The sequence below is a fragment of the Podarcis melisellensis genome, assembly GCF_964234715.1.
Source record: "Podarcis melisellensis genome assembly, chromosome: 9".
NCBI classification, from domain to species: domain Eukaryota; kingdom Metazoa; phylum Chordata; class Lepidosauria; order Squamata; family Lacertidae; genus Podarcis; species Podarcis melisellensis.
The window spans coordinates 73,433,152-73,642,641 of record NC_138541.1 but is presented as its reverse complement, the minus strand read 5'-3'; the positions used below and the strand labels follow the sequence as shown (position 1 = coordinate 73,642,641).

The following is a 209,490-nucleotide window of genomic DNA, read 5'->3' as shown; positions in this document are numbered from 1 at the left end:
AGAGGAGAGCCGGGGCTGCGCACGCGCAGTCGGGGAGAGGGCGCGGCGGGCTCCTCCTCCGAGGGGCGGAGTCGGGCAGCCGCTCGGACGGCGGGCTGGGAGCTCCTCTGGCAGAGAGACCCGGGCGGGACCTGCTCCGCACCAAAGGATGCCATCTGGAGAGTCTGTGGAAGAAGATTGGAAAAAATTTAAAGACTATTTACAGAAATATTGCAAAATTAATGAATGTTAGAATGATGTTGGAATGAAGCTAAGTGGTTTTAGCAGTAATGTTACAAAGGAGTGTGTAAAAAATGGATTGTTAACAGGTGAGAATGTAAAGTTATAATATATTAAGATAAAGGATTAAGATAAAAACAAAGAGGGAAAGGATTTGCTGAATTAACTAACTGAACTGGAATACAAAAAAGGGAGGTGTGAGGAGGTCAGGGAAACAAGTAAATGAAAGATAAGACATGGAAAAATTGATTTGTTTTTAATTGTTTTTAATTTTTCTGTATTTTGTATCTTTTGTTTCTTTTTTCTTTCTTTTTCTTATTTTTGTAATCTTTTTTGAAACTTTAATAAATACCATTAAAAAAACAAAGGATGCCATTTGGATGGCGCAGCGCATGGACTTGCAAGGCGCATCTGCCTATGTGTGTTTGTGTGTATATATATATATTCCATTCAAAAAGTTTTTATTGGTTTTCACAAAATTATAAACAAACAAACAAATCATAGCCTTATTAAAAATTACACTTATTAACATTGTTAAGTGACTTCCTCGCTTCCTCTTGGTTGAATTTCATTGCATGTCCTTTTAACGGTTTTCTAAATCACAGTTCTTAAAAAAAATTAATTTAAACATTAACATCCTTAGCTCTTCACATTATGAAATTAAACATATTAATTCATCACTTAAATAAAATCCTAAGCCAATTAAGCATCTGCCTGTATATTTAAGGCACCTTCGCACGCACCCCAAGATCCCTGGGAACCAAAGTTTCCACCTCAAGGTTCTTCAGCTACAGTTCCCGGGAGTTAGTTTTGGGGGGGTGTAGTGGGGGTGATTCCCGTGCATGGCGCGAGACGCAGGATCCCCTGTCCCGAGGGGCTTGCAATCTATCCTTGTGCCGCCGCTGTTGTTCTTGCTGCTTAGCAATAGGGGGCGGGCGGGGCTGTTTTCTGCGGATCTGCAGGGAGGCGCCTTGCAGCCCGTCCCTTCGCTTATTTACTCGGGAACGCAGGTGCGTCAGGCGGAAGCCCCAAGGCGGCGATGGGGCACCAGTGGCCCTCCTAAGGTGCTGCTGGACCCAGTGGCGTAGCGTTGGGGGTGCAGGGGGGCCGGCCGCACCGGGCGCAACATCTGGGGGTGCAAATCCATGGGTTAGGGGGCGCAGATTACTTGCCTTGCCCCGGGTGCTGACAACCCACGCTACGCCACTGGCTGGACCCCCCTCAGCCGCTGGCCACGCAGGCTGGTGCTGAGAGGAAGCGGAGTCCCACAGCACCGGGGTTTTGCTCTGGCAGAGCTTCGCCCCTGCGCATATTTCAAGCAGGAGCGCTTTGCTCTTTGTTGTGGAAACGCGACACCCGCAGTGAGCAGAGCTGCCTTCCGAAGGATCAGGGCAGGAAGCCAAGGGCCAATTAGCCAAACATGGGTTTGCTGGCAACGTGAGTTCCGATGGGCAGCCGCTTCGCCATGGGCAGAACGGCAGCACAGATTCATAAAACTGTAGAGTTGGAAGGGATCCCGAGGGTCATCTAGGCTACCCCCTGCAAGGCAGGAATTACAGCCAGGAGGGCTAGCTTGGCCCTGGGTGCCGGGGCCAGTGGGTGCCATGCAGCGTGAGTGGCTTTGGTGCCATAATTTGTGGGTGCCTGGCCCTTTCATGGGGAATTTTGTGGGTGCTCAGCAGTGGCGTAGCGTGGGTTGTCAGCAACTGGGGCAAGGAAAGTAATTTGCGCCCCCTAACCCATGGATTTGCGCCCCCTAACCCGTGGATTTGCGCCCCCTAACCCTAACCCCCAGATGTTGCGCCCGGTGCGGCCGGCCCCCCCTGCACCCCCCCACGCTACACCACTGGTGCTCAGGGCCCCAGGAAGTCGGCACCTATAATTACAGCTGAAGCATCTCTGGTACATCCAAACTCTGCTCAAAAACCTCCAGTGAAGGTTTCACAGTCAGCCTACAACCCACCATGCATAAAAGGGGAAGAGTCTTGCAGCACATACAGGGAGCTGTTTTGTATCAGGCCAATAGTTTGGCTGTCCTCATTTTGCAAACTCCGGATGACAGCATCTCCAGAGACTTTCCCATCACCTGCTACCTGCAAACCTTTCAGCTGGATGTGCTGGGGGACCAAACTTGGAATCTGCACCCCTCAAAGTATTTGGGGCTCTGTTGCTGAGCTATTATGGCCTACAAACTGTTCCTCAGCTGCCACCTGCTGGATTCTGCAGGACTTTTTAGGAGGTTTTGTGAAAGATAAACTCCCTTCACTTCACCTGTAGAGGGACACTATTTTCTTTTGAGAGAGACGGTTGCCAACCAACTCCCTCCCACACTCACACTGCTGCATTGTGCAAGCTCTAACAGTCTTCTTTCTATCCAGTACCTCTGTTGCAGGCAAATGACATCTCCCTGTGACTCAAACCACAAGAGTGGGCTGTTTGGAAAACATGGTCTCTCCACCTCTCTCACACACGACATGGAGCAAGCTTTCAGATTAGTGTGTGCTGTGTGACTTGTGCTAGTGTCACAAGTGCCAATTGTACTGTGTTTGTGGCCTTGCTATGTGGAATGTTCACTTTTTATGGCATATTTGGGTTTGGGCCTTGGAAGGTGCTTAACGGTGCCAACCTTGCTGCTTACTACATTTCTAATAATCAAGATTTCATGGGCTACCTGTATTTTAAAAATCAGCTTTCTGGGTGATTTTTAAGCACCTTAACTATATTAGGATGTGCACAATGCCCTCCCTTTTGGGAAAGATGTAAACATTCCCTAGAATCAGATTTTTTTCTTGATTATGGTATCTGGAATTTGGTGTATTTCAACTTTCCACCCCTTTTTTAGACTACAGATTGTGCTCCCTCTTCAGCGAGACTTGTACTAATGATTCCACTGCTGCCGCTTCCCTACAGATAATGCTATCTTGAATTATGCATATAAGAAAGTCCAGTCTTCTTCAAGATCACATGGAATTGTCCCCAAAATTCTGATTCATGCAAACATTATGCCTGAGCGTTTTCATTGTGTCCAAGAGGTCACATGGCTTTAAAACTAAATAGTGACACGAGAGGCATAAGTTCATCAGACTGAGCTTTCCCAATCACTGCCTTTGTATGCTACAAAAAGCTTCAGCTGATGAAATTTGCTTGTTAGAGGCAAAAAAAACAACTTTGCAATAAAATGTTCTTTTTGGCAATCCTTATATAGTTTGCTTAATCTCTACAGCTCAGACATTGCAACAATTTAATGAATAAAAAACCCTAAGGACCTTGTGCAGCAAGAACCTAGAGGCTATTTTAAGACACCTTTTATATTTGGTCACAGTTTTAACAAACTCTCCCTGCCTTTTCCCACCCTCTAAGGCAGGAAATTATTGATCTGCAGCCAACATAGTGATGGGCTTGACTTCTCCAGAGCCATGCTGCTTTCATAGCTTGAAATTGCCTGAATCTAAAATCAATTAATAATAATTCAAAACATTTTGCAAAATATTAAATTGAAAGAGGATGGCACTGGTTTCTTTTTATACACACACAAACACCCCATCAGAGGAAGGCATGAGATATGGCTAGATGGGAACACAGAGGAGATGGTAATGTCGTGGCTTGCAGCCCTGAAGACTCCCATGGCTAATTCATTGTTGTCATCGGCTGGTTGATATTGACAGCTCCCTATGGCAAACCAGATGAATCACAAATTAAATTTTCCTACCGGTCACAATGATTGCACAATGGGGTTTTTTGACACAAGTCTTACTTCAGAACCCCATGTTCTGCTCATTGGAGAAGGAGCACCTTTCCTGATGGCCCTTTTGGCCACTATTTCTGGAAGGCCCCCCCCCGGGGGGGGGATGATGATTAATGCCACCCTGTTAGGCCCTTTCTGCCTGCATTTCTTTGCCATGTCTCTCTGTGGCAATATGGCTGGCTTTAATTGCAGTTTTTCTAACTTGTTATCCAGGCACACCATCTATAGGGGAGGTGGGAGGCCAAGCCCCCCCAAAAAATTACTGGTGGGGTCAGGCCCCCTCAATATTCCACAGCTGGGCGGGCTCCGTCAGGCCCTCCTGCTGCTGTAACTAGTCCTTGTTGGGCCTTTAGGAGGGTGTGCCAGGCCCTGCTGGGCCTTACCACATGTGTGCACTGGGGCCCCCCAATGTTGCTATATGACTGGGAGGGGGTTTTTAAAAATGGGATAGAACTGACTGTAATGCATAGATGACCCTTTGGGTCCTTTCCAGCGCTACAATTTTATTATTCTATGCACTTCTTTACTGTAATTTGACCAATAAACAGACAAGTTGGCCAAGGAGGGCGTCCGCGTCTTCTGCTCTGCACTGTTCAGTTATCCAGGCTGTACAATTTCCTGGCAGGAGGGGTGTAAGAAGCCATTGCTTTCTACGCCACCCTGTATTTGTCACGTCCAGCACTGTTTCTGTGTCACTGCAGTTTGTCTTCTGCCCGAAACAGCACCATTTGTCTCACTGCAGTTAAATTACCAATTGTTGACCAATTGTTTGCATACGTTACATTGCCATTGAGCCATTCCCACCCCATTTATTTCAACGGAAAGGAGAAACAATGCAAAAGGAGCGGGAATGTAATCAGTCACATGGGGTTTGCAGAGTGAAAGCAGCAGCAAATACTGGTCATATCAACTGGATTGATTTCCATGCAGGACATGGAACGAATAAGAAAACCTTTGCAATTTCCACTCCCTGTTTCCATTTCAATTCTCTGATGTCCCTACCTGAGAGTAAGCTGCACTGAACTTAAAAGAGCTTGCCTCTGAGTACGCAGAGGATTGTGCTGTCAGTCTACATCAGTGTTTCCCAACCTTTTTTGGGCAAAGGCACACTTGTTTCATGAAAAAAATCTCGAGGCACACCACCATGCCAGATGGGGAAAGGTCACTTTTTACTTATGTAAAAAAAAAAAAAAAAAATAGTAACAGCATAGAAGGTAATGGTTATCTCTTTGATGTCTGATGGGAGGGCATTCCACAGGGCGGGCGCCACTACTGAGAAGGCCCTCTGCCTGGTTCCCTGTAACCTCACTTTTCACAGTGAGGGAATTGCCAGAAGGCCCTTGGCACTGGATCTCAGTGTCTGGGCTGAACGATGGTGGCGGAGGCGCTACTTCAGGTATACTGGACCGAAACCGCTTAGGGCTTTAAAGGTCAGCACCAACACTTTGAATTGTGCTCGGAAAGGTACTGGGAGCCAATGTAGGTCTTTCAAGACTGTCGTTACGTGGTCTCGGCGGCAGGTAGCAGCGCTCACAGCTTACGGACTGCACCGTGTAACAGGTGTCTGGCCCAGCAGCCTAAGGCGGACAAGCCACTGAAACAGGCATTCAGAATCCATTCATTTCATAAAACCTGCAGGGCTCAATCTCTGTGTTTGTGTATGTGTGTGTTTCTGTTTTGCCCAAGGGTCTGGGGGTGGGAGAGAGCTCTTTAGCATGATGCTTTTAAAACAATTAAATTATCAACAAACAAACCTGATGATACGAATAGCAACGTCAGGTGCTACGGGGGGGGGGCCTACTCGGAAGTAAATACTGCGTCCAGGCGCAATTAGCGCTGATTTAAGGTGCACCAAGACTGCCTAAAAACCTCACCAAAGATATGCAACAAAGCGCTTCGTTGCAGAGGGGAGAGTTTGTGCACTGTGGAGGCTGGAGGGCTTTTATTCTACATGCGGGGGTTGGGGGGGGCGAGGAAAATGTGCTCCGTGGGGGGGCGGGGAAGGCAAGAAAAGGAGCTGAGCTGTAACTATAGGCTCCCACGCTTGAGCACGCCCGACTCGGTGGGGCGGACCACCCTCTCTCCTGGAGGAGGAGGAGGAAGAGGAGGAGGAGATTCCCATCCACGGCGTGGCCTCCCGCGCTCCTGAACGGGAAATCTCTGCAGCCCAAGACTCTCCGCGAGGCAGCTCCTCCCTTCCTGCCTTGAGCCGCCGCCAGCCGCGCCCCCCTCTCCAGTTATCTGCTGCCTGCCAAGCCCCGCCCCTCTTCATTGTCCTCCCCTTCTGTTTATTCCCCTTCCTCCATCCCTCGCTTTTTTCCCTCTCTTTCCTTTTTTAAAAAAAATATTTTCTCTTCCCCTTCTTTTTTCCCACCCTTTCTTTTTTCTCTTTCTCCCCCCCCTCCCCGCCCTCCTGGGTTAAAGGATTTGAGCAATGGGTCTGGAGGTGGAGCTCGTCGGAGGATTAGCCCGACTCGCCCGCCTCCCTCCCACGGCACACTAGGCAACGTCCGGCGGCACACTAGTGTGCCGCGGAACACCGGTTGGGAAACACTGGTCTACATAGTCAGTACTATAGTGCAGTGTTTTTCAACCTTTTTTGGGCAAAGGCACACTTGTTTCATGAAAAAAATCACGAGGCACACCACCATTAGAAAATGTTAAAAAATTTAACTCTGTGCGTATATTGACTATATATAAAGTAATTCTCTTGAATAGGAATCAAATAAACACAAAGAAAGTATTTTATAATTACTTTATTATGAAATAGTAAGTAAACAGAAATGTGAAAAATTATAAAATACTTTATTTTTAAATCTTTTGAATTTTTCAATTTTTCCCACGGCACACTAGTGTGCCGCGGAACAGTGGTTGAAAAACACTGCTATAGTGGAGCAGAGCTGCACAGCTGTTCTCTTGATCTTTGCTGATGTCCCACTTAGGTACCATTTTTAGATGCCTAGAAGGGAGAGGGTGATTTGTCCAAAATGTGGAAGAGTTTGTGTGGAGCTGGAAGATTCCATTAGGGCCTCCCCGATCAAAAATAATAGTGATTTGAGCACTGTCAAACCCAGAAAGCATTTTTCCAACTGCTTAGAAATCACGTTGATGACTCACACGCAGACAGACGTGGAGGTGTTGGCATAATTGTTGCACTTTATTTTATGTGCCTGGCAGTGTGGGCACACACAAAGCATCTGCTGGGATTTTGGAACAATGCTAGTGGCAGTTAGGTTCACGCTCACATGGATCAGGCCCTGAGTTCCCACCCCAGCACCTGGTGGAAAGGCAGTAGCTCAGCAGCAGAGAACCTGCCTTGCAAGCAGAAGGTTCCAGTTTCAGCCCCCAATGGCATTGTCAGGAGAGATTCCTGAGAGCTGCTGCCATTCAGTGTAGGCACTACTGAGCTAGATGGACCAATGGGCTGACTCAGTATACGGCCTCTGTCCTATTTCCAGTGTTGCTTCCAGGAATTGGGGGTGGGGAAGGGTGCTTTCCTTGCTCCAAGATGGACAGGGCATGGATCCTGAGCTTTGCCTTCATCTTCACACCATGTGGGCCCTCTGCTGATCTGGGGGGCCCAGCCAATGCCCAACCTTGCCTCTGTTCAGAGCCAGTTCAAGAGCTTTCCTTTGAGATACTTAAGGTAGGAAGAACACCTGCCTGGTAAGGTCTCCTGCTGTGATCTCAGGCACACTTAGGAGCAAGTCCCATTTAAACACACGAGTTTGCTTTTGAGCAAGCCTTCTTTGACTCACAACACCAGGAGCTCACTCTTCCCATCTTTCTGCCCTCTGTCACTTCCGCGAAGCCTTTCAAGGCAAACTCCACCAGACCAAGGCGACGCATCCTCTGCCAAGGCTACAGGCCTTCTGACAACCTCCCATGATGCAGGAGAGAAAGACATCCATCATCTCTCTCCTCCATGCCAAAGTGGCACGAACCACCACAAATTAAACCCATCAATCAGCTCAGCTCTGCCTCTCTGTGAGTCTGCTGGAAAGCCAGAGCGAGGAGTGGGGTGCTGAGGCTTCTCTGCTGTACGTTGAAGAGGAAACCAGGTTATTCGCACCCCAGATTGCAGAGGCTGGAGAGCTGAGAATTGGGATGGGCAAAGGTGGGGGACTGACTGGTAACCCCCCTTCCAGCAGTGGTCCCTAGTGGTAGCAGCAAGCGGCAGTGGGTGGCCATAGCACTGTGAGTGCTGCCTAGTGCCCACTGAGCAGGGTGTGGCTGAAAGCAGGGAGGCCAGCATTGGCGGAGCCAGAGACAATGACAGACAGGGAGTCTCCCTCTTTCCTCATCCTCTGGTGTAAGGCACAAAGCGCCCACTCCCAATCCCTTATGCTTGGTTGTAGCTGCAATGATTGGTGCAAGGGCATATTGCAAAAAAGCAAATTTTGGGGGCCAGCAGGGATACGGTGGCATATGGCCTGCAACAGATTATCCTGAAAGGAATGCAGTGGGAGACAGAGATATTAAGGTTCTCAACACCTGTAATAGGCATTCTCCAATATATGGGGGACATGATTTGGGGTGCCTTAAAGGTTACTTTATGAGGGACGCAGGTGGTGCTGTGGGTTAAACCACAGAGCATAGGGCTTGCAGATCAGAAGGTCAGTGGTTCGAATCCCCGCAACGGGGTGAGCTCCCGTTTCTCGGTCCCTGCTCCTGCCAACCTAGCAGTTCGAAAGCACGTCAAAGTGCAAGTAGATAAATAGGTACCACTCCGGCAGGAAGGTAAACGGCGTTTCCATGCGCTGCTCTGGTTTCACCAGAAGCGGCTTAGTCATGTTGGCCACATGACCCAGAAGCCGTACACCGGCTCCCTCGGCCAGTAAAGCGAGATGAATGCCGCAACCCCAGAGTCGGTCACGACTGGACCTAATGGTCAGGGGTCCCTTTACCTTTTTAAAGGTTACTTTAGGGTACAGAGGTGAGTTGTACAACCAGCCAAGAACTCACTTGTCACGCAGTGCCATAGCTACGGGGCAAGGGGGGCTAGCCATGTTTTTTGCCCTGGGCCAAGCCTCCAGAGGGGAGCCATTGAGGCTCCCAGCATGTGTGTGTATGCAAATGTTCATTAGTGGGGCACTGCCAAACTGGGTCTTTGATCAGGGTGAATAAAGCCTAGTTTTGCCCCTGTTGTCAGGTCAAGGCCGGTGTCAGGAAGAGGCAGTCTCCGCCATGCCTTGCAGCATTTGCACTCTGCACAAACAGTGTCAGAGCTGGGGCTGGCAATAAGCCTCCCTCCTTTACTCCATAGCAAGAGAACACCCAGTGACTGATGGGCTGCTGGAGTCTCCAGACCTGGAGGGCGAATTAACTCCCCATCCCTCAACCCCACCTGCCACCTTCTCTCTGCCTGCCTTCTTGTCCCAAGGCCTGAGGCACTCAGAGTAAGGGGGCACCTGTCCTATCCTTGCTGCAGGCCTTGCCCTCCTGCCCTGGCATGGTTCTGGAGGGAGGGAGAGCTTGGGGGAAAGACAATAACAACAACACCTGACAATTAATATTCAATTATGCAGATGCAAGAGAAGTGAAATGAATCAATCTGTGTTGCAAGGAGATAAGCTGCTGCCTCCAGCCGCGAGGAGCTGCTGCTTGCTGACAGATAGCAAGGAGAACAAAAACAAAGCCTTCTCTCTCATCCCATCCCCAGGACACCCCATGGCCCATCCAGCCTCCCCTCTCGCTTCCTCTCCACTATCCCGTACAGCACAGCTTTTGTTTTCAAAGGGAGGAGTCCTTCAAGGCAGGAGACGGGAGACCGTGGGCATCCAGGGCCCTCCCTTCCCCAAAAGGCTGCACATTTTCCATGGCAGAATCTGTCATTCTTCCTTGCATGGCTCCATGGCCTGCAGCTGGATTAGAAGAGGGAGCCGGGTGATGAATGGGAAGATAGGGGCAGAATGGCTGAGCTGGGAGGATTGGTATCTATCCACTGGCTCAGAGCTTAGGAAACAATTAATGCATCTGACGGCCTGCGGATGCTGATAGGGAGTTGGGAGGAGGTGTGCAGATTTTGCGGTTCAGGGGCTGGAGGGGATGCCATCTGCGCACACAGCATCCTTTCCGACTTTTGCAGTCAGCTTGTGAGCGGGGCTGCAAAACCCTGAAAAGCAGAGATGTAGGGATAAGGACAACAGAGCAGGGAAGGGGTACAGCTTAGAGTAAGATGCCAGGCCAGGTGTGTCGAAAGCACCTCAACTGGTTGGTGATCCTGCTAGGCCTCAGAAAAAGCACCGGGCTGCCCATTGGACAAATGACAGCTTTGTCCCCAGCTCGGCTGCTTTGGGAGTGGGGGGTTGCTGTCCCCACCCCCACTGGCGGCCACTCCAGGCTTAACTGGAATGCAGCCCCAGAACGCGTTGCAGAAGCATGTGTGCGTGGAATATGTGGCCTGCCCTGGCTGCCTCTTCATTCAGAAGCCTTTCTCAACAGCAGGGAAGGGATGTAGCTCAACAGTAGAGAATCTGCTTTGAATGCAGAAGGTCCCAGGTTCAGTCCCAGCCAGAGCCATAAATAAAGTGCCTGCTATGTAGAGGAATATCTTATTTCCTCCTCCCTGGATCTACTGTCAATCAATTCCATTGAGTGACCCGGAATTGCACTATGGCGAGTACTTGTACCTTTGAATAGATTGCTGGGAATGTATTGTTACTGCAAAAGTGATACATAAAGTAAAGGAGAAAACATTATATGCTCCCAGAAAGGGAGGGTGCTTTTGTTTATTTCAGTGGGTTGGATTTACAGTTTGATTCTATAATTCAACCGCCTGCCTGCCCCCATAAAAATGTTACAGACTTGAACAAGAGGCTTCTCTGGGAATATATCAGTGCCAATGAGCAAATCAGAATTGTTTGGTCCTGTAGGCTGTGTTCACCTATTGTGGGAAGGAATGAACTACTCAGGTTGTCTAAGGTGGGCTGTGGGCAGCCTTCGGAGGTGAGCCATGAGGTGGGACCCACGAAGTGTAGGGCAAAGTCAGTAGTCAATAAGCTGGTTCCTTAGCACCCACATATCCTTTTCTATCCTCCCTTCCCGCAAGTGAGAACCACAATTAGAGTTCACGGACACACATTCCAACGGGACCAAAACACTCCAGGAGACAGCAAGGTGAGGGGTGTGGCTTATTAGAGGGTGTGGCCTGGGGAGAGTCCCAAAGACTCCAATATACCTGAAAGAGCGTCTCCACCTCCATCGTTCTGCCCGGACACTGAGGTCCAGCGCTGAGGGCCTTCTGGCAGTTCCCTCACTGCTAGAAGCCAAGTTACAGGGAACCTGGCAGAGGGCCTTCTCGGTACTGGCACCCACCCTGTGGAACGCCCTCCCACCAGATGTCAAAGAGAACAACAGTTACCAGACTTTTAGAAGACATCTGAAAGCAGCCCTGTTTAGGGAAGCTTTTAATGTTTGACGGACTATTGTATTTTAATATTTTGTTGGAAGCCACCCAGAGTGGCTGGGGAAACCCAGCCAGATGGGCGGGGTATAAATATATCAATATCAATATCAATAATGAAGAGGGCTGCAGAGAGGCACTTGGCCCTCATCCTGAGGCTCTCCATCCCTGCTCCAGCATCACCCATTGCCCAGCCACCTGCTGCCTGAGTCAGCAGGTTCACTTTACCTAATGGCAGGGCTGACCCCAGAAGGTCAAGCAGCAAGCCAGCAGACAGCACCAAGCGGCAACTTCCTAGCCATGTTTTCGACCCTATGCATAGTGTTATCACCTCCATCCTGTGCCCCTTGCTCACCTTTTTTCCTAAACAGAAAAGCCCCCAATGCTGCTATGCTCTTTAGCTCTGAGGTGAGGGAGGTGGCTCCCAGGTGTTTCCCACCCTGTGCCTTGTTTTGTTAACAAATCCCACAATGGGTGGGGGCCAGACCTTGCTGGAGAGAGATACACTGCCTCTCTGCCATTCAAGATGCAAGCAATGCATCCAGCTGGGGCACAACACTCAAGCAATCGCATTTTCCAATGGCCACCTGCCTTGGTGATAGCTCTGCTATCTTGGGGAAGAATCACATTTTCCACGGAACAAGATATCATAAGGAATGTGATCTGCCCTCAAGAGAAGCTCTCACCCAGGGTTACTAAATGGAGCCTCCATGTTCAAAGCAGTGACACTGAGGTCAAACAATGGGGGCAGATAGTGAATTCCTAGGGGACAGGACAGGGCTGCTTAACTGCCTTGGGCCAATGGCTGCAAGATGCTTCCAAGGTGCCCATGGGACAGCCACAGAAGCACATTTTGTGTCAGCATCTCCTCAAAGCAAGGGTGTTGTCCTTTCTCTCTGTGCTCTGCTGCCTGGCAATTCTCTCCACAGCCTCCAAGCAAACACAGACCTCTCCCTCCTCCTCCTCCTCCCAGGTGCCAGGGTCTCATGCTGTCTATCACTTTGCCTTAGCAAGGTTTGTATAGAGCTGAGTTGCCATTTTCCATTTTGGTCCCATGTGGTTGCTCTGATGGTCACTGATGGTTCCTGGGGCTCAGCAGGACCGGATTGAAACCTGGCAAGTTCCTGTCAAAAAGAGACTGGTTAATGAGGTGAGCCTTTGACCTGACTCAGCAAGGCAAATACTTACTGTGCACAATGCTCTGAGGGGAGATGTGGGGGTCAGGTGAGATTGCTATGAGGAATTATGAAAATATGGAGCAAACCCATTGTGTCCGCAATGAAAGCATTACGTTGACAATAATTTCTGATTAAATCCCATAAGCCTCTGCATCTCTGCCCATCTTCTCTACTGTTCATTTTCTACGCCTGACAGGCACATATAAGCATTCTAAAACACAGGCATCCTGGGTCATAAAGATAGAAGGTAGCTTTGATGTAGCTATTGTTAGTTTTGTCAATCTTAGGGCCAGGAAGAGAGTTCACAAGGAGATGGTAAATACTACCTGTCCTTCCTTTCTGTCCTGTTTACTACTGTTTATGACCTCCGGGGTTTGCTAAAAGCATTCCTCCTTGATTCCTATTTTATTTACTCTGAACTATGTATGTATGCATCACGGGACGCGGGTGGCACTGTGGGTTATACCACAGAGCCTAGGACTTGCCAATCAGAAGGTTGGCGGTTCGAATCCCCGTGACCGGGTGAGCTCCCATTGCTCGGTCCTTGCTCCTGCCCATCTAGCAGTTTGAAAGCACATCAAAGTGCAAGTAGATAAATAGGTACGGCTTCGGCGGGAAGGTAAATGGCATTTCCGTGTGCTGCTCTGGTTCGCCAGAAGCGGCTTAGTCATGCTGGTCACATGACCCGGAAGCTGTACACCGGCTCCCTCGGCCAATAAAGCAAGATGAATGTTGCAACTCCAGAGTCGGTCACGACTGGACCGAATGGTCAGGGGTCCCTTTACCTATGTATGCATGCTCAAGTAGGAAATAGTTTCTTTGTAGTTACAAGGCTTTCTCTGATTTAACTTTGTCCCACGTTGGGATGTTTTTGAAATGCTCAAAGGACACCTAATTGGTTCTTACAAGCACTGTGTTATACCGTAAGTTCTTTTGTTCATAAAAGGGGCCTGGGCCAGGGTGTGACAGATTATTATTCGCACTGCCTCCCAGAGTCTTGCTGGTCAAGCTTTGTGTGTATTTTATTAATCAGAGTCCAATCCTTCCTTGTTTTTGGAACGCAACAGGAAGGTGTCTGGATTCCACAAAATAAATGGCAATCCTCTACACATTTACTGTGTATGAAGGGGAGAAACCCCTTTGCAGCAAGGTCCTACACAACCACCTTTATCCCTCTCAGATCCAGGATCCTCACAAGGATCCACTTCAAATATTTGGCCTTTCCCTCTCCCCATCCCACGCTGGGAGACCAGGGAGGACTTCCTGCCGTCTTCAGAACTATACAGAAGAGAGGGTTGGCAGGGGCTCCGCTCCAGGAGGCAAGGCGACCGGAATGCTTTGAGGAGCCTTCAGCACAGCTGCAGGTGGAGCCACCTGGAGTGGGAATCCTTTTCAAGGGCCACATGGCAGTGGTGGGTGCAGAAGCCAAAGTGGGTGCCGTAACAAATTTTGTCTCTGCATTTTTGTTTCTCTAGCTGCACATTTCAGCAGCACATCTAACCCGGCGTCGTCAAGCCCAGAGGGCCACAGTCTGGAAGGGTGTTGGCAGAACAGCCTCTTCCTCTGCTGGCATTCTGGGGTCCTGGGTAGCTCTGTTAGCAGTTCCATTCTAGGTCCATGGCCTCATCCCCCAAAGAGGGGAAGTTGGATCCTGAAGTCTTGGAACCAGCTGTGGCCTGCCAGGCAGCACCGAACAAGTTGCACCATTCATGGCATTAATAATAATAATAATAATAATAATAATAATAATAATAATAATAATAATAATAATTTTATTATTATTTATACCCCAGCCACTTTGGGCAGCTTCTAGCCGAATATTAAAAACAATACAGCGTCTGACATAAAAAAACTTCCCTAAACAGGGCCACCTCCAGTTGTCTTTTAAAAGTAAAATAGTTGTTTATTGCCTTGACATCTGGTGGGAGGGTGTTCCACAGGGTGGGTGCCACTACTGAGAAGGCCCTCTGCCTGGTTCCCTGTAACCTCACTTCTCACAGTGAGGGAACCACCAGAAGGCCCTTGGTGCTGGACCTCAGTGTCCGGGCTGGATGATGGGGGTGGAATGAAGATCTTTCAGGACCGGTGTTATATGATCTCAGCGGCCATTCCCAGTCACCAGTCTAGCTGCTGCATTCTGAATTAATTGCAGTTTCCGGGTCACCTTCAAAAGTAGCCCCATGTAGAGCACATTGCAGTAGACCAAGTAGGAGAATAACCAGAGCATGCACCACTCTGGCAAGACAGTCTGTGGGCAGGTAGGGTCTCAGCCTGTGTACCAGATGGAGTTGGTAAACAGCTGCCCTGGACACAGAATTAACCTGCACCTCCATGAGAATTCTCCATGAGAATTAACCTGCGCCTCCATCTCCTGTGCAACTACAAAGATAGAGGAGCTTCCCTCCTTTGCAATAGATCATCCTTTCTGTCCATGCCTCAGTTTCAAGGAACTCTATGGCTGCTTGCGATGGCTAGATGGAACCTCCATTCAGCTCATCTCTGAATACCCATTGCAGGGGTTAATCACAGGGAAGGGCTGCTGCCCATAAGCCCTGCTTAAGGGCTCCCCAGGGGTATGAGGAATACAGGAAAGGTGAGTCAGGCCCACTGTTCCACCTGGCTCAGTATTGCCCAAGCTGACTGGCAGCAAGGACTCTCCAGGATTTTCCCCAGCCCTGCCTGGAGACACCACCAGGGATTGTGGCTAGAGCCTTTCTGCATGCAAGGAAGATGCTCTACCAATGAGCAGCGGTCCTTCTTCTAGGTGGGCAGTGAGGGAAACAGGATGCCAGACTAGGTGGATCTGTGGCCTGATCTGGGCAGTTGTTCTGTCCTGTCAAAAATAGGAATCAATGGGACGACGCAGCCAGAATCTCACAACCTTGAGCAACTCCAAGGACCCAACTCACCCTGAGCAAAGTGGTCCTGCTCTGGTCCTGGAGAAGAGTCTGCAAAGCTGGTCAGTCATTACAGCACCAAGGAGAGCTCCTAAGTCAGCAACCTCTTTTTTGCCTCCCTTTGGAAGAGCTACCAGCTCTTACAGGGCTGAGTCTCAAGGAGAAAAAGAGGGTACGAGGAAAAGAGGGAGCAAGGAAGCAGGGAGGAGAAAGAAAAAGAGGAGATAGAGAGAAGAGAGGGATGGTGGCAGAAAAAGGAAGGGAGAACAGAGAAGGGACTGACAGAAAGGGAGAGAGAAAATGGTAACCTCATCTACCTTTCGCTCTAGCCCAGGAATAAGGAACCTCAGGCCTGGCAGGCCAAATGCCACCCACACTGGCCTTTGTATTTGGCCCTTGGGACTCTCCCCAAACCAGAGACCCTCCCAAACCACCTTCCTCAGCAGCTGCAGCTGCTCAACAAGCTTCCTCAACAAGCTGCTGCTTGTGTGTTTTTTGCCTGGCTGGACTGTGCTCTTGAACTCTAACAGAGCCTAGGACTTGCTGATCAGGTCGGCGGTTCGAATCCCTGCAACGGGGTGAGCTCCCGTTGCTCAGTCCCTGCTCCTGCCAACCTAGCAGTTCGAAAGCATGTCAAAGTGCAAGTTGATAAATAGGTACCGCTCCGGCGGGAAGGTAAACGGCGTTTCCATGCGCTGCTCTGGTTCACCAGAAGCAGCTTAGTCATGCTGGCCACATGACCCGGAAGCTGTACGCTGGCTCCCTTGGCCAATAAAGCAAGATGAGTACCGCAACCCCAGAGTCGGTCACGACTGGACCTAATGGTCAGGGGCCCCTTTACCTTTACTTGCCTGGTTGGAGGAGAGAGGGAGATCTGTGCAGAAACTAGCCTCTGGTACAGAGATAAAATTTATATAAATTGCTCTGCCCACTTTTGGCTCCCCGAAGGTTGTGCAGAAGGGGATGTGGCCTTCTAACTGGAAAATGGTTCCCCACCCCTGCTGTAGTCCATATCTGACAGTGTGGTGTGATGGTTAGAGTGTAAGACTAGGAAATGGGAGACCAGGATTCAATGCCCCACTTGGCCAGGAAGCTCACTGGGTGAACTTGCGCTACTCACTGCCTCTCTCAGCTTAACTTACCTCACGGGGTGTTGTGGGGATTAAATGGGGAGACACTGAGCTCCTCGGAGGAAAGAAGAGGGTGTGTAAATGTTGTTGTTTAGTCGTTTAGTCATGTCCGACTCTTCATGACCCCCTGGACCAGAGCACGCTAGCCCCTCCTGTCTTCCACTGCCTCCTACAGTTTGGTCAAACTCATGCTGGTAGCTTCGAGAACACTGTCCAACCATCTCGTCCTCTGTCGTCCCCTTCTCCTTGTGCCCTCCATCTTTCCCAACATCAGGGTCTTTTCCAGGGAGTCTTCTCTTCTCATGAGGTGGCCAAAGTCTAGGAGCCTCAGCTTCAGGATCTGTCCTTCCAGTGAGCACTCAGGGCTGATTTCCTTCAGAATGGATAGGTTTGATCTTCTTGCAGTCCATGGGACTCTCAAGAGTCTCCTCCAACACCATAATTCAAAAGCATCAATTCTTCGGTGATCAGCCTTATTTATGGTCCAGCTCTCACTTCCATACATCACTACTGGGAAAACCATAGCTTTCACTATACGGATCCCCTTCATGGATCACTGCCTTGCTGTGGTGAAGGGGCTTGAATAACTCAGAGAAGCTATGAGCTATGCCGTGCAGGGCCACCCAAGATGGACAGGTCATAGTGGAGAGTTTTGACCAAACGTGATCCACCTGGAGCAGGAACCGGCAAGCCACTCCAGTATCCCTGCCAAGAAAACTCCATGGACAAAGACAACAGTGTAAATGTAGGTGGGGGGGATAAAAAACATCAAAATTAAATACCCACTTTGAACTCCAACCTGTCACCAGGATGCAGCTCCTGATGGACAGCCCCAAGGGAATGTGCCCCAGGGTTAAAAGAAGGCAGCTAGACCCTCCTGGAGCAGAGCAGTGTTTTTCTGGAAGCTCGGCAGAGGCCAAAAGTGGCTGAGAAGCACATGCTGAGGAACCACATTTTGTGCATTTCCAAATATATATCTGATGCTCTAGGCCTCATTACAGTGGAGACGGTGATCTGTGCGCATTATAATCTGGCTGGAGAGCTGCTGAGGCCACAGCTCCTTCCCTCGCCCTTTTGCCTGCCCGACATTTGATGACATTCCTGCCACTGCTTTTCCCTGCCCTGCGGGAGGCCACCACCACCAATGCGAGGCGAAAGCAGGAGAGGCGAAAGCACTTGAGCTGCAACCCCAGCTGACAAGCGGGGCCAGAGGCGCTGGCAGAGAGACGGCTTTTTATAACTCTGATGAGAAATTAGCCATGCAGTGAAGTGCCCTGGGCAGAGTTTGCTGCTCTGGGCTCACCAAAGGAGCAAAGAAAGAGGGAGCGGACAGCTCCCCACCCCCGCCATCTGTGTCTCCCAGATAAATTCTGAATTTGGGGGAGTGTCAGTGGATAAACAGAGGCAACGTTCCTCCACTATCTTCCATCTTCAGCATCCCCCCCCCCCTTTTTACAGCCAGGAAATATTAAGCCCTTCCACACTGGTGCAGATGGTTACCATTCTTGTCTCACCTCCCCATCGTAATGAGCTTCACCTGCCTCTTCAAATTCCAGGAGCAGGCCGTGAAGAAGCCTCCTCTTCCTCCTCTTCCTCCTCCTGAATAAGCGACGCCAAGGCCCCCCACCCCCTCACACGCTCCGTTTGCTTTTCTCCATTTATTTTCATTTTCATTTACTTCATGTTATATAGCGGTACATAGCAAACAAGCACAAAACGGACTCTCCTAGCTGCAATGAAAAGAACTCAGCGCTCCCCTGGAATCAGCACATGTCCGCTTTGCTTAAGGACAAGTTGACTCTTCTCCCAGCCCACCCCTGTCCATTTCTTAACTTGCTATTAATGTGAGTCCTGCTGGCAAAATTGTCAGGCTCCCTTCTGTAGGCTTTTGAGAATAGGTAAGGGTTCTTCCAGGGGACGCTGGTGGCGCTGTGGGTTAAATCACAGAGCCTAGGACTTGCCGATCAGAAGGTCGGCAGTTCAAATCCTGCCAACCTAGCAGTTTGAAAGCACGTCAAAGTGCAAGTAGATAAATAGGTACCCCTCCGGCGGGAAGGCAAATGGCATTTCCTTGTGCTGCTCTGGTTCTCCGGAAGCGGTTTAGTCATGCTGGCCACATGACCCGGAAACTGTACACCGGCTCCCTCAGCCAATAAAGCGAGATGAGTGCTGCAACCCCAGAGTCGGCCACGACTGGACCTAATGGTCAGGGGTCCCTTTACCTTTTAAGGGTTCTTTCACTCTTTAGATCAAGGCATGGTAGGGTTTGCTGCCTGCTTAATTTGTAATTTTACTGTCTGGAACAGCATGTATGGATTCTGTCATTTTCATTTCATAAAATCAAGCTTTCTTTGTTAATGTGTCTCCAGAATCTTAATGTAAAGCTATTTGTTTGCCTCTTAAAATAACTGGGGCGCCACACCACTCACTGGCAGAAATGTTCTCTTAAACTCTGATAATGCCTTAGAAAAAAAGATACAGGGGTGTGTAAGAGAGAGTGTAGAATTTACCCGACTGACCAAATTGCATCCATTGCTCCACTCGCTTTCCCGTCTGGCCCTCCCCAGCAATGGCATGTGGCCCTTGGGCTGACACAGGTTCTCCACCCCTGATTTAAAGCATGCCCAAGGCAGGCATGGTGGGTCCCATTGCTGTGCCCTCTGCCAGCTGGACAGCACAACAGCAGCAGCAGAAGCAGCAACATGTTCAAAGGTCCTGTGAGCATGCCTGTCAATATGCATGGAAAGAGCCCTTCCACAAAGTGGGGCTGCTCCATCTTGCTAAACAAGCACAGGACTAGTACAGAGAGATTTCCTAGAGCAGGGGTAGGCAACCTAAGGCCCGTGGGCAGGATACGGCCCAATTGCCTTCTCAATCCGGCCCACAGATGGTTTGGGAATCAGCGTGTTTTTACATAAGTAGAATGTGTCCTTTTATTTAAAATGTATCGCTGGGTTATTTATGGGGCATAGGAATTCATTAATTCCCCCCCCAATATAGTCCGGCCCCCCACAAGGTCTGAGGGACAGTGGACTGGCCCATGGCCGGAAAAGGTTGCTGACCCTTGGTGTGCTCACTTCCCTGCCTCCTCTGGGTGTGAATCCTGTAACAAATGAGATACAGTGGTAGCTCTGGATACGAACGGGATCCGTTCTGGAGCTCCGTTCGCATCTGGAAGCGAACGCAATCCGCGTCTGTGCGTGCACGGGTTGCGATTCGCCACTTCTGTGCATGCACATGGCGTCATTTTTGACCGTCTGTGCATGCGCGAGTGGCGAAACCCGGAAGTAACGTCTTCCGTTACTTCCGGGTTGCTGCAGAGCGCAACCTGAAAACACTCAACCTGAAGCAACTTCAACCCATGGTATGACTGTAATCCTTTATCCTTCCTCCTGCCTCGGAGGACAACCCAGAAAGCAGAAGTTCATGCCCTGCTGTAGCTGAAGGCCAAGGCAGCCTGGCATCAGTCCACCTGGTAACCTGGCCTGGACACCTGATGAGCTGAGTTCCACACCTGGGGCGCCTTTTACAGAATGGGGCTGAACGTGATACAGTCACATCTGCTTGGCTGGCCTTGACCTGGCAGGGCACAAGAGGCTGCGCTTTGCTCTCTGTTTCACAAGGCCTCTACGGGAGCAGGCAATACCAGGCTTGATAGATAAGTAGCCTAACCTGGTACAAGGCAGGTGGAGGGCAGGGGGATACCATGGCACCAAACAGATCTGCCACAAGGAAGGGCAGGTATTCTCCACACACTCCTTCCTTTAGCTGTTGCGGTTTCCCCCAAAGAATCCTGGGAACTGTAGCTTTTAAGGGTGCTGGGAATTGTAGCACTGTGTGGGAAACTACTGTTCCCAGGTTTGTTGAGGTGGGGGCGGAGTCATGTGCTTTCAATGTTTGCTGGTTGCGCCCGTAGAAAGCTGCTGTCGGACCATTAACCCAGTACTGCCTGCACCCCTGTAGCAGCTCTGTAGGGCTTCAGGCAAGGCAATAGTTGGAGGTGCTGCCACCGGGGATTGAATCTGGGCCTCTCTGCATGCAGCACAAATGCCCTGCTACTAAGCTGCACTGGCCCTTCCTCACCCCACCCCTCTATTAGCGAGGAGAGTAAAAGGAACAGCGGCAGCCCCCAGCACTGGCGTGGCCGGCAGTTCATAAGTCATGGCAGCGCCTGGCCTGATGATCTGCAATAAAGGGGGGGGAGGGAGGGAGGAGGAAAGCAAGCCCATCTGCCTGTTTGTGTGTTTTATTCAAAACAAACCATTTGGCCCTGAGCCCTGAGCCGCCCATTAATAACCCTGACAGCTCCTTCTCCGCCTGCCGATAATGAAGGCGCAGTTCGGCAGGCTTCAAGAGAGCCACACTTCCTGGCAGCCCAGATGTCTCAATGTGCGCCTGTCAGCTCCCTGCCACTCCACCCAAAGAACCGGCTGCGGCTGGCAGCTTTTCTGCATTCCTTGCACCCTCCCCAGGATGCCAGGCACAGGGGTATGTTTGGTAGGCCTCAGGCTGCCCCAGAGCACCCAGCACCCCAGGGAAGAGAGAGTACAAGGCAGAGCTCTTTTTTAAATGGGTTGCCACATTTCGAAAAATGGCCCTCCTCCACGAGAGCCAGATCCAGCTTCCCTCTTCAGTGTCTGTGCTCATACAACTGAAGCTGAGAGGTTCACTCAAGACAACCTTTCCCCAGCCCTCCTGCCCTCCAGATTTTTCAGACTACAACTCCCAGCAGCCAGCGTGGCCAATGGTCAAGGAGGATGGGAACTGTAGTCCAAAGCATGCAGAAAGCACAGGGCTGGGAAAGGCTGGCTTCAGACCTAGTGGATTGGAGTATGGTTGGAGCAGGATTTGAACCCTTCATTCTTTGCTGGCTCATCCTCTGTGCTATGCCAGAGCTTTCTTAAGGTTTCGATCTGGTGTTTCCTGATTACGAAAGTTTTCCTAAGTTTGGCCTACTCCCCAACATTTTACAGGCAGAAATAGGGGCAAATCTGAAAAACTCTGTTTCTCACACTAAGGAGGATGTTGCTGGAACATTTACACTTATTTGCTCTGCGATCTTCCATTTCCCCCCAATTTAAAAGCCAGGTTTATATTTGTTCCTTTGATCCAAGATACACTAGGAAAACACTGTTCCTTCTATTTGCAGTGTTCAGGGGTGAAGTGCTGACAAAACAGCTGCAGCAATGACTAAGAGGGAGCTATCTAAAGGCTTGCTTGACGGAATATCAAGCTTTGCAGATGCAGATAATAATCTTTATAAGATGGGGTGGGAGGAAAACAAAGACTGACTGTGCATGTGTGTAGTAGCATGCAGAAAACAGGAGAGGGAAATCAAGAGAAAGAAATGCATGCTCAGCTGAACTGCCGCCTTGGATTAAAAAACTCCACTTGTCTGGAGGGGCAGAGAAACAAACACACACACAGCCACAAATCCATATGGAACATTTTGTTGCAGATCCTCCTTGGCTCCATCTGCAAGTACAGGAGGAGGAAGAAAAATAATAAGGTGCCCACCATTCTTTATTTTCAGAATGAAACCAGTTTATTGAGAAACACTTTTCAGAGTCAAAAAATATGCACTGGATCAGCTGCACAGACCATTTAGGAAAAAATGAGTGCTCTGTCCCCATTCATTCTAGAATAAATTGTTGTGTATATGCAGCTGGACCCTGAGAATAACAACTCTAGCAACTTGTTGTAGCAAGAAGTTCCCAAAAAAGTTATAAAAAAAAATTAATTAGGGACAAGTACTAGAAGATTGGAACTGTCCTTTGTATGTAGAGACAGTGGAAGCCAAAATCCGAGCCTGTTTTCTACAGGCTAGTTTTTGAGAAGCAGAGCCAGACGCATGGGCAGGGACATGGAATAGTTGCCAGCTCCCTCCCAGCCCCCAGAGTTCCTGTGCCTTAAACTGTGCCCAACAGGCAGAAATTCAGCAGGTAGAGATGGGAGAATTCTTGCTTCCTGAAGACCATCCCAGGAGCGAAGACTCAAAACACAAAACGTTCACCACCCTATTGCAGAACAAAGACATTTAGCAGCAAGCAGCAGCCAGGCTTTCTTCTTTTACAGTATTTTTTAAAAAGCAGTGTTTCCAACTGCACAAATTCTCCATCAGACACCCCACACCAAAACAAGAAAAAGCACAAAGCGTGCTTTGCTCCTTGCTTACACCCTCTATCCGTAACAGTTTCTCTATAGGAGTCAGCAGTTCTTATCTACTCTGCAGTGACAATTCATTTATGAATCTGCCGTAGTTCAGTAACTAAGGTATTTGCAAGGGTGAAATAAAGCATTTTCTGCCAGAAGACAGCGCAGTAGAGAAGCTTCCATCCCTGAAGAAGCAGGTGTTTTGGCCTGGCTTGGGCATTTGATTGGAAGAATGTAGCACATTCTATAACCTGGGAACATGCTGGCCCTGGCATTGCCTGTTCCTTGACTGCTTAATAAACACTTATAAACCAATGTAGTTAATGTCTCTGCTCCTTTTTTTCAAATGGCAGCATTGCCAGCTTTCTAACTGCACTTTCCCACCCCCAACTCAGTGTTTTGCATCCCATTGCACACTCAGCAAAACCTTGCTCCAAGCTTTGTTGTTGTTTAGTCGTTTAGTCGTGTCCGACTCTTCGTGACCCCCTGGACCAGAGCACGCCAGGCACTTCTGTCTTCCACTGCCTCCTGCAGTTTGGTCAGACTCATGTTTGTAGCTTCGAGAACAAGCTAGGGGTGATCAAGCATCAGAGTGGGGTAGGGTGAGAGGCTTCCTGTCCCTCAGATGTAATCTGTTGGGAGTGAGGTGGTGGTGGGGTTCTGAAGGCAGTGGTGTACAAGGCTAGAGCCCTCTTCCTGCCTCACCCTTCACTCTTTTGCTTCCCACCTGCCAGATCACAGTCTGGCAGATCATTCTTGCCAGAAGTCTGAACTGATTGCTTTCATTGTTTTATTTTTAAAGGGGCATTGTGAAATTCAGCCAAGGGCCACACACAACCATAGAACCACAGATTGCCCACCCCTGCTAGGGATCTTATGGGACCAGACTTTCCTGATTCTGTGTCCAGGGCAGCTGTCTACCAGCTCCATCTGGTATGCAGGCTGAGACCCTACCTGCTCACAGATTGTCTGGCCAGAGTGGTGCATGCTCTAGTTATCTCTTTCTTGGACTACTGCAATGCGCTCTATGTGGGGCTACCTTTGAAGGTGACCAGAAAACTACAACTAATCCAGAATGCGGCAGCTAAACTGGTGACTGGGAGCAGCCGCCGAGACCATATAACACCGGTCTTGAAAGACCTACACTAGTATGTTTCCGAGCCCAATTCAAAGTGTTGGTGCTGACCTTGAAAGCCCTAAACGGCCTCGGTCCAGTATACCTGAAGGAGCATCTCCACCCCCATCGTTCAGCCCAGACACTAAGGTCCAGTGCCGAGGGCCTTCTGGCGGTTCCCTCACTGCAAGAAGCCAAATTGCAGGGAACCAGGCAGAGGACCTTCTTGGTAGTGGCACCCGCCCTGTGGAACGCCTTCCACCAGATGTCAAAGAGAAATACAACTACCAAACCTTTAGAAGACATCTGAAGGTAGCCCTGTTTAGGGAAGCTTTTAATGTTTAATAGGTTATTGTATTTTAGTGTTTTGTTGGAAGCTGCCCAGAGTGGCTGGGGAAACCCAGCCAGATGGGCGGGGTATAAATAATAAATTATTATTATTATATTATTATTATTTGTGCCTTCCAGATGGTAGGAACACAGGAAGCTGTCTTCTGCTGAGTCAAACCATTGATCCTCATAGGTCATAATGTTGTCCACACTATCTGGCAGCAGCCCCTGGGATTTCATGTAGGAAGCATTCCTAGCTCCACCTGGAGATGTCGGTGGGAATTGAACTCATGACCACTTGCATGCAAAGCAGATGCTCCACCGTGGTGCTACCATGGATTGGACTCTCAGCTCCTGCCAACCCCAGCAAGCAAGGCCAATGGTGAGGGATGATGTGATCTGGAGAGCACCTGTTGGGGAAGTCTGACAAACAGTTAAGAAAATGAGAGTGTTTCTTTTTTTTTTCTTCTGAAGGGAATGAACTCCTTTTGTAAGTAGAGCCTCTAGATAATATCTCCTGTACTTGTTAAGTGATCTCAACTTTGACGAAGAGAAGCACATTGTCCCACATCCAAACGTCTTATTGTTCACATTTCAACTCATAGGATCCAGGATCTTTATCAGCAAATTTCCTCCATTATGATGGGCGCAGCCTGCTAGCACTTTGCCAAGTACAGCAGATGGGGCTAATACTGTTCTCACCAATTTTGGCATCTTTGAGAGTCTACTTGGAAAATAGTTGGGACGAAAAACCAACCAGTTTGCAGCCCCACACAGAAGGAACTATAAAGCCATTTGCAGTTGTTGTCGGCCCTCTCTCACATTGTCCACAGTGGTTGCTTGTTGAACTGGAAACATATTTCTTCACTACAGTACATTTATGTCACATTGTTCTTCCAAGGAACTCAAGACACACACCCCCAAACACTTTCAAGGCTCACTTCACAGTCTTAAGGTGACGCCAAATTTTATGCCTAGTTTCACTAAAAAAATGCAGCATGCATGAACATCCCTGACTAGTGAGATGAGTGTGGGATTGGTGCAACTTCTGTAGGTGCTTCCCTGTCGTGAACATGCAAGCGCCTTCTGCAGGGGGTGGGAATGTGCCATTTCTCAGGGTACATTCTGGTTGTGTGGCACACTGCGAGTGAGCACATGCTTTGCTTGCAAAAAGTCCTAGGTTCAGTCCCTGGCTTGTCCAGGCAAGACTGAGAAAAAGCCCTCTCTGAAACCCTAGAGCAGGCAAGAGGAACCTCTACCAGGCCCTAGGAACTCTTCCCAAGCCACACACCTCAATATCCCTTCTTCACAATTCAAATACAGTGGTACCTCGGGTTACATATGCTTCGGGTTACAGATGCTTCAGGTTACAGACTCTGCTAACCCAGAAATACTGCTTCAGGTTAAGAACTTTGCTTCAGGATGAGAACAGAAATCGTGCACTGGCGGCGCAGCAGCAGTGGGAGGTCCCATTAGCTAAAGTGGTGCTTCGGGTAAAGAATAGTTTCAGGTTAAGAACGGACCTCCGGAACGAATTAAGTTCTTAACCCGAGGTACCACTGTACTTTTGCCTGGATGGAATGGAACTCTGAAAATGCCTCTTGTTTGTCTGAATGGAGAGTAGAGAGGTGTGCCTCTGTGCATGGGCATAGCCAGGGGGGCAGGGGAGCACCTCTCTGCCCCCCTAACAAAAATCCTGGCTATGCCCATGCCTGTGTGTGTGTGTGTGTGTGTGTGTGTGTACAAAAAAATAGCCAATTGTGCAAAGGTTGAATTTACTTTTCTTACTCTCTGGCCCCACCCACCACTGGAATATGGCTCCTTGGGACCATCCCAGAAGGGAATGTGGTCCTCGGGCTGAATAAGGCTTACTTGGGAGCTGCTGCCAGTTAGTTGCAGGAGTGCCAGCTTGATCCTGCAACTGAGACTGCCCAGGGCGATGGGTGCCAAGCCGCATGCATGGCCCTGGTGCTGAAATTTGTGGGTGTCTGGCCCCTTTTGGGTACTTAGGCACCCTGGGCCCCAGGGAACTGACACCAATGGTTAGTGGAGAGCATACTGAGTGAGATAGACAGTTAAACTGACTAGGAATAAGGTATAACTGATAAGGCATAAGGAAGCTTTCTAAGTTTCTAGCGAATGCGGGGGGGGGGGCGCTACAGCTCAGGGGCAGAGTAAAAAAAAGGGGGAGGGTAAAGGACCCCTGGATGGTTAAGTCCAGTCAAAGGCAACTATGGGGTTGTGGCGCTCATCTTGCTTTCAGACCGAAGGAGCCGGAGTTTATCCACAGACAGCCTTCTGGGCCATGTGGCCAGCATGACTAAACCACTTCTGGCACAACAGAACACCATGATGGAAACCAGAGTGCATGGAAACGCTGTTTACATTCCCGCCAGAGTGGTACCTATTTATCTACTTACACTCTTACACTGCGTGCTTTCAAACTGCTAGGTTGGCAGGAGCAGGGACCGAGCAACAGGAGCTCACTTCATCGCGCAGATTGGAACCGCCGACCTTCCGATCAGCAAGCCCAAGAGGCTCAGTGGTTTAGCTCACAGCACCACCCGCGTCAGTGTCAGAGGACCCTGCTTTGCGCACAGAAGACTCAGGTTCAACCCTCAGCATATTCAGGTAGGGCTGGGAAACCCTAGAAAGCTGCTGCCACTCAGAAAATCCTGAACTAGATAGACAAATGGTCCAACTCAGTACATGACAGTTTCCCATTTGACTAGCTAGGTTTTACATTGTTATGAGTTTGGGGGAGGTAGGCTGTATGCCTGGACCCCCTTCTAATTCCTGGATTCTGCAAGTGTTAACAGCTAAGCAAGGATTCAAATTGTTGAAATAGCCAGACAAGTTTCTTGTTAGTGGGTCCCTATTAAGTATGGACCATTATGATAACAAAGGAAGTGGCTCTGTGCCAGATGAAAAATTGGAGGATCTCCTTCCCTCAACTTGACAAAGGCCAGAGGAGAGAGTTGAGTTATGTGAGCTAGAAGCTGGAAGTGCGAAACAGACTGGGTCAGAGCAATGACTGATTTCTGCTTGAATCCAAGGTTGTGGCTATGGGAGAAGCAAGACCATATTGGAGTGTCAATGCTGTGAACCCCTCCATCTAGACTCACATTGTAAATATGTGTAAATAAACTGTATATCCTAAAGACACCACAGTCTCCTCTGGGCTTCGTTCCAAAGGAAACACAAACCCTGGGTGAGTGCCTGGAAACTCACACTGCTCAGAGATTGGGATGGCATGCATCCATATCGTACCTTGTAAACTTATTTTAAAACCTTACCTGAAAAGCAGGTATTGATTTTTTAAAAACGTGGTTATCTATACAGTGAAGGCTCGGGTTGCAAACGTGATCCGTGTGGGAAACACATTCGCAACCCACAGCATCCGCAACCTGCAGCGCCGAATCTGCGCACGTGTGAGTCCCGATTTGGCTCTTCTGTGCATGTGCAAAGTGTGATTTAGCATTTCTGCATATGTGCAAGCGCCGAAACCTGGAAGTAACCCGTTCCGGTACTTCAGGGTTTGGAGCGGTGCACAACCCGAAACTGCGTAACCCGAAGTGTCTGTAACCCGAGGTATGACTGTACAAAGCTAATGAAAAGCCTGCATTGACTAGAATGGATGTTTAGTTTTAACAGAGCTCTCTCTTGCTTTCTAGAACTATGTTGCAGAGGTCTTCAACAGTGATGTGTTCCTGGCAAAAAGATACAATAATCAAGTCATTCCTTGAGGGGGGGGGAATGCCCATATAGATCCTTGTTCTCGAGAAATACATTATGTAGCAGAAAAAGAAAGATAGAAGGACCCACTGCAATTTGAAGGGGAGGCGGTGGAATGAGACAAAAACATCCTTTAGTTACAATGATCCCACTCTGAATCAATACAACTTAACCTGCACCTTCTGAGCTCCGGAAAGGAATAAATCCATTGCAATGAGTTTTGTGTTCTACAAAGTGTCTGATAAGAGCAACCTCACTGCAAAGTGTTGAAGAGATACAGAACTGCCTGCTTTGCACAGCCTCTTCTACGCCCACCCCTTCCTGGCGGAGAAGCAAGATTTCTTTTTATCCAGCCAGGAAGATAATGCTCCATACAGGAGCTGTAGGAGGGCTGCAACTGTTCCAGAGAGAGTCAGAAGGAAAGATTTCACAAGGGCAGGAGGGGCAGAGAGACCCAACATTATATCCCCCCCTGCCCCCTGCAATCATGTACCTCTCAGGATTGATATAAAGAGCAGCAGATAGAGGGACAGCTTAGAAACAGAAGTACTGACTTAGGAAGAGCTCTGCTGGATGGGCCTGATCCAATGTGTCTGCTCCAGGCTATGGAGGACCCTTGGACAAGGCTGCTCCTGTGGGGCCCCCTGACTCACTGAGTCCATCTCCCCACTTCAGCAAGTCCAGGGGGCTCTTGGCAGCGAGGCCCCTGCTGGGGTGTGGGTCCTCAGCAGATGCCTGACCATACTGACCAAAGCCACACATTGATCTAGTTTTCCACACGGGCTGCAAAGAGGCACACACAAAAGGCCATCCACACACCACGAAGGCTGCACTGGTCTGCTCCTCTGCTCCTCCCCCTCCCCCCAAGCTGGCATTTCAGTGGCATCCTGCCCTCCACAAATGTGCCCAATCCTTATTTCAGGCCACTTATGCTGGGGGTGGAAAATTCCAGACATCCGTTCTGTGTTGTGTGAAGCAGTTCTTGCTTCTGTCTGTCTCAAATCCACGCCCAGCCAATTTTGCTGGGTGACCCTGAGTTCCAGTGTGATGGAAAAGAGAGAGAAATCTGCTGCCCGTTTTCTCCAAATCATGCTTCCCCCCTTTTCTTTTTGGAATGTCTCCTCTGATTCACCTCCAGCTTCAGTAAAACAGAGAAACTCTTACAAAACAGAACAGATATGAGAGGAGCCTGCAGGATTCGTGGGATGTGGTCCAGCCCTCTCCAATACAAGAGCACCCACCTACTTCATTAGAAAGCGACGATAAGCATGGGGGCTGCTAAGACCTTACAAGACTCAGGCAACAGCATATACTTTGCTAAAATGTGCATATGCAAATCTATAGGCAGAGATGCAAATTTAAGTCAACTTTCAGAGGGAAAACTTCCATGGAAGCAATGCAATCTTTTAAGTTTAAAAGGGGTAGGGAAAGGGGCACAGAAACCATGGCCCTGGTCATAAGATCATTTAAAACACACACACAGTCCTAGATAGAGCAATGTTTCCATTCTCAGGTTTACAGCCAACGCCTTTGCCTCTTACTGGGACCTTTAACACACACCCCACACAACACAGCAACGAGCCACAGGTGCTGTCAGTGGTTTTGAGCAACCCACGTCCTGAGTCCTCCACTTCACCTGGCGTGTGAAAACATCCTGCGTGCAGTCAGCACCCAAACTGTGTCTTCCACCCTCCTGGGCTGTTTTCCACACTCAGCTGCCTGTCTGAATGGACCATCCTTCGATTGCCTCGTATATGGAGCAGAATCCTTTGCTCCACCCAACCTCAGTTGGCAGGATTTGAGGCGGCTGTGGGGGACACCTCTCCCTGGGAAGAATAACCCAGCACAAGACCCTTGGCAAAGGCAGCCCTCGCTCCATCACCCCTTTTATTGGTTACGAAGCACCTGCAAATCCGGAATGCGCCCGGCCTCTCTCTGTCCCTCAGTCTGCATATAAGGCTTGGCTTTTCTCACAGCTGCTCAAGGCAAGTAGGGCAGCAATGCCGTCCGTGTCCACAACCCTCCAGGGCCCCCGAGTCGCCCTGGATCTCCGGTACCTGAGCCTTCTTGTTCCGCGGGTCCTCCTCGTGGGGCAGCGCCAGCCTCCTCTTCCTTCCCTTCGGGGCGGCGCTGGATCTGTCCTCTTGGCTGCTCCCCTCGCCCACCCACAGGCCGCCGGGGAGATCCGGGGGCTGATAGCCCATCTGGCTGGGATCCAGGGGGTCCTTGGAGAGCAGGATGCAGATGGAGGGCACGTTCTTGTGGACGGTGAGATGTTCTGCGGGGCCCCCGTCGGGCCGGGCTGCCTTGTTCTCCCAGACCTCCAGGAGAGTCCTGTATTGCACTTTGGTGACCTGGTGGAGGCCGCCCACTTTCCTCTTCATGATCTCCACGCAGGTGATGGTCTTGGTGACAGCCCGGCCGCAGCCGCTGAAGACGATCTGCCGGGTGTCCTCCCGCGCCACCCTGCCCATGGCGAAGCCCATCAAGTTCCGGATCTTGCTGCCCTCCTTCACCTTCATCTCAATCACGTCCGAGGGGAGGCCCACGAAGGGCAGCGGGCTTTCTTCCTCCGACGTCTTGACCTTCCTGAAGTTCTCCATCCTGGACTGCTGGGGGGCGATGGGCTCGGTTCCCCCAGAAGCCACCGTCTGGGGCAGGGCGGCGAGGGATGAGGGTCCCACAACCTCCGGGTTTCCTGGGTGCATCTCGCAGAGAACCCGGCGCCTCTGGCTCGCGGGAAGGTGCCTTAGACCAAGCTGGCCCCCGGTCCATCTAGCGCAGTGCTGCTCACACTGGCCGGCAGCGGCTCTCCGGAGTTTCGGGAGGGGAGTCCTTCCTCGGTCCTGCCTGGAGGTGCCCAGGGACAGAATCGGGGACCTCTTGAGCGTTGAGCAGGCGCTCTAACCACTGAGCCACCTTCCAGGGCAGCACAGACGAGAAATGCCCCAAGCCAGGCTCGCGGGAAGGGCGCGCCGTCCAGGAGAGACCGCAGCAGTGCTGGCCGGGCTGGATCTCTCCCTCCTCGGCTCGCTGGCCTCTGCAGCTGGACTTCGGCTCAATGGGGCGCCCGGAGCCCCCGGAGGGGTGCAGGAGAGCAAAGGGGGAGCCCCGCACTCTGCTCAGCGCGGCCCCGGCGTCCGGGCGTCCCCTCCCGCGCCGCTTGGCTTTCCCGCGCCGGACTTTCCTCCCGTTTCCTCTTTGGCAGCGAGCGAGGCCGGCCGGAGCTGCTCCCGGGCTCTCCCTCCGCGTCCGGCCCCCTTAAAGCGAAGCCGGCCCGCCTCTCGCCCGCCGCGCTCGCCGCCCGCCGCCGCCTCTGCTGCCTCAAGGACGGGCGCGCCGTCAACTCGGAATCGCTCGTGTCAGCAAAGTGCAGGCAGCTGCTGGGGCTGAGGCGGCTCCGCGGCTGCTTCCCGCCTCCGCTTCCCTCCGCCTCCTCCTCCGGGGCTGAGCGGCTCTCCGGGGGCCGCCGAGAGGGCAGCCAGGCGGCGGGCAGGCAGAGGTCCCGGAGTGACTTTTCCCGGGCAGGGACTCTGGCCACTGCGGGGCTCAGTTGGCTCGACTCCGGACTGGAAAGAGCCCCCCATCTCCCTGACCACTTGACCAGCAGGCTGAGACCCATAAGTGGGGGGTCGGGACAGGTGGCCTGTGAGCGGCATGATGCCGAGTCAGCCGCACATGGAGCATTTTTCTGTCGAGGGCCGCATCCCCTCCTGGAGAGCCTTCCGGGGGCCACATAGGGCGGTGGGCAGGACCAGGGACAACCAATATAACTGCTTGAAACGCTCAGGGAGGGAGCAAGTAGGGCTACTCAGGGGTGTGACCGGGGGAGGGGGAGGGCAGAGTCCCGAGGGCCAGATGGAAAGGCTGGGAGGGCCACCCTTGCCCTCCACACGGAAGGCTCCCCTCCCCTGGTCTACCCCGAGTGCAGTGGCGTAGCGTGGGGGGTGCAGGGGGGGCCGGCCGCACCGGGCGCAACATCTGGGGGTTAGGGTTAGGGGGCGCAAATCCACGGTTTAGGGGGTGCAAATTACTTGCCTTGCCCCGGGTGCTGACAACCCACGCTACGCCACTGCCCGAGTGGCAGTGCAGCAACCCAGGGTTCCAGGCAAGGAGCTCTTCGCAGTCCCTGGCAGCCCGAAGGGTTCAACTTGGGCTCCGCAGGGAAAGCAAGGGCTCTCCTGTGGAGCGAGGCCTCTCTGTAGCTTCTCAGAGACTCTTTAGGTTGTAAGGGGATAGCTGACCAAAAGACACGGAGGACATGACAGAAAGTGGTAAATAATAAACAGGAGGCAAGAGAATATGTACAAGGTAGAGTCAAAAGGAGGCCCTTGGTGACACAGCCCCAAATGGATCTGTGGAACTCTCTGCCATGTGATATAGTGATAGCCAATGGCTTACGTGGTCTTTAAAAGAAGGGTTGGGCCAAAGAGGGGAGCTTTCTCACATATGTGTGTGTGTGTGTGTGTATTAGTTTTTACATAAAGTTTCCAAAAGTCATACGACATACAGTGGTACCTTGGGTTACAGATGCTTCAGGTTACAGACTCCGCTAACCCAGAAATAGTACCTCGGGTTAAGAAGTTTGCTTCAGGATGAGAACAGAAACCATGCTCTGGCGGCATGGCGGCAGTGGGAGGCCCCATTAGCTAAAGTGGTGCTTCAGGTTAAGAACAGTTTCAGGTTAAGAACGGACCTCCAGAACGAATTAAGTTCTTAACCAGAGGTACCATTGTATTTTCTTATCTTATACAATGTTTTGCACTTCCATCAACCACATCTGAAGATTTTTAAATCTTTGTCACTTAATCTACATTTCATTAGTTTCACTATTACTTTTAAAAAGAGGGGAGGTTTCTCATGAGTTACTTGCTACACTATATCAGGCATTCCCTCCCCTATTCCCCCCCCCCCAAAGTTGGTGAACATTGTAGAATAGAAAACCATTGTATGTAGAAAACCTCTCTGCTGGCTTGCAAGTCTGAAACACTGCAGGCTAGTAAGAAACAGCTGAAAAATGGCAAAACTGTTGCAAGTATTGATTTGCAATTGAGATCTCGACCACATCAGGCTCACGGATTGTTTTTATGCCTGTGGTAGATTGCAAATCTTTCTGACGCTGGTTTGTCAAGAACCTGGGTGGAATTTAGGGTTTTCCAGATGAGGCCTGGCAGCACGGCTGGGGAACGCTCTCTCAAGTAGGCTCCAGCTGTCTCTTATTTCACTAGGGGCAGTAGCAGTAGAGCCAGTGTGGTGTAGTGGTTAAGAGCAGTGGACTCGTAATCTGGTGAACTGGGTTTGATTCCCTGCTCCTCCGCATGCAGCTGCTGGGTGACCTTGGGCCAGTCACACTTCTCTGAAGTCTCTCAGCCCCACTCACCTCACAGAGTGTTTGTTGTGGGGGAGGAAGGGAAAGGAGAATGTTAGCTGCTTTGAGACTCCTTCGGGGAGTGATAAAGCGGGATATCAAATCCAAACTCTTCTTCCTCTTAATATCATTTGCTGGAAACCACAGGAAGGGAGAGGGCTTTTGTCCTGCTTGCATCTGGTTGGCCACTGTGAAAACAGGATGCTGGACTAGATACAGCAGAGCTTTTTTAATCTTCTTACCTTCTCTCAGGTGGTTCCTGTGACTGTCAAATCACCACGCCTGTTTTTCTTTTGGCTTTTGGAGATGCCTTGTTAAAATGCTGTTAGCAGTGTGAGTTGCAAGTCTTATCATTCTTTTAGTGCTCAGCTCCTTCCCTGGGCTGTCGGGAAGTTTAATCTTAGAGCGGGGAATGGAAGAGTCTTGTCTCTAGCATGCATCCACGGAAAGGCCTGTGTATGAATGCAAGCAGCCTGTGCCACACAAGACTGCAATCCCACACCCTGCAGGTGCCACGGTATGGGTTGAACCATGGACAACATATAGACAGATGCAAGGCCGGGCCCACCCATGAGGCAAGGTAAGGCAGCAGGTTCCACAGGGGTAGCAGATCTGGCTTCCAAGGAATGCCTCAGCCAGTGCTGCTGCCCTGGTGGCAGGGACACCTGTGGCATGCTCCTTGGAGACTGGATCTGCCACCTCCTCAGCAGCCCCTCACCCCATGCCCCCTCTACTCTTGGCAAATAGGAGGCACTGCTGGTCTCCTCTCACCCTTGTTCCTGATGTAGATCTTCACTCACCTCTTCTTCCCAGGCAGGATGTGGGCACCATTTTGTGGGTCACCTCAGGTACCAACCTATCTTGGGCCAGTCCTAGGCAGATAAAAAGGTAAAGGGGCCCCTGACCGTTAGGTCCAGTTGCGGATGACTCTGGGGTTGCGGTGCTCATCTCGCTTTATTAGCCGAGGGAGCTGGTGTACAGCTTCCGGGTCGTGTGGCCAGCATGACTAAGCCGCTTCTGGTGAACCAGAGCAGCTGTTTACCTTCCCGCCGGAGTGGTACCTATTTATCTACTTGCACTTTGACATGCTTTCGAACTGCTAGGTTGGCAGGAGCTGGGACAGAGCAACAGGAGCTCACCCTGTCACGGGGATTCGAACTGCCGACCTTCTGATCTGCAAGCCCAAGAGGCTCAGTGGTTTAGACCACAGTGCCACCCGCGCCAGATAGATGATTGTTTTTCAGCAATAGATACAGATCAGGGCTGGGGAACTGAGACAAGGAGGAGAACACTGTCGTCCCCTGGACTGGTGGTAAGTAAGGAGGAGGACAAGTGAGGGCAAACTAAGGTACCCTATTCACTCATATGGACCAGCCTCCCCAGGGCATGGTAGTACATGATGGACTTAATTCCAATGGTGAGTCAAGCTCAGGGGGCAGCATCTGTAATGGTCACAGCTCAGGCTTTGCAGGTTCTGGATTGCTGACCTCAGATCTCATGGGCTCCGAGCCATCAGCTTTATACTATATGGACTCCAGCACTAAGAACCTGGTCCAATTCCCCAGCTGGTGACACAGCAGCACCCGACTCAGACAGCTCCTCTTGGAGACTGAGAAGGACACAAAAAGGAGCTTGGGCTCTGTAAGTACCCAAGGAGATTGCCAGCCATCTCTCTAGAGACCTGCTGTGGGAGCATCAGACTCTGGTTATCTCTTGCAGTGTGTAAACAACAAAAGAAGAGCCCTGCTGGATCAGACTAAAGGCACATCCAGTCCAGGATCCTGTTCTCACCATGGACAACCAGATGCAAGCAGGACCCAAGTGCTACAGCGCTCTTCCCTTCTCTGGTTTCCAGAAACTGGTATTTAGAGGTACACTGCTCTGATATTCAAGATAGCACACAGCCATCATGGCCATTCTCTACCTATGTTCAACCTGTATATTTGTAAATGAACACAAGTATTGCCAAATGCACAGATTCCTTCAGCAACCGCCTCACAGCAGAAACAAAATCTAGGTAATTGCTGAAACCTCTCACCCCTTGGAGAAGTGGGATGATCATCACAACATGCTCCCTTCCAATGCTGTGCAGTTCCTGTCCCAAGAAACACAGAGATTCCACCAGCACATTAAAGAGCAAAATCACTGTGCTTTGCTTCAGTCGGAAGCATGCTATGCACTGGGCTGGAACATCAAGCTGTGTTTTGCCCAGCCCAGGCACCGGGAGCCAGGAAGCATCATGCTGCAGGGATTATCCCTGTGGCTCATTCTTGGATGTGATAATATGGTTCAGGAGGCTGATGCTTTTGAGGGGAACTTAGAGATTTGGCTTTGGCGCTGCATTAGTATGGAAATTGTTTGTGCTCCTATGAGATAATTATAGTCTTCCCATCTGTATTTTCAAATGGTTTAAAGGGAGGATGGGGAGTTTGGGTGGATCTTTCATTGACAGATGCCCTGGAGCACCTTGTCTTGGTAGAACAGCTTGCTTTACTCTGGCTACGGCTGGCACCCAAACCTTGACATAAGGTTTGCCTTACTCTTCCATGGGGCTGGAGCTCAGAGCATCACTGCAATGTCCCCAACCTTCTCTGTCATGCTGAATAAGTCTCTTATTACTTAGGAACATTGGGAGCTCCTGATGTTGAGTCTGGCCACTGGTCCAACTAGCTCAGCATTGCCTGGCACCTTCTACACTCAGAGCAGATGTTCTGCCTCTGAGCTAAGGCTCTTTCCCTTTGGAATGGCAGCAGCACAGGGGCATTAAGTACCCCCTCTTGCAACAAATGCAGACAGCTCCCAAGTAAGCTTTGCTATGTTCATGAGACTTACTCCTAAGAAGGGTCTGCATCAAGTGGTCAGGCATCTGTTGAGAGTTGGCATCTCAGTGGGCAGGCATGGGGCAGGGGACTGGCATTGGACTCCTCAGCTTCCCCATTGCAACCTGCTTGCTTGCTTGCTCACCCACCTTCCATGTTGACCCAGATAAGACTGGGGTGAAAAGGAGGAGCACTCAATGCCTCTGCCCACTTGTTCACTGGCTGTTGTGACCGTTCCCTGCACTGCCTGGGAGATGGAATCCAGCAATAGCTGCAGAATGGCAGGCTACCCATGTCTGCTTGAAACTGAAGGATTTAAATCGAAACAGGTTGTGAGAGAGCAGCAAATGGCTAACAAGCACAGAGTATTTCTGCCCCTCCCTATAATGCCCAGCTTGACTGATTTGCTTGATCTCTCTGATTCCTCTCTGCCCCTGCACCACCCTGCCAAACAGCACTGGGTGCCTTGCTAATTCTTGCATGCTTGGGCAGAATGGGAGATGCATGTGCACACGCTGTTCCAATTTAATTCCCAGCCTGCCTGGAACCTGCACACTCTGACAAGGGAAGTCCAGCCTTCCATCACAGAATGATAGACTTGTAGAGTTGGCCCAAGCATCAACTAGGACAATCCTCTGCAATGTAGGAATCTCAGCAGATGGCCATCATAGCTGTGGACAGGCAGCGAAGCTGCTGTTGAATTCTGGCTGAAGTGAAGCCTATGTGTAAGGTTAAAAGAGCCAGACCACAGTCCATTGAGTAACCTCAAGACTCAATTGTTGCAGTGCACTGTGTGTGGGGCTCCTCTTGGGCCTGGTCCAAAATGCTGTGGCCAGACTGTTAATGGGGACAGCACAAACCTCTGGTTCTCAAAAGCTTGCTCTGGCCAACTGACTTCTAACAACTCTGGTCCAGGATACTTCAGGGACCTCCTGATCCCTTAGATCCCTACTAGATCCCTGCAGTCTTCAGAGGAGTCACTCTGAGTGGTCCCCCGCGGCTTGGATACATGGCTCGGATCCACCTGGAGCCCTGCTGTGTTCAGTATGCTGGGCCCAGTTTTGTGCCAGCACCACAAGAGATCGGGCAGGGCTCCTCCCTGTGGAACTTCTGTCACTAACTTATTATTCCAGCAGGCTTTTTAAGATGTCGGAATTTAAAGGTGCTGTTTTTGAATTTTGAGGAGATTGGTAACAATGTTTTTTTTCGCCCACCTATTACGTCAATCGCTCTGCTCAACCTCAATCCCCAGATCAAATTCTCACATTTGCTTTAAAGAATCATGGCATCCTGTTTGAATCTCGCTAATGAGTTTGTAAAGAATAGAAGATATCTTGTTTGTTTTCAGGGTCAAATTCAAAACCAGATTTTCAAATGGGGCAAGTGACCTGGTGGATTGGTAGTTGGGCTGGAGATGAAATGAACCAGTTTTGGCCACCAGTTGATCACCGGTTAGGAATATGTTATTACCATATGAATCCTTCCTTCCTTCCTTCATTGCTTTTTTAAAAATGCCATGCACACATTTTTTTATTGACCATAAGGAACTAAGACTGAAAACATACTGCACTAATCATGCCCATTAAATGCTAGATGCTCCAAGGGGATGAAGATAGGCAGAACTTGGAACAAAAAAGTTGAATCTCTGCAACAGCATTATTTTTACAGCCAACACTCTGCCCAACCATGAAATATTTGTCTTTGACCAGGTCTTAAAATCTATCCTGATATCTCTTAATAGGGAACTGAAATTTAATTGTTGCACTTTGGTCCAAGACTTTGAAATGTATACATCCAAGATTTTAATGCGCCTGTATTCTCAGCTGTACATCAATGGGTGTGTTCAGGTGCACTGCTTCAGATTTTGTGTTGCTGGTAGTCAGTCTTGCTACCCTTCCATAGTCTTCAATTACTCTGATGGCCTCCAAGAATGAGACCTCCATTCAGAAAAGCTTCCTAAACCCCTGAAAGCTCTGAGGAGTGAACAAGACACAGGTGACTTTGTAGAATTACGGTACCTCCTCAATTGATAATCTTGCAGTGTGACACACCAACTTTGCAACAGAATCTTTCATGAAAAATGTGACCATATTCCCACTTCAGGGGGAGGGAGGGAGGGTGAGAGGAAGGGAGGAATTATTGGGATATATTATTATAATTTGTTAATGTGCCTTTTTAGCTGCATAATTTTGAAAACTAACAAACTATGTGTATTAAAAGGTAGGGATTGGACTCAATGATCTGAATGGGTTGCTTGCTGACTTCTATGATTCTGTGGTTTCTAGGCATTTGTTTGCAAGAAGAATACCCTGGCTCAGCTTCTTTGGCAGACAAGCTGAGGTGGATTAAGTTTATGCATGGCAAGTGCTTCTTTTCTTGAAGATCCTCTTCAGGCTAGAAAGAGCTGGGGAACAAAACAGGCAGGGAGCTGGCAGTCATTCAGAAAACGTATTGGCGCAGAACGAAAGCCTGACAAGCAAGGCCTGTGTGTGTGTCTCATTAAGTGGGTGCTTCAAGTTTATGGCAAGCCGAGTAGATGAGGATCTTGATAAGGCATTAAAAAACAGTGACAGGGGTGTGCAGTGTTCTGCTTTGCCACAATGCCCTGCATTTCTTAGGCATCCTGAGCAGGGATACTAATAACTCATTCCTCCTCCCAAGAAACAAATTTGCCCAAGGTGTGTGGAATCGACTTCTTTCCCAAAGAGCTTTCAAAAAATGGTTGATTCCCCACCCCAAATAAAGTGGCAAGTTAACCTGGGTTCAAATTTTCAACCGCAGTGGGCAAAGCTGATATAAGCACAAAGCACCACAAACTCAAGATTATACGTGAAATTTAATGGATTCTTTTTTGCCCCATGAAGGACAAAACAGTCACAATGAAAGGGAACCCTTTTATTCTCTTTTGCAACACATCCTTTTATTAGGAGAAATGTCTTTTTGAGCCTGATACAGTTTGTTTTAACATTTGTGTGTGTGTGTTCCATTCTTCCATCATGACCAGTGGGGAAACCAACCTGAGCCTGTCCATTGGCCGAAGCGGAAACAAGTGCACAAAGTTCATTCCCCTCCTGCGCTGGGCTGGAAAGGCCGGCAGGCACACTTTGCAACAGGATTCCTGCACGCCAAAGCACTTTCCTCACTCACGCCCCCGCCAGAAACCCCGAGAACTGTAGTTTACTCCTCATAGGCCTACAAGGCCTTTTAGATTGTGTACCCGAGGGCAAGGATGGTATTATTGCTGAGTGTTGTTGTCATTTTTGTTTATAATGATGCAATTTGTATACCACCCACAGGGCAGTTCTCAACATAAATCCAACATGTAAGCCAACAAAGGTCCATATAGTTAAAGCCATGGTTTTCCCAATAGTGATGTATGGAGGGGAGAGCTGGACCATAAAGAAGGCTGATCGCCGAAGAATTGATGCTTTTGAATTATGGTGCTGGAGGAGACTCTTGAGAGTCCCGTGGACTGCAAGAAGATCAAACCTCTCCATTCTGAAGGAAATCAGCCCTGAGTGCTCACTGGGAGGACAGATTGTGAAGTTGAAGCTCCAGTATTTTGGCCACCTCATGAGAAGAGAAGACTCCCTGGAAAAGACCCTGATGTTGGGAGAGATGGAGGGCACAAGGAGAAGGAGACGACAGAGGACGAGATGGTGGGACAGTGTTCTCGAAGCTACCAGCATGAGTTTGACCAAACTGCGGGAGGCAGTGGAAGACAGGAGGGCCTGGCTTGCTCTGGTCCAGGGGGTCACGAAGAGTCGGACACGACTAAACAACTAAACAACAACACCTGAGGGCAAGGATGGTATTATTGCTGAGTGTTGTTTTGTTTTGTTTATAATGATGCAATTTGTATACCACCCACAGGGCAGTTCACAACATAAATCCAACATGTAAACCGCTCTGGGAGCTTTCCCACCCCCAAACTGAAGACTAACACCCATCACCCTCCCAACCTTCAAATAGATAGACAAAAGCAACTCCGCGCCCCCCCCCAAGGGCAGCGTGTCTCTGGTTGGCCATCTCTACCGCGCAGGGTTGATTGGATATTGAAATCCAAGGCAATGTTTGGCATCTAATCTCCCGCTTAACAAACTCTTCTTATTGCAGCCTCCTAAATGAGGACGACGAGGTGCAATCATGTTAAACAGTTTCCGCCTCGCTGAAGCAGATTGGTAGGGAGCTCGCCCACCCCCAGGCTAGCAATGGGCGCGGGGGGGGGGGCGCTGCTTGCTGCTAATGACACAGAGCCTTGGCTTCCCAGGCTGCTCCCCCTATCTCTCCGCGGTGCTTAAAATGTAAATGAATTTCATTATTAGCAACTCCATCCACTAATTGCCATCCAAAGCCATTCATTACCCTGTCAGCTTATTGGTTGGAGGACAACAGAGTGGCTCATTTATCGCAGGCTAAGGAAAAGCTGAAATTAGCTCGTGCATATATAGAGGGGGGAGGAATGGGGGAGGCAGGTGGGGGGGGAAGCAGGGGGGGTGCAGGGGAGGGCAGAAGGGGGAAAGGGGACTGCTTAATTGTTTTAAAAGAGGAGAGACTAAAGAAAAGGAGATGATGAAGGGTGATTAAAATGGAGGCGAGAGAGTGATTAAAAGCTATTATCTATCCCCCACTCCTCCGCCAGCCGTTTGCATCTGATGGAGTGGAGTCCGCGGAAGCTCATGGCAGAATAAATAAAGGAGTATTTAAGGCTCTGCAATACTCGTTTGTTGACTTTGCTGCAACAAACACGGCCACCCCTAGAGAAAGCACAGCAGCCTATTCAAATACTGTATTCTGTCTCAAGATTTTTCACTTAACAAAAAAAATATTTCCCATCAGCTCTAGTTACATAATACATGTTTGGTTTTTTATATGAATAATTCTGAAATCCTTACTAGGGCAATGAATTCATTAGGGCCAACCATATGGTCACAAAACAGCAAGCAAACTTTTGAGGGTTTTTTATTTCGAATTCTTGGTCAGGCAGCAGTTCTTCTGTTAGGCCAGTGTTTCCCAAACCGGGGTGTGTGTGTGTGTGTGTCATATGGACCCCTAGGGCACCCCAGGATATTCCAAGGGGGCCACAGGTGAAAAATGTGTAAATGGGGGGCCACAGCAAGAGGCTAGGGGGCCACAGGGGAAAGTGAAGAAAGAAAATCATTTTTTTTAAAATCGTGATTGGCTGGCTATCCACTTGGTCAATTACAAGCGGGTAAGGGGGTGGCCCCAGGGACACGGATGGTGCAGTGGGTTAAACCACAGAGCCTAGGACTTGCCGATCAGAAGGTCGGCGGTTCGAATCCCTGCGACGGGGTGAGCTCCCGTTGCTCAGTCCCCGCTCCTGCCAACCTAGCAGTTTGAAAGCACGTCAAAGTGCAAGTAGATAAATAGGTACCGCTCTGGTGGGAAGGTAAACAGTGTTTCTGTGCGCTGCTCTGGTTTGCCAGAAGCGGCTTAGTCATGCTGGCCACATGACCCGGAAGCTGTACGCCGGCTCCCTCGGCCAATAAAGCAAGATGAGCACCACAACCCCAGAGTCGGTCACAACTGGACCTAATGGTCAGGGGTCCCTTTACCTTTTAAGGGGTGGCCCACCAGGTGGGAGAGCTGAGGCTCCCATTTTGACCAGTCAAGCCCATAATCCAGAACCCCCAGGTCAGGAAAGTGGTGGGGTGGCAATGGTTAGGGCTGGGCCAGCTGGGCCCCGTGGCAGCCTGGGCCTGACTTTGCAAGGTGTAGGGTGCAATTCACCCAGTGCCTAGTAGTGGATCAGGGCCTTTGGATGTTATTGAGGGGCACAAGCTAGCCAAGCAGAGTCTTCTGGTGCTGCTGACTTGCATCTAGTAGATAATGAAGTGTCTACTCAGAAGAAAGTCTCATTGAGTTCAGTGGGCCTTACTCCCCGGTAAGGGTTTGTGGGACTCTAGGGCAGGAATCCCCAGCCTGCGGCCCTCCAGATGATTTGGCCTACAACTCCCATGATCCCTAGCTAACAGGACCAGTGGTCAGGGATGATGGGAATTGTAGTCCAAAACATCTGGAGGGCCGAAGGTTGGGCATGCCTGCTCTAGGACTTTATCTAGGCAGTCAGGTCTCCTCCGGATAATAATAATAATAATAATAATAATAATAATAATAATAATAATTTCTTTATACCCCACCCATTTGGCTGGGTTTCCCCAGCCATTCTGGGTGGCTTCCAACAAAATATTAAATTGCAATAGTCCATCAAACATTAAAAGCTTCCCTAAACAGGGCTGCCTTTTTGCACTATTTTTGCACAAAATCTTTTTGCACCAGGTCAGTGAGGACCACTTGCATTTTAAAATTCCCCCATATATACAGAACTCCCTGTGCACCTTTTGGACTGTATCTGTAGGTTTCCCCCCCTGTCTCAAAGAATTGGGGTCAAATAAGTGTTTACATTTTATAATACATGGAAGATGGATCTCTCTCAGGAGGTTGTGGACTCTCCTTCCTTGGAGGTTTCTAAGCAGAGTTTGGATGGCCATCGGTCATGGATGCTTGAGCTGAGTTTCCTACATTGCAGGGAGCGGGGTGTGTGTGTGTTGCACTACAAAGATGGCCCTTGGGGTCCCTTCCAGCTCCATGAACCTATCATTATATGTAATTGTATTTTGTATCAATTATAAAAATTATAAATAAAACATGTTCTATTTACAATCAAAAATTTAAATGGCTACCTTTCCGCTGATAGGATGGGAGGGACAAGGGCATAGCCAGGATTTTTGTTAGGGCAGCAGGCTTTTGTTGGGGGGGGGCAGAACCTCAGATATGTATTTATTTTTACTTATTGGGGGAAGCTGCCCCCCTTGGCTATGCCCTTGGGGAGCCCACCAGAAAGAAACAAGGTTGAAAGGGGGCCACAGTTGGAAAAATGTTGGGAAACACTGTGTTAGACAAAGTGAAGAGACCACCTCAGGCGACAGGTGTGGGCGGGGGGAGAACAGTGCTTCAGAAATTAAGTATTGCTAACCAGTGTAGAATGTGAAACACAGAGCAGTCAAATGCAACATTCCTAGAGTGGACATAAAAAGGGGGTGTCTGGACCAGCCAGTTAGGACTTCCTGTTTCCTCTACATGTGACCAGAGGTGGGCGTGACCTCACCTGGACAGGTAAGAAAACAGTACAGGGGAGGCCGCCATCTCCCTCTCTGATTCCATTCCTCGAAGAAGCAACATCTTCTTAGCCTGAGAGGACAAAGGAACTATCTCCTTCTCTCTTTGAAGTCCATGTCCGGTTTCAATATCCAGGGGAAGGGCTGCTGCTCAGGGGCAGAGCATCTGCTGTATCCCTGGCTTCTCCAGGTAGAGCTGAGAATGGGAATGTTCAGGGATGCAGGAGAGGATATATTGCTTGATTATATCCTTTCCAACTTGTGTTAACAAGTTCTACAATTTAGCAGAGCAACATCCCCCTTTTTAAACTTGCACAGCAGATGCGTTTGCTCAGGCTTGCTAAAGCCACTAAAATAAGTTACTTGGTAATTTCCCCTTTAGTCCCTCATAAAAGAAATAGACACGACACAGTCTTCTATAAAAGTATAAAAGAGTTTACTCACTAACGTTCTGTTCACAGATGGATCCCAGAAGGAGATTTAACTTACAAAAGTAATATACCTGGAATCTATCCCATAAAGAGATAGACCCTTTGTCCTCTCTTGGTTGGAAGCCAAGAGAGCATCTTAGGCTAAGCAGATGTTGCTTCTTTGATGAATGTAGTCAGAGAGAGAGAGAGATGGTGGCCAGTCCTATGCTTTTGTTACCTGCACAGGTGAGGCCACGACCATCCCTGGTCACGTGTAGAGTAAGTCTGTCCCAGTCTAGGCCTTCCTTCCAGCCTTCCTCCCTTCCTCTTAACCCTAAATTTGTAGGTACTGCTGCGACACACCTGTGAGACACTAATCAGTGTGTTGCACTACAGTGATGCTTATGCAGAACCAAATATGATGTTTCACATCCTCAAGATACCACCTGCCCTCTGGGATGCTGTGGACCATTTGCATGCTCTCCAGAAACAATACTGAGAGTGAGTGACCTCCTCATTTATCCCTCCCTCCGCCTTCCCCTGCACTGCATCCTGAAGCTTTTGTCTCTTTGGGACAATCTGTGTGCAAAGACTGGTGGGAAAGACTGGTTTGGTGGTCCTCAGCCAGAGGTCTTCTCCAAACTTTGCATGCAGGAAGAGGTTTCCCTTCTGAATCTTCGCAGTCTTATTTCCCAGCCCTAGTCACAAAACAAGCAACCTTCCTCTTTTGTTTTCACTCTCTATTATTTTGCACCATATTAGTGCCCTCTGATTACTTGGTTGATCTAGCAAAGTGCTGTGACTTCCAGAAGGAAGCAAGCTGAGGAAGGGAGTGGGTTAGGATAGACACGTGTTTGTTTTCGTTTAAGAAATGTTTAATTTGCACCATGATGAGTCATTTGGCTCTGAGCCCAGACAGCCTGCAATCCTTGCAAGGGAGCAGACTGTGGCGCTGTTGGTTCAGCTTGGGAAATCTCACTCTGCAGGAAGCTGGGAGACAGTTTGGTGGCAATGCTCTATTTCTGGATTTCCTGCATCAAGCAGTGTGTTGGACAAGACGTGATTTTTGTCCCCTATTAGTTAAAAAATAAATTCTCCAAAAAAAATTTGGCTCAGGGATAGAGAAACTCACACATTCCATATTTAAATATCTATTTTATTGCAATGTACACATTGTTTCTAAAGTAAGGTAAAGGTAAAGGGGTCCCTGACCATTAGGTCCAGTCGTGACCGACTCTGGGATTGGGACGCTCATCTCGCTTTACTGGCCGAGGGAGCCAGCGTACAGCTTCTCGGTCATGTGGCCAGCATGACTAAGCCGCTTCTGGCGAACCAGAGCAGCACACAGAAAAATCGTTTACCTTCCCGCCTGAGCGGTACCTATTTATCTACTTGCAGTTTGGCGTGCTTTCGAACTGCTAGGTTGGCAGGAGCAGGGACTGAGCAACAGGAGCTCACCCCGTCACGGGGATTCGAACCACCAACCTTCTGATCGGCAAGTCCTAGGCTCTGTGGTTTAAACCACAGCGCCACCCGTGTCCCTTTTTGTTTCTAAAGTACTTCATTCTAAAATATATATATTGTAATGCTCTTTGTTACATCTTCCAACCTGAGACCTAAGCTGAGACCTCAGTCACAAAAAAGCACAATATTCAAAGGGAAAAAATGAATTTTGATTTACACAGCAGCTACTGGAGTTGCAAAACCAGGCCATTTTGCATTGGAACTCACAGAAGTCAACTTTTCTCACTCCCAAGTTAGTGCACATCGGATTGCTGCTTATAATTGCTGTGTTGGACAGACAATATATCTGTTTGTTCAGTACAATGGGAAGTTATGATCTACGCCAGGGGTAGGGATGGGTAGACCTGTCCATTTAAGTTTCTCTGCATTTCTTAATTTCCAACCTGAATTTCCATTCTTCCTATTTCAACATTATATTGTGAACCGCCCTGTGATCATCAGGTGAAGGGTAGTATATAAATTTAATAAATAAAATAAGTAAATCAGTTTGTGATTAGATATACATTTAATTCCTTGTGAAAACTCATCAACATTCTTGTGTGAATTTCTCCTGAAATGAACATTTCAGTGCATTTCCCCTAGCATAATTAATACTTGCTTGCTTTTTTTGTTTTAGTAATAGATGCAAGACGCCTCTGCACAGGCATGAACACTAGGGCGGTTCATAAAAAACTTTTTTTTTAATGCCTGCTCCAAAGGTCTTATCTTACTACACTAGGGAATATATAGCTACAGTATATCTGAAATTTCATGCATATCAGTTTGTCTTGACCCTGCTCTGCTGAATTGAAATTTCAGCCTTCACGACACAGGAAAACGGCCAAGTAAACAGCTATTTTCGTGGAGGAGAGTCAATACATTGACTGATAGGCATAAAATTTCAGATATCCCTAGTGTAGTACGATAAGACCTTTGGAGCAGGGATTAAAAAAAAAAAGTTTGTTATGAACCGCCCTAATGCACACCTAGACAGATGTGTTCCTCCCCACCCCTTACAGGGAGTTGTGTCTTTGCCGCTCACTCATGGCTCCTCTGTGGGAAGCGCCGTTTTACTTGGAAGTGCTCACATCGCTTGTACTTCATGGAGAGGCCATAGCGAGGGGTCATGTCCACCGTCACCCCATCCGGGATACTGAACTGCAGTTGCTGGAGCAAAGTGGCCAAGAAGAGGAAGACCTGCCACCGGGCCAGAGGCTCTCCAATGCATCTCCTCTTCCCCAGGCCAAATGCCAGGACCTTCTCGCTCTCATCCCGGTTGATGCCCTTCCCGTTGGCAGTCAGGAATCGCTCTGGCTTAAAGGAGGAAGGAGATTCCCAAAGGGTTCTGGAAAAGGAACATTTTTTTGAATGAATGAATGAGCATGCAAACTCCTTGCCTCGAGCAGAGATGAGAGAAAAATATCGATTCAGTTTGCATAAGGACACTCTGAAGCAACACACTAGCTGAAACTCAGCCATCCTTTAAACTCACACTTTCCGGAATTTTGTAACACAGTTCTCTGGCCAAGTAGAAAAATGCTTAAACGGGTAAAACGTGCCTGGGAATGCATATATTGGTGAGAATGATATATGCATGCATTATATCGGGAGGGACTTTTTAGCAAAAATGTGTAGATCAGGCAAGATTTCATACAGATATGTGTCTACAAGGAGAAATTTGTTGAATCATTATCATGAGGACATTTTTTAAAAGAAGATTTTTTAAAGACGGTAACTGAAAGAAACTAAAATTGGCCAATTCATCAATCCCTAATCTCATGTGCATCTATTTAATATTTCTCTGAACTGGGGTGTAGCGTGGCAGGGCAGGGTGATATGGCCCCGGGGCCCCCCAAGGATCCTCATCCTGCCCTGCCTACCACTGGGGGGTCTCTGGGCCCCAGAGCCCAGCCTGGCCAGGCCGCCAAGTCCCTGGGCCCCTTGCTCAGATGGCAAGCAGGTACAGATGGAAAGAGGCAGGCAAGGAATGACTCCAGTGTAGCCTGGCGCTCCTCTCCGCAGGCACTGGGGGGATTCACCTGCCAGGTGTCGACTGGCTGGGCCCCGCTGTACGTAGGCAGGCAGGCAGCACGGCTCAGCCCCACTTCTATCTGGTGGTGAGGGCTGGGCTGGTACAGCAGACTTTGTTCAACTTCCGCACCCGGGTGCCAGCAAACGCCACTACACCACTGATCTGATGTGGCCAATGTGGTGCCCTGACCTCATCCTTGACCATTAGCTATGTTGGTTGGGACTAAATGGACATTGAATTCAGTAATACCTGGAGTACAGCACAAGCCTCATTTTTTGTTTTAAAAAGCTACTTGTGGTGGTTGTTGTTGTTTTTGTTGTTGTTAATAATGATAAATAACATTCCTTGGGCCAGGGAGTAGCTTCACGATTGCCAGAGGGAGCAGCCAACCAGGACTCTCTCTTCTAGACTGGAAACAGGGAGAAGCCCTTGAACTCAGCATTTTGAGGAAGGTTGTGATGTCTGTTCAAAAAGGCATAATGGTGAATCCAAAGCTGGTTCGCTGTTCAAGATACATTCTCTTACACACTGCCTCATCTCCACAGCAGTGTGAGATTTCAGGGGTCCAGGCTTACCCAGGGTCTGAGAATCCTTTGGAAATGAGGCACAGAGGAGTCTGTGGCGTCTTTAGGGTATATGGTTTCATTTACACATATATACAACCTGCCCCTGGGTGGTGAGGCTGCAGAGCAGTCACATCCCAAGAGGGTCTTGTTTCGCCCACGGCTGCAGCCTCAGATTCCAAGAGACCCCAAACATCATGTGTGACCCTCTCTGAAGGATAAAACAGACAGACCGCCTTGTGCTTTGCCCCCCCCCCCAGCTTGCAAAATGGACCCCTTTTTCTTTTTCGCTTAGCTCATCTCCCACTTCAATCCTGGATGTGTCCTCTTCCATCTCTGGTATGGTCTCAGCAGAGAGTATTTTGCCTTGTTGATAGCTTTCCTTGAGGGTTACCATATTTTTCACTCCACAGGACGCACTTTTCCCCCTCCAAAAATGAAGGGGAAATGTGTGTGCATCCTATGGAGCGAATGCAGGCTTTCGCTGAAGCCTGGAGAGCGAGAGGGGTCGGTGCACACTCTCCAGGCTTCAGGCAGCTATCCGCAAGCCTTCAGAGCATGGCAGGAGTTCCCGCCGGGCTCTGAAGGCTTGCGGATAGCAGCCTGCAGCCTGAAGCCCGGGGAACACAGCGACAACTCCTTCTGCGTTCCCCGGGTTTCCCCTGCCCCAGCCCTGTGGCTAAAAATGAAGCCAAGACAGCGAGTGGAATCCATCCCGCTCACTGTCTTGGCTTCTGCCAAAGCCTTGCGCAGCCTCTCCCGGCTGGAGAGGTTGCGCGTGGCTAAAGAGGAAGCCAAGACAACCAGCGGGATGGATCCCGCTCGCTGTCTTGGCTTCTTTGCTCTTTGGGGCTGGGGGGGGGAATAATTATTATTTTATTTATTTCCCCCCCTAAAAACTAGGTGTGCCCTATGATCCGGTGCGCCCTATGGAGCGAAAAATACGGTAATAACTGGCCACCATCTTCTTCTGTCTTCCTAATGACCCTCCCTCAGGGAGCTGGTCTGACTTGTAAACATAAACTAAGCCCAGGGATTTCCATCTTTGGCACAGTTTAGTCAAACTTTGATCAATTCTAACTTTTACTGAATCCAAGAATTTTGGGTGACTTGCACTCACAAACTCTGGCACCCAGAACCTATACCAGTATGTCTGTAACATATTCACACTTAAAATCAGGGGTGGGGAACCTGCAGCCCTCCAGATGTCGTTGGACTCCAACTCACATCATCTCTACCACTGGTTACACATGCTGGGACTTACGGGAGCTGGAGCACAACAATATCTAGCACCCAATTTCCCACCCCTGCTTAAATGAGTTCTAAGGAATATGACTGATCAGTACAGTGAGCATGCACAAGGTGTGGGGAACATGTCTTCCCAAGGGCTGAGATACACTTACTCATCATGGTTGACTTGCCACTGGTTGACAAAGACACAGATGTCCCTTGGGATGTAGTAGCCATTCAAAACGGTGTCTTTGGTTGTACTGAAATGGGAAATAAATGTATTCATTTGGAAAACCCCACAAAGCACCTGAAGGGATGGAAGAGTGGAAGGAATAGCAAATGGAATTTGGGAGGCTGTAGGAAGGAAATGAATGCCATGCAATGGGGAAAAGGATAGAGATTAATAAGGCGGTTTCAGTTTTGGTCTTCTCCGACTCTGCCCATTTCCCCTCTGACCCCATCCGCTTGGTCCCCATAAGGCACAAATCTGCCCCCACAGGCTGAAAAAAACCCTGCCCCCTGCTGCAGTGGCCAAGGTCAAGTCATATTAGCCACCAGTAAAGACAAAACAAGAAGGAAGCCACTTCAATCATCCTAGGTTGCCATGCATTGCCCTTAAACATTGATTGGTCTCACACTAAGGTTACCAGATTTTTTTCAATGAATTCGGGGACACTTTAAATGAATGAATGTTCGGGACATTGATGCTGCAGCGATAGCGGTGGCAGAGGGGCAGCCATCGCCTTGACCTCAACCACCATGTTTCCCCTTCCTCCGAGGCTCCTTTCTCCTTTCTCCATGAGCCTGGGCAGCCCCTGAGTTGTTGGTTCTTCGGTGGTGGTGGTGGGGAAGCGGTGCACGGTGGGTCAGACATGGAAGGTGGGCAGGGGGCAGGGATCTCTCAGGCAGTGCGATGCCTCCTTTCCCCAATCCCATTCCTACTTCCGTGCAAGCAGGAGGGGTGGGGATCCCTCAGCTGGGAATGGAGGCTTCCCGTTGCCTAACTGAGAGATCCCTGCCCCCTCCTGCTTGCACACAAGCTCTGATAGGCAGCGTGAAGCCTCCCTTCACAGCTTGGTTGCTGGGGTCAAGGAAGGTGGAGGCAGCCCGGAAGCTGCATCTTTGAGCCCCTGCATCACCATCATATGGGGACTTCTGAGCAGCTCCTGAAGCCAGCCAGAGCCAACTGCTCCGGGCTGCTGAGACTGCCGCTGCTGCGTTTCCTGGGGACATTAGATGAAATCCAGGGACATTCCAGGGATGGAATTTGTCCGGGGACATATTCGCAAATCCGGGGACTGTCCCCGGGAAATGGGGACGTCTGGTAACCCTATCTCAGACATTTCTCTCCCTCATCATGAAGACCTGGAGTTTTCTTCATTTTTGAAAGGTGGAAACCGTGAAAATGCTGATAATTCCATACCAGATGACCCACCCAATGTAGACGCAAGGAAGGTGCAGGCTGAGGGCAAGGCCCTTCGTGGACATGAGCTGGGGAATCGGGATGGGTTTGTGTTGCGATCACACAGGGTCCCCGGACGTTTAACGGTCTATTGGTCCCTGTGCCACCACTGTGCTTGCTTCCCCGCTGCCATCAACCCGTTACTCTCTGGTAAAACACTGAGTCTAGTCAGTTGTTAAAAGTGAACCAAAAAAAAACACAAGTTTATTTTACAAACATTAACAAGTTTATGGTTTCTCAGATAATATTCCTGTCAGTATCTTAACTTTAGTTTCTTTACCGGCCTATACCTTCCTAATACCTTCTGACTGATTATCTCAACTGTTTGACTGACTCCTCTTAACAAATTCTCTCCTTCTCTCACATCAGACTAGCCCAACCCACAGACTTATCTTCCCTCTCTCCCATAGGCGCCGACTCCATGGGGCCTGAGGGGGCCCGAGCCCCCTCAAAAATTCATTTGGGGGGCTCTGCCCCCCCAATAATTTAAGAAAATTATTAGTTATATTATGCTTTGTAAAATGACAAAATTATGTTGGTATTTTTTATTTTCCTTGTTTGACGATAGTTACCTTTTAAAATACATTCAGTAATGAGTTAAAACAAAGCCACTCCCGATCTAGAGAGGGGGTGGGGTTGCGGGCTCTCGACCCATCAACAATCTCGCGGGGCTGGCGTCAGCCCCGCGAGAAGCGGGGATTCCCCCTAGCTCATTAATATTCACCGCCCACGGCGGCAGCCAATCGGCTGCCGCAAAGGGCGGGCCCTCACAGGTTCACTTAAGGTTGGGGAAGCCCAGGGCTCGCCCCTTTCGTTCCCCCAGCAGCAGCGATTTGGAGGTCTTGGGCCCCCCCAATATTTTTTATAAGTCGGTATGGGCCCCCGCCCCCCCCCAATATTTTTTATAAGTCGGTATGGGCCCCCGCCCCCCAATATTTTTTATAAATTGGCGCCCCTGCTCTCTCCTCTAACTCCAGACTGTCTTCTCAACCACCCTAACTCGCTAAAAAACCTCTGTGCTTAAACCTTATACACAGTTAACTCCGCCCCCTGGGTTCCCATTGGTTAGTCATTTTACAATTAGTTACCCCTTTCCCTATGAACCCAGTAAGATGTCACACACCTAGGAGGGCAAACGCCACGGTTTGCCTGTCTCTTTGGAAGGCTCAGGACTTACCAGTGAGGGATTGTGAAGGGCAGAAAGGAGGAGTGCCTGAACACCTCCAGGATGAAGGCTTCGGTGTAAGGCATCAGGGGACGGTCCGACAGCCGGGGCTTGCGCTCTTGGCCAATGCTCTCATCTACAGGTTAAGCATAAGAACATCAGAAGACTCCACTGGATCCGGCCAGTGGCCCGTCTAGTCCAGCCTCCTGTTCTCACAGGGCCCAACCAGATGCCCATTCTGCGAAACCAGCAAGCCTTTGTGGCTAGCAGCCCTTTCCTCCATGAATTTGTCTTTTAAAACCACCCAGGTTAAAGAGGAGAGAAAGAAAATTGGGATCCAGTCTGCCAAAGAGACGTGTGAATTATTATAGACAGAGTTTTACCTATTTCTTCCTGAATCTTCTTTTGGATTTCTGGATAGACAACAAGATACATGAGGCACCAGGACAAGGCTGTGGTCACTGTGTCAAACCCTGGGGGGGGGGGAACAGAGCAGTGTTTTTTAAAAACAAAACAAAACACAAAAGCCTTTTTTTTTTTAAAAAAAGTGAACCTCCTTTTTAAAAGGTGAATATAATTTTAGTCTGCATCAATTAAATAGTATCCAAGTCTCAATAGTTCCCATCTGAGTGAGTGTGTATATAATTAGACATGCTGTTGAGAATGGGGACACATATCTGTACGTCTCCCAGATGTTCATAATACCAGAGCTCAGGTTCATTCAAAGCAGCGGACTGTGGGCAGATTCAAGACAGACCAAAGAGAATTGGGGAGCTACCTTACAATTACAGTGGTACCTCAGGTTAAGAACTTAATTCCTTCTGGAGGTCCGTTCTTAACCTGAAACTGTTCTTAACCTGAGGTACCACTTTAGCTAATAGAGCCTCCTGCTGCTGGCACGCAATTTCTGTTCTCATCCTGAAGCAAAGTTCTTAACCCGAGGTACTATTTCTGGGTTAGCGGAGTCTGTAACCTGAAGCGTCTGTAACCCAAGGTACCACTGTACTTGGTACTGGGAAACCAATTCATCACAGCTCAAGAATCCCTGACAGATGGTCATGCAACCTTCAAAGGAAACCTGTTCAATGAGTCTTATCATCAGAAAGATCTTCTGAATGTTTAGTTGGAACCTCCTTTCATGTCATTAGAATCCACTGGTTCTGAACCTCCCTCTGGAGCACAAGAAACGAGCTTGCTCCATCTTCCATGGGGAAGCCCTTCAGATATTTTCTCGAAACCTCCTTACCTGCCCCAAATAGGTCATTGACGAGGTTCACTACTTTTTCAGATGAGAGTTGAAGCTTTGCGTTTTCTTGGCTTTGGTCGATGAGGGAGTCTGTGATGTCCCGGATGCTGTCCTGGGAAGGAATAGAGACTCAGTTCACAATTATGGTGGGTAGAAGCCACTTCTTGACTTCCCAGCTTTTTTCCCCCTGGTGCTGCTCTTGTGATTTGACATCAAGGACAGCCTGTATTTGTTAAAGCATGCATTTTCATTGGATTTTAATGGGTACACACTCTTAAAATGAAACTTCATCAAGGTTTTTCTAGTGTTGACTCTGGTTTTGTTTTGTTTTTTAACAACAACCAACCATGTGGTGACCATCACGTACAAGATGAAATGCAATCAGAAGGTGGAAGAGAAGTAACATGGAGAGCATAACGTTTCATGGCCTATCTGGGAAGTCCTTATTTCAGGCATAGGCAAACTCGGCCCTCCAGATGTTTTGGGACTACAACTCCCATCATCCCTAGCTAGCAGGACCAGTCTGTCAGGGATGATGGGAGTTGTAGTCCCAAAACATCTGGAGGGCCGAGTTTGCCTATGCCTGCCTGAGTCCATTATATAGGGAAGAGTCATAGCTCAGTGGTAGAAGATCTCTGGTTCAGTCCCCACTGGCATTGCAGGGAAGGGCTGGAAATATTTCCTGCCTGGAACCATGGAGAACCACTGCTGCCAGTCAGAATGGACAATGGTGAGCCTGAAGGACTTATAGCCCAACCTGGCATGAAGCAGTTCCCTGCATCCCTTACCTTGCTGAAGCTCTCATAGTGCTCTTGGACGATCTTCTGCAGGAAGGTAGCGAAGCGTTGGTTGATGGCCTTAAACTTCTGCATGTTGTTGCTTGGGAGGTACTGGAGGGCAGGGATGTAGTCAGCCGGGTTGCCGGAGGATGCAAACTCCACAAAGTCCTCACTCACATTCACTATGCTGAGCAGCTCCTCATCTTCATGGCTGTAGCGCTTGCCAAAGCAAATGGCACTGATGACATTGGCCACAGAGACCACCAGGTACCGGTAAGGGTCGAGGCTCTTCTTCTCCAGCATCACCTGCTGCAGTTTCATCACCAGGTAGGTGGCCTCTTTGGAGACGTGCTCTTCCAATAGGCAGGTGGAGGAGGAGTCAGGGCTGGGGGAAGCAGCGAAGCTTTTGAGGGCACTCTGGACCAGTTTCCGGCGCATCTGCCACACCTCCCCAGAGTCTCTGCTGAAAACCAGGCTGTTGCCTCCTGACACGAAGCGAGAGCTGAACAGGTCAGGACGGCCCATGAAGTCTCCTCCTTGCCTCACCAAGGCCTGCTTGATGGTCTCAAGGCCACTTAGCACTACCACCGGCCTCATGCCAATATGGATCTTCATCACATCTCCGTACTTCTGGCTCATTTGCGTCAGACTCAAGTGGGGGTTCTGCCCCAGATCCAACATGTTGCCAATGAATGGGTAGCCCCATGGCCCTGGGAGACTCTTTAGGCCCTGTGGCACCGGTGTCCGGAGGGATTTGATAGCGATGAAGATCAGGCAGAAAACAGCAATGGCGATGAGGGCTTCTGCAGCCGAGATGGTGCCCAGGATTCCCATCAGCGACATGGCAAATGGGGACAGGGTGGACGGGTAAGAAACCCTCCTGAAATGAGCCAAAGGACAGCCCAGGAGGCAGGGTTAGCGGGCGAAAGTCTGTGTTTGGCTTTGCTGAACTCAGAGAGTTGCAAGCAAAGAACCAAATACTTGCAGATTAAGTTACATTGTGCAAGAGAGTGTGTTCAGAAAGGACTCATTCAGGTGTCGTACATGCCAGGAAACGAAATTCCTGCAGATCTGTTGTCTAAGGTTGTTAACAGAGAACAACTTAAGGTTTATGTACAGCAGTTGCAATTGGGTTGAACCACAGGTGAAACAGGTTACACGGAAAGGGGGAGGATGTTAGAACATTCCGTTCCACCTTAAAAGGAACAGACATGATTGTTGTGTGTCACATGCATGTTTACCTTCCAGCACAGCTTGCTGGGAACTTCCGTTGTGTATAGCTTTTGTTTATGCTTCTTGCTCGGACATGAAAGGGGGAAGACATGTTTTTTCCTTTGTCCTGATGTATGCTGAATAAACTGCTTGCAAATACGCTTTACATATGCCTCTATCTGCCTTTCTGTTGCGAAGTTTGTTTACTCTGCTGGCTTGTGTGCTCAGCTTCTGAAAGGCTTCTGAAGCTCTGAGTCACAGTTTTGATGCAGAACCAAGGACTGGAGTTCGGCCGGCAACTGGCCGGTGGGCTGGAGACAGCTGGGGGCCTGACCATTGACCAGTCTGGCTGAGGCTGATAGGACATGGAGTCCAAACACTCTTGGAGGGCCACAGTTTCCCCAGCTCTAGTCTATAGGGATGCTACTATGAGTAATACCAGTTTTCATGGTTGTTAAATCAAACTACCACTCCCTCGGAAGGTGGTGAACTCTCCCTCCTTAGAGGTTTTTAAAGCAGAGATTGGGTGGCCATCTGCCAGTGATGCTTTAGTTGAGATTCCTGCATTGCAGGGGCTGGTCTAGATGACCATCGGGGTCCCTTCTAACTCTACAGTTCTATTATTCTAAAACAGCTAGATACCATGTATATGGAGGCAATGCATGACCTTCCTTAGTTGGGGCTGATTCATACGACCATTAAAAATGCATTTGCTATTATTTTTAATTTAACCACTGCTCCTTTCACAACGTCCTCCATCTGCTTCCTGCTTGTCTTGCCATTTTCAGTGTCTTTCTGCTTCTCTCTGTTCTCAGAGCTGATTGCCAATGACCTTTCATTACTGGTTGTCAATGAACTTGCAATAGTCAATAAAAACACATTCTCCATCTGCTATATATTTTGGAAAGTTCGAGGAAGTTGTTTGTTTGTTCTGCATCTGGACACTTCTTAAAGTATCATAATTGAATTTTGCATATTGGCTATTGAGATCAAGGAGCAGGTTTTTGCCTCTGTTTGGAGACAAGGAGATACCAATTTGACTCAATACCGTGGGCTGAACCTTTCACAACAGAGGTGGGTTTTTTTATTTTGGGTTTGTTTGTTTTCTTGGTGTCTCAGAATTGCTGAGCAATGCCAGGTATGAGGCTGCTAGCCTATAATAAATGTTCTACATCATAGGAATAGAAATCTATTCTTTGACATTTTCATGGAGAAGCAGCAGAGACTGTATCACAGTCGCTAACATTAACCAGTGGTAGAAACTTTTCAAATGCCTGTCATAATCTTCCAATCGTCCAAACTGCTTCCTTCTTTCCCTTTGTGGAGAGAGGGGAAACCTTCCCAGATCGCCCCCACCAGCAAAAGTGTGCTATAACTTATGGACAATCTTCTTAAACTTATTTTTTGGGGGGTAGGCAGGGGAGTTCTTCTCCAGATTTATTTATTTTCTTACATGTATATCTCTACCTTCAGGTAGCCCTGAAGTTTTTAATGTTTGATGTTTTACTGTGTTTTTATATACACTGTAAGCTGCCCAGAGCGGCTAGGGAAACCCAGCCAGATGGGCAGGATATAAATAATAATAATGATGATGATGATGATGATGATAACAATAATTCCGCCATACGACACGACTCTGTGGTAAACTTCCAGGCCCTGGCCAGATCCAGTCTCAGCCCACCAATGGCCCCAGGCGCCTTCAGATAACAGGTAACATTTGGGACAGATAACAGAGTCCACCCAGGCCCCATCTCTGCTTCTGCAGGTTTCCCCATATCCCATCCTACTTATGGTCAAAATCCCCTTCCCTACCTGGGAAGGGTGCACTTTCCCAGCTGGGACCATCTCTATCCTATATCCCCTATACAACAACTAGCACACAGCAGACTTATAGTAAACAGGTAAAATGATACATTGCTATGCTACCTTATAATAGGATGATGCAGAAAAAGGCCTGCAGTGGAAATCTAGGCATGTTGACTTGGAGGTAAATCCCACCATGTTTTCTGGGGCTTGCCAGCAGGCAATCATGCAAACATTTACAGCTTAGCACAATACAGACCTGTGTAGCTCAGATGGGCGAAGGAACTGGAGTCTTGACCAGTACCGTAGCTAATCCAGTCAGGATTTTCTGTCTAGATCTCTCTCTTCCCCCTGTGGACATGCTGTGCTGAGCAGTTCCAGAGGTCATTTTATGCAATGCCCTCAGATTGGCCAATCCACGCCCTCTTCCGCTGGCCAAATCCACATCTTCCCAGCCAAGGCTGGACTAACAAACAGCTAGTATTGGAGGAAGCCCAACCCACTCCACTCCAGATTGTGGTGGAAGCAAAGAACATGTCCCATATCAGCCTGCCACAGCCTTGTTGATTGCCACAAGCACATTCCAAGTGTTCTTGAGCTGTTGCGGTTTTTGCCTTGTCTTGAGTTGTAATGCTGCATTGAATAAAATTGGATTTCATTTTTTTTATCAAAGCAAACTCTTGGTCATTGCAAGAGAAATTCACCAAACTAAAAAGACTTCTGCTTGTTGAAATGTATAGCTTGCACCAACTCAGCTCAGCAAATTGGAACAAATCAATGAGTGGTATTAAACCAGGTTTTACTCAGAGTAAACCCATCAAAATCAATGGGCCGAAATTAGTCATGTTCATTGATTTCTGTGGGTCTACACTTAGTTGAATATCACCCAAATGCAACTGATTGACGTTTCTCCAGTCTTCCTGCCTGAGCCCCAATGTCCAACTACAAAGGGCAGAGGTGTCCCAGGAGTAAAGCTGTCCAGCTTGAAGACGAAAAATCATACGAAGGAAGGTTAGGGGCCTTGAAGTTGCCCACCATCCCCAATTAGCACTTCGACAGCAGACTGAGCAGACATGCAGGGGACTTGGCCAAAGCCCACCCCACCAGGAGAAAGAAGAGGTCTTGTGTTTCTGTTTGAATGGGGGTGATTATTTCTATGCATTTAACTCAGCATATGCACATGTTATGCAAGGCGAAAAGAGACAGGAGAGCAATCCAAACACCGGAAGGTCTGTTGCCTGGAAGATGGAGCAAGCTTGTTTTCTACTGCTCCGGCAGGGCGGACCCAAACCAGCTGATTCAAATGGCAAGAAAGGTGATTCCTGCTAAAGGTTAGGAAGAACATTTGAGGGTAAGAGTGATGGCTCTGACCTATAAAACCTTAAATGGCTCAGGAGCACAGTACCTCAAGGACTGCCTCTCTCTTTATGAACCTACCTGGACCCTGAAATCATCTTCTGAGTCCCTTCTTCATGTGCCTCCTCCATGAGAGGTCCAGAGGGTGGCAACACAAGAACAGACCTTTTCTGCAGTGGCTCCCTGTTTGTGGAATGCTCTCCCCAGGAAGGCTGATCTGGAATCTTTGTTACACCAGGTGAAAATGTTCCTCTTTAACCAGGCCTTTGGCTCGACATCTGATGCCCTTTGAAAATGTCTTATGGAAGGGGGGGATAATTGGATTGTTTTCGGTTTTACAGTGGTACCTCGGGTTAAGAAGTTAATTTGTTCCAGAGGTCCGTTCTTAACCTGAAAGGGTTCTTAACCTGAGGCACACTTTCGTTAATGGGGCCTCCTGCTGCCGCTGCGCCGCTGGCACACGATTTCTGTTCTTATCCTGGGGCAAAGTTCTTAACCTGGAGACTTCCGGAGGCGGCGCGAAGGGTAATGGCTGCCCGTTCCTAACTGGGAAGGGGAGCTCCGTCCGAAAACGGGTCGTCCGCTACGGCGAAGCGGAGATCCACACCGGAAAACTGCAGGCGGCAGAAGCCTGCAGCCTTGGGACCCGGCGGGCGCCTGAAGCTGCTTCCGAAACGCTGAAGGGACCCCGTAAGGGGCTCCGGATCGCGGAGGAGGCAGCGGCGCTGAGGGTCGTTCCGCAATCGGCGGAGAGAAGCCGCGAAGCCGTTGCCAGTGAGCGCCGACCTTTCTTCCTGGATTTGGCTTTCAAAACACAACAACCCGTGAGTAATTGAGACTTTTAATCGATTGGAGACCAATTCGAGACCAAAGTGTTGTATTTGGCTGAAAGCGGAGGACGAAAAAGAAAAAGGAAGTCCGTCTTCCGCCGCCATTGAACTTGAACGCAAAGAGCTGGAGGAGTGAAGGCTGTGAGTAACCCTGTTTTTTATGATTGGATCTGGGCATTTATTGAGGTGTATTTAAGACAGAAAAGGAGTTTAAGCACTGGACTTACATGCTAGCTTGGACTTTGAAACCCCTTTCTGCTAAAGTTATAATTTTAAAGAGAGAAACCAGGGCTGGAACTGCCTGATAACAGTAACAATCAGCTTGCAGACCCAAGCAGTTGGATACAATAACTGGGAAAATCTGAGAGGTACGAACTTTGCTACTTTTTAACATCAACTGAAGTACCAGCAAGCACTGTTTTGAGACATTGTGACTATATATTACCAACTCTGCTAAAAACTAAATTAGGAAGGTTTTTGGACTTTAACTTTTACTTTTGAGTAATCCTTCCGAGAAGACATTTTAGGCTCCCCCTAGAGGTTTTTGGACTGAACGGCAGTGACTTTATTTTACTTTCTATTTCTTGGCCTGCTGGCTGAGTGCTGCACCTGGCTTGTCTCTTTCTCATGGGAACAGTCAGTTTGACCTTGACTATTAGATAAGTTTGGAATGAGTGGCGCAAAGAAAAAGGAGATTAAGGAGACTAAGGAAAAAGAACAAAGACCAAGAACGAGACAAACAACTTTAGCCTCAACTTTACAGCAACGTAGATCATCTGTGCCTATTTTACTCTCTGAAGAAGAAGCGGCCTCCTTGCCACAGGCAGGGGGAGGAGAGACAGAGGATTTGCAATTGGAGGATATGGCCTCAGGATCAGCTTCTTCTATTTTAGAAAAAATCTATGAAAAATTGGAATCTTTGGACAAGAGAGTGGAATCTTTGGACAAGAAGGCCGACGAGCAAACTGCGAAAATAGATCAGAACACAGAATGCCTAAATAGAATAACTGGGCAGGTGGCACAGAACACTCAATTGATTGCAAAATTGGAGGAGGCTTCAGGGGAAAATAGGAAATTGGTTGAAGACACAAGCCAAAGACTTGGACAATTGGAAAAAGAAGTAAGACCACTCAACAAACAAGTGGGTGAACATCAGACCTATCTTTCGATGATTGAATTGAAGAATAGGGAGACTAATTTAAGGATAAGATCTGTATCTGAAGTAGAGGAAGACAAACTGGCTGAGTTCCTGACCAAAATAATCTCGGTGCAGTGGAAACTTGAGGAAAAAGACTTTAAAATTATATCAGCTTTCAGGCTGGGAAGATTGATAAGAAAAGACAAACCCAGAGACTGCTTGATAACACTGAGATCAAAGGAGGAAAGGGACAAGATCCTGGGCTTACATTACAAAAATCCACTGGACATTCTGGGTAAAAGAATTGAAATTTATAAGGATATTCCTAGACAGCTGTTGGACCTGAGATCTGAATACTCGGAACTAGCAAAACTACTGAGGAGCAACTCAATTATCTTTAGGTGGGACTTTCCTCAAGGACTATCATTTACTTTTAGAGGAAGGAAGATTAAAATCAGAACATTGGAAGACAGAGATAAATTTTTGAGCCGATACGGAGAAGACCTTCACAAAGGACTTGGATCACTGCCGGAGCCTGGAGCACCAAAGGAACCGGCACCCTTGGATGACAAAGTACCACCTCCTGAAAAATAACCAGATTTATACAGGATGTCTCTGCAACTTCTGAGCTGGAACATAAATGGCTGCAACATTCCCGAGAAAAGGAAGAAAATTTTCCACATATTAAAAAAGGAACAATTGGACATTATTTGCTTGCAAGAAACACATGTGACTAGGCTCCACAGAAAAATACTTGTAAACAAAAGACTTGGCCAGGAATTTATATCTTCGGATAGAGTAAAGAAGAGAGGAGTAGTGATATATGCAAAGGAGAGCCTTTCACCTAAATTATTATTTAAAGATGAACAAGGCAGAATCTTGGCAGTTGAAATACAGCACCAAGGAGAAAAAATTTTGTTATTAGGAATTTATGCACCAAATGAAGGGAAATCGGAATTTTACAAGAAGTTGCATGAGAGCATGCTGGAATATCTGGACTTTGACAACATCATTATGATGGGAGATATGAACGGAATTGTATCAACCAACATGGATAAGTCGCAAAGTCAAAAAGTTACCAAAGATGGCAGACTACCAAAGACCTTTTTTGAAATGACAGACAATATGGACTGGATTGACATTTGGAGAACGAAGAACCCCTTGGAAAAGGAAGGAACATTCTTCTCTGAAGCCCATCTGACCTGGACAAGAATTGACCAAATATGGATTTCTAGATGTCTGGCACCTAAGGTCAGAAAAGTGGAAATCTGCCCAAAGACCTGCTCCGACCATAACGCTTTGAGAATGGACCTGACACTAATACCATCCGGCTCCTTTCGATGGAAGATGAATGACAATCTATTTAGAGATCAGGAGATTATTAAGAAGGCCCAAAAAGTTTTGAAGGACTATTTTGAAATAAATTTGAACACAACGGTGGAAAAAAGAACAATTTGGGACGCGAGTAAAGCCGTGATGAGAGGGTTCTTAATACAACAGAATGCTATTAAGAAAAGGAAACAAAATGAAAAGAAAGATAAGATCTTGGAAAAGATAAAAGAGCTAGAAAAGAAGCTAAGAGGAAACCCGAAGTCGCAGCCGACTCTGAGAGAAATTAAACTTCACCAGGCACAATATGCTAGACTGATCAACCAGGAAATAGAATGGAAGATTAAGTCAATGAAACAAAAAACGTTTGAATCGGCTAATAAATGTGGGAAACTGCTGGCCTGGCAGTTGAAGAAGAGACAAAAGCTGAACACAGTTACAAATCTGGAAATTGAAGGAAAAAACATCCAGAACCCTGTGGAAATCAGGAAATCCTTTCAGAAATATTTCAAGAAACTATATACTCAAGGGCCGCAAAATGAGGTTGAGATTGAACAATTTTTGGAAAAGAACAGTCTTAAAAAACTCACACAAGAAAATAGATTACTCCTGAACAGTCAAATAACACGACAAGAAATTGAACATGCCATTCAGAATACGAAGCTGGGCAAATCTCCAGGACCAGATGGTCTTACCTCCAAGTATTATAAGATAATGAGTGACTATTTGATTCAACCCTTAATGGAGGTCAGCAATGAAATTTTGGAGGGAAAGAAGGCGCCGGAATCGTGGAAGGAAGCTTTTATCACGCTGATACCAAAATCAGAAACTGAAAAGACACAACTTAAGAACTATCGCCCCATCTCCCTTTTAAATGTGGATTATAAAATATTTGCTGATGTTTTGGCAGGAAGACTTAAAAAAGTTTTGAATGAAGTAATTCACAAGGACCAGGCTGGCTTTCTCCCAGGTAGACATATGTTTGCAAACACAAGGAACATTATTGACATTTTGGAACTTTTGCAAACAGACATAAACACTAGAGCAGTGCTGATATTCATAGACGCGGAGAAGGCCTTTGACAACATTTCTTGGAAATTCATGAAGGGAAACTTAAAAGAAATGGGAGTGGGGCGGGGCTTCGAAAATGGGATTGATGCGATATATTCAGAACAAAAAGCTAAACTGATAGTTAATAATGTGGTAACGGAAGAATTCAAAATTGAAAAAGGAACACGACAAGGCTGCCCGATTTCCCCTCTGTTATTTATCTCAGTTCTGGAGGTGCTCTTGAATATGATTAGAGGTGACCGGTTGGTGAAGGGGATTCAGGTCGGAGCGAAACAATATAAACTGAAAGCTTTCGCAGATGACCTAGTTTTGACATTGCAGGAGCCAGAATCTAGCACGAAAAGAGTTTTACAACTGATACATGACTTTGGTCAGGTTGCAGGATTTAAGCTAAATAAACAAAAAACGAAGGTGTTAGGAAAAAATATGACAGAAATAGAGTCAGAACGGTTTCAGAGAGAAACAGAATTATCACTGGTGAAAAGGGTAAAATACCTAGGGGTTAATATAACAACCAAAAATCTGAGTCTATTCAAAGATAATTATGAAAAATGTTGGTCTGAAATTAAGAGAGACTTGGAAAGCTGGGCAAAGCTGAAGCTTTCTTTGCTAGGCCGAATTGCTGCAATTAAGATGAATGTGCTGCCAAAGATGTTGTTTTTGTTTCAAACATTGCAAATTGTGGACAAAACGGAGTGTTTCCGGAAGTGGCAGAGAGATATTTCCAAATTTGTCTGGCAGGGCAAAAAGCCCAGAATCAAGTTTAAGATATTAACAGATGCAAAGGAAAGAGGGGGCTTTGCCCTGCCAGACTTAAGGTTGTACTATGAAGCCGCAGCTTTCTGCTGGCTAAAAGACTGGCTACTTCTTGAGGACACTGATGTTTTAGACCTGGAAGGTTATAACAATGCGTTTGGTTGGCATGCATATTTATGGTATGATAAAGTTAAGATCAACAAGGCCTTTAAGAACCATATTGTCAGGAAAGCAGTGTTTAATGTCTGGACAAAATATAAAGACTTATTGGAAAATAAAACACCAAGGTGGCTTTCACCTTTGGAAGCTAAGGCCCGAAAAGGAACCAATATGGAAGCCTATTGGCCAAAATATTGGGAATTGCTAGAAAAAGACGGAGACAATTGGAAATTGCAGAGTATGGAGAAAATGAAGGATAAAGTGCGAGACTGGTTACATTACGCTCAGATTAAGGAAGTTTTTAAAAGTGACAAAAAGTTAGGATTCCAGGTGGAGAAATCGAAGTTGGAAACAGAGCTGCTAGAACCTAAGACTAAGGTACTTTCAAGAATGTATAACTTGCTGTTGAAATGGAATACACAAGACGAAATGGTTAAGTCGGCTATGATAAAATGGGCACAGGACATTGGGCATAACATTATGTTTGAGGACTGGGAAAGGTTGTGGACCACTGGGTTGAATTTTACTGCATGTAATGCTTTGAAAGAAAATGTAATGAAAATGATATACAGATGGTACATGACCCCAGTTAAACTTGCCAAAATATACCATTCGTCAGATAACAAATGCTGGAAATGTAAGGAAAATGAAGGAACATTTTACCACCTCTGGTGGACCTGCCCTAGGGTGAAGGCCTTCTGGGAAATGATATATAATGAGCTGAAAAAGGTATTTAAGTATACCTTCACTAAGAAACCAGAGGCCTTCCTCCTGGGCATTGTCGACCAGAAGGTGTTAAAGAAAGACAGAACATTTTTCATGTATGCGACAACAGCAGCAAGGATATTACTCGCCAAGAACTGGAAAACTCAAGATCTACCCACACTGGAAGAATGGCAGATGCAACTGATGGACTACATGCAGCTGGCGGAGATGACCGGCAGAATCCGAGACCTGGGAGAAGAAAGGATGGAAGAGGACTGGAAGAAATTTAAGACTTATTTACAAAAATATTGTGATTTAATGGAATGTTAAGAAAGATGCTTGGTTATAAACAATTGGCCATCACTAAAATAGATTAGGAAATGATGACAAGAGAGATTAAGAGAAACAAAGTTGAAGGACAATCATTTTAATGTATTTTATTGGTATACAAGTTGGAAATAAGATGATAATTTGCTTGACAAAAATTTATTAATGACGTAAATGGGAGCGGGAGGCGTGAGGAAGTTCAAAGATGACAGGAAACTTTGTTAAAGCAAAATAATACTGTTTATTATTAATGTACTTTTTTCTTTTTTCTTTAAAAATCTTAATAAATATTTATATATATATAAAAAAAGTTCTTAACCTGGAACAACCACTTCCTGGTTAGCGGAGTTTGTAACGCAAAGCATCTGTAACTTGAAGCGTCTGTAACCCGAGGTACCGCTATATTATGTATTTTCTGTTTTTTATGTTGTGATTTTATGTTGTGAACTGCCCTGAGATCTACAGGTAGGTATATGGCAGAATAATAATAATAATAATAATAATAATAATAATAATAATAATAATAATGTGTTATTCCTGCATTGCAGGGGATTAAACTAGATGGTCCTTTGGGATCCCTTCCAAATGTACATTTCTATGATATTTCTATGATATCTCTGTCCTTAATTTCCTCTTGAGGACTGATCTTTGAAAGGTGCTGAGGATTGGATTTTGATGAACCTGCATTGGAAAGGGGTCCACAGCTGGTCCCTAAGGTGTGTTGGGCAAGAGGAATGGTGCTGAGCACCTTGGACAGGAAGTCTTCTTCCTACAAAAGAACAAGAATACTGATATTGCCTGTGTGCACATAGGATTTCTTAGTCACCTTTAACCATAAGGTCCCAGGACAGGTTGCCATAAATTAATGACACAATTTAGAATTAAATAAAACTAACAATATCTACAACACCAAATAAATACAGTGGTACCTAGGGTTAAGAACTTAATTCGTTCTGGAGGTCTGTTCTTAACCTGAAGCACCACTTTAGCTAATAGGGCCTCCTGCTGCCGTCGCACAATTTCTGTTCTCATCCTGAAGCAAAGTACTTAACCCGAGGTACTATTTCTGGGTTAGCGGAGTCTGTAACCTGAAACATATGTAACCTGAAGCGTCTGTAACCCGAGGTACCACTGTAGCCTAAAACAGAGAGTAAAGGTGGGTTGAAACACGTGTTCTGAGTGGCTTGTCCCCATTCATGGGGCAGAAGATGCTCATTTTGAATAATAGAATTGTAGAATTGGAAGGGAGGCTAACAGCCATCTAGTCTAACCCGCTGCAATGCAGGAATTTTGGTACCCTAGAAAGGTAGAAACTGTTCTTATAGTGAGCCAGACCATTGGTCCATCTAGTTTATATTGCCAACTCTGGCTGGCAGCAGACAAGACAGGAGTCTTTCCCAGACCTAACTGGAGGTGTCAGGGCTGAAACTGGAATGCTCTGTATGCAAAGCAGATGCTCTATTGCTGAGCTGCAGTCCCACCCGGGTCTCCGGACCTAGCTGACTATGTCGCTCTGTGTGACGCCAAACATGTGATGCGTTGGGTCACCTGGCAGGGCACCCACAGTGGAAATTTTGTGGGTGAGGCACCCAGCCCACCCACCCCAAGATGCTGGCTATGTTAAGGTTACCAGATTTCCCCCCCAATGAATCCAGGGACACTTTTCAACTTAAATGGATTTTGTATGGGAACTGGTTTGTAAATCCGGGGACTGTCCCCGGGAAATGGGGACGTCTGGTAACCTTATGTGGTTGGGTAACCATGAAGGTGGGGATGCAGGTGGCGCTGTGGGTTAAACCACAGAGCCTAGAACTAGCTGACCAGAAGGTTGGCGGTTCGAATCCCCGCGACGGGGTGAGCTCCCGTTGCTCGGTCCCTGCTCTTGCCAACCTTGCAGTTCGAAAGCACGTCAAAGTGCAAGTAGATAAATCGGTACTGCTCCGGTGGGAAGGAAAACAGCGTTTCCGTGCGCTGCTCTGGTTCGCCAGAAGCGGCTTAGTCCTGCTGGCCACATGACCCGGAAGCTGTAAGCCGGCTCCCTTGGCCAATAAGGTGAGTTGAGCGCCGCAACCCCAGAGTCGGCCATGAGTGGACCTAATGGTCAGGGGTTCCTTTACCTTTTAACCATGAAGGCCTGACCTGAGGCAAGGAGGAAGAAAGGGAAAGGAAGGCCAGTGTTGGTTCAATCAGGTGATCAAACTCCAAAGTCCCTGGTCAGGAGCAGCACTGCAGCTTGCGACAGGTCAGGTCAAACTCTGGTTAAAGATTGTCCAGCTTTGCGTGAGAAGCCTTTTGGCTGAGCTTCCCATTGTTCCCTGGAGTCCAGCAGGCAAGAGGAATGTGGTCAAAGAAGAGGTCAAGGCAGAGGAGGCTGGGCTGGAAAGAGGGAGCAGCCTTTGGGGTGAATCATAGAATCATGGAACCGTAGAGGTGGAAGGGATCCCAAGGGATCAACTAGCCCAACCCTCTGCAATGCAGGAATCACAAGTGAAAGAACCCCTGACAGACAGTGGCGTCACATGGGGAGGGCCAGAGGGGCAGAGGCCCAGGGAGCATTTTTGTGTGGGGGGGTGCATTTTACTTCTTGATGCCCTGCCAGCCCCACCCCCCTGCATCCCTGCCCACCCGTGGCCCTTGGCGGGCACAGCAGCCACACACCTGAGGAGTGCACTCATGCTGTTTTGACAGCCTGTGTGAGAAGGATGAAACAGACATGGACCCTTCCTTTTCAGGGCGCATGCCTGTTGCATTTTTTCATCTCCGCCAAGCTAAGCAGTTGGCTCCTTACCTCTCTCGCCCTGACCTAGCCACTGTGATCCACGCGACGGTCACCTCCAGACTGGATTATTGTAACTCGCTCTACATGGGGCTGCCCTTGAGACTGACCCAGAAACTCCAGCGGGTGCAGAATGCCGCAGCAAGACTCCTTACGGGGTCCTCGCTGTGGGATCACATTCACCCGGTGCTATACCAGCTGCACTGGCTCCCGGTGGAGTACAGAATCAGGTTTAAGGTGCTGGTTTTAACCTTCAAAGCCCTATACGGCCTAGGACCCTTGTACGTACGGGATCGCCTCTCCTGGTATGTCCCACGGAGGACCTTACGGTCTTCAAATAAAAACATCTTGGAGATCCCGGGCCACAGGGAGGTTAGGCTGGCCTCAACCAGAGCCAGGGCTTTTTCAGCTGCGGCTCCAATCTGGTGCAACGCTCTGTCACAAGAGACTAGGGCCCTGCGAGACTTGACATCTTTCTGCAGGGCCTGCAAGACAGAGCTGTTCCACCAGGCCTTTGGCCAGGGCACAACCTGACCCCCTCCTTTGGCAATCCTCACAGAGCCCAATGGTTGCCATTAATCTGATTTGAACTGATTTTAGAATGAACTGATTTTAGAATGAACTGATTTTAGAATGTTGTATCATTTTACTGTTGTTAGCCGCTCGGAGCCCAGCTTCGGCTGGGGAGGGCGGGATATAAATATATTATTATTATTATTATTATTATTATTATTATTATTATTATTCCTCCTCATGCAGCCTTGCAGCATCACAAAGTGGCACAGGACTGGAAGGCAGTTTGAGTGCGCCATTTGGGCTCATGCTTGTTGCATTTATCAAGGGCCACAGGCAGGCAGGGACACAGCGCAGTCTTACTTAGCGGCGGCAGCAGGGGCTGGGCGTGGGCTCCATTCACCTTCTGAGCCTCTGTGCCCACACCATCCCAGGGGCACATCCACCCCCAGGCACCTGCCACGTGCGGTATGCAGCTGCTTACAGTGTGTGGTGTGGTGCAGCACGGCGTGCCTTGGCGGGCCGTTGTCCTGGCGAAAAATTTTTCAAGGGCACAAGTTGGGTGAGGGATGCTTCCTCACCTCTGAATGTGTTTATTACATTGACGACCCAAACTACAACCCCTGTTTACCTAAATGGCCATTTGTGTATGCGCAAGGAGGACGACCCAGATGCAAGAGCTCTGTGGGAAGGTGAGGTGAGGCACTTTCTTTGGGGGCCACCCCCTTGCCAGGCTGTTACCACCTCTGCCTCCTCCTTTGCCCCAGTGTCCTGTACTGCCCAGTCCTGGAGCCCCACAAGCTCCGCCCAGGCTCCAGAGCGCAAGGCAACGACCAAGGCAACTCTCAAGGGGCATGCCAGCCTAGGCTCAGCGGGGCAGCCCTTGCTGCATGCAGGCGAGCAGGGTCTTCTCCTAAGACAGGCCTGTGTGTGTATGTGGGTGTGGGTGTGCGTGCAAGCGCGCATGTGCATGTGTGTGTGTGTGTGTGTGTGTGAGAGAGAGAGCAGCCTGCAGCTGCCAACCCATGATACACCACTGCTGACACATATTTGTCTAACTTCTGCTTAAAAACCTCCTCTTTTTGGTAAACAAAAGAAGAATAAATAAATAATAGTGGCAATTGCATGCAAAAATGTGGATATTAGGAGACATGCATGCAAAAAGGCATACGAATTTACAAACAATTTTTAAAAATGAATTGGGGTGAACTGAACTAAAGATTTGAAAAATGAGAAACAAGTTTGAGAGATGCATTGATTCATTCCTCTTTCCCCCGGTGCTCTTCCCATCGCCTTCCAATCATAGCTGTCAAGTGTCCCTTATTCCAGTGCCATGTCCCGCTGCTGTCCCTTATTGATGGATGTCCCTGAAATGTCCCTGAAATGATGTCCCTTAAATTTCAAAGGAAGCAGCTCCTCTCCCTCCCTCCCTGCCGGCCAGGGAGGAGGGAGGCTCCAACTGTGTTGCTTGGCTGTGTTGCTCACCCAATAAGAAGTCTAAGAACGACTGGGGGGTGGAGCTTGCATGCCTTGTGTGTGGCTAGTTAATGCAAGCTGAGGGGGGTTTTGAATGCTGGGTGCCATTTTGTTGCACGTGCTGCTGCAAACTTTGCAGTGCAAAGCCAGGCCGGGGAGCCATCTTAAGTTGAGGCTGCATAGGCCTTGTGGTGCATGTGATTCAGATTCTATTCAGTTGAACCTCTGGTTACAAAGTTGGTTGGACAGTGTTCTCGAAGCTACCAGCATGAGTTTGACCAGACTGCAGGAGGACAGGAAGACTGGAGTGCCTGGAACAGGTCCCTTATTTTGGCTCCTGGTCCCTTATTTTCAAATCTGTAAGTTGACAGCTATGCTTCCAATTAAGAACGTAAGAAGAGCCTCCTGTATCAGGCCATCAGTCTAGCTAGTCCCACACTAACAAATTCTATAGTTTGACTCTGTGATGCATGAAGAACTTCATTTTATATGTTCTGAATCTTCCAGTACTGATTCTTCCACTGAATTCATGGAAAAGGCAACTGTTTGAAGCAGGCTTGTTTAGTACCCAGAATTCCGCCATTCCCTGCTTGCTTGTTTAGTACCCAGAATTCCACCATGATTTCGTGCCAGACTCTCCTCTGCTTTCCTCCCGGCACACGGGATGTTGACACTCCTCAGATGACAAGGCAGAATCTGCCCTCTCCAGCCCAGGTTAACCATTGGCCAGGTTTGTTTGAGGAGCTTGTTGGATCACTTTCAACCTCCTCTGCCATCACAAGCAGGGAGAGGGGAAACACAGGCAGATTTGGGGCACCACAACTAGTTTGGCTACACTGGGCGCTGAACCTTGGGCAGAGGTCAGCAAACCTTTACAGCAGGGGGCCGGCCCACTGTCCCTCAGACCTTTTGGGGGGGCAGACTATATTTTTTTGGGGGGGGGATGAACGACTTCCTATGCCCCACAAATAACCCAGAGATGCATTTTACATAAAAGGACACATTCTACTCATGTAAAAACACACTGATTCCCGGACCGTCCGCAAACCGGATTGAGAAGGCGATTGGGCTGCATCCGGCCCCCGGGCCTTAGGTTGTATACCCCTGACCTAGCGGGTGCTGCAGAGAGTCACAACTATGACATAGTGAATTGAGCAGAACGGAAGGTGAGAAGGCAGGTGGAGCCAAATTCTGCATCTTGCACATGACGCTGCTGAAATTTGAAAGAGCAAAGTCTGCCCCTGAGGGCACTGGTGGAGGAAGAGGAGTGCGGGGGGAGCGCACCGCCCCCAGAAGTGCGATCCTGGTAGGGTGCCATCGCGGCTGCCCCCCCCCCCGCCCATGCTGGGCGCCATGCCCCTGCAGGCGGTGTGCCCTGCCCCCAGGATGCACGCCAGCCCCACCCCCACCTGCTCTCCACCCCCCAGTGCTGGAGCATGAAGCTCCGCCACTGCCTGATGGAAGGAGCTGAGAAGGCATTGAGGTCCCACTTTCTGGAACCATGTGCAGTGTTGGCACCAGGGTTTGGGAGGCCTTTGTTTAATTATTTAATAAATTTATATACTGCCCCTTCATCCAAAGCTCTCAGGGTGGTCCTGCTTCACTGAGCCCACCTCCCTCAGTGGGTCCACCACCACACTGCCGTTGCCAGCTGCCAAACTCCTTATTCTATTCCACCTTCCTCATCTCTTGCTTGCTTGGCAGGAAGCCCACAAGCCACTGGGCGTCACCGTCTCTTCCTCCTCCTCCTCCTCCTCCTCCTCCTCCTCTGCACCCTTGTCTTGGATTGAGTCTGAAGTGGGGAAACGATTATGTCCATGATGATACACACAATCTAAATCCACATCCAGTATTGGACAGAATAGGGTTAGTATACAGAATCCTAAAATTGTAGACTTGGGAGGCACGCCCAAGGATCATCTAAAGCAGGCACACCCAACCTTCGGCCCTCCAGATGTTTTGGACTACAATTCCCATCATGCCTGACCACTGGTCCTGTTAGCTAGGGATCATGGGAGTTGTAGGCCAAAACATCTGGAGGGCCACAGGTTGGGAATGCCTGAACTAAAACATCCCTGACAGATGGCCACCTGGTCTCTGCTTAAAACCTCCACCATCTTCCGAGGGAGCCTGTTCCACACTCAAACAGCTTTTACAACCTGCAGGTTCTTCCTAATGTTTTACCAGAATCTCCATTCTTGTAACTTGAAGCCATTGGTTTGGGGTCTCCCCTTCAGAGCAGGAGAAAAGAAGCTTGCTTCGTCTTCCACGTGGTAGCCCTTAACATATCTGAAGATGGCTATCAGTCTCCTCTTTCCCAGGTTAAACATACCTAACTCCCTCAACCATTCCACATAGGGCTTAGTTTCCAGACCCTCAATCATCTTGGTTGCCCTTCTCTGCACATGTTCCTTCTTAAATTGTGGTGCCCAGAACTGAACACAGGACTCCAGCTGTGGTCTGACCAAGGCAGAATAGAGTAGTATCATTACCTCCCTTGATCTGGACACTATACTTCTGTGGATGCAGCCTGAAATAACATAGCTTTTTTGCTGCTGCATCACCGTGTTGACTCACACTCAGCTTATGGTCTACTAAGACCCGTAGACCCTTTTCACATGTATTCCTGGCAAGCCAAGTTTTCCCCATTCTATACTGGTGCATCTGGTTCTTCCTGCCTAAGTGTAGAGCCTTACATTTGTCCCTAATGAAATTCATTTTGTTGGTTTGGGCACGGTTCTCCCATCTTTTAATGTCATTTTGAGTCCTGATTCTGTCTTCTGTGGCGTTTACTACCCTTCCCAGTTTGGTGTCCTCTGCAAATTGGCTGAGCATCCTCTCAATTCCTTCATCCAAGTCATTTATAAAGATGTTGAGGAGCAACAGGCCCCAGACAGAACCATGTGGCAGCGACAGTGGCGTAGCGTGGGGTGTGCAGGGGGGCCCAGCCGCACCGGGCGCAACATCTGGGGGCGCGCTCGCACTCGCAACTCTCTGTCCCTACTAAAATCCATAGGTTAGGGGGCGCAAATTACTTGCCTTGCCCCGGGTGCTGACAACCCACGCTACGCCACTGGGCAGCGACTTGTCATCTTTCTCCAGGATGATGAGACACCATTAGTGAGCCCTCCTTGTAGCTGGTCAGTCAACCAGTTACAAATCCACCTCACAGTTACCTCACCAGTGAGGAAGTGCTCTGGCATGAATGAAGAAGGGTCCTTCCAGAGCTTCCTGGAAGAGGAAAGAGAGACAGACTGTGATGGAAGGAACCTAGCTGGGGTTGAATTATTCATGGTTGATCCAATAGAATCACAGAAATTTAGAGTTGGAAGGGAACCCAGGGGTCATCTAGTCCAACCCCCTGCAATGCAAAAATCTCAACTAGACCATACATGACAGATGGTCAGTACAATCAATGACCCTTGGGCTGGAGAGCTAAAGGGCAGCACACTCCGGCTTGTGCCATTAGCCATTAAAATATATCTCAGTGGCTTACAACAGTATAAAAACCAAACAATAAATCACAAAAAGTTAAAAACAAGTTAACCATCAAAATTAAAATTAAAAAACAAGCATCAATAGACCATTGCAGAAGGCTTTCAGCAGGCATTTAAACGTTGGTGCAGAAGGTGCCCACTGAATCTCTAGTGGCAGAGGGTTCCACAGGACTGAGCCAGGGGCACTAAAGTCTCCATTTCTTGTTGTTGTCAAATGAGCCTCGCCAACTCAGGGAACGACCAAAGATATCAAGCAGGCACCTTTGTGGTGCTCCTTTTGGTGCCTGCTAAAAACATTCTTCTCACGCAGAGAGGTCTGTCCAGATGCTTAGAGAGTCGGTGTGAGTTTTCTTCTTAGCATTTTAACTTTTTGTATGTTTTAAACAGTTACTGTAATTTTTTCTTCATAATTTTGTTGTCTTATCCTTTTTGTTAACTGCTTTGAGTGGTTGTAAATTTTATTTAAATATCTATATAATAGCAAGAATAATAATGAAGAATTGATGCTTTTGAATTATGGTGCTGGAGGAGACTCTTGAGAGTCCCATGGACTGCAAGAAGATCAAACCTCTCCATTCTGAAGGAAATCAGCCCTGAGTGCTCACTGGAAGGACAGATCCTGAAGCTGAGGCTCCAAGACTTTGGCCACCTCATGAGAAGGGAAGACTCCCTGGAAAAGACCCTGATGTTGGGAAAGATGGAGGGCACAAGGAGAAGGGGACGACAGAGGACGAGATGGTTGGACAGTGTTCTCGAAGCTACCAGCATGAGTTTGACCAAACTGCGGGAGGCAGTGGAAGACAGGAGTGCCTAGCGTGCTCTGGTCCAGGGGGGTCACGAAGAGCCAGACACGACTAAACGACTAAACAACAACAACAATGCTTGGAGGAGCATCAATCTGGATGATACCTGTGGGCTCCTTCTAAATCTGGGATCCTGTGCACGTGAGGAAACTTGCAGAAACAGACCAGGTCCTTTGAAGAAGAAGAAGAAGAAGAAGAAGAGTTTGGATTTGATATCCCGCTTTATCACTACCCTAAGGAGTCTCAAAGCGGCTGACATTCTCCTTTCCCTTCCTGCCCCACAATAAACACTCTGTGAGGTGAGTGGGGCTGAGAGACTTCAGAGAAGTGTGACTGGCCCAAGGTCACCCAGCAGCTGCAGGTGGAGGAGCGGGGAAGCGAACCCGGTTCACCAGATTACGAGTCTACCTCTCTTAACCACTACACCACACTGGCTCTCAAAGTAATGGCCCAGCAAAGTAAAGAGTGAGCCCTGTTGCCCTTCTCCACCTTACCTGGCCAGGTCCTGTGTCACGCCAGGATGGGGGATGAGAAGAAGCCAAGACAGCAGGCTGTGTGGGTTTTGGCTGTTGCTGGAAGCTGGAGACACAGAGACCTGCCTGCTCTGTGCTGGACCCAGAGCTGTGCCTCAGGGTTTTCCCCTGGTACTATGAGCCCTTCCATCTTCTGCTCAGGAGGTCCATATGTGAAAAATAAGTGCATATACCCCAAAGACACCACAGTCTAGGAAACTGAACCCTGGCTAAGCACCTGGAACATCTTTCACTGCTCAGAACAATCATAGTCATCACCATCTCCAGCGCCAATCATCTTGCAACTCTCTCATAAGGTTCGCTTGAGATGCCCACTAGGGGGCAATACTGTCAGCAGGACTCACCAGTGAGGAATTCTGAAAGGCAGGTAAGAGGAACGATAAAGGCTTTCCTATCTGACAGAATGGGCTTCCTCTCTCTGCCAATGGCCTGATCTGTGGGGCAGAGAGGAGGAAGAAGGTGGGGTTGGAATCAAGTCTTGTAAGAATGGCTTTTCAAACAGTGAAGGGCGATCTCCTCAAGAGCCACAAGGACTCTCCAGCTTCTCCCGCCATTTGCAGGTGTGAATTGAATTATTTAATTATTTCACAGTGCAGCACGTAAACGTGGTCACATTTGAGTAGAATGCGTGTAAGGGTGTGTGTGCTTGTAATGCGTGCAAAAATGCAGGTGCTGGGGGGGGTGTAAAGTTTGCATAGAAGTTTATATATAAGTGCAAAACGACGGACAAAAAAAATGCCCACATTCTTTTACATTGCATTGCAAAAAAAAATGTATTCACACTAAAATGCCAGTGAATTCTCATAAGGACTCTAATGTAAAGGTAAAGGGTAAAGGGACCCTGACCATTAGGTCCAGTTGTGACTGACTCTGGGGTTGCAGCGCTCATCTCGTTTTATTGGCCAAGGGAGCCGGCGTACAGCTTCCAGGTCATGTGGCCAGCATGATGAAGTCGCTTATGGCGAACCAGAGCAGTGCATGGAAACACCGTTTACCTTCCCACTGGAGCGGTACCTATATATCTACTTGCACTTTGACGTGCTTTTGAACTGCTAGGTGGGCAGGAGCTGGGACCGAACAACGGGAGATCACCCCGTCACGGGGATTTGAACTGCCAACCTTCTGATCGGCAAGTCCTAGGCTCTGTGAATTTAAGGCCGTGAAACTGGAAGAAGCTGAAATGGACACATTGGCCCATCCCTGGTAGGGAGGCCATTGCTTTCCCTGAAGCTGGTCTGGTTCCAGGCAGGCCCTCCCCTGGCCATAAGGTCCTTCCTAGTAGGCAGAAGGGTCCCCTTCGCAGGGGCACATGGGCCTCTGGACAACGGATGGGGGCCGGAGTGTGCTTTCCTTCAGCCCAGCTCTTTAAAAAAAGTGTCACAATTGCACCCATCCTGGTATTGTACTGTTATTCAAATAAATAAATAAATAAAAACACACATTTGTCTTAACATATTGTGTTAAGGGCTTCCACGTTCACTAAGTCTCCAACATGCCAGGGAACTGTAGCTGTTTATCCTCCTGAATTCAGAGCCCGGAAGCTCCAGTCAAGCTTAGTAAAGTAAAGGTAAGGTAAAGGGTAAAGGGACCCCTGACTGTTAGGTCCAGTCGCAGACGACTCTGGGGTTGCGGTGCTCATCTCACTTTATTGGCCAGGGGAGCCAGCATACAGCTTCCAGGTCATGTGGCCAGCATGACTAAGCTGCTTCTGGCGAACCAGAGCAGCGCACGGAAACACTGTTTACCTTCCCGCCGGAGTGGTACCTATTTATCTACTCGCACTTTGACCCCGTCACGGGGATTCGAACCACTGACCTTCTGATTGGCAAGCCCTAGGCTCTGTGGTTTAACCCACAGCGCCACCCGCGTCCCTAAGGTAAGGTAAAGGGCAACTCACAGTCTGGAGGGCCACATGGCTCTCCATCTCATTAAGTGTGCCCACCAAAACCCAGAGAGAGAGAGAGAGAGAGAGAGAGAGAATGGGTGATGTGTGAATGAAGAGAAAAATGTTTTTGTGTTTTGTGAATGGGTATGTGATTGAAAGAGAGGAGAAGGCTGGCTAAATGGATGGCAGATAAATTAAAGGGAGACAGAGGGGAAAAGAAAGCACCTCATCCACTCTTTTGGTTTGGTGCTACCTGCTCATACTAAAATGAAGGGAGAAAGGTTGTTTTCTGCTGCTCCAGAGAAGCGGACACGGAGCAATGGATCCAAACTACAAGAAAGAAGATTCCACCTAAACATTAGGAAGAACTTCCTGACAGTAAGAGCTGTTTGACAGTGGAATTTGCTGCCAAGGAGTGTGGTGGAGTCTCCTTCTTTGGAGGTCTTTAAGCAGAGGCTTGACAACCATATGTCAGGAGTGCTCTGATGGTGTTTCCTGCTTGGCAGGGGGTTGGACTCGATGGCCCTTGTGGTCTCTTCCAACTCTATGATTCTATGAAGCCAAACCTGGGTCTCTGTGGCTCGCTACTTAGAGAAGGGGCCTGAATGCGACATGCTGTTACAGTCTGGGAAGCTGAGGCTGCAGAAGAGGTGCCTCCAACACCCAGAGTCCAGAGAATGAAGGCATGCAGCTGAGAAGTCATGCCCAAGCAATTGCAGGAATGCTTCCTCACACACAAGTCCAGAATGTGCGTGACAACAAGAATTTGGAACAAAGCGCCTTGCCTATGCCAGGCAGGGCTGGGTACCTGCCGTGCCTCCTCCTGCCTGCTGGGTATCAGGTACCATCCTTGCGTGCCAGGCAGCTGTAGCTCTGCCTTACCCACTTGAACACACCCTGCTGATCTCCACCTGGGACTCTGGGCTCTTGAAGATAATTCTCTGCCACGCAAAACGTGCGCCACACTTCTCTCACAGCAAGAGCTAGTACTGTAAACAACATTGAGGGCTCCACTTGGAGTTGACTTGTTTTCTCATGAGTAGTCGCTGCAGTCCAGCTGGAACAAACAATCCCTTTCATGTTCAGTCTAGTAAATCAGGACCAAAACAGGCATGACAGATTTGTGATTGTATCTCTCTATTCATTAACATGATAAAGTTTCCAAGCTATGGTGAATATTGGATGGCATGCAATGATGTTTTACTCAGAGTGGGCCCGATGAAATTCATAAGCATGGCTAAGCTGTCCCTTTAATTTCAATAGGTCTACTCTGAGTAAAACTTTGTTAAACCACCACCATCTTTTTTTTTTTTTTTTTGCATGTGCAATCATGTGTTAATTGTTTTCTTATCTGCTGCAAGCTATGACTGAAACATTCAAGGCTGACTGTTCCTGAATGTAACTAAGCCCACAAAAGTGACTGGCCTCTGGCAACTTCCAGAGAAGGGCTGCGGAGAGGATTCCACTTGCAAGAACCTGTGGCATCTTCACTGGGGCAGAGAAGCCCTCTGCCACTCCCCTGCCGGTCCAGCTCTATGGGGGGCTCTGCTCGCGCCTGACCCAGAAGCTGCAGTGAGTGCAGAATGCTGCAGCACGATTGCTGACAGGAGTGAGGCCTCTCCAGCATATCAGACCTGTGTCATCTCCACTGGCTGCCAGTTTGCTACTGGGCCAAGATCAAGGTGCTACTATTAGTATATAAAACCCTTAACAACTTAGGACCAGTTTACCTACAAGGTCACCCTACCCCACCTGTGGCCACTGGAATTGGCAGAGTTTCAGGTCCCGCACAATACCCTCTCTGCACTTGTAAGAATTCGGCTGGCCATTTAGTGCAGCGGCACCTACACTTTGGAACTCCCCGCCTCTTGATACGAGGCACTGGCATCTTTGTGACATTCTTTGGATTGGACAACCCTACCCAGACATGTAGAAGGGATGCGAGTTCCAATCTGGTTTTTTTAGTTTATTGCTGATGTTATCCTTTGAATGTTTGAGAAGGGTTGTTTTTTTCCTGGCAGTTTTATTCTCTTGTCAAACCGCTTTTGTAGCTGTCAAGCGGTTTATAAATTTTAGGATTTTTATTTTTTTTAGGGCATTTTCAGAAAAAGCTGCTGGTGGCTCTCAGCTGTTCCCTCTCAGCTGCTCGCTCCTAGTTTGTGGGAGGGTGTATTTAAGGCGTGACGGGGAAGGGGTTTGCGTGCGAAGAAGGGCAACCTCTCCCCACTCCGCTCCACCCTGGCAGGCAGGCTGGCAACACGCGACGCGCTCCGAGAGGGCCTCCGGATCGTCCCCCGGGCTGGGCAAGGGCTCCTTCTCACGCAGCGGCTGTTGCGCAGCCTCGCCGCCGCCGCCGCCCTTGCTCCTTCGCGTGCGGGGAAAGGCCGCCGGCAGCCCTGGGAGCGCCTCCCTCCGCGCCTTCACACGCAGCTGTGCCAGCCCAGCAGGCGGCTCCCATCCTCCCCGAGGCCCGGCCGGGCTAGCGGGGGTTGTGAGCCACCTGCAGGGAGCCGGGGGTCCTAGCGGGCTCCCTCGGAAGGTGGAGCGGGGCCCTCCTTCGCTGGATGGCCAACTGCAAGGAATTCTTCAACTGCGATTCCTGCCTTGTGGCGGGTTGGACTAGATGACCCTTGGAGTCCCTTCCAAATCTAGGGTCCTCTGGTAATCCGTGCTCTGGATGATGATCATCATCTGTTTGCCAGTTTTCTTAGCCTCCTTTCTTTAGAGGATTCCAGCATATATGAACAACAGCAATACGACAAAATGCAATCCTTCATAAAACTATAAGAATAAATTTTTAAGCATTTTTGTAAAAAAATATATATAGAGAGAAATAATATAGCCTCTTTCAAATTAATCTGAAAAGTGAGAAGTCTTCATCTGGTGCAGAGAAAGATTGGCATGTCGACCCCAGTGGCACACCTCTTCCAAAGTTATTGGTTGGTTTGGCTTCACTCCAAAAGTAACAGGAGGGTAATAAAAACCTTTATCAGGACCTATTAAAAATGGGATGGGCAACCTCAGGCCCTTTGCGGCCCTCCCGGCTTCTATGTCTGGCCCTCAGGACTCTCCTTAGCCACACACCATCTCACCTGTTGATCAGTTTATTCTGCAAGAGAGATCATTGGTCCTCTTGATGCATTGCAATTCCAAAGTCTCAAGTTGCAGTTTCCCTTGGAAGTCCCCCCCCCCTTTGCTGACTTTTGAACCATGATGTCAGATTTGTGTCCTTTGGTGTAGAGACTGGCCTGTTTGTCCTACAGAGAATGCCGAAGAACACCCATTGGCAGTTGATGCCACCTTGAAGAATGGGCAGCTGGATGACATTGTGGGTGGCATTATTAAGTCCCGTAAAAGTGGGAACAAACGTAGAAACAGAGTTGACTCCTTGCAGGGGCCAGCTCCTGCACCCACACCTCTTAGGCGTTCTGTTGTTGCTGGTGAGCAATAACTCCAATGAAAGCAAGCAAATAACTCCAATGAAATAAACAGTGCAGGCCTATAACATTCCTACAGGCCTGCGAGAGAGAAGGTTCATGGTGTAGGACACACAGTGGCGAGCAGTGGCGTAGCGTGGGGGTGCAGGGGGGGCCAGCCGCACCAGGCGCAACATCTGGGGGTTAGGGTTAGGGAGCGCAAATCCACAGGTTAGGGGGCGCAAATGCACGGGTTAGGGGGCACAAATTACTTGCCTTGCCCCGGGTGCTGACAACCCACGCTACGCCACTGGTGGGGAGCCTTTTTCAGGCAGAGGTCCGCATTCGCCTCTGGGACAACCTTCGAAGGGCCACATGCCAGTCACACCCTCCTCTCTGTACTCCCAATCCAGGCATCAAAGATCAAGGACACATTTCCAGACAGGCAAAAGTACTCAAGGAGGGGGCCAAGCAGGGCCAGTGGGAGGTTTGGCTTGGAGAGAAGCCTTTGCCCCCTCCCCTGAAACCTAGGTCCACCACTCCTGGTCTAGGATGGCCCATGAATCACTGGTGATACATTTGAGGAGCTGCAGCTGGGTCTGGGAACCTTATGATTCCTTTTGAGGAACGGCTAAGGGAGCTGGGCATGTTTAGCCTGGAGAAGAGGAGGTTAAGGGGTGATATGATAGCCATGTTCAAATATATTAAAGGATGTCACATAGAGGAGGGAGAAAGGTTGTTTTCTGCTGCTCCAGAGAAGCGGACACGGAGCAATGGATCCAAACTACAAGAAAGAAGATTCCACCTAAACATTAGGAAGAACTTCCTGACAGTAAGAGCTGTTTGACAGTGGAATTTGCTGCCAAGGAGTGTGGTGGAGTCTCCTTCTTTGGAGGTCTTTAAACAGAGGCTTGACAACCATATGTCAGGAGTGCTCTGATGGTGTTTCCTGCTTGGCAGGGGGTTGGACTCGATGGCCCTTGTGGTCTCTTCCAACTCTATGATTCTATGATTCTAAGTGACAACGAGTGATGGTCAGTCATATTCTCTTCCAGGTGTGCTCTGTAATAGATCACTCCTGAGAATCAGTCTAGCCTTGTTCATCTGCTCTTGTTGCTTTTACTTTGTTGGGTAGTTTATTTACTTGCTTATTTCATAAAATTAGGATATATGGTACCTCAGATTAAGTACTTAACCAGCCCCCTGCTGAAAAAGTTTGCTGAGCCCTACTCTATTCCATTTAACCTTGGCGAAGGATACAATCCTGAACGAAACATGTTCTTTGAACTGGTCATGTTGTTCCTCGACTGATACCTCTCCTCCCACCCTGACTCTGACACCAGTGTGAGAAAGAAAAACACATCCTAGCACAATCCAGTGTGATTCAGTCTCTTCAGGTTCCTCTGAGAAAGAACTATTGGGTATACAACATTAGTTCTATTCAAGATAGACTGGCTCATTAATTTCATTTTTATTTTATTTTTTAATTTTCTATATAAATATTACATACATGCCAAAAAAAGAGTACAGTTATACAAATAATACAAGTTACTGAATACCAAAAAGCTACTAATAAGAAGAAAAAATTAAAAAGTGATACATATTGAAAAGAAAAGGAAAATAAATAAAGAGAGGAACACAATTAAAAAGGAAAAGGAAAATAGAAAAAGTTGACTTCCTTTGACCACTATCCAGTTTCTATGATCTCATATCTTTAGTTGTCTGTAATCATTTTGCATTAATGGAGAGACTTGTTTGTTTTTGTTGTTTAGTCATTTAGTCGTGTCCGACTCTTCATGACCCCATGGACCAGAGCAGATCAGGCACTCCTGTCTTCCACTGCCTCTCGCAGTTTGGTCAAACTCATGCTGGTAGCTTCGAGAACACTGTCCAACCATCTCGTCCTCTGTCGTCCCCTTCTCCTTGTGCCCTCCATCTTTCCCAACATCAGGGTTTTTTCCAGGGAGTCTTCTCTTCTCATGAGGTGGCCAAAGTATTGGAGCCTCAGCTTCACGATCTGTCCTTCCAGTGAGCACTCAGGGCTGATTTCCTTCAGAATGGATAGGTTTGATCTTCTTGCAGTCCACGGGACTCTCAAAAGTCTCCTCCAACACCATAAACTATTTGTTTAGCTGTGGAATTTTTAGTCTAGACCATGCCGATTATAATTTTGGGAACCGACTTTCTTCATATAATTTGTAAAGACATCCCATTCTCTCCTGATTTTTTCACTTGGATGATTTCTATTTCCGTTAATTTCCCGAGTTCAAGGTATTCGCTTAATTTTAATAACCATTCTTCTTTGTTGGGATTATGTTGCTTTTCCAATATTTTGCAGTCACTATCCTGGTGGCCATTATTGCGTACAGAAAAAAAATCTTTTATTATCTTTTGGGATGTCTGTTGTGAATAAACGTAAGAAGAACAGTTCTGGGTTTTTGTTTTTTGTAAAGGTGTATCTTAACATCTTTTTTAATTCTTCATATAGCATGTCCCAAAATACTTTTATTCTGGGACATGTCCATCACATGTGGAATATATTCCTATCCTTGTGATTGCACCTCCAGCACTTACTACTGTGTTTTTTATTCATTTTCGCCATTTCATTTCATTTTCGCCATTTCATTTCATTTTTATTTCATTTTCGCCATTCATTTTTTGATGGAGTGAGGTACCACCTATACATCCTTTAAAAAATAATAATAATTAAATAGCAGGCTGTGAACTTGATGTCATATTTCCAAAGATTTTCCCATTTCTCTAAATCTATTGTATATCCAAAGTCCCGGGCCCATTTTACCATTACATCTTTTAAATGCCAATTTAATAATAACTTGTACATTTTGGATAAGTTTTGGATAAGTATTGTTTGAGAGCAACTCCCTATCTAAATCTAATATTTCATTGTCCAATCCTTTTGTTGCTTTTTTATCATCCTCAAAGATGCCATTTAATTGATGATACTGTAGCCAACTTAGCCCGGTATGTTTGACTATACAGTGGTACCTCTGGTTAAGTACTTAATTTGTTCCGGAGGTCCGTTCTTAACCTGAAACTGTTCTTAACCTGAAGCACCACTTTAGCTAATGGGGCCTCCTGCTGCTGCTGCGCCGCCGGAGCACAATTTCTGTTCTCATCCTGAAGCAAAGTTCTTAACCCGAGGTACTATTTCTGGGTAAGCGGAGTCTGTAACCTGAAGCATATGTAACCTGAAGTGTATGTAACCCAAGGTACCACTGTATCATATTTTTTCAATTTTAATTGGTTATTTTCTTTTATTAATAAGTCTTTACATCTGTCAGTTGGTATCTATATTCTTCCTTTTCACCGCCACCTCCTCCACTGGTGATAACAAATAGGGGGTTTTCGGTTCCAGCAGCAATCTATTTCTGTCCTAAACTTTGTATAGTGCTTTTCTGATGATATGGTTGAGAAATCCTTTGTGTATTTTGATTTTATTGTATCCCAAATATCCATGCCATCCTACTCTATTATTGCACCCCTCTATATCAAGTATCTTAGCATTTTTTAGGATCATCCATTCTTTCAACCAAACCAGGCAGGCAGCTTCATAGTACAATTTTAGATCAGGGAGTGCAAAACCACCTCTATGCTTAGAATCTGTCAATAATTTAAATTTTATTCTGGGTTTTTTGCCTTGCCAAATATATCTTGCTAAGTACCTATGCCATTCTTTGAAACAGTTGAGTCCATTAATTATTGGAATAGATTGATAAAGAAACAACATTTTCGGACGACAACGATTTTAATTGTTGAAATTCTTCCCCATAGTGATAGTTTAAATCTGTTCCAAGATTCCAACTCTTTTTTTTTAATCTCACCCCAGACCCTTACATAGTTGTTTTTGTAAAGATTAATATTTTTCATGGTGATCCAGCTACCCAGATACTTGGCCTTATTTGTCACTTTTAACCCTGTTGCTTTTTCTAGCTCTGCTTTTTCTTCTGTGTCCAGATATTTTACCATTAGTTTAGTCTTCTCTATATTAATTTTGAAACCAGATATGTGACCATATTCGTTCATTTTCTCCAATGTTCCTAAAATATGGGTTTTCGGTTTTTATTATTAAGTAATCTGCAAAGGCTTTAACTTTGTAGGCTCTTTGTCCCAGTTTTATTCCTTCTATATAGGCTCATTAATTTCAATGGGACTACTCCAAGTAGAACTTAGTTGGCTACAGCCCTTCATTTTGGCAGCTACCTTGATGATGCAGATCAGTCCACTGCTGCATCAGGGAAGCCTCCAGGCTGTCAGTGTTTTTAGGGCAGGATTAAAGCGCTTTCCAGAACTCTCACTTTGTGTGCCGAAAGAGGATTAAAGCACTTTGTCACCCTAGCACAACATTGCCACTTCTTGTGGTTTGGAAAATGACAGAGAAATTCTCTGGAAAGTGTGGGGTGAACGAATGGCATGCAAGCAGCTACGTACAGGATAAAAGAAATCTGAATGAATGGTCACCAGAACGATTGAGGGGATGGAGCAACTCCCCCATGAGGAAGGTTGCAACTTTGGGTGGCTTTTCAGTTCTGAGGAAAGGCGAGTAAGATGGAAGTGTGTAAAAGAAGTACTGTATTTTTTGCTCTATAAGACTCACCTTTTCCCCTCCTAAAAAGTAAGGGTAAGTGTGTGTGCATCTTATGGAGCAAATGCAGGCTGCGCAGCTATCCCAGAAGCCAGAACAGTGAGAGGGATTGCTGCTTTCACTGCACAGCGATCCCTCTTGCTGTTCCGGCTTCTGAGATTCAGAATATTTATTTTTCTTGTTTTCCTCCTCCAAAAACTAGGTGCGTCTTGTGGTCTGGTGCGTCTTATAGAGCGAAAAATACGGTATATAAAATCATGCATGACATTGAGAAGGTCCATAGAGAACAGTTTCTCTCCCTCTTGCATAACAACCAGAGCTCAGACATCCAATGGCTGAAGATTTAGGGGACACACACACCCCTGAACTCTGGAACCCCCTCCCACAGGAGGCAGCAATGACCACCAATTTGGAGGGCTTTAAAAGAGGATCAGACCAAAGATGGTGGAAGGCTGTTAGCCATGATGGCTAAGAAATGCTTGTGAAAAAGACATTCGGTGGAAACTAAAGACGCTATGCCTGTGGCTGAGGATAATTGTTTGAACCCTTCCAATGGATTTGGGGGGGGGAGGAAAAATTGTACGGGAAATTTTAAAAAATTGGAAAGAGGTAATATAATGTATGTAAAAATCCCGAAATAAAAATTTAAAAAGGAAAAAAGAAAAATGTTTGTGAATAGCATCTGCTGGAATGAAGGAAGAACACCATGGGCGTAGTCAGGATTTGTGTTTGGGGGCAGGCCTTATGTTAGGGGAGGGGCAGAACTGAGCTGTTAGTTAAGTATTTCTATTTATTTATTTGATTTAGGGCGGGCAGCTGCCCTCCCCCGCCTATCCTTGGCTATGCTTGTGCTTGAATCCTGCTTGTGAGTTTCCCACTGAGGCATATGGTTGTCCACTGTGAGAACAGAATGCTGGACTAGATGGGCCATTGGCCTGATCCAGCAGGGCTCTCCTTATGCTCTTATGGTCCAATCAGTACAGTCCTGGGCGCCACAATTTAAGAAGGATATTGACAAGCTGGAATGTATGCAGACAAGGGCAACCAAGATGATCAAGGGCATAGAAACCAAGCCTTATGAGGAATGGTTCAGAAAGTTGGGTATGTTTAGCCTGGAAAGGAGGAGAGTGAGAGGAGATATGATAACCATCTTCAAATATCTGAAGGGCTATCACTTGGAAGAGGGAGCAAGATTGTTTTCCGCTGCTCCAGAGGAGAGGAACTCAACCAATGGCTTCAAGTTACAAGAAAGGGATCGCTGACCATTAGGTCCAGTCGTGACCGACTCTGGGGTTGTGGTGCTCATCTTGCTTTACTGGCCGAGGGAGCCGGCGTACAGCTTCCGGATCATGTGGCCAGCATGACTAAGCCGCTTCTGGCAAACCAGAGCAGTGCACGGAAATGCTGTTTACCTTCTTGCCGGAGCAGTACCTATTTATCTACTTGCATTTTGATGTGCTTTCGAACTGCTAGGTTGGCAGGAGCAGGGACCGAGCGACGGGAGCTCACCCCGTCATGGGTATTCAAACCACCGACCTTCTGATCAGCAAGTCCAGGCTCTGTGGTTTAACCCACAGCACCACCCATGTCCCTTTACAAGAAAGGAGATTCCAACTAAACATTGGGAAGAACTTTCTGACAGTAAGAGCTGTTCGACAGTGGAACAGACTCCATCAGAAGGTTGGATGGCCATCTGTCATGGATGCTTTAGTCGAGATTCCTACATTGCAGTGGGTTGGACTAGAGTAACCTCAGGGTACCTTCCAACTATGATTCTATGAACGCATGTTGTGATATAACCACCCTGTAAATAAACAGGACAAATGCTCAATAAAACCAAGATACAGTTTAATCTCCTTGTAAGCTTGGGACGTGGGTGGCACTGTGGGTTAAACCACAGAGCCTAGGGCTTGCTGATCAGAAGGTCAGCGGTTCGAAGCCCCACAACAGGGTGAGCTCCCATTGCTCAGTCCTAGTTCCTGCCAACCTAGCAGTTCGAAAGCACGTCAGTAGATAAATAGGTACCGCTCCGGCGGCAAGGTAAACGCCGTTTCCATGCGCTGCTCTGGTTCGCCAGAAGCAGCTTAGTCATGTTGGCCACATGACCCGGAAGCTGTACACTGGCTCCCTTGGCCAGTAAAGCGAAATGAGCGCTACAACCCCAGAGTTGTCCGCGACTGGACCTAATGGTCAGAGGTCCCTTTACCTTTACGCTTTGTGGAAGCACATCAGGGTGGATGTTCCATAAACAGGTCATCCGCAGAAGCCCTGAGACTGCTAGGCATTGAATACCCAAGGCTGAGCCATTAGTCCATCTAGTATTGTCAAGTCCAACTGGCAATGGCTCCTTGTGATCTCAAAGCAGGAGGCTTTCTCCCACCCACTACCTGATCTTTGAACTGGACTGGAGGTGCCACAGGGGATGGAAGCTGGGGCATTCTGCCTGCAAAGCACTTGTTCTGCCAGTGAGCTACCAGCACCCTTGATATTCCTGGTGGCGTTATAGAAGCCTCCTTTCATAGAATACGAGAGCAGGAAAGCACACAAGGAATCGTGCTGGTGACACATTCATTGCAAAGAAAAGAAAAGAAATTGTTTTACAAGACACAACTCAATTGTGGAGGAACACTACAAACCAATGGATTCCCTAAAAAGAACCAATGTGTTTGCTGGAGTAGCCACCAGGGCCATGATTTATGATGACGCTGCTTGGGGCTAATGGGAACGCAGCAAACTCTGGAGCAGGGGTAAGGAATTTGCAGCCCTCTAGATGTTGTCAGGCTTCAGCTCTAGTCAGCCTCAACCAGCATGGACAACAGCCGGTGGGGGTAAAAACTGTAGTCCAGAATCACAGAAGCCCCAATCCCAATCTCCTCCATTGGCCAGCACCCTTCCTGAAGAATTTAGGCCTGGGTGTTTGTAATGGGCCTCTTGTTTCAGCCTTGCTTGACAGTTCTTCTGTCCCTTTCATCTGGTGCTAACTTGAACAGGTTCTGGAAGCAGGGTGTGTTCAGGTGTGTGAGACTCAGCCGCTGCCTGGCACGCAAGGCTGATATCTTGACCTCATTAACCCTGGGAACAGGCAGCCTCTCTCGCTTTGGCAGAGATCATGAGATAGACACAAGGGAGCCACTTACAGACAGCTGGCATGTTTGCTCAGAAAGGAATCCCCACTCTTCAACGAGGCCTACTCCGAACCAGTTAAGTGTGTGCAGGATTGTAGCCACTGAGGCTAAAAAATTACAAAATGAAGCTGAATGGAGAAAGAGTCCAAAGAGACAAAGTCCTTAACACAGCACACCATGGAATGATGGAACTCACTTCTGCAAGATGTCCTGGTGCCTGCCAATAATGACTTTGAAGAGGGGTTAGCTCTAGCTAACATCCCTAGCTAACATATAGCTAGCTCTAGCTATCATCCCTAGCTAACAGGACCAGTGGGAAGGGATGATGGGAATTGTAGTCCCAAACATCTGGAGGGCTGGAGTTTGCCTATGCCTGTGTTAGATAAATTCATGGCAGACAAGGCTATTCATTGCTACCTGACATCATATTAACTGTGTGCTATTTGCAGTGTCAGAGGCAGTATGCTGGAGAACACAAGCAGCAGAATGTTGCTGCACTCCTGTCTCACTTGTGGGTTTCCCCAGAGGCAGCTGAGCCAGTGTGGTGTAGGGGTCTGAATGTTGAACTGGGACCTGGGAGACCAGGGTTCAAATCTGCACTCAGCCATGGAACCAGACAACTGATTCTCAACCTAACCTACCTGTAGGGATTAAACGAGGAAAGGGGAAACCATGGAGAAAAATGCAATGAAATAATAAATTTTAAAACCTGGCTGGCCACTGTGAGAACAGGATCCTGGACCTGGTGGGCCATGGCCTGATCCAGCATGGCTCTGCTTATGCACTTCTGCTTTAGAAGCATGTGAGGACTGAGTTCACAGGAATGGCTACTGGCCACAATGGATGGCTGTATTTGACCTCCACTGTTGGAGGCAGTATGTTCCTGAGTACCAGCTGGTGGAGGCCACAAGTGGGCAGAGTGCTCTTGCGCTAGGTGCAACTGGTTGGCCACTGTGAGAAGAGGGGGCTGGACTGCATGGACCTTTAATCCAGCAAAACTCTTCTTCTGTCCTTATTGGCTGTGCTGATGGGGGCTGGAGGCTAGCAACCTGGGGGGGGTGTCACAGGTTCCCTATCCCCATTGTGGTATAATTTAAAGGCATATCAATAATGATAACCAACAGTATATTTAATCAAAACTTTGTTCAAAAAATATTTCCACCCTAGCAGAAAGGCAATGATCTCTGATGGTGCTTTGGGAGCTGTAGAATCAGAAGAATGCAGCCCAAGCAGTTTGGGACCTGGAGGAGAGAGCAGAGCCTCTAGGTCTGCCAGGGCTGGCCCAGGGGTCAAAGTTTATCAGGCAGCATCCCAGTTCTTAGAGGCCACAGTCCGCCCCCCTCACCCTCGGGTTAAAATTTGCCCTGGTTTGCGTGAGAAGGCGTTTGGCTGCCGTTCATCAGGTTTCCCGTGCAAACACAAACAGGGACTGGGGGGAAGGGGGAATGGTCCTTGGGGCCGGGGAGGTCACGTTCGGGACAGGACATCGCGTGAGAGGAGTGGAGCAGGAGGCAGGACCAGGGAGGGGCTGTCGGCCTTAGGGAGAACCAAGGAGGGCAAAGTGCTCCCCGCATCAAGGCCACCCAGCACAACAGCCTTCAGCACCAGGACTGGGCTAGAGGTGACGACTTCATGCTTTCTTAGATACATCCTGTAGGCTGCTGCAGATTCTTATTGCACAGCCAAGCAATATCCTCCAGTTCATTCATTCATTCATTCATTCATTCTCAAATCAATTCCACACCTGTGGAGATCAAATGGGCTTTACAAAACAGCACGTTGATGTCAGTTATCCAAACTACAGACATGGTCTAGTCTGGCTGCAACTCTATGCATACTTTTCTGGAAGCAAGTCCCACTGAATTCAGCCTGACTTACTCCTGAGTATGAATGGGCAGATAGACAGGTGGATAGACAGGGCTGAGGTGTACAGTATAGCACTTAGAAGAACCAACGGTTTGGATGAGAGAGTCCTACATGTGCTTAAATCTCTCCTGTTGAGATTAATATCATTAAAAATATATATATTAACAATTTCAACATAGCAAATTATCAAAACAAATCATCTTCCTTAATTCCCCCACCATTTCCCCCTCCCTCTCTCTGATTTCTCATCCAATGTTAACTTCTGCATATTATAAAACTGTATACAGTGGTATACCTCAGGTTACATACGCTTCAGGTTACATACGCTTCAGGTTACAGACTCTGCTAACCCAGAAATAGTACCTCAGGTTAAGAAATTTGCTTCAGGATGAGAACAGAAATTGTGCCCCGGCGGCGCGGCAGCAGCAGGAGGCCCCATTAGCTAAAGTGGTGCTTCAGGTTAAGAACAGTTTCAGGTTACGAATGGACCTCTGGAACGAATTAAGTGCTTAACCCGAGGTACCACTGTACATCCTTATATTATCTACCTTCTATGTTATCCCTCAGTGAATTTGTGTATGTTTATTCATAAACCTGCCAAGGAGTCCAATTCATTTTGTTGTCTTTTTAAATAATTTGTGAAGGGTTCCCATTCTTCTTTGAAGTCACAGTTGTCCTTGTCTCGTAATTTGCATGTCAGTTTCACCAGTTCTGCATAGTTCATCAACTTCTCTTGCCACTGTTCTTTTGTCGGGGTTTCCTCATTCTTCCATCCTTGTGCAATCAAGACTCTTGCTGCTGTTGTAGCATACATAAATAAATTCTTTCTTTTCCTTGGCAGGTCTTGTCCTACAATCCCTAACAAAAATGCCTCTGGATTTTTTTTAAATAAATTTTATTTTGAACATCTTCTTCAACTCATTATATATCATTTCCCAGAATTTTTTAATTTCTCTGCATTCCCACCACATATGGTAAAATGTCCCTTCCTTTTCTTTACATTTCCAACATATGTTTGACCCCTGTTGAGATTAATATCAAGCAATTACAGGTGCTCTCACACAGAAGCCAGTTCCATTAAGTTTACTGGCGCTTACCAACAAGTAAGCAGGTTTAGGACAGCAATCCTGTGTAGTCTTCCCTGCCAGCAAATGCATCCGAACTCAGGGCACCCCTGGAAAGACATGTGCTTTTAAGATGGGCAGAATTACTCAAAAAATGTTCGATTTCGTGACCCACTCCCCAAAAAATGCTTTTATTTTTCTCGTGCTTCTTTTTCTTTCATTTTGGAAGGACAATTTCCAAAAGGCGATATTATTATTTCCATTTTTCTCTATTGTTAGAGGTATGCAAACGGTGGCATGGTGTTGTGGGTTTTTAAAATAATGTTCCACATTTTGAACTACTAAAACAAAATGCATCTAATCTAAGTAATTATTTGAAAGGGTGTGTGTGTTAAAATAATAAAAAAGCCATAAAACTGTTGGAAGGAACTCCTAGTGTCAAACCCCCTGCGATGTAGAAATCTTTCACCCAAGATGGGGTTTGAACCCACAACCCTGAAATTAAGACAAAAATCACCTAATTGATGGAAGCTGCTTTTGGGAAGTGGGAGGGGAACGTAATGTGATGCTTTCAGAAATTTATGCCTTCGGTTCATAGTAAAGGCAGGACTGAAATCTATGCTCAGAGCGGTTCTTTGGAACTCCCTGCCACTTGACACCAGGCAGGCAGGCGCCATTACTGTCCTCTTTTTGGTACCTGCCTGAAACATTTGTGTTTAGGGAAGCCAATTCAGACATGTAGGGCGTTGACAGGCGTTTTTAATATGGCCATTCGCTTTACTGCTGCTTTGAAACTAATTTTTTACTATTTCAAACCAGGGGTTCCCAAAGTGGCAGGTAGCTCCCGCTGGGACGGGGTGACTCCAGGGTGGGCGCCAAGAGGCCATAGCTGTCAACGTTTCCCTTTTTAAATGGGACATTTCCTTATTCCGAATAGGATTCCTCGCACGAAAAGGGAAAAGTTGACAGCTGTGCAAGAGGCAGGGGGCGGGTAGGGGCGCTGGAGGTGGACGTTGCGCAGCTGATTACCGTGGGTCAAGTTCATCACTGTGGTTGAATTAATTCACGTGAATAGTTTTAATTGGGCTTGGAAGAAATGTGCAATTAATTGCCACTCTCTTGAATTTCATCGAGCTATTGCCTTCGTTCAAGCCGCTATGCTGAGTGCTTCTTATGCGGGCGGGGGCTGGATTTATGGGGACTAAGGGGTTGCTTATCTCCGCGCGCGATCTGCCTGCCGTGCCACTTGCGCGCCCCTTGTCACGCCAGCCGGGCCCGCCGCCCGCCTTCTCGGAAGGGGTCGGAGCCGCCCCTTTCCCGGATCGCTTCCCGAGTTTGTTTCCAAGGAAAGGGAGCCAGGCCGAGGCGCGCCCGCCTGCCGCGCCGCCTTCTCACGCGAGGCCGGGCGCGCTCCCGGGGCACTTCCGCGCTCGCCGCCGCGTCCCCGATCCGCCAGGCTCGCCTAGCGCGCACGTGGCTCTCTGCCGCACCGCCAGCCCGCGATCTTCTCCAAGGAGCTCAGGGGGGGGGGCGCGTGGTTCTTCTCCTCCCCCTTTCATCCTCGCAACAACAACCCCGCGAAGTAGGCGAGGCCAGGTGCCCGGCAACCTTTTCAGACCCAGGATCCACTTGACCCTTTCTCAAGATCTCCCTGTGCTTTCGCATGGCGGTGTGGCCCTGCTGCGTCCCGTCTTGGATCGGGCCGCCGTCCACGAGTGGGTCCCGACCCACCAGTTGAAGACCCCTGAGTTAGGCTCAGTGGCTGGTCCAAGGCCACAGGCAGCAAGCCATCAGAGATTTGAACCCAGGTCTCTCCCAGGTCTTAGCCCTACGCTCTAACCACTGTACCACACTGCCTTTCCCACGGCTTAGGTTCCCATTGCAGGGTTGTGGCAGGCATAGCTCTGCTCTCCAACAGTAGGAAATGACCAAATGTTTTGAAGGCCAAACTGTTCCACAGCCTGGGTGTAGTCACCAAGAAGGCTCTGTCTCTTGTCCCACTCAGCCATGCCCCCCAGCCATGCCCCCACCCTCCTACTACCAGCCTGTGTGCTTGTGAAACATGGACCACTTATAAACGCCATCTCCAACTCCTCGAAAGATTCCATCAACAGTGTCTCCGAAAAAATTTACACATCACTTGGGAAGAGAGGTGAACTAATGCCAGTGTACTAGAAGAAGCAAAGGTCACCAGTGTCAAAGAAATGATTCTTCAACATCAACATGATTGGACTGGTCATGTTGTTTGGATGCCTGATTATCGTCTTCTAAAGCAACTTCTCTATTCTGAACATAAAAATGGGAAGCGTATTGCTGGTGGTCAACAAAAGAGGTTTAAAGACTCTCTCTAGGAAAATCTTTTTAAAAATGTAGTATAGACAATGACAACTGGGAAACACTGGCCTGCGAGTGCTCCAGTTGGAGAGCAGCCTTTACCAAAGGTGTCGTGGACTTTGAAGACGCTCAAACTCAGGATGAAAGGGGAAAACATGCTAAGAGGAAGACACGTTTGGCAAACCCTCACCGTGATCAACTCCTGCCCGGAAACCTATATCCCCACTGTGGAAGGACGTGTGGATCCAGAATTGGCCTCCACAGTCACTTACAGACTCACTGTTAAAACCGTATTCATGGAAGACCATCTTACTCGGCTATGAGTGATTGCCAAAGAAGAAGAAGAATGCAGAGAAGGGCCTTCTGATGAGTGGAGAAGGTGGTATGGGAAGAAGCAGTCCCTGAAGTGTTGTGGGCCCTAAGCCAGGTAGGTCTTTCGTAGCTAATCACCTATGCTTTGACTTCTGCCTGGAAGCAAAGTGGCCACCAGTGCAGCGCTTGAAGGATCCTTGGGACATCCATGTGATTTATCAGCTCTAGGCCATTGGTCACTAGAGGAGGGGCAGCTGAATGCATGAACTTTATTGACACCACAGACAAACAAGACAATATGGATACAGGTAGGTAGCAGTGTTGGTCTGCCGTAGTGGAAACAAAATAAAATTAATTTTTTTAAAAAAAAATTCCTTCCAGTAGCACCTTAGAGACCAACTAAGTTAGTTATTGGTATGAGATTTCATGTGCATGCACACTTCATCGTGAAAGCTCATACCAATAACTAGCTTAGTTGGTCTCTAAGGTGCTACTGGAAGTAATTTTTTAAAAAAATAATAATTTTATTTTGTTAAGACAATATGGAAGTTCTGCCCATGCCTTTATATCAGGGACAGGAGCTCAATCACGCACATAAAAAGTCTTGTCCACAGATAAAAGAACTGCATCGGATGTGCAGAAGTGTGGTGTTGCGGTGTGTGTGTCAAAGACCCATTACTATTTCTGCAGTGGGGTCTCTGTCTCCAGCATTCTAGAGCAGCCCGATCCGCATGAAAAGGGAGCTTTTTACCCTCTGTATGCTCGGAGACCTGTGCAGAAAGGCCCGTTCCAGCTGGAACTCTGCATTCTGGCTTCCATCCAGGAGAAACCGGAGCTGCTCCTCAGATGGGGAGCAGTGGCGTAGCGTGGGTTGTCAGCACCCGGGGCAAGGCAAGTAATTTGCGCCCCCTAACCCGTGGATTTGCGCCCCCTAACCCGTGGATTTGCGCCCCCTAAGCCTAACCCCCAGATGTTGCGCCCGGTGCGGCCGGCCCCCCTGCACCCCCCACGCTATGCCACTGATGGGGAGTCCAGTTTGGGGAGTGTGGGGGACTCCTTTGGAGGGGAGGCATAGAATACTTAGTTGGGCATCTTCCAGTCATCCAGCAGCGCCCCCTCCCCGCTTCTTTCTTTCCCCACAATAAACGAATAAAAGGTTCTTGGAATCCTGCCTTATTGCCTCGTTTGCACAAGTTTCTTTTAATATTTCCCTTTATCCCTTTCGTCTCCCTACTTTCCACTTGACCATATCTCCTCAATTGCTTCCTTCCTTTGGCTGGAATACTTGGTTAGTCTTTTTTTAAAAAATATACATTTAATAATGGATGCGTGAAACTGAGCGCGTGGAATGCTCTAAGGGACATTCCGACGACCGGCATTCGTTGAGCGCGCGAACAAGGCTAGGACAGGATTTGATAAACTGGGAGGCGAATGGGGGAATTTCTTTGCCGTGTTCCCAATACGTTGAAAAGCAATAAAATCAACCAATCAATGGTTCCTTTTAGTTTGTTCACATTGCCAGGGGGCTCAGGACTTAAGCCCCCGCCGTCGGGGCGCAGCTCCTGCGCAGCGAGTGTCGGAGCGCAGCGACCCGCTTCCCTGGCTCGAGCGCGCAAAGGGTTGCGAGGAACCGGGCAAAACAAACTTTTTCGCTGCGTCCACGTGACCCGAGGGCTGCCGGCCAATCAGAGCCCGAGGAGGCGCTTATAAAGCGAGCCGAAAGCGGTGCTCCGGGGAGCGTGTTGGGAGAGGAGGAGGCGAGCGAAGGCATCCCATCCGGAGCCAAAGTGGGCATCGCGGGCAAAGCTGGTCTGGACGCAGCGGTGGAGACAGGCTGAAACTTCTGATCGGTGAGCTGAGCACTCCAAGGGGGCTTCTCCTCCTCTTCCAGCCCCAGTGCTTGACCCGGCAAACGGGCCAGATCTTCCTTGCACGTCTGAATGTGTGCATGCACGCTTGCCTGCTGATGGGAAGGACCTTTTCTTTTTCTTTTTTTTTAAAACCTGTGGCCAATTTACCTTTTCTCCGAGTCGTCTTTCTAGGCAAAACAATTGCTATGAGAACTTTTTGTTTAAGAGGGAGCTGGCTATTCCTAACCCGCAATGATTATATGTTGCACTCACCTTTTTTTTTTGCTGCAGAACTGAAATCATAGAATTATAGCATTGTAGAGTTGGAAGGGATCTCAAAGGGTCATGTAGTCTAACACCCTGGCTGTGTGCGTGTGTAAGGCCTTATTGATTTAGAGGTGGTTTGACAAAAAATGCCCCTGAGCATGCACAGAGTGCCTTCTAGATGCCACTCAGAACAAACCTGGTGGATGCTTCAGATCAGCTGAGAAATACAGGGAAAGGGTGGGTTGCAGTGTGAGCCTGTGGGTGCTGCACCCCTATTTTAAAAAAGACCCACCACATGCTATGTAATCATTTTTTATGAGAGTTTTTTTTTTTTTTTTTAGATGGTGCCTCTCTTCAGGGAATGTGTGAATGGTTTTCCATGTATGCATGATCTGGATGTTCTGTCCTTGCTACAGCCTGGAAGCCTGGTCTTGGGGTAATTCACATTTCCCCAGCACAAAATGAATTGCTGGTGGGAAGATGTGGCTGTTGAAGTTATGAAATTTTGTGCTCTTTTTGTGTGTGTGTGTGTCACGGGCACATGTTGGATGGTGACACAACACAGTCTTCAGGTGAGCACCGAATCCCTCCTTCCCCCTCCCTGGGTCATTTTGAATCCTGGGACATTTTGTTATTCTATGTGTGCCTCCTCCCAGTGCCTTATGGTTTCCTAGTACTTGTCAGTGCTGAAACAAATAACCTTGCTTGTACACGCACAAGATTATTTCTCACCACCGTAAGGCAAGGAGAGATGTGGGGATATAAAAAATGTGGATCAGGGCCTATAGTACTCTTGTAAAAGAGATTAAACATATAGAGACATATAGAAAAGCCATCACAGGCTGCTCCCATTTTAAATACAGAATCCTAGAACTGTAGGGTTGGAAGAGGCCCCAAAAGTCATCTCCAATCCCTTGCAATGCAGGAATCACAGCTAAATAAGCCATGACAGATGGCCATCTGACCTCCCTTTAGAAACCTCCAAGGAAGGAGAGTCCACTACCTTCCAGTTTGTTCTGACATCCAACAGCTCTTACCTTCAGCAGGTTCTTCCTAAGGTTTAGCTGAAATCTCCTTCCTTGTAATTTAGATCCGTCAGTTCAGGTCCTACCCTCTGGGGCAGCTGAGAATGAGCTTCTCCACCTTCCCATCAGATATATGTAGAACAGAAGCAGATCATGCGTGCCTCCTCTGAGTTTACTTTATTTCATTGCGTTTCTAGCCCACCCTTTCCTCCAAGGAGCTCAAGATGGCACACATGTCCCGCCCCCATTTAATCCCTACAACCCCCCTGCGAGGTAGCAGTGACTGATCCCCACGGTCACGTTCAGTGAGCTTCAGGGCCAAGTGAGGATTTGAACCCAGATTTCTCAGGTCCTAATCCAGCGGTTCCCTCATTGCGAGAAGTGAGGCTACAGGGAACCAGACAGAGGGCCTTCTCGGTAGTGGCGCCCGCCCTGTGGAACGCCCTCCCATCAGATGTCAAAGAGATAAAAGAATTACCTGACATTCAGAAAACATCTTAAGGCAGCCCTGTTCAGGGAAGTTTTTAATATGTAATGCTGTACTGTTTTTAACACTTATTGGGAGCCGCCCAGAGTGGCTGGGGAAACTCAGCCAGATGGGCGGGGTATAAATAATAAATTATTATTATTATTATTATTATTATTATTACTACTACTAACCACTGTACCATGCTGGCTCTCAGAGCACAAGTTTAGCTTGAACTTGGCTCTGGCAATGGGTATGGGCAGTTTAAGGAGGGGCAGGGTCTGCATAACTTCCTGAGGTTGGTTTCACACCAGTGGGGAATATAGTGCCCTTGAGATGTTGTTGGGACTCCAGCTGGCTTTGGCCCTAGCCAGCTTGGCCAATGGTCAAGGGTGATGGCAGCCATCTTTCAGCAATGTCTGGAGGGACGCAGGTTCCCTACCCTGCAAAAGAGCCCAAGGCTGCAGTCCTAATGATGCCCCAGGAGAGGAATTATCCTCTGGCCCTCCAGGTGCTCAGAGAATTGCAGCATCGGAAGGTACCCTGAGGGCCATCTAGTCCAGCCCCCTGCAGTGCAGGCATCACAACTGAAGCATCCATGACAGATGGCCATCCGTTATTCAGCTTGAAAGTTGAGTTTGGAGGAATTTCAGTCCTGGAAACACTCCTGATGTCGAAAAGCAAGTGCAGTTCAACTTAAGATGGTGCTATAACCATTGGCTATTTGGTCCCTGAAGTTACTCACAATACTGTTTCTCCCGCTCTTCTCTTTCTCTCTGCTTGTATTAGGACACTCAAATCTAGGAAGATGAAGGCAGTGTTGTTGGGTAGCCAAAGCATTATGTCTCCTTCAGAAATCGTCCTGGCCATTGCACTTTTCTGCCTGCTCCTGGTTATCATCAAATCCTTCCGGCAGCAGATCCCTCAGGGGCTGAAGCAGCTCCCAGGACCAAGGGCATACCCTCTGATTGGCAACGTTCTGGAGCTCCAGAAGAACCCTCACCTGGCCTTGACTCGGATGAGCCAGAGATACGGGGATGTGATGCAGATCCATATCGGCACAAGGCCAGTGCTGGTCCTGAGTGGGCTTGAAACTATCAAGCAAGCCCTGGTGAAGCAAGGAGAAGACTTCTCGGGGCGCCCTGACCTCTACAGCTTCCAGTACATTGGGGATGGCCAGAGCTTGACCTTCGGCAGGGATTCAGGGGAAATGTGGCGAGCGCGCAGGAAGCTGGCCCAGAATGCCCTGAAGGCCTTCTCGGCTTCTGCTAACCCAACCTCCTCCACTTGTCTGTTGGAGGAGCATGTCTCCAAAGAGGCAGACTACCTTGTCATGAAGTTCCAGGAGCTGATGGATGAGAAAAAGAGCTTTGACCCCTACCGGTACCTGGTGGTCTCTGTGGCCAACGTAATCTGTGCCATGTGCTTCGGGAAGCGTTATAACCATGAAGACCAGGAACTGCTCAGTCTGGTGAACCTGAACAATGAGTTTGGGGCGGCTGCTGCTTCCGGGAACCCGGCAGACTTCATCCCTGTCCTCCAGTATCTTCCCAGCCGTGCCATGAAGGCCTTCAAGGACCTCAACCAGCGCTTTACTGCATTTGTGCTGAAGATAGTTAAGGACCATTACATGAGCTTTGACAAGGTATGTTTGTGAACCATTCAGTTTGGAAAGTTTCATCCTTGATTTCTGGCATGTATTCCTGGACCGTCACCAACATGGTAGAAGTCCGACCAGGGCATTGCAATGACTTGCTTGCCCTTCACCTGCTGCAGGGATAGGCAACAGGGTGCCCTTCACCTGCCATGGTCCAACAACATCTGAACAAGTACCATGCTGCCCACCCAGACTTTAAAAGATTGTACGTATTTGTTGATGGAGCCATAGATCTCCACACAGTAGATACACCAGATTGCATGTCAATGTGTGGCTTAACACTTGCAAGGGAAGCTATGTGGTGCCTGGGTAGCTGGCCCATGCAGACTAGAAACCACAACATGAAATTTAACCCATATTCTGACATCTGAATTACATCCCATATATCAGCTATGGAACAGGGTGGTGTCTACAGGGTTGCAGATGGTCTCCCATGCAGGCAGTGTCCTCGACCTCGACCTGCTTAGCTTTAGGAAGATTGGTATGCCTTGAAGCATCCTGCAGCCAGGAGAGCTACAAAGAGCTCTTGTACTTGTAGCTTATTCTGTAACAGCTCATGGTAGACCATACACTTTGCTTGCAGAAGGGTCAATCGCTGGCGATCCTAGCAAGAGGATCAGGAAGTAGGTGATGGGAGAGACATCTGTCAGACACCCTGGAAAAGTGCTGGCAGTCAACAGTGGGCTAATTTGTTTATTTTATTTATTAAATTTATATACCAGCCTTCATCCAAGGACCACAGGGCACTTTACAGTAAAAAAACACACAAAAATACACAGCATAATAACAATCCAAACAACATCCCCCATAGTTCAAAAGACCACAGATTGTTTAATTAGCTAAAGGCCTGTGAGAAGAGGAATGTTTTTGCCTAGTGCCTGGGAAGATACCAGGTGAGTCTCAATAGACAGGTAGCCTGACCTGATATAAGGGAGTTTTATATGTCTGTCTTCTAACTGACCGGGATTGGCTCTGCAGGAAGAGACGTGAGGACTGGCACGGCATTTATCCTCTGGATTTGTATTTCAGGAGAACATCCGGGACATTACTGACTCCCTGATCAACCACTGTGAAGATAAAAAACTGGATGAGAATGCAAACATCCTGCTTTCGGATCAGAAGATTGTCAATATCGTCAGCGATCTTTTTGGAGCTGGTAAGAATCTGCTACTCTAGAGAGAACCTTTCAACTGTCTCCTCCCTCCTCCACCTCCCATTGAAGTTATTGTGCACGCCGCTTAGCATAAGAGGAGATTTGCTGGATCAGCCTATCTAGTTACAACCATTGGTCATTATCATTTGATATGATGTTCACACCAATTCACCAAATACAAGAACAGTAAACTGTAGCTTCAGATCTCCGATCCATTTTGTGAAGTAACGCATTGGCTCTCCTATCTCTGTATCTTAACAACTAATTCAGAGTCTGCATGGTTTTGATACTTCAGTACAGAGAATGGAATCTTGGAATTGGGCTGCTAGACAATGTGTTGCATTAATGTTCAATAGTTTGCACCTGATGCTGAATATTTCCCCACTTGATCCCTGTCTAGGTTTTGACACAGTCACCACTGCTCTCTCCTGGTCCCTCATGTATCTGGTGACGTTTCCAGAAATCCAGAAGAAAATGCAGGAAGAAATAGGTAAACCCAGGCACTCCTAATTCAAGTGCTTCAAAACTATGTTTGCCCCAGGCTAAATTTGAATCCATCTTACTTTCTGCCTCTTTCTGGAAACTGCAGACCAAACCATTGGCAGAGAAAGGAAGCCCAGGCTGTCAGATCGTTCCACGTTGCCCTACACGGAAGCTTTCATCCTGGAAATGTTTAGGCATTCCTCCTTCTTGCCTTTCACCATCCCTCACTGGTAAGGCTCACACAATGCAGGATTGGCAAGGGAACAGTTTTGGCCTGGTATCTTTTATTTTTATTATTATCATTCTTTCCCATCTTTCCTCCAAGGAGATCAAGGTGGTGTACATAGTACTCCCTGCTCCATTTTATCCTTGCAATCCTGTACCCACTTACCTGGGACTGGGAATGAAGTTGATAGGATATACTTCCAGGCAGGCATGTGTAGGATTGTACCATTAGCAGCTGAAAAGATGATCCATCAATTGTGTCAACTTGTAAATCTGCCCTGTCTCCTAACTTACTGCTTGACTTCCGTCTGAACTCTGCTTTCCTGAACTCATCTTACTTTGAATTAAGTTTAATTATACTTTATTCCAGAGAGATACATGCTTTAGGATTGCAGTCATTTTAACATTCAGCCCATGCCACCTTTATCACATAAGAACTAAACACCTGCAGCTTCTTGTGTATGTATAAATTGTGTTCTGGTTCCTCTCCTTGTAGCACAACCAGGGACACAGCACTGAATGGATTCTACATCCCGAAGGATCTCTGCGTCTTCGTCAACCAGTGGCAAGTCAACCATGATCCGTAAGCATCTCTGGAACCCGCTTTGTCATGCATGGAGTAGAGCTACCGTATTCCAGTTTGCCCCAAATAAACGGTTTTGATTCTCAGTGCAAATCCTGCATCCCTGAGATACTTGGCTCTGGATGCAAAGGCTGAGGCTGTAACCCAATGGGTGTCGAACCTCAGCCCTCCCAGCCTGGCCCTCTGCACCCCCCATCTGAGTTCTCCCTGGCTGGATCGTGTCATTGTGTGCAGAAACTAGCCTACTTATAAATGTTACATTAATTATTCTTCCCACTTTTGTCCTAGCCATCAGTGGCATGAAGCCCCTGATGTATTTCCACGAGGAAATACAGCGCACAGGCCAAACAGAGAGGCTTCCATTCCTTCCCAGTTTCAAGCAGCTGGATTTACTATTGGAGACATCAAAATGGGTGCTTTCTCCAAACCTCATATGAAATGAGAGTCTAACCCAGGGATGTCCAAAGTCCATTTTGGGAGCCTAATCCGGCCTACTGGCCTGGCCAGTTTAAACTGGCCCCTGTGGCAGTTTATTTCTTGGGGTAAACTCTTAAAAAAACCTCAACAACTTCAGCCCTTTGGTTGGCTCTCACGGCCCTTCACTTCATCAATTCTGGCCCTCTTTGAAAAAAGTTTGGACATCAATGGTTCCCAAAATGGGGGCAGTGGGACTCTAACCCAGTGGTTCCTTGGGGAATTACCTGGGGGGCACCAAGAGGCAAATGGGGGCACCGGAGGTGTAAATGCAGAATTGGAAAAACTGGCGTCACTGGATCAAGTTCATTTTTGTTGAATTAATTAAACTGAACAGTTTTAATTGTATTTTGAATAAATGTGCAGTTAATTGTTACTGTTCTGAATTTTATTGTGTGGCTTGTGCAAACCACTATTCTGAATAATGCTGTTTGGAGGGTAGGGCAGGGGCCACTGGGGAAGTATTTCTGGAACCAAGGGGGTGGGGCCCCACCAAAAGTTTGGAAACCACTGGACTAAAACACCTGCTCTTTGCTTCTTCAGGAACCTTTGGCGAGATCCTTCTGCCTTCAACCCAGAACGGTTTCTCACAGCTGACGGGACGGGAGTAAACCGAGCAGAGAGCGAAAAGGTTCTGACTTTTGGTCTGGGCAAGAGGAGGTGCATTGGAGAGAACGTTGGCAAGGGCGAAGTCTTCCTTTTCTTGACCACCATCGTTCAGAAGCTGGAGCTGAGTGTGTGCAGCGGGAAGACAGTGGACTTAACCCCTCAGTATGGACTCACAATGAAACACAAGGAGTGTGAGCATTTCCAGATTAGACAGCGTTTCTAAGGACCAGTGGTGGCATCTGGGAACAAAGAAAGATTGGGACGACCCGGGAGGAGGGATTCCTACCCTGCCGTATCTGTAGCGGGTTGGTCACCCAGGCTGAACTGTGGAGTGAGGCTGTATCAAAATAATAAAAGTGGGCAAATTATATGGGTTGGGTAATGGCATGAGGCACTGTAATCATTTTCATTTAAGTGACTTGAAACAAACTGTGCCCTAGGTGGGCTTGTATGGCATGGGATAACTTCTCCGATTTGACCATAATACTGTGGTGGCTTTGGTCATACACTAAGACTTCACTGGAAGAGCCTTTCTAGGATGCAGACAAGTAACTGAAAGGTTATCACGCTTGTTGTACAAACATACATTTAAGAGGAAGTGGATAGGCATGTATGTACCCATCAAATGCTGCTTCCTGAAGGCCTTGTTAAAAAGGGGCAGTGGACTCACACTTTTATAAACCTTTACTACTAACAGAATATTGTAGCCAGATAATCACACTTATATATACATACTAATAGCAAACTCAGCTTCCTACTGTGGGTCCTTGCATAGCAAAATGGCACCAGCCATGCCTAAGATGAGAAGAACTAGCAAGCTTGGGTTTGGGATCAAGAGTTTGCAGAAATAACACAAACTTCAGGAAAATCCCTGATGAATCCACAGACAGACAAACGAGAACAGTGTCTGATCAGTAGTCACAGAACTTTGACAGCACGTTGAAAAACTAGGAAGGAAGAACAAAGGGAATATCCTTGACAACTTCAGGAATATACTTTAAACTGCAACATTTTGTTGTGGGTCTCACTTGTGTTTACTAAATGCAAGTTGTGCTTCATGAATTATTCTCATATTGTTAAGTATTATGATGCTGTACACTGAGAAACTGAATAGTAAAGAAATTAAACGTAATGGTGGTATATACAGGAAATCTGTTTATGGGGCTATCTATAGAGACATAAGGGAGAGAAAGGGGACTTGGTCCCAGAACATCTCTACATCTCTTATCTTCCTTGAAATCCCTTTTCCTCTGCAGGCACTTTTGATGTGAAAACAGTAGTCTGATCTGACTTTCCTTCAGTTGGAGGGGAGGACTAAGTATGTGTGGCTGCCAAACTCTAGGCAGGAACTATATGTGTACAGTGCTGTGTATATTGATGATGATGTATAAATAAAAGCAGCTTTCTACAAGAATTTCAGGCTTGCAGTTATCTTTGCTTGTTCAGCTTAAATGAAAATCTGCTTAAATAATTTTAAAGGAATTAAAAAGCAACTAGAAAACTCTCAAAAATATTTTATTAAATGTATATCTCACACCAAGAAATCTTCCAGTTTATCTAAAACTGTTTTACAAACAGATATTAAAAAAACACGCCGATAGAATACATTTAATCCATAAATGAATGTTTTGCTCAACACTGAAATTCAGGGATCAATGGCACAAACCCCTCTATATAGATTGAAGACGTGCCTCATCTGGTGAGCAGTCCTTTTAAACGTGCTAACAAGGTATTGCACAGGCCAAGACCCACCTTGATCTAAACTATTTGTAATCCTAAAGGTATGATTCTATACACAAGAAGCTGGTGTAAAACAGGCTGGCATAAATTTACACCAGATCCAAATTCTGTGTTCAGCAGCAGGGCTACTGCTGGCTCAGCCGGCCAAAGCCTGGCAGAGGAAAACAAGCTTTTAAAATAGTGTTTTGAGTTACACCATCCTTTCCGCAGGTAGAACTTCTGCCAGGTCTCAAGACTAGGTTGAACAGACATAAATCCAGCCCAAGTAAAACTCTGCTTTTTCAGGGTTTAGGCCACTTTACCATCATTATCACCTGCATGAATATGAGTTATGTTTACACGAAGCAGCTCTTAATTAATTAATTAATTAATTAACTAATTAATTAACTAATTAATTAACTAATTAATTAACTAATTAAACAGTGTATGAAGATTATGGAATAATTGAGTGTAAAAAGCTTCAAAGCAGTTTATAAAACAGTAAAATCAAGAAAAAGTCACAACCCTACTTTAAAACATACAAAAGTCAAAAATACCCAAAACAGATTAGAATTACCTCGGTGTACAACGCTGGCCTTTTACTTAGAATTGTCCGGATGGATTTCTAATTCCGCTTCTAGTTCCGCGCGAGAACTTTCACGTGATGAAGCGAGGGAACCCCGCCTCCCGCGCTCGCAGGGACCGTGGCGCCGCGGTTAGAGCGCCCGACGGCGACCCGGGAGTCCCGGGGTTCGGATCCCGGGCTGGACGAGGCTCACCCGGCGGTGCCCTCGGGGCCAGTGGCCGCCTCGCTCAGCCTAGCCTGCCTCGCAGCGAGGGCTCCTCGGCGGCGAGGGAGAAATGAACGAGCGAGAGAGAAGAGCCAGCAGATGCGACACGCTCTGCGCATGCTCTGAAGGAAAAGCCCCGCGTGCGCAGCGGCGCAGGCGCATTCCCCACGGACGCTACCTCAGAAGTGCAGCAGCAGCGGACGGAAGTGACGTCGGGACGCCTGGCGCTTCCGCTGTGAAGAAGAAGAAGCTCTGAGGGGGAAAAGAAGCGAGTGAGTGAGTGGCCGACCGACCCGTCGAGTGGCCTCCCTACCTTCTCGCTTCTCGCCTCTCGCCTCGTTGCCGGGAAAGGCCGAGGGAGGGAAGCCGGGGGGGGGGCGTGACTCGGGCTCTGCGAGTGGGGGGAGAGGAGCGCCGGGGCCTCTTTCGGGGCCCTTCGGGAGCAACTGACGGGGGGCGCGTGAAAGGGGCTCCCCCCCGCGCGAGCGGCCCCTGCAAGCCAGCACAGGGGGTTAAAGGGAGTAGGTGACGTCACTTCCCCTCCCCCCTCAGCCCCTGGAGGGATTCATCCTGTCAGTTCTTTCATTTCCTTCCTTGTTTGCCTTCAATCTAACGTGGGCTCCGTGGGCGTCCCTGAAGCCTGGCAGCAGTTAGGGAGGCGCGCGAGAAAGCGGAGGGAGGGAGTTCCCTGCCCCGAGGAGCTTACAAAACGAGCGAACTTGGTGACGTTCCCTTTCTTCAGATTGAGGTTCCCTTTCTTCAGATTGACGTTCCCTTTCTTCAGCATCTCATCACAGCTATCTGCCAATCACCCATTCCCACCACCCTTCTGAGTAATACCCCTCCCCACCTTCTCACTATATAGAAGGGTCTGGAAACTTCTGTTTCAGTGTATCTGAAGAAGTGTGCATGCACACGAAAGCTCATACCAAGAACTAACTTAGTTGGTTTTTAAGGTGCTACTGGAAGGAATTTTTTTTGTTTTGACTATGGCAGACCAACACGGCTACCTATCTGTAATTCAGATTGAGGGTTAGCTGTTTTTTGTTGTCGTTTTTGACCATGTTCATGGTGTTTCAGACGGAGAGTGATGTAGGCGAAGCGTACAGGTAAGCTCATCTTGCTGTGGAGCTCTGCCCCAAGGAGCTAACATTGAAACAAAAAGTGGTTGGTCCTTTGGCTGCTCCTGGGCGAGAGGGCTATCGCCACAGTGGCCCTGCTCTGACTGCACGTTCAGAGGCAGTAATGCTTCTCAATCCCAGTTGGGGTGAGGGCTCTTGTGCATGAATGCAGCTTGTGGGTTTCCCACAAGAAGGATCTGGTTGGCCACTCGGAGAACAGGTTGCTGAACTAGATGTGTGCGCCCCCCCCCAATTGGCCTGATCCAGCAGGGCTCTACTTATGTTCTTATAGAAACTGGGAGGGGAAGGTTACCTTGTGCTCAGGTCCTGCCTGTGGGCCTCCCATGGACGAGATGGGCCTTTGGACTGATCCAGCAAGGCTCTTCAGTTCATTCAAGTCAAAGGATTCGTAACAATAGTAATCATTATTGATAGCAGGGTATGATGTTAAAACAGCTTAATAATAATTATTATTTCCCCAGCTACTCTAGGCAGCTTGCAGCACATAAAAAATTGTAAAACATCAGACATAAAAAAAATCCTGATACAGGGCTTAAAAGTGTTTCAGAGCAGGAATGACTTGACCAGAAGGCAAAAAAAGGAGCCCCTTGAGTTTTCAGCCACAAGCCTTCTGCAGCCTGGCCTCTGCAACTGAAAAACCCTTGTCCTCTGTCCCAGCCAGCCACACTTCTGAAGGTAACAGGACAAAGAGCAAGACCTCTGATCATTAATGGCCAGCAAACTCATGTGGGAGAAGATGATTCTGCTAATAACCTGACTCCAAACCACTTACAGGTTTACAGATAGTCACCAGAGTCTGGAAACTAGCTGGAACCAGCATAGATCACATAAGATGCCTGACGAACTGAATAAAATGTGAAGGAGGAAAAAAATAATTCTAACTTTTATTTTTAACCTGACTAGTTGGTATTGTATCCATTCTGGTTGCTCAATTTACATATATTGTATTCATTCATTATAGTGATATTTAATGTTCTAAAGTACTGAGAAAGTACAAAGGAGTGATAGCCAAGCCTTGGAGTGGTGGTCGGTGTTATGATGCAAGGGAAAAAAATCAGACTACAACAGCAAACTTTATCCCATCTTTTTCACTTTCATTTTGCAGTGATCAGGGAAAATATGGCTGCAGATTGGCTTGGAAGCATTGTCTCAATCAACTGTGGAGAGAGCCTGGGAGTCTATCAGGGAAGAGTGTCTGCTGTGGATCAGGTCAGCCAGACCATCTCCTTAAAGCGGCCTTTCCATAATGGTGTTAAATGTTTGGTACCAGAGGTCACCTTCAGGTAAATGGCCCATCTGTCTGCTTTTTCTAGACTCTGACCATTTAAGTGTTTGAGACCAACCATGAAAAACTGCCATGAGCTGGTGGGGGAGGGGGGCAATGCTGATATGTTGTTCACAACCAAATTTTCTTATTCCCATGATTCTGGCTGAGGAGCTGAGGTGCTCTCAACCTCCAGGCCAGATTAGGCTCATCGCTGCCATGATGCAGTTTCTCCACTGTATCTGCAATACCTCTGCCTTGCTGTGTTTTCTGTCTGTCTGCCTGCCTTTCATATTCTCCACATTGCAATCCAGCTGTCACAAGAAGAAAATGAGAGGGAGAGAGACCTGGAGCCTGGCAGGTGGGTCACACGCATGTAGGTCAGAAACCCAACCATTGCACACAGTATCCTTGGAAAAACCCTTTTAAGTGTTGTTGTCCATGCTCTGGCCCCAAATCCACATATTTTCTGCCTGGCTATCAGTCTCTCTCATTCTCTTTGCAACAGCTGGATTGTAAGTTGGATGGGGGAAGAAACAACAACTTCTGACGCCTTTATAAATAGTGAAGACTTGCAGGGATTGTAGGGAATGATATGGGACCAGGAGGATTGTTACCAGCCCCTTTCATATGAATGGATGTAAGAGAGAATGAATGGATGGGTGAAGTAAGTAACAGGGAAGGATTGTCTAAGACGCTGCCCACTTTGGCTTCAGCCCTGCCCACCTCCTGGCAGCCCCCTGTGCTTGCTAGAGGTCTTAAATGAATTTTATCTCTCTTTCGTAACACTATGAATGTCACCCAATGCAGCTGAATGTTGGAAGATTCCAACTCTACAATTTTATAAGTCTTTTCTTAAATTGTGGCATCCAGAGCTGGACACAGGACTCCAGGTGTGGTCTGACCAACGCGGAACAGAGCGGGACTGTTACAGTGGTACCTCTAGATACGAACAGGATCCGTTCCGGAGCCCCGTTTGCATCTAGAATTAAACGTAACTAGCGATGGCGCTTCTGTGAACACGCACGTCGCTTTTCACCGCTTCTGCGCATGTGCGTTACATCATTTTGAGCGTCTGCGCATGTGCAAGCAGCAAAACCCAGAAATAACGCACTCTGTTACTTCCGGGTTGCCGAGGAGCGCAACTTGAACGCGCTCAACTCGAAGCATATTCAACCCGAGGTATGGCTGTACTTCCCTTTTTTGCTGCTGCATCACACTGTTGACTCATGTTTAGCTTCTGATCTACGAAGGCCCCTAGATGTTTTTCACATGTACTACCAGCAAGCCAAATGTCATCCTATCTTATATTTCTGCAGCGGGTTCTGCCTGCTTAAGTGTAGAGACTGACATTTGTCCCTATTGAAATTCATTTTGTTAGTTTTGGCCCAGTTCTCCCATCTTTTAAGGTCATATTGAATCCGGATCCTGTCTTCTCCGGCATTAGCAACCCCTTCCAGTTTGGTGTCATCTGCAAATTGGTTGAGCATCCTCCTCCTTCCTTCATCTAAGTTATTTATAAAGACATTTAACAACATTGGGCCCAGAACAGAATTTGTATTTGTATACAGTGGTACCTCGGGTTACAGACGCTTCAGGTTACAGACTCTGCCAACTCAGAAATAGTACCTCGGGTTAATGACTTTGCTTCAAGATGAGAACAGAAATCGCACAATGGTGGCACATCTAATACATGTTAAATTTACAAAAGGCCACAATAACAAGTGTTCCGTGGTGAAATGAAATTTTTGTACCAAGAAGCAAAATTCTGTGGCAAGGTTTCTAAACTATTGTCATTAGAATGCTACAACTTGCTTAGCGTTTAGACAGTTATGTCTGCATTGCCTGCATCTTGATTTTTTTTACCCCTATCTTTGCACTCCTAAGGACTGCAAACTTAGTAATATTAGAGAAAAGGAAAAAAGAAAGCTAATATACTGTGAATGATGAATTGGTTTCCCAGTACCAAGTACCTGTGCTGAGTGCCATCATGAAATTCACACAACCCTTGTAATGCTCCACCATCAATAATACCGAGCTGAAGATACCAGTGTGATAGTCTGAAAGCTGAATTTTTAGACTGAAATGAAAGAAGTTGTTATACTTTTCGTTATTTTCCTCCACCCACTTGGATTTCTTACCTAATGTTTCATTTTTTACTTTAAATCTAATGAATGCGTCTAAAATTTCAGCTATGAAACTTCTATGATGATAGGCAATGTCCCACTGAATGCCAGTCACTGGGTGGAAACAACCAGCTCAGTTATTGCCTTCACACCTTGTTTCTGAGCTTCTCATGAGCCTCCTGTTCATCTCTGTGGGAAATGCGTGCTAGGCTGGATGGGCCTTTGGCTAGCAGGCTCTTGTATCCTTTTTCTCCTTCCCTTCCTTCTTGTCCCCAAATATTAGAGTAGTTCTACCAGGGGATATTGACTGTATGGTATGATGTATTGATGTGCATAAAAAAATTGCTAATAATTTTTCAGCATTTATAATATAACTGATGGCTTGATGAAGCCTGCTTATGTTTCATGATGTGATCAATTTGAAAAACTGGCTCTTTTCTCATATCTGCTTAGCATATGCCAATTCCTGAAAATTTGATGGTACTTAGTTTTTTGCGGTTATTGCCTCTTGTGTAACTGAAGTATCTGTTCTTACTGGCACAGCTTCTAACACATTTTTACAACGGCTAAACTTGTCAGCTAGCTGGTTTTGTGGTGCAATAGATCAGGGCTGGAGAAGCTGTCCAAGATGTTGTTGGACCCTTATCTCCCATCAGTGTTGGTTAACATGGCCGTAGGTCTGGAATGATGGGAATTGGAGTATCCTGGTATCTGGAGGATCACAGCTTCCCTATGCCTGATGTAGAGGTAAGCACTATTGCAAAATCACACCTTGTTTGGGCCTCTTCCTTTCGTTTAGGGCAGGTGACATTACTGAACTGAAGATCCTGGAGATTCCAGGCCCTGGTGATAATGGGCAATGTGGAGACTTCCAGCACACTGACCTTTGTATTCCTGGCATTGGATGTCCAGGAGGTACCAGCCAGAATGGCCCCGGCAAATTGCTGAAGAAACCTGGTACTTCTAGTAGTGCCCCACAGAATATTCCCAGGCGAACAGACGTTAAAAACCAGGAGGTTGCCATTTCTCCCCAGCAGCAGCAATGCTCCAAGAGCTATATGGACCGGCACATGGAGTCCTTGAACCAATCCAAAGGCTTTCGCCGGAGGCACAACTCATGTGAGTACATTGGCCACATAATACTCTTCTTTCTCTTTGTCCTGAGCATGCATTGTTATTGCCATTCTTGTACCCATTTCCCTATCTGGGAGCTGAAATGGGGCCTGTAAGCTGGAAGTACATTTAGAAATCAGGGTATGAAGCTTTGTTGCTTAAACTGTTTTTAATTCTGAATCTTAAATTGTTTATTTATTTTATTTTATTTTTTAGGTTTATATACCACCCTTCATCAAAAGTTCTCAGGGCGATTCGCAAGATAAAAATGCAAGATAAAAGCACAAATATTTAAACTGGAAGCAACAAGACAATGATCCTCCAAGCACATTTAAAATGTGTTGTAATCTGCCTGGGGGTCTTCTGAAGAGCATATACTAAATTTAAAACAGTATAGAAATATATACAAGCATTGGCTTACGGGTAATCTACTTTTACCAGCCAATGTTTGGGGAGGGTTACAGAGCTTCCTTTCAGAGTAGCGTACCGACAGCTTCCAAAATTAGTGGTAACTCTTGTGCTCCCATTTCCCCTTCCTGGAATGGCATGAGTTTGATATATGGTAATGGAGCATGCCAGCAAGGGAAGGGAGCCTCTTGCTGGCAAGACATGTTTTGACTTACCTGCCAGATTCCAAAGATGTGTGCAGCTGTCCTGAGGCTGGGCATATTAGCAAGGAAACAGGACCACATCATTCTCATTCCCCCTAGTCCCTCTTTTTTGTCTAGCCTTCCATCAAGAGAAGACTTGGGATTGCAGTACTCAGATAAGAAAAGGGAGCCTTCCCTTTGCTAGTGCCCACCTGTCTTCCAAAGGTGACTGAGCAGCTGTACCAAGACTCATTTAAAACATAATGTCTGTCATTCTCTTTTGTGTCATGCCCCCCCAACATAAAACCCCCCCACCCTGTTTCAAGTGCAGAGAGAAGGATTTAACAGCTGTGGGTTGGGATAAGAGAAGGCAGTTCTGTGATAGGTTTGCTCATTCTGTCTGTAATGAAATGCCATTTGTGAAGCTAGGCCTGTTTTCTTTGCAGATGTCCTAGGACTCGTCCTGACATACTTGATGAGGCTTTTATGATGTCATCAACTTGACCATAAAGGCTCATTAACATTTGCCTTGTGGGCAAATAGTCATGCTCATAGTATTCCTGCTTGCAGGAGTGTTTGGTCTGCAGTGGCTTAAGTGAGAAATGCCAGGTATCAGCTATTCATGTTTCATGCTCCTGTAAATGGCCATGTAATAGGTGACCGTAATGACTTCAGAGCAATGGCTTTCAGTACTTTAGTAACTGTCTTTTTGTTAATCCTTCACTTTGAAACTGCTCTTTAACTTGAATCTTACTTCTAGTCAATGCTTGAATGTTCCTTAACTGCAGCCAGACACTGCAGATTATAACCACCAATGTGTGTCTGTACCTACCTCTGCAAATGCGCGGAGCTGTGAAAACCAAATCTTGCTTCTTTAGTTTAAACTTGTTTGTCTCAGTCTTTCTAACTTGAAACACTTGCTTACTCTAGTTTCCTAATAAGTTCTATAAAACCGAGTTTGAAGGGAAGAAAATCTGGATCCCTTTATATGTTCTCTAAAAACCTCCCATCCATAGTTACTGTCAGTCAAATCAGAAAGGAAAGTTTAACTTAACATTAAGTTTAGTTTAGCAAGATTATCTAGTGAGTGGGAGTGCAAATGCTTCACTGACAGTTTCCTTGTGTTCTGCCATTGCTGCAACTTAACCACTTGTGGTAAAAAAACCTTTTGATCAAAGAGAACTCAGGAATGACTCTCATATTGAGCACCAAAGAAATGTGTTTATTCATGTTAGGGCTGTAACATGACTGCCTTGAGGTGGTGCAAACATTAAGCCTAAACCATAACCTTGTAAATTACCGTATTTTTCGCTCTATAACACGCACCCGACCATAACACGCACGTAGTTTTTAGAGGAGGAAAATCCGTAGGCATGCCACCCGTAGGCATTTCCTCCATAACACGCACAGACATTTCCCCTTACTTTCTAGGAGGAAGAAAGTGAGTGTTATGGTGCATAAAAATACGGTAGTTTGCTCTAAGGACAGGTGAGAGGCAGTTAGGACAATGCAGGAAGGGACATAATTCACAGGGAGAAAGTGTGCCTTAACCGCAAAGAATAAACAGATTTATTCCTTGGCATCTTTAGATAAAAGGATCTTTGGTAATAAGACAGCTATCTAAGACCCCATAAAGCTGTTGCCAGTTAGAACAGCAGACACTGACCTGGCTAATCTATGACAGCTTCTTATACTTATTCACTTCTCTTTGGTCCTGTGGTGAAAATAAGCAGTGTTTCTAGATCATCTCCTTTTCGAATCAAATCTTGCTTCTTTAGTTTAAACTTGTTTGTCCCAGTCTTTCTAACTTGAAACACTTGCTTACTCTAGTTTCCTAATAAGCTCTATAAAACTGAGTTTGAAGGGAAGAAAATCTGGATCCCTTTATATGTTCTCTAAAAACCTCCCAGTCAGTGTTGGATGGATGGATCCTGTCTACTTTCCCGACTATATTGCCCCGTCAGGGTTGCCTAGCTTTCAAGGGAGAAAAACATTTAACAGGTTGGGGAGAGCACAGGCTATGCAAATATCCAAAGACTGGTTCAGCTGTTTTATTTGCCCCCTGTACCTGCACTGTGCATCCTCATTCTAGGTTAGAATCTTGGGCATGAGGTTAAATAGACCAGAAGATGCTGGCTGTGAAAACCCAAGGAAGGTGATGGTGCAGTGTGGCTGAGTGTTATTATAGTTGGAGGTGGTGCCCTGCACTGAGTGAGCAGCTGTTGACCTTTAGATGCCCTGTAGCGTGCATGCTGAAGGCAGGGGCAAAGTTACCTCTTTATAATGCTTGTGCAAAAGGAATCAATAAATAATAGCATTGGGGTTACACAACAATGAGTTGCGTGCAGGGCTGGTACTGCCTGCTTCAGACTGGGGTTGGCAGGGCAGCCTTGGAAAGGGTTTTGCAGGAAGGCAGACGGCTTGCCAGAGACTTCATGTGCTCGGCTTGTTGGCTGTAATGACTGAATCTGTCTGGGAGCCCTTGTTTACCTTTTCCAAGGGAGGGACTCCTTGGCTGCTGGCAGGTGGCCAAACTGAATTCTCAGCTGTGCAACATCTGACATTACAACCAACTGTTCTAGAGGTAAGCTAGTCCATAGAGGAAATGCAAATGGCCCACTGAAGGCCAAGCCCCTGTGAAGTCTGCTTATCCGCCCATCTACTGTTTTGACTGTGTTTAGCTTGGCTTAGAGGTTTTTTGTTGTCCCAGCATTTTGGCTGACTGCATTGTGCTGTGTGGAAGAGGCCCAGCTTTACCCACTCTGAGCATGTGCACTTGGAGTAGTGTGACATAGCCTTGGTTGGAACACCACATCACACACCTCTTGAAGTCCTGAGTGGTGTAGGAAGGTTGTAAGTGCTTGCTTCAGAGCAGCCATTCCTTTTTTGCCCACTGGATATAATAGTATTGGTAGCGCAGTTAATTGGTAGCTACTCACAGTGGATCCCTTGGTTTTGTGGCATAGCTTCCAGTTGTGAAAAGAGCATGCATCCTGTTTGTTAGATTACTCACTCCAATTGCTTTTCCTCATGTAGACCCAAAAGCTTCATGCAACCACCATCCCTGTTCACCTGTGTCAAAAATATAAGCCCTTTCAGAGCTTGACTTGTCCTTCGGGGACATAACAACATATTTATGATGGCCAAGTTATGCAAGTGATGTCACTTTTGGTTGCAGCTGTCAGCAAGTTTTCAGAACTGGTTGTCAGGAGGGTAGATGACATGGCTGACCTCCACAATCACTGTGTATTTAACTCTGGTGGAGGTGGAGCTTGGCCTTCATTCAGGATGTCTCATGGGAGCCCATAGAGAGTGTTCTGACTATTGTTTTTCCTGCTTTTGTGGCTTGTTTTGTTCTGTCAGCATTTAGACTCCTGGCAGGCTGTCCACCCATCCCCTTTGGAATTAGCCACTGTGAGTGTTTTATGTCCTTGTTTTTTGAGGGGGTGACGGAGCTGTGAAGTAGAACACAGTTTATTTGCAGATGAGTCTGGAAATATCTAAACACTCAGTTTGGAGCTGTCAGCAGCAGAGTATACAGGCAGCTCCCCATTTACACAGGTGTTAAGTTCCGAGGCACCGCATGCGTCTGAAATCATGTATTGAAACCCATTGAAGACGCCTGCAAACATCTCACCCTGCTCTTTTAGTGATGTTTTAGTGTCGTCTTTATGATGTTTCTGGGTCACCTCTGGGTTCAGTGCGATGCATGTATACAGGCCTAGGCAAACTCAGCCCTCCAGATGTTTTGGGACTACAACTCCCATCATCCCTAGCTAACAGGACCAGTGGTCAGAGATGATGGGAGTTGTAGTCCCAAAACATCTGGAGGGCCGAGTTTGCCTATGCCTGCACGTATACATAGTTGCTCACATTTTGAATGCACATAAACAGGGGGGCTGCATGATTGAGCTGACCTCTTCCTATCAGGTGCCTCCATGGGTGACTGTGCTTTGCTTTTCTGAACTCATGCTGTTGGATGAGGTAAGGGTGGAAATTTAGGGGTTGGAGAGACCAGGCAAGGTCTTCCTGGAAAACAAGTGTCAAACTGTTTCCTAGATGTCCATAACTTTTGGTTGGCCTTGGTAGCCAAGCCAAAACTTGAGTTTGCTAAGATCTTTCCCTGTCCCATTCCCCCATGTGATAATCCTCTGCTCTTTTCCCATTTGAAAGTTGGTACTAGAAAGAGTGGCAGTGGGCTTCTTGGTTTAGCTGTGTGCCATCCATATGCTCTAAATGTCTCTGGCAGTGACTCCCAGAGAGCCACTGGAAGAGCAAGACAATACAGAGCAACTGGGCAAGATCAACAGTTTTTCATTGATAATGCTTGAGTCAATGAGGCATAGTGAACTATGTTCTGAAAGAAACAAGAATAGGCTGGTCAGACAGACAAGTCTCATGCAGTGTTAGAAACTCGGATGTATAAGCTAGGCGTCAAATAACATCCTAAACCTAGGTTACAGTCCCCAGGAAGTTAGACTAGATGACCCTCAAGGCCCTTCCAACGCTACAATTCTATGATTTTGTGATGCCAACTACATTGCCTGACTGTAGTTTGCTCTTACAACAATTCACATGTCCCTGTATGCAAGGAGAAACACACATCGTGGAAATGGAAATGGTGTAAGCTATAGACTAAGGCAGAGGTTTGTAAAGTGTTGTCTGAGTTCCATTTGGGTGTCCTTTGGAAAGGTTGCAGAACAGTCAAATATCTCTGCACTCAGCCCTGCACTTACTTTCCTTGATGTGATGATAGAGGACTGAATTGTCAAAAGCTTAACAAGGCTCTAGCCCAGGCCTCATAATGCAGTGCTGGTTTTGATTATGATAGAAAAAAATGGGAAGGGGCAGCTCTTCTCCAAGGAAGAAGGGTAGGGGGATGCAGGGTGGCACCCACATGAAAAGGTGGCACTCACACTATAGTTAAGTGGACCTGGGGAAGCCGAGCCAAACCTGTGGCAGAGGTGTCTGTCCTCCAGTGCACCTTGAAAGAATGTGCCACCACTTCCCTGGTCTACTGCCAGAGCCCAGCCTGGCCCTGCAATGGAGACACGCTTCTCAGGGCAGCCTGGGTGGCCCAGCGTGGTTGTTTTGAGGCACCAACTGCCTCATGAGAGATGGGTGCGCAGGGCTTATCAAGCTCGGCAATGTAGGCCCAAGGACAAACACGCTTTGCCCTCTTTCCTCCTAGGCATGTTTGCTTGGAAGTAATCCCCTCCATGTCCAGAAGAGCTTTCTTACCCTCAAGAAAGTGTGCCTAGGATTGCAGCTTGTGCAGTAGCACAGAAGCAAAGTTTGCTACCGTGCGAGCCAGTTAATTCTTGTGGGAGTACAGAAGAACAATACACGCATCTTTTGCTGCACATGAATCAGCTGGCTTGTTGAAGATGTCAGTTGCCAACCTGGTGCTCAGAAATCTACACCTGGTTACAGTTGGACCCACACCAGTAGAAAAATGCACCTGACGCTTGGGAAATTTCAAACACTAGCCTTATGGGCAGTTTGAAACACAATGTGGTGGGTGGCTTTGCATCACTTGGCAAAATAGTCTAGAATCCATCTTGTGCAGTCAACAGTTTGTGTTCTTTGTTTTCATAAACATCTGCTTTCCTTGTTGACTAATCCTTGAATTGCCGTGTCCTTTACTTCAGGGTCCTCCAGTAGCCGCCATCCAAACCAGGTGACTCCAAAGAAGAGTGGTGTGAAGAATGGGCAGATGAAGAACAAAGACGATGAGTGTTTTGGGGATGACATTGAAGAAATCCCAGATACAGATTTTGATTTTGAAGGGAACCTGGCCCTCTTTGACAAGGCAGCTGTGTTTGAGGAGATTGACACTTACGAGAGGAAGAGTGGGACTCGCTCAAGAGGCACTCCAAACGAGAGATCTGCACGCTATCGCCATGATGAGAATATCTTGGAATCTGAGCCTATCGTGTATCGCAGAATCACTGTGCCCCAGGCAAGCAAAGAATTCTGCACTGGTATGCTGGCTTTTTAAAATTGAACACAGCGGCTTCTTTGAGGGATGATTTGAAAGGGAATGTCTGTTTAATACAAATGTGGCTGTTCTGGTTTTTATCTGTGCTGGGCCACTTGCTCTGTGCTGCACGGCCCTTTTTCTTTCATGGATTGGATCAAAAACACTCCGTCTCCCACATAGGTAGGTAAGCATGCAAAGATGTGACTGTTTATGAGTGTTTGGCTTTAATATAGAACTTTCAGGGCTTCACATATATTCACGTAATCTTTACAGCAGCTCTTCAGAGCAGGCCAGTAGCACCCCACATTGCAGGGGCTGAAGGGGCGTTGGCTGATGAAGAGGGATAGTGGGTTTGGATCAGGCCATGCCGTGACTTTCATGGCTGAGGTGAGACTTGAAGGACTGGCCTCTTGGTTCACAGGTCATGCCTTTAGCCACTGTGCTGCCCTAGCTTTTCCTTTTCTGGGCGTCCGTCCTTAAAATACTTGCATTCATTGCAACTTTACTGCCATAGTTGCTGCTCATATTTGGATTGGATTCAGCTGTTTTTGCCACCTTCTCTGAGCGAGGTTTGAATCTAGGTCTCCCTGGTTCTAGCCTGACTACTTTAGCTCACACTTTCCATATGTTGTGGGACTCCAACTCCCATCATCCCCAGCCAGCATGGCCAGTGGTCAGAAGGGATGGAAAATGTACTCCAGCAACTTCTGGAGGGCACCAGGTATGCAGTGTGAGGGCAGGGTGCAATTGCTACACCATGCTGGCTGTCAGTGCTGGACCCAGACGCATCCCCAAACCCTGAACCTCGGTGACCCCCCCAAACAGTTAGACAATGGTGACACTGACCTCCTTTGCAAGCTACTGGAAGGATTATTGCAGCTAATAATAATAATAATAATAATAATAATAATAATTTTATTATTTATACCCCGGCCATCTGGCTGGGTTTCCCCAGCCACTCAGGGCAGCTCCCAACAGAATATTAAAAGCACAATAAAACATCAAACATTAAAAACTTCCCTGAACATGGCTGCCTTCAGATGTCTTCTAAAGGTCAGATAATTGTTTATTTCCTTGACATCTGATGGGAGGACATTCCACAGGGCGGGTGCCACTACCAACAAGGCTCTCTGCTTGGTTCCCTTTCACCTCACTTCTTGCAGTGAGGGAACTGCTAGAAGACCCTTGGAGCTGAACCTCAGTGTCCAGGTTGAACAGTGCAAGAAAGTGTTTCTTATAAAGGAATAATGATGCTTCTGCTTTGTTACTGTTGCTTGTAACTATTAGGTGGCATTGATGGGGACAAGGCAAACCCCAAACAGCACAGCACTTCACAAGAGGAAAAGGAAATGAGCAGCCATGAGGGTGGGAGGCAGGGAAGGAGCAGAACAAGGAAGGAGTGGGCAATGTCCCTTCCAGTGTTCTACACCAGGCTGTGTGAGCTCGATCTGCTTTTATTACCTTAATTATGGAATAATACAATCCACCTTCTAACACAAGTGTAATTTGAGTCTGGCTTTGATCCAGCCCTCATTTGCGGCACTATTGTTGTTTTCCAGAGTTACACGCTACCTCTTAGATTGCCTTCCACCCTGAGTTTATTTAGCACGGTCTGGTCTGGTTTTGATAAGCCGGTCTGACAAGTTGTCCTTTGCGTGAGTGAGGAGAAAGGAAGTCCTCTTGGTACTTGCACGCTCCTGCCAAAGATCAATTAGGGCAAAGTGTAATAGAGCTCTTGCTTTGCTGGGATTGCATGCAACAATGCTGTGTAATCTCACACCTTATCTCTCCCTCCACTTCAAACAACATCCTCTTGAATGGGGGAATGCTGAGTATGGAGAGTTCCCAAAGGCAAACAGACAGTAGCAGAGTGGGCACGTGGTGACATCCATGTGGGTCCTCTTTTCTTACAGGTTGTGGTGCCCACCCAGCGAAAACAAAATGCATCCTTTAAATGTGTGCAATCCTGCAAAGAAGTTCTATACACAGAACAGTCCCCTTATGCAGCTCCTATTTATTTCAGCAGATCTTGCTCAGGAGAACATCTCAATGTGATGGTACTTCTGTCATCCCTGTTCGGATGTTTCCTTGAAATAAGTTGATCCAATAGTGCATAGAACTGGTCTGTAGATTTCTTAGAACTATTTGAAACTCTCTCTTGAAAACCTTCTCTCTTATCTGCTTTCATGCCTTCATTCAGCCTTTCTGGAACTTGCTACTACAATATGTGATGGCTACTAGCTTACAGAAAGCTTTGAAAGGGAATTGGGCAAAATTTAGGATAGATCTGAGCAGCTACTGGCTGTGATGGGGCCATGAAACTTCCATGTTTGGAAGCAGCACTGAATGCCAGTTGCTGGGCAGGGCTGTTGCATTCTTGCCTTGCTTGTGGGGCTTCCTGGAGACATGTGGCTGATCACTGGAGGAAACAACACTCTGGTCTAGATGTTCTGTTCAGATCAAGCAGGGCAGGGCTACTCATTGTTTTATTTCTAAAAATACTTATATGCCATCACCATTTCTAAAATGTTCAGAACGCAGCTTCTTTATCAGCTTTGTTGCAAAGTAACTGAGCCGGGGGTGGGTTGATTACTGTTACTAGGAAGGAAGGAATATTCCACATGGTATAAGACGCAGAAGTTGAAAGGATCTGACTGGAGTTAGCCAAGGCCTGGTTAAAAAACTGTGTTGCAAAACTTGAAAATCACCTCTGTGCATCACAGATCAGGTGGTGTGAGTTCAAACCTGGGAATATGTTGCCCACCCCCAAGACATAGCTGTCCCTTAAGCTATTGCTATGAGAGTCTTTGCTTACAAGCAAAACGCTGCTGCTGAACCTTGTTTGAAAAGGAAGGAGGCTGGTGGATGCCGTGAGACTAGATTGACTTTGAATGTTCTGGGTTTTTTCTCCAGACTATGGACCACCCTGAAGCTGGTTAAAATAACACACTAGCATTAACATGGGTGCTGCATGCAATAAAACTGATTAAGGCAACACAATTATCTTAATTGGTTCTTAACATGCAAGGTCAAGTTGTGTAAATCAGTTTGCCTCTCCCATGTCGGTCACAGGGGCTGTTGAAAAAACAAACCAAAACCTTGACATTTCAACTTCAGTTGGCCCTTCGTGGAGTGGGACTCCGCAGAGCTCTTGGTTTATGTAGAGCAGGTGTAGCCACCATGGGTGGACTGCCAATCCCATCAGCCCCAGCCAACTTGAACAATGGTAAAGGATGATGGGATTTGCAGTCCAAGAACACCTGGAGGGAACCCTGTTTTTGAGTGACTAGCCGCTTTTCTCGCAGGACTGATACAGCCTCATTTAAGGATTCTGTGTTGCTATGATGACCTAACCATCCTTGACTGGAAGAATGTTCCACTGATTTCAGTAGAATGCATAGCCAAAGAAGGGTAGATAAAGAGGATGTGTGCCGTGTGGCCACTGCCTGTCAGAGCAGACAGCTCTGCGCTAGATGCAGCAGTACTCTTTCCCTATAATAACTGCATACACTGGGGTCATCCACGTGGCTGTGAGAAAACACACTCCTGTCTACTTAGATTTGGGACTCCTGATTGTACTTCCAGGTGAGTGTTTCTAAAAACATGTGCATGCGTGTGTCATTGCTGAATATCTGTTTCGCTAAGTACAGCTATACTGAATCTTTATGGTGAGAAAAGCTAGAGGAAAGCACAACAAAACACATCCTTATGGAGAGCCATGTCTCGGTGGTAAGAACTTAAGAGCCTACTGGATCAGGCCAATGGCCCTTCTAGTCCAGCACCCTCTTCTCGCAGTGGCTGAACAGTTGCCTGTGGGAAACCTGCAAGCAGGATTCGAGTGCAGGGGCTCCCCTCCCCTCGTGGTTCACAGCAACTAGTATTCAGAAGCATTGCTGCAACAAACTGGAGGCTGAGCACAGCCGTCATGGCTAGTAGCCATCAATAGCCTTATCCCCCGTGAGCTTGTCTAATTTTTTTAAGCCATATGAGTTCTGTGGCCATCACTGCCTCCTGTGGGAGCAAGTTCCATCGCTTTAACTCTGCAGTGCACGAAGGATGACTTTCTTGTATCCCTTCTGAACCTTCCATCACTCAGCTTCATTGGATGCCTACACGTTCTAGCGTTAGAGGTAGAGGGCTTGCTTTATGTGCTGAAGGTCCCAGATTAAGTCCCAGGCATCTCCAGTGAAGTAAAATGTATAGAATATATTTGCTTTCTTGTATTGCACTCTATTACATCCTGCCTTTTTTTCCATCATTGAACCCAAGGCAGTGTGCCTGTGGCGCCTGATGAAGTGCCGGATCAGATCCCCCGTTCAGGCACTTGATCAGACCTAGACATGCTTTGTTCCAGTGAGGTGGTGACCCCGGATAGCCAAGCTGGGAAAGGCTGCCTGAGACATTGGAGTGCCCAGTGCCTTTCTAGAGTAGATAGTGGGCTTAGATAGGTTTGGATATATGGCAGGGAAGGATCATTACTCAGTGGCACAGCAAAGGTTTATTCCTTGCAGCTCATGCATCCTGCCCTGGGGATGGTTCACTGTCTGAGACCAGGCAGTACTGATCAAGGTGGGTCAACAGCTGGGCTTTATATAAAGCAGCTTCTTCGTACTTCAGAAGCTTCCGTTTACATCTGCATGAAGTTACAAAGGACTGATGAGCACAGATTACCATAAAGCATATAATGCTTCATTTCATTTCTATAGAATTTTGGATCTTGAAGGTTTCATCAGCATTTTTTAAAAAGACAATTCTAGGCACACTTCAAGGGGTGTGTGTGTGTGTGTGTGTGTGTGTGTGTGTGTGTGATCTCACTAGAAACTTTGCATTTTGAATGTTACTAGATGTTACCCTTCTGTCTTCCTCAGTTTTCTGCACTAGCCTTTGGTATCCTATAATCTCAAGACGTGACATGCACACTTACGATGCAAACCTCTCTCCTGTAGACTTGTTTCCATGCTGGTGTATAGAAATGGGATCGCTGACAGGTTAACTGAAATTTATGTGAGTTATACAGCTGTTGGTTGTGTCTATTTGTCCCGAAGCCTCTGGGCAGTTGGGTGACCATGTTTAGAATGGTCCAGTTCTTAATGCAAAAACTGAGCATGTGAGTGCTGGCTCAGGCTCAGGCTCTGGACCTGAAGAGCAATGCTGTTTTTGCCAAGCATCTCCTAACACATGGCTCCCTCCCTTTGCATTTCAGACTCTGGGCTGGTCGTTCCAAGTATTTCCTATGAGCTTCACAAAAAACTTCTTTCGGTGGCAGAGAAATATGGGCTCACCCTTGAACGGAGACTGGAAATGACGGGTGTATGTGCCAGCCAGATGGCTCTGAGTCTGCTCGGAGGGCCCAACAGGTAAAACACCTTTCCTAGAAAGTAGCAAGCCTCAGTGGATTTTGCAGGCTTCCTGTGAAAATCACGGAATTCTAAATGACATGACCTGCCATGCTGCAAGCCAGTCTAGCCATATGGCTATTATTGTGGATTGGAAGCCTGGGTCTTGGCTTTCAGCTGTTCTTGGTTCCCTGCCAATCAGACACAGGAACTGTGTTCAGGGTGTAATTCCTTGTAGTGCCTGGGATGGTTTTCTTTGTGAGGCACCTGGAGCTGATTTGTTAACTCATCCAGTGTCATCTGCCTTGTTAGCTCATGACAGGCCTTGGCTTTGTGGATGAATTTCTACAAGGGCTTGAACTTACATAGTCTTTGGGGTCCTTACACCTCTGGCATTCTGTGCTGGGTGTTTGGCTCTGAAAGAAACTAGCCGAGTTAGGGCTTTGTCCCTAAGAACTGACTCTTGGTCTACTTCGTCTGGAGAGCAGTTGTTCCAGTCCTTCCATGCAAGATTACCTCAGAGCGACCTGACCCAGGAACTTGTTTGGCAGTGATGCAGCCTGGCTGATTGCAAAGCAGAAGAGAAAACTGGAAGTTACACGGGGATTGTGAGATTTAAACATTAGATTTTATCTCCCTTGATCATCATGAAAACATTGTTATTCCAGTATTTTAAAAACCACTAAGCAGTTTCATTATTTTAAAACCTAGCTTCCTAATCAGCAATGCTGCATTTTGCTAACACATGCCCTTGTGACACTGCAAACCTTTGCATGCTTAGTTGGAAGAAAGCTGCATTTGAATTCAGTGGTGTTTCTTTCTGAATAAAGAGAGAATTGTTTGGGAAATTATGGAGTGACTGAAGAGTTATTGTGACTATTGTATGTCTTAGCTTCTGAGCCTTGGTTGCATGAATCTTAAATATTTTGAAAGTATCTCCTCTCCCATTAAGAAGGCAAGTTTTTGTTTGAGGAAACTGCTTTTGATGTTTAAGACCCTTTGTACATCTAACTTTCAGGTTGAACCCAAAGAACATTCACCAGCGACCCACGGTTGCCTTGCTGTGTGGCCCTCACGTGAAGGGGGCCCAGGGAATCAGTTGTGGCCGGCATCTTTCCAATCATGATGTGCAGGTCATTCTCTTCCTCCCCAACTTTGTCAAGATGTTGGAATCGATCACCAACGAGCTGACACTTTTTAGCAAGACCCAAGGCCAACAGGTGTCCAGTGTCAAAGGTGAGCCGGGTACAGCCATGGATAGTTTTTCTAAATATATAGAAATAACAATTATTTGCTATATTGCCAAAGCCTCAAGTCAGCTGAATAAAGAAAGACAAAAGTGTGCACTGGCCCAGTCCAAGCTAAATCATGGCTGCTTAACACAAGCACACAGCTTCCAAGAAAGGAAATAGCAGTTGCTTTTCTGTTAGCAGAAGAATCTAGTACTGCCATCTCCCCTCCCGACAGACTGAAGTGGTGCACTTTTGCTACTGCATCCTGGCTTTGTATAGGTTCTGGGGGTCAAGTGATGGAGTGGGACAGGTTGTAGATGCTAATGTGATCTTTGTGGGGCTGTGGAGGCAACCTCTAATGCAGCAGCGCCATCTACTGGCAAGGAGCTAAGCTATTTTTATATACCCACTGGACTTGTAGGGAACACTTTAGTTGGAAAGAGGCGAGTTGGGTCAGTTGCACGAGCTGCTAACCAAATCCTGGGGCTTTGAAATACATGCCTATTTTAGACTTTATTCAAAAGGAGTTTTGAAAAAGTTGTAGAGGACAGATCTATGGGTGGGTGTTAGTCCTGCTGTCTGTAAGGGACATTCCTGTTCAGAGGCTGCCTACCTTTGGGGCCCAGTTGCTATAAGCAGGAGAGGAGCATTGCCTGCATGTCGTCTTCTGTGAGCCTCCTAGAAGCATCCTGCAGGGCTCTGTTGACAGCTGGGCAGCCTGCTAGAAGAGTCTTGGGGAGGCTTTCCTAAAGTCCCTTATAGGTTTCTACTTGACAAACATGTAAAGTGCTCTCTTGTTCCTCCCGCTCCCCAGATCTTCCAGACTCACCAGTTGACTTGGTGATAAACTGCTTGGATTGCCATGAAAATGCCTTCCTGAGGGACCAGCCTTGGTACAAGGCTGCTGTGGACTGGGCCAACCAAAACAGAGCCCCCGTCCTCAGCCTGGACCCCCCGGTGAATGACATGGAGCAAGGGATCGACGCCAAGTGGTCTCTGTCCCTGGGGCTGCCACTGCCCCTAGGTGAGAGGGCTGGGCGCGTGTACCTGTGTGACATCGGCATTCCACAGAAAGTCTTCCAGGAGGTGGGGATAAACTACCACTCGCCTTTCGGCTGCAAGTTTGTCATCCCTTTGCACTCTACCTAAAGTGGGGGGTGGGGGGGTGGGCTTTGGCCCCGAAGAGGAAAGTGGGGCAGAACCGCCTCGAACCGCACGACTGATCCTGACCGTATTAAAACTCTTTGAAGCCTTAAGGATGTTGGAAGTTCTCAGCTGTGTTTCTTTCAAGAGAAATAGCAGTATTGCGGAGAACCAAGAGGGCGCGCGCTCCTCTGAGCCTTTGATGCCCTCCTGATGCCATGAAGGAACGCAGAGGCAGCTGGTGTCTTCAACCAGCTCGGCAAGTTGGTGGTGGGAGGGCAGGGTGCGTGCTTGCTTACACATGCAGGTGCCCCTGCCCGTTTAGATATGCAGCTGACAGTATGGTTTCATTTTTCCTTTCCCCCCCAGGACTGGCAGGGGACATGTGTCCCCCTTGCTGATCATGTGGGAATGAGGGCTGTGTCCTGCTGCCACCAGGGCATCCCTCTCTTGTGCAGCTACAGTCCCGTCTCTCAAGCTATATGGTACCTTGGCTTGCTCAGCCTAGGCAGGTGGTGGGAGACACCCGCTTCTCCTGCTGGCAGCTTGAGAGTTTGTAGAGCAGCAATTGTGTCTCTGAGCCACTGCCAGCACACACTTGTTTCCTTTTTGCTTATTTGAGTGAATGATAATGTGGTTGCAATACTTGCGGCTTAAAAGAAGACTGAGGAAGCAGACTCATTGGTGCTGTTACTTGTGCTTCTCCACAAGTCGTGTTCTGCCATCTTACTGTAGAATTCACGTTGCTGGCGTCTGCTCCTTTTTAAAAAAAATACCTACTTCCCAGGGCCCGTGTTTGTGTGTGTGTATGAGAGAGTGTATGAGAATATTGAGACTGTCTAGCTGCCACTGGATTTGAAACCCATAGAAAAATTTCATGTTCTTGATGGTGGCACTGTCCTGTTCCCTCTCGATATGTCCAGAACAAGCACATGGCTACACTTTTAAGTGAAGCAATGAAATGTGATGGGGCTTTGTCTAGCGGTGCAGACCAGTTGCAAAGTGGCATTGGAACAGAAGCGGCTTAAGATTTAAAGGCCTGTGGAATGAGACAAATGGCCAAGCAAAGCCGCCTCTTCCTGCATGTTGCTTTTACACCGATGTCTGGTCCTCTTGTGCTTCAGGCATGAGCTTGTATAATGACCCACTGGTGAATTGTGCATCTCAGCTACTGCCTCCCTCTCCCGATGTGCCGTTCTTCAGTGGGAAGGGCACAACGTTGTGTTGCTCTCTGGGGACCAACTCATTGCTGTCACTGGCTTGTTCTTATTCCGAATGCTGCCAGCAGAACATTTTGGTTTGTAGCCAGGCTTTTTCTGGAGTTCAGGGGTGCAACGCACTGTTAAGTAGCTGAATACCTGTTAGCTCTGAGAAATCAGCCATGCTTGACCTTCTTGTCTCTAAAGGTGCCATACAGAACTCTCTCACAAATCACAATGATTAAAATGTGCAGCAAAGCAGTTGTTCTTCTGTGTTTTCATTTCTAGAGTGCAGAAACTGGTTTTCTTGGTTTGCAAGTGACCATAGTTCATTCACACTTTCCTGCAGCCATCTTGGGTCCAAGAGAGACAATCACAAGAAGACTTAATCACTTTGACTTAAAGGCATAATTATTATCTCAGTGTACTTGAGAAAAAATAGAATTCACTTCAATATTTAAATGATTTCGCTAATTTTATTTCCTAAAAACTCCCAACTACAGTTATACTGGAAAATGCAGATTCACTCTTCCAAGAACCTTCCATTCATGCTAAAACATTTTAAAGAAGAATTCTGTACCTCTAGGAGAAAAACAGATGTTTATTACAACCACTGAGAACCTACACTGACCAAAGCTTTACTATTAGAATTGATCAAGCCACTTATCTGCCCTATATCCATCTCTGATTTACCAAAATGGCAGGACAGCCTGCTAGATGGCCTGAGGTGCATTTTTGCAGGCATAAATCAGGTCATAAAGCCTTCCAAACAACTGCCCGATTTAAGCTCCTCCAAAACTTTGAAGTGAACTGAACAAGCACATACCTGTGACAAAATGCAGGCAATAGCTAAGATTGCATTACCCACACAATATGAAGGAAGCAATTGGGGGCGGAGGGAACAAACCTCCATCCTCTTTCCCTCCTCCATGCAGGTTTCTTGTAAAGAAAAGATGTCTGATAGCACAGCAAGGAAGAAACTACTTTGGAAACGCCCAGCAGAGATTGGTGGCAAGCTATAAAACCACTATTTTATTGTTAACAGAAAAATTCAGTAGGGCAGGGAGCAAAAATAGCTGGACACAGTCATACAAGTAAATTATCAAACAATATGAAACACTTTATTTGAACTTTACAACATATAAATATATGAGACAAATCTGTGCTTTTGGGTTGCTGTCTCCCACCCACCCAGGCCCAGGGTCCACCTGACATTGCACCAACACTGCTACAGAAGGGTCTCTGGAGTCTCCACAATAAATGTCAGGCCAGTCTTGGAGTATGTACACATCCTGCAGGAATCTCCATGATCCCCATCTGTCATCTGCTCAGGTCCCGGTTTGAATCTCGGCAACTAAGCCGCCTTTCCTCTGCAGATAAGCCAGCGAAGAACGGGTGGAGCAGAGCTTCGCCAAACGTGATCCGCTGGGCAGGATCAAACGCTAACATTTGCCTCATCAGACTGAACAGCTGCATGTGCTCTGCAGAATCGTGCAGCATGTACGTCTAGAAAAAGGAATAAGCAGGGGAGGAATTAGACCTGATATGGAGAGAACCAGAGCACAGGGTCATGAAGTCGGACACAACTAAAAAACAACAAATGGAGAGAACCTGTTTAGTATTGCCCTGGAGTATTAAAGGAAATCAAGTTATGTGATTACAATAGTGCCAAGCTCTATTATTTTGGTGTAAGGTCTAAATAATAGGGAGTTTAGTAAGTCTTTCTCCCAGGACTTTTACTGTAAAACTAGTAGTGGCAGAGTAGCAGGCAACACAGAAGTGTCCCAAGTAGTCCTAAGACTACCCAGTGTAGTCCTGTACCAGCAGGGCTGCACCTGCATGATGGCTGACTGAAGCACACAATGCCAGAGGAGCTCAGCTTTCATTGTTAATGCAGTTCCAAGGGCTCTGGCTATGGCGACATACCTTGGCTCTCCATCTTGGCTAAGAGAAACAGGTGTGCAAAGAAGCACCTGCCAATCGATCAATACACACAATTTAGGAAAGTCAAAGCATTTGGGGTTTCTCAAAAAAGGGACAAACAGTTTATCATCAGTCACCACTAGTAGCTCCTTTTAGGGATGGGTTGACTAATTTCTCCATGCAAGGACACCTTCACAAAATCTGCCCAGCATTATCAGCCAACAGGGTGCTGTGGTAGACTTGTGAAGAGCTATCCTGCAACCCCCCAGAAGACAAAACTCTTCTTTAGCGTGGGACAACTGCTTACGGACAGCATGGGCTGGCTTGCATGTTTTTTGCTTCACTTATCAATACAAGCAGAATTACACAGGCTATATAACTGCATCAAAAAGTGGTAAGGCTTAAGAGTTTTGGGGGAAAGTAAATAAAGCTCTTTCCACAAAATATGAGACCAGGAGCTCAGTTGACAGAGCAGCCACAAAAGTGGAGTGTCGTCCCCATGAAAAGCTCCTACCTGGTATGTGGAAAGGTGTGGTGCAGAAAAAATGGGATGGGGAGAGTGGAACATAATTATTCCAACTCTGCATCCCCACAAGCAGAAAAGATGGAAGCAGATAAAAGAAAGGTCCAGTATATTCAGAAGATGGTGTTTCTAATGGGCTTGGCTTCCTGTTTCAAAGGCCTTGCTGAGAAGCAAGCAATTTAGCTTTCAGGTGCTCAGTTACAAACAAGTATTTTCATAAAGAACTGCTTAATGCATTCTGACCAGAGCAGATCAAGTGGTTCTTACCTGCAATGGTTTGCAGTTTTCCTGGACGTACCTCCCATCAGAGGTGTTCTCATCCCATACCAGACTTCCCTTGTGAAAATACTTTTGTTTCCTGGGTGAGGAGAGAGAGCTCAAATTGAACACATGTACTGGGCTGAGTTGGGCAAAAGAAATGGCATCTTCCCCCCTAGCAGTTGAATAAATCCATACACTGCCTCTAAAAATGTACAGAGCACTTGAGTTGCACATCTAAACATGCCATCTACAGGCTTTGCTGCCTCGTGTAATTTTTTTGAGAGCATAAAACATAGGAGAGTCAATATTAAATTGCCAAATCTCACTGACCTGGTTTATTTGCCCAAAGTGCCTCTCTCTAATTTGGGGACCACCTATTTACCAGTCAAAACCAAGCATTCCTACCGTGTTTTGCGGATCATATGCTGTGGGATTGGGCCAAGGATCTTCTCCATCATCACAAGATGCTCTCTATTCTCATGAGTCTGTAGAGAGAAAAATATATGCTGAACTTAGCAGGGCAGGTATGGGGCTTCAAGCAGGAATCTTTTCAATCCCTATCTGGAGATGCTGGGGATGAAACCTGGGACTTTTCACATGCAACTCAAGAGCTACAGCCCTTCCAGGCATCTGGCTGGCTGGTGTGGGAGACAGGATACTGGACTAGGCATGCCTTCGGTCTGGTTCAGCAGGGCTCATCTTATATACCTCTTGGGAAATGGTCACTCCATAAGGAGTGAAATGTATGGCAGCATTTCCAGGAAACTGGGAGAGGTGATCGGGCCCACTGGTCTCTCCAACAACCCCAGCCTTGGGGTTTTGAAGTAACTAGCATGCTAATGCCTAAAATCAGGGACGCAGGTGGCGCTGTGGGTAAAACCTCAGCGCCTAGGACTTGCCAATCGTATGGTCGGCGGTTCGAATCCCCGCGGCGGGGTGAGCTCCCGTCGTTCGGTCCCAGCGCCTGCCCACCAAGCAGTTCGAAAGCACTCTTAAGTGCAAGTAGATAAATAGGTACCGCTTTATAGCGGGAAGGTAAACGGCGTTTCTGTGTGCTGCTCTGGTGCCGGTTCGCCGGAGCAGCTTCGTCACGCTGGCCACGTGACCCGGAAGTGTCTGCGGACAGCGCTGGCCTCTAGAGTGAGATGAGCGCACAACCCTAGAGTCTGTCAAGACTGGCCCGTACGGGCAGGGGTACCTTTACCTTTTTAATGCCTAAAATGCCCATTTGTGATAGTGATTTCTCCAGGAAAAGAACAAACAAAGGCCCCTTAAACAGAAGGGGAAAACATGCTGGTTAATGTCTTCAAGAGCACAACTAGATCTCTAGGTTGCAAAGCAGGAGCCGAACTGCAGGAAAACCTGGCAGGCGGAGCAAGGAACTGTAGCCATTCAAGTAAAACCTCTTGGCTGTTATAAAAAACACCATAGGGCCTGCATCCTGGTGGGGTCCTCCCTTTCAACAAATACTGGACACTGTGGTGCCATCTCTATCCCTTGGTGTAGCCAGGCCAGCTTTTTGGGAAGATTCAATGATTTTATTCTGCTCTCCGCAAAGCTCTTTCCACTGAGCAAAAACCAATAAACAATATTGTACTGGGAAGTACGCAGCAGGTTATTCAGCAGAAAGCAAACCACTATGCTGAATTGGTCCAAAAAGGAGTACAGCAATTCCTGTACCTGAAAGAGTGTGAATCCACGGTAGTACTCAAAGAGGATGCAGCCGATGCTCCAGACGTCACACGGCTGTGACCAACCCAGCTCTGCAAAGGAGAATACAGAATGAAGACTGCCATTCTACTCTGTACCCAAATGCCGCCATTTTGTTCTTCAGTTGCTAAGTAGGGCTTTTCTGCTCAGCAGCCAAGGAAAACCTTTCAGTGGTTTGCCCTTTAAAAGGGGGCTGAGGGAAACTACCAAAGGAAAAAACCACCAGGAAAAAAGCCACTGCAATTGGGATATCTGCTGAGCTCAGTGAAAGTAGATGGTAGCACATTCCTCCTTATGCAATCTCCCCCTTCCTGCCCATTAGCGGAAAAGGGTTGGACGAGTAATGATGCCATCCTTCAGCTCCATAAAAGAAAGGAGCTGCTGCTCTGCCTTACACAAGGTGAGCCACAACAGAGTTTGGAAAGAACTGCAAATTGACAGTGGGTGGGAATTCACATGCTGATGTGCATGTTCAGCGGAAGAGGGCAATGCGGGTCAGCCTGCATGTTCAGGATGTGGCAGGCGGTCTCTGCGCATACTCCTGCATTGTATGCAGACTGTGTAGATATGCTCTGGCTACTATGCCCTCTGCACATCTTGGGGACTGTGACCCCTACTGTTCAGTAACAGCAAGTGTGACTAAAGGGTGAATGCAATTGTAGGGGGGGAGAAAGACCCCCCCCAAATATTTATTCTTTGGCCACTTTGTGAGAATGTCAGTGGGTTTAAAAAGGACTGAGGAGGACTACGTTCCCTCCACCCATCAAATGTCATCATGGTTAAATCAAAATGATCTTAAAGTTGCCATTTTTGTTGTTAAGTGCCCTCCCATTTCTGTAGAGTTGATAAAGGGAATGCTTTTGTGCAAAATCACTTAGGGGTGAAAGTGATGCAAGCCCTTACCAAGAGGTCACGGGTTAATCTATAGTGATATTGAAGTGGGGATTAGCAACATCTAAATTAGCACTTGCCTCTTAACCCCTTCAAGTTTACTCCCCACTCATCAAGATTATTTAAATGTGATGAAGTCACACTTGCCCTCTTGAATGGGTCACATGGAGAGACCCTCATTTGGGGGAATAAACAGAGACTGAGTTCCTTAATCAGAGGCAGCAGTCTAGAATCTCCAGTTCATCTGCAGGCCACAAAGTGTGTGCAAACTGATGTAGTGAAGGTACAGACACCCCCCTTACAGGGCTAGCTCACCCAAGCAAGCTAAAACGCAACTATTTGCTCTGAAATATGTTGCCCCCTTTTGAACCTTGATGCCCAGTTGCTTCCCTCCTTTTCATTTCAGGCATACTCCTCCCCACAAGCCCCTCTGACACGTAGATTCCTCCTCTTGCTTATGCAAAGCAACCCATTTTGCAAACTGAGCACTCACCCATCGTTTTTTGAACTGCTACACTTGACTCCCAAGTGCCATAGCAGTTAATGCCAACTCACCCAAGATCACTTCTGGTGGGCGATAATGCCGAGTGGCCACAATAGTGGTGTGATGCTCATGATCAAACGTGGCACTCCCAAAGTCCGCTACACGGATGCACGTGTTTCTGACAGACTTTTCCTCGCAGCTCTGTAATGCAGAAGACACACCCATGGTTACTGAGCTGCCTTTGAAAAGGTGGAGAGTTCCAGACAGAAGGCCCTACAGCCTTCAGTGGGCCTTTCCTTTCAAAAACGAAGGAATTGTAAGTCTACAGACTTGGTGGTGTACGTTCAAAAAAGCCAACGCACCGTGTGCCAAGGAGCCCAGATTTCAGAAGCTGGAGGGTGTAACCCATCCCATTCTCCAATTTCTGGGTGATCTGAGATGCTGAATGTGATCCTTGCCACCCGTTCCTCAGCCACTTCCCAATACTCCTCCCCTATCTTTCATTCAAAAAGGGCAGACTATTCTGCAACTTCTATGCTCTTAGGTGTAACCCACCTTTTTCTCGTTGTACAAGGTATCAAATTCTGAGTTTACAAACAGTATGTTTTCAGGTTTGAGGTCAGTGTGAGTTAGCTGGTTGTCATGAAGAACTACAGAAAAATGGGAGAGAGAAAAAGAGGTTTTAAGAGGCCTTACATTCCTGCTATACACTTTGGCTCTCAAGCAAAGCCTATCTCAACAGATGTTAAATAGGACTAAATAGAAGTATAGAATCAAGATTCTGCAGACCCGAATGTTCCAGTGATTTATATGGGTATATAAATGATTTAAATAAATGCTCATAAAAGGTTGCGGGAAGGCAATATAAACTTTGCCTTCAAGTTTATATTGCCCTCCCAACTTCAAGATATTGAAACAGCATTAAGGTGGAAGCGAAGAAACTTTCGAACAGGCTCCCCCCCCCCTTTCCCAAGCAAGCAGAGCACATGCCATACTTACACTTCAAGGCATGGCACAGCTGGTAGGCCATGTGTCGGATGTGGGAGAGAGGGTATGGCTGGAAGTTATTCTCCTTCAAGAATTCAAATGTGTTCTTGCCCAGGAGTTCAAAAGCAATGCACATGTGACCATGGAAGTTGAACCAATCCGACATCAGGACACACAGGCTGGGCCAGTGGAGAGAAAAAACACACCGTAGCTGTAATTGTGGCTCTTGAGGTCACACTGCCCGTTCCCTTCCCTCGCTGAGGCTAGACTTGGGGGCCACATAGATGATTGCCTGTCCCATCCTGTTCTAGAATCATTTGGAGTTGCCTTTAAAATTCCATCCTCAGGCCACCCTTCACCCAGCAGGGCCCAACACACAACAGCACAGCCAGCGGCCCCCTCAGTGTGAGTGGCAGGCCTGGGGGAAATGGGGGTGCAGGGAACACAGGTATCGGGGGATTCTTCCTTCTCTTAAAGGAGGGTAAAGATGTACATAACAGATGTATAACAGAGAATGTTAATGTTTGCACCTGCTTGAAAATCCATGAGTCTGAGAGTGGAAGCCCTGTTGAAAGCATCTGGGTAAGGATAGAGAGAGAAACAAAAATGACATTGTTGTGGCAGTATACTACAGACCTCTCAGCTGAGCAGAAGATATGGGTGATGGCTTCTTTAAACACATTACAAAATGGTCACATAAGTGAACAATAGCAATAATGGGGGATTCCAACTATTCTGGCACCCCCTGGAAGTCTAACTCTGCTAATAATGGAATGTCCAATATATCCTTGCCATGCCCTGCCAACAATAGCCTCTTTCAGAAGGCAAGGAAAGGAACAAGGGTATTATAATTCTGGACTTTATCGTAACCCACAAGGGAGAACTGGTTGATGGAGTGAAAGCAGCAGGAACCTTGAGGAGAAGATGACCATAGCATCTTGGAATTTGTGATGGCAAAGGATGTAAAAATTGAGCGTAGCAGATTTCAAAAACCAAAGAAAGAAATTGGGTGGGAATTCTAAAATCCATGGCTAGAAATTCTAAAGGAGGGAGGAGCTCCAAGAGGCATGGGGCATTTAAAAAACTGAAATACTGACGGTACAACAGCAAACGATTCCAATGAGAAAGAAAAATGGGAGACATCTAGAGAAGCCCGTGTGGCTGCACAAGGAGCCTTCTCATTATCTGAGATTATAAAAGGACACGCTTCGCTTGACAATTGGAAATATAAGCAATGACGAAAGTGATACAGTAGCATGTAGTAGCATGGTTTCAGAAAGGCTAAAGCCCAGCATCGCCTGAGATCTACAATGGATGCTAATAACATTTTTAAAAGGGCTTTTTGGCTACATTCAGAGCAAGAAGAAAAAGAAAATTTGCTGCTTGAGAGCAGACAGTGAGATGTTAATTGGTGACAGAGTTAAGGCAGAGCCACTCAGCTTCTGTTCCGCCTCGGTCTTCTCCTGCAGTGGGAATGTTAGAACAAATGATACGAGGAGGCACAAGCAGCTCAGGATAAGTAAGGAGATAAGAGAACATTTAGCTACTTCAAATGAATTCAAGTCTCCAGGGTCACATCCCGAAGGTGCTTGCCGATAATTCTTTTGAGAATTCTTAAAGAGCAGGCCAGTTTCTGAAGACTGGAAATGGGCAAATGTTGTTGCCATCTTCAAAAGAGGTGGCCAGCCTAATGCTGAAACTAGGCAAAATCCCAAAAGCTGGTCTGTGAGGGTCTAAAAAAATATGCACTGATTACAAGAAGCCAGCATGGGATCCATCCTGTTCAAAAATTTTAAATATGACTTGAAGATGTAGAGGGAATGCTGATTAAATTTGCAATGGCATGAAGCTGGGAGGGTCAGCTATCATCACCAGCAAACAGGCTTGAGATTCAAAAGTATCTTGCCAGGCTGGAACACTGGGCTGAAACCAGTAAGATGAAATATGAGGTCAGTCCTCAAGTTTCACTTAACACGTGTTCAGATGAATGCCTGCCCCGTGGCTACAGTTCCAATATATTCTGCACTGGTCAGGCCACACACCTGGAAGACAGTCTCCAGTTCCAGGCATATTTTAATGAGAAATTAGAGCCTGTCCAGAGGAGGGCAGTCAGGATGTTGAGGGAGTCTTGAATCCAAGCCCTATGAGAGTGTGGGGGGAAGCTGTGGCCCTCTGGCTAACATTGAAGTACAACCCTTACCATCCCTGACCACTGGCCATGCAGGGGGCGGGGCGCTGATGGGACTGAACAACATGGGGAGGACTGAAGGCTTCCCCAGCCCTGTCCTACGAAGAATGGTGGAAGAAGCTGGGGAGGTTTAAGGGGAGACAGGATAGCTATTTTCAAATATATAAAGGGCTGCCATGCAGAAGATAGAGCAAGCAAGGGGACAAAACTAGAACTAGTGGGTGGAAACTGCAGGGAAGGAGGTTTGGCTGAACATGAGAAGAAACCACTTAAGAGCGACAGCTCATAGACAGTGGAACAGGCTGCCCTGAGAGGTGGAGGGCTCTCCTTTGTGGGAGATGCTAATCAGACGCTTGGGTGGGCATGTGTCAGGCATGAGCTGGTTGCATCCTGTACTACAGATCTTGCATTGAGCAGGAGTTGGACTAGACAATGACTACGTACGTTCCTCCAAAACTGAATGTTCATCCTGTGACTTCCCCCCCCCCCCGCCCCCCGGATGCATAAGCACCAAGCCCTAACCCAGGCAGTTAAATATCTATGTTTCAAAGCAATTCACAGAACTGCACTAACCAGTTCTAGTTGCCAACTATTCCTGAGGGGAGAGGGAAGGTGGTGATCCTCTGCTTCCACTGCAGTTCACCCCTTGACCCTTCCTTTAGAAAAGCAGTAGCCAACCTCAACCCAATCCCAATGGCAAAACTTACTGTTTATTTTCTTTGTCTTTTTCTTTAATTTTCTTTAGGACGTTAATTTCTAGTCTGGCCGCTTCACGGTATTTGCCAACATTTCGAATAATTTTCAGAGCTACCAGAGACTTGCCTCTACAGAAGGGGAGGCAGGCAGGGGAAAAAAATGGAGTAATGAGACGCAAGGAACGACAGCAGAGATCTCTGCAACGGAATTCAAGCCTAACTCTTTGTCACAGAACAAAATCCTGAAGGGAGAGGAATCAACCCCAACCCCTTCTTTGTAATTGCTCCCCATAGAGCCAAAGATTAAAGAAGTAAAGCATTCATCATTGTATTCTCTAGTAAAGGTCCTGGATGTGACTACAGTTTGAAAGAAGGACCCAGGCTTTAACTTTCTCTCCTGCTCATTACTCATGGTTTGGATCCAGACTAAGTGAGCTGAACTCAGTTCCCACTAAAATCAATGAAACAGGTTAGCCATCAGTCCTACTGATTTCATTGGGCATTCAGTTCAATTAACTCAGTCTGGATCCAATCCAATAGGGTCACATCTGGTACAGCCAAGCCTATAGAGCTTAATTGAGCCAGGGAACATATTTCATACCAACCTAGGCACACTCTTTTCATGGCAGGGAAGCACTTGCAGATGGAATGAGAATGGATTATTGTCCAGGTCCTCATGCCACTTGCAGCCACTGACCTGCCACAAGACAGGTCAAGGGAAAAAACTTTTTTGCTCGGAACTTTTACATACTGTTTGTGTTATTGTCTTGCTTGTCTAGGGTTGGTTATAACATATTCTGCTGATCCGCTGTTTTAATGTTACTCTTTGGCTCTGTTTGTTGTTTTAATTAGGATAACCATTAGGCAGGAATTAAAAGCAGTGCAGAAACAATGCACAAAGGGAGTGGGAACCAACCCAGATATTCTCTACCCCCACCAGGTGGTAATTCAACTAAGTTTTATTCACAGTAGAGCCACTGAAATTTATGAACCTAATTTTGTCATGTTCATTAATTTAAATAGGTTCACTACCCACAATTCTTATCTGGAAAGATAGTAATCTACCCCACACCTACTTCTCTCAAGTTCTGGAGCTCAGGACCACAATCCTCTTTTAGCCTCAAACCAAACCAATAAGCCCCAATATTCCTTGACACAAGAGCCCCAGCTACCGGATAGCTTACCTGGCATGGTCCACACACTCCACAACTTTGCCAAATGTGCCTTCGCCCAGGCTCCCCACAATTTCATCTAGGAGAGAAAACAAAAGCAGATGTGAGCCCTGGAGACTTAATAAGTGTGTGAGGTCCTGCAATTTCACAGCATTCAAGTCTCAAGAAAGGCTCTCACTGCTACACTCTTTAACACACAATTGTCTACTTCCTGTTTCAAGTATTTACTGTTCAGTCCATTTATAAGCAATAAACACTAGAGACCCCTCCCGTACACTGAGAGCGATCTCGTCTAACATGGGGATAGAAAGTAGAGAGGTAAAGTTTTACGAAAGGTGGCTGTACATCGCTCATGGAGCCAATCGCCGATCCTGCACACCAGGTGACCTTCTTTGTCATCTTCCACGCTCCTGCTGCGCTTATTGCTCTGTTGGCTTCTCTGCACACACCGCCCCCCGAAACGCCATCCGACCAATCGCACACAGCGGGCAGTTCCGATTGGCAGATTGAGTTGTCATTCAGAGGTGGAGAGACGACGATGCGTCGGTGGTTGGATTTTCCAGATCCCAGCATTTCATAAGGCACACAGCATATATAACGATAGGGATATTGCAAGGGACACGTCAAGACACAAACCGACTTCAAAACAAAAGTTTAAAAAACAGCTACAGGTATGTAAAGAAACTCTGATTAGCTATGGAAGGCAGGCAGGCAGGCGCAGGAGCCTCGCAGCAGCAGCAGAACCACGCGGTCCTCGTGTGGGGAGCAGCGGCTGGGATGCTCCAGCCCCTGGGCACCCTCCTCCCACAGAGAATTACCATCCCTTCTTAACCACCAGGGAAAGACACAGCAAGCAGCGCAGAGAGGAGGACTCAAGGACAGTAGCTTCTCCACCAGCATCTGGGACGACAGGCAGCCCAAAGGCAGTTGGGTCAGCAGAAGTCTAAGCAGCTCCCTTCCCCACCCCAGGCCGCCTCCTCCTCTTCCTCCCATGAAGCCTCTCTCCCTGCCTGCCAGTTTCTGTAAAGTCCCTCTGATTCCAGCATGATCGGATTTGGATGTCGCTGCCTGAAAGAAACCACTACAGATCTGACCCTTCTTTGTGCTTGCAAGCCTGACCTGTGCCAGATCGGTTTGCTTTCACTTCTGAGCTGGAATCAAGGCTAGAAGAACTCTAGAAGCAGTGGCTGTGTCCTGATTCAGAATCAAGTATGTCTTGTGCTGCTGACAAGCATTGTGCGAAGCATCAAAATCCAACTAGGACCACCCCCCAACCCCCAGGAAAACACCTCGTTTCTCAAAGAGAAGGAGGGGGTGCAAAATCAACCCGGCATTGCTACTCACTTCTACTGAAGTGGGGAAGGTGGGGGAGAACAAGTCAAGTAACCTGAAGGGATCCACTACCGTGAAGAATTATTCCAATCCCTGATCCCCCCCCCCACACTCCACTTTTAACCTTTCAAAATGCAATGAATTGCAGTCTCCCAAGGCTGAGTTGCAAAAATAGGTTACAGACTCCAGGCCTGCACTTCTTTTCCTCTCCCATTCCCTTCCACTGTAGAACAAACCACATACAAATCCTAAAAGAGACTGTCTGAAATGGAGAGAAGTTGAGACAAGACCCTAAAAGAAGGTGTACAATATTGAAACAGTTTAAGCCACGCCAACCAAAATCCATACCCTTAGCACTGTACAAACATAACTTAGGGATAAATTCCAAGAGCAGGAATGAGGGGGAAAGAGTGGGGTTAAATCAGATTAACCTCAGCTTTACAACATAAGCAAGCTTAACTGAAAAACAGAGGAATAGAAGAGATTGTAGTGTGTTCCAGACCAACAACAGAACTCATATTACATCAATGTGCATAAAATTACACATTGATTAGAGCACTGACAGGTCTGTGTGTGCAAAACTGGGTGTGTGCTTCAAGGCTCATTCCTCTCGGGTTTCTTTCAACTTTTTTCTTTGGGGTTGGGGTGAGTGAATGGGCAAGGTCTGTGAGCTGCTTGGGAATTCTAACAAAAAAATTACCGTATTTTTCGCCCTATAGGACGCACTTTTCCCCCTCCAAAAATGAAGGGGAAATGTGTGTGCGTCCTATGGGGCGAATGCAGGCTTTCGCTGAAGCCTGGAGAGCGAGAGGGGTCGGTGCGCACTGACCCCTCTCGCTCTCCAGACTTTGCGCAGCTCTCCGCAAAGCGTGGGAGCCCAATGCGGGGCTCCCACGGCTTGCGGAGAATTGCCTGTTCTGGGGGCTGGGGAAGCTCGGGCTTCCCCTGCCCCACCCCCGTGCCTGGGGGGGAAATAATTTTTTCCCCTTTATTCCCCCCCCCAAAAAACCCCTAGGTGCGCCTTATGGGACAGTGCGTCCTATAGGGCGAAAAATACAGTATATTAACAAAGGAAGATGATATGCGTATGTGCTGCAACCCAAAAATCTCCCCCCCCCCACCCAGTCAATACAATCTGCCACCCAACAAGTCAGATGCAGTCCACCAGCCATATATGGAGACCTGCCTGGTACTCTTCATGTCCCCTCTCTTGGGGGTGCATTCAACCTCTCTTGGGCTGCCATATACAACTTGTGGGCTGCAGTGACACAAGTTGTGCAGACTCGCTACCGTGTGAGGAAGGCACCATCTTATACCAGAACTGTTCACCCATGAAGGATCTTAGGAGAGGAAGGTCTGTGAACTTAAAAGTCCTGAGAAATTAGTCTAACACAGCTTGACCTGGCCCTAGGAAGGAGAGGGTGCTGGCAGAAATGGCCTCTCCAAAGCAGCTGCAAAGGCAAGACTGCTGTGTGCCCCTGAACCCAACCGCTGAGCAACACAGGATGTGAAAGTCGAGAGCAGAGGGTCATGTGTGCAAAACAAAGGGTGTGGCACAGCCATTCTGAGCCATGTGCACAAACGTCCCCCCTCACCCCCACATTGTCACTGATGCCATGTTTGGCTTCCCTCCCTCCCAATGCATCCTGAGAAACACACATGAGTCTCAGACGCTAAAATTATTCACAGCTGCATCATCAAGACTAAGAACAGCTAATATAACCAGTTATCACACAAGCAGAAGAAAAACATAACTCTGCATTGAGGAGAAAGACAGGGGATTAGAAGTACTCACCCAGTATGATTCAAAGCTGGAAAAAAGCTACAAGTTAGTTAGGCCCTGACCAATCCTGATCTCATTTTGGATGATACTCACCGAGGAGGTACTGCTACAAGACCTGGTCCTGCGTTTCCGGCAGCGATGCTGGTGCTTCCTTGTCCGGTGGCGCTCTCTGTCTCGAGATCTCCGGTGGTGCCGTGAATGGCGCGCAGCGTAATAGTCTTCTCCAAAAGATGAGCTCCGCTCTTCAAACCTGTAGACATCGCTGTCATCTCTCTCTCTGTATCTTCTCTGGTAGGGCATTCTGTCATGGCTGTGTGGCAAATAAAAACCTGTGATTAGGAAATGGGAAAGGTGCCCTGGGAGGGGGGGCAGGAATCTGTGCAGCAACCCCAGTGCAGTGCTGTGTGTAACCTGTGTGGATGGATTTCCCCCCTAAATTGATTTTTGAATACTGAATTTATTGTTATTCATGTTTTATGCTGTTTTTTGTTGCATCAATTAAGTGTTTTAAATTTGTTGTTAGCCACCCTGAGCCTGGTTTTTTGAACCGGGAAGGGCGGGGTATAAATAAAAATTTATTATTATTATTATTATTATTATTATTATTATTATTAACCTGCACTAGACACTGTTTTCTGTCATTTCACTGCAGGGCACAAAGAGAGTCTTGTGGTAGCTGCAGGGGTAGCTACACAGGACTAGAAGGGATCTGGACATCTACAATTCCAATTTAGAAGGACCATTTAGTACCAAAGCAAGCATTCACCATGTGGGTATGACTGCTTGTTCCAAGATAATCTCTTGCTCACCTTCTAGACCGTGACCTCCTTGACAGATCCCGGCGAACTGGGTATCGTGTTCTTCCATCATGTTGCTCCCTGCTGCAAGACCGCCTCCTCTTCCACCTGTGGCTCATGTAGGGCTCCTGCTCTGGGGAGCGGTAGCGCTTACAGTGATGCATCTAGACATACAAGGAAGGCACCTGTATGAACACCAGAACAACCTCTCCGGCAAAACAAGCTCATCCCGGCAATCTCCAGCAATCTTGGCCCACAACATTTCACCACCTTTTACAAGCCTCCCAAATCTTGCTGTATCTTAAACACCATGTTTTAAAAATACCTCTAAGAGAACCAGGCCGGTGTGCTATGAAACACAGGAACGGTCATTTCAGTGGCACTAAAAGGGCCTTTGTGACGTAATCAACAGCTTCACCAAGAGCTGTCTAGTTAAAGGAATACTACCTATTTATCCCCAACCCATTTAGAAAAGTCATAAACAAAGTATACATGGGAAAGGTCAGTAAGAGAGGCATACTTTCAATCTGATTGCCGTAAGATGAGCAGTGCAAAGGGGCTGCCACTTTGGAATTCGTTTCTCACCAGCAATCCTATTTTAGAAGTTATGCTTATGCAAAGAGCTTTTAGGACTGCAGGTTAGATCAGTTTCGTGACTGCCTCTACCAGCTTCTGAGAGCATTTCTTACAAACCCTGCAATTACAGACTGATACTGCCAAGCCTCATGAAATAAAATAAACTGGATTTAAAGTATTTTTATCCCAGCTATTTTCTCAATACTATTTACAGCATATTGACAGATTGAACAAATGTATATCCCACCTTTCCCAACAGTTCAAGAGGTACAAAATGATTGTTCATTTACAGCCCTGCAGTCCATGCACATTTCTCAACATGGGAGGTTACACCATAATGGTATACGTTGCTAGAGATGGGAAGGCCTGGGGGAAAAAACAGAAAAATTTGGGGGGGGTCTGTTTTTCCCCCCATTTTCCCAAAGCTGTTTTCCTCCGGAAAAATGGGGGGGGGGAGTTTGATATAGTTTGAATATTCCACACTCCCCCCCCCCCCAATTTTTCTGGGGTTTTTTCCAGGCCTTCTCATCTCTACTTTTGACACCTGTACATTACTGAGTTTGAAATTCTTCCTAACCTGCAATTTCGTGTTTTGCTAAACAAGATGAAATGCAAGTGTAAATTGTAGTACTTTGTAGATCGATTCTACTTATTAAAGGGTGTGAAATAAGTTGTCTCTTTTAAACACAGCACTTGTTTCGCTTTCCACACTATCTAGTATTATGTCATCTCTATGAAGTTACCAGAAAATAAACGCTTGAGCAAATATTAAATGGATGCCTGAATTGGAACACATGGCAAAAAAATGTTCATTTCCCACTCAACGAGGATATGCTGGTCACAAAGGGCGGTTCTTTAGTTATCAATATAACTTAGAAATCTAATGTCTGCCCAAGTACATACAATTGGAGTTCCTATGTATGTGCATTGGCAGCCCAAGAGAACAGAGTGTTAGCTATAGAATTTAGTAAAATTTTGAATGTTTCCTTGGGCAACTTCACTGAATGCTTTGAGCCTTCCCATCAACTTGTGTCCTTTCCCTCTACTGGCCATTTCTGTTTAATAAAGGTGAACCTTTAATAATGAGTTGAAAATCAATCTGCTTTAATTTAAATGATTGCCATGGCTATTTTATAGAGGTTTCTACATTCAAAAAATAAAATGTTTCTCAGTAATATTATTTATAAAAAAATTATATACTGCTAATTTACAAAACATATCAAAGCAGTTTACAACATTGAAGCCATACAATGAAAGCACAAAAAATAAAAACAAGTTAAAAGCAAAAAAGGTTAAAAGCAAGTATCAACAAACCATTGTGGGAGATGTACTCTTAATTGCCTGCATAGGCCTGGCGGAATAATAAAGTTTTCAGCAGACATTTAAAAGTTGGCATAGAAGACGCCCACTAAATCTCTATTGGTAGGGTGTTCCACAAGATGGGGCAGGTGACACTAAAAGCTTGGTTTCTCACTCTTGTCAAACAAGCTTTGCCAACTTGGGGAAAGACCAAGGAAAGATGATCCTGCAAATTGAGCTGGGCTATAATCAGACCTGAGGTACCCTGGACCTAAGCTGTTCAGGGCTTTGTAAATTAATACAAGAACCTTGAACCTGGCTCAGTAGTAAATTGTCAGCTAGTGCAGCTGTTTAAACAATTGTGTCTCATGTTCTCGGCCAGAGGCTCTCCATCAGCAATCAGGCCACAGCATTCTGATGAATCTAGCTCAAAATTAAGAAAATGGATGCAAGAGGTATTTAAGAAAGCTTGCCGCGCTTTTAGAATATTTCCTTTGTGATCTTTTACTTCTATCACCTATGATTTAAACTTTTTATTAAACAAGGGCTGGAAAAAACACCTTCCTATTTCCCTTTCTTGGTGATCTTGCTTCTCAAAAGTGAAATGGGTCTAGCAGTACGGTATAGCAATGCTTCTTTTCTTGCTTTGCCTTTCATTTCTTCTCATAATAATATTTTTGTGGCTTGACCCCTTTTTTGGATTCTGCTGCATTTTTTTTTCTAGGAATGCAGGTTGAGCATGAGGATGGGAGGAAATTATGACAAAAAGGAGCATTTTTGCAGGAGGGGTTCCTTCCTGTGTACCTGCCCATTCTGAAGTTTGATTGTGCTTATCTGTTGGCATGTTTAGTATGAAGGGAGGAGTGTAAGTAGAATAAATATTCTTCTATTTTGAAATATACAATAAAACCATTCTGGTCTAGTTCTTGGTGTCTTTCTAGCCTTTCCTTTCTTCACTAGCCGCCTCAAGCATTCCTGTTTCACATGTTTTCATGTGCAGGAATAAACTCTTACTTGGGTGAGATGGGTTCAAAATTGAAGCATTTGGGGTGGAAGGGGATTCACAAATTAAAACTTATCTCCTACATGCATTTCTAAAGTGACTAGCAATATTTGCAATGGCAATAACACTGTTCTCTACATAGTTCAGAGGTGATCATTTTCCATTCCATTTACAGAAGTGCTTTGTGAAACCCAAGTATATGTATCCCTTCATACCGAAGTATGCATGTGCTTGAATTTCACAGAACACCTCAGTGGATGGAGTGCCCCAATAACAGACAGTTCTGTGAGCCAACTCTTTTTTATCTTTTAAAGGAAAACGGCCTTGCCAGGTAAGATTGACATATCAACATTCTATCAGCTGCAGCAGCCCCCAAAAAGTTCATCAGGAGGGCATGAGGATGGCCATTCACTGCTCGGCTCCTGCATCTAGTCATCAGGTATGCTGCATCTAAACACACAGGCTGGTTTTTAGCCAGGAGAAGCAACAGGCAACCTCTCTCCCATGAACTTGCCTTTTAAATGTCACCAGAGCTGGTGGCAATGATTCACAAGAAGAAAACAACAGCACTACATCCACACACACAAAAATACTTCCATTCTTTCCCCAAACTCTACCATCAACTTCATTAGATACTTGCAATTTCTAGCACTTAGAAATGAATTCTCCCTCTTTATCTATATGTACTTTATCAAATTTTTAAAAAATTATAAACTATTTTCCTGGTTGCCGTTGACTAAAAAGTTACTGACTGTAGTTCACATTAATATGCTGGCCTTGAAGAACCGATCCCCCTCCCTCTACTCCCTTTCTCTTGCGTGGCCAGTCTTTCTAGTTTTAAGTCTGATGGGAAGAATGGCCTGCCTCTTTCTCAGCTTCTCTCTTAATTGATGTGAGTCACCATAGAAGGCAATAGTTGTCTGAGGTGGGATAAAAATCTAGCAAAAGTACAGTGGTACCTCTGAATGCGAATGGGATCCGTTCTGGAGCCCCGTTCGCATCCTGAAGCGAACGCAATCTGCGTCTGCACGTGCCGCGATTCACTGCTTCTGCGCAGGACGTCATTTTGAGCGTCTGCGCATGCGGCGAAACCCGGAAGTAACGCGTTCCGTTACTTCTGGGTTGCCACAGAGCGCAACCCGAAAACGCTCAACCCGAAGCTATTTCAGCCCAAGATATGACTGTAATAGAATTTTAAAACACCCCTAAAATTACATTTATCAAAGGGCAATGGATATGCCCTACCACCAATGACCACAACTCGCAGACTATTTAATCACCAACTTTTTATAGGACTATATTTAAAGGGTTGTATTTTTATTTTTAAAAACCCACTCTTGTTTTTAAGCTTTTGTATTGAAACTTAAGAATTTTTTGTGCTAAGCTGGTGCTCAAATTAAGGGCTGGGGGAGGGCTCCAGTGACAGCCAGACCATGGAAAAACCCTCTTCTCCCTTCGCCGCTCTCACAATTTTGATTACTGGGTTATTACTAAAAGCACACCAGATTTAATACACCCCATCCCACAGTAACAAGTAGATCAAGTTTCTGAGGCAGGTAGGAGCAGGGTAAGGCACCTGGCTGTCCTCCAGATATTCCTGGTCTACAACGCCCATCACAGTCATACTCCTCCTCCTTCTCCTTGTCCATTGGCCATGCTAGCCAAGGAATGAAGGGAGATGGGAATAAACCCCGGAGGAAGGAGAGGAAGGCTGTAACAGGCAGTGAAAGAGCATCCGCTTTGCGTGCACAAGGCCCCAAGTTCAAACACCTTGTGGGGCTGGGGGAGTTCCTTGTCTGAAACCCTGGAGAGTTGCTGATACCAGATGATGCAGACAATACTCATAGCTCTCAACCTTTCCTTTTTTGCCGGAAAACCCCCTTATTCCAGCGCCGTTTCCCACCGCTATCCCGGATTGTTAGATATCCCGTAGACTGTCCCCGGGACAGGTGAGGCTGCTGATCCCTATTTTCGAGGCCGCTGATCCCTTATTTTCAAATCTGAAAGTTGACAGCTATGACAATACTGAGCCAGATAGATCCAACAGTCTGACTCGGAATAAAGCCTCTCGTTTAAATCGGCCCCTTCCTCAGAATCTTGAGGACTAGAGCCTTATTTTAAAAGGAAGGGCCACCGCAAAAGAGGCTGCCCCTGTTCCTACTTGGGAAGGGCCGCAGCTCAGCAGCCGAACATCTGCTTCGAATGACGAAGGTCCCGGGTTCGATCCCTGGCAGCATCTCCAGGTGGGGCTGGCCATCTCCCTGCCCCAAACCCTCGACAGCCGCCAGCCAGTCAGGGAAGGGCCAGGGGGCCGGAGTCTTGTTTCCAGGGAACTCAGGGCACGGCGGCGGCCTGGGCTTCCTGCGTTCCAGCCGCTTCCCGAAGCGGAGCCGCAGAGCCACGCCCAAGTCCCGCGAGACTTCCCCCTGGCATCGCGAGACCGCGCGGCCTAGAGCCAAGATCGCCGCTTGCCCACCGCCCAGGGGTGGTCGCGACGAGGGGCGAATAATGGCGAGGCCCGAGGGGCGGGGCTTACTCGAGGCCCCTCCCCTCCCGCACAGACCGCCAAGGCTCGGCCCGACCCGACAAGGCCCGACGCAGCGGGGCCTGAGGCCTTCCTCTCCCGTCGCTTCTGGGGCTCCTTTCACCACCACCACCACCCGCCCCTCCGTCCCTCACCGCTGTCCCGCGGCTCCTCCGACTCTCCTGGTCCCGCTCGTTCTCCCCTTAGCAGCGGCGGCGGCTGCAGCGACAGAGCGGAGGCAGCGGCGACGCAAACGGCACCCTGCGCATGCGCACTCTGCCGTCCTATGCGCAGAAGGGAGCCGCCGCCGCGCGGGCTAGAGCGGCCGACGCTTCTTTTTCCTCCTTTCCTTGACGCGACGAGTCTGAGGAGCGTGGGCCGCTCTACCCGCGCGACTTCATGGTGGAGGAGGAATGCGGCAAAGAGAGAGAGAGATTGACCGGAATTACGTGGCGGCGGCTATAGGCAGTCCAAGGGGATGCGGGCTAAAGAGGTTACTGCGGAGACTTCCGGTTCGCAATTATGTATTAAAACCAGCATTTAAAAATACCCTAACAGACAATTATGTTTAAAAAGGCAAACAAACTTACATTAAAACCACAGTTCCCCAAGCTGCCTGTGTCGTGTGCCTTTTACCTGGCCCCTCCTCCCACCCCATAGCGCCCCTGACCCAGAGCAGGAGGGACCAGTTGGACCAAGACCATCCCTAGAGAAGCGGGTTACGGGGGGACGGACCAAAGCAGCGGGATAACTTATTGCTGCCCCAGATTGGACTCTAGCACTTTCAGAAAAACTGACCAATGAAGGGAGTCAAAGCTATAGCTGGAAAGTGATTCTTTTTTTAAAAAAAAAATATTTATTAAAGTTTCAAAGATTATATAAAAGCAAAACAAAACAACAATACAAACAAACAAAAACAAGTATAATTTCAATCCCTTATTTTCTTGTAACTTACTTCCCCGACTTCCTCATACCTCCCCTTTCTGTATTCCAATTTCTAATTATTAATTCAGCAAATCCTCTCCCTTATTTTTCATTTAATTTTTAGCCTTTCTTTTCTTTTTACTTAACCATTACAGCTGGAAACCACATAATTTCGAAACCAACATCCTTCTAACATTCATTAATTTTGCAATGTTTCCTAAGATAGTCCTTAAATTTTTTCCAATCTTCTTCCGCCGTCTCTCTTCCCTGGTCTCAGATTCTGCCAGTCATTTCTGCCAGTCCCATATAGTCTATTACCTTCATCTGCCATTCTTCCAAGGTGGGTAGATCTTGCGTCATCCAATACTTTGCGATGAGTATTCTTGCTGCTGTTGTAGCATACTATAGCTGGAAAGTGATTCTATAGAGACACAGCATCCCTTCATGTGCAAGGGAACATCAGCTACAGTGGCATCCACAGAGCTCGCTTGTGCAACTTTGGAACAACATTTCGCCATAAGACTGCAATTATTGTTGTTGCTGTTGTTATTTTATTTATACCCCAGCCACTCTTGGCGGCTTACAACATATGTTGTATGCTTGTACATACATTGGGTTAACAGACCTCTGATCATCCCAGTCGCCCTCCAGTGTCCAAATTCCAGTACACAAGAGTATGTTTTTAATTTAATTTGTATACCACCCTTCAACATAAGATTGAATTCACAGAATAAAATACAAGATAAAAACACAAGTAAATCATCAAAACAAAACAGTGAAACAATAACACTCCCCCTTTCCATAGGCACATATTAAAAGGCTGTAAAATATTAATCAGTCGAAGGCCTGATCAGTCAATAGCTGAAGAGGAACAGTTTTGCCTGGCGCCTTAAGATATATAATGAAGGTGCCAGATGAACCTCCCTGGGGAGAGCATTCCACAAACAGGGAGCCACTGCAGAAAAGGCCTGTCCTTGTGTTGTCACCCCCACCCCCCTGTTGTGACGTGGGGTTTGTGATTTCAGCTCTCTTGACATAATATGCTGGAGACAGTTCTCTAGTAACACTTATTTATTCAAGCAAACAAGACTGAGACTGAGGAGGGGAGAGCTACATTTATAGGGACAGGGAACTAGCTAGAAAGGGTACATTTTGGAGGGAACAATATCAGGCAATCACAGTCCTGCTTTTTGGGGGAAACCAATAAGACAGAGGATCCAAATACAGCAGCTTAAATGAACCAATAGTAGCTGTACCCTCTGGAACCAAAAGGCAGTTACTTTATCCTAATGCAAATACAGACAATAATAATACAGATATAAAATCCTTTGACTCAATACACAACACCCCCAACCTCACATGGAGGAGGCCCATGAAGAAGGGCTTCACCTGACACCTGAAAAGTCTGGGTCAGTTTGTATGGCCAGAGATGATCCTTGAGGTATTGTGCTTCTGAGCCATTTAAGGCTTTATAGGTCAGATCCATCACTTTGACTTGGGCCCAGAAGTTAATTGGCAGCCAGTACGGTCAGGTCAGGATCAGTGTAATATGCTCAAACCATATTGTCCCAGTGAGCAACCTGGCCACTGACTTCTGTGCCAACTGAAGCTTCAGAGGCAGCCCTATGTATAATGCGTTGCAGTAATCTAGCCTATTGGTTACCAGAGCGTAGACAACAGTAGTTAGACTATCCCTGTCCAGATAGGGGCATAGCTGGGGCGCCAGCCAAAGCTGACTGAAAGCACTCTGTCCCGCTGGGGCCCCTGAGCCTTGAGTGACAAACCTGCTCCTTCAGAGGAAGTGTAACCCCATCAAGGGCAGGTGACCTCCCAGCCATCTAGTCCAGGGAACCACCCACTAACAGTGCCTCAGACTTATCTGGATTGAGCTTCAGTTTGTTGGCTCTCACCCAGTCCATTACCAAGGCAAGACACTGGTCCAGCACTTCCACTACTTCACCTGCAGATGTAAAGGAGAAATAGAGCTGAGTGTCATCAGCATATTGCTGACAACATACTCCAAACCTCCGGCTAACCCCACCCAGTGGTTTCATATAGATGTTATGTTGTTGTTTAATCGTTTAGTTGTGTCCGACTCTTCGTGACCCCACGGACCAGAGCACGCCAGGCACTCCTTTTGTCTATGGAGTTTTCTTAGCAGGGATACTGGAGTGGCTTGCCAGTTCCTGCTCCAGGTGGATCACGTTTGGTCAAAATTCTCCACTATGACCTGTCCATCCTTGGTAGCCCTGCACGGCATAGCTCATAGCTTCTCTGAGTTATTCAAGCCCCTTCGCCACGACAAGACAGTGATCCATGAAGGGGAGATGTTATGTAGAAGGGAATAAAATTGAGCCCTGAGGAACTCCACATTGAATGCTCCATGGGGTTGAAAAGCACTCCCCAAGCATCGCCCTTTGGGAGCGACCATCCAAGTAGGACCAGAACCACCACAAAGCAGTTCCGTCCCCCCCACAACTCGGACAGCTGCTCCAGAAGGATACCATGGTCAATGGTATCGAAGGCCGCTGAGAGAGCAAGAAGAATTAACAGGGACAAGTTTCCCTTGTCTCTCTCTCTCTTGACAGAGGTCATCATACAGGGCGACCAAAGCAGTTTCTGTGCCAAAACCAGGCCTAAACCCCAATTGAAATTGATTTTTTAAAAAATCAGTTTCCTCGAAGAGCATCTGGATCATAGCTGTCAACTTTTCCCTTTTCTTGCGAGGAATCCTATTCAGAATAAGAGAATTCCCCTTATAAAAAGGGAAACGTTGACAGCTATGATCTGGATCTGAAGCACAACCAATTACAGTGGTACCTTGGGTTACATACGCTTCAGGTTACATACGCTTCAGGTTACAGACTCTGCTAACCCAGAAATATTGCTTCAGGTTAAGAACTTTGCTTCAGGATGAGAACAGAAATCGGGCTCCGGTGGCACGGCAGTAGCAGGAGGCCCCATTAGCTAAAGTGGTGCTTCAGGTTAAGAACAGTTTCAGGTTAAGTACGGACCTCCAGAACGAATTAAGTACTTAACCCGAGGTACCACTGTATCTTTGTTTTCACCTACAGAATGTTCAAGGGTGTGTCATTTCTATTGACACACACACACACACACACACACACACACACACACACACAAACACCCTTTTCTGTGTTCTTCCTTTCTCCTCCCTGCAATGAGAGGTGACCCACGTTTCACAATGGCCACGTTTCACACTGCCTTGTTGCCACCACAGTTTCCATAGCAGCAGCTGCCCTGCTTTTTGTCTTGGCATGGGATATGTATTTCCCCACAGAAAGCTGGTGCATACAGAAGAGAAAAGAACGTATTTGCAGGCCTCTCTCTCAGCACTGGGAATTCAGAGACACACCAGCATGCTTTGTCAGGAGGTACGGTAAGCCTAGAAAAGTCCCAGAGTTCTGGACGCTTCATTGCTGCAAGCGATTTCTCCCTTTAGAATGCTACTTGGGCTCACTTCCTCAGAGCAGCTGACCTCTGGAGCAGCTTACCCGTGAGAATCTCTAGATGGGTCTCAGAAGGGGTTGGCACAAGGATCCTGTCTTTGCAAAGGGAGTTGAACGGCCAGTATTTCGAGTGGGGTTCAGTCACATACCAATAGATTCAAGTGGCACAGTTCTGGTTCCTTGGGAGATCTTGTGCAACAAACCTGGTTCCCTGACCTTTTGCAGTCAGGAAAGTGACAGGAAAATACACTGGGAAGTGTGGGATAGCAGGAATTGTAGTTTAGCCTTCCCAGAGCTACAATGCCCAGCAGCCTTCACAAACTACAGTTCCTAAAATTTTGGGGAGGAGGGGAGGGATATAAAGGCATGGTATTTAACCGCCCCGCAAACAAATCAGAATGACTGCTCAATAGGCAGGCAATCTGCAAGTGGCCTCACTTTCACAAGCTGATTATGGCACACCATTATTCAGCTGTTTGTGATATCCCTTGGATCGCATGCTGTTTGAATCCCAGCAGGATTTGATTTCAGGATGTCAGTAATGGATAAGCCCATGCACAGTCCTCTGGGAGGTTTCAGAAAAACAGCACTCACTCATTATACTTTAAAGTGTTTTGCAATGACTTTGAAACCCACAATTGTAACCATTGTGCAACTGTGCAATTCCAAAGAAAAAACAAACACAAACATTTTAAATTGTCTTTAAACAGTTTTTAATTTAAGTTTTTCATGCAAATTCTAGAAATATGCTTTTGAAAGAGTCACTGAATCTGACATTTTCAGTTCCGCATAGGTAAGTGTTCCAGCAATGTGGATTCTGCAAATGCCCTGATGCTCGGCGTCTCTCAGTGTTGAACAGCTCAGGCATAAGGATTCCCCAAATTCCAGGATTGTGGAAGAATCTCTATAGGCTGGGAAAGACACAGGTTCGTGAGATCTCTCATTATTACCTTTTTTTTTTTTTTGGCTATGTTTGGTAACGTGTCTTTTAGATCCCATGATCTTCTTGGATCTTCTGTCTTTAACTTGGATCCATAGATCCCAATTCTGGATCTGTGTCTAAATCAACACAACTGGAGACAGACAAAAAGACTCGGCTGTGACCATTCAACTCTTCACATGTTGCTCCAGAATTGGAGAGGATTTGCAGGCTTGCCCTCCCAGCCCTGTCCTAGCAATTTCCCATATGGCTTCGCAGAAATTGAGTCCTTGGTATTGCCCAGCAAAGTTGCAGAAAGTTCTAGAAGAAACCACCAGCTCTCTCAACCATTTTCTGCAGGAGAACTGAAGAGGATCAACATGGACAGGGCTCTTTCACCAAAGGTTCTCTTTCCATCAAAGGTAAGAGAGCACCTTTTCTGCCTGTCAGGTTTATCCAATGTGCTCCTAGATCTCAGTCAGCAACCTTCCACTCTTTCTTTCTTTTTCCTCTTGATCAGATAGCTGTCAATGGGGCATCAGGACCGCTGGAGCTCAGCAGCTCAAGAGGCCGAGTAGGAGAATACAGCAGGGAACCCCTTCATCCCAAGCATCCCCAGAGAGCCAAGTCTATGAGTCCACCACAAGTGCTCCGCACGATAGACAGCAGAATGTATGTGCGTCAGGCAAGGTGAAATATACTCAAGAGTCCTGTAGTGATTTCATGCTCTTCATTGCAGCTTGTAAAACAGTGATTGAATTGCCCCCCCAAACCTCAGGCTTTTATATACATTATTTACACAAGGAGTCCCATCTGATTGGCTGATTCTGCTTCCCTCCTGGAGCCTGATTGGTCTTTCCCTGCAGGACCAATCAGTTGTTGCATTCTACGATCCTACCAACCTAATAGGCTGATTAAGTTCTTCCTGGAGCCTGATTGGTCTTCTCCTGCAAGCCAATCAGTTGTCGCATTCTAGGATCCTACTTGCCTATTGTTCTAGGATCCAAGCTTAGTACATAACACAAGGTTCTGCTTTCAAAATCCTTCTTAGGAAAGGAAGCATGAGGTACAAGATGTCGTGATGGCCAGCAATTGAAATGGCTTTAAAAGAGGATTAAACACATTCATGGGGGAGAGGTCTATCAGTAGCTCCTGGTTATGATGGCTCTGATCTGCCTCCTCATAACTTGTGAATTCAGATCCTGTATGCAGGCTTCCCGTATGATCCTCTGTCTCCACAGTCAGAGGCAGGAAGCTTCTAAATACAGTTCCTGGAAGCTGCAGGAGGGGAGGTTGCTATTGTGATCAGGTCCTGCTTGCGTGCTTCCTACAGGCATAAAATTGGAGGAGACCCAAACAGTCATAATAATAATAAATAATAATAGATGCTATTTATACCCTGCCCTCCCCGGCCAGAGCTGGGATCAGAGCAGCTAACACCAATAAAAATCACAGTAAAAACATAATAGGGGGGAAAGATGGGGGGGGGGGAGAAAAGAAAAAAAACCAATTTAAAATACAGGTTAAAATGCAGCCTCATTTTAAAGTAGCTGATAAATCAAGACCATAAGGGGAGGGAAAAATAAGGGTCAGACTGAGTCCAAACCAAAGGCCAGGCGGAACAGCTCTGTCTTGCAGGCCCTGTGGAAAGTTGTCAAGTCCAACCCCCTGAAATGAAGGAATGACTCTGGCTGGCCACTTGTTGGACTAGATAGGCCTTTGGGCCTGATCCAGCAGAGCTCTCCTTATGTTCTTCCTTGTTCTTGCCAGAGATATACCAGATGGTACAGAACACAATAGCTCAACCATCAGAAGAAGGCATTATTTCTGTCGCCTCCCAAACTGGAATACAAGGGAGGATAGTCCCACACAGCTGCTAGCTAGAAGGAGACAGAGCTGCTCAGAGTTGGACCTGCGAGCATCTTTACCAGAAGAGCTGCCAAGGAACATTGAGGCAGGAGAAACCTGCTCCGTGAGGAACCTTGAGCTGGAACTCAACATGATGCACTTTGAGCTGCTTTCCCTGAAGCAGAAGGTAATGTGGGGTGTTGTGCACAGTTTTGGATTCTGTGCCTCAGAAACGAGAGAGATTCAGAAAAGGGCAACCAACGTGGGTAGAGCAACTCCTCTCTGGAGAAAATTTGGGCTTTTCAGTTTCGGGGAAAAGCCTAATGTGTAAGATCATGTGAGGTTTGGAGAAAGAGGCTAGAGAGACATTTTTGGAGGCCATCTGTAATGGATGCCTTAGTTGAGATTCCGGCTTTGCAGGGGGTTGGACTAGATGACCCTTGGGGTCCCTTCCAACTCTACAATTCGATGTTTCTATGGTCCTTTGAATGTTGGGATATTCAGAACAGGTAGAAGAAAATACTTCTCCACGCAGCACGTAGTTAAACTATGGAATTTGCTCCCAGGAAACGTAGTGATGGCCACTAACTGTGGTGGCTTTCAGTGAGGATTAGACAAGTTCATGAGGTTAAGGCTCTCAGTGGCTAGTCATGATGATTCCAGAGTGCCTCCAGGATCAGAGACAGCGTGCCTCTTGAATAGTTGCTGGAAGAGTGCTGCTCTTGCACTCAAATCCCCTTTGTGGGCTTCCCACTGGCATCTGTTTGGCCCCTGTGAGAAGAGGATGCTGGACTAGATGGGCCATTGGCCTGATCCAGAAGGGCACTCTACCTCTCTTTCAAATCAGAACCAGTGAAGGTCCTGTGTGAGTGTCTGGAGGCGGTTGGAGGATGGATGGTGGCTAACAGATTGAGGTTGAATCCTGACAAGACAGAAGTACTGTTTTGGGGGGACAGGGGGTGGGCTAGTGTGGAGGACTCTCTGGTCCTGAATGGGGTAACTGTGCCTCTGAAGGATCAGGTGCACAGCCTGGGAGTCATTTTGGACTCACAGCTGCCCATGGAGGTGCAGGTTAATTCTGTATCCAGGGCAGCTGTCTACCAGCTCCATCTGGTACGCAGGCTGAGACCCTCCCTGCCCACGGACTACCTCGCCAGAGTGGTGCATGCTCTGGTTATCTCCCGCTTGGACTACTGCAAGGCGCTCTACGTGGGTCTACCTTTGAAGGTGACCTGGAAACCACAACTAATCCAGAATGCGGCAGCTAGATTGGTGACTGGGAGCGGCTGCCAATACCATATAACACTGGTCTTGAAAGACCTACATTGGCTCTCACTACGTTTCTGAGCACAATTCAAAGTGTTGGTGCTGACCTTTAAAGCCCTAAATGGCCTCGGTCCAGTATATCTACCCCCTTCGTTCTACCCGGACACTGTTGTTGTTATAATCTATGACCTGTAGAATCTGGTTTGCTGCCAGAGCGCCACTCTCAAGTGTCTGGAACAATTTGCGCTCTGGTCCTTGGTGGGCTAAATGCCTTCTCACCTGGGAACACAGTCTGGGACCTCCTTCGTTTCATGCAAATGGGTCTTAATGCACAGTTTGCCTCTGAAATCTCCTCTGATCCCTTGCCTTTTCCACGGCAGATGGAGAGCTCTTTCGCTCACATAGAAAAGGAAAAGCAGTGGTTGGAAATGACTTGCTCAGAAGACAGGAAGCACAAAGGAGACCTGGATGTTAAGTGAGTAGGGTCTTCCCGGGGCGTAACCTCAAGAAAACTGGTGCACAACAAACTTGATGAAGCTAAGCAGTCTGGAGGGGAGTCCCACACATGTGTTCCATGGAAGAAAAGCAGGATATAAATACATTTGAGTTGGAAAGAAACAAAAACAAGGGAATATAAAATCATAGATTAGTCTGAATTATTATAGAATCACAGAATTGTAGAGTTGAAAGAAACCCCAAGGGTCATCTAAGTCCAACCCTCTGCAATACAGGAATCTCAGCTAAAGAACCTCTGACAGATGGCCATCTATCCTCTGTTTGAAAGCCTCCAACGAAGGAGAGCTTTCCGAGGGTTCCATTCTACTCTTGAACAGCTCTTGGCACCAGAAAGTTCTTCCTAATGTTTATTGTTAATGGCTGATTCCCTTCCAGGAAAGAAGGTTCATATGACCAGTTGAGGCTGGTCCATTAGAGCAAGTGGGGCCCTTGCTGCTCCGCTAAACTTGGTCCTCAGCAAGCTCCTGTCTCCCAACTTACTATTATTATTGCATTCATTCACATCCTGTCTTTTTTTCTGACAGGGACTCAAAGCGGCTTATAGAGAAAACAGAAACAGCTGAAAGCATAGGAAAAAAGAAATTGTTAAAAAACAATTAAATATTAACATATCTAAGATCTATTAAAACGTACAGTGGTACCTCGGGTTATAGATGCTTCAGGTTACAGACTCCGCTAACCCAGAAATAGTACCTCAGGTTAAGAACTTTGCTTCAGGATGAGAACAGAAATTGCACACTGGTGGTGCAGCGGCAGCGGGAGGCCCCATTAGCTAAAGTGGCACCTCAGGTTAAGAACAGTTTCAGGTTAAGAACGGACCTCCAGAACGAATAAAGTTCTTAACCCGAGGTACCACTATACAGATAATTACAATAAAAACATCACAGCACCAGCCCTTTCCTTAAAAACAGTCAGTTCCCAAAGGCCCTGTTGGAATATAACAGTCTGTGCCTGCCAGCAGAAGCTGGGCGTAGCATGGGGAGGGCCGGGGGGGGGGAGGGACGTAGTCCCGGGCACGTGGTTTTGAGGGGGCTTGAGTCAGGCACTTCCACACAGGATTCCCTGCCCTGCTTGCCGTCAGGGGTCTCTGGGATCGGATCCCCCTGAATGGGTGGGCAGGCAGGCAGCGCAGCTTCGTGAACCCTTTGTGCTCAGCACCTGCCCAGTACTTCGTGCCCGTCCCTATTTTTATCGGAGAAATGTTGGAGGGAATGATTTCTGCAGAGCATGTAAATGGTATGTTCTGGGTATTGTTACTCTTTTGATGTGTAAGCAAACTTAGGAAACAGGAATGAACTATTCTTAGCACGGCAGACAGGAGCCTCATATTTGTCTGGATGTGCCTGCCTTTTAGGCTCTTCAGTTTGGAAACAGAACTGGTAAAGGCTAGATCTTCTCCAGGCATAAGGAACCACGGATCACTCTCATCCCTGGGCTCCAATCAGAACGCCACTGTGGTAAGCATGGCTCCCTAAAATTGACCTCAGCCGGGGTGTGTGGGTATGTCTGGACCTAGCATAGGATCGGACATAGATAGGTTATCATGTTTAAAATCGCAAGAATTCACAAAAGGTGGTGTATGGGCACAGAATTTAGTGTCCTAGGAATCACAGCCTTCAGTTAAAAAACAAAGTTGCTAGTCTTCATGAAAGCACCGATATATTTGAAAGCATCTGAGTGATGCCTCTTGAAATCTAAGAAGGCCAATTCCCAGTTGTTGGAGGGGCGATGGCTTTGGTGCCTGCATAACTTCCTACCCCCTCCGCACAACAATCAAAACCAGAGTGAATGATGAAAATAAGAAAGATTGCTTACTGAATTCAGATCACAGAATTCATCCCTGTTAGGATATAGTTCCGTTCCACCTTAAAAGGGAACAGGCATGACTGTTGTGTGTCACATGCCTGTTTACATTCCAGCACAGTCTGCTGGGAACTTCCGTTTTGTATATTGCTTTTGCTCTGCTGTTTGCTGGACACGAAGGGAAGCACACATGTTTTTTCCTTTGTTCCTGAACTAAGCTGAATAAATGCTGTAAACATGCTTACACATGGCTCTTTCCGCCACTTCTGTTGCGAGATTTATTCACTCTGCTGATAGAGCATGCCGAGTCTCTAAATGTATCTGAGGCTTGTGTCGCTGTTTGATGCTGTTCCAAGGGAGACCGGTGATCGCCCGGCTGCCAGGCGGTGGCTGGAGCCAGCTGGGGGCCTGCCTGATGCCCCCATCTCCCCAGCAGTATCCCAACAATCCCTACTCCCATGCAGAATTTGGGTTGCTTGGCAGCATAATTTTCATTTTCCTTAGCACAAAATCCATGCAGCCCTGCTCATCAAGGTCAGAAGCCCCACTGCCACAAATATAATGTCCTTATCGATGATGGGTTAAGGTGTTAAGGGTTAATGTGTGATGTCCTATTGTGTTGTTGCGGTTGTTGTGTTTGTGTATATTCAGCTGGAAGCCCTGACTGGGCAACCCAGTCAGATGGTCAGGATACAACTCATTATCATCATTATAATGTTTCAAATGTATTTTAAAACCACAGAAGTCATTCAAATGCACTCCTGATTTCCAGGAAGAACTGGTCAGCCTTCAAAGCAGCCTGTTGGCTCACGAAAACCACATCAAGGCCCTAGAAGAAAAACAGGAGGAGATGGGGCAGAAGCTGGAAACTGCAAAAGAGGTTTGCCAAGGAGACTGCAGAGCAGCTAAAATAGAGAGTTGCAGAGGGACCCACACTGTACATTTCAAGCACACAACTTCCCCCAAACATTCCTGGGTCCTATATTCTATTACGGGGGCTGGGAATTTGCAGTTCTGTGAGGTGGGGAACTATAGTTCTCAGGGGCCAGAAACCACAGTTCCCAGGATATAAAGCCACATGCTTTATACACGTGTTAAATGTGATTTAAATGTGTGGTGTGAATGTGACCTATGCTTGCGGAAGGGCATGTTGCCTCCTTAGTCCCCTGCAAAAGTACTTTCCCCTAATTCTGCAAACATTGGGGTTCCCCCAAGTCTGCTGATATCTCCCTCTTGTTTCTCAGTAGCCCCGTTTTGGCTACATAGCTGTTGGCACTAAGTGGTGGTATATAGTTTTACACACCACCCCAATTTCTGAGTGGCAAGAGATTCTGGGGTATCCAGGCTTCCGTTTCCTTGGAATGAAGACCAGTGGTGTCTTTATGATATATGCTTTATTTACACAGAGGTACAACCTGAGCTTAAGATGGAAGGGCTCACAGAATTAACACCCCAATAGATCTTGCTTCTCCGTTAGTCTAATCTTTGGATCCATCACGAAACAAAAAGTTCTCTATGTCCCCAGCTTCCAGCTCTGCTCACACTGGCTATTGTCTCCCTACCTAGCAGTTAGTTGTGGGGGGCGGAGGAGAGGGCCAGCCTTTGGCTAGAAGGGCCCCATCACTTAGTTGCAGATCTTGAAACCTAGCTCATTGTTTGGGGACACTGATAAGAACAAAAGAAGATCCTGCTGGATCAGGCCAAGGGCCCATTGAGTCCGGCATCCTCTTCTCACAGGGGCCAGCCACATGCCCACTTTGGGAATCTTGTTATTAAATATACCAAGAAAAAAACAAACCAAGAACTCAGGCCAATGTAAGTTTCAATAGTAGGAGTAGTCCCTACTCACAAATAAATAATCAATTTTAACAAAAACTGATCCATTCAAAAATATGTATTCTGATAAGGATTACAAACTCAAATAGAGATTACAAACTCTAACAGAGATTACAAACTCCAACTCATAAAGATATGTATAACACAATAATTTGTTACAGAATTAGAAATAAGAGTTTATGCTTAGTGACAAGTTCATGTTAGTCCATAGTCGGAGTCGACGTGAAGGTCTTAGTTTCAATCACTGAGCAGAAGTCAGAAGTTAATTATGGATCAGAAACCAGGACAGGGCCCTGTTTCAATGTATTCACCTTCATCAGCTAGAAGTATCAAATATTACATGAAAACACATTTAAATTCTAAATTACCATAGATTATAAAGCAGTCATAAATTATAAAACAGTATTATATAACATTTGGTTCCTTACCTTACCCTTTTTAAAGGGTCATGTAAGTTTGAAGCCTTTCGGATAAATATATCCTGTTATTTTCTACATTTCTCAGAGATAGCAACTGAAAATAATATTAATAATAATGACATGTGTTGAATCAAATTAAAAACTCTAAGGCAGCAAATAATCATATGATTCCTCATCTACGTGTGGGTAGATCAACGTGTATCTTGTGCTTTTCTGTGTGTTTTCAATTTGGAAGTGAGCCTGTTACCTTTTATATGCACTTAAAGGGGTAGATGAGATTCCCTAGATCTTAAAGGCATAGAGTTCTAAAGTTCAGAGGACAGCTACAGTTTAATTTAAAGGTCTTAAAGAAATGATGAATAATCCTGATAGCTATTCAGACCCATAGGGGTCATGGTCTTAAGTAAATGGATGTACTGGACTTGCTGTTGTAATAACAGTCTATTGATATCTCTCCGATTGAATGGGTCTAACTCTAGGTTTCCAGATAATGGAAATTACAAAAGCATCTTCCTGGTGTTTCTGTTGTATGTAGTGTTCTACTAGTGGGGTGTGTCCATGCAAGAAGTTGTACATTGGCAAGAGTACCAGACCGATAAAACTACGCATAAATGAACATCGCTCACGAATCTGTGGATAAATGCCGGCTCCCTCGGCCTGAAAGCGAGATGAGCACCGTACCCCATAGTCACCTTTGACTGGACTTAACCGTCCAGGGGTCCTTTACCTTTACTGCCCACTCTGGGAAGCTCTGCATTAAGCCAGAGGGTAGGGCAGAGGGGCGCTGGGAATGAGTTTATGGAACCAAGGTGGGCCCTGAAAGTGTGGGAACTGCTGGTCCATGCACTCTTCACTCTGACAAAATATGTTTGAATGACATTTTGAGGGGGAAATGTGCTGGTTTGCCTGACAGGAGAAGGATCGGTTGGAGGAGAAAGTGAGGGAGCTCAGCCTGAAGTTGGAATCTGCCCTTTCTGACTGGGAGAGACTCCTCCAGGTATGGGGTCTGGGCAGGACATTAGCTAGGGGGTGTTGAGGTGGGCCCCGCCAGGGGTGCAGGCAATGGGGGGGGGAAGCACAAAATTGGCTAAAAATATGCCCATAAATATAAATAATTGATTATTGCCTCATAAGAAATGGTTTTAAATAGAGGGTGAATTGAATGGGTGGAAGGGAGCGGGTTGGAGGAGAGGCGGAAAGAAGAGTTGCCATCTGATGGGCAGCATAGTTACCTGTGCTGCTTTGAGTACTACAGTCGTGTGTTGAGCTATAGCGTTTCGATCCTGCCAGCTGCTTTGTTTTCATTTTGATGAAGAAGAGCGAGCAGTAAATTATTACCATAACGACCATAGCGACTGTCTTGCAGGAGAAGGTGGCTCTCCACCAGGAGGTCCAACATCTCACCTTGGAGCTGGAGCGTGCACGGAAACAGCAGGAAGGCTCCAACGACCAAGTCTCAGCCCTCCATTCGGAGCTCGTCTGTGCCAAGACCCAAGTCAACCACCAGGACAAGGAGAAGGTTCTCTTGGAGGAGGAGCTGGAGTCCACCAGACAGGTGAGTTCCCCCATTCTGGCCTATTCTCCAGCTGTGGGTGGGATCCATGAAACACCTACATCACTCTCAGTTCCTTGGAGAAAAAGGTGGAGGGGAAATGCAATACATTATATTAAATTGCTTCACCCACTTCTGTAACCCACTATAATGCAATACATTACATTAATATGCTTGACCCACTTCACCCACTTCTGGCATGCAACCCCTCCCCTGGAAAGGAATGTGGGCCTCACACGGAAAAATGTTCTCCATCCCTGAAAGATTACTATTATTAACTACAATTTATCACCCGCCCTTCGTCCTAAAGTCCCAGGACAGGTTATAAGAGTTAAAACACAGCAGTAATATTAATGCACAATATCACACAACTTCAAAAACAGCTTAAAACATCATAAAAAATATACATATGAATCAGCTCTGTATAGGTATGCTCAGTGGAGACACAGGAGAGGGCCCTCTCAGCAGCTGCTCCCAAGCAACTTTGGAACTCCCTGCCAAGGGAAGCCAGACTGGCTCCCTCCTTGCTGCCAGCAAGTGAAAACTTTCTTGTTCCAAAAAGGTCTTTGGGGAATGACTGTTTTTAAGGAAAGGGCAGGTGCTGTGCTGTTTTTATTGTAATGATCATGTTTTAATAGATATCACACACACACACAAATTTTTTTTTAATTCTAATAAGTGTTTAATTGTTTTTTAATGATTGTGTTTTTCTGTTTTTAGCTATTTCTATTTTATCTGGCATCTTAAGTCCCTGTCTGGGAAAAAGCTAGGCTATATATTATATTATAATTATATTATATTGTATTATATTATATTATATTATATTATATTATATTATATTATATTATTACCATTTTATATTCTAATAATAATATTTTCATAGGTGGACAGTTGTGGTTAGGTAGCGATCTGGCACTGTGCCCAACTGTTCACTAGATCAGCAGTTCTACCCAGAAGGTCTTGAGTTTACCAAGTGGCCGTGCGCACTGGCCTGGAAGGGTGTCTGGGCCAAGTGAATAGAGCAAAGGCTTTGCAATCTCCCTTGCAGGCGTGCAAAACACTCTCTTCTGAAGCAGCCGAGAGCCGCCAGAGGCTGGAAGCCTCTCTGGAGAAGCTCCATCGCTCCGAAGCAGAGAAGAAGATCCTCGAGAGCCGCATCCAGGCGCTGGAGAATGAGCAGAGCCAGATGCTGAAAGAGGCGGAAGGAGCCTCTCTGAGTCAAGAGGACAGGAGGAAGCTGAAGGAAGAGGTGAAGGCTCTCCAGGAAACCTGTGCAAATCTCAGGTACTTGGCAGGAAACACTGGGAGATAGCCTTTTTCCTGAGCTGCTGCTTTTCTCCAATTAACCACTCCAGTCACAATGTTTAATATGGCTTTTATTTGGTCAAAGCAACAGCTGCTGTTGGGAACCCTCCAGGAGTAGAGTCCAAAGGACTGTTAGCCACACAGACTTCCAGAGAGGCATTCCCTCCCCTTAGCTTTGCATGTGCACAGGAATTAAGTCACGTTCCAGAGGAAAAGTGTGCCTGTATTATCAGAGCTGGATGCCTGAATTAGCAAGAAGAATTTGGTCTCTACTTTCCATCAGTTTGGCTCAAGGCTGAGTTTTCCCTGCACAAATGTCCTTGACACATCCTTAATACAGTCTATGGAAGCATATTCTCTTAGCTGTAGTTCCCCTATCAGTATATATAGCAGAGCTTTCTAAACCTTTCCTGTTGGGGGCACACTTTTTAGACATGCATGATTTCGTGATGCGGTAATTCAGTTTTATTAGCAAACTGAAGGTTAAACTACCCCTTTCCAGCTCTGGGAGGAGTGCGGGGAGCAGTCATGCCACACACTTGCACACTGCAGCCAATACAATGACATATCGTGACACACAGTTTGGAAAGCTCTGGTATACAGTAATTTGTTGACCTGCTACAGTAGTAAATATTAGGAGATGGCAGAGATCCTGCAGCCTGATATGCTGCTTTTCAGGGAGTGTGTTTTTTTTGTACATTCCTCTGTCACAAGAGGGCAAAGTCTTGTTCTCTGCTGCCCAGAGGCAGGGATGGGGCAGAAATTGAGTTCAGTTCAAAATTAGCTTAGACTGAGAGAATGATTCAAGGTCATGAAGTGAGCTTAACAACCAAGTGGAGGTTTGTAGCTGCTATTTAGTTATTAGTTGTTTATTTATTAAAGTGTAATACACAGCACAATTGTGAAAATAAAACCTCAAAGCGGTTTACAAAGAGAATAAAATGATAAAATTACCTGTGAAAAACAACTCTTAAAAAGATAAACTCAGCAATTGACTAAAAATGGATCGAAACTTTCATCAACTTTTAAACATCTTCCTAAGCAACAATATTTTTAGCAGGTACTGGAAAGAGTACAGTGATATCAGTAGGCAGGGAGTTCCAAAGATAGTGTTCTTACAATTGTAGAATGGGTATTATGTGGTAGGTGTAAAAATGCCAGCTCCAGCAATTGGAGTAGTCAGATGCAGGGGGGCTATGTTTGGGGATATGGTAAAATGAGATCTCAAGTTGTTCAGGATTTATATACTAATTGTAACACCTTGAACTTGGTCTGGTGGCAAATTGGCAGGCAGTGCAGATCTCTGAGCACAGGGGCAATATGCTGACCAGACCTCCCCTCTGTCAGCCATAACCCTTCAGCATCCTGCACTGACTGCAGCTTCTGGACCAAGAGCAAAGGACCCTGACATGGGGCTTGAAGTAACCCCTGTCACCATGAGGTCAGAAAGCGAGCGAGCGGCTGCCTTGTCCCCTCTGTTTCTTGCAGGGAATCCTGGAGGCTCGTACAGAGAGAGAAGGACATGCTGCAGGCTCGTACCCTGGAGCTAGAAGCAGCTCTGCAAGCCAAGCAGGAGGAGGTGGGCAGCCGGCTGGACAGCCAGGAGCACATGCCCCAGGATGAGAGAGGTCGGCAGGGGCAGAGGACGGCAGCAACGAAGACCAGGGAGGAGGAGCTGCAGAACATGAGAGCCCCAGGCCTCTCTGCCAAGGTGTGGGGCCGCTGGGGAGATGACACCCCATCTCTTGCCTTTTTCTTCCCTTTTGCTACTGCAGGGATGGGGAACTCCAGGGCAGTGGCGGAACTTGGGGGTCAGCAGTGCCCTGTGCAACTCCAAAATTTGGCACCCTCCCATTTCTTGTGCTCCGTGCAAAATCACGGTTGTGGTGCCCCCGAGGCTTGGCACCCAGTGCAATAAAACATGTAGTGCTCTCCTGAATCTGTGCAGGCTTGTCATCTAGCCACCAGGACTCTCTGCAAGCCAGGCCTCTCCCTGGCCCTACTTCACAGCCTCTTGGAGCAGGGAGGTCCAGCTTTTCATACCAAGTGGGCCTCAAGAAGGCTTTGACACGGAACCCTTGAAATGTACTTAGAGTCGCAAAGTGATTTCATGCTCTTTATTCAGCTCTTGGTGAGGAGGAATGAATGAAAGTCCCCTCAAAGTATCTGCTTTATATACGTTATTTACACAACGGGCTGCACATGATTGGCTAATTCCGGAATTCTACTGTAAGCCAATCAGGTTGTGGATTCACTTCTATCTGGAGCATGATTGGGTGGTTCCTGCCAACCAATCATACTGCTGCATTGTTCTAGGACCAATCAGACTGCTGCATTCTGAATCCTATTGTTCTAGGACCAATCAGACTGCTGCCTTTTGGATCCTATTGTTCTAGGACCAATCAGACTGCTGCAGTTTGGATCCTATTCAACTCAGTACATAACAACCCTGCAGGCTCTTTCTCTGCCAGAGACATCACACCTCTTTCCCAAAGCCCAGCGCCTCCTTACTAGGCTTTGGGAAGGTAGCATTGGGGCTGGGGGAGGCGTCAAATGTTGCCAAGGGCCATCCCAAAAGGTCTAGAAGCCTGCATGCTGCCCCCAGGCCGCGTATTGGACCGCCCTGTCCTGAAGTGTTTTTGTCTAGCTGAAAATATGTCCTGGAGCTCTGACCCTGCCTTGTGCTTGAGTGTGCCAGCTGGGCAAAGGAATAATTTGCATCTGTTGCTCCGTCCACTTTTGCTTCAGGCCCCGCCCACCACTGGCATGTGGTCCCCAGAAGGTTGCTCTGATGGGAAGGCAGCCCTCCGGCCCTAAAGGCTTTGCTGTCCCTTTGTGAGCGCCTTTAGCCGCAGCCTGTCTTGTTGAAATCTGAACGGGTGAAGCTTTTCCGTTCTCTCTGGCCCCAGCCAGGCCATGCCTTGAAGCAGGCAGCTTCCCCCACAGAGCCCTTGGAGCTGTAGTTTCCCCACCACAGTGCTATAGTTTCCAGCACCCTCAACAAATACCATTCCCAGGATTCTTTGAGGAGCCGTGTGCTTTCTGTGTATGGCATGGATGCGACCAAGGAAAAGCTTCCCTTGCTTTTAAGTCATAGAACTGCAGAAATCCTTTAGGCCAGCCTGCAGCAAACTGTTAAGGGGGCAAGGAGCGCCATGTTTTGCTAGGAGTTGTCAGTAGCCCTCTCCTCCATTAATTTCTCCAGTCCTCCTTTACAGCCAAGCTGGCGGCCACCAATGCCTCATGTGGCCGGGAGTTCCATAGTTTAACTGTGTGCCATGTGAAGAAATGCTGCTCCCCTAATCCATCTTGAATCTTCCAACATTCAGCTTCATTGGATGCTCATGAGTTCCAGTATTATGAGAGAGGGAGTGAAACTGTCCTCTGTCCACTCTCCCCATGCCATGTATTATTATTATTATTAATAATAATAATAATAATAATAATAATAATAATAATAATTTGTACCCCGCCCATCTGGCTGGGTTTCCCCAGCTACTCTGGGCGGCTTCCAACAAATACATTAAAATGTCACACATTAAAAACTTCCCTGAACAGGGCTGCCTTCAGATGTCTTCTGAATGTCAGGTAGTTGTTTATCTTTTTGACATCTGATGGGAGGGCATTCCACAGGGTGGGCGCCACTACCGAGAAGGCCCTCTGCCTGGTTCCCTGTAGCTTGGCTACTCGCAGTGAGGGAACTGCCAGAAGGCCCTTGGCGCTGGACCTCAGTGTCCGGGCAGAACGATGGAGGTGGAGACACTCCTTCAGGTATACTGGGCCAAGGCTGTTTAGGGCTTTCACCAACACTTTGAATTGTGCTTGGAAATGTACAGTGGTGCCTCGCTAGACGAAAAGAGTTCGTTCCGCGATTCTCTTCGTCTAGCGGTTTTTTCGTCTTGCGAAGCAAGCCCATTGACAGCTTAGCGGATTAGCGCTACAGCTGTCTAGCGGCTTCTAGCGATCAGCTGTTAAGCAGCTTATTAGCGGAACAGCTGATAAGCGGCTTAGGAAAAGGGCGGAAAAAGCGGGAAAAAACCGCGGGGGGACGCAAGATTTTTTCGTCTTGCGAAGCAACCCCATAGGGAAATTCGTTTTGCGAAGCGCCTCCAAAACGGAAAACCCTTTCGTCTAGCGGGTTTTCCGTCTTGCGAGGCGTTCGTCTTGCGGGGCACCACTGTACTGGGAGCCAATGTAGGTATTTCAAGACCAGTGTTATGTGGTCTCGGCGGCCGCTCCCAGTCACTAGTCTAGCTGCCGCATTCTGGATTAGTTGTAGTTTCCGGGTCACCTTCAAAGGTAGCCCCATGTAGAGCGCATTGCAGTAGTCCCTAGGAACCTCTGCCATGTGGCGTCTTCCTCGCCTTCAGGAAGGGGTCTCTCGCAGTCCCACCAGGAGATACCTGCGGGAACAGAAACTGGGACCTTCTGCTTGCAAGACAGACACCCTGCCACTGAGATGTGTCTTTTCCCTCACCTTTAGCCTCCCTGCTAAGCCTGTGGGGGGGGGCCCAGGTTGTCCTTGAGGGCGTTGGGAAGGCAGGTACAGGGCATGGCTGGGCAGGCTTGGGAGGGTTTCTGCGGCTGGCACAGCACCCAGCTGGGTTGCCGAAAACCCCGAGGCTTCACCTCCCACTTCCAGAAGCCGAGATTTGTGAAAGAGACGGGAACCAGAACAGGGCCCTGCCATCCTCCTGCCTCTCTGCCCACACAGGTCCGTTTCCTCCCCCAGGAACAGAGTCAGGACTCGGAAGCGAAAGTCACCAGGAGCCCCCAGGGAGAGCGGGAGAGTCTGAGGCGGCAGCATCAGCTGGTGACCGAGCAGGTAGGCATCACCTCTGTCATCATCCCTCCTCACCTTTGCCTCTTCCTCCCTGACTCACCGTGTTCTTCACGGCTCTTTGGAGACAGCAGGCCGCAGCCATGGAGGAAGGAAATGTCATCCTGGGAGCGTTCACAAGGTGTGTGTTTGTGGGTGTACACACAAGAGCCTCTGTTGACTCATCTGCCCACCACTTCCTGCTTTGAAGTATGAGCATGAGTCCACTTGGTGCTATATTCATTGTTTTGTTTAGTCGTTTAGTCGTGTCCGACTCTTCGTGACCCCCTGGACCAGAGCACGCCAGGCACTCCTGTCTTCCACTGCCACCCGCAGTTTGGTCAAACTCATGCTGGTAGCTTTGAGAACACTGCCCAACCATCTTGTCCTCTGTCGTCCCCTTCTCCCCTTTGCCAACATCAGGGTCTTTTCCAGGGAGTCTTCTCTTCTCATGAGGTGGCCAAAGTACTGGAGCCTCAGCTTCAGGATCTGTCCTTCCCGTGAGCACTCAGGGCTGATTTCCTTAAGAATGGAAAGGTTTGATCTTCTTGCAGTCCATGGGACTCTCCAGAGTCTCCTCCAGCACCAGAATTCCAAAGCATCAATTCTTCGGCCATCAGCCTTCTTTATGGTCCAGCTCTCACTTCCATACATCATATATTCATAGGGTCGTAGAATTGTAGAGTTGCAAGGGACCCCAAGGGTCATCTAGCCCAGCCCTCAGCTAAATATATGGTTTTGAACGACACTTGCTTTCATTTTGGAACCCTTTGCCTGCCTGACATCCTCTAACTGATGGGCATCGTAGTTCAAAGTGTGTTGAAGTAACCAGGTTGGGAAAGCTTGCTAGAAAGCTGCCCTGATATCGAATCACACTTTTGGTTCATCTGGCCCAGGACTGGCCATGCTGAGCGACAGCGGCTGTCTTGACTTTAAGGTGGCGGGAGGCACTTCCTAGCCCTGTGTGGGGATATCAAGGATCAAATCCAGGACCTCCTGCATGCTCTGCAACCTCTGGTCTCCATCTGGAGCAGGGCTGTTATCTATTTAGAGCAGTGAAGTTGGGTCATCGTCCCCTGTCCCCCCGTGCATTTCACAGCTCTTCCTCAACCCCCCGCTTCAATTCATTTATGTTTATGTACACTATGCAACACATTATTGGACTGCGGAACTCCCTCCCACAGGAGGTAGCAATGGCCACCAACTTGGATGGCTTTAACAGCGGTTTAGAAAAATTTATGGAGGAGGAGAGAGCTACCAATGGCTATTAGCCACAATGGCCACACTCTGCCTCTGCGGTCAGAGGCAGAGATGCTTCTGAATACCAGTTGCTGAAAGCCTCAGGAGGGGAGAGGGCTCTTGTGCTGGACTAGGTGGGCCACTGGTCTGATAAAAGAAACCCAGGACTGGAAACGCAGTGAGTGCACAGGAAACCAGGGTGGGAACACAAGGCCAGCATCCCTGGCCCCGTGGTAGGTACTGTGGAGCACTCTTCTGACAAATTCAACAGGAACCCTCCCTTTTGACTTCCAGGTGTCTCTTGAAGCCTTCCTTCTGCTGACAAGCCTGTGTCTTTGTTTAAAATGTCCCTGAGTAGCCAGACATTTCTATTATTGTGTTCCACTGCTTTTAGTGTGTGTGTGTGTGTGTGTGTGTGTGTGTGTGTGTGTTTATACAGTATTGCTGGCATTTTATGAGAAGGCACCAAATCAGTGCTTCCAACAAATGCTTAAAAATACATTAAAATACTGAGCTAGATGGACCCGTGGTCTGACTCAAGCAGCTTCCAGTGTTGCTCAGCCAAGCACAGCAGCGCAATCGAGGCACAGGAACAGATTTAAAAGGGGCATCAGGCCTCAAAATTACCCAGCTTGCAGCACAGCACCATAAAGGTTAGACATCCAGCTGTCAAGCTGGTGTGAAATTCTGCCCTCCGCTGCATTGGATTAAGTGCATGCAGCAAAATGAATGTTTGAGCTGGCATGGGGCCGAGTGACGTGACATTGCACAGGCGCCAGGAATGCCCCTGGCAGGTTAAACATCCCCCCAGAGGAAACTTTGTTCCTGCACCAACAGAAGGAATTCCCTCCGTGTGACTGACTTGGGGGCTCCTCCAGAAATACAGATTATGTAGCACCAATCCTGATTTGTTTGCAAAAGGGTACAAGGCAGCTAGACTACTACTACTACTAATTTTTTATTTATACCCCGCCCTTCCCGGTTCAAAAACCGGGCTCAGGGTGGCTAACAACAAATTAAAAGTACTTTAAAACACTTAATTATAAAAGCAGCATTCATTCGGATTTCTTTGTGTGGCAGTTACGTGAAAATGAGCCTGTGTCCTGAGCTGCTTGTGGAACACGTTCCTGTTCATAATCCGTCCACCCCACACTTTTCAATGTGTTTCCACTGTCACTTTTCCAAACCACAAAGAAGTCTGTGTTGTTGCTGCTGTTTTTTCTTCTTCACAAAGTGGATTTGTTGTACTAGGGGCAGCAGAACACTTTTAATCAGCTTTAAAATTGCATACATAAACTTGATTCATTTATTATGTTTATATTCATCTTTCTTCCAAGGAGCTCAGGGTGGTGTATGTGGCTGTGCCCACCTCCTCATTTAAGCCCCACTGCAGCCCTGTGAGGCTGGTTAGGCTGAGAGTGGGTGGCTGGCTCAAGGTCACACCCAGTGAGCCTCATGGCTGAGACAGGATTTGAACCCTGGCCCTAGCCTGACACACCACTATGCCACATGGGCTCTCAGTTTTAGCATGAACGTAATTCCTCTCCTGCAAAACACCGACAGCCCAGAGGCACCCAAAATATGTAATCCAAATTAGCAGTGTTACTGTTTATGGGGCTCTCCTGTCTTTGGGTGGGTGGGAGTATTATGCAACATGTTATTGATGGTGCATCAGAAGTGGGTTTATACCGCACCGCCCACACAGCATTCTGCTTTATGTGTTGCTCTGTGATGCTTTTCCAGCTGCTGCCAGGAAACTTGGAATACACCATGGCACAGCTCAAATATTGCATCTAACCCAGGTTACCAAATTTTTCATAGCTGCTTTTGGGAATCCCTGCTGGCTAAGCTCAACCTTGCATCTGTTTTCTGCCCTTCTGACAGCTGAAGGAGCTTTTCAGGCAGCAGCAGGCAGGGTACAAGAAGCATCCCGGAGGACCGAAGGAAGAAAGTTCAGTTTCGCCTCTGAAGTCGCAAGGGATGCTGGTAAGAAGTTTTCCCTCCCTCCCTCCCTGATGGGTTTCTTGTGGAGTAACACTGCACTCGGGTGTTGGGAGTGACAGGAGTCCCAAAATCCACCACATTTGTCAGAGGAAGGGTGGGGAGAAAGAAAGAGATGAGGCTGGGGGCAGCCCTATATGGTGTCCTCCAGACATTACATAAGAACCTAAGGAGAGGCCTGCTGGAAGATAGGAAGATTCAGAACAGAGAAAAGCAAGTCCATCTTCACGCAGTGCAGAGTTACAGTATTTTTTGCCCTATAGGATGCACCGTCCCATAAGGCGCACCTAGTTTTTTGGGGGGGAAATAAAGGGGAAAAATTATTTTCCCCCCAGGCGCGGGGCTGGGGCGGGGGAGGCCCGAGCTTCCCCCGACCCCAGCCCCCCAAAAGGCAGCTCTCTGCAAGCCGTGGGAGCCCAGCGCTGGCTCCCGCTGCTTGCGGAGAGGTCCGCGAAGCCTGGAGAGAGGGGTCGGTGCACACCGACCCCTCTCGCTCTCCAGGCTTCAGCGAAAGCCTGCATTCGCCCCATAGGATGCACACACATTTCCCCTTCATTTTTGGAAGGGAAAAGTGCGTCCTATAGGGCGAAAAATACGGTAAACTGTGGAACTCGCTCCTGCAGAAGGCAGGGATGGCTTTAGAAAAGGTTTGGACAAATTCATGGAGGAGGAGAAGGCTCCTGGTTCCTGGCCAGGATGTCTCTACTCTGCCTTCACAATCAGAGGGAGCAATGCTTCTGAATGCCAGTTGCTGGAAACTGCAGGAGGAGAGAGGACTGCTCTTGTCCTTGTGTGCTCCCCACTGGGGTATCTGGTTGGACACCATGAGAACAGGATGCTGGACTGAATGAGCCCTTGGCCTAATCCAGCAGGCCGCTTCTGATGTTCCCATCCGAGCTGTAACACAACGAGCATCAGAAAAGGAATTGGCTTTCTCTGCTTCAACAACGTGCCCAAACCCTTCAAACCCTTTTCTTTTGAGGGGAAGGTGTTAGAATTCCTGCTCCATGGTTGCAGTCGTGGGATTTTTGTCTATCACATGACGGTGTATGTTTTGACTCCACAGAGTGGGAAGTGATGGAGACAGGATATTACTGTGTTCAGTGAAGTGGGACTATTGTCCTTTGTTCTTTCTCTCTTTGCTGTCTGATGCTAGAGAGAGAGGGGCCATGTTGCAGTGCTCCGTGTGTGTTTATATGTAAATAAAGTAGATTAGCCAAAATGCTGAGTTGCTGAGATCTGTTACGCGACTGCAAAGACTCTGCTGATCCCTAAGTGTGCCGGTGCCAGTTGCCACTGGTCACTGTGATGTTCGGGCTGAAGAAAGCTTTTGAAGCTCCCGAACGAAAGACCAGGAGGGAGAGAACATGCCAGTCGGGCATGTGTCTCTGCCAGGGTCCTACTTGAGTGTAGGCTGAACTCCTGACAGAAATTACTTGCCCCTGCACTGTATGGGGGCACTTATTCTTTAAGGACAATGGAAGCATCATTCCATCACTCCCTCTGCCCCACTATTTTTAGAGCAGTGGAGAAGATACAGAAGGACCCTCCATCCAAATGTGCCTTTCCAGGGGAAACCCTGAAGTGTTGAAGGCAAGTGTGGACAACCCAAGCCTCACGGACAGCTTGTAACCCTCGGGTGCCCTCTGTGTGCCCAACCCACAAACCTTCATGCTCCTGCCACCATTGTCGTGGGAAACAGAGTAGCTGGCTGGAAGGGGGAACTGAACCCCAGAGCACAGAGCCTAGTGTGTGGTTCCTACACCTCTCCGGGTGCATGATGTCCGTGGTCGGGTTTCAGGGCATGGTGCCCTCTGGAATTTCAAGGATTTCTATAGCCTCTTCTTTGTGCTTCCTGCAGACTGTCGCCAAACCCATCAGGCTTCCTGAGGAAGGTCAGGGTGTTCCCGGCACCAGTGGAGAAGCCCAGAGTCTACAGCAGCAGCTGAGAGAGAAAACGGAAATAGTAAGGAAGACTGCTGATGGGGGTGGCAGGAAAATGCCAGGGGTTCCTCCTGCTCACTCAGGGGCAGACCAGCCTGCCTTGCCGCCTGAGGCAAAACAGGAAGGTGTTGCCCTGGGTGCACACCTTGTGCTGTGCACCGCCTGCCCGCCACTGCTGCCTGCGCTAAAGACTTGCTTCCCAGGGTCCCGAGGCTGTGGCCTCCAGTTTCCGGTGAGATCTCTCAAGGCCTCTGTGTGATCCCATAGGGCTCTCGAGAGATTTCTCCTTCCCTCTGCTCACTGCAGAGCAGCTGCCTCAGTCCGCCAAGTGGGCGGGCCGGCCCTGCTCCTGCCACCCATTCAGAGAGGCCACTTGACAAGTCCACCTTCCCGATCTGATGAAGCCGGCGTTTGGAAGGTTCAGGTCACATAATAATAATAATTAATAATAATTTTTATTTATACCCCACTCTCCCCAGCCAAGGCCGGGCTCAGAGCGGCTTACAAGCAATAATAAAAACAAGTTGAATGACTACAACTTAAAAACAAAATTAAAATACAACATTAAAATATTGAAAAATATTTAAATGTAGCCTCATCGCAGGAGGAGAAGGAAAAGAAAAAAGAAAGAGGGGGAGGGAATCAAATTGGCTCCAAGCCAAAGGCCAGGCGGAACAACTCTGTCTTACAGGCCCTGCGGAAAGAAATCAGATCCTGCAGGGCCCTGGTCTCATGAGACAGAGCGTTCCACCAGGCCGGGGCCAGTGTTGAAAAGGCCCTGGCTCTGGTTGAGGCTAATTTGACTTCCTTGGGGCCCGGGACCACTAGGGTGTTGCTATTTATGGACCTTGAGGCTCTCTGTGGGGCATACTGGGAGAGGCGGTCCTGTAGGTACGAGGGTCCTAGGCCGTGAAGGACTTTAAAGGTCAAAAGCAGCACCTTAAATCTGACCCTGTAAAAGAAAAGTTCCCCAGGAATTCTTTGGTGGATGCCATGACTGCTAAACATGATGTATGGTGCAGATGTGGCACCCCCCCCCCTTATAATTCATTTCTCCCTTCCAGATCACCTCCATGGCCTCTGAGATCCAAGCTCTGAAGCAGAAGAATGAAGCCTTAATGAAAGGTAGGAAGGATGATAAGGATGATGGTGATGATGATAGGCACCTGGTTGTCCACCGTGAGAAGAGGATGCTGCTGGACTCGGTAGGCCTTTGGCCTGCTGTAAGGTGTTAGAGCACCTGCTTGGCATGCAGAAGGTGCCAGGTTCAGCCCCCGGCATCTCCAGGTAGGACTGGGAAAGATTACCTGGGTAGTGTTGACAAAACACACTTTGACAGAATCCTCTTTTTTCCTTCCACATTATTTAAGAAGTATTAATCACTTTTTTGCCACAGCAACTCAAGTGACTTACAGTATGCTAAGCAAAAAACACATACAGTGGTACCTCGGGTTACATACGCTTCAGGTTACATATGCTTCAGGTTACAGACTCCGCTAACCCAGAAATAGTACCTAAGAACTTTGCTTCAGGATGAGAACAGAAATCTCGCATCAACGGTGCGGCCGCAGCAGGAGGCCCCATTAGCTAAAGTGGTGCTTCAGGTTAAGAACAGTTTTGGGTTAAGAACGGACCTCCGGAACAAATTAAGTACTTAACCCAAGATACCACTGTACATCCATTGAAAGCAGCACATATATTTTTGAAACACCTACATTAAAACACACATGCAAGAAGGCCATAGATAGATAAAAGCTAAAGGCCTGGCCAAAAAGGAATGTTTTCTGAAGATGTATAAGGAAGGGGCAAGATGAGCCTCCCTGGGGAGAGTTTCCCATTCTTGGGAGGCCAACTCAGAAAAGGCCCTGTTCTTGTGTTGCTGCCCGTGAAGGGTGGCTCATGCAGAGAAAAAGGCTTCAGATGACAATTGCAGGACCCAGGTCGGTTCCTGTGGAGGGAGGCGGTTCTTGAGGTATTGTGGTCCTGAGCTGCCAAAGGCTCTGTGGGTGAAAACCAGCTCTCTGAACTGAGCCCAGAAAAGAATTGACAGGAGAGTCAGGCAGAATTAGTGCAATGCGCTCAGACCTTCTGCTCCCAGTCAATAATCTAGTTGCTGAATTTTTGCACCAGCTGTAGCTCCTGAACTGTTTTCAAAAAGAGGTCTGTACAGCGCATTGCAGTAATCTAATCTGCAGTGGCATAGCTAATTTATTATATTTGAGACTATAAGCATTGTTTTGTGTTACTGGTTCTTCTGCTTGTTTGCTAAAAGCAAGGGTCACCAACCCTTTTTGGAACGGTGGGCATTCTTAGGCGCCAGGTTCTGCCCAACTTTTGGGGGGGGGCAGTGCATGTGTGTGGTGTCACACAGCAGGAGGAGGCAGTGAGGTCGGATGGGGCCCATTGCGGCCGAAGGGAGGCCCAATGGTGTCTGTTGCAGCCATGAGAAGGCCCAGTGATGCCCACAGGAAGGCCTGGTGGGGCCCAGCCCCCTCCTTGAATTTTTGGGGGGCCCTTGGCCCTTGGCCCGTCACAAAATGGCTACTGTGAGGGCATGGTGCAACACAAAATGGCTACCACATCTGAAAGAGCGGAAGAAGAGAGGCAGGGCAGGAGTGGCCCAGTCAATGGAAACGAGAACAGAGGAAGAAGAGGAAACAGTCCCACATCTGTTGCGGATCTTTGAGGGGAGCTTTACTGAGGACTTTACCAAGCACCTTCGGACATACTGCAGGGAGTGGGGCTGTGTTGGAGACCCCTGGCATAAGCTTTAATGGAGGGAGAGAGAGTTTATGCTGAAATAAATCTATTAGTCTTTAAGGGGCCACCGCACACCATGGTTGCATTTTCTTGCAAGGACTTCTTAGATAGCTTAACTTTGGAGCAGCTGAGGTTGAACCGTTGGTAGTTTTCTACCGATGCTTAAATGTTATCGAAGAACTTAAAAACCTAAGAAGAACTTAGCTGCTGGATCAGACCAAAGGGGACCCATCTGGACCAGCATCTTGTTCTCTTTGTGGCCAACCAGATGTGCCTTACAGTTTTATATAGGTATTAAAAAACCCCAACTGTATTATTTGCTGCCCTGGAATCTTTTGGAGCTGAAAGTGGGGGAGATAATATTTCTTTACTAAATCTCTGCTCCTGTTTCTTCACTCCCCAAACAGCCAAACTGAGGTTCCAGCAACAGATCCAAGAGATCTGCAGACTTTCGAAGCAAGGACCAGAAAGGAGCAGGGCTGAGTGTTTGGTTCCCCAGCTCTCCGCTAACCCGGACCAGGATGTGCAAAGCGTTCATGGGTGCAACAGCCCAGTGCCTTCGCCACAAAGGAACGAACTCACATCCTCCATTTGTGGCAGAGAGAACTGGCCTGCAGGTGCACAGGAGGCTCAGCTCCACTCTGGTGCTGAAGAAGAGCAAAGCCGTGTATCTTCTGACACAAGTGTCGCACATTTGTCAGCCACTAGCTCTGCTACCCATGGAAACTGCCTCTCTGCGTGGCCTCTCCCCTCACCCCCGGGGTCCTCCGGTCCCACTGTGCCTTCTGTAATGCTGTCGTTGCCCCCCACGACTTCCCACCAAGAAGTCCAGGGCCACCTGGAGGGCGAAGGGACCTTGCTCAGCCCCCGGAGCTCAGCTCTTTTGTCCCCGAGGCCATTTGGGTCCCCAAGACCATGGTCCCCCTTTAAATTCAGAGGGAGCCCTGAACCTTCAGAGGACTGAAATTGAAGGAGAGCTGGACAAACTCTGCCATATTTGAACATTAGGAATTTCAATGGGAAGATCACTTAGATCAGGGGTAGACAACCTAAGGCCCGTGGGCCGGATGAGGCCCAATCACCTTCTCAATCTGGCCCCCAGCAGTGTGTTTTTACATGACTAGAATGTGTCCTTTTGTTTAAAATGCATCTCTGGGTTATTTGTGGGGTCTGCCTGGTGTTTTTACATGAGTAGAGTGTGTGCTTTTATTTAATATAGAATAGAAATAGAAATACTTTATTGTCACTGTACCACTTGTTTACAGTGAGCTTAAACGAGCCCCTCCACAATATCTCAGTCCTTGTTACACACTGTGTGTTGTCGTACCACCACCAACTCTGAACATCACTTGCGATGTTGCTGTTTTCCATTCAGCAGCCTCACGGACCATGGGTAGAAACTGTTCTTTAACCTGTTGGTGCAGCTTATAATGCTTCTATATCTCCTGCCCGAGAGCAGGAGATTGAAAAGGTGCTGGCCAGGGTGTGAGTTGTCCCTGAGAATGTTCCTTGCTCTTCTGAGGCAATGGTCTCCTGCGATGACATCTAGCAGACTCAGGTGACAGCCCATGATATCGTGTGCTGTCTTCACCACCCTCTGTAGGGACTTTATAGCTGTCAAACCAGCATACCACATCGTAATACAGTATGAGAGAACTGTATTACGGTGCATCTCTGGGTTATTTGTGGGGCATGGGGATTCTTTCATTATTATTTTTTCAAAATATAGTCCAGCCCACCACATGGTCTGAGGGACGGTGGAGCAGTCCACGGCTGAAAAAAGTTGCTGACCCCTGACTTAGATCATCTGGGGAGAATCTTCTTGCAGTATTATGCCCTGCAGGGTGTCACAGGGCAGTGACTCCCAAAATGGGCTTTTCTGCTATTGTCCTTCCACCATGAAGCAGAACCCATCTTGCTGAGACACCCCTTCTTCTCCCCCCAGGCTCTCCTGGAGCATAAGGCCAGTTTTTATCTGTAGAAATTCCCTGAATTCTTGTTTCTGCATGCTTTCATACTACATTTTTACTGGTTTTGTGTGGTATTTTTGTAGGACTCGTCTTATTTTCATGGTTAAATTGTTTTTCATATTGTGTTATAATCTTGCAACCTGCCCCGGAATCATCCCAAATTGTGGGCCTCCAAAGGTCATTTTATGCAGGGCGGAGGAGAAGTTTGAACCCTCCCTATCTGCCCTTTCCACTTGGCTTTGCTGGAGAGCAAATTTTTGCAAAATTTGAGGAATAATAATTATTATTAAATGTAAACCGGGCATTCTCCTGCACATGCTCCTGTTTCTGCCTTTGAGCCATCCGCTTGGATCTTAACTGGCTTTATAGATGATACGCAGACACTGATTATACCCTCCCCCCCTTTGGGTTATCTGACATGATCATGACGTCCCACCTGTCCAAATGGCCCAAGGGGGAAGCTCAGGATCCCTCCCACCTGCCAAAACCTTTCCAGTCACCACCATATAGAGAAGAACACACATCTGGCTCAGCTGCAGCAGGGCGAAAGCTTGTCTCCTGGCGGGGAAAGGGCAAGAGCTTTGTGGCAAAGCAGACTGAGCCAGTGAGCTGCAGGGGTTGAGCTGGGGTGGGGAACCTGTGGCCCCCACAATGACATTGCACTCCAAATCTCATTGAGCCTCAGGGCCAATGGGAGCTGGAGCCCAGTGACCCCTGGGGGTCAAAGGTTGCCTTTCCTAAAAAGGACTGAATTAGGAAGGGAAAAAAGAGGCGGGCAACCAGGATGACCAAGGGCGTAGAAACCAAGCTTCATGAGGGATTGAGGATGTTAAGTCTCCTCTTCTCCAGGCTAAACATGAGGTGACATGAGAGCCACCTTCAAATACCTGAAGGGCTGTCACAAGAAGGTGGAGCAAGCTTGTTTTCTGATGTTCCAGAAGGTAGGACGCAAACCAACAGATTCAAATGACAAGAAGAACTTCTTGATGGTAACAGCTGTGCAGCTGCAGCAAACTCCCTAAGGAGGTTGTGGGCTCTTCTTCCTTGGAGGTTTTTAAGCAGAAGTTGGATGGCCATCTGTCAGGGATGCTTCAGTTGCAATTCCTGCATTGCAGAGGGTTGGACTAGATGACCCTTGGGGTACCTTCCAACTCTACAATTCTATGATTCTCAAAGGACCATAACTCAGTGGTAAGGTAAAGGGACCCCTGACCATTAGGTCCAGTCGCAGACGACTCTGGGGTTGCGGCACTCATCTCGCTTTATTGGCGGAGGGAGCTGTGGCCAGCTGTGGTCATGTGGCCAGCATGACTAAGCCGCTTCTGGCGGACCAGAGCAGCACACGGAAACGGCATTTACCTTCCCACCGGAGTGGTACCTATTTATCTACTTGCACTTTGACGTGCTTTCAAACTGCTAGGTTGGCAGGAGCAGGGACCGAGCAATGGGAGCTCACCTTGTCACAGGGATTCAAATCGCCAACCTTCTGACCGGCAAGCCCTAGGCTCTGTGGTTTAGACCACAGTGCCACCCGCGTCCCTCAGTGTAACTCAGTGGTAGAGCCACCTGATTCAGAAGGTTCAGTCTGCAACAGCATCTCCAGGTGAGAGACCCCTGCATGAATCCCTGGAGAGCCATTGCTGCAGGTCGGTTTGTACAATATTGAGCTGGATGCACCAAGGGATCCGACTAAGTACAAGGCAGCTCCTTGCATCCCTCATAGTACAAGAAACTAGAGTTCAAATATATAAAAGGATGTCACATAGAGGAGGGAGAAAGGTTGTTTTCTGCTGCTCCAGAGAAGCGGACACGGAGCAATGGATCCAAACTACAAGAAAGAAGATTCCACCTCAACATTAGGAAGAACTTCCTGACAGTAAGAGCTGTTCGACAGTGGAATTTGCTGCCAAGGAGTGTGGTGGAGTCTCCTTCTTTGGAGGTCTTTAAGCAGAGGCTTGACAACCATATGTCAGGAGTGCTCTGGTGGTGTTTCCTGCTTGGCAGGGGGTTGGACTCAATGGCCCTTATGGTCTCTTCCAACTCTATGATTCTATGATTCCTTGCTCAGTCATAAAGTTTCTGAGGAGATTTTGAGCTGGTAGGTTGCCCTCCAGTCTAACCTACATCACTCAAAATAAGTTTATTGTACTAACTGAAGGCTATGACAATTCCATACAATCATAAACAGTTTCAAATATGACTCAGACATCTGCAAATAAAAGCAGCAAACATATAATGTGAGATATATGATAACAGGGATGCCCCTGTTTCAGTTTAGTGCTCCAAATTCCCCCTCACTTTTTACGGCTATTTTATCCAGATGCTTCTTCTGGATCCCAGTGCAGTGTGGTCCCTCAACAACTCCTGAACCCTCTCACTCAGGAAGAGCATGCAGTGGCGTAGCGTGGGTTGTCAGCACCCGGGGCAAGGCAAGTAATTTGCACCCCCTAACCTGTGGATTTGCGCCCGCTAACCCGTGGATTTGCGCCCCCTAACCCTAACCCCAGATGTTGCGCCCGGTGCGGCTGGCCCCCCCCCCGCGCCCCCCACGCTACGCCACTGAGAGCATGCTATCCTGCACAAACAGGGCTTTGCAAAAAGTGCCTCTTTGGATTTGCATGTAGGGGATAAGTTAACATATAGTATGAGACATCTTCCACGTGGCATTGCCCAACAATACAACCTCGCAGGGTTGTTGAGAGGATACGAAGGGGTGGTGTTGGGGAGATCCGTGTGTGCTGGCCCTGAACCCCCTGGAGGGAAGGGTGAGATAAGGGAATGAAATAAGCATGTTCTGAGAAGGAAGGCAATAAAGGCTGTTAATGGGCAATGCATGCGCTTTATACAGAGAGACTCTCCTTGCAGAGCTCTGTCCATCGCAGCCTCCAGCATAACAACCCTTCTGTTCTGACATTTCTGTTTGCACCCAACTACCCCAGTTCAAGTTTCTCCTCGTTGCAACAGCAGCAGCAGAGCAGTCAGCACCCCACCTGGAGCAGCGCCATGCCTTTGAGCGCCATCCAAATCCAGCTTTGCTGACGCAGTTTTCAGTTCTCTTTCGTTATGGCTGGCAGCCGAAAGTTATGCAGATAATGCAGTGCCCCAGAAGTTGCTGCTGCTGCAGTGGATCTTAGATCTGAGGTCAGCGTGCCTGATGGACGTGGGGAGCATTATAGAGAAAGAAAGCTTGATCCACCTGCTCTTCTGTCCTGGAGAGCTTGCAGTCGACTTTTCAACCCCGGGGTTTCTGAAGGGCTCCAAGCAGCATCACCTCTCTTTGGGCAAAAAGTCCCTGCCTTGGCAGGACTTGGAACTGGCTTGGATTTCTCCAGCTGGACTTCCTGCAGTCCTGCGTACCTTAAAGGTGTTGCAATGCCAAGTTCCCCTCAAACCTTCCCTAGCCTCCCATAGCAGAGGAAGGCCATTTCTCACAGGGTGACATTGCTTTGGCTGCCATCCTTTGCCATGACAGGCAGACGACTCCCCAGCAGGAAGATCTGGACGGGCATCTCAAGGGCAGAGCTGAAAGCCTTCAGACTGAATGGCATGCCAGCGAGCCGATTCCATGTTCCCCCGGCTGCACATCTCCTTCCAGTGGACCTGCCCCATCTCAGGGGCCAGAGGACCGATCAGCACTCGGCCAACAGCGCAGCTGCGGGTGTAGAGGCGAGCCTGGGACAAGATGGAGGGGCGAACAGAGTCAGGAATAGTTGTGGGGGACCTCAGAGCTGCCCTATAGCAGGGCTACCCCGTCCTGAGGCAGCCACCGTGCGAGGTGGAATCCAAGCCCTGCCACCCCCCACCCCCCGATGCAGGACGAGTGAGGAGAACTGACTGGCTTCCAGCAGGGCTCTCTTGCTGGTGGCCCCCCTCGCATGCACCCTCCCGCTGCTGCCAGAGTAGCAAGAACAAAGCGGCAGCGGCCTCCAGGTTCTGGCAAGATCCCCCAGACCCTGTCAGATCCCACCAGAACCTGGAAGCCACCACAGGACTCTGGCAAGCAAGTTGGGCAGGGGGCCATGGCAGCACTTTTCCATTCACCTCAGGGGTTTTTCCTGCCTATAGGAAATCTCAGCCCAAGCTTTTCTACCTACAAACTCCTTCTTGACGAGGTGCACCCTCTTGTGTAAGTTGGCACAACAACAAGCAGGAATCAATGCATTGTTTTGTTTCCTCTTTAGGCAGAAAGGATTCACCAGGTTCTCCTCTTCCTACTCCTCCTCCTTTTATCCCTACAACAACCCTGTGAAGTAGGTTAGGCTGACAGTAAGTGAGCTTCATGGCAGAGTAGAGATTAGAACCCTGCTCTCTCCTACTCTAATACTCTAACCACTGAACCACACTGTCTTTCTAAAACCTCATTTCTCTTTAGCTCAACTCAATGGCTTAAGACATACCTCTTGACCCCAGCTTTTGACACTCGAAGAGCATATTTTTAGGACCCCATCCCATAATATTTGTGACTGTAAATTGTTTGGAACTGTTTTTAACATTGTGTTTCAATGTTGTGACCTGCCCATGGACCTTAGGGTAAAGGGAGGATTTAAAAAATCACAATAATAGATAAATAGAAAATCTATGCATTTGTACAACTGTTCAGCAAGTCCAGAAGTGTGGATCCATCCTTCCTTTTTGGAAGAAATTTAAAGACTATATACAGAAATATTGCAAAATTAATGAATGTTAGAATGATGTCGGATAGAAATTAAGTGGTTTCCAGCTGTAATGCTTTAAGAGAATATGGGGAAAAAAAGATTTAGAAATAGGTTAAAAATTATTAATAAGGATTTGCTGAACTAATAATTTGAATTGGAATACAAAAAAGGGAGGTATGAGGGGGTCTGGGAAATAAGTTAATGGAAAATAAGTAATGGAAACTTTATGTGTTTTTAAATTTTTTGTATTTTTGTATTTTTGTTATTATTTTTGTTCTTTTTACTTTTTGATTTTTATTGTATTATTATTGAAAACCTTAATAAATATTCTTGGGGAAAAAAACCAGAAGTGTGGATCCAGAGTGGGCTGGGCTCAGCACTCAAGATCGTATGTTGCATTTGGGCCCAGGGAATTACCTGTGTGCCTGCACCTTTCAGGCCAACCCAGGCTGCAAGCTGCTCTACCCTTGCTTGCCTCCCCCGCCCCACAATGGGCTAGGACAGGCTTCCTCAACCTCGGCCCTCCTGATGGTTTTTGAGACTACAATTCCCATCATCCCTAACCACTGGTTCTGCTAGCTAGGGCTCATGGGAGTTGTAGGCCAAAAACATCCAGAGGGCCAAGGTTGAGGAAGCCTGGGCTAGGAGAAGCCCTGCTGCAGGAATGCACTGCAGACCTATGCTAGATAAAGGTAAAGGGACCCCTGACCATTAGGTTCAGTCATGGCCAACTCTGGGGTTGCGGCGCTCATCTCGCTTTACTGGCCGGGAGCTGATGTGCAGCTTCCGGGTCATGTGGCCAGCACGACTAAGCTGCTTCTGGCAAACCAGAGCAGCGCACGGAAACACCGTTTACCTTCCCGCCAGAGCAGTACCTATTTATCTCCTTGCACTTTGACGTGCTTTCAAACTGCTAGGTTGGCAGGAGCAGGGACCGAGCAACGGGAGCTCACCCTGTTGCGGGGATTTGAACCGCCGACCTTCTGATCGGCAAGTCCTAGGCTCTGTGGTTTAACCCACAGCACCACCCGCGTCCCTTTGCTAGGGACCTTTGCTAGGGAGCTGCATATAGAATCCTGGCCATAAAAATTGTTCAGAAGAGCCTGCTGGATCAGGCCCATGGCCTGGAACCAGCAAGCAGTATTCAAGAAAGGATTCCCTTCTGGCTAGGAGGCATTCTTGGCCCCGTCCTCTGTTAATGTATCTAAGCCTCTTTTAAAGCCATCTGCGTTGATGGCCAGTGGCTATCCCTGTCTCCTAAGGAAGCGAGTGCCATAGTTTAACTAGGCATTGCGTGAAGGACTTTTATTTTATCCGCCCCAAATCTTCCAGCACTCAGCTTAGTTATGGCCAGAGTGGAGTCAGAGGTTCAATGGAAACCACAGCTCTTTGCATCTGTCTTCACCCTACTAACTAAATGTGGCAACCGTCACCATCTCCATCACTGGTCATCTGGGAGAGATCAATCCCTTTCCCTAACATACTTTGGCTCAAATCTTCCATCCATTACCTGCATGACTGTGAACTCCAGGGACAACTGCTGTTCCTGGATGTCTCCGGCAGGTAAGCTGAAGAGGAACGGGGCATTCCACACGGGGTTGTAGCCCGCTATGGACTTGGTCTCCTTTGTGTCAATGATCTTTCCGTCGTGGCAGAGGTGGATCAGAACGTAGTGGTCTAGAAAGAGGAAAAGCAGAGGGCAAGGGATGGGAGATGCAGGAATCCTCAAGGCGGACAGGTTTGTGCCTGACGGCTAGAAGAGGCAGAGATGGTGAGCCTTGGAGTCAGTTCCAATTCCACCATTCTATGAAAGAAGGGGAACGAGAGAGATTCCTCTTTCCCAACTTTGATAGGTGGATAGGACTGCCCACCACCTGATATAACCTGTCAAAGTTCAAAGAAAATTGCTGATTGGCATTTACAGCCATCGTCTTTGGAGATGTGCTTTCAGTGCCCATCTGTTGATCAGGAGCAGGGCCTGCAAGAGGCTCCCTATAATGGATCATCACCTGATCATCAGTCCCAGGAAGCCCATTGGTAGCCGCTATGGAGGGAGAAAAGCTCCCCTAAGCCAGCATTTCTCACTCTGCAAAGAAAGCAGTTTCAAGCTGTAATTTCCAGAGTGGTTTAACAGTCCTGACCTCTTCCTGGAGAACTCTGGGAAATGTAGTACTGTAAGTACAGAAAAGGAGTCTCCTAACAACTCTCAACACCCTTAACAAACTGCAGTTCCCAGGATTCTTTGGGGGCAGCCATGTGTGTTTAATGTGGTATCCTAATGCTTTAAATGCATAATGCAAATGGGGTCTGAGAGATCCCCATCTTAATTTGCTCACAGATTTTTTAAAAAATGTGTGTGTGTGCATATAGATTAAAATATGCAAATCTTGTGAAAATTTGTGTCCTGAGTCCTGTACCTACATCTGCTAAGGTACTGAGCAATACCTGCACCAGATCCCAGTTTAAACACAGAATCATTGCATGTGGAGATCACAGAGGAAGGCATATACAGGGAAGGGCCATAGCTCAGTGGCAGAACATCTGCTTTGTATGCAGAAGGTGGCAGGTTCAATCCCCGCTGGCACCTCCAGGTATGTCTGGCAGGGACTCCCTGCGTGAACCTTGGAGAGCTGCTGTCAGTCTGAGTAGACAACACTGAGGGAGCGATGGTCTGGCTCAGCAGAAGGCTGCTTCCTATGTTTGTGTTCCTATACATGCGTTGGTACTTGCATCCTACCTGGTGTTCCCAGCATCCGGCTGACGCGTCCCAGGTTCTCTGCTTTGCGGACCAGAACTTTGATGCGATTGGCCAGAGCTTGATACTGGAGCAGGAGGAAAAGCTGCCCCAGGGACCTGGGCTGAGAGAGCCAAGAGGCGGAGCTCATGTCCTGGGAACTGTGGCACTGAAGGGGGAGAGAATGAACACGTCATGGCATAGATACACACACACACACACACACACACACACACAGGAGTTAGCCAGCTCCAGTTTTATATTTCACATGGATTTAAGAACCTAAGAAGAGACTGCTGGATCAGGCCAGTGGATGCCCATCGAGTCCAACATCCTCTTTGCACAGCGGCCAACCAGAAGCCTCAATGGGAAACCAGGAAGCAGGTTTCCAGAACAAGAGCAACTCTCGCCTCCTGTGGTTGTTGCACATGCCACTTTGCACTGCTTACGGCCTCTTTGTTGGGATGCCTGCGTGTCAAAATCACTTGCCTAAGGCTTTAAAATGCTGTTTAGTTATTTCACTTATATAAAACTGCATGAGCCTGCCCTTCAGGGGCCTACATACCCCCCAGGGCAGCAGCCAATAGGAGCTGGAATCCAATAACATCTGGAGGGCCAGTTTCCTAACCCTGCTCCAAAGGGAACACCCACCCACTATGGGCATAGCCGGGGGGGGGGGGAGCTGCCCCTCCCTAAATCAAGTAAATCATTACAAAATACATAACTAACTGAGGTTCTGCCCTCCCCCGGAAATAAATCCTGGCTATGCTCATGACAAACATACAAACAAATAAAACCAGCCCTTACCCATCCGATGCAGGGTTTCTGCCTGGACACTGAGGTCCAGTGCCGAGGGCCTTCTGGCAGTGCCCTCGCTGCAGCCAAGTTACAGGGAACCAGGCAGAGGGGCCTTCTCGGTAGTGGCACCCGCCCTGTGGAACACCCTCCCATATGTCAGAGAGAAAAATAACTACCAAACTTTTAGATGACATCTGAAGGCAGCCCTGTTTAGGGAGGCTTTTAATGTTTAATAGGTTATTGTATTTTAGTGTTTTGTTGGAAGCCGCCCAGAGTGGCTGGGGAAACCCAGCCAGATGGGCGGGGTATAAATAATAAATTTATTATTATTATTTATTATTATTATTATTAAACTGTGCCCCATGGGTGACCAGCGGGATGTGAGCATTTGTGGTTGCAGGTTACCCACCCATCGCTCGGAATATTGGGGACTGGTTCTCAATTGCCTTTCTGTTGCTCCTTTTATTTCTTATATTACAATTTGAATTTTAGGGAACTACCATTGCTGCCCCAAGACCCTCAAGAGGTCCGCAGGCGGAGCGGGAATTGGGGGTCCCCGCCGGGCGGGAGGCGACGACTCCCTGGCCTCTGGGCGACGCGAGCCTCACCTTGGTGAGCGACAGCTCCTGGGCGTGCGCCGAGGGCGAGGCGCCCTGCTCGCCGGCCACCTGGGCGCAGGGGAACAGCACCTCGCCCACGAAGGCGTCCTTCCGACGGGCGAAAGCCCTGGCGTACACAGCGAGGCGCAGCGTCAGGCCCGGCAGCTCTTGGCGGGCGCAGCCGGGGAAGCGGAGCTGCTGGTGGAACTCGGGGTGGAGGCTCCTCCGGCGCCGGGCGGTGCGCTGCGGCTCCGCGGAGCCCGGCAGCAGGCGCGCCTCGACGTAGCAGCTGCGGCTGGCGCCCAGGCCCCCGGGCAAGTGGGCGACGCCGACGACGTTCACCGTGAGCGTGGCCTCCGGAGCAGAGTAGCCGACGGCGAAGTGCAGGCGAGGTCGCGGCTTGGCCTGGGCGGCGGCGGGCAGGAGCCCCGCGACGGGGCGCACGGCGAGGGGGCTGCTGTCACCCGCGGCAATGGTGCTCCGGCGCTGCGGGCCCCGATGGCTCTTGGCCGGCGGCGCGCTCAGCCCGGGCGGGAGGACGAGGCTGGGCAGGGAGGCGCGGCCGCGCAGGAGGGGCGTCGGGGGGCTGCCGTCGGGCGAGGCCGGCGCACGAGCAGCTGCAGCAGGCAGGCTCTCCAGAAGCTGCCCCGCCAGCTGGGCATACTGTTGCTGGATGGGCACCGCCGTCGTCGGAGAGGGCAGAGCGGGGCCCAGATCCACCAGGGGGCGGCCCGACGCCTGCGCCTCGCCGCAATCCGGGCGCCGCGTCCTCCGCCGGTGCCAGCAAATCGCGCAGCCGAGGAGCAGGCAGAAGCAGAGCAGGCTCAGCCCCACGCCCAGGAATACCTGTAAGTGCACTGAGCAGAGGAGAGGAGGAAAATCATAGAATCTAGAATTGAAAGGGACCCCGAGGGTCATCTAGTCCAACCCCCTGCATTGCAAGAATCAGATCTAAGCTGAAGCATCCCTGACAGATAGCCACCGTGATAGGAATTTTATGGTCTTCGATATATGGCAATGTTCATAACCGCACGTACACAGATCAACACAGGAAGACCAACCTGGAACCATTTTGATTCCTAAACTGACCAAATGGTTTCTCTGCAAGGTCAAACTGGAAAAGTCTCCCCATTGTCTCTTTCCTCACAAATCCTGTCTTAAGGACACATTTAAGATATTAATAAGGTGTGAGCCTGTGACCTGGCCCAGGAAATAAGTATTTTACCACTACAATAGAATGGCCAGGCTCCCCAGGAAATCCAATCAAGTAACCTGCCAGACAGGAGATAAACAAGGACAAGAGAAAAACAACATTTAAATTTCTGTGATGTAGGTGGGATGTATCTGAGGGGTGGTCTTAGGTTACACCCCTTCTGTGATGTATGCATGATGTTTCTAGGGGGTGGTCTTGATCTACAGGATGGGAATTTCAAAAGTCTTTATAAGCCCTTGCACAGCATTTTTGTGGGTCCTCCTCTTTTCCTGCATGTAAGGGGAGCACCCTGTTGCAACAGATCAATAAAGATCAAGCTTAGTAGCTGCTTTGCTTCTCAATATTCTCTGGTTGGCCTCTGTTATTTTCTCCTACCAATAGGGAACCTATGTAAGGACTCTATATGGGCTCTTGGGTACCCCATAAGGGAAAAGGGCAGATTTTTATTTACAACACACCCAACCGCTGCTTAAAAACCTCCAAGGAATGAGTGTGCATTCCTTTCCCAGGGAGTCTTACCACCTGAAAGTTACTCTGAATGTTAAGTCCAAATTTTATTTCTGTTTGCAGAAGAGGGTCATATTGTGGGAAAAGCAACTACAGAACCTCAAGGGGGGGCAGGTCCCAGTTTCAGGGGAGGGCTTATCATGGGCCATCTATTTAATTTATTTACTGCATTTATACACCCACCTTTTTCTGCAAGGAGCTCAAGTTGGCTTATCTGGTTCTCGTGGCTTCCTTTAATCCCTGCAGCAACCCTGTGAGGTAGGTTAGGTTGAGAGGCTGAGACAGGGACTCCCAGTGAGCTTCATGGCCGAGTGGAGATTCGAACCCTGGTCTCCCAGGTCCTAGTCTAACACTGTAATCTCTGCAACACCACCGGATCTCCATCTATGTACTCACTTCTCCTCTCACAAGTAGAGATGGCCAAACATGTCCATTTGGGTTTTGCTTTTTTGTTTTCATTTGTGAGTTCTGCTCACATGTCCTCATAAATCTGCAGGTTTTTGAAGTATAACAAAGTCACCTTGGAAATTATTATGCAGTCTGTATGCAGTTTTGCCTAACATGCACATTCCAAATGGAGCCACACCGTAAAGGTAAAGGTAAAGGGCCCCTGACCGTTAAGTCCAGTTGCGGACGACTCTGGGGTTGTGGCGCTCATCTCGCTTTACTGGCCGAGGGAGCTGGCATTTGTCCACAAACAGTTTTTCCGGGTCATGTGGCCAGCATGGCTAAGCCGCTTCTGGCGAACCAGAGCAGCCCATGGAAATGCTGTTTACCTTTCCGCTGGAGTGGTACCTATTTATCTACTTGCACGGGAGCTCACTCTGTCGCAGGGATTCAAACTGCCGACCTTCCGATCGGCAAGCCCTAGGCTCAGTGGTTTAGACCACAGCGCCACCCACATCCCATAGCCGCACCATAGATCTGTATAATGACATTGCACTATCACTACTGGCAGCTTTGGAATGTGTGGATTAGGTAGTACAATATCTCCTTTAAGTGTGAACTGGATTCCTCCCCCATCTCTGCTCACAACAGCTGGAACAGATTGGCAACAACAACTACCACTAAGGCTCAGAAGGGCAAGAGGGGCAGCTCAAAAGGAGAGTAGAGAAGGCAGGGAAGGGACCCCATCCGGACTTCCACTCTCTCCAAAAGAAGCCTGCAGAGCAGCTCTGGCCTGATGACATCAGTTCGACATGTTTGCTCAGGAGCTAAAATAAAGCCAGACTCTCCTCAGACCAGATAAACCCCAGGGAAAGAAAAGCCCTGCTTATCAGGCCTTCAGTTTTGCTGACGCAGGGCTGTTGTGGAGCTAAGAGGCCCTTGCCTAGTCAAACAGCCCTTTGCAAAGCACTCAATCTGTGCTTGGCTTCCAGGTCAGTTGGCAGCTGACCCCAGAATATGTGTGTGTGAGAGAGAGAGAGAGAGAGAGAATGTTGCATTGTCCCGTGAGATGGGAGGAGGGAGGGCTGCAGCGCAAGGCTAGAGCGCATGCTTCGCATGTAGAAGGCCCTGGGCCAATCCCCTGCACCTCTAACAAAAACGGGGAACTAATTTTAGGGCTGGAAGGGATCCCAAGGGTCATCTAGCCCAACCCCCGGCAGTGCAGAAACTTGTCAATGTTCTTTTCTTCGTCTCACGTCCAGAACAGAAATCAATCCAGAGAACACCGATAAATAGTGGCTGCTGCTGCTCCTGTTTGTAGACTGTGGCCCCCAGGATGTTGCTGGACTGTCTAGCTCCCACCAACCCTGAGCACTGGGCATGCTGGTTGAGGTTAATGGTAGCTGGAAGCCTCGCAACACCTGGAGATCTGTGTTAGAAGGCTGCCTTTGATTTTTAGAGAATACGACCCACAGCTGACTTTTTAATGCTTTTCCGCTCCCTGAAAAGGGATGGGAAATAGAACCAGATACCGTAGAATCATAGAATGGTAGGACAGGAAGGGAACCCAAGGGTCATCTAGTCCAACCCCTTGCAACACGGGAATCAAATATCCTAATGCCAACAATGCAGTGGCGTAGCGTGGGGGGTGCAGGGGGGCCCGGCCGCACCGGGCACAACATCTGGGGGTTAGGGTTAGGGGGCACAAATCCACGGGTTAGGGGGTGCAAATCCACAGGTTAGGGGGCACAAATTACTTGCCTTGCCCCGGGTGCTGACAACCCACGCTACGCCACTGCAACAATGTGATGTAGTAGCGACAGGCCCCATCTGCTCTATACTTCGAAAACAGTATGGTACCATACCGCTTAACAAAGCAAACAAACAGCTATGGTTTCCACCAAGGAATCTGGTAGTTTGTTAAGGGTGCTGAGAGTAGCGGTGAGGCCCCTCCCTCCGCCCCCCTCACAGAGGTGAAAGTCCCAAAGTGGTTTAACAGTCCAGCCCTCTTCCTATGGAACTCTGATATGGACCCATCTGGGGCCTTATCTACATTACACCCTTGGAGCAATATCTTTGAGGAGCCATGGAAACCCAAAAAACCCTGAGGACGGTAGTTGGCTCAGGGTGCTGGGGCTAAAGGTTAGACCATGTCCATTTTTTTACTGAGCATTGATTCTGATTTGTTTACAGGGTGGTTATACGACAATGACTGCTCACCCTGATTTGCTTGCAGGGTTGTCTTGCCATTAGTCCCTTGTTCATCCCACACACTTTGCAGTGCATCTTCCCTTCACTTCCCAAACTGCCCAAGGCCAGGGTGCTTTAGTCCCCTTTCAACACGCAAAGCTAAAACATGAATCCCTCCTCCTGCAAAATGCTCTTGCTCCAGATTCACCCATACAAAGGATAATCATCCGCAGAATGCCCACCCCACAGGCTTAAAAGGCACTTTAGCACCACGTTAACAGCCATGGCTTCTCCCAAAGAATCCTGGGAACTGTAGTTTGTTGAAAGTGCTGAGAGCTGGTAAAGGTAAAGGGACCCCTGACCATTAGGTCCAGTCGTGGCCGACTCTGGGGTTGCGGCGCTCATCTCGCTTTGCTGGCTGAGGGAGCGGCGTACAGCTTCCGGGTCATGTGGCCAGCATGACTAAGCCACTTCTGGTGAACCAGGGCAGCGCACAGAAACGCAGTTTACCTTCCCGCCGGAGCGGTACCTATTTATCTACTTGCACTTGATGTGCTTTCGAACTGCTAGGTTGGCAGGAGCAGGGATCGAGCAACGGGAGCTCACCCCGTCATGGGGATTCGAACCGCCAACCTTCTGACTGGCAAGTCCTAGGCTCTGTGGTTTAACCCACAGGAGACCCCTATTCTCACAGTGCTACAGTTTCCGTGTGCTTCTCTGGTTCGCCAGAAGCGGCTTAGTCATGCTGGCCACATGACCCAGAAGCTGTGCGCCGGCTCCCTTGGCCAATAAAGCGAGATGAGTGCCGCAACCCCAGAGTTGGCCATGACTGGACCTAATGGTCAGGGGTCCCTTTTCCTTTTTTTACAATCTCCTTAGGAAACTATAGTTCCCATGATACTTAGGGGGAGGGGTGGAGGATGGAGGAGGAGGAGGAGGGCATACTCACCATGCTGGTGTTTGTCTAGCAGGACCTGGACCAGCAGCCACAGGAAGAGGAGGATCACCAACCCTTCAATCATTCCCTTGCAGAAGAAAAAGATGATGGACTGGCAGAGGGACAGAGCTGGGAAGATGTGGTCCTTGAAGAGCGCCATCCCCTGCCTTGCCCCAGATGGGAGCGAGAGCCCAAGGAGGGTCCTTGCTCACCTGAACCGGGCACTTGGGGCGGACAGAGGAGGACAGTGAAGATCAGCCATGGAAGAAGAGCAAGGCTGCAGCAGCACCCGGGGAGAGCTCTGCAGCAGGACCTGGCAGGCAGGAGAGGTACCCTAGGTGACCTCCCTGAAGCAAGGTCCCTGGGGGGACGGAGGAAAGGGGCTCGTGGGGCGCAAAGGATCTAGCATCCCCGGAGCCTGCCTGACAGTGTGCAAGTCAATGCGTCTCTCTTTAAATAATCCAGAGCTCTGCAGGCAGATCCTCCGGTTCACACCCCATCTATTCCGGTCCGCTTGAGGCAACCGGCAGTGACCCCCTTTCCTTCCTCCCCCCGCCCCCCACGGGTTGCCATTCCGCATCAGGAGCAACAAGACCAGCCACGCAGAATGTCATCTGCCTTGCAGGGCAGGTACATTATTGGAAGGCCCATGACCTCCCCTAAGGTGGGCTCCTTGCGAAACAGAGAAGGAGGTATAAATAGATCCTGGGCGAGAGATGCTGTCCGCTTCGTAGATCTTGCAGGCAAGAGATGGTGACGTGGTAAGACAGCTGTGAAGATCAACCTCGCCTTTCTGGTAAGGAAGGCAGCTCTTTGATCTCTCACTTTTGTCTTTGGTGTTGAGATGACCATGCGCAGGGGGCGTTTTACTCCACAGAGATTACTCACCCGAGCAGAATTAGAATGGTAGTTGAACATGTAACTTCATGTAGGGATATCTTGTACTGCAGTGCCTGTTCCTACAGTGCTTCCTATAAAGTTCATGCAAAACCCATGCCTGACCAGCGAAGGCCCCTTGCAATGTTAGTTAAAAGCTTCCCATTTGCAGCTTCTGCCCCTTTGTTGGGTGACAACAGCATGAAAGATGAATAGCTTATTGGTCCCTCGCATCACCCATTAGCCCCTGTTTCTGCAGCAGGGGTGAATTACTGCTTTCCGCTATGTTTTGTTTCGTTTATAGTGAAACAGTGTTATTTCTCATCTAAGAATGAAAACCATTTTTTGCTGCACCCAGGAGGAGGCATGGTAGCCCTGAAAGGGCCTCACTGCATGGCCCCAATCCACACTTGAAGTATATACTCATTTAATATTTTTTTTCAATCTGTTAGCTAATATTTTTGCAAACAATTTGTAATCATTGTTCAACAGGGAAATGGGGAAATAGTAGCACCTGAGCAGTGGACAAGGGGTCCGAAGCAAAGCCCATCTATTTTTAGCTTATCTGAAAATCTACAACCATACAAATTAAGTTTGTCAATGATTGTTCCCCTCCGTGCTCAGAGGCCAAGAGAAAATGTTCCGATAAAAAAGATATTTCACTCGCAGTTTCCAAGCTGCTGCGGTGGCAGCGTCCTTGGCTGCGTCTGGAGGGCTGACCTGAGATAACCCTGGGCCAGCTTTCCCTCTATGTCCCGCCCCTCCCTAGGGATGCTCTAGGGGACCATGATGTGGGACATGTCCTGGTGACCCCAAGGATGCGGGTGGCGCTGTGGGTTAAACCGCAGAGCCTAGCACTTGCTGATCAGAAGATCACGGTTCGAATCCCTGCGACGGGGTGAGTTCCCGTTGCTCGGTCCCTGCTTCTGCCAACCTAGCAGTTCAAAAGCACAAAGTGCAAGTAGATAAATAGGTACCACTCCGGCGGGAAGGTAAATGGCGTTTCCGTGCGCTGCTCTGGTTTCGCCAGAAGCAGCTTAGTCATGCTGGCCACATGACCCGGAAGCTGCACGCCAGCTCCCTCGGCCAATAAAGCGAGATGAGCGCCGCAACCCCAGAGTCGGCTACAACTGGACCTAATGGTCAGGGGTCCCTTTACCTTTACCTAATGGAGGTGGAGGAGGAGACTGGAGAGGAAGAGCACTAGTTCCACAGGATCTTCAGTATGCCCAAACCCAAGTACAGCTATTCATCCTGTGAAATAAGCAGACAGGGCCAGCCCGCCCATGAGGCAAGGTGAGGTGACTGCCTCAGGCAAGAGGGGTGGCAGATCCAGCCTCTGTGGTGTGCATTGCTTGCTGCCACTCCTTGGAGGCTGGAACTGACTCCTCAGCAGCCCCACCTCTGCTTCCTCTACAGCGGCCTCTTGGCAAATCGGAGGCACTGCTGGTCTTGTCCCACTCCTAGGGAAGAAATGGCAGGGGCTGCTCTCTGGGGTTCCCTGGCCTCTGCAACCAGCCGGCATGATTCAGAGTGGGCCCCTTTCCCTTCCCACTAACAATGGCCTTTGATTTCCACTTCCGCTATCAGGTAAGGTTGATTTGACCTAGTGGCGCAGCAATAAAATTGCTAGCCCATTTTCAAAGCTAAGCAGGGTCCCTGGTATGTTTTAAAATTGGATGGGTGGCCAAGTGTAATTCTATGGGGAAGAAGAGGAGAAAGGAGGTGGAAAGGAAATTTCCCCACGGTGGCCAAGAAGATCGTTTTGGGAGGCCCACATGCAGTCCAGGAAGCCAGCAAGCCTCTCCTGCCCTGGCCAAGGGTAAAGGTAAAGATACCCCTGCCCATGCGGGCCAGTCTTGACAGACTCTGGGGTTGTGCGCCCATCTCACTTAAGAGGCCAGGGGCCAGCGCTGTCCGGAGACACTTCCGGGTCACGTGGCCAGCGTGACATCGCTGCTCTGGCGAGCCAGAGCCGCACACGGAAACGCCGTTTACCTTCCCGCTGGTAAGCGGTCCCTATTTATCTACTTGCACCTGGAGGTGCTTTCGAACTGCTAGGTTGGCAGGCGCTGGGACCGAGCAGCGGGAGCGCACCCCACCGCAGGGATTCGAACCGCCGACCTTTCGATCGGCAAGTCCTAGGCGCTGAGGCTTTAACCCACAGCGCCACCTGCGTCCCTGCCAAGGGTACCCTGCAGTAAATTGCCTCTGACCCTGGATGTGCTATTTATCTCTCAAGGCTAAGAAGAACACTCACTTTTTTATTCCTGCATTTATATGCAGCTGAATTCTAGATCAGTCCCTAAGCATTTTACAAAAAAAGACAAGATCTGTCTGTCTCTGTCTATGAATGATACACAATGGAGACCCCCAGACTACATTTTTATTGTGCTTTTGTGATTGTGCTCAGGATGGTTTTGAGGCAGTTCAGCATGATCCCGTTTTGAATAGTGGGCTCTTCTTCCTTGGAAGTTGTCAAGCAGAGTTTGGATGGCCGTCTGTCAGGAATTCTTTAGCTGAAATTCCTGCATTGCAGGGGGTTAGACTAGATGATGACAGTAGTCACGAAATTAAAAGACACCTGCTCCTTGGGAGAAAGGCGATGGCAAACCTAGACAGCATCTTAAAAAGCAGAGACATCACCTTACCAACAAAGGTCCGTATAGTTAAAGCCATGGTTTTCCTAGTAGTGATGTATGGAAGTGAGAGCAGGACCATAAAGAAGGCTGATCGCCGAAGAATTGATGCTTTTGAATTATGGTGCTGGAGGATACTTTTGAGAGTCCCATGGACTGCAAGAAGATCAAACGTATCCATTCTGAAGGAAATCAGCCCTGAGTGCTCACTGGAAGGACAGATCGTGAAGCTGAGGCTCCAATACTTTGGCCACCTCATGAGAAGAGAAGACTTCCTGGAAAAGGCCCTGATGTTGGGAAAGATGGAGGGCACAAGGAGAAGGGGACGGCAGAGGACGAGATGGTTGGACAGTGTTCTCGAAGCTACCAGCATGAGTCTGACCAAACTGCGGGAGGCAGTGGAAGACAGGAGTGCCTGGCGTGCTCTGGTCCAGGGGGTCATGAAGAGTCGGACATGACTAAACGACTAAACAACAACAGACTAGATGACCCCTGGAGTCTCTTCCAACTTTACAGTTCCATGATTCCATCAGGATCACAGAACAATTGCTAAAGCGAAAATCATATGTGGGTGGTCTGGAATAAATCCACCAGCCCCAGAGGTCCCCTACCCCTGCTCTATTGTTGGGCCTTTGTGACCTCAACATTCTCTAACCCCCTACAGACCACACAACTGAAACACATTTCCTACCTCCACAGATAATTCTGAAAACTCTAGTTTGTTCAGGATGCTGGGAATTATAGTTCTCTGTGTGGGTGAACTACAGGTCCCTTTTTTGTAGGGGAGGAAATGTGCTTTAAATGTATGGTGAGCGTATTGGAGTAAGAAGGCATGGGAGAGCTGAAACAAATTTGTGTCTCTTGTAAGTTTGTGGTATTAATTTATTACGTTTGGTTTGGGTTTGGAATTCTGCTCCTATATGTTTGGCTGCAGATATGCCTCTGTTTCTGTTTTAGTTAGCATCTGGTATTATATTTTGTTGTGTTTTCTCATAAGTAAATATATCACAAGTAAATAATAAACAAACAAAAACCTGGGGACCCCCCCTCAAATTAATAAATAACTGTAGGGTTCTCCCGCTGCCTGTCAACATGCCTGGGATCCTGCAGCCAGCAGCAACCTCTTAGCTGCAACCCCTCTGCGGCCCCCTCCTCCCCATCCTCTGAACAAAGCTCCTTGCTGTTCTGCTGGGAGAAGGGCCCTCCTCTCCCCACAAGCAAACAAAAGAGGCTCAGAGAGGAAATGGACAGGCCTCCTGCAGCCGCTCCTCAGCATCCCTCCTCCGCTGCCCACCTTTGCTGCGAGGGGAGGGCTAGAGCTCAGCGCTGGAGCACCTGGTCTGCATGCAGGAGGATCAGTCCCCAGGAGCAGCATCTCCAGGTGGGGCTGGGAAGTCAGTCCCCTGCCTCAGACCCTGGAGAGTCGTTGCTGCCAGTAGAGTAGACAGCACTGGTCTGAGTCGGTATCAGGCGTCTTTCAGTGAGCCAAGCACAAGCTACAAGCAGGCTGGCACCACTGTTTTGGGGTCTCTGAATTTTTGCTTCCTTGGTTGCAAGGCAGTTCTCCAACCAAGTACAGTGGTACCTCGGGTTACAGACGCTTTAGGTTACAGACGCTTCAGGTTACAGACGCTTCAGGTTACAGACCCTGCTAACCCAGAAATAGTACCTCGGGTTAAGAACTTTGCCTCAGGATGAGAATCGTGCTCCGGCTGCGCGGCAGCAGCAGGAGGCCCTATTAGCTAAAGTGGTGCTTCAGGTTAAGAACGGACCTCCAGAACGAATTAAGTAATAATAATAATAATAATTAGGTTTCCCTAGCCACTCTGGGCGGCTTCCATAGAAACCAAAAATATACTAAAATATCACAGATTAAAAACTTCCCTGAACAGGGCTGCCTTAAGATGTCTTCTGAATCTCAGGTAGTTATTTATCGCTTTGACATCTGAAGCGAGGGTGTTCCACAGGGCGGGCACCACCACCGAGAAGGCCCTTTGCCTGGTTCCCTGTAGCTTTGCTTCTCGCAATGAGGGAACCGCCAGAAGGCCCTCGGCGCTGTACCTCAGCGTCCTGGCAGAACGATGGGGGTGGAGACGCTCCTTCAGGTATACTGGGCAAAGGCCATTTAGGGCTTTAAAGGTCAACACTTTGAATTGTGCTCGGAAACGTACTGGGAGCCAATGCAGGTCTTTCAAGACCAGTGTTATGTGGTCTCAGCGGCCGCCCCCAGTCACCAGTCTAGCTGCCGCATTCTGGATTAATTGCAGTTTCCGAGTCACCTTCAAAGGTAGCCCCACGTAGAGCGCATTGCAGTAGTCCAAGCAGGAGATAACCAGAGCATGCACCACTCTGGCGAGACAGTCTGCGGGCAGGTAGGGTCTCATCCTGCGAACCAGATGGAGCTGGGAGACAGCTGCCCTGGACACAGATTTGACCTGTGCCTCCATGCACAGCTGTGAGTCCAAAATGACTCCCAGACTGCGCATCTGGTCTTTCAGGGGCACAGTTACCCCATTCAGGACCAAGTACTTAACCCGAGGTACCACTGTAAAATGCTGGTGCCCTTTTCACGTAACTCAAATTCTTCTTTCTTGCAAAGTGATGTGGAAAACAGAACCCAAGAGTGGAAAATGGCCCGAGGCCTCTGCACTTCATTTTAAAAGAACCTTGTGCCCCAATAAGGGTCGCTGGCCTTGCTCTCCCCCATCTGCCCCCCCAAGATGCCCCCCAAACCAGGCCTGTTAGTTTCCACTTACCTGTCTCCACAGCCTTGCTCCCAAACTGAGCTGGGAGGATGGAGGAGTCCTGGAACAGCCCTGGCAGTGCTGGCATGGAGGCGCCTGACAGGAACCAAGGGAAGGTGCCCAAAGCGTCACTGTGGAGAGGTTGAGGAGGAAAAAGAAAGAAGTGCTAGGTCCCCACCTGGGAGCCGCTTAGAACCGGCAGTAAGGTTTGCAGGCGCCAGGTGCCTGTCGCTGGCATCGCTGGAGAGCGGGGTGGCATTGGCAGGGTTGATAAACAGAAGCCAATAAAGCTCTCTAAGCTCACAGAGCTGAGCAAACAGGTGGGGGAAAAAATATTCTGGAGTGTTTACTCCCCTTCCAATCCAGGGAAAGGGCGGGCTCCCAAAGCAGAGGGTGGGAGGGAGGATGCCAGAACAGCGGTGGAGTCAAAGCCATTCTTAAGTGTTTGCTGCCAGGGAATGTGGTGTTTGAGAGGCAGGATGGCAGGAGGGGCAGCCAAGGAGCAGGGTGGAGGGGCAGGCCCGGCGCAAGGGGAATGCAAGAGGGCAGTGGCCAGGGACAAACAGGCCTGTCCACTTGGGTTCTCAGTTTTCCAATCTTCAATTCAGTTTCTCCACATTTCTGCAGCTACCCGGCTCGATGAGCTCTGCTCTGCCTCTGCAGTTGGAGGTTGCAATGCTTCTAAATACCTCGGGTTAGGTACTTAATTCGTTCCGGAGGTCTGTTCTTAACCTGAAACTGTTCTTTACCTGAAGCACCACTTTAGCTAATGGGGCCTTCTGCTGCTGCTGCTGCTGCGCCGCCGGAGCACGATTTCTGTTCTCATCCTGAAGCAAAGTTCTTAACCCGAGGTACTATTTCTGGGTTAGCGGAGTCTGTAACCTGAAGCATCTGTAATCCGAAGTACCACTGCTGGAAACCACGGGAGGGAAAGTGTTGCTCTTGTGCTGTTTTCCTGTTTTAAAGTCCTTGTGAAGATGCACCAGCATCTTAGTGCACCATTCACCTAAAAGGTGAAAAAAAAAAATTGGAAGCAATTTTTCCTAAAGCACATATTTTTGCAAAGCACCCCCCCTCCTGCCACATATAATGAATTTTGGGGTATGTTATTTTCACTCACAGTTTCATTTTTCTGCGCACTTTAACCTAGTGCATATCTTTGTGTACACGCTACTTTGGCTGGAGAACTGCACTGCAAAATTCAGAAAAGGGCAAATCGTGAAGGATGGCTATGCTTCAGTCCGTGGATTGTTTGAGATGGTGCAAATGAGGCAGGTTTGCCTTTCGATGTGAAATGAGTCAAATTTCTCCCTGATTTCCAATAATGGGGCATTACTGGAAGGCGATCTTAGGAGGGCCACAATTGGGGACTGTGCCTTTAACAGACACCTCCCCCCCAACTTTCTGAGTGCATATTGCATGCAGAAAGAAAAGCTGGCAAAAGGGCAGAGTGGGGGTGTTCCATGCTGGTCCCAATTCTCCCTACCCTCATTTTGCAATGCACCCGTTTGCTTCCACAGCAAACTCTCCACCAGGGTACCATTGGCTCATTACTGAAAAAAGGAGGCACTAATTTGCATAAACTTTGCATATGCTGATGTATATGTACCGATGCAAATTTAGAAATGGCTATAATTTATATATCAGCATTTGTCCTGATTTGAGCTCATAAAGCTTACACAGAGGTTAGACCATGGGTAGGCAAACTAAGGCCTGGGGGCCGGATCTGGCCCAATTGCCTTCTAAATCCGGCCTGGGAATGGTCCGGGAATCAGCGTGTTTTTACATGAGTAGAACGTGTCCTTTTATTTAAATTGTATCTCTGGATGATTTGTGGGGCCTGCCTGGTGTTTTTACATGAGTAGAATCTGTGCCTTTATTTAAAATGCATCTCTGGGTTATTTGTGGGGCATAGGAATTTGTTCATCCCCCCAAAAAAATAGTTCGCCCCCCCATAAGGTCTGAGGGACAGTGGACTGGCCTCCTGCTGAAAAGGTTTGCTGACCCCTGGGTAGACTAGCTCTGGTCTTTGAGTTTTGACTTGTTTGCAGGAAGGTCATACGACAATGGGTGCTCATTCGGCACTCACCCCAATTTCCCTTTTGATATTCATTCATCCCAGGTTTCAATTTATTTGCCTGTCACTTTCCAAACTGCAAAAAGAAATGCCAGTTTCTTTTTAAAAGTGGATTTACTGCACAGTTACTGTAGTTTTAGTTGTTGTTAATTCATCGTAAGCTCCCAGGGCAGGATACAACATTAAGACACAGTATTAAATTAATTGTGGGGATTAAATGAGGAGGCAGAGAATTATATACAGCGGTACTCCGGTTGTGGATGGGATCCGTTCTGGAGCTCTAGTCGGATCCCAAGGTTTCTGCAACCGGAGGTGCCTGTTCTGTGCTTATGTGCAATGCAATAGAGCGCTACTGCGCATGAATGCGCGGTGAACCCCGAAAATATACTTCTGGGTTTGCCGCATGCGTATCCCAAAGGATACATAACAAGAGGGGCACGTAAGTAGAGGTACCACTGTACTTGAGCTCCTTGGAGGAAAAAAGGGGGGTTAGAAATGCAACCGATCAATTCATAGAATTATAGAATTGGGACCCCGCGGGTCATCTAGTCCAACCCCCCGCAATTCAGGAATCTCAACTAAAGTGTCCATGATAGATGGCCATCCAACCTCTGCTTAAAAACCTCCAAGGAAGAGTCTTCACTGGTCACCAGCTTTATTGATTCAAGCAACCTTGATTAATTCAATCAGTCAAGGGAAGAAACATGGGTGCAAAAAGGAGTTACACTCCCTGCGGGAGTTCCTTCAAGTTCCTCGCCAGTACTGCCATCTAGTGATAAGCATAGAGAACTGCAAGCCAAGAGGGCTTCTAACATGCTCTGAAATTGATCAGGGAAGAAGGCCTGCAAAGTAGGTCAGGCCCAAAGAGCCGAGGGTCACTGGTTCAAGGTCACTCATCGAGAGCTGGGCAGCCATGTGGGGTTTCTGAACCAAGCCTTCCACATCCTCCTACAAGCCTCTTAACCACAGCACCGCAGGGACTCATATCTGTGTTTCCTTATTGACACTTTTTTTTTTTTTGGTAACTGTGCTCATCTATTTACAGAAATGCAACCAAAACATCAGCAGGCAATAAAGCCTAAGGCATGGGTAGGCAAACTAAGGCCCGGGGGCCGGATCAGGCCCAATCGCCTTCTAAATCCGGCCCGCGGACGGCCTGGGAATCAGTGTGTTTTTACATGAGTAGAATGTGTCCTTTTATTTAAAATGCATCTCTGGGTTATTTGTGGGGCATAGGAATTCGTTCATTTCCCCCCCCCAAAAAAAAAATATAGTCCGGCCCCCCATAAGGTCTGAGGGACAGTGGACCGGCCCCCTGCTGAAAAAGTTTGGTGACCCTTGGCGTAAGAGAAAGCACAACCCTCTATAGCAGTGATTCCCAATTAGGGGTCTGGGTACCCTTGGGGGTCCATGAATCCATCCCTTGCCTCTCCCCAACTAATATTTGTTGTCATTTTTGCATGGTAATATCACAGATTTTATGGCCTGTTTTAGCACATTGGCCAAACTCTGTTTTGAAATCCCACCGCAATAACAATTTTGCCCCGCCAATAAGCAGCACTATATCGCTCCTCTCGTGAGGGAGAGCAGGGCGTCCAATTCCAAGGCATCACCAATATCACACAATGATCTCAGCCAATAACACTGCTGATCTGAGCTGCCTTCCCTCACAGGGCAGCTGGTTGCCCTCACTTCAAGGCACCGTAGCACTACCTTCCCCTGGCACTGAGGCGGAACAGCTTTTCTCAGCCAGCAGGAAAGCAGCCTCTGCCACAGTAGACGCAGCTTGATGCACCCACATCCCCATGTGGGGGCAACTACGCTGGTTCTCCTCTCCCCACCCACCCAATTATCCCCACGCCTGATCTCCCAATTTGACATTGTGATATACAGTGGTACTTCGGGTTACAGACGCTTCAGGTTACAGACGCTTCAGGTTACAGACTCCGCTAACCCAGAAATAGTACCTCGGGTTAAGAACTTTGCTTCAGGATGAGAACAGAAATCGTGCTCTGGCAGCGCGGCGGCAGCAGGAGGCCCCATTAGCTAAAGTTAAGTTCTTCAGGTTAAGAACAGTTTCAGGTTAGGGTTAGGGAAAAGGGTGGGTGGAGTTTGGGAATCCAAAGGGTATATAAATATAGTTTGTTTTATTCTTTACGTTGCTTTGCTATTGGAAAGATGTGGAAGGGAAATTTTGGTTGACTTTAGGAAAAAAGTTTAAAATGTTTAAGAAAAAATAATGAGGTATAAATATTGATGTGTAAATTTGGTTAAGTTAAAATTGATCCCCTTTTTTAAATGGCTAAATTAAATGAAAATAAGGTTTGTAAATATAAATTGAGGAAATGGAAGAAAGAAGAAAAATAAAATAACAATATGTTAGAATCAACTAAATTAAGTTAAAATGGAGAAGTAAATTAAGGATTTGCTGAGCCAATAATCTAAATTGGAATACAAGAAGGGGAGGTGCGAGGAGGTCTGAGAAACAAGTTAAAAGAAAATAAGTATTTGAACTTTCAGGTGTTTTTAAATGTTTTTATTTTTAAGTTTTGGATTTTTGGATTTTTGTATTTTTTCTTTTTGTTTGTTTATTTTTGTTTTTTTTAAATAATTTTTATTGGTTTTTACAACATAAAAAACGAAAACAACAACATACAAACAAACACAAAACGACTTCCCCAAGCCTCCCCTTCCCTGCATCCTTGTTTTAAAATTTTTCTTTTTAGCAATCCTTCATCCATTTTTATATTTAACTTTCTTTAAAAAAAATTTTAAGCTTAAACTTTAACAGCTGTAATTCTCTATTTCATACCCCTTGACATCTTTTAGCATTCCGAAATTTTACAACAGTTCTTAAGATAAACTTTAAATTTTTTCCAGTCCTCTTCCACTGTCTCTCTCCTCTGGTCACGGATTCTGCCGGTCATCTCTGCCAGTCCCATAAATTCAATCACCTTGGTCTGCCATTCTTCCAGAGTAGGTAGTTCTTGAGTCTTCCAATACTTTGCCAGAAGAATTCTTGCTGCTGAGGTTGTGTACATAAAGAATGTTCTATCTTTCTTTGGAATCGTTTGGCCGGCCATGCCCAGGAGAAAGGCCTCCGGTTTCTTTGCGAATGTCCACTTAAGGATTTTCTTAATTTCATTATAGATCATTTCCCAGTAGGCCTTGATCCTTGGGCAGGTCCACCAAAGATGATAAAAGGTTCCTTCACATTCATTACATTTCCAGCAATTATTATTGGGCAAATGATATATCTTTGCAAGCTTGACTGGGGTCATGTACCACCTATAGATCATTTTCATTATGTTCTCTTTTAAGGCACTGCATGCCGTAAATTTAATACCTGTGGTCCATAACTGTTCCCAGTCTGCAAACATAATATCATGACCGATGTCTTGTGCCCACTTAATCATAGCTGATTTCACCGTTTCATCCTGTGTGTTCCATTTCAGCAGCAGGTTATACATTCTAGACAAGTTCTTAGTATTGGGCTCTAACAATTCTGTTTCTAACTTTGACCTCTCCTTCTGAAATCCTAATTTCCTGTCCTGCTTAAAAGTCTCATTAATCTGATGATAATGTAACCAGTCTCGAACTTTAGATTTTAGTTTCTCAAAACTCTGTAATTTAAGCTTTTCACCGTCATATTCTATAATTTCACAATATTTCGGCCAATCTGAGTCCATATTGAGTTTTTTTACCGCCCTGGCTTCCATTGGTGACAACCACCTAGGGGTTTTACTTTCCAGCAAATCTTTGTACCGATTCCATACGTTATACAATGCTTTCCTAACAATATGGTTTTTAAAGCCTCTATGGACCTTAACCTTGTCATACCATAAATATGCGTGCCAGCCAAAATTGTTATCATACCCTTCCAGGTCCAAGATGTCTGTATTCTCAAGAAGTAGCCATTGTTTCAACCAGCAAAAAGCTGCTGCTTCATAATAGAGCCTTAAGTCCGGCAGGGCAAAGCCCCCTCTATCCTTTGCATCAGTCAAAATCTTAAATTTTATTCTGGGCTTTTTGCCCTGCCAGACAAATTTAGATATGTCTTTTTGCCACTTCTTAAAACAGTCCATCTTGTCCAGAATTTGCAGTGTCTGAAACAGAAACAACAATCTTGGCAATACATTCATCTTAATAACAGCAATACTGTTTGTTTATTTTTGTCTTTGTTGTTATATGTGTTGTTCTTTTTTGAAAATGCTAATAAATATTCTTTTTTTTTTTTTAAAAAAAGAACAGTTTCAGGTTAAGAACGGACCTCTGGAACGAATTAAGTACTTAACCAGAGGTACCACTGTACTGGAATATCAGTTTAACTGCTGATATAGCACGATGCTGAAAACCTAGTACCACTCAGCCCTAGTCTGTTTTTTTAGTACAGTGAGGATGAATTTGATGAAGTGAAGGGCCGTGTGAAGACCGACCAAGGGGCCAACCAAAGTTGTTGAGGTTTTTTTTTAGGATTTTACCCCAGGAAATAAACTGCCACAGGGGCCGCCAGATTACACCCCAAAATGGACTTTGTACATGCCTGCTATAAAGGAAGTCCAAGTGATTTCTATGAAATATCTGGGCCTTCTGACAGATTTCAGCTCACCAATCACAAAGGACATATCAGATGTGGTGCTCTCTTTTTCCCAGTATTTTTACTGGGTGTTTTTATTTACTGCCTTTAAAGTTGTCAGCTCATAAGATGTATTTATAGGTCAACAATTTTTGATAGAGATAGCTCTCTGCTTAGTCTACCTCATAGGTTTGGTGTGAAGATAAAATGGATGGGAAGGGGGAACCCTGGGCACCACCTAAATTTCCCAAGTGCAGGGCTAGGGAGCATGTGTCCGTCCAGACCATGGGCAGGCAAACTAAGGCCCAGGGGCCGGTTCCGGCCCAATCGCCTTCTAAATGCAGCCCGTGGACAGTCCAGGAATCGGCATGTTTTTACATGAGTAGAATGTGTCCTTTTATTTAAATGCATTTCTGGGTTATTTGTGGGGCCTGCTTGGTGTTTTTACATGAGTAGAATGTGTGCTTTTGTTTAAAATGCATCTCTGGGTTATTTGTGGAGCATAGGAATTTGTTCATTTCCCCACCCCCAAGGTCTGAGGGACACTGGACTGGCCCCCTGCTGAAAACGTTTGCTGACCCCTGGTCCATATGATGCTGGGCTTCAACTCCCATCCTCACTGGTCACTGGCTATGTTGGCTGGGGTCCAACAACATGTGAAAGCCCCCCCCCCCTTCTTAAGAGATCAGAATGCAAATGCAATAGAGAGCAAATAAAGAGGTGGCAGTTCTGGCCATCTCTCCCTGGATGGGAGACCTCTTTGGGCCTCTATGGCACCTTGAGTTTCCCAAAGAAGAAAGTAGGATGTTCAGCATCTGGGAGCAGAGAAGGGGACTCATTTCTGTCCAAGACCCAGCTGTCAAAGCAAGCCAGGGACAGGGAACCTGTGGACTTTCTAGATGTTGCCACCATGCCGACCATCAGCCATGCAGAGAACGCCAATCCTGGCCCGACTACACTGGCTGCCAGTTAGTTTCTGGGTCCAATTCAAAGTGCTGCTTTTGACCTATAAAGCCTTAAACAGCTCAGGGCCACAAAACCTCAAGGACCACCTATTTCCATAGGAACCTACCCGAAATCATCCTCTGAGGCCTTCCTTTGTGTGCCTACTCGACAAGAGGTCTGGAGGATGGCAACATGAGAACAGGCCTTTTCTGTGGTGTCTCTCCACTTGTGGGATGCTCTCCCCAGGGAGGCTCGCCTAGCACCTCCGTTACATATCTTTAGGTGCCAGGCTTTCCTCTTCAGGCAGGCCTTGGGCTAATAAAACAATTTATGGCCTTTTAAACTGTGTGTATGGGTGTGTTTTGTTTTGCTTGTTATTACATTATGTATTTTAGGTTCTGTGTTGTAAACTGCCCTGTGGTCTCCTGATGGACAGTACATAAATTTAAATAACAACAAGAACAATGTCCGCTTCCTGGAAGGGCTTTTAAAACCTTTTCCACAGCAGGATTCTGCCAAAGTGTTGGAATGGAAGAGCTGCTGTTTGGGCTTTTCCAGGGAGCTACAAAAGGGGGAGCAGCTGTGGGGGGGGGGGAACAAACAAAAAACGGCCCAAAGAGGAAGACATGCATAGCCGTTGTATGAAGAGGTAGAAGTTTATTGGAATATAAACATTCAGATAACATGTAAGATAGAAAAAAAAAAAACCCACCAACAACATATACAGACACTTGCTGGAAGGAAACATCTGAGGTATTTATTTATTCACCATCTAGGCTATCACATTTTATTTCTTCCTTTAAATAGTTAAGAGAGAGAGAGAGAAAAACACCCCTAGCTGTGCAGCTGCTGCAAAAGTGGTGGCAGATCTTAGAACCACCTGCCTCCTTCCCTCCTTTGGATCTGCCTGGAAGAGGCAGCCGCTAAGAAAGGGCTGTGTGTGTGTGCGTGTGTGTGTGTGTGTGTTGTCAAGTCCTATTTGCTTGGGAGGATCCAGAGCGCCTCTCTGGGACAGCAACCCCACTTCCACCTCCACGGCTGAAGGGCCTTGTCCTGGAGTCTTCTGGTGCCACCTGAAAAGCACTGGGCCCTCTTTCCCAGGGCAACAGAAAGGAGGGGGGGTGTTGTTTTCTAAAAGACTTTGTGAGAGAGGGACCGTAGTTCAGTGGCAGAGCACAGGCTGTGTGCAACCCTTTGCACAATCCAGAGCTAAGCCAAGGAGAGCCTAGAGGGTCCTTTCTTGTGGGGATGCAGCTCACCCACAAGCCCAGCATCTCTGCTGTGGGATTTCATGCTGGAGCTGGGGGTGGAAAGGAAACTGCCTCTGCAAATGAAACTAAGAGGAGGAGCAGCCCTTTCTGTCATATCAAAAGCCCTGAGCGTCATACAATCTTTCAATATTCAGAATTGGGTAAGGTGGAGTGAATGCTCCACCTGCACCTCACCAAGCCAAAAACCTGCTGCTGGTTTCTCCACCGACCTCCAAAGCCTGGCAAAGCACAGCACAAACAGCAATACAACCCGGCCCATCCAAAAGAGGGGAAGAGAGGAGATGGGGTGGATTTCTACAACCTGAAATGGCCAACCCAGAAAACAGCCAAGGGCCTGAAGTTGGATGCTGCAGCTTATTTTAATGAGGTATATACTTATATATGTCGTTACAAATCCCAAAATCTACCCTTTTCCCTGAACTGGGTTCAGAACGACCCTTTAGCTCCCTGGCTGCTTTCAGTTTAGGTGAGTGAGGAAACTGATGGGCCTGGAGGGCAGAGGCCGCCCCAGGGCTCCAAGCACCTTCCTGTGCAAGAAATGCAAATGGTATCGAGTGCAATGGGACCAAACTGGACAGAGCAGTGAGAGACCCGTTGGCGGAAACTCAGCTCTGCCTGAAACTCCAGGTAATGCAGATGACTGGGAGGAGTGGGCTCCTTTTTAAATCAATTGGGGCACATGGGTTTGGAGGTTGCCCCACAGTTTACCCTTCTTCCAAGCCTGTTCCCATCACCCTCCAGCTGTTCCCTGTGCCCAGAGCCAAACTCTGACACCCAGGAGAGCGTGGTTGAGAGGAAAGTGCTGGAGGGTGAAGGTTCACCTCCCAGTAACTATATGAACTTTTATGCTTTCAGTGATTTATTATTAAATCAGGCCCCTTATCCTCCCACGCCTGCTTCACACATAAATCAGAACAGACCCAAGTTCTCTCTGCCACTTCTGTGTCTAGCTTGGTACACATTAAAGCAAGAAATCCCAGAATCCACTGCTGACAGAGCTTGGGGTGGGGGGGGGAGAGAAGGTGTTTAGGAAAAAGCCACCCCCCAACTTAGAACTCTGCACTAGGGTAAAAAAGAAAAGAAAAGCTGAAGCCACAAGTTCTGAAACCAGGAAACCGAGTTATGCAGATCAAGCAACTCTGCACAATATTCACATGTTTATATGGTTACAGGATTTTGTTCTGTGTGTTCCACTTGGGTAGGGATTGGGAGAGGAAGTGTCAGAGTCACATGAGTATTGGGGAAAATTGTGCAGGAAAGGTTAGAGCCATATTAAATGCAGAAACCATACTGGACACCTTCAAGTCCTCATCCACCACCACCAGCCCCCAAAACTGAGGCCTGGAAACCTACGCTTACAAGACAAAAGCAGTCTTATCAGGATTCCTTAGAATTACTCAGTGGATCTCAACTTCCTAATGGAGGGGGAACAGCTCAGTGCTGCAGCACCTGTTTTGCTTGTGGCCTGCCTGAAACCCTGGAGAGCTGCTTCCAGTTGGTGTAGAGGATGCTGAGCTCAATGGACCGGCCTGGCTATGTATGAAGCAGCCTTGTAGGATCCTAAGCTGGAAAACAACCACCACTGCAAATGGGGCAATCTTCCGTTGCTGGGAGTGGTGGTGGGGGAAAACACACACAATACAGAAAGAAAAAGAATTAGCTAGCAAAAACGCCCGAGAAGATTCACACCCAACCCTGGTTGTGGTGCAGGCTCTGCTTAAAAGCAAAGGAGGCCTGAGGCAATGAGCCAAGAGGCCCACAGGGACAAATCTCATGCCAAGTCTGGCAACCTTCCTGCCTGCTAGAATAAAGTCAGCCAGCTGTCTTTACAACCAGACCATCTCTGCCAAAGGAAAGCAGGTGGACTACAGGTTTTACTTCTAACAAATACTTTAGCTCCTGGCTCCTGGTGGAGGAAACACCTAGGAGGACAAAATGTTTTTGGCTGGGGGCTTCCAATGCAAATGGGAGCAACAAGCAATATGCCGTTGTGGAAAGCTGAAGGCAGCCTTTGGATTTTCGACATCCCAGCCTCCAGATGCCACTTCTCCTACCTTCTCTGTTTCAAGAGGAGGAACAGCCATACTCTTGACAGTAAAGGAGCCAAGTAGAATCGCAAGGGGCCCTGAGAACTGGCCACAGATAAGGCCTTATCAAGTCAGCTGGGGGTGGGGGTCGCTGTTGCTGCAGGGGTTGGATTTTGCTGCACAATCCGCAACACGCCTTAGCGTAGTCAGGTCTGAGATATTATTTACAAAGCCCCAAACACAAAAAGAATGCTATCCTGTGGAATCCCCATCACTGAGTATGCGGGGAGAATTCCAGCCACATGTTTCATTCAAATCTAGCAAGGTTGTGGCAAGGGAGAAGGGAAAAAATGTTTGCAGACTATCCGGTCCGCAGCTGGCCAGATCTGACCCAGGATTCTGTGTTCCCTAGAGCAGCGGCCCAGGGGCCAGAGGTGTGTTTTGACACACTATCTGCCCCGAATCATCCAGGGCGAATGAGTGTCACAGTTTGGGAGCCATGCAGTCACTTGGGATACGGCAATCGGTTGGGGGAGGGGGGCAGAATTGCTTCGCAAAGATCTGCAGAAGAGGTAGCCTGGGTGTGGAGCTTTGTTTTTCCCAGAATCTGCATGAGACAGCAATACAATGAAACGGGTAGGGAATCTCCTACAGTAACAGCAGTGTAAAACCTTTATCGGGTCAACCAAAACACCCCAAGTATGAGCAAGCTTTCAGTTTCAGAAGATCTTTTCTTCAAGGTTTGTATTCTGTGACAATTTAGTAGCAGGATTATGCTGCTGTTGCATTTTTTAAAACAAGAGTCTGATGGACCGACTTGGTTCTCTGCAGTTTTGGTCTGCTGGAAAGCACCCAGTGTCCCATTGCTTTTCCAAGCAGCTGTTGGCTGAAGAGAGAGAACACTGAAGCGTGGAATCTCTTTCTCTCCTACAAAGGCTAGACTTTTTACAATGCCTTGCTTAAAGTTTGGCAGGGTGGCTGCAGGCCGGGAAAGAATGCTTTGCAGGCCACATCTGGCTTGCCAGATGAGCCTCCCTGGTGCAGACTTGAGGCCTTCCAGCAGGAATGGCGTCTTCTCTTGCTCACGTCCCCTTTGATAAATCCGATTGGTGGAGGGATGAATGTGGTGTCACTTGGTGAACTTGGCACCACAGCAATTTCCTTGGCCCAGTGGTACATGCTCACATACACAGCGGTTGGGAGTGCCTTGGGTAAGTAACTGCAGAGGAACACGCCTGGGAGAAACATACTGGACCTAGAAATCCAGTATTTTTTTGAACGGAAAACCTGCAGGACCGAGCACCATCAAAGACTAATAGAATTGTGGAGTTGGATGGGACCATCGAGTCCAACCCCCGGCAATGCAGCAATCACAACTAAAGCATCTCTGACAGGTGGCTTTCCGGCCTCTGCTTAAAAAACATACAGCCAAGGAGAGTCCACTGCCTTCTCAGGTGGTCCATTCTTGTGCTCAAAGATGTGTCCAGAAAGGAACATTCTTATTTATTAACTCATAATGCATTTTAAATGCACCCTTCAAATACAAATAGTTTCCCTCCCAAGGGCATATTTTTCCTCTGCAGGAATTTGTCCAAAAGCAACATCGTGGAAGGAAGAGGATTTAGTGCGCATGTGTCCCCTAATCTGTTTCTTGTAGCCGGGGGGGGGGGGGATCACTTCAGCCATTCCCAGTAGCTTCACAGTTACAGATGTGCCTAGCTTTTCCAAGCTGGGGGTTCTGCTTTCCCTCTGAGGGAGCCTTTAAAAAAGAGGGGAATGGAAGGGGAGAGAAACACCTGCACTTCTGAGAGGGCCTAGCTACCTCCAGAGCTGCACCTACCATGCAGGCCTTGGGTTAGAATCCCATGAGAACCAGCGAGCTCTCGAGAGTCCAGAAATAATCAGAACTGCAGCACAGGACTTTACTTCAAGGAAAGGAAACAAAGTCCTCTTACTGTTTTGGGACTGAGATGCACCTAACATGGATTGTTTTGAAAATCCTGAACAACTAATAAGCCCTTCGAGGAGAAAGCAACATCAAACCAAGGAGAGGGAAAGAGAGAAAGTCAGCCTGAGAAATTAACCTGCATCTTCCACTACCACCTATTACCCCATGAGCCAAGTGCTTCCATGCTAACTTGAGGACATCAAAGGTTTCTGATCCTTCAACTCAGGGGGCTCCTTTTTTTTGGTGTGTCTTTGGTGCTACAATATATAAAATTTAAAATAAAAAGCAGTCAACAAGACATATAAAAAGAAGCTTTAACATATGCAAATCCTTCCAGAAGAGAGAAAGAGAAAAAAAATCCCAACAACAACACAGCAATAAGTACATATTTTTGAGGTATTTCATCTGCTCAGGAGAAGCTGATGCAGATCTGTAGCATGACTGAGACTCGTCAGGGTAGGAGAGGGAGGGCGGATCCCTGTTGGCAAGGAGGTGGGGGATGCCGGTGCAACAGGCAGGCAGCGGGCTTCTGCTACAAGGAGGAAGCAGAAACAGGCAGAAGTTCAAGGGGGGAGGTACAAGGAAGTGCGAAGTGTGTGCACAAGTGTGGAGGGGGAAGCAACTGAGGAGTTCATCTGTCCTGAGGAACAACACACGGCTCCCTCATCAAGATTTTAGAAGGGAAGA

General features: G+C 47.7%; 7 protein-coding genes across 16 annotated transcripts; 3 read left to right on the top strand and 4 right to left on the bottom strand.

Moving 5' to 3' along the window:
* Positions 1 to 20,699: 20,699 nt before the first annotated feature.
* LOC309377959 (synaptotagmin-5-like) lies at positions 20,700 to 196,632 on the bottom strand. 3 transcript variants are annotated; one of them, XM_081925693.1, is made up of 6 exons: positions 195,972 to 196,632; positions 184,476 to 185,323; positions 183,073 to 183,238; positions 181,846 to 182,012; positions 178,579 to 179,352; positions 20,700 to 20,709 (listed from the first exon to the last, which is right to left on the bottom strand). In XM_081925693.1, the coding sequence occupies exons 1-5, from the start codon at positions 196,045 to 196,047 to the stop codon at positions 179,191 to 179,193; spliced, it is 1,419 nt and encodes a 472-aa protein (XP_081781819.1). In that variant the 5' UTR covers positions 196,048 to 196,632; the 3' UTR covers positions 20,700 to 20,709; positions 178,579 to 179,190. The 3 variants fall into 3 exon arrangements, with proteins under 3 accessions (XP_081781819.1, XP_081781817.1, XP_081781818.1); XM_081925691.1 differs by lacking the exon at positions 20,700 to 20,709 and adding an exon at positions 177,806 to 178,057 and having other exon boundaries at positions 178,236 to 179,352; XM_081925692.1 differs by lacking the exon at positions 20,700 to 20,709 and adding an exon at positions 177,806 to 178,053 and having other exon boundaries at positions 178,236 to 179,352.
* RPP25 (ribonuclease P/MRP subunit p25) lies at positions 27,174 to 31,259 on the bottom strand. The gene has a single exon (XM_081925795.1). It carries the CDS (start codon positions 30,612 to 30,614, stop codon positions 29,877 to 29,879), a length of 738 nt encoding a protein of 245 aa, XP_081781921.1. The 5' UTR covers positions 30,615 to 31,259; the 3' UTR covers positions 27,174 to 29,876.
* LOC309377948 (cytochrome P450 1A5-like) lies at positions 45,653 to 57,018 on the bottom strand. Its single transcript, XM_081925669.1, has 7 exons — positions 56,897 to 57,018; positions 53,632 to 54,502; positions 52,844 to 52,955; positions 51,981 to 52,070; positions 51,610 to 51,733; positions 49,144 to 49,230; positions 45,653 to 46,490 (listed from the first exon to the last, which is right to left on the bottom strand). The coding sequence occupies exons 2-7, from the start codon at positions 54,463 to 54,465 to the stop codon at positions 46,184 to 46,186; spliced, it is 1,554 nt and encodes a 517-aa protein (XP_081781795.1). The 5' UTR covers positions 54,466 to 54,502; positions 56,897 to 57,018; the 3' UTR covers positions 45,653 to 46,183.
* Positions 94,241 to 102,717, top strand: CYP1A1 (cytochrome P450 family 1 subfamily A member 1). The gene is made up of 7 exons (XM_081925670.1): positions 94,241 to 94,361; positions 96,909 to 97,764; positions 98,806 to 98,932; positions 99,330 to 99,419; positions 99,519 to 99,642; positions 100,134 to 100,220; positions 101,238 to 102,717. Exons 2-7 carry the CDS (start codon positions 96,928 to 96,930, stop codon positions 101,524 to 101,526), a joined length of 1,554 nt encoding a protein of 517 aa, XP_081781796.1. The 5' UTR covers positions 94,241 to 94,361; positions 96,909 to 96,927; the 3' UTR covers positions 101,527 to 102,717.
* On the top strand, positions 103,996 to 125,202 carry EDC3 (enhancer of mRNA decapping 3). 2 transcript variants are annotated; one of them, XM_081925683.1, is made up of 8 exons: positions 104,416 to 104,561; positions 104,845 to 104,922; positions 106,061 to 106,238; positions 109,145 to 109,464; positions 115,700 to 116,032; positions 121,235 to 121,388; positions 122,386 to 122,603; positions 123,414 to 125,202. In XM_081925683.1, exons 3-8 carry the CDS (start codon positions 106,075 to 106,077, stop codon positions 123,746 to 123,748), a joined length of 1,524 nt encoding a protein of 507 aa, XP_081781809.1. In that variant the 5' UTR covers positions 104,416 to 104,561; positions 104,845 to 104,922; positions 106,061 to 106,074; the 3' UTR covers positions 123,749 to 125,202. The 2 variants fall into 2 exon arrangements, with proteins under 2 accessions (XP_081781808.1, XP_081781809.1); XM_081925682.1 differs by lacking the exons at positions 104,416 to 104,561; positions 104,845 to 104,922 and adding an exon at positions 103,996 to 104,093.
* Positions 125,395 to 145,399, bottom strand: CLK3 (CDC like kinase 3). Of its 3 annotated transcripts, none has more exons than XM_081925856.1 (14): positions 145,245 to 145,399; positions 139,700 to 139,851; positions 138,984 to 139,200; positions 136,121 to 136,214; positions 135,788 to 135,854; positions 134,616 to 134,732; positions 132,251 to 132,298; positions 131,733 to 131,899; positions 131,289 to 131,383; positions 130,805 to 130,934; positions 129,329 to 129,411; positions 128,054 to 128,133; positions 127,655 to 127,745; positions 125,395 to 126,447 (listed from the first exon to the last, which is right to left on the bottom strand). In XM_081925856.1, exons 2-14 carry the CDS (start codon positions 139,849 to 139,851, stop codon positions 126,262 to 126,264), a joined length of 1,527 nt encoding a protein of 508 aa, XP_081781982.1. In that variant the 5' UTR covers positions 145,245 to 145,399; the 3' UTR covers positions 125,395 to 126,261. The 3 variants fall into 3 exon arrangements, with proteins under 3 accessions (XP_081781982.1, XP_081781980.1, XP_081781981.1); XM_081925854.1 differs by lacking the exon at positions 145,245 to 145,399 and adding an exon at positions 144,727 to 144,874; XM_081925855.1 differs by lacking the exons at positions 132,251 to 132,298; positions 145,245 to 145,399 and adding an exon at positions 144,727 to 144,876.
* LOC309377912 (uncharacterized protein) lies at positions 149,239 to 175,922 on the top strand. Of its 5 annotated transcripts, none has more exons than XM_081925582.1 (16): positions 149,239 to 149,408; positions 150,476 to 150,824; positions 150,923 to 151,074; positions 152,173 to 152,437; positions 153,897 to 153,991; positions 155,387 to 155,489; positions 156,608 to 156,715; positions 159,004 to 159,087; positions 159,457 to 159,645; positions 160,691 to 160,926; positions 162,436 to 162,658; positions 165,680 to 165,772; positions 168,890 to 168,991; positions 170,868 to 170,972; positions 172,015 to 172,075; positions 174,118 to 175,922. In XM_081925582.1, the coding sequence occupies exons 2-16, from the start codon at positions 150,603 to 150,605 to the stop codon at positions 174,672 to 174,674; spliced, it is 2,595 nt and encodes an 864-aa protein (XP_081781708.1). In that variant the 5' UTR covers positions 149,239 to 149,408; positions 150,476 to 150,602; the 3' UTR covers positions 174,675 to 175,922. The 5 variants fall into 5 exon arrangements, with proteins under 5 accessions (XP_081781708.1, XP_081781707.1, XP_081781709.1 ...); XM_081925581.1 differs by having other exon boundaries at positions 149,239 to 149,413; XM_081925583.1 differs by lacking the exon at positions 159,004 to 159,087 and having other exon boundaries at positions 149,239 to 149,413.
* Positions 196,633 to 209,490: the final 12,858 nt, after the last annotated feature.

Bases quoted from the DNA above. Each gene is read 5' to 3' on its own strand.
- RPP25 (XM_081925795.1), bottom strand. From the start codon at position 30,614: ATGCACCCAGGAAACCCGGAGGTTGTGGGACCCTCATCCCTCGCCGCC.
- LOC309377948 (XM_081925669.1), bottom strand. From the start codon at position 54,465: ATGTCGCTGATGGGAATCCTGGGCACCATCTCGGCTGCAGAAGCCCTC. The intron at 52,956-53,631 runs GTAAGGGATGCA...ATTCCTTCCCAG, and splicing joins ACTATGAGAGCTTCAGCAAG to GACAGCATCCGGGACATCAC. The intron at 49,231-51,609 runs GTAAGTCCTGAG...TTCCCATTTCAG, and splicing joins CCCTTCACAATCCCTCACTG to TACAACCAAAGACACCGTTT.
- CYP1A1 (XM_081925670.1), top strand. From the start codon at position 96,928: ATGAAGGCAGTGTTGTTGGGTAGCCAAAGCATTATGTCTCCTTCAGAA. The intron at 98,933-99,329 runs GTAAGAATCTGC...ATCCCTGTCTAG, and splicing joins CAGCGATCTTTTTGGAGCTG to GTTTTGACACAGTCACCACT. The intron at 100,221-101,237 runs GTAAGCATCTCT...TTGCTTCTTCAG, and splicing joins TGGCAAGTCAACCATGATCC to GAACCTTTGGCGAGATCCTT.
- EDC3 (XM_081925682.1), top strand. The intron at 109,465-115,699 runs GTGAGTACATTG...CCTTTACTTCAG, and splicing joins TCGCCGGAGGCACAACTCAT to GGTCCTCCAGTAGCCGCCAT. The intron at 116,033-121,234 runs GTATGCTGGCTT...TTTGCATTTCAG, and splicing joins AAGCAAAGAATTCTGCACTG to ACTCTGGGCTGGTCGTTCCA.
- CLK3 (XM_081925854.1), bottom strand. From the start codon at position 144,822: ATGGCCAGCCCCACCTGGAGATGCTGCCAGGGATCGAACCCGGGACCT. The intron at 130,935-131,288 runs GTGGGTTACACC...TCTGCATTACAG, and splicing joins CCTTGTACAACGAGAAAAAG to AGCTGCGAGGAAAAGTCTGT. The intron at 128,134-129,328 runs GTACAGGAATTG...TTCTCTCTACAG, and splicing joins GTGGATTCACACTCTTTCAG to ACTCATGAGAATAGAGAGCA.
- LOC309377912 (XM_081925582.1), top strand. From the start codon at position 150,603: ATGTTGCTCCAGAATTGGAGAGGATTTGCAGGCTTGCCCTCCCAGCCC. The intron at 156,716-159,003 runs GTTTGCCAAGGA...TTTGCCTGACAG, and splicing joins AGCTGGAAACTGCAAAAGAG to GAGAAGGATCGGTTGGAGGA. The intron at 172,076-174,117 runs GTAGGAAGGATG...CTCCCCAAACAG, and splicing joins GAATGAAGCCTTAATGAAAG to CCAAACTGAGGTTCCAGCAA.
- LOC309377959 (XM_081925693.1), bottom strand. From the start codon at position 196,047: ATGCCAGCACTGCCAGGGCTGTTCCAGGACTCCTCCATCCTCCCAGCT. The intron at 182,013-183,072 runs GTAGGATGCAAG...TCCTCTTTCTAG, and splicing joins CCGGATGCTGGGAACACCAG to ACCACTACGTTCTGATCCAC. The intron at 179,353-181,845 runs GTAATGGATGGA...ATCTTGTCCCAG, and splicing joins TGGAGTTCACAGTCATGCAG to GCTCGCCTCTACACCCGCAG.